At 41.8% G+C, this 288,358-nt stretch overlaps 1 protein-coding gene across 1 annotated transcript; it reads right to left on the reverse strand.

Moving 5' to 3' along the window:
• Positions 1-23,339: 23,339 nt before the first annotated feature.
• Positions 23,340-211,714, reverse strand: LOC124795920 (methyl farnesoate epoxidase-like). Its single transcript, XM_047260001.1, has 9 exons — positions 211,621-211,714; positions 155,850-156,104; positions 113,159-113,377; positions 110,429-110,616; positions 96,942-97,062; positions 65,637-65,817; positions 52,907-53,024; positions 23,593-23,734; positions 23,340-23,515 (listed from the first exon to the last, which is right to left on the reverse strand). The coding sequence occupies exons 1-9, from the start codon at positions 211,712-211,714 to the stop codon at positions 23,340-23,342; spliced, it is 1,494 nt and encodes a 497-aa protein (XP_047115957.1).
• Between the last annotated feature and the right edge of the window lie 76,644 nt (positions 211,715-288,358).

The raw sequence follows: 288,358 nt of genomic DNA on the forward strand, positions 1-288,358 counted from the left end.
GTGTCTGAAAGTGTATTATAACGGTGCCTAAGACCTGAAGTTACTCCTGACAGGGCATATAACAGACCAGCCACAGAACGACGTGATGCTGTGATAAATCACCATTCGACCATCCTACTGTAGGTTTTCGGTGGAAGAACACGTGCAGTTTCCATCTCCATAAAGACCGTGTTGTTAACTGGACGTTAAATGCTAATTTTTCCTTTTTGAAAATTTATTCTCTAGGAATTGAGGTCACCCAAAACTTATAATGCATGCGAGAAGAAACAGTACAGATAAGATGACAACAGCAGCAGCCAAAGTGTTACGAGTGACAATAATAATTGTGATTAACTCTGAACTAAACGGAACAGTGAAATTAATGGCTAACTCCGTAGAAATGAAAATAGTAAGTTACTTGATTGACGGTTAATTTGCAGTTTTACAGAATTACTGGAGTGTCCATGTTACACTTACACCTATGAAGCCATGGAAGCACGAAACGTGGGTATTTGTGGAGAGATTGGATAAACATGTGTTTCTTGAAGAAGGGCAGAAGCTTTTTCAGTACTTGTCAGGGGCAACGATCTGATCTGACCTTGCAACTTTAGCCAACAGGGCCTTCATGTGCTGGTACTTTCAATATCTGAAAGCCATAGGAAACTATAGCCGTAACTTTTACCGAGGTTGTAAAGCTCTACTGTATGAATAAATGATGATGACATCGTCTGGGGTAAAAGTTTCCGGAGGTAAAATAGTCCCCAGTTCGCAAATCCGAGCCGAGGCAACCCAGGAGGATATCATCATCATGAAAAACAAAACAGGCAATCTACGGGTCGGAGCTTGGAACGTTGGATCTCTTAATTGCTTAGGAAGGGTAAAGAATTTAAAAAGATAAATGGATAGGCTGAAACTAGAAAGAGTGGGAGTTAGTGAAGTGCGGTGGCAGCAAGAACGGCAGTTCCGGTCAGGTGAATACGGGCCCATAAATAAGAAATCAAATAGCAGTAACACAGTAGTAGGTCTAATGACGAATAAGGAAATACGCGCGGGGTTTGCCGAGCGGTTTAAGGCGCTACAGTCGTGGACTGTGCGGCCGGTCCCGGCGGAGTTTCGAGTCCTCCCTCGGTCATGGGTGTGTGTGTTTGCCCTTAGGATAATTTAGCTTAAGTAGTGTGTAAGCTTAGGGACTGATGACCTTAGCAGTTAAGTCCCATAAGATTTCACACACACACACACACACACACACACACACACACTATAAGGAAATACGAATGCGGCTAAGCTACAATGATCTGCGCAGCGAAAAAATTATCGTATCCTAGATAGACGCGAAGCAAACATCTACCACAGTAGTACAAAATTACATGTCAGCTCGTTCTGCAGATGATGAAGACTTCGAAAGAACGCGCTGCTCCCGACCGGGAAGGCGGTACCCGGCTCGAATCCGTCCGGCAGATTAATGTCGAGGTGCGGTGTGGCTGCCAGTCTGCGGATGGTTTTTAAGGCGGTTTTCCGTCTACCTTGGCGAATGCGGCCTCGTTTCCCTTATTCCGCCTCAGTTACACTGTGTCGGCGGTTGTTGCCAAACACCATTTCCACGTACGTCAATACAATACTCTTACACGGAAACATTTGGAGTTACACTTGTGTGGTACGTGACGTTCCCGGAGGGGAGGGGAGTCCACACTCCACAGGGGGCTAAACGGCACAATAACCCTGGTTTCGGTGTGGGGTGGGTGGACTGCTGTGGCCTGTTGTGGGATTGTGAACCACTGAGGGCTACAGCGTGACGAACCTCTCCGTCGTTTCTAGGTCCCCGGTTTAATACATGTATAATGAGATAAAGGAAATTATTCAGACAGTTAAATGTAAGGAAAATGTAATTGTCATCGGGCATGGGAATACAATAGCGCTGGCCGGGGTGGCCGATCGGTTCTAGGCGCTTCTGTCTGGAAGCGCGCGAACGCTACGGTCGCAGGTTCGAACCCTGCCTCGGGCATGGATGTGTGTGATGTCCTTAGGTTAGTTAGGTTTAAGTAGTTCTAAGTTATAGGTGACTGATGACCTCAGGTAAGTTCCATAGTGCTCAGAACCAATTCAATAGCAGGAAAAGGATAATAAGGAAAAAAAGGGAGATTTATGGGCTGGGGCAAAGGAATGAGACAAGTGAAATACCCTTAGACTTACAGAAGAACGTAATAATTTCAATTCCAAAGAAAGCAGGTGTAGATTCTAGTGAATATTACCGAACTGTCAGTTTAATAAATCACGGCTGCAAAATACTACCACTAATTCTCTACATAGAAACAGAAAAGCTGATAGGAACCCACCTCGGGGAAGATCACTTTGGATTCCGATGAAATGTAGGAACACGCGCGGCAATGCTCACCCTACGACTTACATTAGGAGATAGGTTAAGGAAAGGCAAATTTACGTTTATAGCATTTACATACTTAGAGAAAGCTGTTGACAATGTGTACTGGAATACTCTCTTCTGAACGTAGCAGGTGGATGTAATATACAGGATCTAAACGATAACATGAGCAGCAAGGGTCCAAACAGACACTGTCCAGTCTCATTAGTGTGTCCAACTGTCAAAGGCCTAAATAATCACTTTTCAGAGTGTGGACTACTGCGAGACGTGCAGGGAGAGAGTCAGTGAGGTTCTGGAAGGAACCGACAGGGATACAGAGCCATGCCGACTCCAGTGTCGTTTTGTTTTGTTTTGTCTTAGGGCGCAAAAGAACAACTAGGGTCATACTCGCCCAAGTCACAACTATAGAACACGAACACACTCTCCAGTGCCGTGGCTGGCTAGGTTCCTCGGTTGAGGATCTGTGGTGCGAACAGCGGGATCGGGGTGGTCCTACTGGTTCTCAGTTGTGTTTAAACCTGGGGGGTTTGGTGGACAGGAGAGCACGGTAAACTCACCGTGGTGCTCATAGAGCCACGCACGTGCACTGCCAGCTGTGCGACACGTTGCATTGCCCTTTTAGCAGATGCCATCGCTCCGAAGAAACACAAACAGTATGTAGCGGTAAGCATGGTCAGTAAGGATAGATGCATACTTGTGTTGATCGATTTCCCCCACTCCTCCACTGCCAGTGCTGCCACTTCCCGTGTGTGAGTGGTTATTGCACGTTGACGTCGAACATAGGCGGTGGTCACATTAATGTGACTGGAATCTGTATATTAAAGATATTTGAAAGATATTGTTAATTTTCCATTTATAGGATTTCAATGTGAATAATATTCTATACATTTTTCAAACTAGTTATGTAACGTGTGGATGATTAAAGCATGCTTCGTCAGTCGTGAACTGTCTTGTAACTTGAAACGGAAGGCGGTCGTTTACAATGAAACATGTGATATTTCAAAAGAATGAAGTTTGTCTAATACATTAACTACTTCATCTGTCTTGAAAACGGAAATCTGCATTCATACAATGAAGGCTTTCACGACCGGATAATTCTTCCGGGTTATATGGCCGTGGTCCATGGAATTCTTCTATTCCTAACGTTTCGTCCAATACTACGTTGGACATCCTCAGAGGTATGGCTGGTCCTGCTGAGTCCTGCCGACTGACGGATCGGGGGTCGGAGAGCGGCCAAAATACCGAGGAAAGTGGGGGTGGCCAGCTTACACATAGTACCAGAGAGAAAACTAGTCAAAGATAAAATGTAGCTATCGATAATAGTCCGTCATAGATAAATATCACTTATCGATTCTGTAACGCCACTGTCCATATCTCGCTTAATTTCAAGGCCTCTTCTTTTCTGTTAAAATTATCTTCATGTTTATAAATTTCAATAGACTCCATATACACTCGTGGATAATAGTTCACAGTAGCACTTAAAACTGTAGTTTCAGAAAACTGAACTACATGGTCACCTGACTGAAGTGCATGTTCCGCAACGGCCGATTTATCTATTTTTTCCAGTCGGCAAAGACTTTTATGCTCCTTTACCCTCGTATTCTCACTTCTTTTTGTAGTACCAATATAGACCTTGCCACAAGTACACGGAATTTTATACACACCGCTAGATGATAAAGGTGGCCTTCTGTCTTCCACAGAACGAAGTACTTGTCCTATTTGTCTGGTACGTTTGAATACCGGTTTCACTTTATGTGCATCTGCTTTACCAACGATCAACTTTATATCATCATTCCATTTTAAATCACTCCTAATGCGTACTCCCAGATAATTTATGGAATTAACTGCTTCCAGTTGCTGACCTGCTATTTTGTAGCTAAATGATAAGGGATGTATCTTTCTATGTATTCGCAGCACATTACACTTGTCTACATTGAGATTCAGTTGCCATTCCCTGCACCATACGTCAATTCGCTGGAGATCCTCCTGCATTTCAGTACAATGTTCCATTGTTACAACCTCTCGATACACCACAGCATCATCTGCAAAAAGCCTCAGGGAACTTCCGATGTCATCCACAAGGTCATTTATGTATATTGTGAATAGCAACGGTCCTATGACACTCCCCTGCGGCACACCTGAAATCACTCTTACTTCGGAAGACTTCTCTCCATTGAGAATGACTTGCTGCGTTCTGTTATCTAGGAACTCTTCAATCCAATCACACAATTGGTCTGATAGTCCATATGCTCTTACTTTGTTCATTAAACGACTGTGGGGAACTGTATCAAACGCCTTGCGGAAGTCAAGAAACACGGTATCTACCTGGGAACCCGTGTCTATGGCCCTCTGAGTCTCGTGGACGAATAACGCGAGCTGGGTTTCACACGACCGTCTTTTTCGAAACCCATGCTGATTCCTACAGAGTAGATTTCTAGTCTCCAGAAAAGTCATTATACTCGAACATAATACGTGTTCCAAAATTCTACAACTGATCATCAGCCTACCTGTGGTATTTGCAATAGGACAAGACTGACAACACATTAAGAGTGTACAACCTTATACAGAACCCTGGGGGGTGCCTGGTGCTACCTGTCTCTGCCGTGACTTTATGGTGCCACACATGAAGTACTGCTAGCGAGACGTCAGGTATGAGCGAAACCATTGCACTGCACTTGGTGGGAAATTTAGGCTGCTAAGTTTGGAGGGTAAGAAGTTACAATCGATGGCGTCAAAGGCTTTGGTGAAGTCTAAGAAGCACATGATAGCTGCCTCTTGTGGATCAATGGCTAGCTTCAGGTCATCTGTTACTTTTTTTAAGGCGGATATTGTACTGTGATGTTTACGGAAACCTCTGTAATCTACATCTACATCTACGTGATTACTCTGCTATTCACAATAAAGTGCCTGGCAGAAGGTTCAATGAACCACCTTCATTCAGACACTCTACCGTTCCACTCTCGAACGGCGCTCAGGAAAAACTAGCACTTAAATTTTTCTGTGCGAGCCCTGATTTCTCTTATTTTATCGTGATGATAATTTCTCCGTATGTAGGTGGGTGCCAATAGAATGGTTTCGCAGTCGGAGGAGAAAACTTGTGATTGATATTTCATGAGAAGATACGTCGCAACGAAATACTCCATTGTTTTAATGATCGCCACTTCGATTCAGGTACTATTTCTGTTGCGCCATCTCCCCTATTTCGCGATAATACAAAACTAGCTACCCTACTTTGTCGATGTCGTCTGTCAGTCCCACCGGAAGCGGAACCCACACCGTACAGCAATACTCCAGCATTGGGCGGACAAGTGTGGTGTAAGCAGTCTCTTTAGTAGACCTGTTGCATCTTCTAAGTGTTCTGCCAATGAATCGCAACCTTTGGTTCACTCTACCCGCAATATTATCTATATGATCGTTCGAATTTAGGTTATTTGTTATTGTAATCCCTAAGTATTTAGTTGAATTTACAGCCTTCAGATTTTTGTGACTCATCGTGTAATTGAAGTTTAGCGGATTTCTTTTAGTACTCAGGTGAATAACTTCACACTTTTCTTTATTCAGGATCAATTGCCACTTTTCACACCATACAGATATGTTATTTAAAACATTTTGCAAATCGTTTTGGTCATCTGATGACTTTACAAGACTGTAAAAGACGGCATCATCCGCAAACGATCTAAGAGGACTACTCAGATTGTCCCCTGTGTTATTAATATAGATCAGGAACAATAGAGGGCCTGTAACACTTTCTTGTGGAACGCTGGATATTACTTCTGTTATAGTCGATGACTTTCCGTCAATCACTACGAACTGTGACCTTTCTGACAGGAAATCACGAATGCAGTCGCACAACTGAGGCGATACTCCGGAGGTACAGAGTTTGGTTAGAAGACGCTTGTGAGGTACGGTGTCGAAAGCCTTCTGGAAATCTAAAAATATGGAATCAATTTGACATTCCCTGCCGATAGCCCTCATTACTTCATGAGCATAAATACCTAGTTGTATTTCACAAGAATGCTATATTTTTTGAATCCGTGCTGACTATGTGTCAATAAATCGTTTTCTTCGAGGTAATTCATGATGTTCGAACACAGTATATCTTCCAAAACCCTACTGCAAATCGACGTTAGTGATACGGGCAGATTACTTCTATTTTCGACTGTGGATATTGGTGTGACCTGAGCAATTTTCCTGTCTTTAGGTACGGATATTCCTAGTAGCGGCTGTTAATAATTGATAAATATTGAGCTGTTATATCAGCATACTCTGAAAGCAACCTGACTGGTATACAATCTGGACCGGAGGCCTTGCCTTTATTAAGTGATTTAAGCTGCTTTGCTACACCGAGGATATCTACTATGTTTCTCATCTTGTCAGTTGTTCTTAATTGGAATTCAGGAATATTTAAGTCGTCGTCTTTGGTGAAGGAATTTCCGAAAACCGTGTTTAATAACTCTGCTTTAGTGGCACTGTCATCAGTGACTTCACCATTGTTATCGCGCACGAAGGTATTGATTGCGTCTTGCCACTGGTGTGCTTTATCTATTACCAGAATCTGTTTCGGTTTTCTGACAGGTTCCTAGACAGAGTTTCGTTGTGGAAATTATTAAAAGCATCTCGCACTGGACTGAGCGCTATCTTTCTGCAAAACTTTGCCAATCTTGGGGATTTTGTGTTCCTTTTAAATTTGGCATGCTCGTTTCGTTGCTTCTGCATCAGCGACCTGACCCGCTTTGTGTACCATGGGGAATCAGTACCATCACGTACTGATGTGGTAATCATCTCTCAATCGCCGTCGATTCTATCTCTTTGAAATCATTCCACATCTTTTCTACGCTTACGTGATCTGATCGGAAGGAGTGAAGACTGTCACTTAAAAAAGCGTCAAGAGCATTTTTATCAGCATTTTATGTGGGTGTACTTTGCGTTTCGTTTTGATGGTTGCGGGTGTTACAGTATTCAGCCTAGCAGCAACTGCTAATCCCTGTATTCGTCATGATACTCCCTATTTGTCCAGGACTATTTGTTGCTAAGAGGTCAAGTATACTTTAGAAACCGTTTACGCTTTGAGTGAGCTCATGCACATGATTTGTATTCGTCTAATAAGTTGTTTGTAGTTAGACAGCTTATCAGCTGGTCGCGGAGTATATTTTCTAAGGCCTTGGGCAGTGCAGCAAGAATGCAGATAGGTCGGTAATTAGAAGGTGCTACGTCAAAGTGCTGTTTAGGTAAGGGCTTATCTAGTATCCGTTTCGAGGCCTCAGGGAAAACGCTTATGTCTAAGTAGTGTTTGAAGATATCTGTAATTGTGGGCAGTAGTGGGTCAATAATAAGCTTCATTATTTGGAGTGTGATGCCATTGTGTTAAGTAGATGCCGATCTTATACGCACGATGGCTCTTTTGGTGGTGTTGCAACTAACAAGTTTTATAGTCAGTCCCACGAAAAAGCGTACCCTGTTATCTGTATGAAATAGAAGTCACTATTATGGATACATGTTTGCATGAAAGTACATGTTATTACTAACTGCACAATTACCTAATAGATAATCAATCGCCGCCATTATTGATTATAGCTTGGCAGTTTAGCCCTCTCTCCGGTAAATCATTGACTTCTCCAAAGTGTAAATATCATTTGACCCAATTTTCAACGATTTTTTCTGACTTTCTAAGAATTTCAGCAGCAGTTCGATATGAAAGCTTTAGTCCCTTTGGATGATTTACAAGGAACAATGCCTCGTGACGCTTCAGATACATTACACTCATTTTAAACTGCGACCGGCAAAACAAAACTGTCAGCTCTTACACTATTTATCTATACACTGTGCAAAAGCGAATTCATTACAGATTCGAGATCACTACCAGAGATATCGCTGCGGACTTCACATTTAAATTTATGGCGTACACTTTCTTGTGGAACTGGCAGTAGATAGAATTTTTTGTAGCTACAATCGTTTACCCCTGTGAAGAAGTTTATGAGTATCTACTTCGTTTGTGGTCCAGTAGTCGTTGTAGGTAATGTATAGTACCGGTTCAGTTCATAGGCTGTGACAATGGTTATCAGCTGCAGCTCCTTCTTTGCCTATAGCAAGATCGTGTAGGTTTTTTCCGTAGGACAGCTGGTCTATTTCTGTTGACAATTAATGTATGGGCTTGACTGAGTTTTGCATTTCTCACAGCTTGACTGACTCTGCCCCGCTTCTGCTTGCAAGTAATATAATCCTGAGGCATGGGCGCTGTTTGTATGCACTATGTGTGCGTCCCTGAGGCTCATGAGCTGTTTCAGTTCTTCAGTTAGCCAAGGTGATGGTTTCCTTCTTACGTTTGCGTTGTTTCAGTCGGCACATTTGTCGTATAGTTGAGTTACTTTGTTACTATTTCCATCAACGTATCTGTCAGTTTGGACACTGTAGGTAGCATGCGATAATAGAAGCAAAGACAACATACATATAGTCGACTGGTAAACTTTCATTAAACAAGATCACGACCAGTCGATTACGGGAAACATTCAATACCAAACAGGTATCCCATTGTTATTTCATGTATACTCAGAAAACAGACATATGCAGCACATGAGCTTAAAAAATTAAAAATGCTTGCAGAAACGTGCTTTAGGATGTGATTAGGCTCGATTTAGTAAAACACTAACAAGGCAGCAAAAGGATGTGGAGCTGCTGCCAATTCGAGCATTTGTAAGTACTCCACTAAATTTGTTACTAGTCATAGTTGGTGTTTTGTCTCATAGGAATTACCGCCAGATGTCAAGAGAGAGCTTGTTGGCTTGAAAATATGGGCTACACAAATTTTAGTGTAATGCCGGATTTACCAATAAGAGCCGACTGAAGCGCTGACGGATGAATGATTGGCAAGTGGAGTGGGACGCTTCTGATAAGGTTCGTCAAGTCAATATGTTCCCAAACAGCCAGCATAGACTTAAACTGCATCTTTTCAGCCGACCGGGGTGGTCGAGAGGTTCTAGGCGCTACAATCTGGAACCGCGTGACCGATACGGTCGCAGGTTCGAATCCTGCCTTGGGCATGGATGTGTGTGTGTTGTCCTCAGGTTAGTTAGGTTTAAGTAGTTCTAAGTTCTAGGGGACTGATGACCTCAGAAGTTAAGTCCCATAGTGCTCAGAGCCATTTGAACCATTTTTTTGTATCTTTTCAGATTTCTCAGTGGCATATTACGCTACTAACAGGTCAACGCGCTCATCTCAAGCACATCGATAGTTCAACGAAGAAGATGTGATCCTACAACACTGTGTCTGAAAGTGTATTATAACAGTACCTAAGACCTGAAGTTACTCCTGACAGCGCACATAGTACGTTAAACTTTTGAGATATAACAGACCAGCCACAGAACGCCGTGATGCTGTGATAAATCACCATTCGACCATCCTTCTGTAGGTTTTCGGTGGAAGAACACGTGCAGTTTCCATCACCAGCCTTATTATATCCGAGCTCCGTAAAGACGGTGTTGTTAACTGGACGTTAAATGCTAATTTTTCCTTTTTGAGAATTTCTTCTCTGGGAATTGAGGTCACTCACAACTTATAACGCGTGCGAGAAGAAACAGTACAGATAAGATGACAACAGCAGCAGCCAAAGTGTTACGAGTGACGATAATAATTGTGATTAACTCTGAATTAAACGGAACAGTGAAATTAATGGCTAACTCCATAGAAATGAAAATAGTAAGTTACTTGATTGACGGTTAATTTGCAGTTTTACAGAATTACTGGAGAGTCCGTGTTACACTTACCCCCATGAAGCCATGGAAGCACGAAACGGGGGTATTTGTGGAGAGATCGAATAAACATGTGTTTCTTGATGAAGGCCAGCAGCCTTTTCAGTACTTGTCAGGGGCAACAATCTGATCTGACCTTGTAACTTTAGCCAACAGGGCCTTCATGTGCTGGTACTTTGAATATCTGAAAGGAATGGGAAACTGTAGCCGTAACTTTTACAGAGGGTGTAAAGCTCTACTGTGTGATTAAATCCGGAGGTAAAATAGTCCCCAGTTCGCAAATCCGATCGGAGCCTACTCAGGAGGATATCATCATCAGGAAAAACAAAACAGGCAATCTACCGGTCGGAGCTTGGAACGTTAGATCTCTTAATCGCTTAGGAAGGTTAAAGATTTTAAAAAGATAAATGGATAGGCTGAAACTAGGTCAGGGGAATACAGGCCCATAAATAAGAAATCGAATAGCGGTAATACACTAGTAGGTCTAACGACGAATAAGCAAATACGAATGCGCCTAAGCTGCAATGAACTGCGTAGCGAAAAAATTATCGTATCCTAGATAAACACGGAGCAAACATCTACCACAGTACAAAATTACATGTCAGCTAGTTCAGCAGATGATGAAGACTTCGAAAGAACGCGCTGCTTCCCGAGGGGGAAGGCGTGCCGGTACCCGGCTCGAATCCGCCCGGCAGATTAGTGTCGAGGTGCGGTGTGCCTGCCAGTCTGTGGAAGGTATTTAAGGCGGTTTTCCGTCTACCTTGGCAAATGCGGCCTGGTTTCCCTTATTCCGCCTAGTTACACTGTGTCGGCGGTTGTTGCCAAACACCGTTTCCACATATAATTTCTCTTACACGAAAATGTTCTGAACGGCACAATAACCCTGGTTTCGGTGTGGGGTGGGTGGACTGCTGTGGCCTGTTGTGGGGTTGTGAACCACGGCGGGACGAACCTCTCCGTCCTTTATAGGTCCCCGGTTTAATACATGTATGATGAAATACAGGAAATTATTCAGTTGGTTAAACGTAAAGAAATGGGAATTCAATATCAGGAAAATGATGAGAAGGATAAATAGCGGGAGATTTATGGACTGGGGCAAAGGAATGAGACAAGTGAAATACCCTTAGACTTACAGAAGAACGTAATAATTTCAATTCCAAAGAAAGCAGGTGTAAATTCTAGTGAATATTACCGAACTGTCAGTTTAATAAGTCACGGCTGCAAAATACTACCACTAATTCTCTACACAGAAACAGAAAAGCTGGTAGGAACCCACCTCGGGGAAGATAAAAAAAATGGCTCTGAGCACTATGGGACTTAACTTCTGAGGTCATCAGTCCCCTAGAACTTAGAACTACTTAAACCTAACTAACCTAAGGACATCACACACATCCATGCCCGAGGCAGGATTCGAACCTGCGACCGTCGCGGTCGCGCAGTCCAGACTGTAGCGCCTAGAACCGCTCGGCCACTTAGGCCAGACTCGGGGAAGATAACTTTGGATTCCGATGAAATGTAGGAACACGCGCGGCAATGCTCACCCTACGACTTACATTAGGAGATAGGTTAAGGAAAGGCAAATTTACGTTTATAGCATCTACATACTTAGAGAAAGCTGTTGACAATGTTTACCGGAATACTCTCTTCTGAACGTAGCAGGTGGATGTAATATACAGGATCTAAACGATAACATGAGCAGCAAGGGTGCAAACACACACTGTCCTGTCACATTAGTGTGTCCAACTGTCAAAGGCCTAAATAATCACTTTTCAGAGTGTGGACCACTGCGAGACGTGCAGGGAGAGAGTCAGTGATGTTCTGGAAGGCACCGAGAGGGATGTGTAGCCATGCCGACTCCAGTGTCCTTTTGTTTTGTTTTGTTTTAGGGCGCTAAAGAATAACTGGGGTCATACGCATCCAAGTCAGAATTATTGAACACGAAGACACTGCCAGTGCCGTGGCTAGCGAGGTTCCTCGGTTGAGGATCCGTGGTGCGAACAGCGGGATCGAGGTGGTCCTACTGGTTCTCAGTTGTGTTTAAATTTGGGGGGTTTGGTGGTCAGGAGAGTACGGTAAACTCATCATGGTGCTTATAGAACCACGCACGTTCACTGCCAGCTGTGCGACACGTTGCATTGCCCTTTTAGCAGATGCCATCGCTTCGAAGAAACACAAACAGTATGTAGCGGTAAGCATGGTCAGTGAGGATAGATGCATACTTGTGTTGATCGATTTCCCCCACTCCTCCACTGCTAGTGCTGCCACTTCCCGTGTGTGAGTGGTTATTGCACGTTGACGTCGAACATAGGCGGTGGTCACATTAATGTGACTGGAATCTGTATATTAAAGATATTTGAAAGATATTGTTAATTTTCCATTTATAGAATTTCGAAGTGAATAATATTCTGTACATTTTTCAAACTAGTTATGTAACGTGTGGATGATTAAAGCATGCTTCGTCAGTCGTGAACTGTCTTGTACCTTGAAACGGAAGGCGGTCTTTTACTATGAAACATGTGATATTTCAAAAGAACTGAGTTTCTCTAATACATTAACTACTTCATCTATCTTGAAAACGGAAATCTGTATTAGTTTACAGCAGCTTCTATTTCAGAATGTATTTAAGTTTTAACAGGGTTTACGAAATAATTTGGCTTACTGATTAATTATCTATGTATAGTAGAGTAATAATGTGACAGATAGACTATTAAATACACTATCGACAAGATTTTCGTGACTGCAACACTTTAAAATTTCGATAGAATATGTATTGCAAGGCCAATGACCACGCTGATCCTTGGAACATTTTTTCACATTTGGAAAAACTGCTTTTCTGCAGTGATTCTTGTCATTAGAGAAAAAGACTGCAGCACACAAAAATTGAATTCTATAATTTAAAAATAGAATAAGAAAGTTTATGACACCTTGTTACAATGCTGATTATAGACGAAAGACTGTAAAGCATTCCGATACACAACACTCTCCCCTACACAAATTTCAGATTGTATAATTGAGTCAAAAGCAAGTTAACATAATAGCACACAACCTCTTGACGTCACAAAGGCATGTTTTGTTTTTCTTTATTGCATTTCGATTTCCCCCCCCCCCCATCCCAGATGGGGAGAGTGGGGTGGCAGCAGCATAAGATGTTACTTTACAGCCTGCAGAAAAGTTAAAAAACATAATAAGAATATAAACAGACAAGAAAAAAGGCGATAAAACGGTGACATTATAAAAACTTTAAAATGGTGGAAAGTCGTTGAATTTAAAACATAAAAACACTGCAGTGACGATGCAGATGAATACACACAATAAGTAGACAGGCACAATTTAAAAAAAGCGACAGTCTGGTTTCTGTTTGTACGAGATAAAAAACACAACTCCGACAGTATGGTGGCTGTTTGCAACACTGACAGGAGACGCACAACACTGAACACTCACTTAAAACAGCTCTATACAGGTGACACGGCAGCAGATGGGGGGTGAGGACCCGGACCAATGAGGGGAAACATGGTGGGAGGAGAGGAAAGGAAAAAGGGGGGAGCTGATGGAGAGAGGGGACACAGAAAAGGGGGGCCAGGGCGGACACGAGAAGGAGTGAGAGAGGCAATAGAGGGGGGAGCAAAAAGGACTCGAGGGAGAGAAGGGAGGCAGAGAGAGGATATGCAGAGAGAAAACAGGATGGAAGAGGGGAAGAGGGAGCCTGGGGAAAGGACAGAGGAAGGGAGGGGGAGGTGAAGATCAGAGTTGATAGGAGGGATAAGTGGAGGGAGAGAGGTCATCATCCGAGAGGGGCAGTCGACGGAAGATGAAGCATGTAGAGGTGAAAGGTAGGGGGGTCACAACGGTGGAGGCGCAGCAGAGGGCAGGGGTTGGATAGGAGAGGAGCAACCAGGGCACAGGGGGGATCAAGGTGGCGGGAGGTGTAGAGGACGCAGATATGTGCGAGGAAAAGGAGCAGATGGGGGAAAGGAATCAGGTCATAGAGGATCCGCGTGGGCGACGGGAGTCTAATACGGAAGGCAAGGTGGAGTGCATGGCGCTTGAGGATCTGGATGGACTTATAGAATTTGGGGGGCACAAAGGTATGAGAAATTAAGATGTATATACTAATATCACATGAACTAAATTAGATACATGGCACTCAGAAGAATTGCTGAATAAATTAAACTGAGGGAAATAATCTCGGTATTTGGTGAATAAGTCTTTGGATTAAGAGACTAAAGTTCGATTCTGTAACCTCATGTTCAGCCTCATGCCTATTGATTTTACCAAGACATGACGTCTTCACCTCTATGAAAAGATGATTAGTTGCACCTCTTGTTGTTACATTTTGCGATAAGCATCTCATTTAGTTATTGAAGAACTCGTCTTTTATTTTTTCAGCTGAGTTTTGAACTGATTCGAGTAGGGCTGTATTTGGGCACAACTTGAACTGTTCGAACAGTTTACATCACTATTCAGGAAATCTCGAGTTCTGTTTGATCTTTTGATTGGTCTGTGATCCAATACTGGTACTATATCCATACCCAACTTTAGTGTTTGTATGGCTCTGTGGATTTTAATAATAAAAATAACTGTGAAAGACGAAGTAAAATATCTTCTAGGGTATGTGTCACACATAACATCGGCAACTAGTCAGTAAATAAGAGCTTGCAATGATACTTCTGTCAAGTTCTCGAGCTTTTGCTCATCCCGCGATCTGGTGGCGTCTTCTGATACTATATCCCGGACGAGCATTGCAGTTGTAATTTATTCTCGCGATTGGAATAACAGTCAGTTTACAACAATTATTGTATCATTAATTTTCTTGATTGTTTCATCTGAATATAGAAATTTGAAGTAAATCGGCCACAAGAACTTTTAGAAATTTTTGGCAGCAAAATTTCCCCTTTTGTAGTACATACATATGTAAGTCATATTACGAAATCTTCCTCTTGTCTTGAAAATAAAGAGTGCAAAATTACATCAAGGTCTGAATAAAACTGTAGATTTGTATAAATTACAAATAAACAATTGGACCCACTTCTTCAAGTATATAGATATGTTCAAATAAAAATAAGTCCCTAAGCAATTCATAACAAGCTTAACAACACGAGTTGGCGTAAAAATTAACCATGACATTTTAGCCCCCATTATTTGTCAGAATAATCTTGTATATGAGTTAGCAGCTCGGATTATAGAAATAAATAGTACTGTCTCATCAAAACTGCAAACCAGCAGCAGTCACATTAAATAAGTGAGTCATCTGCATGTTATAATAGAACTGGAACTAGTGTGTCATATGAAAGGGTGCCAGGCAACATTTTCGTATACCAATTAAGACGCTCAACCACCAGTGGGCCCAGAAGCTTTTGGCCAAACCTTACATAGATAACGCTTCTAAGATCGTTACTGTCTGTAGTCGATACTGGTACAGAATCAACTTTGCAAAGATTATGCAATGACTAGTTAGCAAAATAATGTGATAATATAATTGAAAATTTGAAGGGATATCTAACAAGTGACTTTCAACTTAACATATAAAAAAGTCGTGACGTGACTGTTACATACAGCTGGCTGCTACTGTTTCATTTTTCTGACGCTATTTTGTGATTACTTTATTGAGAGTACATGACATATTTGCTTGGGAGGAAAAGATTTCGAGTTTCTTTCACTGGGAAGACGCGTTCCCAGAGTGGTCTCCCCAGAGCGGACTCTATTTTTGGTTTGTCCGCAGAAGGCGGTCAGTGAGTCTCACTGTAAGGGTCGAGTGTCTCTGGGGAGCTGAGCAGTTTCGTGGAAGTAGGGTCATGGCCCACTTTGTGCTTTCGTTGGAGAGAGCTGGCGCCCGTCCTAGTTGAGGGCAGAGACTGCCATGCCACCACTGCCATCCCCATAGACATGACATTTCTGTCCTTTCTATATTGAGATCAAAGGACAGAACACCATGGCTCCGAAATTTTCGTGTATTCAATAAAATGAATGGATTGTAGCTAGTCATATCAGTCAAATCTTTTGATGGAGCATAACAGAATTATATCATTCAATACAAAATTACTATACAGCGTGTTTCAAAACTGGACACTAAAACTTGAGGAATGGATTCCTCGTGATACGAGAAGAAAAGACTGTGTCATCTTGAGCACAGAAATGACTCATTTCAGATTTATTCGATCTTCATTTCCTACAAACTGCCCTGTACATCTATAGCGCCAGCTGGCGTACTCTGTTTACATATCAGACGAAATGCTGCAAGTCACCTCCTCTTGCCTGAAAACAGGCCTTCATTCACTGCCTCATTAAATTAAATTCTACACACGATGAAAAACGTCTCTTAAATCAGTCGAACGGAGAGGCCAAGCAAATGGTCCACCTCTACCTCTCCATCACTTGGGAAAGACTGTATTCATGTGCTTTGTGGCATATAGAGTAAAATATATGGGAACTCCATCCTGCATCAACTATAGTTGTCTACAAAATGCAAAAGGTATGTCTTCTAAGTAATCAGGCAATGTAGTTTTAAGAACTCTGTATGGTTCTGTCTAGTAAGTATCCTTAGAAGAACGTCGGGTACCAACGAGCAGTTGCCCTCAATGGATATCCAGATGTTAATGGAGAACATATTATGTTGGTAAGACGACTGGATAGTTGCATGGGGGGTTTGTGTCATCCTTTCACGTGCTGCTTATGCGAATTATGGGTTCCGTTCCTTGTCAACTTCACTTCATCTGTGTTAATGCACCAGCTACAAAACTGACCGTCAAAAGAAATTACTGTAGGAACCACTGGCACAACGCTACTCTTGGTGGACAATTTCCAGGACACAAGACTTGTACACGCTGCAGATGGTATGGACACAGCACTTTTCACTTAAATGTCTCCAGATCGTAACTGCGTCACATCCTCCCCCCCCCCCCCCCCCCCCCCCCCCCCCGCTGCCTAATGGACGCGTGAAACTCACGTATTCACAAAGGGGGCTATGAGTTCCTTCAAATGTCTTTCGATCCGGGGCAATTTGGCAATGGGTGGTGTCCCTAGTACAAGTGACGTGCCTCCGATGCAGTGCCACCCACTAAAACGTACACATAATGCATGGCCGCGAGCTCTTGGTTGGTGTACATTTCAAGATTGCAAACCACGGACACAGGCCATTACAAGCTATTCCATTCACATATTTGCTATTAGCTATGGAGACATTTTATATTCCTAATACTTATATGCCACTTCAGAGCAGACTACACACCATAATTATGAACGACAGATATTCCCACAGCTTGGTATTTAAATGGCGATCACTGTACTTCATCTGCACATGCTAGAGGATATGCAGGCCCATATCACGTTGATTATCAACTTGGTTAGTGGTGTAACAATGCTGGCGTACGCCTTCGCCAGCACACCGGTCGGAATTAGGAAACATTGTATAGTAGGCGCTGAACTAAGCGCGTCTATGACAAGAGAAGACCAAGACACACCCCCAGGCTACGCACCGATAACGCCCCCTGAGCAACGTGCAGATAGGCCGTCGCCGCCGACCGAACTGTCTCAGTAATTCAGTACGTCGCAACGGGGTTCAGTTCGCATTGCACCTCAAAACGTCGCAATGTGCTCTAGTCTTCCACAATGATAATCGTCGCCTCGCACGTTAACTACCTATGAGGGAAAGTTAGTCACTGTACAGGGTGAGCACAAAGTTTTGCCCTGATTACAACAATTTATTACAGAATAACCGTTTGACATAATAATTTGCATTTGATGCCGTTACATAGGTTAGTGTTACTAATTTTTTTTACGATCACTTACATCAGTAAACCTCAACGTGTGCTCCCTTAGTAGCTCGGAGAATGTCGAGGCGGTATTCCAGTTCGAGCCAGGTATTTCGTAACATGTGTTCCGTCACAGTACCAACAGCAGCTTGTATCATAGCCTTCAGTTCGTCGACGTCAGCAACCGGTGTGACGAAGACTCTGTCCTTGATATGTTGTTGTTGTTGAGGTCTTCAGTCCAGAGACTGGTTTGATGCAGCTTGTAACGGTACTTGAATTACATAACCATTACGGCACCTCATCTCAACCTCTCGATACTAGCAATATTCAACTGTGTTTCTGTAAGAGAGTTAACATATTTCTGTGACAACATTCAGATTTGATTTCATAAAGTAGAGGTACTTCAATACATCGATATGTATATATTGCAATGATACTATTCTTATGTGTATTCTTTCTTTTGTCACCATGATCTTTGACGTACTTGTAACTCTGACTTTTGGGCGAGTAAGCGGTTATTAGAGAGTCAAGTTTTGCACATCTATAAAACTTTTGAATATCGCAGAATAACATCTTGGCCTCTTTGCATCCGAGCTTGGAATCATCACTACCTAGATTTTCGACTATTGAGCCATGAGTTCACAACGAGACCAGCGTGGGAAACACGAAAAGATGAGTGCCTAGTTTATCCATTATTTCAAGAAATGACTTTATTAACTGTGCTCTAATGACACTTGCCACATAATATAACTTTGTTGTTGCCCGAAAATGCAATATTTAGCAGCGTGAGCAACACTACAATCATAATTAATTTTTGACCTTTGTTGTAGTAGGGTTGTTAGAAGCTCTCCATGCTACTCTATCCTGTGCAAGCTTCTTCATCTCCTAGTACCTACTGCAACCTACATCCTTCTGAATCTGCTTAGTGTATTCATCTCTTGGTCTCCCTCTGCGATTTTTACCCTCCACACTGCCCTGCAATACTAAATTGGTGATCCCGTGATGCCTCAGAATATGCCCTACCAACCGATCCCTTCTTCTAGTCCAGTTGTGCCACAATTTCTCTTCTCTCCAATTCTATTCAATACCTCCTCATTTGTTATGTGGGCATTCTTATGTAGACCACATTTCGAAAGCTTCTATTCTCTTCTTGTCTAAACTATTTATCGTCCATGTTTCACTTCCATACATGGCTGCACTCTATACAAATACTTTCAGAAACTACTTCTTGACATTTAAATCTGTACTCGATGTTAGCCAATTTCTCTTCTTCAGAAATGCTTTCCTTGTCATTGCCAGTCTACATTTTATATCTTCTCTACTTCGACCATCATCAGTTATTTTGCTCCCCAAATAGCAAAAATCCTTACTACTTTAAGTGTCTCATTTCCTAATCTAATTCCCTCAGCATCACCCAAATTAATTCGACTACATTCCATTATTCTCGTTTTGCTTTTGTTGATGTTCATCTTATATCGTCCTTTCAAGATGCTGTCCATTCTATTCAGCTGCTCTTCCAGGTCCTTTGCTGTCTCTGACAGAATTACAATGTCATCGGCGAACCTCAAAGTTTTAATTTCTTCTCCATGGATTTTAATTCCTAGTCCAAATGTTTCTTTTGTTTCCTTTACTGCTTGCTCAATATAGAGATTGAATAACATCGGGGAGAGGCTACAACCCCGTCTCATCCCCTTCCCAACCACTGTTTCCCTTTCATGCCCCTCGACTCTCATAACTGCCATCTGGTTTCTGTACAAATTGTAAATAGCCTTTCGCTCCCTGTATTTTACCCCTGCCACCTTCAGAATTTGAAAGAGAGTATTCCAGTCAACATTGTCAAAAGCTTTCTCTAAGTCTACAAATGCTAGAAATGTAGGTTTGCCTTTCCTTAATCTATTTTCTAAGATAAGTCGTAGGATCAGTATTGCCTCACGTGTTGCAACATTTCTACGGAATCCAAACTGATCTTCCCCGAGGTCGGCTTCTACCAGTTTTTCCATTCGTCTGTAAAGAATTCGCGTTAGTATTTTGCAGCCGTGACTTATTAAACTGATAGTTCGGTAATTTTCACATCTGTCGACACCTGCTTTCTTTGGGATTGGAATTATTATATTCTTCTTGAAGTCTGAGGGTATTTCGCCTGTGTCATACATCTTGCTCACCAGATGGTAGAGTTTTGTCAGGACTGGCTCTCCCAAGGATGGCAGTAGTTCTAATTGAATGTTGTCTACTCCCAGGGCCTTGTTTCGACTTAAGTCTTTCAGTGCTCTGTCAAACTCTTCACGCAGTATCATATCTCCCATTTCATCTTCATCTACATTCTCTTTAATTTCCATAATATTGTCCTGAAGTACATCGCCCTTGTACAGACCCTCTGTATATTCCTTCCACCTTTCTGCTTTCCCTTCTTTGCTTAGAACTGGGTTACCATCTGAGCTCTTGATATTCATGCAAGTGGTTCCCTTTTCTCCAAAGGTCTCTTTGATTTCCCTGTAGGCAGTATTTATCTTACCCTTAGTGAGATAAGCCTCTACATCCTTACATTTGTCCTCTAGCCATCCCTGCTTAGCCATTTTGCACTTACTGCCGATCCCATTTTTGAGACGTTTGTATTCCTTTTTGCCTGCTTCATTGACTGCATTTTTATATTTTCTCCTTTCATCAATTAAATTCAATATCTCTTCTGTTACCCAAGGATTTCTATTAGCCCTCGTCTTTCTACCTACTTTATCTTCTGCTACCTTCACTATTTCGTATCTCAAAGCTACCCATACGTCTTCTACTGTATTTCTTTCCCCCATTCTTATCAATCGTTCCCTAATGCTCTCCCTGAAGCTCTCTACAACCTCTGGTTTTTTCAGTTTATCCAGGTCCTATCTCCTCAAATTCCCACCTTTTTGCAGTTTCTTCAGTTTTAGTCTACAGTTCAGTTCATATAACTCCAGAAAAAAAGTCAAGGTGTGTAATGTCTGGAGAGCGGAGAGGCCAGGGTGTTGGACCGTTCCTTCCACTCCACCAATCTGGAAATGTTTCATCCAGGAAATCACGCACTATCGAATCGAAGCCCACTGGGAAGGGGGGGGGGGAGGGGGTGGCGTCCTCCATATTTTTGGAAAGGTATCCATGTTTGATATTCTTCTAACTGTGGGGCAATGAACTGTTGCAAAACGACTAAGAAAATGTTAGCGGCAATGGATTTTTCCACGAAGAAAAATGGCCCAAAAACCTTGTTATGCATGAGGCCGCACCAAACATTCCCTTTTTCGCCGTCTCGCTGTAACTGTACAGTAGTATGTGGAGACTCTGAACCCCATATACGGAAATTATGCCTATGTACCATTCCACTGACATGAAATGTGGATTCATCGGTAAAGCATATGTCACTTAAGTAATCGGAGAATATCAGCTGCAAATTCAGCACGTGCAGCAAATCATTCGGTTGCAAGGCCTGCACGATTTGCACTTTGTAAGCTTGCAACCTAAGCCTTTCATGAAGAATCTTCACCACACTTGCTTGTAGTATTTGAAGTTCACGTGATGCTTGGCGAGTTGATTTAGATGGACTCCGTTGAAACGATTGCCGAACACGATCAACAGTTGCATCACTCACGCGAAGCCTGCCACTTCGAGGACGATCTTCAACGCTTCCTGTCTCGTTAAACTTTACATACCATCGCTTTACTGATTTAACTTCAGGAGGGATGCGTCCATAAGAAGCCTGAAATTTACGCTGAACACTGATGGGAGATTTCGTTTCGTGAAACCAAAGCACACATTGCGCTTTCTCCTGCTTCGACGCCATATCGCCAGCAACTAACGTGACCTAACAGACCGCAACGGTGTTAGGGAGCACTAGCGCCATCTATTGGTCACAACTAGTAACACTAACTTATGTAACGGCATCAGTTGTAACTTATTATGTCAAACAGTTATTCTGTTATAAATTTTCATAATCAGGGTAAGAATTTGTGCTCACCCTGTCTATAATTGTCATATGCACACGGACAAGATTCAAGAATTAGTACATGTTATTTGATTGCTGTTACCACAGAACTTCAGACTGGACAGCACCGAAATTAAGTACTCAGTTGGTTCCTGTAATAAAGTGTATTTTAGCCACGTGTGTACTTCGTGTTGTAGTGAGAGGAAACCGGCCACCCACCTATCAAAACAGCCTCTCTTCATCCAGCCAGGAACCACAAAACATTACAAGAGGCCACAGCCACAACAGTAACACTTGCAACCATCGTCGTACATTTTCATATGGCAAACAACACCTGTCAGAGTGCACTGCACACCAGTTACATTCTCGAATAACTCGGTAACTTTTCGTTTTCGGACCCGCGTTGATACAGCCATTTTTTGCTTCTTGTTATATAAGGAATTCATTCCCGAAATTTTGCTACTGAGTTTTGAAAAACCATGTGTACATAATTTAGGTACTGCAGTTGTTCTTTTTCGCTTCCATTGTGGAACATGAGATTGCCAGTAAGGATAACCATTCATCTATGCGCAATTCCATAACACAGAATGAGTGCCAAATGCTACAGTGAAATCAGTATCAAACATTTTTATAACTGAATTATTCTGGATTTAAGCAAGTCTTCAGGTTGTAAGACTCAGCATAACGTAAAATCATTCAAAATTTTAGCCATCACTATAGATGGCTAAAACCCTGAACAGCTATTGACAGATTAATGGGCATCGAAAACTACTTTCAAATGCGTTGCTGACTTATTTAAACGGTCTTTGCAAATGGTGTTTTTGGTAAGCTAGCAAAATTTTTAACGAAAATGAATTACTGTTCTGTAAAACTCTCTTGTTACAGCATAGTTAATTTTATGTGTTGCGTCGAAGTAAATGAATCTGTTAGGTGTTCCACAAGAAACAAGTTTCTGTTTGCAGGATTATAAGTGTTCTAACTACTGCTTTTTACTGAAACAAATATAAACTATGAATTAATTGGTGATGAAGAGCGACACTTGGGCAGAGTATGTCCAGCCACCACTGCTTAATCATTTCCCTAATAGAATACTGTAGCAAGCAATTATTAATGAGACTGCCATAAGTAAATTGATGTCCTTATTTGGGTATATACATACATATATATATATATATATATATATATATATATATATATATATATATATATATATAAAACTGCAAAGTTCATTACTGAAAAGCATTAAAGTACTAAATTAAAATTCAATTGTTAGTTAAGAATAACAGCTCACATACTGACAACAGTGACATGAAAACACTCATATTCTTGATCAAGTGTAACCAAGTTTTACGAACTGTTGTAGATTCTCACAAATTCAAGGAAGGAAAATTGGAAGTGTTGATATGGCAGTATGGAAAAAGGTTAATGAACTTTCGTTTTACTGAACATTGTCACCTCAATTTCAATTCAGTAAGACATGTTCACCTATTAGATTTCATTTTTAGTTACAATGATGACAATCATTACATTTCTGTGGCGTTGCAATATTACCGAGATTTGAAAATAATGTCATATGGTTTTGGTGCAAGGGTAACCCCCTCAAGAGTAGAGTACTTCAGGTTAGTACTATCAGCTGGAAGCAGTTGAAATTTTTGCAAGATTCCGGTAAACATTTGAAATAAGCAACATTTTGCCAAATGCTCTCCCAAACATCGACGACGACCTGAAAGAAAAATCGAAGTTGTCAGGTATGGATCACAAATTACCTTACCATAACTCATTACATTGTCAATAGCTCACCAAGACCAAATGGTAAGAACGCATCATCCTCTCTAAACTTCCCAGCTTCAGTAATGAAACGCTCTGGTCGATACACTTCGGGATCACCCCAGTGGTCTTTATCCATATGCAGCGCCCAGATATTTACCAGGACAACTGTATTCTGTATAAAAAAACAACAGTTGCTTCAAGTTAATGTCTGATTAAAGTTAGAAAGCAATATAAACTTCTGTTTTTAAGTACACATTAGAGATAGCAGTGTTACTTTTGTTGATATTACTTTTCAGCATATAATTAACAGTATAACTGAAATGTTTTGAATTTAAAAATTTGTATATATACTACCCAACCTACTTTGAAGGTATATCAGGACTCTTCCGTACATTCCAGTTCAAACTAACGTTAGCACTGCACATTTACAGGGTATGGCCTCTTAGAGGCAGGCCCATACTTGTGTATTAGTAATGGTTGTCCATGGCATAGTAGTCAGTTTTTCAGCAAATGATCCAATTCTAATTAATGAAATTACGACGTGTTGACCTTCCAGGAGGTGTTTTATTATTTTAATGCTTTTCTGAGCATTGTAAAAGTGTAAATAGAACGTTTATTTTGCATAATTTCAACCACAGGAAAAGTTCTATCATACCACATCTCGAAATCTGAGTCAGATTTTTTTTCGTAAGAGGCACCGATGCATATCGTTGCCCACGCGCGCGTGCGCGCACACACGCACACACACACATACACACACACACACACACACACACTAGCAAAATATGTAGAAACAGTATACTGACCAAGTGCAAGAAGTTTAACATAGAGCTGTCTGCAACATCCAAGGTGTCGTGGTTGAATGGTTACGGTGTTGAACTGCAAAGTAAGTGAGCTCTGTTCAAAGCTCCGTCACCCTAATTTTTCCCCCGCTGTTCGCTGTATTCAAATTTGTGTCTGTGTCGTGCTGTAACGTCCGTTTGTATCAGTGAGGTGTAAGTAAGGGACCTACAACGAAAGATGATTCTGCACAACTGCTCGATTAGCAGTCGAAAGGGAGTGGCTTTCGAACGGGAATTGCAAACGACAAGGCGACAATTCAGCCGAATACTCCACCGGACAACACGTCTGATGTGCATACATGGCGTTAGTGACAGTACGTGGGTCACATGACAGGATTATCTTCTCGACGCACCTAATTTGTACGCCTAGTGATTGACTGAGATACGCCTCCTTGCCTGAGTTAGGTGTTCGTATGAATGTGTATGTGATCATTAAAAAAAAAAAAAAAAAAAAAAAAAAAACAGATGATGAAAACATAATAGTTTGTTACATATGCTGCAACAAACGAACGCAACAGTTTCACATTGACACATTTTCTCTGTGCTCTGACAATAGATATGTTTTTAGCGTTTTTGAAGTTTTGTTCCGTTTTGGAAGTTTTGACTCTTGAATTCCTTTGTTGTAACATAGTTCACACCCGTCTATTTGTTGTTTTCATTTCTGTGAGGCGTTTACGTGGTATCCCGCCTGCTCTCACTATCCATCACATTTGTTCACGACGGTAATTTATTCTTACCACTTCACTCATTTTCTATAACCAGTGTCTGGTATGACAACTGCTAAGACTACAGAAAGAGAACAAACAGCTCTATGACAGGACGGGCAGTTCATAACGTTGTAAAAAAAATAAAGGAAAATAAATCGCATGATAGAGTTTCGAACACGGCTCTTCCTCTTTCTAGTCCACCACCATGACGCCTTAACCACGACGCCGTTGCTTATCCAGTTCGCTCGATGTTTCACTTGTTAAGCTAGGACAGTCCACTGTTTCTATTTTGCTTCTTTTTACAGTTCAGTACACCTTCTTCCCATTTTCATGCTTCACCTGTTATCAGTTTTTAACGGACTATCCACTGTGTCATCTTACCAATAAATCTGAAGGAGATGAGATGGGACGTTTCCCTTGTAATTACGGAATCAGGTGCTTAATTTTAACCTGTGGGAGATTCAAGAATCAAATTCCCGATGTTACAGTTTATAAAGTATTCCCCATTCCCTTTGTACAGTTTGAACGATTGACACCTTAAGTTTAGAACCCAGCCGGCCGGAGTGGCCGTACGGTTCTAGGCGCTACAGTCTGGAGCCGAGCGACCGCTACGGTCGCAGATTCGAATCCTGCCTCGGGCATGGATGTGTGTGATGTCCTTAGGTTGGTTAGGTTTAATTAGTTTTAAGTTCTAGGCGACTGATGACCTCAGAAGTTAAGTCGCATAGTGCTCAGAGCCATTTGAACCATTTTTAGAACCCAACAGCTCACTTTCCCTAAGTTTAAAGTAGTGGGGTATTCAGAAATGTACATGTCCTAAATTTAAAATGGTAAAAATTTTTAAAAATCACTTGTCTTAAGTTTAAAATGTGGTGGAATTCAATAAGAATCACTGTGGACATTTATCGCTGGTGCAGCCTGCACGCTTATCAAATAGTTGTAACTACTTTTCAAGCATTTGCCACTTGCGCCGGTCCGCTTACAGAACTGCCAAGTCCACCAGGTGCCTCGTCTGCACAGTGCTATTGCATCTCATGCCAAGGACAGCTTCCGCGGCAATACCTGGACGCTCCACATGCCAGCAACGAAATTCATCTTCGGGAGTCTAGTGTGGAATAACTGGAAGGTTACGAGAGCAGCCGGTGTACTGTGTGACATAACGTGGGGCAAGCATACCGAGCCGACAAACAGGAGCTTGTCTATTGTGATGTGTCTATACCTGAAGTTTGGAATGCATAGTGTCCGATATGGGCTGTTCCCCCCCACACAGTCGGTTACATGATTTCACACTCAGCCATACACTAATTGTAGAACAGGATGTGACTGTTGTGCTTGAAGGACATGGTGTTGCGATGAAGTGTATGCGACGTTTGTGGGAGCTAATTCAGATCTTTCAGTCCTCTGGAACGCGTCGCTATTAACGTTCCAATGTAGCAAATCTGTTTCCAGCACCTGCCACACCATCATCTAGGAAGGGATTTCAAGGGGATGAAAATGCACCATAAAAATCGTATAGTGACTGCTATGAGTAACTGCAGTTCTTGTATGCCTTTTAGATCCAATATATAGTTGATTCTGTGAGACACAAACACTGACGCATATGGCATCAGATGGAATACACACTAACCTCGAGAAGTTGAAAATAGGTCGTCAGTAAAACGTGTTTCCTGGTTTGTGATAAAAGCACTGATAATGTGTTAGACATGAATTAGCGCCATCCAACAATCCTTAGGTCGAAATGTTAAAGTAAAATCAACAGACCAGTACTACAATGGTCTGTTGGAAACACGCTTATAAGCACTGTAGAGGTACTAGATATTTTCCTCACAATATAGATGAAGCTACTTGACAGAGTACGTGGCTGGTTATACAGACACCACATGATGTCATTTGGTGCATTGGCTGCTGTCCTATGGAACAGGAAAGTTGTTCTGCAACATGCGCTGTGTGGAGACTTGTAGAGCACCTATGTAGATTCGATTCTGAAATAGACGCTGGTAGTGACACTGAGACGAACGCAACTAACATCAAAAGTCAGAGCACATAAAGAAGACAACTAATATGGCGAAATATCGCGTGCAAAGTGGAATCGTTTGTACAGAAATCCGAAACCGTTCAAATGTGTGTGAATTCCAAAAGGACCAAACTGCTGAGGTAATCGGTTCCTAGACTTACACACTACTTAAACTACCTTACGCTAAGAACAACACACACACCCATGGCCGAGGGAGGACTCGAACCTCCGGCGGGAGTGGCCGCGCAGTCCGAAACCGTACAAACAGTCAACCACGCTGAGAAAAAGTTAAAAAATCGTAACATCCACGTCACCATCGTGAACATATGAGCGGAATAGAGAAAGGGTTGTGAACATGGGGGAAATGCGGAAGAACTAAATACGTAGGGGAGTGGCTTCGAACATATAATTTCAATCATTTAGTGATGCTTCATCTCTCGAGTGCACTGTGTTTACGTATTTAGTTGGTGATATACCTTTGAAATTTCTGGAACTCTCGAGGGTGATACTGTACACAGTTTTCACGGATTGCAAACATGCTTCAGGTTTTCGCCAACGTCTATGGTAAGCTTCCATCTTGTCATCTGACACAGTTCTTTATAGATTGTACTTACAAAAATGGACTGTTATCAATAGGCACATCCCTGACCAGTGTGATGATAGCGAACATCTGACGTGTGCAGAACAACAGTGTTTGAGGTCTGAACCCAACAGTATGCCGCTGATTTTTTAGTAACATGAAGAACAGAACATATCTCACTCGCAGTAACTTCCAAAAAAACGTGGGCATAATGATGACAGAATCTCACCAAATCGTGTCACTGACTCAAAATCACTACAGATATGAATCTGAACAACTGGGTTATGTCCAGACTACTTGCAAGTCTACCAGATGTGATGGACAAGATGGCTTTGGGAGTTTGATACAGCGTTTCGCAATAGGGCATTCCCTGCAATTTATCTATATGTATAACTGCAACCCTCTACACCAGACAGCACACAGTCAACGAAGCGGATAGCAGGAATGTTATGAGCGCCGGTATTAGATTACCGTTACGATGAACTACGAGGGTTGGAACTTAAATGGTGGCAACTATTTATTCACAACCAATACAAAAGAGTAACATGTATTCGCCTGTCAATGTCCTTCAAAGTAGACCGCTCTAATGGCACCATCAACAGAAAAGGCTCTGCTAAAGGTATACCACGCCTTCCACATCGCTGGCAACGGGTTATACACAACGCTGGTGACTACTTCGAAGCACAGTAACAAGTGAAAACATGTAACTCTTTTGTATAGGTTGTGAATAATATTTGGCACTATATAAGTACTCCCGCCGAAGGTTCGAGTCCTCCCTCGGGCATGGTTGTGTGTGTTGTTCTTAGCATAAGTTAGATTAAGTTGGTTTAAGTAGTGTGTAACCCTAGGGACCGATAGTAGTAGGGCAACCTATGTGTCACGACACGCTGCATTATTGCCAAATTTATTCAAGATGACGGCGATGACGTCATCCAAGATGGCGTCACGTAGACTTGGCAACAGCACATGACGTCATCCAAGATGGCGCCTTTTGGCGGGAAAATAGGCCAATTGTGCTATGTCCACTAACCTAACCTCCAGAAAAAATGGAGGGAATTTTGAATTTTGGCGGGCAAATAGACCAATTGGGCTACATACACTAAACTAAGCCTCCTGAAAGAATAGCACCGAAATTCAAATTCCAACAAGATAATGCATGCAAAACCGTACTTGTCCTTATTATTATTCATTATTATTGATTATCATTTCTTAACATTCATTATCATTTATTATCGATTATTATTATTTATCATTATTGACCTGCCTCCACTAGAAAATTCCCTCCAAATTCAAATTCCAGCACAATAATGGCTGCAAAACCTTACTTTTATTTATTATTATCCATTATTATTCATTATCATTTATTAACATTCATTATCACTCATTGTCAATTATTATCATTCATTATCATTTATTATCATGTGTTATTATTATTATTTATTATTATAGGCCTACCTCCACTAGAAAATTGCGCCAAATTCAAATTCCAACACGATAATGTCTCAAAAACAGTACTTCTATTTATTATTATCACTTATTGTTTAGTCAAGATGTCCGATTTTCTCGGCGTGAAAGTCATTTTCCTTACATCCGTAACAAAAATCTATCACAAGTTCAAATCCCAACACTATAATCGATGACACGTACGAACTTTCTCCGTCACTTATCTTTTTTCACTGGTAACCTATCAGAATCACGTCAAACAATGAAGTGTACTTATACTAACCTAAGTCACGTCCTTTGATTTTGCAGGGGGGAAGGGACTGAAGTCTTTATTTCAAACAGTACCGTTATCACTTGTTCTCCAACATAGTACACATTCTAGAGATCGCAGTCCAGCTGCCACGAGGTCCCCAGTCCAACTGAATTAGTTCATATGGTCGCCGCCGACCCACACCGGACGGCGCGCCACCGGCAAGCGAGCGGTCGCCCCACGTGATGGCCGTCGGATGCGTCAGTGCCCGCTGCTGGTGCGGCGACCCCTCATGTCACAGCCTACTGCCGCCGACTCGCTTCGCAGGCCCGCAATGGTCCAGCGATGTAAAGATGTTTTCGTGGACAGTGGGGTCCATCCCCACCGACCAGTTGGCGCCAAAGATGTTCGCTGGACAGGTTGGAACCTGCCGATGCAGACTTCATAACGGTCGGTCGGTTGATCCAGCACTTGGTTGACAAAGAATGCCCTGCCACACGTTTGGCGCCAAAGTTTGCTCGAGAGTGGAATCCGCCATGACGCCACAACAGGTGGTCCAGCACATGAGCTCGCCACGACGTCAATCGCTAAGTTATTCGATCAACCGACTCTCCTTATTCAATCCACATTCTGCACTTACCTAATCGAAGATCGTCGCGAAACCACACGCCCGTACACGTGAGCCTTTGCGCGCCTACCTTAGTACCTCCGCAAGTGAATGTAACAAAGTTCTCATGACTACTTAATTAAATTGACCAATTAATTAACCTCTCTGATGCGGAAAACTACCACGTCCACCTAGACCGTGAATCAATTTTCCTCCAGTGCCACGCCCACCTGGACTCAGAATGAAATAGTTAAAGCCCCTACCGACCACCACGGCCCCTTACCCACCCATGTTCGTCGGCTAACATGTGCTAATGTGTAGTGCCGTTTACTAAAGTATATCACATTTTTTCTGTAGAAATAAGCCAAGTTTGAATTCTGCAGGTCAGTTCGTGTTTCGCTACCAACACAAGAAAATTGTGGCAAACGAAGCCACTAACCTAAGTCACCTGTGATAATTCAAAATCGTCGGCTTTGCCTGTCTCACACACCACGAGCGCGAGACCGCCCACATCACAGCATGGACCTTTGTACTCGCATCGGACATACTCCTCTGTAAATATTCTAGCTAAACTATGTCACGAATACTCTTGTTCAATCCACACGGTCTAGGACATGGCCAGAGCACACCTCCAGTACCTAAGCCGAGAACATCGTTCGCCGCCCTGTAGTTAACCGCTGAGAGACGAAGATATGCTGCAATCACAGCCCTCGCGCTCTCGTAGCTACTTGCCTCAGCAATTCGATCTAACAAAACCTCCAGGTAGAAAAAATAATAACCAACTCGAACTCTCTCATATTCTATATCGTCCCACAAATACTTAACGTACATTTTATTTAGGCATCGAGTATATCTATCACTCTCAAACAAAAAACACTCGCCACGACGGACCTGGTGTCATGTTGCACAGTCGGCAGACACGCAAACAGCTCCTAATTTCAGTGCACAATATCAATCTGCTCCTAAATAATGCAGTACACAAACAGTAAACATCATCAGTACTCGTAATGTGCCCAAATAACGCATAGCAAAATAACAGATGCGTGCATTGAACCTGTCCCACACTAAGTCACACGTCCGACAGCTCTCAATTCACTCAAAGGTCTCTGTTCGACCCCTGAAACATGACTTGATGACAGCCGCATTCACACCTAACACCTGAGAAATTCATATCACCTAGGCGCCGAACACTACTATCCAAGCCAGGTCGCGTGCGTCGTCTGTCACCGTCCTGACTCAGTGCGATCCAACACACATGTTAAGGCAGCATTCCATTGCTTACCGGCCTATTTGCGACACATCTCCACCTTCACGTCTGTTGTCAGAATACCCGAGAGCGAGTTCACACACACACACACACATACACACACACACACACACACACCGTCCACACACATCCCAGTGTTGCCCTCCCCTCACAATCTATAACAATCATCATATTATGTAAAAAAAAAAAAAAAAAAAATAAGAGCCCAGTGAACCTCTCCGAAATTGTATATTGCCCCCCGTAAATAGTTAACGCTCTCTTTCGTGTTTTGTCAGCTCATTTGTAAATTCAAATTCTCACCCTAACAGAACTTGTTGACGGAAATAATACTGAATGCGCTCATAATCTCCTACCCATCCAGCTCTCAACATACGCAAATGTTCTCAACCCTCCTATATCCCAGAACAACCGACTAATCAGTCTTATTCCTTCTTATCGAATTTACAGGTCTAATTTCCTAAGGACTCGTTACCGAAGTACCATACTGCTTTTCTTTCTGGGGCTTTCTGTGCTTACTTTTACAGAGATCGCTAAATTACTTCCACAGTCCCCTCAATCTATACACACACACACACACACATACACTCACACACACACACACGGCCATCCTCTCTACTCATCCCATAACATACGCAATACTAACTTTACAATCCATTATATACAAACCCTACACAATGTAAGCCACAGTAATTTTACAATACCGACTATATGCCCCAATGCTCTCCATTCCTGAGGAAGCGCTGTGAACCTGCTCTTTCTTTCTACACACGTGACACTCAGCGGTAATCTGCCCTTCTACATCAACGGACATAAGTCCCTCTCAGAATTGTTCCACAATTTCGGCGATCGCTTCCCCTCAACACAAATGCGTTACTTTTTCTTCTTCCTCGCTTTTTTTATACAAACATTGATATTCATACTACCAAATACCAAAGTCGTTGATGTCATTATACTTACAGTTAAATGTTACGATCGCGGTCTCAATTGATTGTCATTCGACAATGAGCTAAGTACCGGAAACACACTCTCTTGACCCCTGTTACTCTGGAAATATCTCTACTGTCCTTACAACTTCCTCTCTACTTATCACATAACTTAAACAATATTAACTTTACAATGCAATATATACAACGCTACACAATGTAAACCACATTAACTTTACAATACAGTATATACACATTGACACAAAACAGTGCACTTATCCAGTATATCTCTACATATTGTGAAAAAAAATTTCCTATTGCTACAGCGTCTATATACCTCAATGCTTTCCAATCCTAGGAAAGCACCGTCAATCTGCTCTTCCTCTCTACAGACCCAACACTCATAGTTAATCTTCCCTCTTACACCAGCAGACCTAAGTCACCCTCAGAACTCTTTTTACAAATTCAGTATCGTCCCCCCGGAGCACAAACGCTTTAGTGTTTCTCCTTCCTTGTCTGTTCGCTTTTCTACAAACAACCTCAGACTCATAGACTGCAAAAACACTTGTACTTTCTCCATAATATTACACGATTTTAGCTGTACTTCTCAATATCATGCACTAGGCTACACCCTACCGATCACTAGTTCATCATAATTCCCAAGATATAGACTTCAAATTAATTATCTACAAACGCCGAACTTCATTTATGTGCAGCATGCTGTAAACCACTGACTAACTAGAAACAAACATACGCAAAATGATATTTCCACTCTCGAATACCGGTCACAGTCAAGTAACATATTCGCGATCTTGGCTATAACTTACACGTCAACTAAGGTCTGTCCTAGGTCTAGAGAACAGACAAGCGTGTATCCAACACACCACAATCGATCTTCACTCAACTAAATAAAGGAAGCAAATGTGCAGAAGTAGTCAACCTAACAATCTACATCGGAACGAATAACACTCCAACCGAAATCAATCATCATCTCAAATTCTTTCTTGATCACCAAAGCCGCCCAACACATACTATTACTTCGCTATTCAGTCGTCTTGAGGACATCAAAGTTAACTCTTGCAAATCGACACACTCCAACAGGTCTCTGCATTCGGACAGCTGCTCCAGTTATTTGTTATTATTTATTATGATGTATGATCATTTATTATAATTTATTATTTATTATTGTTTATATCATGCGCGTGTGTTCGCCACGAGGTGCGGAGTCCAACTGGATCAGTACACATCGCCACCAGCAGAGGGCCTCATTCAAGATGTCCGATTTTGGTAGGGAGTTTGAATTTTGGCGGAAGATCGTACAATTCGTTTACCTAACAAAAATGGCTCCAAGTTCAACTGTGTTTAGCTCCTATCACACCCGCCAGAGCGCTCTGTCATCACGTCAGTTGATTACGCAATTACCATTATTCAAGATGGCTGCACCCAGTGCGAGACGTGTCACCTTTCCCGAACCTGCTTGGTACAGTGCAGTTCCAACTTGGCTTTAGTCACACCCTACACATCGTTCAGCTGATCCCATTTCCAGATCCTTGCGCATCTGATATCTGCAATTTAAGTCCGAGAAAGACATATCCATTACCTTCTGCAGCCTGTTTAGAGACAAATAGACCTCATTTACTGCAACAGGACCTTGTCTTGACCATTCGCCGGTAATGCGAGCGCCGCCGGTGACATTTCAAAGCCACATATCTGTCCATCTAAACAGCCGTCCACTCAGCCTCAGGACCAGTATGCCAAAATGAGCTCTCTGTACACCTGCTCTCCAGCTACTGTCTAACCACATACGCTTCACAAATGGATTCCTGAATAGCGCAGATCTCTATCCTCCCCCTCATCTCCAACTCGAAGTGTAAACACTGTCTCTCCCCCAGCCAGCGAACCCTACGTCATTCACGCTGTACTGACAGTTTCCACTCACAAATCTTAAACACTCGCATATATATATATATATATATATATATATATATATATATAATTTAGATTAAGTAGTGTGTAAGCTTAGGGACTGATAGCATATATATACATATATATATATATATATATATATATATATATATATATATATGCTATCAGTCCCTAAGCTTACACACTACTTAATCTAAATTATATATATATATATATATATATATATATATATATATATATATATATAAGCCTACTCACTCCTGCCAAAACTCACGTAATAAAAAAAAAACATTTTCCCTTTCTATTCATATATTAGTATGCATTTAGACAAATAGACGAACTTAATTCCAGGCAGAAGTCATACATATGATTATAAAGATTAAAAAAAAGACCTTAATTTAGGTTATCCAACATTTATTTACCAGTCCTAATGATACAGTCATAATGCGTCGTGTCATCCACTCGCTCAGTCCTTCAGCACACACTTTCACAGAACTTCTTCTACTTATATGCCACCCACCCCGTTAATAATTTTGAACAAGCATTTAGGCCCCCCACATACAATCCAGCTCAATAGAACATAATAATTCCTTTTTCCACAGATAATCATAATCGGTGAACAATTAAACGTACTAAATTACACATACATGTAGTCAAATATGCAAATACTTTTGCCTACATACACACCCTTCTCAGCGAGGATAGGGCATTTAATATGATATACTTAAACACAGACCAATGATAACAATATTCCAACATACACATTGTCCTTGTAATAAAGATAAAATTCATTTTCCTATACGGTAGAAAATAGCAATTTTACATCAATACACCCTCAGTCGACCCAAGTCGCCCTAAGAGCAGTTCAGCTAATCCGAGAGCCTTTTCCCGTTGGCAGAAACGTGTCAGTCCTTCTGATCAGAGCCTGCTCCCTTTTATACAGACATTTCCAGACTCGCGTATTAGAAGACCAAAAATATTTTTAATATAATATTATAAAATTCACCTTGTACTCGTCAATATTAAGCACAGTCCTAGTACTTCAGCCTCTGACAAGCTACAATTCCTTCCCTGCACAGACATTAACACGGACTGATGCATGGCCTCTCACTTGAAACTATACCTAGCACCTTGTAAATCATATTCAAATGTTCAAATGTGTGTGAAATCTTATGGGACTCATCTGCTAAGGTCATCAGTCCCTAAGCTTACACACTACTTAATCTAAATTATCCTAAGGACAAACACACACACCCATGCCCTAGGGGGGACTCGAACCTCCCCCGGGACCAGCCGCACAGTCCATGACTGCAGCGCCTAAGACCTGTAAATCATATTCTTACAGTCGATAGCATAACATTGAATAATTTTAAATAAAGGACAGCCACAACACAACGAAACTAGAAGAGCCTAGTTGTGTTATGGCGACTTTCCAAACTACCCCCCCGAAAGTGATCGACGGCCTCTACATTTAAACTCATATGTCGCAATGACCCAATAGTTGATAACTCTGCCTTCCATCCCTAGTGATTGTTCTTTTGTGCACAAGTATGGGATCACCGTTTTCGGTGCTAGCAACTCCAGAAGTTGCGGTCCATCAACCAAAATTTGTTCCCCAACTCATAGAAGCATTGTCACTCAAACATTATGTGGTACCCAATGCACGTATGGTATGGATAAGACACTACGGATCTACTGTGATATTATCCATCACAACTGATATCGCGAAAAATTATACAGCAAGTCCAACACTGGACAATCATGTGACAGCATGTTTTCCTAATTTCAGTATTATAGCTAAACCATACCTCATCTACTATGCAAGTATCATTGCGAACATTGATAGATGACTGCTCAGTACGTCCATTCACACATAATTGGAGAACGCATATAAACGATCCAAGTATACCAGACAGCGCTATACATATTTCTGAGATCTCGCGCATAGTACTCGATCAATCTCTCTGCGTTTGGCGGTCACAGAGCAGTCGCGCCCTCCTATGTTAAAAGACCGTCCTCACCTCGGCATTGACCAGCCTATCCCGCAACATCTCTACCCAATTAATCCTCAACCGAGCAGACGAATATAGCTACGCTTCACCTCTATTGACTGAATAGAGCTTTCATAGTCCCAACCCCTCCTAGTGCACCACATTTCTCGAGATGTAAACAAGTCTTGGAGCTTAGCACACCATACCGATCTATAGTAACAGATCTCAAAGTGCCTTAATTTAATAGCATTCAGTTAAGAAGAACAAGAACGGAATGATATTTATACCCAACACAGTTGGACACATTTTTACGTAAATCATCCATTGTATGATGCGGAAAGTATTGTAGCTGCATACGACTAGAACGCAGGCTATATCACGTGACTAAAACATCCAGATAGAACACTGGAAAAAAATCGCCCTTCAAGAACTTGTCTTTCTCTATAATAAATGAGTCAATGTTTGAATCGTACCTAGTTACAGCTCTGTCTCAATCGATCATCCCATACACTCTCTGTTAGGTTATATAGCCGTTGCATGGATGGATGTGACATAAAATCGAAAGATACGCGGAAACTGATTAGCACATAGGTACAAACTAACCTAATATACACTGAAATGCGGTGAAAATGAGGACGTACTTTCTTATCTTCTGGTTCGCAGGGAGGCAATTTGTACATGGAGTCAAGTATGCTGTAAGAAGAGGAATGTAGGAAAAAGATGACATCAAAGCGAGCGGAATAAGGAAGGCAGTCAATTTTTTCTCTTTGAGTTCGTATTATAGTGTATGACTACTGAGGTAGCAGTGATACACGCGAGTTGAATACTGTATTTGATGCTTTTGAGGAGGACAGAGATTCGTTCACGTCTAAACTTACTCACATCTGTGTTAAAGGATAACAGAGAGTGTACGGGATGATCGATTGAGACAGATCTGCAACTAGGTACGATTTAAACGTTGACTCATTTGTTCTAGAGAAAGACAAGTTCTTGAAGGGCGATTTTTTTTCCAGTGTTCTATCTGGATGTTTTAGTCACGTGATATAGCCTGCGTTCTAGTCGTATGCAGCTACAATACTTTCCGCATGATACAATGGATGATTTACGTATATAAATATCACTCCATTCTTGTTCTTCTTAACTGAATGATATTACATTACGGCACTTTGAGATCTGTTACTATAGATCGATATGGTGTGCTAAGTTCCAAGACTTGGTTACATCTCGAGAAATGTGGTGCACTAGGAGGTGAAGCGTAGCTATATTCGTCTGCTCGGTTGAGGATTAATAGGGTAGCGATGTTGCGGGATAGGCTGGTCAATGCCGAGGTGAGGACGGTCTTTTAACATAGGAGGGCGAGACTGCTCTGTGACCGCCAAATGCAGAGAGATTGATCGAGTACTATGCGCGAGATCTCAGAACTATGTATAGCGCTGTCTGGTATACTTGGATCGTTTATATGTGTTCTCGAATTATGTGTGAATGGACGTACTGAGCAGTCATCTATCAATGCTCGCAATGATACTTGCAAAGTAGACGAGGTATGGTTTAGCTATCATACTGAAAGTAGGAAAACATCCTGTCACATGATTGTCCATTGTTGGACTTGCTGTAAAATGTTTCGCGATATCAGTTTTGATGGATAATATTACAGTATGTCCGTGGTGTCTTATCCATACCATCTGTGCATTGGGTACCACATAAAGATTGAGTGACAATGCTTCTATGAGTTGGGGAACAAATTTTGGTTGATGGACCGCTACTTCTGAGGTTGCTAGCACCGCAAACGGTGATCCAATACTTGTGGGCAAACTGAACAATCACTAGGGATGGAGGGCAGAGTTATCAACTATTGGGTCATTGCGACATATGAGTTTAAATGTAGAGGCCGTCAATCACTTTCGGGGGGGGGGGGGGGGGGAGGGGGGGTAGTTTGGAAAGTCGCCACAACGTCACCAGGCTCTTTTAGTTTCGTTGTGATGTAGCTGTCCTTTATTTAAAATTATTCAAGGTTATGCTATCGACTGTAAGAATATGATTTACAAGGTACAATGTATAGTTTCCTGTGAGAGGCCGTGCATCAGTCCGTGTTAATGTCTGTTTAGAATCAGACACTGACTTCGAAGTCGCGGCAGAAAGACGAAATGCTCGGCAGTGTGCAAAAGCGTATTAGAAAACACTGTTCGAACAAGGGCGAGAGGCAGCTTCTTATTCGCTTAGAGTATGGGTGATCAAACTTTAAAGGGGTCTCTGCAGCGTGTGTATATTTAATATGATCTTGTTCATATAGGCATCTGCAGTTTGAGGTGTCGGACTTGGCGAGCTGTTAGGAATTCTTGGATGGTCGCACTTTGAGTTATTCGGGGGAGTATTGTGAATTCCGTTTGTCCGTGCTGGAGGTGGATCGCATTGGTACTTTCGTGACTTTTTCACTGATTGGTACTTGTACCTAGTTTGAGGCGAACAGCTTTGCGCGCATTTCCGGCGAATGGTCAAAACAAGGTCCTGTTCTAGTAACTGAGATCGTTCTGTTTGTAGACAGGTTGCGGAAGGTAATAGATATGTCTTTCTCCAACTTAAATTGCAGAGATCAGATGGGTGAAGATAAATGCATACTCATCTATGCCTAGAAAGGGAGAATGCTTTTTTATTCACTCCTGCCAAAGCTCACTTAATAATAAAAAAGCATTCTCCCTTTCTAGGCATAGATGAGTATGCATTTATCTTCACCCATCTGATCTCTGCAATTTAAGTTGGAGAAAGACATATCTATTACCTTCCGCAACCTGTCTACAAACAGAACGATCTCAGTTACATCAAGTCATGTTTGAGGGGTCGAACAGAGACCTTTGAGTGAATTGAGAGCTGTCGGACGTGTGACTTAGTGTGGGACAGGTTCAATGCACGCATCTGTTATTTTGCTATGCGTTATTTGGGCACATTACGAGTACTGATGATGTTTACTGTTTGTGTACTGCATTATTTAGGAGCAGATTGATATTGTGCACTGAAATTAGGAGCTGTTTGCGTGTCTGCCGACTGTGCAACATGACACCAGGTCCGTCATGGCGAGTGTTTTTTGTTTGAGAGTGATAGATATACTCGATGAGTAAATAAAATGTACGTTAAGTATTTGTGGGACGATATAGATTATGAGAGAGTTCGAGTTGGTTATCATTTTTTCTAATTGGAGGTTTTGTTAGATCGAATTGCTGAGGCAAATAGCTACGAGAGCGCGAGGGCTGTGATTGCAGCATATCTCCGTCTCTCAGCGGTTAACTACAGGGCGGCGAACGATGTTCTCGGCTTAGGTACTGGAGGTGTGCTCTGGCCATGTCCTAGACCGTGTGGATTGAACAAGAGTATTCGTGACATAGTTTAGCTAGAATATTTACAGAGGAGTATGTCCGATGCGAGTATAAAGGTCCATGCTGTGATGTGGGCGGTCTCGCGCTCGTGGTGTGTGAGACAGGCAAAGCCGACGATTTTGAATTATCACAGGTGACTTAGGTTAGTGGCTTCGTTTGCCACAATTTTCTTGTGTTGGCAGCGAAACACGAACTGACCCGCAGAATTCAAACTTGGCTTATTTCTATAGAAAAAATGTGATACACTTTAGTAAACGGCAGTACACATTAGTACATGTTAGCCGACGAACATGGGTGGATAAGGGGCCGTGGTGGTCGGTAGGGGCTTTAACTATTTCATTCTGAGTCCAGGTGGGCGTGGCACCGGTGGAAAATTGATTCCCGGTCTAGGTGGACGTGGCAGTTTTCCGCATCAGAGAGGTTAATAAATTGATCAATTTAATTAAGTAGTCCTGAGAACTTTCTTACATTCACTTGCGGAGGTACTAAGCTCGGCGCGCACAAAGGCTCACGTGTACGGGCGTGTAGTTTCGTGACGATCTTCGATTAGGTAAGTGAAGAATGTGGATTGAATAAGGAGAGTCGGTTGATCGATTAACTTAGCGATTGACGTCGTGGCGAGCACATGTGCTGGACCACCTGTTGTGGCGTCATGGCGGATTCCACTCTCGAGCAAACTTTGGCGCCAAACGTGTGGCAGGGCATTCTTTGTCAACCAGGTGCTGGATCAACCGATCGACCGTTATGAAGTCTGCATCGGCAGGTTCCAACCTGTCCAGCGAACATCTTTGGCGCCAACTGGTCGGTGGGGATGGACCCCACTGTCCACGAAAACATCTTTACATCGCTGGACCATTGCGGGCCTGCGAAGCGAGTCGGCGGCAGTAGGCTGTGACATGAGGGGTCGCCGCACCAGCAGCGGGCACTGACGCATCCGACGGCCATCACGTGGGGCGACCGCTCGCTTGCCGGTGGCGCGCCGTCCGGTGTGGGTCGGCGACGACCATATGAACTAATTCAGTTGGACTGGGGACCTCGTGGCAGCTGGACTGCGATCTCTAGAATGTGTACTAACTCTGTTGGAGAACAAGTGATGACGGTACTGTTTGAAATAAAGACTTCAGTCCCTTCCCCCCTGCAAAATCAAAGGACGTGACTTAGGTTAGTATAAGTACACTTCATTGTTTGACGTGATTCTGATAGGTTACCAGTGAAAAAAGATAAGTGACGGAGAAAGTTCGTACGTGTCATCGATTATGGTGTTGGGATTTGAACTTGTGATAGATTTTTGTTATGGATGTAAGGAAAATGGCTTTCACGCCGAGAAAATCGGACATCTTGACTAAATAATAAGTGATAATAATAAACAGAAGTACTGTTTTTGAGACATTATCGTGTTGGAATTTGAATTTGGCGCATTTTTCTAGTGGAGGTAGGCCTATAATAATAAATAATAATAATAACACATGATAATAAATGATAATGAATGAGAATAATTGACAATGAATGATAATGAATGTTAATAAATGATAATGAATAATAATGGATAATAATAAATAAAAGTAAGGTTTTGCAGCCTTATTGTGCTGGAATTTGAATTTGGAGGGAATTTTCTAGTGGCGGCAGGTCAATAATGTTAAATAATAATAAACGATAATAAATGATAATTAATGATAATGAATGATAATGAATGTTAATAAATGATAATAGTAATGAATAATAATAAAGACAAGTACAGTTTTGCATGCATTATCCAGTTGAATTTGAATTTCGATGCTATTTTTTCTGGAGGCTTAGTTTAGGAGACGTAGCCCAATTGGTCTATTTTCCCACCAAAATTCAAAATTCCCGCTATTTTTTCTGTAGGTTAGGTTAGTGGACATAGCACAATTGTCCTATTTTCAAGCCAAAAGCCGTCATCTTGGATGACCTCATGCGCTGTTGCCAAGTCTACATGCCGCCATCTTGGATGACGTCATCGTCGCCATCTTGAATAAATTTGGCAACAATGCAGCGTGTCGTGACGCATAGGTTGTCCTACTACTACAGATGACCTCAGTAGATGGTCCCTTAGGAATTCACACACATTTGAACATTTTTGAACTACTTAAGTGCCAGCCCTCATATGTACATACTCAAACCAATATAACACGATTCGATCCTTAAACCAAAGACACCGATCCTACTGGTAGTATAGAGCATACATACAGTGAATTATACTTTTTTGTCCTGCACAACTGCAATGATGTTCTGTAGCTGTAAATAGCAAAATCTAAGAATCAATGCTATTATCACTAAACAGGGAGACAGCATTTGAAGACTTAACCTAACAGTATTCTGTCACATTGCCCATAAGCTTATTCGTATGACAGACTCCAACGTTAACAGGGAAGTAACTAGAATTTTCAGCTTGGTGCCTAAATCAAGGAATTTAACGTTGGGAAGTTTTTCCAGAACTCTGTATCCAACCTAATGCAATCACAGCCCGTAGAGCAACATTTATAAGTTCACAGTTTGTAGCTTAGCAGATGTAGAGTAAAAGTCTCTCACTTACAGATATTGCAGGTAGTTCTAGACGCTACAAAGTAGCATTTTTTCGGCAGAAGTCCTGCCCTGCCGCAAACCACAGTTGACAAATCATGGGATACCTCCTAAATCGTGTCGGATCTCTTTTTACCCGGCGAAGTGTAGGACATCGACGTGGCATGGACTCAACAAGTAGTTGGCAGCCCCTGCACAAGTATAGAGCCATCCGTATTCCCAGTGCATGATTTTGTATACGATCTGACCTCTCAATTATGTCCCATATATGTTCGATGAGATGCATGTCGGACGATCTAGGTGGCTAAATCATTCGTTCGAATTATCCAGAATGTTCCTCAAAATGGCTCTGAGAACTATGGTACTTAACTTCTGCTGTCATCAGTCCCCTAGAACTTAGAACTACTTAAACCTAACCAACCTAATGACATCACACACATCCATGCCCGAGGCAAATGTTCCTCAAACCAGTCGCGAACAGTTGTGGCTCGGTGACATGGCGCATGTCATCAACAAAAATTCGATCGGTGTTTGGGAACATGAAGTCAATGAATGGCTGCAAATGGCCTCTAAGTAGCCAAACATCACCCGGACCCACTTGATTTAATATTAATGCAGTCCATACGATTATGGAGCCACCACACCTTCCACAGTGTCTTGTTGACACCCGATGTGCAAGGCTTCATGGGGACTGTGCCATACTCGAGCACCAGCAAACTGAAATCGGGACTCATGTGACCAGGCCACTGTTTTCCAGTCGTCTAGGGTCCAACCGATATGGCTACGAGCCCAGCTGAGGCGCTGTGAGCGAAGTCGTGATGTTAACAAACTCACTAGCGTCGATTGTCTTCTGCCATAGCCCATTAACGCCAGATTTCACCACACTGTCCTAACGGATACATTTGTTGTATTTCTACATAGATATCTACGGTTAATTCACCCAGTGCTGCTTGTCTGTTAGCACTAACAACTCGGACATCAAGTGGAACCTGTCGGAAGCTGCGTTGCCCGTACTGAGAGGTAATCCCTTAAATTTCGTATTCTCGGTACACTCTTGACATTGTAGTCATCCGAAAATTGAACTCCATAACTATTTCGGAAATTAAGTGTCCCGAGCGTCTAACGCCAACTACCATTCCGCGTAAAATGTTTGTTAAATACCATCATGCGAGCATGATCACGTCTTCACTGAGTACAAATAACAGCTCAGCCAATGCACTGCCCATTCATACACTGAAGAGCCAAAGAAAGTACACTACTGGCGATTAAAATTGCTACACCGAGACGAAATGCAGATAATAAACGGGCATTCATTGGACGAATATATTATACTAGAACTAACATGTGATTACATTTTCGCTGGCCGGTGTGGCCGTGCGGATCTAGGCGCTTCAGTCTGGAACCGCGTGACCGCTGCGGCCGCAGGTTCGAATCCTGCCTCGGGCGTGGATGCGTGAGACGTTCTTAGGTTAGTTGGGTTTAAGTAGTTGTAAGTTCTAGGGGACTGATGACCGCAGATGTTTAGTCCCATAGTGCTCAGAGCCATTTGAACCATTTGATTACATTTTCACGCAATTTGGGTGCATAGATCCAGAGAAATCAGTACCCCGAACAATCACCACTGGGCGTAATAACGGCCTTGATACTCCTGGGCATTGAGTCAAACAGAGCTAGGATGGCGTGTACAGGTACAGCTGCCCATGCAGCTTCAACACAATACCACAGTTCATCAAGAGTAGTGACAGGCGTATTGTGACGAGCCAGTTGCTCGGCCACCATTGACCAGACGTTTTCAATTGGTGAGAGATCTGGAGAATGTGCTGGCCAGGGCAGCAGTCGAACATTTTCTGTATCCAGAAAGGCCCGTACAGGACCTGCAACATGCGGTCACGCATTACCCCTCTGAAATGTAGGGTTTCGCAGGGATCGAATGAAGGGTAGACCCACGGGTCGTAACACATCTGAAATGCAATCTCCACTGTTCAAAGTGCCGTCAATGCGAACAAGAGGTGACCGAGACGTGTAAACTATGGCACCCCATACCATCACACCGGGTGATACGCCAGTAGGGCGATGACGAATACACGCTTCCAATGTGCGTCCACCGCGATGTCGCCAAACACGGATGCAATCATCATGATGCTGTAAACAGAACCTGGATTCATCCGAAAAAATAACGTTTTGCCATTCGTGCACCCAGGTTCGTCGTTGAGTACACCATCGCAGGCGCTCCTGTCTGTGATGCAGCGTCGAGGGTAACCGCAGCCATGGTCTCCGAGCTGATAGTCCATGCTGCTGTAAACGTCGTCGAACTGTTCGTGCAGATGGCTGTTGTCTTGCAAACGTCACCATCTGTTGACTCAGGGATCGAGACGTGGCTGCACGATCCGTTACAGCCATGAGCATAAGATGCCTGTCATCTCGACTGCTAGTGATACGAGGCCATTGAGATCGAGCACGGCATTCCGTATTACCCTCCTGAACCCACCGATTCCATATTCTGCTAACAGTCATTGGATATCGACCAATGCGAGCAGCAGTGTTGCGATACGATAAACCGCAATCCCGATAGGCTACAATCTGACCTTTATCAAAGTCGTAAACGTGATGAAACGCATTTCTCCTCCTTACACGAGGCATCACAACAACGATTCACCAGGCAACGCCGTTCAACTGCTGTTTGTGAATGAGAAATCGGTTGGAAACTTTCCTGATGTCAGCAGGTTGTAGGCGTCGCCACCGGCACCAACCTTGTGTGAATGCTCTGAAAAGCTAATCATTTTATATCACAGCATCTTCTTCCTGTCGGTTAAATTTCGCGTCTGTAGCACGTCATCTTCGTGGTGTAGCAATTTTAATGGCCAATAATGCAGTATGCCTGCGTAATATTTTGCAGGGCCCACGCGAGTGCACAGGAGCGCCGCAACACGACATGTCATGGAGTCGACTAAGGTCTGTAGTAGTGCTGGAGGGAATTGACACCATGAATCCTCCAGGGCTGTCGATAAATCAGTAAGAGTACGAGGGGGTGAAGATTTTTTCTGAACAGCGCGTTGCAAAGCATCGCAGATATGCTCAATAATGTTCATGTCTAGGGAGTTTGGTGGCCAGCGAAAGTGTTTCAATTCAGAAGAGTATTCCTGGAGCCACTCTGTAGAAATTCTGGACGTGTGGAGTGTAGCATTGTCCTGCTAGAATTGCCAAAGTCCGTCGGAATGCACAACGCACATGAATGGATGCAAGTGATGAGACAGCATGCTTACGTACGTGTCACTTGTCAGAGTCGTTTCTAGACTTATTAGGGGTCCCACATCACTCCAACTGAACAAGCCCCACACCATTACAAGGGCCACCACCAGCTTGAACAGTCCACTGCTGACATGCAGGGTCCATGGATTCATAAGGGTGTTACCATACCCGTACACGTCCGTCCACTTCGTACAATTTGAAACGAGACTCGTCCGACCAGGCAACATCTTCCATCCATCAACATTCCAATGTCGGTGTTGACGGGCCCACGCGAAGTGTAACACTCTGTGTCGTGCAGTCATTAAGGGTACACTAGTGGGCCTTTGGCTCCGAAAGCCCGTATCGATGATGTCTTGTTGAATGGTTCGCACGCTGACACTAGTTGATGGGCCAGCATTGAAATCTGCAGCAATTTGGGGAGGGGTTGTACTTCTGTCACGTCGAACAATTCACTTCAGTCATCGATAGTTCCGCTCTCGCTGGATTTTTTTCCCGCCATAGGGACACCGGAGAATTGATGTTTTACCGGATTCCTGATATTCACGGTACACTCGTGAAATGGTCATACGGGAGAATTCCCACTTCATCGCTACCTCGGAGATGCTGTGTCCCATCGCTCGTGCGCCGACTATAACACCACGTTCAAACTCATTTAAATCTTGATAACCTGCTATTGTAACAGCAGTAACCGATCTAACAACTGCGCCAGACACTTGTATTATACAGGCATTGCTTGCCACAGCGCCGTAGTCTGCCTGTTTTCATATCTCTGTATTTGAATACTCATGCTTGTACCAGTTTCTTTAGCGCTTCAGTGTACCTCGTGTACGCGATACTACTGCCATCTGTATATGTGCATATTGTTGTCCTATGACGTTTGTCAAAAAAATGGTTCAAATGGCTCTGAGCACTATGGGACTTAACATCTATGGACATCAGTCCCCTAGAACTTACAACTACTTAAACCTAACTAACCTAAGTACAGCACACAACACCCAGCCATCACGAGGCAGAGAAAATCCCTGACCCCGCCGGGAATCGAACCTGGGAACTCGGGCGTGGGAAGCAAGAACGCTACCGCACGACCACGAGATGCGGGCTGACGTTTGTCAGCTCAGTGTAGATGAAGAGTGACAAGTGTCATAAGATCGAAGAAAATGTGCAGATTTGTGGTCCATACGCATCGAGGGATATGTATCTCACGCAAACACGAGAACGACCGGCGATGCGTGATGTCAGAAGACGAAGTTTTCTTCTGTCTCTGGAAGAATGTAGCGTCATTATTGACATGAAAGCGGTTGTCATACACGTCAGTAGAATGGAGTCTTGGCCCAGTAAATGGTGAATAAGGTTGAAAGACAATGCTACTGCTCATAGGTCTACCAGTTGGATCAGAGGTAATCCTACAACTGTCACTGATCCTGCCGCCGTTAAGAATCCATAATATATCTGACCTAACAGACATCAAGAAGGGATACATAGGAGACCATCGTCAAATATCTGCTACAGCCATATACAGATACTGTATCTAGTGTTACAGCAACATACACAGATCATAGCCAGAGCCATATGTTTAATTTAGTTCAAGAAAATCACTATCACAGCATGCAGACAGACACCCTGATACAGCGTCCGACGTATTGCAGCAGTGCGCAGAACTATTTTCAGACAAGCACCATTGGAGGAGGACACTCGGAGTTGTTTCCAGACTTTGAGTTTTCACTATCTCCAGCGTCAGACCACTCTTATTGCATAGTACACCAATTAATGTGGCGTTATTCTCTGCAACGTTAAATACCTTCTTATGCGGTGTTCTCAGTACGAGAGTTCACTGTACTGTTAATTTGTGAAAATCCACGAATTACTGTCATGAATGTTGTGCTGAAAAGTAATGTTTGAAATCAGTTATGTCAGAATTCAGCGCAAATAAATGGAATGTTCATCTCTCAACCACTGACAAAAATACTTTATTACCGGACAAAATATATGAGGACGACTGAAGGATAGTGAAAATACACTTCAACAATGAGAGTCCTAAGCAGAACGCTCATTTTCAGCAGTCTACATTCAGAAACATGATGTATGACAGCCAACTCATCCCAAGTGTGATGTCCTTACGTGTACAGATTTTATGGAACTATCTGGTGAACCCTTGGAAAGCTCACCCATCAGGAAACGACAGAAGAAGTCTTTGGTACGAATTTCTTGCATTCACTCGCTAGGAATGTAACATTGAAACGGTACAGTAGTTTCCGCTCTATAAGCAGCAGGTTTCGCTGCTCGCTCGCATCGGGAAATAGAAACAGAGGCAGCTCCGCATCTTTATTACACGACGCGGTCGGCCGCGGGTGCAACACAACCCATGTGGACGGGTGGAAAGAAATGTGTGAGGCTTCATAATAAGTATTTATATGTGTCGTGTATTACGCATTTCTTGTACGTGAATGTGAATCTGCACGTGAACTTTCTTAATCCTCCTCACACCTTTCCGTAAAGCGTGGCCAAATATTTGTTAGGAAGTAGTTCTGTAGTATAGTAGTGCCAACCTTACTCCTGGGTAGGGAATCAGAGAGACAGCACAGGCAGGTAAAAGTCAAAGACTTTCCAGTGTCACAAGATTTGGGGTGGAGAGGTTCGACCACCCCCTCCACCGGGGCCCAGGAAGACCTCCGGGTGCCCGCCATATTCTAGAGGGTTACAGAAGACGGGTAATTGAGCAGACGTGCCCTCAGTGCGTCTGTCTCAATGTTCACGCATGGAAGAGAGGTATTTGAATAATTGTACTAATTCTTTTATTTCCAGCTTCGGATTGTGTAAGGTAATGAATGTACTCGTTTAATTCCGGAAATTTGACCCCCTGTGTTAAAGTTTCTGGTCCCCAGTTTGCCCGTTATCCTCCTCACATAGTGAATGTCCTATGTGAAATATTGGGAGACTTTGGTGGTATACATTTGGTCAACGCAATTCCGTCTTGCCCGTAGAAAAGTGCGTGCAGATTCCTATATAATATACCCGAGCTATAAGTTGTAAAATTGTGATATCTGTAAACTGCAACAATTGTTGCAATGGCTGTAAAATCGAGTGACAATATTTAAAATAAATACGTAATCAATTGTCATCAATCTTTAACATACCTCAAAAATCACAAATAAGTCAAGTTAAAGGAATCCATTTAAAATAAAAGATATAGAATGCAGGGAACCACACATTAGCGTGTGAGCCCTCCAGCCCCTTGCCTAGTATCGTACAGAAAGGGCACGCTCTCTACGTAGCGCTCACAAGCTCCCCTCCTCAGTTACCCGTTGCGCAATTTTGATTCAGGGCTTGACATCAACTTTTATCTGGCGTCCCTAGGCAAGGAGGTAAGACGGTAAACTTTCAACATTTCAACACAATACACTATGCTAAATATAGTATTATAGGACTTTCATCAAACTGAGAGTTCAATGTAGTGTTAATTATTGAAAATCCACTAATTAATGACACGAACATGTCATTCCATCACAGTAAACTGCTTAGACAAAGCATGCTCCGTTTTGTCAACACTTGTAGCTGAACTGCTTCCCCCAGTACCGTTTCATGCCTGCAAACGGGTTATTTACTAACCAGGAATGTAACATAGTAAACCACTTAGTAGGGTAATGATGTTTCTATGACAGTAGCCTACAGATGCTGATGTGTGTGGACATATAACACATTTCGTCAGCTTTTTTAGTTTGTAAACATTGCATACCTGGTGCGGCCTGCACGGTTGAATTTTCCTTCCTGTCACCCATTGAGTTTTCCTGCCATTACAGTGAAACTAGGCTACATGTGCTAAGTTTGGAATGCAAGACGACCACTTGTACCAAGTATAAAATCCAAAATACTCGCTTATCCTACTAGATTCTTCACCTGTACGTGAGTAAATTTGGTACAATTTATGCTGTAAAATGGGGAAATTGTTGCAGTCTCACTGTAACCGGAGCATTTGGGAACAGTTTCACTGTTTTTGCTGTAACATGACGATGTAGGGTGGCAAGTGTCATGTAGTCAGCATTGTGTGATTAAGTTACCGCTGTCACCAGAAGATGGCAGACGATTTGTACGGTCAGATAATGTTAATACCCTAGTTTGGAGACACTACAGTATTTGGCTGACTCTGATAGTAATTGAATGTGGACGGCTGAAAGCATGACAATCCTCGCTTCATACCTATACAAATGACTGTTTCTAGTGTCCATCATGCTACTTCACCAAAAACTGTATGGCAGCATAAGTCAGACACTGACAAATGTACTTTAACGTGTAAGTTAGATCATTATTAGTCCCCGCGTGCCTTGTAATGTTGTAGAACAAATCTTTAAGTATTTTGATAAATAATATCTCAAACCGTCACAGTATATGCATGATCATGAGACGAAAGGTCTAAGAGATAGATTTTCTGGTACAGTTTCTCGCAGTTTCTCCCAACATAAGACAATTGTCGAACATTTTGCTATCACATTCCTGCAGCGTTGGGAACAGTCTGCGATATATCTGACTGTCATGATGGTAGCATTTATGACGAGGTAGCAAACAGATATTTGAAATTCTAGGGACAGGATATAGCGAAAGAATGGTAATAAACAACATGTAGAAGATATAAATTACAGAGAGAGATGCCTGGATTCGGGATTGAAAAGAGGTAAGACGAAGAGCTGCAGTCCTATCAACCTGTAGTTAAATCTGTACATCCAAAAAGAACCAAGAGCTGGTGAGGTATTCCATGCAGTTGTACAGACAGAAAAGCCATCTTAAAGTATGCCGATCACACTTTGTATAGTATGGTCACAGGATGTTTAAATGCTTCCTTGTCGATTTTACCCAGTATTTCTCCTGTATATCACATTACAATTCTATGTAGGAGAAATGATGTTTATGCTTTGATGCTATCTCTCACGGAGATGAAGTTGGAAAATTTATCACGTAGATAGCTGTTAAGCGCACCACACATATTTTGAAGTTTTCCTCAGTTGGACTCATCTTCCTACCATGAAGCTGTCGGATGTTAAGCACTTTATGGCAGAACAAGCACACAAAGTGTGTGCCCAATGGGTGGCTCACAATCTTCAACCACCACATGAAGTTTGTCGAATGGGACTCTCTCTTGAACATCTGCAGCACTGTATCAAGGAAGGAAGTGAGTTACTATCATGAGTGGTCGCTGGAGACGTGGTGTCATCACTTCGAACCCGAATCAAAACGGTGAAGTCTCCAGTGTAAGCAAGCAGACACTGCCACCCAAAAATATCCAAGGCCGTCCCCATAAATGGATGAAATGTTATGCTCACCTCGTTCTTTAACCAAAAGTGACCCCTTCTTACCAACTTCTGCAGTGTTGTACCTCGATGAATGCGCCGCCTTGGCCACGCTCCGCAAAGCTATGAAATCAAAACGGGCAGTGCAACACACAGTAGGAGTCATTGTGCTATACAAAAATACAAGGCAGCATACATCAAACACAGTCAAGGACCTCTTTCAGATATTAAGATGCGAAGCCCTCAGTCGCCTTCCATAGAGTCTGGACCTGTCTCCCTGTGAGTATGCCGTTTTTGATTAGCTGAAGAAGGCTCTGTGAGGCAAACGACTCACCTCAGATGAGGACGTCAAGCGGTACGTTCGGAACTGGTTCCCAGCGCGGCTCCAGGTATTTTACGAGACGACCATTCACAGTAGTGAGTCGCCATGGGACAAGGCCTCAATAGTGCTGTGCAATACTTATGAAATAAATGTACTCGCTTCTGTTTAGAGCTTCCTGCTGTTTTTTTGCTTAATGGCTCTCTAAACTATTTCATTGAAGAAGTCGAAAGAAACATAAACGTGTTGTGATCTCCGAAATAAATGTGGTGAGGGGCAAACGGCATCATAATCCTTATTTTTAGGGTGACTGTACGTTATATAGAGGGTAATTTCAGCAGCGAGCGAGCAGCGTTGTTGCATGGCGGTAGCAGTCAATGTGAGCTGCACAGAACTCCTCAGTCGCTGCTTCAGTACAGGTTAGTTTTGCATTTTGCTGTCCCTGTGGATACATATAGAAAAAACGAATATCCTACTAGACTAATATGGGACCGATCTATGGAAGCGTTCCGCTTTAAAAAAAGTTTTGTTGGGAAACAAACCGACGCTTTCCGTCGCTAGAAACATATGATGAGCAGTTTTTGTTAGGAATGACTCCAGCTACACATCGCCAAAAAGAAATTGCAAATATCCATCGCTACACCAGAGAAAATGCGAGAGAGGGATACCCGGTAAGAAAACCGTAAATTGTTTGAGTATGATCATATTGGCTGCTTGTTCCTTTCAAGATTTCTGTGCAAACGTAAAAGTGCCTGAGTAGGTTGTGTGTGTTCCGCTGGACGAAATCTTTGAAACACAGTAACACATCATTTCAGCAACACAGTGTTATAAGAGGATCACTTACAGATGACGGAAATATCATGTGATTTGTATAATTCCCGGACAAAACACCTAGGAACTGGAGGACACGATTTTATTTGGCATGGAACGGATAAATACCCGAAAAGTCAAGTAAGCCAAATCAGTTAATTAATATCCTCACACTCGAATCTATAGTAACATTGTGTTTTATGGACTTCACAAAATTTTGGCTAACATAAGCTGTATAATAACATCAATCAACGTCCACGTTGGATATCACATCCGTATTCGAAATCGCAAGGGGCAGGATTTGGCTAGTACCAAAATAAATATTGAAGTAAGAGTTCAACATGTTCCAACAGCCTATGATGGACAGACAACTTGGTTTTAAAATTCAAATGAGGTCATATTTTACGACAGTGTCTGCGGTTATGCGTTACTTTGATTACCATAAGAAATACTTTACTTTCTGTCGGCTCTACACTATCGTTTTTACACATCCTTCTACAGAAACGCTCTTCGTTCCTTTATTTGCTAGTAATGTTACACTAACATTTTCTTTGGTTTGTGTTTTGCGCCAGTTATGGTTTAGGAAGGCTTGCACTTCTTGTCAACGGTGGAAAAAATTTTGGCTTCTGCGATGGCATTTTCTTTTATTAACGGTTTCCAATTAAACATTACATAATTTGCAATAATGTTTGTTAGGGCCTCTGCTCTGTAGGGTGTGACAAATAACACGTATGTCCAAAATTTGTGCATCTTAGAGAAGGAATATAGGAATTTGACTATAATGACAAAATGTTTTCTCCATGACTTCATATGTTTAAGCTGTAATAGAACGTCAGTGTTCCTTGGGAATGTAGAAAGTAAATCTATTGGAATTCAGTTAGTTGCAGACGGTAAAACAGACTGATAAGGGAGAACAATTTTGTTAACTGTATTAGATATAAAAGTACGCATAATCGACGGTGGTCTGTACAAACAAACGAACTTGACGGTCTCTGTAACCCCACAATTGTCTCCATGCTACTTTGTCCGGGTTGCCACACTATACACGTAGACAGGATCAGACGTCACAACATTTCGTGGTGAATCATTTCAAGGGTAGATAGTCAATACTGAAATCTCAGAGTTTTGTTTGGAAAGACTGGACACTCTGGGAAAAATTCTCAACAGTTAGTTTTTCACTGGTGTCTGACTTAGGTTTTAATGAATATGACACAATATGTGTACTAACCTCTGGAAGTCTACAGCCATGTAGCGTGGTGTCGTCGAGTACCCGTCGATATCCACGTGTTGGTAAGACATGACACATTCTCATTGATTCCGCTAGTGCAGCTCTGGTGTAAACCAATCTACAAATAGTAAATGTTTTTGTCATTATTTCATTGATATGGATTCATAGACATCATTTTTACGCGAATTATATAAGCAAATATGACAATGGTTGAGGTCTCACTTGTTTATAAATCACAAAAAATCAACTGGCTCTAAGCGCTATAGGACTTAACACCTGAGGTTATCAGTCCCCTAGACTTAGAACTAATTAAATCTGAATTCGAACCTGCGACCGGAGCAGCAGCGCCGTTCGAGACTGAAGCACCTAGAACCACTCGGCCACAACGGCCGGCCAACGATTATGTGAACATTTTAGGTGATCAGGTGCTCCCCCTGATTCAAATGTTATTCCCCAACAACGATGCCATATTTCAGGACGATAATGCATGCATTCACATAGCCAGGACAGTGCAATCGTGGTATGAGGAGCACACAAACTGAACTGCAGCGTCTTCCCTGGCACCACAGTCCCCAAACTTGAACATTATCGAACCCTTGTTGGCGGTATTGGAGCGCAGACTCTGGAGCAGACTTCCGCCTGCCTCGTCACTACAGGCGTTAGAAGAGGTTCCGATCAAAGAGTGGCAAAACATTCCATTTGAGACTATAAATCCTTATATGCGAATATTACAAGGAGAATGGCAGCTGCATTAAGGCAAATGGAAGTCCAACCCCTTTTTAATAAACCATTGCCAACTAAGAACAGGTGTTCACACTGTTTTGCCTAGCCACTGTATGTAAATAGTCAGAATCCGGCGCTGCGGTCGGCAACGCCTATATAAGACAACAGTTGTTAGACAGGTTACTGCTGCTACAATGGTAGGTTATTAACATTTAAGTGAGTTTGAACGTGGTGTTACAGCCGGCGCACGAGCGATGAGACACAGCATCTCCGAGGTAGCGATGAAGAGGGGATTTTTACCGTATAACCAATTCACGACTGTACCATGAATATCAGGAATCCGGTAAAACATCAGCGCCTCGACATCACTGCGGCCGGGAAAAGATCCTGCAACAACGGGACCAACAACGACTGAAGAGTATCGTTCAACGTGACAAAAGTGCAACCCCCCACCCCCCTCAAATTCCTGCAGATTTCAATGCTGGGCCATCAGCCAGTGTCAGCGTGCGAACCAGTCAACGAAACAACATCAATACGGGCTTTCGGAGCCGAACACCCACTCGTGTACCGTTGATAACTGCACGATGCAAAGTTTTACGCGTCGCCTGGACCTGTCAACACCAACTTGGACTGTTGATGACTGGAAACATGTTGTCTGGTAGGATGAGTCTCGTTTCAGATTGTGCTGAGCGGATGGATGTGTACGGATATGGTTCAACCTCAGGAATCCATGGACCCTGCGTGTTAGCAACGGGCTGTTCAAGCTAGTGGAGGCTCTGTAATTTTGTGGGGCGTATGCAGTTGGAGTGATATGGGACCCCGGATACGTCTAGATACGATTCTGGCATGTGACACGTACGTAAGCCTGCTGTCTAATCACCTGCATCCATTCATGATCATTGTGTATTCCGACTGACTTTTCCAGTTCCAGCAGGACAATGCGACACCCACAATTGCTACAGAAGGTCTCGAGGAACACTCTTCTGAGTTTAAACACTTCCACTGGCCACCAAACTCCTCAGACATGAATCTTATTGAGCGTATCTGGAATGCCTTGCAATGTGCTTTTCAGAAGAGATCTCCACCCCGTACTCTTACGCATTTATGGACAGCCCTGCAGAATTCATGATAGTAGTGACCAAAGTCCAATCACATTAGAGGGGTATCTCAAGGGAGGGCACACTAACGTTTGATTCCTGTAGAGGGCCAACAGCCTGGATGATCGACTGATTCGGCCTTGTAACATTAGCCAACGTGGCCTTGCTATGATGGTGCTGCAAACGGCTTACAGCAAGGGAAAGCTACAGACGATGTATTTCACAGGAACATATATCACTACTGCATGGTTTAATGATAACTGCATCCTATTGGGTGAAATATTCCGGGCTTTAAATAGTACCTCACTTGGGACCGGTCGAGAACTATCAGAACACTATCATAAAAAAAAACAAGGCCGAACAAGTAATCTGCAGCTATCAACGAGCGATTCACAAACATCGATCATAGAGAAGTTGATTAGCATAGTTTATCGGCGAGAGGCACCTTGTGTTATGTCTTTTTCATACCAGAAAGCCTTTCATAAATCCGCACCACCACCTGGTAATTGAAATACGTGCTTTTCAAGTGTGGAACAAGTGTATGATTACAGTAAGCATTTGCCAGCAAAGAGAATTCAGTACGTCGTTATTAATGGATAGACATGGGCAGAAGTGAAATAGAGTATGGCCGACCTGAACAACTTATGATAGGGTCGCTAGTATTTGTGAACCACAACCCCACCGACAAATTATCGGGAGTTGTTCAGGGATAATTACTGGATATTTTTGTATAAGGGACATGTAGTCTCCGGCGGTCCGTTACAGAGAAATGCATTTCGTTTGATTTCTTGCCCTCATTTATCTTTGTATCTTCATTCCACTGAAAATCGGTGCATAACATTGCAAATTACGCTGGTATGCACTGTGTGTCTTGTTTTAAAACCCTTGTTCCATTCACTCATGGCACTTGTTGCGACAATAGTAAAGTCCACTTTACTCTTCGACCTCAAGACTGAATTCAGTACTGCTCGGTTCTACATCTCTTTCCTTTTTTTTCGGTTGAGTTAATTGTTTATTACCAGTGATACGGTGCAGTACTGATAAGTTCACTGATGGAAATTCTGCATCTCGTATATGGGTTCACTGACTGCAGCGAAAGGCCGGCACAAAGACGCTATACTGAGACGTGGCAACCCCATTACACAACATTTCATCTGTTTGGAGATTTTTGCATTATCTGCGTTTTGTGTTGTCGTATTATCTACCTTTTTACTATTATTAAGGTTTTTCCCATAAAGATAGGTAACCTGGGTGACAAACTGAATAAGTCGTAACTATATCACTACTCTGTAAAGAACCACTGGAGACCAGGTGTCCCTTATTCCAAAACACTCAAAAAATATCCCATCAACAACCTCCGAAATTTTATCGGTGGCGTTCTGGCTCACCCAGTGTACTGTGTAAATGGCTTTCCGGATAACAGCCGGCCGCGGTGGTCTCGCGGTTCTAGGCGCGCAGTCCGGAACGGTGCGACTGCTACGGTCGCAGGTTCGAATCCTGCCTCGGGCATGGATGTTTGTGATGTCCTGAGGTTAGTTAGGTTTAAGTAGTTCTAAGTTCTAGGGGACTAATGACCACAGCAGTTGAGTCCCATAGTGCTCAGAGCCATTTGAACCATTTTTTTCCGGATAATGTCTGTAGTTTTATTAGGCAATTCAAAGAGAATACGGTTATTAACAAGAAGACGATGTCAGAAAATTGTTACGAATTGCAGATACACGCCCAGATGATCACTGACCGGTGCAAAGACTGGCAGCTGACCCTAAACAAAAGTGATTGTTGCGTGATGCCTGTAATCAGACGAAAGGGCGTGACACTATTTAATTCAACTATTGTCAATCAGTCACTGATGTCAATTACAGCCTTCAAATCCCTAGGAATAAATCTTCTGAATGGGTAGCTGCGTAGTAGCGTAATAAGTATTAATTTCATTTGGTGATTAGTCACATGATTCCATAAGAGGAACGACAAGCGCTTCAGGAGACGATGACATGAAAATTTTAAAATTAGGAAGTTTTCCAAGAATCGTAAGTAACCATTGGCCTATTATCATTGAGTTTTATACTTATTTTTAAACAAAAATATCCTTAAATATTTTTATGTCAATTCTTTCAGGACCATTTCACTTATGATCTTCGGAAGCAACAATGACATATCAAAAATTTTCTAAATATGTATTACATTGATTTGTTTTTATGATATGTTTCACTTCGTCTAGGATCCTTATAGTCCTGCGGAAAGTACAGTGTGTCTAATCGAATATAACACTATTCCTCGTCTTTAAGTGTCTGTGTCTCCGTAAACGTGCTGAAAAATGCACGCATGTTTAAGCCAACTTTTCATCTCCAAACTATCCGTTCAAGACCCTCCAGAAATGTCTACTATTCCTGCAAAAACACCTTGTCTTTTAAAGAGATACAACTCTTTACCACATCTATCTTTCCCTTTATCAACTACGTTGGGTCTGGAATGATATAAGAACCATTCTTCTGTCAAGGGGGGTGTTTTATCGGTTTTGCTTCTGCAATTATTAACGAACCAGTAGTCACTACAATGATGTCAAACCATTGTGAGTTCCACATTCAGATAATGTGTGTTGAGAACACTGGGGGAACGCAGCGGTGCTGCCAGGGGCAAGATTCCAGTGGGAGTGATTTTCCTTTTTTTCCATAACCCGTCATCATTGTCGATTGCCTATACGTGTCGCATAAATGGCTGTCATGAGTGATTGTACAGTATATTATTTGTGTCGCTGTCAATTTGAATGGAGAGGGAGAATGTGAAATCAGGCGCTGGTATACAGTCTACCCTCTCGATTAGTACTTTCTCAAGGCCTCCGTTTCACAGACAACGCCAACGACAGTGTCGTATGCCCAAGAAATGCAGAGATGTTTGAGATTTAATCGAGGACATTGGTTGAATGTCTAGTCATCAGGAATTTAAAATACCAACAATCACATATAGCCACCTCCGCGTAGGAGGCTGGTTCTATGAAAAAATAGGCGTACACGATGATCTACATTTCCACATATAGCAGCTCTATCCTAAACACGATAGGCTGCAGGCCTGCCCTTTACTGTAATGTGCACCTTAATTCTCTCTCAACTCGTTGTCCACAAACGTCTTTGGGGTACCTTCATTTTTCCTTGATTTTTTGTTCTGAAGCTATTCGTAGGTTAAGAGTTAAGAGGGGCGCTCAGCAAGTAGCGTAATACATTTTTTTTTTTTTTTCTGAAAGGAAGTTGGTTTTATTCAGGATTCAAATACACCATATTATTCTCCTCTCTCTTGGCTACAAAATCCCGCTTTTGAACATAATCACCTTTAGGTGCGATGGCCTTATTCCATGTTAGTGAGAAGCCCTGCACGTCCGCATGATGCCTTTCTACTGATCGACGTCGGAACAACCCTCTTGTTGCATTAATCCCCCCTCCCCCCGCCCACCGTCATCCTCATATAATGCTTCGCGCGAAGTGGGCCAAAAATATTAAAGTCGAGAGGTGCGAGATGGGGGCTATAGGGTGGATGAGAAAGAACAGTACAATGAACTTTTATGAGCTCCTCTCAGGTGCGCAGGTTGGTTGGTTGGTTGTTTTGGGGAAGGAGACCAGACAGCGTGGTCATCGGTCTCATCGGATTAGGGAAGGATGGGGAAGGAAGTCGGCCGTGCCTTTTCAGAGGAACCAACCCGGCATTTGCCTGGAGTGATTTAGGGAAATCACGGAAAACCTAAATCAGGATGGCCGGACGCGGGATTGAACCGTCGTCCTCCCGAATGCGAGTCCAGTGTCTAACCACTGCGCCACCTCGCTCGGTCAGGTGCGCAGGTCTTGCAGTGTTACGGAGAAGGAGAAGTTCATCTGCATTTTTGTGGCGACGAACACGCTGAAATCGCTTCATCATTTCATTGTGATCCTTCTACCACCTCGAATGAGAGGGTCCGCACGTTCCAAAATTATAGGAGTCACGGCTGCGTGCGGCTGACCGTCACGCTGGAGATGGGAGAGCTCTGCACGATCTTATTGCTATGATTGCAGACGCCTCGTCCAACGATTCACAATTCTTTTGTTCACTGCCAGGTCTCCCCAGACACTCTGCAGGCACCTATGACTATCTGCGTACTCTGACCGCCCGGTTAGCCGCGCGGTCTAACACGCTGCTTCCGGAGCAGGACGGCGTGCCAGTCCCCGGCAGGAATCCGTCCAGCGGATTAGTGTCGAGGTCCGGTGTGCCCGCCAGTCTGTGGATGGTTTTTAAGGTGGTTTTCCATCTGCCTCGACGAATGCGGCTAGTCTCCCTTATTCCGCCTCAGTTACTCAGTTACACTATGTCAGCAATTACTGCGCCAACAATGTCTCCACGTACGCGTACACCATAGTTACTCTACCAGGCAAACATTTGGGGTTACACTCGTCTGGTGCGAGACGTTCTCGCGGGGGGGGGGGGGGGGGGGGGGCACTGGAAGCCGATAACCGCACAGTAACTCTGGGTTCGGTGTGGGGCGGCGGCGGGGTGAGTGGACTGCTGTAGCCTGTTGTGCGGTTGTGAACCACTGAGGGCTACGGCGTTGTTTCTAAGTCCCCGGTTCAATACACACAATCTGCGTACTCTGGTTTCCCGCCAACAGAAGCCCAATGACAGCTCCCTGCTTAGAACACACTTCTGTTACAGATGCTATTTTGAAGGCTACGTTCAACCGAAATCGGTGGAGAACAGAAAATCGTTACGTTATTTATTGAACGCACCTCGCATTTTTCGTGTACATCAATCTTTTTATAATGCATAATGATATATACTGAAGAGTCAAAAAAACTGGCATCCCTGCCTAATATCGTGTAGGGCGCTTGCGAGCACACAGAAGTGCCACAACACGACGTGGCATGGACTCGACTATTGCCTGAATTAATGCTGGAGGGAATTGACATCGTGAGTCCTGCAGGGCTGTTCATAACCTGTACGAGGGGGTGGAAATCTCTTCCGAAAAGCACGTTGCAAGGCAACCCAGATATGCTCAATAATGTGGAGTCTAGTGGTCAGGAGAGTGTTCCTGCAGCCACCCTGTCCCAATTCTGGATGTGTGGGATGTCGCATTGTCCTGCTGGAATTTCGCAAGTCCGTCGGAATGCACAACGGACGTGAACGGATGCAGGTGATCAGACAGCATGCTTACGCATGTGTCACCTGTCAGAATCGTAACTAGACATATCAGGCGTACCGTATCACACGAAGTGCACACACCCCCACAAAATTACAGAGCCTCGACCAGCTTGAACAGACTCTGATGACATGCAGGGCCTGTAGGTTCATGAGGCTGTCTCCATACACGTACACGTCCATCCGCTCGATACAATTTGAAACGAGACTCGTACGACCAGGGGACATGTTTCCAGTCATCAACAGTCCAATGTCGGTGTTGACGGGCGCAGGTGAGGCGTGAAGACGGCCGGAGTGGCCGTGAGGTTCTAGGCGCTACAGTCTGGAGCCGAGCGACCGCTACGGTCACAGGTTCGAATCCTGCCTCGGGCATGGATGTGTGTGATGTCCTTAGGTTAGTTATGTTTAATTAGTTCTACGTTGTAGGCGACTGATGACCTCAGAAGTTAAGTCGCATAGTGCTCAGAGTCATTTGAACCATTTTTGAGGCGTAAAGCTTTGTGTCGTCCAGCCATCAAGGGCTCCGAAAGCCCATATCGATGATGTTTCGTTGAATGGTTCTCATGCTGACGCTTGTTCATGGCGCAGCCTTGAAATCTGCAGCAATCTGAACGATTCTCTTTATTCGTCGTTTGCCCCGTTCTTGCACGATGTTTTTCCTGCTGCAACGATGTCGGAGATTTGATGCTTTACCACATTCCTGACAATCACGGTACACTCGTGAAATCCCCAACTGATCGCTACCTCGGAGATGCTGTGTCCCATCACTCATGCACCGAGTATAATACCACGTTCATACTAATTTAAATCTTTATATACTGGTTTTGTAGCAGCAGTAACCGATCTAACAACTGCGCCAGCCATTTGTTGTCCTATGTAGGCGTTGCCGACTGCAGCGCCGTATTCTAATTTTAATTTGAATGAGCAGGACTATGCCAGTTTCTTTGGCACTTCAATGTATTTCAAGTCTCTCTTTCTGTTGCCACGTATATTAACGGATTCTGGAAGCGTGGAATGCCGAACGTAACTAGCAATATTTCTTATGTGTATCTGCTAGCATGAACTTCAGCAGTAACACTTCTTTCACAGATCACGATATGGCGAGAGGTTTTTCTTCGACAATAGCTGTCTGAACTGTCTTTACACGTCTTAATCCCCTACTAATTTCAGACCGCTGTAGAGAATAACCTTGAATAATATTTGGAAGCTAAGCATGAAATGAGATGAAAGAAACAGGAGCTGCAGTAAATGACCGTCAAGATTTCCGCACAAAGCAAACTTAAGCTACATCTATAGCAAAGCAGTAGGCCTACTCCTTACTTCCACTAGGCGTACGTTTGCGCTTGCGTTGTGAACAGTGTGTAGTCTCTTGGTAACATCTACAACATAACGCCTAAACGATGCCATATGGACATTATTTTGCAGAATACAACATTCGAACATTTCTGGAGACAGACGACATCTCAGCAGCACTGGAAGCGCCTCAGAGACTCAGGTCAGCAGTTTGGCAATGATCGTCTTCGGCCAGTACCAGATCGACCGGAAATGCGCACTTCAGAAGAGGCCTGGTATCTGGCCTTAAATGCACGATAAAAACCTGGAATGTAAGCAATAGAAATGCCTGCAAGGTTCACAGTTGTCTCATGAGCTGTAATTTCTCGACCAACTGATCATCACAAGCTCACAGCAGTTCGCCCGTGTGTTCATCCCGTGGTGCACTTCCCGCTCTCAGAAATAGACAGGCTCAGTAATTTTAGGATCAAGAACATAAATGTCGTGCGAGGCGAAGGCTATTGGCATTGTATAACTTATTACAGAAGTTGCGTGGAACTATGAAAAAAATAAGCAAAATATACGAACTGAGTAGTCGGTGTGTAAGATAGGTAACAGCAAGGATGCTGCGAGATCAGAAGCGGCGTGGTCCCGTAGTTAGCGTGAGTAGCTCCGGAACGCGAGAACCTTGGTTCATGTCTTCTCCCTAGTGAAAAGTTTAACTTTTTATTTTCAGACAATTATTTTGCGAAGCTGCACAGGTACACAGAGGAGTATTGTGTACGTGATTGTGTGTCAATTATCAAATTTCAGGCACTCACACATAATCAACTTCGCTCTCAAAAATTCCAGGACACGTTCAGATTTGCTTGGAGATATGTAGGATTTGAAGGTCTACACACGGAGAAATTTGAAAACGTTAAAAACATATGTTTTGACAGAGCACAGGCAAAACTGTGCGACTGTGAAACTGTTGCATGCATTTGTTGCAGTTTATGTGACAAACTCTTATGTTTTCATCACTTTTTTGGGAGTGATTATCACATCTACAAGAAAACCTAAATCGGGCAAGGTAGAAGAATCTTTTTACCCATTCGCCAAGTGTACAAGTTAGGTGGTTCGAAAACATATTCCTGTCATGTGACACACATGCCGTCACCAGTGTCGTATAGAATATATCAGACGTGTTTTCCTGTGGAAGAATCGGTTGACCTATGACCTTGCGATCAAATGTTTTCGGTTCCCATTGGAGAGGCACGTCCTTTCGTCTACTAATCGCACGGTTTTGCGGTGCGGTCGCAAAACACAGACACTAAACCTATTACACTGAACAGAGGCGTCAAGGCGTCAATGAACGAACGGACAGATCATAACTTTGCGAAAATAAACTTTTCACTCGAGGGAAGACTTGAGCTAAGGACCTCTCGTTCCGCAGCTGCTCACGCTAACCACGGAACCACTGTGCTCCTGAGACATTATCATTGATGTAGCCTATCTTGCGCATGGATTACTCTATTTGTATATTTTGCTTATTTTTTTCGTAGTTCCACAGAACTTCTTCCTGTTTTCTCGATTGATCTGTGTTTAGTTTTTCAAGGCCTATCCACTGTGCCAACTTATAAGTAAATCTGAGGGGGGTGCCATGGGGAGGTTCCCTTGTCAGTGAAACTCTGTCACGGACCATTCAAGCCTGTGACGATATTTGCTGCCCCTCATTGAATAAAGTTCGAAAGTCATAATTCGTATAGATCCCCCACACCTGAGAAATATTCTGGGATATGTCGCAAAAATATTTTATAAGGGGCATGTCCGAAAGAAAGGACACCACACATTCATGTAACTGATACGCCTCAATGGGCTACGAGTACACAACCGTCAGTTCAGATGCACATTTACCAAGTGTAGAAGTATGAAACCGGAATTTCCCTACAGGTGGTGGTAGTCGTCACAGTAGGGCCCCGTGAGACCGTGTCTGCTGCGCCATCTGCTTCCTCTAACGGCTGACGACGAATATCAACACACAGTGCCTACGAACTACGATTTGCTAACAGCATTGGTTTTTAGTTATCATTCGAAGAAAACAGCTGCAGAATCGCATCGAATTCTTGTCGAACCTTTCGGCGAACATGCTCTTGGGAAAACACAGTGTTTCGAGAGGTTCAAAAAATTCAAAAGTGGTGATTTTGACGTCAAAAACGACGAGTGCGGGAAACCACAGAAAAGATTCGAAGACAACAAATTGCAGGCCTTATTGGGTGAAGATTATACTCAAACTCAACAGGACCTCGCGGAACAACTGAATGTGACGCAGAAAGCAGTTTCTCTTCGGTTGACTGCTACGGCAAAGGTGCAGAAAATGGGTAAATGGGTTCCGCACGAACTGAATGAAAGACAGTAAGCAAATCGAAAGACCACTTGCTCCCCAAGTGGCTAAGATGAACGATCAAGAAAGAATGGACAACCCAAATAAGAATTCTAGTAATATCTTATGCAGAATAAGATCAATAGAGGAATCACTGCATTGTAAAATATGCAAGAAGAGAGGTAAAGAAAAACAGATTATAATGAAAAAATGGAAGATCACCCTATTGGTAACACAGAACAGAAAATTGAAATTATGCATGGAAATAAATCTCTTAGATAACTGTGCAACAAAGATATTGTGGACATGGAAATAGAAGACCGAGCAGCGAGACGCCTTTAAAAAATTAATTTTGTAAACAGCTGTTGCTTGCTAGTTATCTGTATAGTTAAAACAAAACATTCTAACGAAAAAAAAAGAGAACGACGCACTGCGTAGGAATTATCCGAATGGGACGGAGATCGGTAGCTGTGACGTACTTGTAAGGCAAACAAATGATTACAGTGTCAGAAAAAGTGGTTGATTTATTCAAGACAAAAAAATTCGCAAATTGAGCAAGTCAGTAACGCACTGGACCACCTCTGGCCATCATGTAAGCAGTTATTCGGCTTGGCAGTGAATGATAAAGTTGCTGGATGTCATCCTAAGGGATATTGTGCCAAATTATATCCAATTGGTGCTTTATATACTCAAAATTCCGAGCTGGTTGGAGGGCCCTGCCAATAATGCTTCAAACTTTCTCAGTTAGGGAGGGATCCGGCGACCGCGCTGGCCAAGGTAAGATTTGGCAAGCACTAGACAAGCAGTAGAAACTGCGAGCGGGCATTATTTTGCTGAAATGTAAGCCCAGGATGATTTGCCATGAATCTTCTTTTTAATTATTCTTAAATACCAAATTCATTTGTACTTCACTTCCCTATTCCACTATATTATTTGTAATGGTTTTAAAATGCTGCACCACAAGAAATAATAATTGTTAACATACAGGAAGAACATAGAGCCCGCCTCCACGTGGCGGGACACGGGCAACGGTGTGAGTGGGGTCGGGAAACGGGGTGGTGTCTTAATAGCCACTCTGGGCCCCGAACCCAATCACAGCGGCCAAGTGGCATATAACGACTCATCATAAGCAACCAGAGGGTGGGTAAGAAAACATAGCAGCCAGTGAAAAAAAATGGGGTATAGAATATTTTGGACATACCACTGTGCAGTAATGGTGCCATGGATGATAACTGAAGAAGTCCTGCTATGAAATGAAATGGCACCACAGACTACACTCCCAGTTCAGTTGTAGGGCCATGTGGCGGGCAACACGTCTGCAGACCGTCTCATTGGCTGGACTAGAATTGTCTTCAGTGACGAGTCCCGCTTCGAGATGAGCCCCGATGACCAGCAAAGAAGTGTCTGGAGACAGCCCAGACAGCGATGAGATACCAACCTGACTGTCATCCAACAATGTCCGACAAGGAGTGCCATTTCTTCTCATAGGAGGACCCCTTTGGTTGTCATCTGCTGCCCTTCAAAGCATGGCGGTGCATCGACTATATTACACACCCATTTTGCTGCCCTTCATGGAAAGCCATCCTGGCTAATATTTCAGCAAAATAATGCCTGCCCGCACACGGCGAGATTTTCTACTGCATCTCTTCGTGCATGCCAAACTCTACAGTGGCCAGCAAGGTCTCCGGATATCTCTCCAACTGAGAACGGTTGGAGCTTTTTTGGCAGGGCCTTCTAACCATCTCATGTGTTTGGCGATCCTACTCGCCAATTGGACATAATTTGTCATAATATTCATCAGCAGGACATAAGGGGTAGGGGTGGACCAACGGGGTATTGGCTTGCTCAATTTATGATCCATTTTTTCTGAAATTGTTGTCATTTGTTGATTCATATATGTACATCACATCTACTGATTCATGTCCCATTTGGGCAATTCCTTCGTGGGTCATTGTTCCTTTCTTTTGTCTTGGAATGTGTGTTAATATTAGTGTTTCGTAAACTGTTTGTGAATATTAAGATTAGTTGGTTAGATGTATCACTAAATTACAAACATCATCTAGCTGTCAAGTTTTAACAATTTTCTCCCATAAGTTCATCAGTATAAAGTTGATCTAAGTACCTGTCTTTGTCTTCGAGAGTTGGGAGTCTGTCAGTACCAACTGCTTCTTTTATCTCTTTGTGCACTCGTTCCTGGACGTCAGGATGCCGTAACATCATGAGGAAAGCAAATCGAAGAGAGTTGCTTGTCGTTTCTGCACCAGCGGTAAACATGTCGTAACACAGCATGAGGAGCTGGCTCTCTGGAAAACATAGAAAGTACATCAAACGGACAGCGAAACGATTATCTAAGATACGCAAATAGGTTTTTCGCTTTTTGTATACTCATTAATGTGTGTGGGCTCGATTCAAGGGAAGCAGGGCTCGAAGCAACAACACTTATGAAAATAACCCGAGTAACTTTACCGCGAAATAAAATCAGAGCAGTCACAAAAACAAAGGGATGCAGGTCGAAAGTGAACATCTTCTTTGAAAATCTGCCAAATCAAAATCTACTTCTGGGTAACACTCAGTACCGTACTGCTTCACCCAATGCATTGCAAAATGCTCTGATCTATTTTGGTACGTTATCAACGAAGCTCTCGAGACCATTGATGAATACAGCTGATTTCCTCCAGGGAGGGGCTGGTGGGTAGGGGATATTAAGTTCACGGGGGAGGGAGGGGGAAAAGCTTACAGGCTTCAGATTTTATTGATAACATACTAAATAAATAACAATGTTACTACTATGTAAAACTTCCCTTCATCTCTGATACTTAATTAAATAGTGTGAGAACTAGGTAGTTGTAGCAAAATTAATTATCTTAAGGAATAAAATTATGAGAATCAATAAAACAATATTATTTTATAGAATAACGTAGGCCTACATTTACTAAAAAGTCGAGTGTTCTTTACAGTATATCTGTCGTTATCAATGAAAATTTCTGTAGGTTTCTCATCCCCAGTGTATTTGCTGAGATACACTGATGAACCAACACGTTATGTCCACCTACTTTAAAGATGGTTGCTTCACTTCTGGAACGAAATTCAGCACTGATTCTACGTGCCATGGGTTATAGAAGCACTTGATAGGTTTCCATACTTGACAGGTTTGCAGAAGTGTGCAGCAGCAGATGTTACTCACAGGTCACACACTTGCCGTAATTTGCGTGCGGTTGGTTCTAGGGCGTGGAGCTGACGCCCGATAGCGTCCCATTTGGGTTGCATCGGATTCAGATAAGTTGAATTTGATGACCAAAACATCAACGTGAATTCACTATCATGCTCTTGAAACCACAGCAGCACCATTATGGCTTTGTGACCCGGACAGTTATCGTGTTGGAATATCTCATTGCTGTTTAGCAAGATATCAAGGATATGGGGTTACGGTGGTCCCTAATAATGTTCACTTAGTTCACAGGTATCATGGCGCCTTCGATTATTACCGCAGCTCCCATGGAATCCCAGATGAATGTCCCCATAACTTAGTACTGCTTTCAAAGGTCTGCGTCCGTGGCCCGCTGCATGTTTCGAGCTGTCATTCGTCTGGATGACAGCACATCTGAGCTCGAACTTCGACCTGGTTTAAAAATAAATGGGACTCCTCCGAGCAGGCGACACGATTCCATTTATCCCCGGTGCATCTTGATGACCCTGTGCATACTGTAATCATAACTGACTATATTATTGGGTGAACATAGGAACACGGACGTGTCCTGTGCTGCGGAACACTATGTTCATCACTCTTCACTGAACGGTGTGTTCCAAAACACTTGTGCTTGCGCCAGCACAATACTCTGTCATCAGCTCTGCAACACACCACCGCCTGTCCTGCTCCAGAGAGCGGGCAAGCCTCCGATCCCTATATTCTGTGGTGGTGTATGGATGATGAGGTTTGGACGTCCTACTTCTCGTCGCCGACTCCTGGTTTCAACGTTCTTCAACCTCTTTCCATAGACGCACACCACCGCAGCACGCGAACAGCTTCGCCGTTTCCGAGATGCTCGCTCCCAGGCACTGGACCGCAACATCTGGCTTTTGTCAGTCACTTAAGTCGGCTAGTTTGCGCATTTGCGCAACTTATCGTCGCTAGAGTGATTCCCCATTTATCTCTGCCCCACTCACATATTTTTCTTACCGTGTCAAGTGCCTTCTGCGCGACCAGGCAGCACACGACCTCGTGATGGACAGTATTCATAATGTTTTGCCCATCAGTGTATGTGGACCTTTCACTCTGGAATTAACCCATTTTTCCAGATTACTATAGCTTTTTAATACTATGTTACGAATTAGAGATTCCTATTTTGTTGTGTGGGGGGGCGTTGTTCAATACTAAGGAAATACACACACGAATTGAAAAAGACATTACTTCGCGATTAACATTTTGGACGTTTAATCTCTGTAATTTTCAATTTTAAAGTCCAAAGGCTTTAGCACGCATCTTTGAAATGGCGTTCTTTTACAGGTTTTCGGTGCTTCCAGTAGCTTTTCTAAATTTAGTGAAATGTACTTACTACACACCGTGTTTTTTGCAGACTTTTGACACCGTTTCTGAATGCGTATAGCACAATTTGCACCCCGATCGTGGTCAAAGTACAGCCGATTGTACATACATTCCCATTTTTTGCCGGTAATAAATGTAGCGTTCAACACTTTTTTTTGTAGGTTTATAACTGAGGATAAGTCAGAAATAGTACAATTTTCGTTCGAAAACTGAGGAGGAATAAGTATGCAGTTCATATTCACATTTACTTGCAATTCTTTCAGTAGACACACACTCATCTATGTCTTCTGCAGTACGCTATCTTTTATTAGAAAAGAAAGCAAATAAAGTTAGTTTTTTACAAATTTCTTTTCGGCACTAACGCTTTTTTTGTACGAAGAATTGACGAAGACCGCACGCAGAGGCATTATCATGTCACTTTCCCATAGTAAGCTGTTGACTAAGTTACTGTTAAAATAGCTGCGTACAAGAAGTTGAAATTCATTACAACAATGGAAGCTGTGTAGTGTTGAGTGTGTAACAGGCGGCAGCCTTTCTATTTAGATGGAGTCTTTTTGCGCGTATCAGCATATGCAGAGTTAACATCATGTCGGAGCAGGTGAATTTTGTCAAAACAATGCTAGCTTATTATTTGTTATATTACTCCAGCCGAGACGATAATTTAAGTTTATAAGTTATTTTGACTTTTAATGTTATACACAAATAGATATGAATTTCTCAGGGGGAATTTTTATCTTCTAGGGGGTATTTTCCCTCCTTGTACCACCTGTTGAATTCATCACTGTTCGAGTCGTTGCTGCTGTCATACAATAAAGGCTATCACGGCTGGGGTCTTAGCTGCTGCTGAATCATACGGCTTTTATAGAAGTCCAGAGATGCACTGGACATCTCCTGAGGTGCTCCTCGTTCTGCTGTGTCTTGCCAATCGACGAATCAGATAACGAAGAGTGACATAAATACTGCGAGAACGATCGTAGTTGAGGATTACATGCAGAACTATCATATTGTTACACTTTACAGTCGCCACACTCGCTAATGTGATAGTTGTTACCGTCTGATAGAACCACACCAGCACCCCTAACGGCGAGAAAGCCAGCCGTGAGATTAATGAAATATTTTCGAATATGTGTATAACTGTATCTTACTCAGCTGGAAGCAAGAGAACATAACCACGTATTTCACTCATGAGAAACATATTTCTGTTATTGTCTGTTGTCATTGTCATAAACACTTCCCTTGACACGTACCGATTTTGTACGGCGTCTTATGATTCGCATATTCTTATACTTCAGTTGAATTTCTAATACTCGAATATTTTTGTAAATGAAATTACCTTTGCTTAAAATGTGTCTGTGTTGAAGAATCTTGCCATTTATGAATCTGGTTTCTTCTGTGCTGGGAAACAGTTTTATTAGTTTTGGCGTATTACGAGGGCTATTAGGAAAGTAAGGAACGACAGGTCGCGAAATGGAAATCACAATGAAAATCAAAACTGTTTTATTTGCAACGGTTAGGTACACCTTCCAGCTACTTCTCTACATAGTCACCAATCAGACACCTGCCGTAGCGTGCCGGCCGCGGTGGCCGAGCGGTTCTAGGCGCTTCAGTCTGGAACCGCGCGATCGCTACGGTCGCAGGTTCGAATCCAGCCTCGGGCATGGATGAGTGTGATGTTCTTAGGTTAGTTAGTTTAAGTAGTTCTAAGTTCTTGGGGACTGATGACCTCCGATGTTAAGTCCCATAGTGCTCAGAGCCATTTGAACCAATTTTGTCGTAGCGTTGTACCAACATTTCAATTCCCTCGTTGTAGAAGACAGCCGCAAGTGCTTTTCGAAAATTTTCTACTCGGGACTGCAGCTCGTTGTCTGTGTCAAAATATTGTCCTCACAGGCAGCTGTTCATCTGAGCAGAGATGAACCTCAGGGGTAGCCAATGACACGCTGTATTGTAGGTGATCAAACAAGTCCCACTGAAAACACTGCAGGAGAAGTTTCATTGCCCCTGCAGAGTGCGGCCGAGAATTGTCATCTAGAACGAACCGCATGACAGTTATGTTATCTGGATTGCATAGCTTCAGGCGAAATCTGTCGCTATGCCCTCATACTTTGCGGGAGACGCTAATTTATAGCCATCTTTACGTTCTCAGTGTGAGCTCAGAACTGAAAAGAGCGACATGATGCTATCGACGGGTGTACTAGACACAGTGCCCACCGCATCTGTGCAAAACTTCAATGCATTTTCACTGTATTTTCCATTTCGCGACCGATCGTTCGTAACTTTCCGAATAACCCTCGTATTATCGCATCTGCTTGGTTCTCCCTTCAGCTACAGTTGTGGTGGCTTAATCGATACATTACATAAAGTAGACAATGTATTCCATACAATGTTCTTACGTTCCACATTCTCTAACTTGACTGGAATGCTGTTGTTGTTGTTGTAGTTGTTGTTGTGGTCTTCAGTCCTGAGACTGGTTTGTTGCAGCTCTCCATGATACTCTATCCTGTGCAAGCTTCTTCATCTCCCAGTACCTACTGCAACCTACATCCTTCTGAATCTGCTTAGTGTATTCATCTCTTGCTCTCCCTCTACGATTTTTATCCTCCACGCTGCCCTCTAATGCTAAATTTGTGATCCCTTGATGCCTCAAAACATGTCCTACCAACCGATCCCTTCTTCTAGTCAAGTTGTGCCACAAACTTCTCATCTCCCCAATCCTATTCAGTACCTCCTCATTAGTTACGTGATCTACCCACCTTATCTTCAGCATTCTTCTGTAGCACCACATTTCGAAAGCTTCTATTCTCTTCTTGTCCAAACTAGTTATCGTCCACGTTTCACTTCCATACATGGCTACACTCCATACAAATACTTTCAGAAACGACTTCCTGACACTTGAATCTATACTCGATGTTAACAAATTTCTCTTCTTGAGAAACGCTTTCCTTGCCATTGCCCGTCTACATTTTATATCCTCTCTACTTTGACCATAATTGGTTATTTTACTCCCTATATAGCAATACTCCTTTACTGCTTTAAGTGTCTCATTTACTAATCTCATTCCCTCAGCATCACCCGACTTAATATGACTACATTCCATTATCCTCGTTTTGCTTTTGTTTATGTTTATCTTATATCCTCCTTTCAAGACACTGTCCATTCCGTTCAACTGCTCTTCCAAGTCCTTTGCTGTCTCTGACATAATTACAATGTCATCGGCGAACCTCAAAGTTTTTACTTCTTCTCCATGAATTTTAATACCTACTCCGAATTTTTCTTTTGTTTGCTTTACTGCTTGCTCAATGTACAGATTGAATAACATCGGGGAGAGGCTACAACCCTGTCTCACTCATTTCCCAACCACTGCTTCCCTTTCGTGCCCCTCGACTCTTATAACTGCCATCTGGTTTCTGTACAAATTGTAAATAGCCTTTCCCTCCCTGTATTTTACCCCTGCCACCTTCAGAATTTGAAAGAGAGTATTCCACACAACATTGTCAAAAGCTTTCTCTAAGTCTACAAATGCTAGAAACGTAGGTTTGCCTTTTCTTAATCTTTCTTCTAAGATAAGTCGCAAGGTCAGTATTGCCTCACGTGTTCCAACATTTCTACGGAATCCAAACTGATCTTCCCCGAGGTCCGCTTCTATCAGTTTTTCCATTCGTCTGTAAAGAATTCGCGTTAGTATTTTGCAGCTGTGACTTATTAAACTGATAGTTCGGTAATTTTCACATCTGTCAACACCTGCTTTCTTTGGGATTGGAATATTATATTCTTCTTGAAGTCTGAGGGTATTTCGCCTGTCTCATACATCTTTCTCACCAGACGGTAGCGTTTTGTCATGACTGGCTCTCCCAAGGCCATCAGTAGTTCTAATGGAATGTTGTCTACTCCCGGGGCCTTGTTTCGACTCAGGTCTTTCAGTGCTCTGTCAAACTCTTCACGCAGTATCTTATCTCCCATTTCGTCTTCATCTACATCCTCTTCCATTTCCATAATATTGTCCTCAAGTACATCGCCCTTGTATAAACACTCTATATACTCCTTCCACCTTTCTGCCTTCCCTTCTTTGCTTAGAACTGGGTTACCATCTGAGCTCTTGATATTCATACAAGTGGTTCTCTTCTCTCCAAAGGTCTCTTTAATTTTCCTGTAGGCAGTATCTATCTTACCCCTAGTGAGACAAGCCTCTACATCCTTACATTTGTCCTCTAGCCATCCCTGCTTAGCCATTTTGCACTTCCTGTCGATATCATTTTTGCACTTCCTGTCGATATCATTTTTGAGACGTTTGTATTCCTTTTTGCCTGCTTCGTTTACTGCATTTTTATATTTTCTCCTTTCATCAATTAAATTCAATATTTCTTCTGTTACCCAAGGATTTCTATTAGCCCTCGTCTTTTTACCTACTTGATCGTCTGCTGCCTCCACTACTTCATCCCTCAGAGTTACCCATTCTTCTTCTACCGTATTTCTTTCCCCCATTCCTGTCAATTGTTCCCTTATGCTCTCCCTCAAACTCTCTACAACCTCTGGTTCTTTCAGTTTATCCAGGTCCCATCTCCTTAAATTCCCACCTTTTTTGCAGTTTCTTCAGTTTCAATCTGCAGTTCATAACCAATAGATTGTGGTCAGAATGCACATCTGCCCCTGGAAATGTCTTACAATTTAAAACCTGGTTCCTAAATCTCTGTCTTACCATTATGTAATCTATCTGATAGCTTTTAGTATCTCCAGGGTTCTTCCAGGTATACAACCTTCTTTTATGATTCTTGAACCAAGTGTTAGCTATGATTAAGTTGTGCTCTGTGCAAAATTCTATCAGGTGGCTTCCTCTTTCATTTGTTACCCCCATTCCATATTCACCTACTACGTTTCCATCTCTGCCTTTTCCTACTTCCGAATTCCAGTCACCCATGACTATTAAATTTTCGTCTCCCTTCACTACCTGAATAATTTCTTTTATCTCGTCACACATTTTATCTATTTCTTCATCATCTGCAGAGCTAGTTGGCATATAAACTTGTACTACTGTAGTAGGCATGGGCTTTGTGTCTATCTTGGCCACAATAATGCGTTCACTATGCTGTTTGTAGTAGCTAACCCGCACTCCCATTTTTTTTATTCATGATTAAACCTACTCCTGCGTTACCCCTATTTGATTTTGTATTTATAACCCTGTAATCACCTGACCAAAAGTCTTTTTCCTCCTGCCACCGAACTTCACTAATTCCCACTATATCTAACTTTAACCTATCCATTTCCCTTTTTAAATTTTCTAACCTACCTGCCCGATTAAGGGATCTGACATTCCACGCTCCGATCCGTAGAATGCCAGTTTTCTTTCTCCTGATAACGACGTCCTCCTGAGTAGTCCCCGCCCGGAGATCCGAATGGGGGGACTATTTTACCTCTGGAATATTTTACCCAAGAGGACGCCATCATCATTTGATCATACAGTAGAGCTGCATGTCCTCGGGAAAAATTACGGCTGTAGTTTCCCCTTGCTTTCAGCCGTTCGCAGTACCAGCACAGCAAGGCCGTTTTGGTTAATGTTACAAGGCCAGATCAGTCAATCATCCAGACTGTTGCCCCTGCAACTACTGAAAAGGCTGCTGCCCCTCTTCAGGAACCACATGTTTGTCTGGCCTCTCAACAGATACCCCTCCGTTGTGGTTGCACCTACGATATGGCCATCTGTATCGCTGAGGCATGCAAGCCTCCACACCAACGGCAAGGTTCATGGTTCATAAGGGGACTGGAATGTTAGTGAACAAAATTCACGTTTTTGAGTAGATACACAGCATCTTTCTGAACAAGGTCAAATCTTCTGCTGTTCACTCGCCATTTTCTTTTTCTTAAGAGAAAATGACTTTCTTCAGTAGATATATGTAGGTTACATGAAAATCGTAAAAAAACTGCCTTGTTATAAACCATTTCAACCTGCCAGAGTCCTTTGTAAACTACAGAAGGACTAATGGATGTCATTCTTTAGCTATTGCCTATTTTCATGCTACTACGTACAACTGCTATTGTAAAAAGTCTGTTACATATTAATAACAACAATACTATTCGCACTCATCCGATATCGTATTCAGAAGTGTGGCTTACTGTCCACTTGGAGCGCTGCTGTCGCAGTGTATAACGAAAATGAGCAGAAGGGTCGTGACCGTGGAGGTAAAAAAAAGAAGGGACATACCGCTGCACTTTGTATAGGCGCTGTAAACTGTTTTGAAGCAAGTGTCGGTGGGGCCCACCGCCATTTTCAGTAGCCCAAAACAATAGTAGACTACTATTTGCATGTAACAGCTGCTTTAAATACAAAAAATTACAGTTCTTACACGACCAACATAGTGTTAGGAAGAAATTTCACTCCTTTTTCTGATCTTGAGTGAATTTTTGCCCTAGTAATACGACACATTTGGCCTCGTTAACGTAACTTGTTTTGGTTGATATGTTTCTAATAACCAATAGATGTATGTGATGTGAAAAGTATGCTTTCGTAAAGCATTTTAGTCCAGTTTTACTGTATTTACATCGATAGCAAATGAAGCTGGAACTTCGTAACTAATGCTTGTTTACTTACTGGTACTGCTTCTTGCCCGCCTTATTTTCAGCTTTCAGTTCATAAACACAACATTTTTAATGTTCACTTATACAAAAACCTTACCTACGTGTTCTTTTGAGGTATACTTCCATGCAGAATGGAGTTCTTGTTTCATTAGATTGTCAGAGCATTGGTCTCATTGTAGTTTTCACATATTTTCGCTCTGAAATCTTACCTGTGATGTGTCTTTCAGTGTATGGCCAATAATTGCCATTACAGGGTAAGATAAAAAGATAAAAAGATATAATTTTTTTAAACGTCTTCCAGCGTTGTGGAGTGCTATAAATGTGATTAAGGGAATGGTCTCAAATCCTTAAGACCCCATAAAATGGACATCTGCTTTAACATATATATATATAAGTATTTTTTTATTAGTGATTGCTTAACCTGTGTAAGATGGAGGCCTACCTTTCCAGCAGTAGCCTATTTGTTTCTTTTTCCAGAATATTTCTCGCCAGTAACTCTATAAAATTTTCAGGAACAACCAAATGTAGGATAATTTGAATGTATGTCTGCTTTGATCATCTGCTTGATTTTGCTTTTGAATTTTATTTTGAGATTTTCAAAGTATATAAGTCTGTGCCACGCTTTTTGATGTACTGATAGTTAGTTACTTAATTTCGTGTCCCATTTATCATTTTCATGATAAAATGTAATGATATGGAACGAGCCATTGCATATTGACATCAGTTTATTTTTTGTAAATATCTGTCCATGCTGATCGATTTTTAGTGTTTACGTTTTTCAATTAAAGACAGACAGATGTTAGCCAGTAATTCCTACCGATCACCATTTGCACGTTGCGGTAATAGATAATATTCTGTGGAATAGGAGGAGTTACCAAAGAGAAACGTTTATGAACTCTCCTCGGGTTATGAGCTGAGTGGTGGCGTCATCTTGTCGAAACGTTTCGATTAATTTCGTACCCATCATCCCCAAGCAAGGTCTCGGGATGCTGCCTCTCTCACCTTTTACTTTCCCCTCCTTGGGGAAGTGTATGGAAGACTTTATAGCCTGTTGGCTTTTACTCCACAATGTGTGTTGTGAGTGTGTGATTGTCTTTGAATGTTTTGGCTGTCTATGTGTTGTGTTGGTGTTCTGGTGGTGTCTAGTACTTGCCTGAGGTTGGCGAAATGTTGGGTATTTTAAGGATTAAGGACTGGTATTAGGATTTGGAGATTTTTGGGATTTTTCTCTTCGACTTAGTCGTCGAAGAACGTCATGGGGCGTTTGTGCTTGTCGCGGGACATGTCATACTGACCTGAGGAGTGGATGAGGTTATTTCCAGATCTGTAAGAGCTCCCGTGGAAAGCCCTTGCCAGATCTTGGAATCTTTCTTTGAGGAGTGGGATTTCGGCAGCGGCGTGCAGATCGTCGGTGGGGGATCCCATGGGTAGGTGCAGTGCCTTCATGAGGACGCGGTTCTGCAGTCTCTGGAGTTTGTCCAGGTGCTGCTTCGCCGCATATCCCCAGACAGTACACGCACACTCCATTACTGGCCGTAAGGGCCTTGAGTCCTACAGAGCAGGGATGGGAGCTGGTTGTGTTGAGGACTGGGTATAGGATGGACATTCTGGCCCAGATCTTCCTGTGGATCTCGTCTATATGGGGTTTCCACGTTAGTCTCGAGCTCAAAGTTATGCCGAGATACTTTGCGGATCTGCGCCAGGAGACTCGGGATCCATGTAGGTGCAGGTGAAGGGGTGGTGGTCGGGGGTGGGGGGGCGTTGAGGGGTCCACTGCGCTGCACAATCCTATAAACGTACTTGACCGTTGTCCTCTTTTGCAGGCGGGCCAATCACGAGACTCCGGAAACGGGTGCCGAGCGGCGCGGCCGGTGGTGTGGGTTCACGGTACGGCTCTGGTGCGGGCGGCGAGTCCTGGTCGCTGTCCATTCTGTCCGCGGACGCCGCCACCTCCAGAACGGAGCGTTCCTGACGTATCTTCTCAATTGCGGAATCCACGTTGCGCTAAGTTGAAATCCTCTATCGCGGTTGACCAGATTGCTGTGGAGACGTTTTCATTGCCTCTTTGAAGACGCAGTCCCAGAATCTATTGGCACTGTATATCTTCTTCGTTTCTTCAAAGTTGAAGGTGTGCCCCTGGTTAACGCTATGCTCTGATACCGAGGAATTGCTTACTTGTCCTAATCGCACGTTTCTGATGTTCTCCGTACAGCGCTGTAACATACACCGTTGTGTTTGTCCGACGTACTGCCTTCACATTCGCACTGGATACTGTAGTTGCCCGGCGTCTGTATCCCTAAAGGGTTTTTGGTCAAGCCAAGTATGTCCTTCACTTTTTGCATTGTGTGGAAAAAGGCTTTTATACCGCAATTTTTCAATATTCTTGCCATTTTGGCTGTTGGCGGGACAGCATAGGGCAGGAACGCTACACGATTTTCTTCGTCTTCTTCTGGATTGTCTTCCCGCTTCTTGTCTGTCCGTAACACGCGTCTTTTCTGCGTCTTGCTGTAGCCTTTCGGAAAGTTTCCCGCAGGTACTGCAGTTCCTGTGGAAAACTCCCCCTGTCGCAGATGGACCTGGCTCTTTGTACCAACTTCTTTCGTACCGAGTTGCATTGCGCCGGATGGTGGCAACTCCGAGCATTAAGATAAAGGTCCGTGTGCGTCTTTTTTCCGGTAGACCGAGAGTCCCAACGTACCGTCCGGATTTCTCTTAATTAAAATGTACAGGAAGGATAGGCATCCGTTCTCTTCTACTTCCATGGTGAACTTGATATTTTCATGCATGCCATTGAGATGACGTAGAAACTCTTGTAGGTTTTTCTTGCCATGTGGCCGCACCACAAAAGTGTCGTCAGCGTATCTATAGAATGCCTTTGGTTTAAGGCGGGCGGTATCCAGTGCTACATCTTCAAAGTGGGAGCCCATGGCAACCCCGTCTATTTGTTCATATAATTTCCCAACACATTTGAAATAGGTGGTAGTTAGCACAGGACGGAAGAGTCTGATTGTGTCTTCACCGAAGTGTCCAACTAGAAGCGCTAAGGAATCGTCCAGTGACACGCGGGTGAAAAGGGACTTAACATAAAAGCTGACTAGTAGGTCCTTCTCATCTTTTCACAGCTCTTGGAGTACCTTAACAAATTCTGTCGAGTTCTTGACGTGGTGTAGGCAGTGACCCACATGTGGTGTTAGTAGTTGTGCTAGATGTTTGGCTATCCCATATGTTGGTGAGTTTATGGTGTTCAGTATCGAACGTAATGGAACTCTCTCCTATGGATGTTCGGGGGCCATATAGTCGCGGAGGCGCCGGTGCCCAGGGGTAAAGCCTTCCGATGGTGTTCCTGTCTGGTTCCGAGTTGGTGAGAGGATCTATGGCCCTACGTGTGACTTCAGTAGTCGTGTCTTTCCTAAGGTTTTGAGCTAGTCGACTTCAAGTGTGTGATGTAATGAGACGTCCCTTCTCTTTTTACTTCCATGGATAAAACTCAATTAACGACTGTCGTCTGTCAAACATAAAATTTACCCATCGGCTACTCGGAGCCTTTGGCCAAATATCGCTCAAGGACAATCTTATACCTGTTTATTTTCTGTTAAATTACCACCACATTAATATATTTCGATGGCTATTCTGTATAGCCGTAGATAATAGCTGCTCAAGCCTATCTGAGTCACAGGTGGCGGGCATCCTGCGGAGGGATCCTGTGACGACGCCATGCAGATTCCAGCTGGTTCGGAGGGACTGTTATATCACTCATCACTGCACATGAGCTGCTGAGAAAGACTTCTGCAATAGTAGACAAGGATTGATGACGTCTGGTTCGTAGAATTTTCCTTGATTCTTTGAGTTTAGCTGTCAGTGACAATTTCTTATGCTTCTCAAAGAGATGATTTTGGACAACGCTCTTCGGAGGAATCTACACAAGAACACGCATCTGGTCAAATGTAGCTCTTATGACACCTCTGACAACATGCTTGACCTTGGTGCTCAAAACATGTCTGACATTGAGTGTTCCTCTAACCATGCCACTTTCGATCACTCAACCAATTTCCATTCTTGAAATTTTGTAATGAGAAAGCAGTGAATCATGCTGTCTAATTGCGTATTTAACGTGACGCCGCTCAGGGTACATTCAAAATGGTTTCTGGGGTTTTTGGTCTACAGTTCTCCTATAGGTTAAGTTCCACTGCAGTGGCGAGTAGCAACTGAGCAAGTTTTGACAGGAAACAATATGTAAGTTGCCCAAAGGTGAAACGTGCTCTGTAATTACATTAAGGGAAAGTCAACTGAAGTTGAATGCTCCTTTCATGTCATTAGATACGGAGCACAAGCTTCGACTGGCTAAGCATGTTGGAAGTAACTGGCGGTACCTGTCCGAAGGTATCGTCCTAGAATTCACCTGAAATATTTTAGAGAAACAGTGAGATATTTGGGCACTGGATCTACAGAGGGAGTCCAGTTCGTATCAACTCACATGAGTGGTTATGTTAAGTGTACAAGTAGTGTATTTAGAGTACAAAATGTACTCAATTTTGACTCTGCCGCAGCTATTCACGTGAAAACGCCTACTGTACACAGTATACCGCATTAGAAATCTTATTTATATCCAGTTAAGTGCAATGTTAAATTCCCCGCTGCCGTATTGGAAATGTGATGGGCGTCCTGTTTGTTTGAAATGTTAACCGGATTGCCAATGCGGGATTACGTTGCCTTTTCTTTTCTTTCTTTCTTTTTTTCTTTTTGAGTCATCAATTTATCAATCTACTGACCGGTTTGAAGCGGTCCACGAACTCCCCTCTTCTACCAGCCTCTTCATCTCAGGGAAGCGCTTGCATCCTACGTCTTCAAGTATGCGGTGGGTGTATTCTAATCTCATTCTGCATCTGCAGTTTTTATCCTCTACAGCTCCCTCTAGCGTCGTGGAAGTTATTATTGCTTAACAGATATCCCACCATCCTATCCGCCCTTCTTGTCAGTGTTTTCCACATACTCCTTTCCTTGCCGAAACTTCGCAGAACCTCCTTATTCCTTACCTTATTAGTCTAACTAATTTTCAATTTCTCCTGTAACACCACATCTCAACTGCCTCGATTCTTTTTTTTCCTGGTTTTCCAACAGCCCATGTTTCACTGCTATAAAATTCTGTTCGCTAAACGTAAATACTCAGGAATTTCTACCTCAAATTAAGACCTATATTTGATACTAGTAGTTTCCTCTTGTCCAGAAATGCCCTTTAGCCTTTGCTAGTCTGCTTTTGATGTCCTCCTTGCTCCAACCGTCGCAGGTTATTTTGCTGCATAGGGAGCAGAATTCCTTAACTTCATCTACTTCGTCATCACCAGTCGTGATGTTAAGTTTCTAGCTTTTCTCATTTCAGCTACTTCTCATTACTTTCGTCTGTCTTCGATTTACTGTCAGTCCATATTCTGTACCCATTAGGATAAACATTCCATTCAGCAGATCTGTAATTCTTCTTCACTTCCATTAAGGATAGCAATATTATCGGTGATATCCTTTCATCTTGAACATTAATTCAGTTGCTGAACGTTTCTTTTATTCCTGTAATTACTTCTTCGCTGTATAGATTGAATTGTCGGGACGAAAGACTACATCCCTCTCTTACACCTTTTTCAATCCGAGCACTTCGTTCTTCGTCTTCCAGTCTTATTGTTCCTTCGTGATTCTTGTACACATTGTATATTACTCGTCTTTCCCTATAGCTTAACCTTATTTTTCCAAGTCGACAAATCCTGTAAACTTCTCTTGATTTTTCTTTGCTCTTGCTTCCATTATCAATCGCGTCAGAATTGCCTCTCTAATGCCTTTATTTTTCTAAAGTCACACTGATTGTCATCAAACATATCCTCAGTTTTCTTTTCCATTCCACTGTGTATTATCCTGGTCAGCAACTTGTATGCATGAGTTGTTAAACTGATTTTGCGAAAATTCTCGCACTTGTGGGCTTTTGTAAGAGTCGGAAATGTGTGGCTGATGTTTCTCCGAAGGTCTGCTGATATATCACCATACTCATACATTCTACACACCAGCGTAATAGTCGTTTCGTTGCCACTTTCCCGATTATTTTAGAAATTCTGATGGAATATCGTCTATCCTTTCTGCCTCAATCGATCGTAAGTCTTCCAAAGCCCTTTTAAATTCTGTTTCTAATATCACGCCATCAAACAAGCCTTCTCTCTCGTAGAGACCTTCAATGTACACTTTCCACCTATCAACTCTCTCCTTTGCATTTAACAGTGGAATTCCCATTGCACTCGTAATGCTGCCACCCTTGCTTTTAAATATACCGAAGGTTTTTTTGACTTCCGCATTTGTTCCCCTGCGCGTTCTATTTATTTCATTCCTAAGTGACTTTTGTTTCTCTATTACTGAATTCCCTTAATCTTTCATCGGTCAACTGAAGTATTTCTTGTGTTGCCAATGGTTTCTTCGCAGTTATCTTCTTTGTATCTGTGTTTTTCTTTCCAGCTTCTGCAGTTGCCCTTTTGGAGACGTCCAATCCTCTTCGACTTAACTGTGTTTTTAGTTATTGCTTGTGGCAGTATCTATAGCCTCAAAGAACTTCAAGAGTATCTCCTCATTCCTTAGTGTTTCCGTAGCCCACATCTTTGCGCATTAGTTTTCGTTACTAATCTTGCAAACTTCAGCCTACCTTTCGTTACTACTAAATTGTGATTTGAGTCTACATCTCCTCCTGGGTACGCCTTACAACCCAGCACTGATTTCGGAATCTGTGCCTGACCATGACGTAATCTAACTGAAATCTTCCCGTATCTCCCGGTCTTTTCCACGTGTACGCCCTCCTCTTGTGATTATTGAATAGAGTATTTGCTATTACAAGCCGAAATTTAATACAGAACTCAACTAGACTTTCTCCTCTCTCATTTCTAGTACCACGCCCTACTTGCCCTACAACCACATTCCAATCACCCATGGCTATTAGATTTTTATCTCCCAATACGTACTGAATTACGCGTTCAATAGCTTTATATACTTCCTCTATCTCTTCATCTTCAGTTTGCAACGTCGGCAAACATACTTGAACTATCGCTGTCGATGTTGGTTTGCTGTCGATTCTGATGAGAACAACCCTATCAGTCAACTGTTCAAAGTAGCATACTCTCTGTCCTACCTTCCTATTCATAACGAATCTTATCCCCGTTATACCGTCTTCTGCTGCAGTTTATATTACCCTGTAGTCATTCGACCAAAAATCCTTGTCTTCTTCCTATTTCACTTCACTGATCCCCGCTGTATTTAAACTGAGCCTTAGCATTTCCCTTTTCTAATTTTATAGTATTCCTAGCACGTAAAAACTTCTGATATTCCACGCCCCACCTTTCCTTGGTTATTCAATCTTTTTCTCACGTCTGTCTCTTCCTAAGCAACCCCTCCCGGAGATCCGAATTGGAGAACAATCCCAGATTCTTTTGCCAACGGAGAGATTAATCACAATGACGGTTTCTCAATTACAGGCCACGTGTCCTGCAGATAAACATTATGTGTCTTTAATGCAGGATGTTCCATAGCCTTCTGCATCCTCATGTCGTTGATCATTCCTGATTCTTCCCTCTTAAAAGGGGCTGTTTTCCACCTCAAAAGGAAGAGAGTGCCCTGAACCTCTCCTGTCCGATGTTCCATGCTCTGTGACAAGGCCGTTGGCAGAATGAGGGTGACTTCTTGTCCCGAACGTCTTCGGCCGCCATTGCTGTTGATTTTTATTCAAAATTTAAACGGTGGCGGGGTTCGAACCTGTGACCGAAGACGTTTTGATACGTAATTTAGGAAACCACTGCCAGTCTACAGGTTGTCTATATTTGTCGTAAAGCAGCGTGTTGGTTTTGAAGTAATTCCCTTTGGAATTTTGTGCACTATATATTCGTGTATGATATTTGGAATTTTGGTTGTACTTTTTCCAAATATCTCGCGAACTTGGAGGAAAGTAGGATCATTTTCAAACTTTTTCAAATTTTGAGCTTCATATCTTTTTGTGATACCTACTTGGAGAACCAGATAAGTTGTAACGAAAACAATCGTTTTCAACATAGTAGGTAGGCCTTTCGCATTGGATAACTGATATTTACATGAAGGCCAAATAAACATCTAAAAAATTAGTATATATGATACTGTCACGTTGTAAACAGACTCAACTGCAAATTCGAAAGCAGTGACGTAGTTTAAGTATGACTCTTATTACTGAAAACACGTTTATTACGGAAATTAACATACAGCCAGAACATAAAAATATTGAATTACTGGAGGGGGAGTGGTGTTATTCAGAAAAACATCGAGTATTCGATAATATACGACTATTACAAAGATACAAAATTTCCAGAACCTTTCAGAAAATGATAAATACTTCGTAACATATAACCCCTGCTTGGTGGCTTTGACCTATTACGTACAACACGCCAGGAAGGGACACTAACCGCTACACCACGATGTATAAGGCGTTGCGTCTGGCCATATGATCCTATTTATAGCGAATTCACAGAGTCGAACATCGAGGGTCCACTTTGCACTCAGTTGTTGACATCCGATTGCCATGAATGTTGAGCGTGGCAGGTAGAAACTTTTCATAGATCATTTTTAAGCTGAGAACATAATGAAAGCGCCGTGTCCTTTTTAGCTGAGGTATTGAGGTTTGAAATTACTTCAGCAGAGACAGTCATTTGAACCACTGAAGGTGGCAGCACTTAAAATTAAGGTCAGTTTTGAAAAATCGCAAATATCAATGTATCTAAAGAAGTAATCATTTCAAAAATGAGATTTGCAACACTGAAAGCGCAATCGAATCCGATGAATATTGGCTTTTGTGCAGAAGGGTCAGTTAAGTCCGAGAGCTTTTCCTCGTAAATGATGTTTCACGTGTTTTCGGATTTTGCAGCCGTTAACATGACGGAACCACATCCCAAGATGGCTTTTTACAAATAAAATTACAAATGACCGGACGTGGTGTAATGAGTATGACCCAGAAACTAAGCAACGACAGTAGTAGGAAGATGGGGTTATAGGTACAATTTTGATATCAAACTGGTATGCAATTTAATTACATTTATCAATTAATAACCCCCCCAACCATGCCCACCTCCACCTCGACGACGCCCACCCCCACCCCCGGGTGACATCGTGTGTTTCTCAGCCTGTACGTGAGCTCCAGCTCCCTCCCCCCCCCCTCCCCCGCCCCCCCTCACCTACCCCATTGGCGAGAATTTCGAATTTTGGTGGGAATTACTTATTCCAAGGACTGTGCTGACATCCTACCCCACCCCCAATCTGGGAATTGGTGGGAAATTAAAAATGGCGGTACTCTTTCCAGGACATGAACCCTGATTATCCTGGATGGAAAACCCAATTGCAACCCCCTAACACAGTTATACTACCAGAGGCACTTGTAATGGGCGGGGAATAACAAGTAGCCATAGCCTTTTCTGGACTCGAGCCCTATCCCTACTGGGTGGCAAGCCCAAGTCCCCCAACTCATGGAAACTGTGCAGATGAAGGAGAGGAAGGTTAGGTTAGTGAACTTTATTTATTTTGGTTGGGAAACTCGAAGTAAAGATCGGTCCTAATTACATAATTATTCACAAAGATCGGGCCTAATTACACAACTATGTGCATCGCGCTACACAAGCACTGCCTGAAATCGCAATACAGCTCAAAAATTGACGCTGCCATACAACTGTTGTTACCCTGCTGGAAAAAACTTCACAATACCACTCGAAACTAGTGACAGACATACTCAAACTCTACCCTTCACCTGCAAGCTGGCGGGAAAATAAAGGCTGCGGTGTCAGGTACTACCTCTATTCGTTTTGGCGAAAAATACGTTCAACTGAGGAGATGCTGGTGTTGGACAAAGAAGAATTCAATAAATATATTACCTGTTAACATACAGCTGAGGACATTGTCTTTCATTGTTTGATGTCAGAGTTCGCTACAGACGCCCGCAGCCCACGTAATAGAAGCCAGTACACGCTACCGCACCTGATGGACAAAATGCATCACTGTTCTAATTACACTTGGAAATTGTAGTAAGAAACACAGAACTTGTAATGAATGGGACATAATGCACAGGGGGTGGTAGTTGAAAGTGTGTTCAGCTCACAAACTGCCGAAATCAAGGCCGTCTTACACCCCCTCATCGCTCCCCTCTCTCCCTCCACCCATCCATCCATTCACCTATGGGGACAACACAAGCTTTTTCAAACAGTCAACAGCTACAGCAGAGCGTCCCACTATCTACACTGGGCCTTTCACCACAACCCTGTGGACGCTGTCCGCCTTGAGGCGATGGTCCTTCACCAACGCAAATCAGCTATGGTTAACTAAACAATAGCAGGTAAAACGACAGCCGCCCCATAGGCAAGTTGTTCGTGTAAAGTATAGCGACATCTGTACTATAAAACCTCCGCTAACTTCATCCGTTACAGAATTCGATAAGATATTACCGCATCCCTGTCTTCTGATAAATCCGAAACAAATACAGTGTGCCTTCCGGCGTAGACCATATGTGGCGACTCTCTTAAATATCGGTTCATTGGGGAAGATGGCTCGTGATCGGTGTCGCATCTACAGACCAGTGTAAACGTTCGTCATCTGTACTGTAGGAGGACCACATCCGACGGACTATCAGTCACACCAGAGGATTCATGTATTGTTCATTCATAAGCAGTGTAATGGATTCGTTTGTCACTCATCCAATCTGTGTACACCGCCGTACACTTTGTTTTTTCTAGCATGACTTGGTGGCCTGTGTCACCTGCTGCTAAACTGACATTAACGCGTTTCGATCCTTTGGCTCTCACAGAAAGCTATACTGCTACAACAGACACGGGCTGGTAGAAATAAAACACAGCGGCAATGTTTCTCATTGAAAAAAGTGTGGAAGACATTGCAACGTATGGAAACTGGAAGATCTTGCGGTATTTTGTGGAGAGCTTCCAACAGCTATCCGACTGTACAGTTAATCTCATTTTCTCCAGCGACAGGGTAGCGAATGTCTCGGTGTTCCATTTGGAAGAGCATTGCTCCCTCATTCTGCAATACTGTACATGATTACTGTTTCAGTGTTGACCATCGGCGGAAGGTGCTTTCCACAATACGTGTGAGGTGGTACAAATAAGAAGAAGTATTGTTATCATGTTGGTGAAAAAATAAAAGTAAAAACACGTGGAAGGCATCGCAGCTTATGAAAACAGGACGAGTCTGCAGCGTCGAAGAACGCTTCCTAACAATTGTATGTTGCACAGCGACAAGTAGCAGATATCCAGGGTTCTGCTAAGGCTCTCTCCATCTCAGCCGAGTGTCGTCAGTCATTCATTATGCGGTAATCAACAGCGTACCCAGAGGACGAACGGCATGAGAAAGGCATCATTGATATGAGACGATGTTCTGTAATACAGGCCATACTTGATAGCTGGATTAATTTTAGCAATTTTACCTGTTGTTCCGTAATTTCAACGTCAGTCAATGACACGGTAGAACAATTCCCAATTTCTGCATCATTGCTAAATCACCCCTCCACTACTTTGCAAGTTCCATATACTAGATTGCGGATGCAGCTAGATAACTGTGCAGTACATCCATACGACCATATACACCAAAGTATACCAGACAGTGTCCTATACCGGTGCAAAGAGGTTATATACATATTTCGAGCATATCGAAAGTTAGTGTCCAGAAGCTACAATAGTTCGGATAGCGACAGCGTTGCCATCACGAGGTACACTGACGAACTGACTGACAGAAGCTGGCGTGGCGTTTTTGTCTGCTACCCCATTCGACAACCGGCGAGTCGCTCTGTCCACCAGCGACGCTCAGCATATTCTCCCCCACTCCTCCCACCAACACGTTACTGCCTCTTTGGCCTGTGTCCAGGTACACGTGCTAGCGACATCTCTTCTGTGCCTCCATCTGCCACTAGAAATCAATTCATTCTGGAATGTCTCCTTCCTCTTCATCCTTCAGCTAAACCATGAGCACTGTTTGGTAGGGGCAGAAATCCATTCCAGTACGATTATGCCATAGGTGGTAAATCATTGGAAGCGGTAACGACCGTAAAATACTTAGGAGTTACTATCCGGAGCGATCTGAAGTGGAATGATCACATGAAACAAATAGTGGGAAAAGCAGGCGCCAGGTTGAGATTCATAGGAAGAATTCTAAGAAAATGTGACTCATCGACGAAAGAAGTAGCTCACAAAACGCTTGTTCGTCCGATTCTTGAGTATTGCTCATCAGTATGGGACCCTTACCAGGTTGGATTAATAGAAGAGATAGACATGATCCAGCGAAAAGCAGCGCGATTCGTCATGGGGACATTTAGTCAGCGCGAGAGCGTTACGGAGATGCTGAACAAGCTCCAGTGGCGGACACTTCAAGAAAGGCGTTACGCAATACGGAGAGGTTTATTATCGAAATTACGAGAGAGCACATTCCGGGAAGAGATGGGCAACATATTACTACCGCCCACATATATCTCGCGTAATGATCACAACGAAAAGATCCGAGAAATTAGAGCAAATACGGAGACTTACAAGCAGTCGTTCTTCCCACGCACAATTCGTGAATGGAACAGGGAAGGGGGGATCAGATAGTGGTACAATAAGTACCCTCCGCCACACACCGTAAGGTGGCTCGCGGAGTATAGATGTAGATGTAGATGTAGATGTAGTGTCAGAGACGACCGTTGACTGCGCAGATCTAGAGACTATCAGATACCCTGCCAATGTGGCAACATATACATAGGGCCATGAAACCATGGGTAACAGAAGAAACACTTCACTTCATGGAAGAAAAAAGGAAGGACAAAAATGTCTGGGAACACAGTAATACAAGGCATTTAGAAACGAAATAAATAGGAAGCGCAGGGAAGCTAAGGCGAGAGCCTAAAACAAAACAGTGAAGAAATCGAAACAGAAATGGCTGTCAGAAGGACTGACTCAGCATATAGAAAAGTAAAAGCAACCTTCGGTGAATTCAAAAGCAAGAGAGGTAGAATAAAAGGTCAATTTGAATTCCAATCTTAAATGCAGATGAGAGAGCGGATAGGTGGGAAGAATATATTGAAGGCCTCTTGGAGGGGGAGGACTCGTCTGATAATGTGATAGAAGAAGAAAAAGGAGTCGATGGGGAACAAATAGGGAATCCAGTGTTATAACCAGAATTTAAAATCAAGTAAGGCAGAAGGGACAATATTCCATGAGAATTTCTAACACCAATGGGGGAAGTATCAACAAAACTGTTGTTCACATTGAAGTGTAGAATGTATGAGTCTGGTGACATATCATCAAACTTACGGAGAAATATCATCCACACAGTTCCGAAGACTGCAAGAGCCGACAAGTGCAAGAATTATCTCATGATAAGTTGTATACAAGTTACTGACTACGATAATGTGCAGAATAACGGAAAAGAAAATTGAGGAACTGTCAGATGGCGAGCAGTGTCGTTTTAGTGAACGTAAAGGCACCAAAGGGGCAGGTATGACGTTGCGGTTGAAAACGGAAGCAAGACTGAAGGAAAAGCTAGAGACGTTCGTAATATTTGTCGACCTGGTAAAAGCGTTCGATAATGTAAACTGGTTCAAGATGTTCGAAATTCTGAGGAAAATAGGCTTAGGCTGTAGGGAAAGACGGGTAATATACAGTATGTATAAGAACCAAAGGGAACAGTAAGCCTGCAAGAACAAGAAGGAAGTGCTCGGATTAAAAAGGATATAACACAGGGATGTATTCTTTCACTGCTATTGTTCAAGACGTATATCAAAGAGGCAATTACAGAAATAAATGGAAGGTTCTAGAACGGGATAAAAATTATGCTGAAAGGATATCAATGATAAGATTCGCTGATGACATTACTATCCTCTGTGAAAGAGAAGAGGAATTACAGGATCTGATGAATGGAATGAAGAGCCTGACGAGTACAGAATATGTATCGAGAGTAAATCGAAGAAAGACGAAAGTAGTGAGAAGTAGTAGAAATGCAAACAGTGAGAATGTTAACATCAGGGTAGATGATCACGAAGTAGAGGAAGTTAAGGAATTCTGCAGCCTAGGCAGCAAAATAACCGGCGACGGTCGGAGGAAGGAGGACATGAAAAGGAGAATAGGTCCGGTAAAAAGGACATTACTGGACAAGAGAAATCTACTAGTATCAAACACAGGCCTTAATTTGAGGACTAAATTTCTAAGAAAGTACGTTTAGATCACATCATTGGATGGTAGTGAGACATGGGCTGTGGGAGAACCCGAACAGAAGAGACTAGAAGCATTTGAGATGTGGTGCTACAGAATAACGTTGAAAATTATGTGGACTGATAAAGTAAGAACTGGGGAGGTTATCCGGAGAATCGGCGAGGAAAGGACTGTATCAGAAACACTTACAAGAAGAAGGGACGTCTGTTACGACAACAAGGAGTAACATCCATGGTACTAGAGGGTGCTGTAGAGGGTAAAAATTGTAGAGGAAGACAGAGATATTGAAGCATCCAGCAAATAACTGCGCACGTAGATTGCAAGTGCTACTCTGAGATGAAGAGGTCGGCATAGGAGAGGAATTCGTGTCAGGCTGCATCGGACCAGTCAGAAGACTGATGTCCCCCCCCCCCCCCCCTCCAAAAAAAAAGGGCATACGGCAGACGGTGGGTACAGTTGAAGATCATTGCCGAGCACACTAACGGCACGCCAGATTGCAGCAGCCCAACAAGCTGGCAGTCGCAGAACATGGCCTATCGGAATTACATGGAATGATTATGATCAGACCAAGCTTCTGACACAGATGTATAACTTCTGAGACTGTGTAATTATAGAATTTACCGAGATTCGAATAAGGGAACTGATGATAAAGTTAAGGCATGGGAACTGGCCATTGATCTGATTAAGAAGAGGAAGGCTACATCGCACAACAAACCCACTCTAGCGTAAGTGAAGGAACAGGAGAGGTACCTCAGTACTTATATCTGTGCACGAACCGAGGACGGAGCAACCTGTCTGTGGGAGAAATGAGGGAGGAGATATTGGGCACGGACGGAGAGCAGCAAGGCGGAGGGAGGCGGTAAAAGACAGAAGCACCAAGCTGTCCGCTCAGCAGTCAGTTCATCAGCGCTTCTCATGATCACTTGGTGAGTGGGGCAGCCGCAGCTGTAAAGATCCATTTGAATAAATAAATAACCGTAACAGCTGCCGTGAGAAGATTTATTGACTTCCTATTGATTCACAACTAGTACCGTGACTATAAAGCCACATGTTCAGGTACAAAAAAATTGACCTTTCTTAGACATGTAAGCTGTCCTTCAATAAAACACCCCTGTCCCCTGTCGCCATGCTGATCATAGCGTAAAGCCACAACCGTCAAAAAACTTGACAGTGGACTACATGCAAGATGTAGGACGAGCAGCAGTGGAAGAATGTTCGCAGAGTGGCTCAGCCCAGAACACAGCACGTACTTTACCTCCACCTGGTGATGGCAAAGTGGTTGCTTTCTGAAATATTGTGACTGTTGGCCACTACATTTAGCCATTCACCTGTGAGCTATTTCGATACTTTGCTGCAGACTACATTAGTTAATAACATATTCACTTATTTCATCTTTAAGTTGCTAGGAGGGAGAAGAAGTAGCGGAAAAAGAATTAGGACACCTGGAAAGATGACGTCTCCTCTGATCCGATGACAACGTATGCCACCTGAGAGGTAATAGATGTACTGATAATAGTTTCAACGCCGCCCTCCAACAGATAGCAAAGCGACATAGTTACCAGAGCGCCATCTGTGCCTACCCGATAAGGGGGGTTGCTCACAGATAAAGCCCTTCCTCCTCGCGAGTTATACAATCCCATTAGACACCATCGGACCCTGCGCTCACTAGTGCCGAGAAAGGACCTAAATCTGATAAATCGCCACCCTGTCTCCACGCCCTATGACTGGGAACACATTTTTGTGGTCTCAGTCAGGTGCGTGTCGGCAGGGGAGTGCAGTTCCTGTCCGCGGCGATCTCTGCCACTTGACTCACCACCAGACCCAGTCAGTCCCCAGGCTTCTGAGTCGATCTTAGAATTTATTAGGAATTCTTAACCCTTCCTGAACGGCTCGCGTCTACCAGATCCATCCAACCAATGAGTCCCACGTTTTCCCATCTACCTCAAGATCTGCAGGCACAGCGACTCAGTTTCGCTTATCCTGCTCAACATGAGCTTTAGTTACTCGTTATGTTCCAGCCGTAGCCGCAGCCGTAGCAGAAGGCTCAGTGTGGTGCAAACGTGTGAAGCAAGCAGGCGACTGTGCCACAAAGAGCACTCGTGCCTCATACGAGCAACTGAGCGAGTTTTCAAAACGTCATATCAAGGCTTTCCAAGTGGAGGGATGGTTCTTTCGGAGAAATGTCAAATACGTTGGATGTGGCGCGTCAGTTGTGCAACGATGGTGGTATCACAGGCCATGTCAATACTCACGCAGTTGTATGTAAACGTAGGCTTCCGCGGCCGTTGTCACAGTCAATAAAATTCTTCTGGGTTTGAGGCCGCATTGTCATCTGTAAAATTCCGACGTTTCGGCGACTGTTGCAAGGCGCCTTCATCAGGGTGTATTGCTAACTGCCGAATGAGCACTAGTTTGGATACTTATATACTATGGAGGAATGCTGTCATTGGATGTGAGGGTGAGGAGGAAGGGTATTAGGAGTTCATTTTATTGGTCTTTGCATTGCGTGCTGTCATTGGCGGAAATGGGCGCGTTCCATTGGAGTTTCCTTTACTGCTTGCCATTGGTATAAATCGGCGAATAGGAGACTGAGCGTCGACTACAACGTAGCGTTGCTTACTAACTGCCTAGTATCGACTAGGCCGCGGCAGCACTCTGTCTACCCTCCACCGCTGTGGCCTACCGCGCGCCTGTTGCTCTGCGAGAGCTGTCCTTCCGCAAAGCCGCCACAGCTGGCAGCCAAGACGCTGGAAGTCGGTGCCGTCCTCTCCAGTCATATTGTTGGGTCACTTGGCTATTTCTATAGCCTCTCTAATCTTCCTCCTCAAACTAAAAGGCTGTTTCACCAGTACGTGGGCCTCTCGAAATTCGATCTTCATCCTGCACTGTTCCTGATGTTTTGCCACCGATGATTTGTTGTATTGTTTGAGGCGGATATATCTCTCGTGTTCAGTTAACCTTGTGCTTATTGCAAAATGGTTCAAATGGCTCTGAGCACTATGGGACTCAACTTCTGAGGTCATTAGTCCCCTAGAACTTACAACTAGTTCAGTCTAACTAACCTAAGGACATCACACACATCCATGCCCGAGGCAGGATTCGAACCTGCGGCCGTAGCGGTCTCGCGGTTCCAGACTGCAGCGCCTAGAACCGCACGGCCACTTCGGCCGGCGTGCTTATTGCACGCCCAGTCTCATATACATACCCAAGTCCACATTGGCATCCGATTTCATAAACTCCGGCGGCATGAAACTTGTCAGTTGTATATTTCGTCGAGCCCACAATGTCTTTTATTTTGTTCTTGCTACGAAAAATCGGCTTAATGCCTGCCCGACGGTGAATTTTGCAAAGACGTTCTGTAACCCCTTATTGACTCTCACAGTTGTAGATGAGGTCCTAGACGTCCACGCGGCAGAGACGCCTTCGTATTGTAAGGGCAACTGTTACAGATCGTACAGCTACTGCAGCACAGATAAGAGGGGTTGTGAGTCCAGACGTGTCAATACAAACTGTTGCAAACCGGCTATTACCAGTGGGACTACGGGCACGCACAGCTCTAGCCCGTCTTCCACTCACACCACATAATCAAATGCACGGCTCAACTAGTGCTGTGAAAGAATCACTTGGAAGATGGAATGACGCGCTGTGGTCTTTAGCGTTCAAAGCAGATTCTACCTTCACGCAAGTGATGGTCGTTTGAGCGTACGACATACACCTGTTGAGCGCTTCCTCTTAGAGTGCAAATGTCCAAGACACGCTGACACCACCCGAGGCCTTGGGATCTGGGATGCGATAACCCACAACTCTCATTCATCTTTGGTGTTTCTGAAGGGGACGCTAACCAGCACTCGGTATCTGCAGAAAGTTGTTGCCCCATTCTTTTGCCATTCTTGCAACAGGGAGGTGATATGTTGGTCTAGCCGGATAATGCTCGTCCACACACGGCCCGTGAAACTCGAAGTTCTCTATAAGACGTGCAGCAACTTCCGTGGCCAGCACGATCTGCAGCCTTGTCCTCAGTCGAGCATATGTGAGATACCATGGGACTAGAAGTGATTTATGCGGCTCGTCAACCAACTATTCCTACATAAATACGCGAACAGGTTGAACAGGAGTGGCATAACGTCTCCCAGGACAGTATTTACCATCTCTGCGATAGACAGTATGCCAGAGCCAGCGTCGCATTGCCGCCCTTGGAGGCTACACCTCGACCTAACATGGGTGCTTCATCATTGGTCGATACTGATAGGTCTGAACCGCTTGTCCTATTGATCTGTAGATGTAATCGTTTCATATTCTCCATACGCACTGCTGCAGCAATAAATCATGAGCGAATCGGAAACCTCTGCAACGTTGTAATATTTGTTTTCCCAGCAGTGTTTATGAAAAGGTGTGTCAACTAAAGTGCAGAATTTTTAGTTCTGTAACTGTGCTGCACTCTGTAAGGATCGAGAAGTTACCAACATCTTGTGAAAACATCTTCCTGACCTATGTAAATGTCTGGGATTCAAATACTGATAGGTCCTTGGATTTCTATCTGTCATTTACCACTATTTGCACCTTGGACGGTATTTTTAATTTGAAACATACCGAGTTAGAACTGCGGTCAGAATTCTGTAGTTTCCATGTATAGCTGGCTGGGTAAGTCAGTTAAAGGGCAGAGGAAGGCAAGGGCATACCACCTCCAACAGGACCATGCCTAATAAAGCAGTGTGATGGCTTTGGGTTGATAACAATGTTCTTAAAATTCCATACTTCCCTCCCTCCTCTCTCTTCTGGTAGACAGTGTGGAATTCATCTATATCAGACTGATGCAGTTTGGGTCCATAGATATATCTGGGTATTTGGAAATTATCACAGTCGTGAGTATCCTTCGGGGTTTACTACAATGTCTTTGGTGTGTTGAGATAAACATAGTCTCACCAAACCGCCGTTTGTGTTATTAATGCAAGTATACTAGTCTGATACACAAGTACTAATCAATGAAGAGATACTCTTGAAGTTCTCTGAGGTTTTATATACTGTGATAATGAATGGCCCAGTAGGCAGTTCAGCTGAAGAGAAATAGACATCGCTAAAAGGGCCAGTCAGAGAAGTTGGAAAGAAAAACATTGGTACAAAGAAGGTAACTCTGAAGAAACCATAGGCAACGGAAGAAATACTTCAGTTGAACGACGAAAGGAATAAATTCAAAAACGTGCAGTGATATTCAGGAATACAGAAGTCACTAAGACACGAAATGAATAGGAATTGCAGGGACGCTAAGGCGAAATGGCTGCATGAAAAATGCGAAGAAATCGGAAAAGGAATGTCTGTCGGAAGTAGTGACTCAGCATACAGAAAACAAAAAATAACTTTCCATGACATAAAAGCAAGGGCGGTAACATTAAGAATACAGTGGGAATTCCACTGTTAACTGCAGACGAGGTAGCAGAGCAGATAAAGAGAAAGTGTACTTTGAAGACCTCTATGAGAGGGGGGACTCGTCTGATGACGCGATAGGAGAAGAAACAAGAGTCGATGAGGAAGAGAGAGGGGACCCAGTATTAGAATCAGAATTTAGAAGAGCTGTGTACATCTTCAGATCAAATAAGGCAGAAGCGATGGATACCATTCTGTTAGAGTTTCTAAAATCATTAGGAAGGAGGGGCAACAAAACGATTATTCACATTGGTGTGTAGAATGTCTGACGATATATCATCAAACTTTCGGAAAAACATCATCCACACAATTCCGAAGACTGCAAGAGCCGACAAGTGCAAGAATTATAGCACAATCAGTTTAACAGCTCATACATACAAGTTGCTGACGAGAATAATATACAGAAAATATAACAGAAAATTGAGGAACTGTCAGATGGTGAACAGTTTGGCTTTAGGAAGGGTAAGGGTAGCAGAGAGGCAGTTCTGGCGCTGCGGTTGATAATGGAAGCAAGAATGAAGAACAATAAAGAGACGTTCATAGGATTTGTTGACCTGCACAAAGCGTTCGACAATGTAAAATGCTGCAAGATGTTTGAAATTCTGAGGAAAATAGGGTAAGCTGTAGGGAAAGACGGGTAATACACAATATGTATTAGAACCACACGGGAACAATAAGATTGCAAGAACAAGAAGGAAGTGTTCGGATTAAAAAGGGTATAAGACAAGGATGTGGTCTTTTGCTACTACTGTTCACCCCATATATCGAAGAGGCAATTACAGAAACAAAAGGAATGTTCTAGAATGGGATAAAATTTATGTTGAAAGGAAATCAATGATAAGATTCACTGATGACATTACTATCCTTTGTGAAAGGAAGAAGAATTACAGGATCTGCTGAATGGAATGAAGAGTCTGATGAGTACAGAATATGGACTGAGAGGTAAATTGAAGAAAGACGAAAGTAGGAGAAGTAGCAGAAATGCGAACAACGAGAATCTTTACATCAGAATTGAGGACTACGAAGCAGACAGGTTAAGGAATTCCGCTTCCTAGACAGCAAAATAACCTATGGTCAGAGCAAGGAGGACATAAAAAGTAGACTAGCACTGACAAGAAAGGCGTTCCTGGACAAAAGAAGTCTACTATTGTCTAACAAAGGCTTTAATATGAGGAAGAAATATCTGAGAATGTACGTAGGGGGATAGAATTGCACGTTAGTGAATCATGGACTGTGGGAAAACCTAAAAAAAGGGAATCGAAGCATCTGAGATGTGATGCTACAGAATAATGATGAAAATTAGATGGAGTGATAAGGTTATGAATGAGGAGGTTATCTAGAGAATCGGCGAGGAAAACACTACATGAAGAACACTTACAGGAAGAAGGGATAGGATGATGGAAGGTCTCTTACGACAGGAAATAGCTTCCTTGGTACTAGTGGGAGTGGCAGAGGGTAAAAACTGTAGAGGAGGACAGAGATTGGAATGCATCCCGAAAATAATTAAGAACGAAGTTTGCAGCTGCTACTCTGAGATGAAAAGGTTGGCGCACGTGAGGAATTCGTGGCTGGCCACTGCATCAAACCAGTCTGAGGAGTGATGACTCAAAAAGAAAAGAAAAAAAAACAACTACTACTGTGATGAGGAACTTACGCAGTGGGTATATGTCTGCCACATCCGGGTGTCCTGTAGCTATGTTTAAATTCTGCTGGTGAGGGAGAAAAGAAGTATCTTGGGAACTGTGGCCAGCCAATGTGCTACAGGGTACTGGACGGGTCCTTCTTGGCAGCTCAAGTAGCTTGTATCGGGGAGCTAAAGATAAAAGTACGGCAACACTATTTCGATTATATTCTATCAAGGTTCGCAGCCGCTTTGAATGCAGGATACCGCCGAAACAGTCTTCTCGGGCCCGGGAAAGTTCGATTTCACTAGTGTGATCACCAAACAAACTGAAATTAAGTAGCGATTGCTAAAGACACAGTATTTGTCCTTCACAGCAAAAATGAATCCTAACTTTCTCTAAATTTGTAATGAATTAAAAGTCTGTACATAAAATTCCAAGAAGGGGCAAGGGTCTGTCTTGTTTAACACATCCCTGCCCTTCAGATGCCTGTGAAAGCAGACAAAGTTCGGCTGCAATTTGCTCCAGCACGGTGACGTAATCTGAAACAATACTTCCTCCGCATTCTCCTTCCTTCTGGCTCTATTCTGTGTCTCCATGGGATCAACATGTTATATCGGATTTGTTCATCTTAGTAGCAGTGGGTGGTTGGATGCACTTCCTGATGCCATCTCTTCCTTCCTCACCCACCCTGCACAGGTTCGGACGGAATTTGTGAATCGTGTAACTGAGGCAGGATATGGGTACCAAACCAGTGTTCACCTAGTTCGACATGAGAAGCCGCCTAAAAGCCACATCAAGGCTGTCCTACCCACAGACCCTTGTCGGTGATCTATCGTGTGGATTCTATCCGGGGCTGGCGCATCTCCCGGTGTCCAAGAAGTGGGCAGGTTACTTCTTCCTTATTGAACACTTTTTGGTTGTTGTTGTTGTGGTCTTCAGTCATGAGACTGGTTTGATGCAGCTCTCCATGCTACTCTATCCTGTGCAAGCTTCTTCATCTCCCAGTGCTTAGTTCGTTGTAAATCTCGTTTTCCAGGACAGGTGTCACTTACCTGTAAATGTTGTGTTATCATTTTGTTCCTTTTGTGCTTTTGCCATTTTGGACAAAAATGCGTCTATGAGATCTCTCTTCTTCCTAGGAGTATATGTTGCCTTATGGTTTTCAATCATTTTCTGAAAAATTACAGGAATTGTATTATAACACAAGGGAAAAATTACTACCTTCGAGAACATGATATTTATACAAGTAAGTGTAAGAGAGGAAAATGTTGCAAGTATTCCTTTTATATAGCATTGTTTGGCCTTGTCAACAAAATGTATGTGTTTCATAACTTCTTTGTAAACGTTTTCTTATCCATAAACAGTCGTCTTATGATCACCAGAACTCCACTTGAGATAATAATGGGAATCTGTTTTAAAAATGTCCATAGGAGTGAGCTGGCGCACTGGTTGCGGCACTGGATTCAAAACTGGGAGAGGTGGCGCTCAAAACTTCTAGTTTAACTTTTCCGTGGTTTTCAATTCAAGTGAAAGTTAGGAAGATTAAGCAACGAGATCAAAATCTTTATCTTACTCCATTTTTGTCCATCTGAGATAGTGTCCTGTCTTAGTGATTACATTGTCGATTCACTTGGTTAGTTGTAAGACTTGAATCTACGTGTATTCTCTGCTAATCACTATGAAATGTGGGGCATACATCATTTTAACTGTTGCATTCCAAGATAGAGTATGGGAGGAATGACTGCTAGTATGCTTCTTTTTTTCTTTGTTCTAATTTCTTTCACTTCTGGGGCTGGCTGATAGTGGTTACTGCCGTTCATCAGCTGTACTGTTACAATTTAATAAAGAGATATACACTCCTGGAAATTGAAATAAGAACACCGTGAATTCATTGTCCCAGGAAGGGGAAACTTTATTGACACATTCCTGGGGTCACATACATCACATGATCACACTGACAGAACCACAGGCACATAGACACAGGCAACAGAGCATGCGCAATGTCGGCACTAGTACAGTGTATATCCACCTTTCGCAGCAATGCAGGCTGCTATTCTCCCATGGAGACGATCGTAGAGATGCTGGATGTAGTCCTGTGGAACGGCTTGCCATGCCATTTCCACCTGGCGCCTCAGTTGGACCAGCGTTCGTGCTGGACGTGCAGACCGCGTGAGACGACGCTTCATCCAGTCCCAAACATGCTCAATGGGGGACAGATCCGGAGATCTTGCTGGCCAGGGTAGTTGACTTACACCTTCTAGAGCACGTTGGGTGGCACGGGATACATACGGACGTGCATTGTCCTGTTGGAACAGCAAGTTCCCTTGCCGGTCTGGGAATGGTAGAACGATAGGTTCGTTGACGGTTTGGATGTACCGTGCACTATTCAGTGTCCTCTCGACGATCACCAGTGGTGTACGGCCAGTGTAGGAGATCGCTCCCCACACCATGATGCCGGGTGTTGGCCCTGTGTGCCTCGGTCGTATGCAGTCCTGATTGTGGCGCTCACCTGCACGGCGCCAAACACGCATACGACCATCATTGGCACCAAGGCAGAAGCGACTCTCATCGCTGAAGACGACACGTCTCCATTCGTCCCTCCATTCACGCCTGTCGCGACACCACTGGAGGCGGGCTGCACGATGTTGGGGCGTGAGCGGAAGACGGCCTAACGGTGTGCGGGACCGTAGCCCAGCTTCATGGAGACGGTTGCGAATGGTCGTCGCCGATACCCCAGGAGCAACAGTGTCCCTAATTTGCTGGGAAGTGGCGGTGCGGTCCCCTACGGCACTGCGTAGGATCCTACGGTCTTGGCGTGCATCCGTGCGTCGCTGCGGTCCGGTCCCAGGTCGACGGGCACGTGCACCTTTCGCCGACCACTGGCGACAACATCGATGTACTGTGGAGACCTCACGCCCCACGTGTTGAGCAATTCGGCGGTACGTCCACCCGGCCTCCCGCATGATCACTATACGCCCTCGCTCAAAGTCCGTGAACTGCACATACGGTTCACGTCCACGCTGTCACGGCATGCTACCAGTGTTAAAGACTGCGATGGAGCTCCGTATGCCACGGCAAACTGGCTGACACTGACGGCGGCGGTGCACAAATGCTGCGCAGCTAGCGCCATTCGACGGCCAACACCGCGGTTCCTGGTGTGTCCGCTGTGCCGTGCGTGTGATCATTTCTTGTACAGCCCTCTCGCAGTGTCCGGAGCAAGTATGGTGGGTCTGACACACCGGTGTCAATGTGTTCTTTTTTCCATTTCCAGGAGTGTATTAATACTACTAAAGTATATAAAGTACAGAGGAATTCATCCCAGCTGATGTAGCTGAAAGAGAACGCATCAATGCGATATTACGAAAGATGCTAACAAAACATGTTTACAATAAAAACTCATTTTCTAGAAGTGCAAAAATTCATCATTATACGGTACAGCCAGAATGCACATATACATCAGAAACATTTACTTTTCGAACAACAAAGAAAATGGGGAAGTCAGAAAACAGGGTTTTGAGGAAGATATTAGGAAATAGAACAATAGTAGAAACATTTGAATTAGAAAGTAACAGTGCTATAAAATCGTTCACGAAATATTACAGGTGGAATTAGGAAAATGAGACAGGTATCCTTGGAAACATCCTAAAAATGTGTCCTAGAGTATTGGCGAGAATATTGTACAAATTTAAAAAAATAAAAAACCAAGCCTAACTGCCTTATGAAAGTACATGGACATCTAAAAAGAACTGGCACAAATAAGCATGAAACTGAAGACGAAAGAAAAAATTGAAACAGAATTCAGAGACAAGAAGATTTACAAGGCAAAATATTTCCAAAAAGATAGGGTAGAAAATGGAGAGCAGAAGAGCAGAAATGAATAAGTGTGCAAATGGAGTTTTGGAGAAAGCATAAAGATAATTTAATGACTTAAATGTGGTGCTTAGCGGGTCTGCAACGAAAGAAGAAGTCGCAAACAAAACATGATTGTTTAATAAAAGTTCTTGTTATGATGTGAGTTCTTGTTATGATGTGTGATTTTTTACATAACATTTTTTCACAGTCGTTGATTTTGTGGTCTGCTGGTGCTGATGATGAGGTTCTATGTTGCTCTGGAAGTGACGATACTGGTAATGATACTGAAAGAGATGATGATGCCACAAGTGATCCTTTATTCCTGATTTTATTGTTTGAATCAGATACAGTACCTTGTCCAACAGTATTGTCGATAAAGCGAGAGAAAATATCTCATTCACAGTTGAGTGGCTAGAGAATGAACTTAAAATTATATGCAATGTTTTTAGAGACGCAAAATAATATTATTTTGCATTTCTGATCTATAGTGGCAGATGCATAAGTGTGAGGGCCAGCACTGACAGTTCCTCTCTGTCTATCTTTATCTCTCATGTCTCTCTCTCCCTCTTTGTTCCACTACTTTGGTTCCAAGCGAGCTTAACAGAAAGTTTCCCTTTGTTATTAATTGAACGATACAACCGGAAATCACCTCCAGGTATCCTCATTTGGTATCATTTTTCCCTACTCCCATTTTACCTCAGCTGGGTAGGATTTGATTGTTGTTTGAACAACAGTTTGAATAAACGATGAAGGAAAGCGCTCTGTGATAATACAACGAAACATACCTATATATCGAGCAAATCATGGAGTTTTATCTGTTTCACTCATTTCTCCATGTACACATACACACTGTGACTTCATATTTTTGCCTGAGACATGTCATCCTACAAAACAGAATAAAAATGTGCCTCAACTTAAAGCCAGCTTTTCAAAAATTCATTAAATCTCGAAGGAAAGACCAAGGTTTCCTGGGAGATCATCTCTTGGTGTAAGGAAGGTGCCAGAACTGATAACCTTCCCAAATATTCCAAAATGAGAACCTCTTTGCCTAAGTACCAGCTCTGAATATTCTGCTGGAAGAGAACTGAGCTCTACAAGAAATATGATCTCAGAACACATAAGAGAACATGACAGATAAAAAAGCATATTTGTTACCTGTCCCACTTTGCACCTTAAAAAGAGTAAGAGCTAGATTGGCTTGCCTATATGTCAATGAGAAGAATGTCATCAATGAACTTAAACACATGTCATCAAGATGGGAACAGTGGGGAAGTCAAAGACGCAGCATGATGGAACTAACTCAATTGTGATAGTGGGATATTTAAAAAAAATTAAAAATTAAGAAATTAAGAAGAGTTTATAATGATGGAACTAGTGCACTTGTGGTAGTAGCCATTAGATGCTACATTGAGAAGTACCTAAACTATCTGTAATTTACGTTATACTGATAATACAGCAGTATTTCCATTTCAAAAATACATAAGATTCTTCTGAATGTTGCGCAAATTGGCACCGTGTTTACAAATGTTCTATTGTTTATCAACATACTTAAAATAGTGATCTAATTTGTCGGTTAAGCGGCACTTGTTGAATGTCCATAGCTCCATTCCTGTATCAGACTTGGTGTAAGGCACAATGGACCTTTGAATTAAATGTTTCCACATCTTAATTGTTCTATAAAACACATAAACCTTATAATGAAGTGCAATATTAATTGCACACCTAAAATGTCTGTAAAAATACGTAATATTCATCAATAAAATGTTTATGTCAATGTTACTTCCATGTCTAAAATATTCATCATACCTGATGTCTATAACATGATTGTGGACTCTCAAATTAGTTGCATCAGTGCCACATCAATGCCTAAATTGTTTAATAATATATGTGGTAAAAATCAACATCCAACTTATGGAATTGGTCATTCTAATTTTAGGCTACATACACAAACAAATAGGCAGCTGTATTACAGCGAGTTACTGGCAAAATGTAGTCAATGCGTGACACCTTAAGCACAACAATGAACTCTCAAAACAATTTTCACAGAGTTAATTCCACATTCAATTTATTATACCAACAGCAAACACATTTAGTATGCTAAATAGCAGTTGATATTTCATCCCAGGCGTAAACAAAGGTATGAACTAAACAAATCTTACCAAGTACCACTTTCAGGGGAAGAAGTTAATTAAAGAAAGTTTAATTCATGCGTCACAACGTTAACTTCATATTTAAAATGTCCATCAAAATACGTAAATGCTAAATGTACAGTATTTCCATGTCAAAAATATAAGTCAAAAACTGTTAGAAGTTTTTCACTAATGTGTCACATCACCAAACAATCTTTAGCGGGTGGGGAAAACGTAATATATCAACTTCTACAGTATAAAAATCCAATTGCTGATATTGACTGTCTGTTACTGATACATATTGCATTTCATTTAAGTCCACCCAAGGTATTATGAACAAAAACCGAGCTTTCAAGGAAGGTTGAGACATTTACTGGTCGGATCTATCATGCCAAGGCTTACAAATAGCTTTTGTGGCCTTTACTTCCATTATCGACTAATAAATAATACCCAAACCTGGTTGTATTGCTCCAAATACGAGATTAAAAACACACAACATGACCAAGCACCATTTTATTAAAACAGAAGGTGGTTTGATGAGGTCTCCATTGCATTGTAATACAAGAACTACATATTTCCGTAATATGCAAACATAAGTTCCTGGTGCGCCTGGTGTAAACATGACAAAAGACAATGATGGACAAATTTCCACACACAGACATTGAACTTTGGTATCTCTTTGCTCCACTCATCTCTGATTCCAAACAAAAATCCTATCTTTGTAAGAATATAAAATTATTTATGAAAATAAGTAAAGATTTGGAGCAAAAAAATACATGAAGGTTGCTTACCGTAAATAGAGACCTCTGGCTCTGAACAAAAATTTGAACTTTGCAGAAAAATAAAATTATAATATTTCTAAAAATATGTACGATTTTGAGTACAACACACAGGTGGAACTATTATCATAAATTAATTGTTCTACAGGACTTTAAAAACGACACTACGATTATATCTTGGCACTACTGATAAAACTCACAGTATAAGGTACAGTGGTGGTTACCGATATCTGTACAACATAAACCAAAACACATTTAAAATTTGTCCCACAACATTACAAAACTCCCTTAGGCACAACTGCTGATCAAACGCATTAGAATTACCAGAGCTGTACGATCTGACAGCTTGCCACCAGTTAATGGATGTTATATTGGTTCATGAAATGACGACAGCCCCTACCAGCAACAGTTATCTCTTTCACTTACGAACTACAATCATGTTGGAATAGTTCTGGGTCAGCAACTTCTTAATCAGGACAACGAAAACCAATCCAAAATTGCAAATTCTTACTTTTTTGATTCACCCTTACAGCAAAACTGTAACAATGTGCCTCATACATTACCATTGCTATAAAGATTGTCACTAAGTGCCTCGTACATAGTTTATTGCAGCAAATTAAAACAAACTGAAGCATAATCGCTATTACAGCAAGATTGTAACAAACTGTCCTGTCCATTCCTAAGTTATCACATCTTTGTAACATGATTCGAAAATGGGTCTTAGCCTGAAACTAGTCATCGAGTGATTAAAAAAGTGAAATCTGCAACTTTGGTCTGGTTTTAGTTGTACTCTTTTATTTAAGCATTTCATTTCTCTAAGCACAAATTTAGCTTCAGTTTCGCATGAATAGGTGGAGAATGGACTGTCTTGCTAAGAAACTGTGCTATTGATCCTAAACATAGTAGTTTAAAAAAAAAAAAAAAACACGCTTCCGTTCAGCTAAAACTGATATCAACCAAACGATGTAGTGACTCCCAGACCAGGATTACCTCTGTCTCGTACTACAAAACGTTTGTCACACAGTGGAGAATAAAATATTTAATCCCATGAATAGACAGTTTAAAGCAAAATTGTAATAAGTTGCCGTATATATCTCTATGTTACGGCAAAACTGTAATAATGTGCCTCACACATTACCATTGTTATACAAGACTGTCACAAAACGCTTCATACATAGTTTATTGCAGCAAATTATAACAAAGTGAACCATAATCTCTGTTACAGCAAAATTTTAGCAGATCGTCCTATCCATTGCTAAGTTATCACAGAAGAGTACAAGCATAACAGATACACCATTATTTTCCAGGATGGTGCAGTGATGGTAATTTTCTGGGGTTGGCCATTGATGAACAGTTTACAGGGTGGGTCAATAATGGTTACCTTTCAGGGTGCTGCAATGAAAATTTTTAAACATATTTTAACACTACTATTTGCCAGTGTGTGACTGCAGTTGCTGTCAATGGTGTCAGCTACTGGGGATGTCAGCCACTTATTTAGTTACAAATAAGCATCTAATGAAATGGTGATAAATTGACTCATACATCGAAGCAGTAAAAATAACTGAACATTTTACAGAAAAACTGTACAGCATTTTCGTCTTATAGCAAAAATTGTAACAAATTACTCCATACATTGCAATATTACAGCAAAAAGTGCCCGAACATCGCCATTGTTACACAAAATTGTAACAAACTGCTGCATGTCTACTAAGCAAGTTGATACTTCTTCTGTGAAGTTGTGGTTGTTCCAGTAATCAAAACCAATCAGTGCAACAAGAAAAAACGCTTAGCCAGACACATAACATCACATTGCCGAATCAATACGAAATCTGTGACATCACAGACGACACCACCTTTACTATGACTGCACCATGAGATCAGATCTGGATCCATGATCTTAGTCGCATGATGTCAATATCCATAATAGCAGAATTCATGATGTTGTGGTGGCATTTCTTGTAAAGGGTGGGTGTATGTCACACTGTGATTGGTCGTTTAATGTTCATAACTGATACAACACCACTGTGATAGCAGGGATTCTGCCACTGGATTGCGCCATAACACAGTTAAGGTGAATGTAATGGTTGACCATAGTAAAGGGAGGGTGATGCTGCACATGGGATGTAGCATGGAGTTTGTTACAACTCTGCTGTAACACAATGGTGCATGAGGGAAGTTTTTACAATTCTGCTGTAACATTTCGATGTATGGATTAATTTGTATTACTTTTTTCATGATATGGTGATGGGAAAATTTGTTACAGTTTTGCTGTAACAATAGTGATTTCAGGGTATTTTGTTACATTTGTATGTAATATAGGCAATTTACTACAATTTTGTTGTAACATGGTAGTGCATGGACCATTTTCTTACATTTTTGCTATAACAGGAGGAAATTCATTACATTTTTGGTGTAACATTTTGATGCATGGAGCAATTTGTTACAATTTTGAAGAAATATGCTCATGTATGGGCAATTTTTTACAGTTTTGTGTACAATGGGGCAGCTTGCTACAATTGTAAAGTAACATGAGATGCCATAGTGCTATTTGTTATAATTTTTGCTGTTATGGAGTATTTTGTCACATTTATTAGTATTGATGTATGGTCCAATTTGTAATAATATTTCTATACCATGAGACAATTTGTTAGAAATCTGTTGAAAAACGGCAGGTTTAGAACATTCAAGTTGCGTGTTCTTGTCAGTCATCTTTTTTTTATCCTCAATAATCTTTCTCTTCATTCTTTTATTTAACCTAGCTTCCTAGGCAGCAGTTTTGCAGCTCTCTTCACTTCTGTTTATTCCAGTCTGGTTATCTAAGCTTTTCAAGGTATTAATTCTATAATCTGCACAGAACTGAAAGTTATTACTGCATCCATTCACCAGTTCAGTTTTTGGTATTTTCTCCCCTATGCAGCTGTTTTAGCTTCTGATGGAATTCTATGAGATATCATGGAGATATTTCGTAAGAAGATTTGTATTGGCCAGATCCCTTTATTTAGCTGTAATTGCTTTCAAAACAGCCAGGAATGCTTGTGAGTGTATGCTTGTACACCCAGTTACTGTAGATGACTATTGAACCAAATGATGTGTATTATTCAACATTGCTGTAAACAGATTGCCTCAAAACCTGTTTCCTGACTAATTTCTTTACTCTTGGCATTTCTACCACAGCAAACACAAACACTGAAATAGAACAACACACCAGCAATTACGAAACATACGTGATTAAAATCCAAAAAGCAATAAGTAAACAAATATGTAACAAAATTTTTGGTTGCAGCTAAGGCACAGCCTTCTAGATACACCTGTACTTACTCCCAGAAGAGTAAGCCTTTTAGACTACTCCGGTGTTTACAATCCATACATAGAAGCTGAAGAAATAAGGAAAAGTAGAATATGTCATGTCTTCCGATTCACTTTAAAATGACAGAGGAGCATGGCACCTGTGCAACATTACAAAGAAAATTCACGAAGACACGAAGAATGAAAATGTCCGAAAACTCTACATTTTTGTAATTGACATGAAATACTTTTTTGTGTAGTGCAGAAATACTTATTACACATTTTTTTGTCATTTTTCACGAGTGAAACCCTTTAAAGTTATTTAATTGCTGTCAATTTCTTAAGCATATAATAATTTTGAATGGAGGAATTGTATTGTAAAGGACAGCTGGTGTTATCACTGTTATATTAGACATTAATGTAATAGGTATGGATAGTATAACGCAGTAAAATTCTCATAAGCTAATATCAGTAGCTAGGATGTGAAAAATTATTTTAAATTGCGAAATTTATTGCTTGGTAGCATGTTAACATCACTTTGTATTAAAAATTGTGATAGGCAGACACTGATGAAGGAGTGAGAATTTGTGAAATGATCTGGTGTGTTTATTTTTTGTGTGGTTCCCATGTGCCTTTCGTTATATAGAACTGTTCTTTAGCTCTGGTGTTATAATGGGGAATTTCTCTGTTATTGCATTTGTTGCTTTTGATATGAACTGCATGGACATGAATACACTGACTGAAAATTATCAGTAACCTCCAATTTTCAAGGTGATATATATTTGCGAACCACCCAGTATATATATATATATATATATATATATATACAGGGTGTTTCAAAAAGACCAGTATATTTGAAACAGCAATAAAAACTAAACGAGCAGCGATAGAAATACACAGTTTGTTGCAATATGCTTGGGACGACAGTACATTTTCAGGCAGACAAACTTTCGAAATTACAGTAGTTACAATTTTCAACAACAGATGGCGCTGCGGTCTGGGAAACACTATAGTACGATATTTTCCACATATCCACCATGTGTAGCAATAATATGGCATAGTCTCTGAATGAAATTACCCGAAACCTTTGACAACGTGTCTGGCGGAATGGCTTCACGTCCAGATGAGATGTACTGCTTCAGCTGTTCAATTGTTTCTGGATTCTGGCGGTACACCTGGTCTTTCAAGTGTCCCCACAGAAAGAAGTCACAGGGGTTCATGTCTGGCGAATAGGGAGGCCAATCCACGCCGCCTCCTGTATGTTTCAGATAGCCCAAAGCAATCACACGATCATCGAAATATTCATTCAGGAAATTAAAGACGTCGGCCGTGCGATGTGGGCGGGCACCATCTTGCATAAACCACGAGGGGTTCGAAGTGTCGTCTAAGGCAGTTTGTACCGCCACAAATTCACGAAGAATGTCCAAATTGCGTGATGTAGTAATCGTTTCGGATCTGAAAAATGGGCCAACGATTCCTTTGGAAGAAATGGCGGCCCAGACCAGTACTTTTTGAGGATGCAGGGACGATGGGACTGCAACATGGGGCTTTTCGGTTCCCCATATGCGCCAGTTCTGTTTATTGACGAAGCCGTCCAGGTAAAAATAAGCTTCGTCAGTAAGCCAAATGCTGCCCACATGCATATCGCCGTCATCAATACTGTGCACTATATCGTTAGCGAATGTCTCTCGTGCAGCAATGGTAGAGGTGTAAACTCTGGCGCATGAGACGATACGTGGACGTTGGCGTCATTTGGACCGCAGCTGCAACACGGCGAACGGAAACCCGAGGCCGCTGTTGGATCATCTGCTGCACTAGCTGCACGTTGCCCTCTGTGGTTGCCGTACACGGTCGCCCTACCTTTCCAGCACGTTCATCCGTCACGTTCCAAGTCCGTTGAAATTTTTCAAACAGATCCTTTATTGTATCGCTTTTCGGTCCTTTGGTTACATTAAACCTCCGTTGAAAACTTTGTCTTGTTGCAACAACACTGTGTTCTAGGCGGTGGAATTCCAACACCAGAAAAATCCTCTGTTCTAAGGAATACACCATGTTGTCTACAGCACACTTGCACGTTGTGAACAGCACATGCTTACAGCAGAAAGACGATGTACAGAATGGCGCACCCACAGACTGCGTTGTCTTCTATATCTTTCACATCACTTGCAGCGCCATCTGTTGTTGAAAATTGTAACTACTGTAATTTCGAAAGTTTGTCCGCCTGAAAATGTACTGTTGTCCCAAGCATATTGCAACAAACGGTGTATTTCTATCGCTGCTCGTTTAGTTTTTATTGCCGTTTCAAATATACCGGTCATTTTTGAAACACCCTGTATATACACTCCTGGAAATTGAAATAAGAACACCGTGAATTCATTGTCCCAGGAAGGGGAAACTTTATTAACACATTCCTGGGGTCAGATACATCACATGATCACACTGACAGAACCACAGGCACATAGACACAGGCAACAGAGCATGCACAATGTCGGCACTAGTACAGTGTATATCCACCTTTCGCAGCAATGCAGGCTGCTATTCTCCCATGGAGACGATCGTAGAGATGCTGGATGTAGTCCTGTGGAACGGCTTGCCATGCCATTTCCACCTGGCGCCTCAGTTGGACCAGCGTTCGTGCTGGACGTGCAGACCGCGTGAGACGACGCTTCATCCAGTCCCAAACATGCTCAATGGGGGACAGATCCGGAGATCTTGCTGGCCAGGGTAGTTGACTTACACCTTCTAGAGCACGTTGGGTGGCAAGGGATACATGCAGACGTGCATTGTCCTGTTGGAACAGCAAGTTCCCTTGCCGGTCTAGGAATGGTAGAACGATGGGTTCGATGACGGTTTGGATGTACCGTGCAGTATTCAGTGTCCCCTCGACGATCACCAGTGGTGTACGGCCAGTGTAGGAGATCGCTCCCCACACCATGATGCCGGGTGTTGGCCCTGTGTGCCTCGGTCGTATGCAGTCCTGATTGTGGCGCTCACCTGCACGGCGCCAAACACGCATACGGCCATCATTGGCACCAAGGCAGAAGCGACTCTCATCGCTGAAGACGACACGTCTCCATTCGTCCCTCCATTCACGCCTGTCGCGACACCACTGGAGGCGGGCTGCACGATGTTGGGGCGTGAGTGGAAGACGGCCTAACGGTGTGCGGGACCGTAGCCCAGCTTCATGGAGACGGTTGCGAATGGTCCTCGCCGATACCCCAGGAGCAACAGTGTCCCTAATTTGCTGGGAAGTGGCGGTGCGGTCCCCTACGGCACTGCGTAGGATCCTACGGTCTTGGCGTGCATCCGTGCGTCGCTGCGGTCTGGTCCCAGGTAGACGGGCACGTGCACCTTCCGCCGACCACTGGCGACAACATCGATGTACTGTGGAGACCTCACGCCCCACGTGTTGAGCAATTCAGCGGTACGTCCACCCGGCCTCCCGCATGCCCACTATACGCCCTCGCTCAAAGTCCGTCAACTGCACATACGGTTCACGTCCACGCTGTCGCGGCATGCTACCAGTGTTAAAGACTGCGATGGAGCTTCGTATGCCATGGCAAACTGGCTGACACTGACGGCGGCGGTGCACAAATGCTGCGCAGCTAGCGCCATTCGACGGCCAACACCGCGGTTCCTGGTGTGTCCGCTGTGCCGTGCGTGTGATCATTGCTTGTACAGCCCTCTCGCAGTGTCCGGAGCAAGTATGGTGGGTCTGACACACCGGTGTCAATGTGTTCTTCTTTCCATTTCCAGGAGTGTATATTACATGATTCGCAATGGATTGATATTAGCAAAGTTTCTAAATTTTGGGCAAAATCTTTTATTAGCTGTAAGTCCATAACTAAACATCTGTGGACCTGTGTTTATATGAACTTTTGTCTTTAGTTTTACTTGTGGAATACTATATTAAAATATTTACCTATCACCCAGTATATATATATATATATATATATATATATATATATATATATATGTAATACATGCAGCAATATATATATTGCTGCATGTTTTTTCTGGGAAAAGTTTAGGTTACTGACAATTTTCAGTCTGTGTATTCATGTTTGTACAGTTTACATAAAGAATAACGAATGAACATATTAAATCTTCTTTATATATATATATATATATATATGTATATATATATATATATATATATATATATAATTTTCAAAATGTAACTCTCTCATTCGTTATTTCATAGTTAGGATTTGTGGACTTTGTTGTTCCCTGTGAGGGTTGAACATTAATTTGTGTGTGTGTGTGTGTGTGTGTGTGTGTGTGTGTGTGTGTGTGCGTGCGTGTGTACGTGCTGACTAAAACATTGTGTGGTGAAATGTGTGGAATACTCAGAAGGTACAATTTCCGAGAAAAAATAGCCTTTTTAAACTTCAAAAACTGTCATTCACTGCCAGGCTGTGAAATTTTTGTCCTTAAACCCAAAGTGGATACAGATACATAAGCTTAGTGAGACTTGAGTAGCAGAGTACTTACCAAAAAATAGGCGCACGCCATCTCATTGAACTTTGTGATTGCATTGTAACCCGATGCCTCAGGCTGGATAAAACGCAACCATGGCATGGCGCTGAGTTTCCCTCCAGCCATGTCGAAGGCACGCGAACGCGCGTGAATGAGGTCAAGCAGCGTCTGCAGGTGCTGGTCACCGTGTGGGAAGCGGTATCCTGCACAGTGCGATAGTCAAACCTTAGTCTACCATGTACTCAGAATTGACAGCAGTATTGTACTATTGTCATGCCATGTTTGTAGTACTGAAAATGTGCTCCTTTTATGCTCTTCACCACACTCTTTTTAACATGTTGTTTCGAGCCTTATGAGTTGTAACTTACTCATTAATTAATTATCGTGGTATTCTGACACTGAATGTGGCTTCTTGGCTCGAAGGATAAGTGTCATACAATAAATGGCAACTCTTTCTACTCACTAGATGAATTTTTGGATGTAGTAAGTGGGTAATTTCTACAACCCCAACTAAAAAAAAAAAAATTAAGTGTCGTGTAATATTTTGTGTAATGTAATATCTTGTATAGACACCTTTTATTAACCTGACACGTTCCACATCATTACGAAGTGTCGTATTCATGATCTCTGGAACAAGTACTAATCGAATCTAGTCTAAATGGAGATCAGCAGAAATTGAGCCAAGAGACGGGAAAGAACTGGTTTCGAACAGTTTCAAGAGGATATTTAATGAAGCCAACTGGAAGTTTTATGAAATTCGTTTTGGAAATGGAAAGAGAACTTCACACAATTTCATTAATCGAAGCCCAAAAGTTTTTGTAAGGTAAAAGGGTATTATCAATGATAAGTATCCAAAAATGGAGTACTTCGTTGCAATGTGTTTCGTAAGGGAATGCACTTTCATCTGATTGAAAGCTATGAACAAGAAAAAAATGCAAAGGTAGTAAGCGAAATGAGAGTGAACACAGACAAAAACTGAAAATAATGAAAAAGTTGTAACATAACTTTATGGAACAGAAAAAGACAGCCTATTAATACTGCTAAGAGCTTAATATGACATTACAGCGGTTTCTCAGTACTACAGGTCAATGTAGTCTCAGCGTTTCTGAACCTCATCCCCCAGACAAACAGCAGTGCTTTCCAAGATGGTGAAAGAGATTGACGTCCTTTGCGGGCTTTACACTAGCATTTCACTAACCATATAAAAAATTACTCTAATATAAAGCTTAATGATAATAACAATAAGAATAATTTACTAAAGCATGTAAAATCTCGATTGCATTCATACTTGCCTTTGAGTTAAAAATGTGTGCGTCTTGTACCTACAAGCTTCAATGCTGTGCAGTGTGGCAAGAGGGTTTACCATGACGTTTAGAGTCCGTAATTGTGCTACTTCACTCGGTGTTTCGTGTCGGAAAATTTACGTTGAGGGCCAAGTGCCAACCTTTGCAGGTCTTCCACAATTTCACTACAATTTTATAAAGAAGGACTTCTCTATATACAACAGCATTATCTGCGAACAGCAATGGCCATGCAACACTTGCTTCGGTCATAGCGCAAAGCTATTTTTTTGTTTGAAGACCTTGCTAAGAACTCTTGAGCCCAGTAACAATGCTGATAAGAGACGAATGCTGTCCAGAGACAATACGTAGCAGTATCAAAAGAGTTCCTAAAAGTCAAGAATGACGTCATAAACTTAGGCACCAGTATCCGCTGTGTTCTTGGTTTCGTGGACGAGCTGAGTGACACATGTTTCACACGATTGTTGTTTGCGAAATCCGTGTAAATTTCTACAGAGAAGATTTTCCATTAGGTATGTGAAAATGAGAAGAAGTACCACCACTTACGAGGTGCAACCAAAAATTTCCTAAAATTTTAGTTCTGCGCCCAAGCAATCAGTAGCACGAACTCCTGCTGCTACATGCCTCTATTTATATCTTTCAATTGTCAGTCTTCACGTGGCGGCACTCTACTTTGTGTGCGAATTTCTAAATGACTCACATGCAGGAACAAAGCATCTGCTTTGAGTTTTGTTTTAAACGCTACAAAACTGCAACTGAAACCCTCCACATGCTAAAGGAGGCTTTTGGTGTGGAAGCTTTAAGCCAAGCAAGAAGAACTGAGTGCTTTAAGCGAATAAATATGGCCAGGAGTCAACCCCCGGACCAACGTCATTTATACTCGACTCTGGGAACGATCGCGAAAGTGCGGCTAATCGCAGAGACCCAGTGTGAGCTGTAATTGTCAAAAGACAGAGAAATCTGGTAGATATGCTATGCGTTAATGTGAAATCGATTTACAGTAGAAAAATATTAGTTACAATTTCGCCCGCGAGGTGCAAATTTGGCGCTGAAACAAAACAGCAGTGGAACATACAATCCTCTCCACGACCCAAAAGTTCGCGCCACGTTCGCAGCAACGCCACGTCAATGCTACTGTTTTTTTTTGTTTTCTTTTTTAACGTCTATCAAATTGAACATAAGGAATTTCTTCCATGTGGTCAGACAGTAGCAAAGATGCTTTGAGGAGATTAAGGGAAGATGTTACATGCAAACAGCATGAGGGATGGGAGGACAAAGAATGGTTGCTGCTTCATGCACGCACCTCGTGGAGACTTCTTTCAAGATGGCAGTGGACATTAAGATGTGGTGCATGTTTTTTGATTATTAGGGGGAGTTCTCGAAATTTTTAGGTAGCACCTCGCAGACACTAGCTATCAAGACATGAGTGGACGAGTGTACTCACCAGCACAGAATTGGAGGATGACGTTCAGCACGGAGGACGCCAGCAGCTTATTGAGCTGTGTTGGCCTTCCACGGCTGTTGCTCAGTACGTCCAGCAGGGCACGCACCTCCTTCCCCACCTGAGCCTGCATGGCAGCCCCACTGAAGCCCAGCGAGCGCAGCTGACGCATCACGAAGGCGCGTTGCTCCTGCCACAGCTTTCCGTCAACCACTGATACACCTGAGCAACCGACACACATATCCATCAGCAACTGTTTGAAGGACCCGAAATTCTGTATCAGGGCAAACAGATGAAGAAAGGAAAGAAGAACAGGACATAAAGTCGTGTGAGGACATTGGAGACATAGAACAAGCTCGGATAGCGGGGGAGTATTTGGACGTTATTTGGCTTGACGTTGACTGATAGAGTCGTTTGGTATCGTCCTGAGAGGTATCACGCCAAATTCTGTCCAATTTACGCGTTAGATAGTTAAAATCACAAGCTTGCTGGAGGCCTCTGTCCACAATGCTCCAGAAGTTCTCAATTGGGGAGAGATCCAGCAACCTTGCTAACCAAGGCAGCGTTTGGCAAGCATCGAGACAAGTAGTGCAAACTCTCGCCATGTGAGAGTGGGCATTATTTTGTCGAAGTATAAGCCCAGGGTGGTTTGCCACGAACAGTAAAAAATGGGGCACGGCATATCGTCAACGTACCTCTCTGCTGTAAGGGCGCCAAGGAGAACTATCAAAGTGGTCATGGTATGAAATGAAATGGCACCCCAGAGCATCATTCCTAGCTGTCAGACCATATGGCAGGCGTCAGTCAGGTTGGTATCCCCCAGCTGTCCGGTGCTGCTTCGGACACGTCTTCACTGGTCATCCGGGTTCAGTTCTAAGCAGGACTGATCACTGAAAACAATTCTACTCCGGTCAGTGAGAGATTCCAGGGAAAATGTGCCCAACACCACTGCAAACGAGTGTGTTGGAGTACAGAGGTCAGTGGTAGTCGGCTCAAGAGGCCCCATTAGTTCAGAATCTTTACTATAAGCTGTCTATTAATTGTCCTTGTCGTCACTGATGTATCAGCTGCATGTCGGATTGTTGATAACAATGAATCCAGGGCAGTGAGCGCCTCTCTGACGATTGCTCAGTCCACACTTTCTGTTTTCGCCGTAGGTTGTCCGCTTCCTTCTTGACACTGTGTTCGACCAAGGTCGTCAGATAGTGATATCGCTCCTATTCCAATGTCGGGCGATTCGCCGATTACTCCAAGCAGCTCCTTTGAACCCAGCTACGAGGTGCGGCTAGAAAAAAACCGGACTGATGCTGGAAAAAACATTTATTTACAATTATTTACAATTTCATGTTATCTCCTTCAATGTACTCTCCTCCTCGGTCTCTACACCGCTCCATACGAATTTTCCACTGTTCATAGCAATGCTGCAGATCATTTTCGGTAAGTCCATACATTACTTCCGTCGCTTTTTCTTTTACTGCTTCAACAGTCTCAAATCTAGTTCCTTTCAAAGCTAACTTGACTTTAGGGAAAAGAAAAAAGACACAGGGGGCCAAATCAGGTGAGTAGGGTGGATGATCTAAGATGGGAATGTTGTGTTTTGCCAAAAACGTCTTCACTGACAACGCACTGTGAGCTGGGGCATTGTCTTGGTGAAGGATCCATGACTTTTTTCTCCACAAATCGTTCCATTTTCTCCGTACTCACTCACGTAGGGTAGCCAGGACGCTAATGTAGTAATGCTGATTCGCTGTTTGTCCCTCTGGTACCCAATCAATGTGCACAATCCCTTTGATGTCAAAAAAAAAAACAATCATCATTGCCTTGAATTTCGATTTTGACATTCGTGCTTTTTTTTTGTCGTGGAGAACCAGGAGTTTTCCAATGCATCGATTGGCGTTTAGTTTCGGGATCGTAAGTAAAAAACCACGATTCATCGCAAGTAATAACATTTTGTAAGAAGGTGGGATCACTTTCAATGCTTTCCAGGATGTCAGAACAAATAATTCTTCGGCGTTCCTTCTGTTCAATTGTGAGACACTTTGGAACCATTTTTGAACACACTTTGTTCATGTTGAAACTTTCATGAAGAATCTGCCCAACACTTTCCTTGTCAATTCCTGTTAACTCAGACACTGCTCTGATTGTTAAACGGCGATCTTGTCGAACAAGTTTACCGATTATTTCAATGTTTGCATCAGTTTTTGCTGACAATGGTCTGTCAGTGCGAGTGTCATCACTGGTGTCTTCGCGGCCATCTTTAAATCGTTTAAACCACTCAAACACTTGTGTTCACGATAAACAATCATCGCCGTACACTTGTTGTAACATAACAAACGTTTCACTTGCAGATTTTCCTAGTTTGAAACAAAATTTGATGTTAACACGCTGTTATTTCTGTACACTCAACATTTTCCGATGCACAGACAAAACGTCAACTACTTAAAACAGACGCCACGGGCAGACTGAGTGCAGGAGGCAGATGAAACTCGAGCAGTAGGCGGAGCGAGAGTCACGTGACAGGCCACGCGACTTTCAGCCTTATTGCATTCGTTTTATTGTTTCACCAGTACTAGTCCGGTTTTTTTCTAGCCACACCTCGTATTCGTCCTGTCTCAAACTCTCATATCTGTGTATATTATTCATTTGATTGTGACTGATACTTACTGTCCAGCTGAGCACATGGAAAAAAATTCGCAATAACTTTATGTCCTGGTATTGATATGTTCCTTGTTCACTACCCATGTCAGGTATGCGGTGAAATTGCGCTGAAAAGTCACATATTCATCCACTGGGCGACAAAGTTTACAATTTTGTGTTTTGGTCTATAACTGTATGAATATGAAACTTCCTGGCAGATTAAAACTGTGTGCCCGACCGAGACTCGAACTCGGGAGTTCGAGTGTCGGTCGGGCACACAGTTTTAATCTGCCAGGAAGTTTCATATCAGCGCACACTCCGCTGCAGAGTGAAAATCTCATTCTGTATGAATATTAGTTTATCACCAATTTGCACAACTCCTTTGCCAAGCGTTGTTCATTTTTGTCTTATAGTGTATGTAAAAAAAATTAGCTCTGTCAGTTGTATTAAACGAAAACATCTGAGTGGAACGGAACTTTCAGTGGCTCATGAATAACTATCATATCCACACAAAGGAGAAAAACTATTTTCTCGTCCACTTTTTAGAGCAACTGCTACACATGAGATCTTCATTTTGACATAAAAAGTAAATCTTGAAAGTTGTCTGTTATAAATTGCCAACTTCCATATATTACGTTCTTACACCGAGCGAGATGGTGCAGTGGTTACCGCATTCTGGAGGACAACAGTTCAAATTCATCTCCGGCCATCTAGATTTATGTTTTCCGTGATTTCCGTAAACATCTCCAGGGACATCCAGTGCTACTTACTTTGAAAGGGCATGAACAATTTCCTTCCACATCCTAGAAACATTCCGAGCTTGTGCTCCATCTCTGATAACCTCTACGTCGACAGAACGTTAAACCCTAAAATTTTTCTTCCTCCTATGTTCTTGCATGTTCCGCTCTGAGTGGTCGCGAAGTTAGAGGCGCCATGTCACGGATTGTGAGGCCCTCCCACGGGAAGCTTACTATAAGTTGTCGTCGCGTTTTCACCCAATTTAACGCAAAAAGCAATGGCATACCGTTGCGCAAAATTATGCGGTTCCATTTCCGTGACGACAGACACAAACATATATTAACTTATTACAACACAACTCACGACTGAGCAGTTGCATTGATGTGCCGCTTCGACTAGAAGCAGCTTATAGACCAAGGTCAAACATATTGTGCCTACGTAAGCCTGAAGGGTTGTCACATCTTGCAAAGAAAATCAGTCTCACTACTTTATTGCTGCACCTCACATCCCACATGATTCACGTAATGTTAATCATATTGTTCTACGTAAAAACAGATGTAACCATTGGGAGATAATAATGACAAGTCAAAAGACAATGTCATATCCTTAAGTAATATTTTGTTTCTTCCATCTGTTTGTTTGAAATAAGTATACTTCTCATGAAGGTGGTACTGAGTAAACATAGAGCCGTCCACTAGTGCCTTACACAGGATTAATAAAACATATGACCTTGTGGTCTCAGCTTAATTATTAGTTTGATAATAACCACTGCTCATTTTGTACAAATTGTACAGCCAGCAAGACCTTCTATTACTTTATTAATACATAGTTTTAGATTGCAGAATGTATTTGTAAATGCAAAACGCTGAGGAGTTGCTGTCATTTCTTTGCTTTCTGTACATAAGCCTAGGTCTCATGTGTTGATGCTGATGGGACTCTTGCTTTAACAAGTATATTTATTATAAACATCTATCAGAGAAATATACTCACAGATTTGTGCATCAGTAATGGAATGCCTTGTTCCTGGAGGGGCATATGGCTGTAGACAAGAGGAATATTGTTCAACAAATAAATACAATGCAAAATAATGGCAAGAAGATGCATTACGTGACTGGGTGCACTGTTATTCTGCATATGCTGGAATCGTATACCCTTTTTAAAATGTCTGTCCAGTCCTCCACCACACAAGTACCAGAAACAACAATGTAACAGAATTGCATAACTTTAGAGGACCCTCGCTGCAATTGCTGTAATTACTCATCCTTCTAAAACAGTTATTATTATGATGTGTGCATAACGTTGTGCTTAAGTCTGTGTTGTTGTCATTACAGAACTATCAGAGCTACAACAGGAAAAGAAATGGAGGTGTTCCTCATGATACAGCAGCAGCAACAGTCCATAAGTGTGTATAGAATTAGGAGGAATATAGTGCAATTGTCGCTATGTAAATAAATATATCTAAAACAAATTTTATGTTATTATTTTCAAACCAGTCAATCAATAACACCACAAAAACACACCTGCAGTTTATAAAATACCAACAGTTGAACTGTCTCTAAGTACAAGAAAGCCTTGCTGATGAACATGTTAATATAGGGCATATTCATTGAGAGATTTGACTAACGATAGCATAGTCTAGCAGCTGAAAGATCAGTTGGTGCACCATACGCAGAGGTAGAACACCGCTCTGCAGACTCTCGTAATACATTTGATTGTAAGAGGCCACTGCACAGCCATCTTTGGGTTACACCTGCATCCATACTGTATGTGTACATTTCTGATCTGAGCCTCATAAATTCCATGATATGCAAGGCATTCACCTCATCTTTCATCAGGCCGATAACTTTATTCTTCTAAGATGTTATTCTCTAAGGAATATCAGCTGCATGTCCAGTAAGGTCGAATTCCTCAGGATTGTAGCTAATTACTTCATATGAATCATGGCCTTTAGCCTAGGATATGAAAGTGTCTGCATCCTTATAAGATAACACGAGCAAAGTTATGAAACTCGTACTAGAATCTGCACATGTAGAGTTCGGAGAGTTCCATAATACACCTACCCATATAGATAGGCTTCGGTAACTTTACTTAAACCTTAGCCATCTCCACAGTCACCAGTTCTCCATTGAAGATTGTGGCCCACTTAAAATTTGGCCTGACAACGTAACCTCTAGCGTCATAACACAAGTTCTAAAAGTGAACTAAATGAATTGCGCGACTGAATTATTCACTAATTTCTAAAAATGTTTCCCGTAATCACTCTGTTCGTTATTAACATAAAAAATGGTTCAAATGGCTCCGAACACTGTGGGACTTAACTTCTGTGGTCATCAGTCCCCTAGAACTTAGAACTACTTAAATCTAACTAACCTAAGGACATCACACACATCCATGCCCGAGGCAGGATTCGAACCTGCAACCGTAGCAATCCCACAGTTCCAAACTGCAGCGCCTAGAACCGATCGGCCACTCGAGCCGGCGTTATTAACATCAATGTACTTCTTTAACCAGGCATGCTGGTCAAAGGAGATAACGTAGGTGATTCTAGAAAATTGAGACATTTCTGGATGTTTCTGTAGTGCTGGTAGAAGGAGATAATACAGATGGTTGTAGCAAGTTGCATCCCCAAGCTGAGACACTGCTGGAGGTTTCTGCGGTGTAGAATTTATCTCTGCTTATTCCACAGCAGTGTCTTGGGGCCAGAAGCATGTTGTGGGATTAGGCACTCCAAACATAGTGTTAAGTCGTGTGCGGATCATGCTAATTGATGAGATACTCCAGGTCTACCTCCTGGACATATTCATTACCAGCATCAGTACCACAGCTTGGATCTCATTTTTCAATCTGACGACAGGTCGATTCTGATACATGTTTCTTTTTCAACAAGGCATTACACGAAAGTCCTGACGCAGGTCAATAGAAGGCAGGATCCAGAGAGTATCCACCCAGATATACACTCTGAAATTTCTCAAAAACGTCTGTGAACAAGCGCACATCTCTGTACATGTATAATTTAGAATATTCCCTTAAATTAGAAATGTTAAATTCCTGCCAACATTCTTCGCATACAAATCCTTCGCATCCGTTATTATAGTTATTGTGAGTTTCCTAGTGAATGTGGGTATTTTGGGCAATGGTTTTGCGGAGTCTCTCCATCGAATCCAGGTATTTGTATCAGAAGACTTCTTTCTTCATCAAAAGCTGAAATTTTGTGTCAGTGGGGTGTGCAGCTCTGGTGACACGTTTATCTACCTGATTTATTGTCTCAGAATGTTTCTGAAGAGGGGAGTGCCTGTTTCGTAAGGAATCTAGGAAGCAGAGTGATCTTCTAGATGTGATTTATTTGGAGAATGAAAATGTGTTTTTTTTTCATTGTCAGGTATGACACTGACCTGCCCAGCCTTCAACACAAAATCACGTTCTCAACAACAAAGTGAGCATCACAACCGCTTAAATTACGAAAAAACCTGTTTTTGTCGTGGCAGTTGGTACTTCAGGTAGCCTGCACTGTTATCTGCACTGCAGAACTTTCTCATTAGATGACAACGGTATCTATGTGCCGTTTCATCTGTTGTATCCAATGGCTGGCCACAAATATAAAATTCAACTGTCTGCTTGTATAAGGCGCCATTCTTTCACGATTTGGTCTTTGGAATGTTTTTGCCATAAATAATATCAACACACAACGAAAGTTTTTCGAGGTTGGAGAGCAACTATCTTGCAGGATTATCCCTATTGTATGATGCAAATTTGCTTGGCCTAGTATCATATGAGCGTCCACCTTGATATACAGCTGCATATGGTATGTGTCGTTTTTTAAAAGTGGTGTGAGGGGTCTTGGGATCACATGCACAGCATGCCACAGGAACTAGTAAACACTCAAAGTCAGCGTATATAACAAAGGGATAGTGTTCCTGATGTTGGACATTCTTGATCTTTAAGACTTTTTGTATTCAATGGAGATTTCCACACTTTCCTCGCCCAAGCAGTCAGTCAGATGTTTTACTAAATACTCGTAGTAAAAGAATTGAGACGTCCACAGCAAAAATGTCCTATGATGTTTCGACAATCGGGAGGAAAGTAAGTGAGACATGCCCTTGGTCAAGATGTAGTGATGCTTCCCACCTTTGAAGAATAGCAGTAAATGACCGATTACTTTGGAAAAGTAGAGGAGCTCAACTGCTTTATGCTTCCCGTTTACTGGTTTGCTTTTTCTCATTTACATCCAGACAGTAAGCATGTACCGAATAATTAGAGTTCTACCTCTAGAATTTTGGCAGGTCTGGGACTGCGATGGGGATCGAGGTGCTTTTGAAGTTATAATGCTTGCAGATGTTACTTGTTTCATATGTATCCGCAGGCACTGTACAACTCGAGTAATTTCTCTCACAAGCCAGAAGCGAGTACGTAAAGCAATATTTATCTCCCTTTTTGGTATTCTGCACGTTACTAATGATTTTATGGCTGTAATATCTTTCGGAAAAAGGATGAAATTGAATACATAACGTAACACATATGCTGGATAAATCACAGGCTGACGAAAACATTCGAGATTTGAATCGAAGTGTTGGTTAGGTTGGAGGAGCTTTGGGCCTAGGGTGGCATTTGAGAATTCCTATGGCAAGGCTGTATGATCAGAAAGAACAGGAGGATTAATGCAGGTACTCAGCAGATTTCACCCCAATAGTAGAAAGTTGCCATCAGATCGTCTGTTCTTAAGTAAGTAAATCTGGACACTGGCAAGAGTTTAATACTTACAAAAGATAGTCATTCTTAAATGTGTTTATGATTTGTAATTATCAAAGAAAGAATGGTAAGACAAATCCAAGCATATCAAAATGATCACCACAATGTGATGCAACTAATAAAATGTCAGCTACAATTTTAGCAATAAAAATAGGGAAGTTAGAAACTACATAAAAACATTTCACAAGTGAAATTTTGCAGTTTAGGGCCTGAAAGCATTAGAGGTAGTTTCGTGTGGAGGCTTTGAGCTTAGAATTTGCAGCATTTCTGTACGTACTAATGTGTAGCAGTAGTAGTTAAGCATGTGGAAAGCAGACATGGAAGAAACGCAAGAAGGAAGAAAGACAATGCAGAGGCGTGCTGCGCTCGAGACTTTGGGCAGCTACCAGTCGGATGCAGTGAGTGGAGCAGACAATGGCAGTGGCTAATTGAGAATAAGTTGAAAGATATTACAGCAGAAGTGGGCTAAATTTTAGCTAATGTTGGTCTTGTTAACGGTTGTGTCGATTCAGTTGAGAACCCAGTAGTAAGTGGAATCGATGGGTATGAGGTATGTAGTGGTGTGGAGGATTGCAAGTCAGAGCGAAATACACTTGAGAAAGTGGCTAAGCAAACAAGCAGTGAATTAACGGACATAGTAGTCTATAGCCAGATTAAAGACATTGAAGGCGAAGACTGTGGCATAGCAGCGCAGCAGGAACAGCAGGTACAGATTCTGTGTTCCTCTGGCGATCAAAACTCTGATAATGTTACGAAAAAGGTAGTAAATTCACAGATTAAAAACGTGAAATGCGAGAATATTGTTGCTGGTGAAAGAGTGACAAAGCAACGCACTAAGAATGGGAAACAGAAACTAAGCGTTTTACTGGGGATTTGATAGACTACAATAACGTTTTTCAAAACTGGAAAAAATTTAGCAATATATAACGAACTTAAGTAGAAGTTTGAGAGACCAGTGATTCATGGACCGCAAACCCAAGAGAGAAGGTCGGAAACAGATTTTCGTCGCAACTGACATCCTGGGGTGGAATGGTATACCAGCACGTAAAAGGACAAGTGATGGACTGAATTTTGTTAGGTGTGATATAGTGATGGTTGAGGCTCAGATATCAGAGGTGTTTATCGTTAAGAAAGTAGACAAATTTTGTAGCAGTCTGTAGTGCCACAGCAGATAAATTTACATAAGTAGTTGTAATAGCTATCCGTATTGTCTACTGAGAACCACACAGCACAGTACAGTGTTTTGCAAAAGTGGTGAATGTTTTAAATAGGTTTATGATGGACTTAGGGGAGAGGAGGAAATAGAAGAGGCAATGGAGTGACGCTGGCTCGGTAGGGAAAAGGAAGCAGTGATAGAATGGTGGGGATGCCATGAGTTTAACAATAGGGGTGATGCTAAAATAATAGACCATACAATTATGTAAAAATCCTCATTAAAATACTTACAGTGTCGAACAATGTGTATGTAAAATGAATAGGCATAAAATAGTAAAGTTATAAACTGGAGAAAGATGGATTTAGAGCAGGCAAAGAAGGCAGTGAGGGAGGGGAGGAAAGGATAGTGGCAGGGACTCTATGGGTTTAAGAAAATAGGGTTTCACACTAAAATTTCGAGAGGTCAATTATGTAAAAAAACCTTGTTTAAAATACCACAATGAATGTTAAAAAATGTAAAAAGGGGATAAATAGTAGGTTACGAAACTGGAAATAAAGTAGTGAAATCTGAATAGTATCTTAAAATATTTAGAATGTGAAACTTTGAAAGTATAAAATCACAGGGTCTTAACCTGAAAGTATAAAAAATAAAATTGTATAAAAATTTTATCTTTGTAATATTGAAAGTACAGGATTACAAAATGAAAGTATAAATAGTGGAAGACAAAAAGACCGTAAAATTACGTCAGTGGAATTATGTAGTGGACCTAGAACAGCATGAAGCGTCATTAAAAGTACATTAAAAGTACATTGAAGGTATGAAACCATAAAAGGTGTAGAACAATAAATTATGAAAGTGAAACTATGTGCAGCTACTGAAGTTACAGGGTACAAGGTGTGACAGTTATGGCTAGTTGCATTTGTTTCAGCTTTGTAGTATGTATGGAAGCCAGTGTGCCTGCTGGCTAGGACAGTGCGTGAGCTGATGATGCACTGCCACTACTCTTCTTCGTGAGTGGGGCTGCTGATCACACCAACTCTGTAGTGAGATGGGCAACTGAAAGACGCTTTCAAATGTTCTAACAAATGCACTGTTAATAAAATGTAATGCTGACTTAATGTGTTGCTAGGCTGTTGGAGATGGTGTGTAAAAATCTTATTTTCTTCAAATATTTTCAGGAAGTGTCTCTTAAGCTCACTTTGCAGCATTTTCAAATGCATATCATTAGTTCAAACAGCATCCTATGGTGTTAGAAAATTCTCACCAAATACTGTTTTATTATACTGAACTGAAGTGCGATCTTTGAAGAGTATTTCAAACGTACTGGCAGTCTGACCTACATAAACTTTCGGATAGTTTCCATACTTTAGATTAAAGACACCTGCTGCCGTTAATTTCAAGGGTTTTCTGTTGACCTTGTGTCTGAATCTCAAGCGAGTAATTTCATTAGTCTTAAAATCTACACACAAATTGGTATTGTGATATTGCCTAGGACTAATTTCTGAAACCTGTCCTTTATAATTCATAGGCATTAACAGGACTCTCCTGTTTTCATGTTCGCCTGTTAGTGTGGTGACGAGGAATCACTTCCAGCGGAGTATTTTTGTGGAAATTCCTGTGCAGTTCGTCTGACAAGTGTTCTGTTAGGTTTTCTTCCACATGCATGTCATCGATTCTAGTGCAGCAAAGGGCTATCATGCATTTCCATGTGCGTGGGGTAGAACAATGATGTCATTCATCTTTTCGTGATCATGAGTACACATGTGGAAAATGAGGACCAGCTCAAAAGTGCCTATGATCTTGTAAGACGACATCCTTGGTGGTACTGCGGAGCTGGTTGCAAACACGTGTGTTGCAGTGCTTGTGATACGTGATGCATGTGGATGACTCAACAAGTTTCTTCCAGCTCTCGGCCAGACACAGCTGAACCACGCGAATTTGAGCCTGCTGGCCCAGAAGGCAAGGAGGCTATAAGGACACAGTATATGTTTTAAATATTCATCTGAAGCCCATAAGTGAGGAAGTGAAAAAATATGAACAAATGAATACAAAGCTTTCAAAAACAACCAGTTAATTATTGGTAAATCAATTAAATAGTAATTGATAATTTTTTGCAGCGTTCAGAAACTCGTCCACATTTCAGTTGAGGTCTGGGTATTGGGGTGGTTTGAAATTGTGAACAGATACATTTTTATAACTGTCTTGGAACCAGGTCATCTTTGACATAAGCTATGCTGAATCTACGATCATTAGTCGGAGCCATGACACCACATGTCCACTCACCACGTCATCATTATCCCAGTGTTTCGCACTTTAAAATCGTACCAACCACACCTCTGTTCTCTGAGGTTTAGCACACGACACTGAACTAAACGATTTGGGGGAGTGTCGATTGTGGAATACCTTGTTAATACTTGTCTGGGTCGGAGAATGTGATGAATGCAACAATTGCTGTAACTCGTCATAAAACCCTTGTGCATTTGTGGTTATGTTTGCACTTCCAGGCGTCGTTGTAAAACACTCTACATGTGGGAAAACTCTACATTTACACTATACATTGGAGAATTCCAACTAGGGACGAGCAGTTTATGAGGCTGCCATGTAGCAATAATGCGTACGCTATGGTACCTGCACTGAAGTTCTGCAATGATTCGAATTCGATATATATATCCAACTTCCAGTCTTCACCACCTCACATTGCTTTGAACAATTTATCACAACTATGGATGATAAATCCTTAAACCTTTGTGTGCTGAGTTTGAATGCAAAACCATGATCAGACTTGTAGTAATATGAGTAAAACTTTGCTTACGTGTCGTACAAGAAGCCATACACGATTTTGTCCCAGCAAAACTGTAAGTTACCGGGTGGGAAAAAACTGGGAGTTTAGATAAAATCTATCACTGATTAGTTTACTGTTATCAAATACGCTCTAACACTTTTTCAGATATTCCTTCCTGCCTGTATGAAGTGCTAGAATAATAAAGTGAAGCGTTTCTAATCGAACAGATGTCTTAGTTATCCACACTTGGCGTTATTACTCTGGAAGGACTGGGTATTCAAACAGCTACAATGAACGGAAAGTAACTAGCAGCTGAACCCAGAATTTGGTACACACAAAACTTTATAGTTTTCTTCGTCTAATAGAGATATATGAAGCACTTTTCACACAAATTTATCCAGCACAATTTCATGCTCTTCTCCTTCTCGTAGAATATACGAGTTATTGCTAGTGGCACTTCGAACTAGAATCAGATCCTGTTTAATGTTCTTAATGATGTGTTTCCTATCATCAATGAGGCCCATTAACATTTTTAGCAGGAAACACACTATAAAGAGGCCATCAATCGATCCATCTATGAACTGTTCAGCGTTTTGTAATCCATTCATAGCTGATGTTGATGCAAAGACAGAAGGTTTGAGAGCCGATCTGTTGTTGTCCATTTTAACATCATTAAGTTCGTTTCATATTTCTTGTAACAGAAAGTCAAATGCATTATATGTAAGGTGCAATGTCAATGCTTCTGCTGCTGGAATGTTCTTAGGTGTAAATACAACTTCTAAATATAGGAAGCTCTTGCTTCGAAAAATTGTTAAACCAATTTGGTGTTGAGTAATTCATATCTAGTTACTATTATTAAACGTCGCTGACACAAAAGCTATGTGGGAAACATATTTCTGACTAATAACACGGTCATCATATTCAGCTGGAGTTGTTATATAGAGTGACCTCACAGCGAGGTTTCAATCCTATCGGTTTAAGAAACTCTTAATTCTCACGTGTTTTCACATTACGCTTTCTTCGCACAATGGTCTTTTGACGGTTATGTGCGTTAAATTCATTCTTTATACTCACGATGCTGCTTCAGAAGAAGAGGTATTATAATTCCCTCATTGTTAAATTGAAGTAGATTTGCGTTCTGATCTATGATATGCAGCTTAAGGTGGTCTAAAGTATGAATACTGGGAGATACACTGGATTGTTAAGAACCACTAAATTTTATAACCTGGGCTCACCATAGGAATTAATCCGTATACAGTATGGATTACTCTGTCATTAAGGTGTGAATTCATCATCATATAACACTCAATACAAATCGTACTGACTGGCAGTATACAGGGCGTTACAAAAAGGTACGGACAAACTTTCAGGAAACATTCCTCACACACAAATAAAGAAAAGATGTTATATGGACATGTGTACGGAAACGATTAATTTCCATGTTAGAGCTCATTTTAGTTTCGTCAGTATGTACTGTACTTCCTCGATTCATCGCCAGTTGGCCCAATTGAAGGAAGGTAATCTTGACTTCGGTGCTTGTGTTGACATGCGACTCATTGCTCTACAGTACTAGAATCAAACACATCAGTACGTTGCATCAACAGGTTAGTGTTCATCACGAACGTGGTTTTGCAGCCAGTGCAATGTTTACAAATGCGGAGTTGGCAGATGCCCATTTGATGTACGGATTAGCACGGGGCAATAGCCGTGGCGCGGTACGTTTGTATCGCGACAGATTTCCAGAACGAAGGTGTCCCGACAGGAAGACGTTCGAAGCAATTGATCGGCGTCTTAGGGAGCACGTAACATTCCAGCCTATGACTTGCGACTGGGGAAGACCTAGAACGACGAGGACACCTGCAATGGACGAGGCAATTCTTCGTGCAGTTGACGATAACCCTAATGCCAGCGTCAGAGAAGTTGCTGCTGTACAAGGTAACGTTGACCACCTCACTGTATGGAGAGTGCTACGGGAGAACCAGTTGTTTCCGTACCATGTACAGCGCGTGCAGGCACTACCAGCAGCTGATTGGCCTCCACGGGTAAACTTCTGCGAATGGTTCATCCAACAATGTGTCAATCCTCATTTCAGTGCAAATGTTCTCTTTACGGATGAGGCTTCATTCCAACGTGATCAAATTGTAAATTTTCACAATCATCATGTGTGGTCTGACGGGAATCCGCACGCAATTGTGCAATCACGTCATCAACACAGATTTTCTGTGAACGTTTGGGCAGGCATTGTTGGTGATGTCTTGATTGGACCCCATGTTCTTCCACCTACGCTCAATGGAGCACGTTATCATGATTTCATACGGGATACTCTACCTGTGCTGCTAGAACATGTGCCTTTACAGGTACGACACAACATGTCGTTCATGCACGATGGAGGTCCTGCACATTTCAGTCGAAGTGTTCGTACGCTTCTCAACAACAGATTCGGTGACCGATGGATTGGTAGAGGCGGACCAATTCCATGGCTTCCACGCTCTCCTGACCTTAAGCCTCTTGACTTTCATTTATGGGGGCATTTGAAAGCTCTTGTCTACGCAACCCCGGTACCAAATGTAGAGACTCTTCGTGCTCGTATTGTGGACGGCTGTGATACAATACGCTATTCTCCAGGGCTGCATTAGCGCATCAGGGATTCCATGCGACGGAGGGTGGATGCATGTATTCTCGCTAACGAATGACATTTTCAACATTTCCTGTAACAAAGTGTTTGAAGTCACTCTTGTACGTTCTGTTGCTGTGTGTTTCCATTCCATGGTTAATGCGATTTGAAGAGAAGTAATAAAATGAGCTCTAACATGGAAAGTAAGCGTTTCCGGACACATGTCCACATAACATATTTTCTTTCTTTGTGTGTGAGGAATGTTACCTGAAAGTTTGGCCGTACCTTTTTGTAACACCCTGTATATACTTGTTCATTCAACCAGTAAATACTACCAGTATTTTTCTACAGCACTTGACCCTTGAGAAATCTAATTGTGATCTTACTGAACCTTCATGGCTAAAGTCTACTGTCTCTTCCCTTGTTTTATGTCTGTTTTAAACGTATTAACGTTCGCTTATAACTCAAACCTTTCTACAAATTGTTTTACATACACATTTAAATCGCAAATACCGTAGGAGGCAGGATTTCTAACTTTACCAACTCCTACAAGCAAGTTTATTGATTGCCTCACTGACATTAGCTAAGCTGTTGTATATTTCCAGCTCAAACAATGCAATCCTCCACTCCACCTTGCTTAGCTCTATTGAAGGAAAGTAGTTTGCTTTCGATGTAGACAAACGTTCTTCTAAAGTTATGATATACGACACCCATAAAAACCTCAATTAATGCAGTGGAGTGCATGCTGCTTGTTTTTATGCAATCGTCATGAGAGACATTAGACATAGATGTCCATAGAGATGTGAAATGCAGCTTTTATAGCGTCGAAAACTGTAGAACACGTGGTTAGTGTCAGTAAAGTTATGACATGATTCATCTGGGGGTCTTAATCGCTGAATGGATCAAAGCAGTAGATTGTATTCTGTAAGCAATCCAGTGAGCCCCATATGCTCCTGCAACATCTGAACTGAAAATCCCACATTCTTTGAATTTCCACTTAGTCTTTGGCAACGTATCCCACACAAACCAAAATCTTGGGATTTTGATTTTTCTGATCAGTTGAAGGAGGCATATGTTTGTAAGTGGTCCGTCTGGAACTATCTCTATGAGCTTTTTTGCTTATGAACAGCGTAATCCATTTCTTGTTCAGTTTTAAATATGGTCCTTGACCAATATCCAAGGGCTCCATTGTCATATTATGTCTTTTTAGCCTCTTATAGTAGCGGCTCCTCCTCCTAATGTACCAGTGGCCAACAACATAGCAAATGCAAAAATTAGAAACAGAATTCTTCCACCAGATGTCTTAGGTACTCGCAGAACTCTTGACGGTTTTACTTGTCTTTTATTCCTCCTTAATGCCTCAAAGCACTTTTCACCACTGGCACCGCTGATTCAGTGGAATTTGTAGAACACCTCATCAGCATTTTCTTCCTCTTCAGCATACGATGAGCTGCATTCATAATTTACCTGAAACTTATTCCTACACTCAATTCAAGTTTTGCACACATTGCTTCTCTTACTGTGATTACAGCAATATGTTGTCCTATACCAATGTCCATTGTTCAACATATTTGCTTGGCTTTATCAGATAGTATTTGGTCTGCAGTTCAATGATCTTTATTTGTGGTAGAAGGAATACTGTGCTTCTTGCATGCCTAATAAAGAGTATTACTTCCTTTATTATCATGAGCTAAATGCTTTTTCAGCTTCGTACCAGGTCCACAGAAGTTGTATCCATGGGTATGAAGTTCAACACGTAGTTTATTGAGAATAATCCTGCGTCTCTGCTGATGCATTTCCCAGCAAGCAAATTGCAAGCGTTCCCCCAACTGTTGCGCTATGATGAAAATCAGCGCCATTTCGCTAATGCCTTGCTCACTCAATGTCTTATGACGCCCTCGTCAAAGAACACATCTAATTCAGAACTTTTCTACAGTTCCTCTATGTAAAAACTCCCTTGCAAATTCTTCAGCATAGCTGTCTTTTAACATGACAGTTCATGGGTATGTGCACTGCGCTTTTGAAACTGCATATATCTTCATTGACCAGTTTGGCAGGTAATACTTCTCAAATGCAGATTTCTATTTCGAAATACACAAGATTTATACTCGTCAATAATTTGTGGTAGAATGTTTAGCCATTTGTATGACCCTTGAAGATTAAAGTGCATCCACATCTGGTTTCTCATTGTCCTGTTGAACTGTTCAACAACATTAGCGGGTGCTAATGACCATAGCAGTTTTGCGCCCTAAAACCAAAACAAAACAAACAATATTAGCTTTCAAATGGAAGAATGTTGACTAGTGGATTATTACATATTATACATTACCTATTTGAAATGCTATTGTAAAATTCGCTTCTATGGGCGGTTTGGAGGTTGTCAGGTCACAGATTTTTCCAGTCTGCAGCAATTGTTCAAACAGCTGTGTGACATCCTTCTTTGTCTTTACCTTCACACCTTTACCTGCACGCATTTTGGATATGTGTTTACTGAACAAGCTTTAAAATTTATTTGCAACCTTTATTTGATATTGAGTATTCTCACATACCTAAGAGATAAGCCTGTCATATCACACAGTCCTTGTACTATTACATGTCTGCACGAGAATATCTTGCATACTAGCCCGTGGAGCTTAGTAGCAGCTGTCTCCGTAAGTACTAAGTGCTACATCTTCCTTAAAGGTCTGAAATGACTGGTGTGTCTTCCTTCATCTGAACTGTATTCCCTGCAGCAGAACAACAACAGGTATTCTTTCAAATTACTCATTCCCAACTTGCTTTGCATTCTTGGTTAAATTTGTAGGGTGATTACCAAACATATGTGATTTCCTTTTGTTGACCCCGCACGTTCTGTCTTATGCACAATCGCTGTGATGGATGGTGAAACTGTAATAGCACATCCTCCCTCTTCTTCTTCTTCTTTCCTACCTCCGTCCATAGTGTTATTGGTTTAAACATTTCTGAGAGAGACTAATCTTGTTACAACTGACCTAATTTTAACAACTGCAAGTTCTGTTGAATAGCATTATGTTCTTCAATAACTTAACACTGTGTCACCGACATGCTGTTATATGATATACAACGTACATGTTCTCTGAGACTACTGGGGGCGATGCAGTGCGACTTCCTTGGATATTGGCTGGATAAAACTAAGGGCATCCATCGTTTCAATGGAAAAACGTTGTAATATCAATTGACACATCGCATAATCGACGTCATTGACCTTGTATAATATTACCTTGATGTCATTAAATGGAGATTTTCAAATGTCACCACTGGGTAGAATTCCTAGATTGACATCACACTGACACTGAGATGCTAACTGCCATTGGTGTTTAAACTGTAGGTTTGATTGAACAGCATTATTTCCATGCAAGGTGGCTGTTGCTGCAACCTCGCCTACAAGGAAAAAAATTATTAGTTAAGCATATTTGTTTTTGCGCCTACACAACCTATTCATCAAAATCGGTGCTAATACTTAAAATGTCTCATGGCTGGGAGACTTGATGTATGTGTCTACATCATTACCCTTTGATGGTCCCCTCACAAGTGGGTGAACTACTTATCGATTGCTGTGAGTATACACTATTTGCAAATTTAAAAAAAAAAAACGAAAACTCTACCTATACTATCGGCTCATCATGAGCAAAATGCTTACAGCTATAATTATCTTTGATGTTAAATTCAGAGCGATCATGCTCATTGTCAAGCTTCCTGAGGACACAGTGGCATCTGTTACATAGACGTGATGATGACATATGCTGAGTGCAGACTATTGCAACATGTGGTTGACAAGCAGAGTGAAAGGTAGCACATTCACACATCATGCCATATCCTCAGCGCCATATTGACATGACATCTAAAGTTATTATTATAACATCATCACAAGAATTGCACTGTGCAACGACAGTTGGTCATATCTATTAGTTAGCACGTCCTACATCAGTGTATTTACCAACAAGGCTCTCAGATGTTTAGAGACAATTCAAATGTTGGCATTTTATAAATTGCAAGAGTGTGTGTGTGTGTGTGTGTGTGTGTGTGTGTGTGTGTGTGTGTGTGTGTGTTTGTGTGTGCTGTTATTAATTGATTGGGTTGAAAATGAAAAAAGTAAATAAATAAATAAAAACATTTTTGCAGGACATATCTATTTCCATAGCGACAATTTTACAACATTCCTCCTGATTGCTATATCACCTGTGGACTGTTGCTACTGCTGCCATGTGTGGATTACCTCCATTTCCTGTTCTAGTTGCAGCCCTTCTGGCACTGTAATAATAATACAAAAACTAAAAGAATAATGTCATACACACCTCATAATAATTATTACAGATGGATGGATATATACTGTAATCGCAGTGAGGGTTTTCCTAGGTAATGTATTTCTGTTATATTGTCATTACCGCCTCTTTCATGGAGATAGAGTGGACAGACATTTTAAAAAGAGTGTATAGTTCCAGCATATGAAGAATGTTATGCTGGAGGACCCACTAAGGAAATCCATCGACTTGCCAATCTGTTGAATTGCTACTATTTGTTGAACAATATACCTTTTGTCTACAGTCATACACTCCCCCATTATCATACATTTCAAATCTTGATGCAGAAAGCTTTGAGAACATTTATCGAATAAACTTTTTAAAGTCTTCCTCGACCAAAAAAGCGTCTCATCAATTGAACAAATGAGATGTAGACTTTCATACAGACAGTGACGAAATGACAGCGACAAGCTAGCATTATGTGTTAAGAAATACCATACATATCAAGTCATTCTTGTGATGGCCCAATCATAGGCTTTGCCAGCTCACAGTTTTTCTACAGTAGGGCAAGAGCAAAGTAGCACTGCATGCACATTAATTGTCCATGGAATGAAGGAGTAGGGGGATGAGATAGCAGGTCATGGAGGTGTTCGGGGCTGCGGACTGTGGTGGTTGTCTGCGCAGGGCAGTAACACAATGATGTCAGAATTCCAGAAGTGATTATGTTACCGCCTTGGGGATATGATGATGCCACAGTTCCTGACGCAGTGCTGAAACAGTCTTGGTGAATGTGTATGGATACGCTGATGTCATAATTCCAGGAATGTTGATGCCACTTCAGTGCTGACCTCAGCATTTGTGACCACAGTGCCCAGTGATCCTCTACTATCTAGATTATACCTTTGAGATCGAAGGTTCGATTCAGTATTCTAGGGGCCTGCGTGGAGACCCTTGCTGTTGGGATGAAGAAGCTTGGAGTGTGCAGTGGAGCAGGTAGGTCAGGGCGCTGGACATTAATCGTACAACATTAACAGAACACGAATTTATTACTTTGACGTTTACAATCGTGCATTCCTCTGTGGCGGCCTCCAAGCCAACAGAAGTGCATTGGATGGCACTGGAACGCGTTTACACGGTCTTATCAATCTTTGAAGGACGTCGCCCCAGCAGCATCCATTCACATGAAATTGGTGTTAGGCAGGGGCAGATCTCACTGACGGCCATTGTAGACTGTAGAGTAGGTGTTGCTGCCCAGGACAGCGACTGTGTATTAACAGAGCACTCTCATAGACATTGAAGGTATGTGCGTGAGTAATCTCTCAGCAATTCTGCACAGTGTCACCCTTCCACCAAGGAGAGCCAGGGAAGTAAGTGACTGCTTACATATACTAGTCTGGAGCAGCAGCATTTAGCATGACTCCCAATTTCTGGGACAAATGGATGAGGCATCAAGGACTATCAGTTTGGCTCAGCAAGCCAGAGGTAAAAATATCCTAGTCTCCTCAGAGGTTGCAACGTCAGCAGCTCACAGCGACCAACTAAGGCAGATCAGAGAAGTAGCAGTTTCGAAGTTGGAAGTCATCTTGGTGAATGGTGGCACCACATCACAGGCTCAGCCTCATAGCTGGTGTATTGCAACATAATTTCTCGGAAGGCTCGGGAGCCTGGTATTTGCTTCTACTCGTCTGAGACAATGGCGTTATGCTTGGTTGGCGATGACCAAATGTGGTCTATTTCGCAAGAATGGCTTTCAGGCCTTCAGCCGTATCAACAGGCTTATAGGTGTTCTTGTGAAACTTTTACTATCTCATGAAATCAAGCTGTGCAGTTAGAATGACGTTATGTATTTTCCTTATTGAACTCATGTCGTTGAGTCAACCATTCAGGCCTCTCGATCGCATGAGTTGGCACAATATCTTCCAGGTTTGTTACTCTGTTCTCAATGTCAGGTCTTTGGCTATTTGTCGTTCTGATTGTGACATGGAGTTGGACTCGCTTGTCTTGGTTTGGTGCTGACTGGAGGGGACTTTGAAAAATTTTACTTGTCCTTAATGTAACACATTCCTGCTGAGTAATGCTTCCATCTCCTTTCACAAATTCGTTCCAATTTATTTTTTAGTCTGCTCTGAAGCAATCTCATGGCAGGCATGTTGCATAGATAATTCCACACTGTACATTTTTACGTTGTTTAAATGTTTGAAAAATTTACTGAAAAAGTTTTTTCTTCTCTTCTCAACCTTATATTGTATCTGTTGAGTCCTATATTCTAACACAAATTTATATTTTGCGTTATGGTACACTATTTTACTATGATACTGAATTTGGGCAGGTGTTTGGTGGATTGATGATTCCAGCGGAGTATTAATTTTATGTCCCAAACAAGAGCAGAAGGCACGAACTGTTAGTAGAATCGTGAGAGTACTGTTGGTAAAAATTCTTATCGTCATGACGTACTGTTCTTTATCCATATAGTTCTGAATATGTTGGAACATTTGTTCTGCCGAAATTCATCCTGTTTGTGATGCTATCAGCTCATCTAGTGAGTGCAATAGGACGGAATTTAACGTGTTGAGGAAAGGGCGAGTAACACTTCTTACGGTTTTTCCAGCAAATACAGATTATGTTATAAGAACTGGATCGTGGTTGAGCCCATGGTAGTAGCTGGAAGACGAAATTTTCTCTTGCTATATCACATGTTGTGCTATTTACTATTACCCCACTGTTCTGTAGTTCTAATTTGGTCATGACAATGAGCTTTTCATTTTGGTAACAGTTTATGATGACAATTTCTAGTGAGAAAACTGACTATATCCAGTATGATAACACTTTCTGGAAATGTGTCTGGACGACAATATTCCAGAATTGGGCAGCTGCTTCCAAATTGTACTGGGTACTGTTCCCTTGACGAAGTGAAGTGTTATCAGGATAACAATAATGTGGTGTCACCGCCAGACACCACACTTGCTAGGTGGTAGCTTAAATTGGCCGCGCTCCATTTAGTACATGTTGGACCCGCGTGTCGCCACTGTGTGATCGCAGACGGAGCGCCACCACAAGGCAGGTCTCAAGATACGGACGAGCACTCGCCCCAGTTGTACGACGACTTTGCTTGTGACTACACTGACGAAGCCTTTCTCTCATTTGCCGAGAGACAGAATAGCCTTCAGCTAAGTCAATGGCTACGACCTAGCAAGGCGCTATTAACCATTTTAAGATACAGTCTCACTTGTATCATCAAGGAATGCTGTATTCAAATGAAGGATTAAAAGTTAAGTATAATAGCAACTACGTACTTTTCTTGCTACCATTCATTACGTATCCTGTTTCAGACCTCTATCTAGCCTACGTGAGATTACGCGTGCCTTTCGGCTACTTCAGTGTGGCGTAGCTGTCTTGTTACGCCACAACAAATAACCTCCCTATATGTCCATAGTAATATGATATCTAAGTAAAGAATGCTTGATCAATTGCTTCGCTCTTGAGAAAACGTGTTTACACGTGAAGAAAATGAAATTGTAAATTAAAATTTGCGATGAGGTCATTTCAATGACTTGTTACAGGCTGTGGTACTCAGTTAAAATTTTTTTGGTTTTGTCTTTTGGTGTATTAATAATACTCACTGACCTACTATGTGTTACTGTAGTTTTCCTATGCGTTCCTCTGCCTGCTTCAGAGGTTCTAAAGCTTTTCTATTAGCCTGTTTTACTCTTTGTCACACTTCCCATAGACGTTTTGTGAATTTGTTTACTGACTCCTTCTATTCTGTCGAGGAGCTCCTGGAAGAGATAAAAAATTAAGCAAATTCCAGTGTTACATTCTTGATTTTCTTTATTTAAACTAACGACTTGTCTCCTGAATATGTTTCTTATATTTCATTTTATCTGTTTCTACAATCGTGTTATAATTTCATGTATTGACTCGTTCCATGACCATGGAGACTTCTCCTAAATGTGGTCCCACGGAACAATAAATAAATAAAAAAATAAATAAACTGTACCCTACTCAACACAGGTCCTGAACTTTGTCATGATACGTCAGTAAATACATAGCAACAATTAAACATAACGAATGTACAGCAAACTCTAAACCAATACAAAAATATCTGACCAAAATCTTTTATTTCACGATTTGCGTGCGTAAGGCATCTTGTACATAACTTGATAGTCATTAGACGCCTGTGTCCTAGCGTATTTGGATGCTTTTTTCCAGACTTGTAACTGGTGGAACTTGTTGTCAAGCATTAGGAGCTCCATTGAATGGTTTAACCATATTAACGTGAACTACAGAGCTTGTGGTTGCCAATTGTAAATTAAAATTTGCGGTGAGGTCATTTCAATGACTTGTTACAGGCTGTGGTACTCAGTTAAAATTTTTTTGGTTTTGTCTTTTGGTGTATTAATAATACTCACTGACCTACTCTGTGTTACTGTAGTTTTCCCACGCGTTCCTCTGCCTGCTTCAGAGGTTCTAAAGCTTTTCTATTGGCCTGTTTTACTCTTTGCCACACTTCCCATAGACGTTTTGTGAATTTGTTTACTGACTCATTGTTAGCTTCAAGCTTGCTTTTTATCGTATTAAAAGAAGATGGTGTTTTCCAACCCTATACCAACAAGAAGAGAATAGAAGCTTTCGAAATGCGATGCTACAGAGGCATGCTGAAGATTAGATGGATAGATCACATAACTAATGAGGAGGTGTTGAATAGGACTGGGGAGAAGAGAAGTTTGTGGCGCAACTTGACTAGAAGAAGGGATCGGTTGACAGGACATGTTCTGAGGCATCAAGGGATCACCAATTTAGTACTGGAGGGCAGCGTCCAGGGTAAAAATCGTAGAGGGAGACCAAGAGATGAATACACCAAGCAGATTCAGAAGGATGTAAGTTACAGTAGGTACTGGGAGATGAAGCTTGCACAGGATAGAGTAGCATGGAGAGCTGCATCAAACCAGTCTCAGGACTGAAGACCACAACAACAACAACAACAACAACCAACTTGTATTGTGCAAGATTGGAACTGGAGTGGACTTTAGAATTGTTAACTGAATTTATGAATTTATATTTCTCCCAATTAACATATTGGCTGTTAGTGTAGTGACTTAAGATTTTCGAAATCGTCCTGTGAACCCTTTCTGTTTGTCCATTTCCTTGTGGATATAAGAGATTTGTTCTTGCAAATGTAAATCATTAGCCGTGATACAAAATTTATGCCCTTGGTCTGTTATTATAGTCTCCAATACTCCAAACATGAGGATCCAGTTATTTACTATGGCTTGCGCTACTGTGTTAGCTTGTTTGTCTGGATTTGTCTGGGTGTCTTTCTACCAGGAAAAGTGCTCATTATTGTTAACATGTAGTTATTCCCTTCAGGAGTTACATGAAATTGTCCTAAGAAATCCTATCCAATCATTTCTAATGGTTTTTCGCTTTTGGCAATTTTTGCAGTGAAACTTTTGGGTGGCTAAGATCAGTCCTTTGTGCACAAGGTATACATTTTTTATGTGCTCTTCCATATCATGTTTCCTAGTTTTCCACAGGTTTTCCAGCAACTCTCCTATCCACAATTTTGCAACTGTCATGACTTGCCAACATGTGCTCCTGCATTTGTTGCAAAACTTCGTCTCTGGACACTGCTCAACCTGCAATGCATGGTACACACTTTATTGATCTGCATAGGAAGCCATCATGCATCACAAAATGTTGCTGCTATTTGAATGCCTTATATCTTACATCTCTTGCTTCTGCTACTCAGCTATACTTTGATTTACTGTTTGCAGTACTCCAATATTTCTTCTCATTGTGTCCATATTTGTAGGATAATTTCCTGGTTTATGAACTACTTCGTAGTAAAACTCACTCAGTTTAAGTGCCTATCACACTAAGCTGTCAGAACGATTCCGTAATCCTATTAATAATTTTAGTAATGTGTATTATGTTACCACTTTGAACTTTTGGCCATTACATAAAAGGAAAGTATAATTCCATAAATCATAGATAGCATCTCCTTTCCTGTTGCATCAAAATTCTGTCGGTGCCCGTGGTTTAGGAAAAAAAAGTGGTTATGATATAAAAAAGGGGTAGCGTCTTTGGTTCATAATCAAAACATCTTTGGTTCCAGGTTCGAATCCCGTCGCTGCTTAAATTTTGTTTAATAATCAGCATTGGCGGCCGAAGACTTCCAGCAGAAGAAGTCACCCTCATACTGCCAACGACTCTGTCAAAGAGCGCAGAGGTCAGGACAGAGGTTCAGGGCACTCACATGTCCTATGGGTAGCAAGCTGCCCCAAAAAGCGCAAGAATCAGCAATGATAAACGGCATGAGGATGCAGAAGGCAATGGAAACATTGCGTTAAAGACATGTAACGTGTACCCACAGGACATGTGGCTTGTATCTGAAGAAGTGTCATGATGATCTCTCCATTGGCAAAAGATTCCGGAATAGTCCCCCATTCGGATCTCTGGGAGGGGACTGCCAAGGGAGAGATTAGTAGTGGGGCAACGATGGTATCACCCCACAGGGTGCCCTGAAAGTTCTGTTATGATGACATCATCCAACCCCAAGGGGGGTGTCACCCCCACTCTCCATTGTTGCCAAATTTATTCAAGGTGGCGGCGATGACGTCATCCAAGATGGCGGCATTTAGACTTGATAACATTGCATGACTTCATCCAAGATGGCGGATTTTGGCGGGAAAATAGGCCAATTGTGCTATGTCCACTAACCTAACCTCAAGAAAAAATGGCGGGAATTTTGAATTTTGGCGGGAGAAACAGGCCAATTGTGCTATGTCCACTAACCTAAGCCTCCAGAAGAAAAAAGGTGGGAAATTTGAATTCCAACAGGATAATGCATGCAAAAACCGTACTTCTCTTTACTATTATTATTCATTATTATTGATTATCATTTATTAACACTCATTATCATTCATTATTATTTATTATCATTTATTATTATTTATTATCATTTACTATTATTTATTATAATTTATTATTATTTATTATTATTGACCTGCCTCCACTAGAAAATTCCCTCCAAATTCAAATTCCAACATGATAATGGCTGCAGAACCTTACTTTTGTTTATTATTCATTATCATTCATTATCATTTATTAACATTCATTATCATTCATTGTCATTCATTATCATTCATTCTCATTCATTATCATTTATTATCATTCATTGTGATTCATTATCATTTATTATAATTCAATATCATTTATTATTATTATTATTATTATTTATTATAGGCCTACATCCACTAGAAAATTGCGTCAAATTCAAATTCCAACACGATAATAGTCGAAAACTGTACTTCTATATATTATTATCATTTATTATTTATTCAAGATGTCCGATTTTCTCGGTGAGAAACCCATTTTCCTTACATCCATAACAAAAATCTGTCACAAGTTCAAATCCCAACACCATAATTGATCACACATACGAACTTTCTCCCTCACTTATCTCTTTTCACTGGTAACCTATCATAATTGCATCAAATAATAAACTGCTACGTAAATCACGTCCTTTGATTTTGCAGGGGGGAAGGGACTGAAGACTTTATTTCAAGCAGTACGGTCATCACTTGTTCTCCAACACAGTCGGCGCACACATCTTTAATATCGCAGTGCAGTCACCACAACGTCCGCGCTGCAACTGAATTACTCCAAATCCTAGCCACTCCCTGGCCAGCGCACGGAGACACTGCCTACGCCTGTCACGTGCGGCGGCTGGCCACTAGTGCGGGGCGCGAGCCCAGCGATTGCTCCCACGTTGTAAACATGTTTTCGCTGGACACAATGGAACTTGTCGAGTTTGACGTCACAGCGGCCCCTTCTCCGCTCACCATGTGTACTCGTCGCCTCCGCACGTATCCCGCCAAAATTATCTGTCTCGGAGCTGAATCACACAATGGTCGACCGTTCCCTGAGCAAGTCCGAACCTGCAGATACCGACCTCACAAAGTCGTTCGCCACGTGTCCTTGTGCGATCGAGGATGCAGTGCTACACGTTTGGCGGCAAAGTTTGCTCGACAGTGGAATGCGCCATGACTATATAACAGCACGTCTGGTCCGCACTAGAACGCTCGCTAATTGACTCGCTATCGCGAGCGCGCAATAACTGTACAATCGCTGCGCCGCCGCCCTGCTTACGTCACACACCCTCCATACACGCGACGCACGTAGTCTTCTGTAAATACCTGGAAAATGACTCTTTATTTCAGACATTACGGTCATGCAAGTGTGTCCCAACTGACTTCTCCACGCTCACACAGCAAAACTCCAGAGCGCAGCTGAGGTACGCGCGGCCGGCTGAGCCCATTCCATCGGCAGCTCCCTGGCCGGCTGACGTCAAGCGACCAGCGGTACCTGCACAGCCGCGCTCACCTCAGAGTCCGACTACGTAAACATCTTTCTGCACCCGCGAGCACTTAACGCTGGACAAGATGGAACCTGTCGACCACGTGCTGGACTAAAGACACATTCCACCCCAAATTTACTTTTCTGAACAGGTTCTAACCTGCCGGTACCTACCTCACACAACCGCCTGAGATGTTTGGAAAGTTCTATCACGTGACATGGTAAAAGCTATATCGGTCCTAAAGTTCGCAAATTCTCAGCACCGACGGACAGGTACCGACACGCTTGCTCTGTCCAAACCACCCTCACGCCACATACAGTCCCACCAGCACGTGTGATGGAGCACAAAGGACGCCCTCAGCCCCATAAACTTTGCAATTCAAGACCTATAGACAGGAACCGACACGCTCGTACTGGAATGTTTTTTCTACTGAGTTGGAAACTTCCTTGACATCACAACACGCAATTGATCACCTGGCTCTGTCAGACAAAGAACGCTCGCACTAAGTTAACTGATCACCTGATTCTCATTATTCAGCCCACATGCTTCGATTATCTAATCCAGGATCTTGGCGAAAACACACGTTCGTACACATGAGCCATCGCGCGCACCTAGCTTAGTACCTCCGCAAGTGAATGTAACAAAGTCTGCGTGACTATTTAATTAATCTGATCAATTAATTAACCTCTCTGATGCGGAAAACTGCCACGTCCACCTAGAGTTGGAATCAATTTTCGCCACTGCCACACCCACCTGGACTTGAAATGAAGTAGTTACAGTCCCTACCGACCACCACGTCCATTTACCGACCCATGTTCGTTGGCTAACATGTACTAACGCTTGCTTCCGTTTACTAACGTGCGCTAACGAGTACTAACCCACATTAACTTATATCACATTCTGTCTATACAAATAAGCCAAGCTTCAATTCTGATGGTCAGTTCGTGTTTCGCTACCAAACACAAGAAAATTGTGGCAAACGAAGCCACTAACCTAAGTCACCTGTGATAATTCAAAATCGTCGGCTTTGCCTCTCTCACACTCCACGAGCGCGAGACCGCCCACATCACAGCCTGGACCTTTATACTCGCGTCGGACATACTCCTGTATAAATATTCTAGCTAAACTATGACCCTAATACTGTTGTTCAATCCACACGGTGTAGCACATGGCCAGAGCACACCCCCCAGTACCTAAGCCGAGAACATTGCTCGCCCCATCTTTAGTTAACCGCTGAGAAACGGAGATATGCTGCAGTCACATCCCTCGCGCTCTCGTAGCTACTCACCTCAGCAATTCGATCTAACAAACCCTCCAAGTAGAAAAAATAACAACCAACTCGAACTCTCTCATATTCTATATCGCCCCACAAATACTTAACGTACATTTTATTTACGCATCGAGTATACCTATCACTCTCATACAAAAAACACTCGTTCTGAAATACCTGGTGTCATGTTGCACAGTCGGCAGACACGCAAACAGCTCCTAATTTCAGTGCACAATATCAAACTGCTCCTAAACAATGCAGTACACATAACTGTAAACACCATCAGTACTCGTAATCTGTCCAAATAACGCACAGCAAAGTAACTCAACAGGCGCGCACAATCAACCTGTCCCACATTAAGTCACACGTCCGACAGCTCTCAATTCGCTCAAAGGCCTCTGTTCGACCCTTCAAACATGACTTGATGACAGCCGCATTCACACCTAACACCTGAGAAATTCATATCACCTACACGCCGAACATGAATATCCAAGACAGGCCACGCTAGTCGTCTGTCACCGTCCTAACTCAGTGCGGTTCAACACACATGTTAAGGCCGCATTCCATAGCTTGCCGGCCTATATGCGACACATCTCCACCTTCACGTCTGTTGTCAGAATAGCCGAGAGTGAGTTCACACACACACCGTCCGCACACATCCCAGTGCTTCTCTCCCCTCTCAGTCTAAAACGATCATTTGAAAATTAAAAAAAAAAAGAAAAATAAGAGCCCAGTCAACCTCTCTAGAAATTGTATAGTGCCCCCAAAAATAGTTAACGCTCACTTTCGTGTTTTCTCAGCTTATTTGTAAATTCAAATTCTTACCGTAGCAGAACTTGTTCTCCAAAATACTGAATGCGCTCTCCCCCTCCTACCTTTCCAGCTCTCAACATACGCAAATGTTCTCAGCCCTCCTATATCCCAGCACAACCGATTAATCATTCTTATTCCTTCTTATCGAATTTACTGACCTAATTTCCTAAGGACCCGTTATCGAAGTACCATCCTGATTTTCTTTCTGAGGCTTCCTGTGCTTACTTTTACTGAGATCGCTAAATTACCTCCACAGCCCCCCTCAATCTACACACACACACACACACACACACACACACACACACACACACGGTCATCCTCTCTACTCATCCCATAACATAAGCAATAGTAACTTTACAATCCATTATATACAAACCCTACTCAATGTAAACCACATTAACTTTACAATACCCACTACATGCCCCAATTCTCTCAATTCATAAGGAAGCACTGTGAACCCGCTCTTTCTTTCTACACACGCCACACTCAGCGGTAATCAGCCCTTCTGCATCAACGGACGGAAGTCCCTCTCAGAACTGTTCCACAAATTCGGCGATCACTTCCCCTCAACACAAATGCGTTACTCTCTCTTCTTCTTCCTTGCCTGCTCGCTTTTATTCTACAAACTTATCCAGACTCATAGACTACAAGAACACACCAATTTTTTTTTCTAAGTGCAGCATCCTTTAAACCACTGAATAACTAGAAACAAACAGACCAAAAAATTATATTCGCACTCTCGAATACCGAAGTCGTTGATCTCATACTTATACAGTTAAATCTTACGATCGCGGTCTCATTTGATTGGCATTCCACAATGAGATAAGTATCCGAAATACACTCTCTTGACCGCTGTTACTCTGGAAATATCTCTACCGTCCTTACGACTTCCTCTCTACTCGTCACAAATGGTTCAAATGGCACTGAGCACTATGCGACTTAACTTCTGAGGTCAACAGTCGCCTAGAACTTAGAACTAATTAAACCTAACTAAACTAAGGAAATCACACACATCCATGCCCGAGGCAGGATTCGAACCTGCGACCGGAGCGGTCGCTCGGATCCATACTGTAGCGCCTAGAACCGCACGGCCACTCCGGCCGGCTACTCGTCACATAACATAATCAACATTAACTTTACAGTGCAGTATATACAAACGCTACACAATGTAAACCACATTAACTTCACAATACAGTATATACACATTGACACAGAACAGTGCACTTAGCCAGTATATCTCTACAGCATGCAAAAAAAATATCCTATCCCTACAGCGTCTATATACAGCAATGCTCCCCAATCCTAGGAAAGCACCGTCAACCTGTTCTCTCTACAGACCTCTTTTTACAAATTCGGTATTGTCCCCACCTCAGCACAAACGCCTTACTGTCTCTCCTTCCTTATCTGTTCGCTTTCTACAAACATCCTCAGACTCATAGACTGCAAGAACACATGTACTTTCTCCATAATATTACACCATTTTAGCTGTACTTCTCAGTATCATGCACTAGGCAACACCCTACCGATCACTAGTTCATCATAATTCCCAAGATATAGACTTCAAATTAATTCTCTACAAACGTCGAACTTTATCTATGTGCAGCATGCTGTAAACCCCTGACTAACTAGAAACAAACATACGCAAAATTATATTTCCACTCTCGAATACCGGTCTCAGTCATGTAATATTTTCGAGATCTTGGCTATAATTTACACCTCATCTAAGGTCTGTCCCAGGTCTATAGAACAGACAGGCATGTATCCAACACACCACAATCGATCTTCACTCAGCTAAATAAAGGAAGCAAATGTGCAGAAGAAGTCAACGGAACAATCTACATCCCATCTAATAACACTCCAACCCAAATCAATCATCTTCTCAAATTCTGACTTGATCGCCAAAGCCGCCCAACACATAATATTACTTCGCTATTCGGTCGTCTAGAGGACATCAAAGTTCGCTCTTACAGATCCATACACTCCAACAGGTCTCTGCATTCGGACAGCTGCTCCAGTTATTTATTATCATTTCTACATCTACATCTACATCTACATCTACATTTATACTCCGCAAGCCACCCAACGGTGTGTGGCGGAGGGCACTTTACGTGCCACTGTCATTACCTCCCTTTTCTGTTCCAGTCGCGTATGGTTCGCGGGAAGAACGACTGTCAGAAAGCCTCCGTGCGCGCTCTAATTTTACATTCGTGATCTCCTCGGGAGGTATAAGTAGGGGGAAGCAATATATTCGATACCTCATCCAGAAAAGCACCCTCTCGAAACCTGGACAGCAAGCTACACCGCGATGCAGAGCGTCTCTCTTGCAGAGTCTGCCACTTGAGTTTGCTAAACATCTCCGTAACGCTATCACGGTTACCAAATAACCCTGTGACGAAACGCTCCGCTCTTCTTTGGATCTTCTCTATCTCCTCCGTCAACCCGATCTGGTACGGATCCCACACTGATGAGCAATACTCAAGTATAGGTCGAACGAGTGTTTTGTGAGCCACCTCCTTTGTTGATGGACTATATTTCCTAAGCACTCTCCCAATGAATCTCAACCTGGTACCCGCCTTACCAACAATTAATTTTATATGATCATTCCACTTCAAATCGTTCCGCCCGCATACTCCCAGATATTTTACAGAAGTAACTGCTACCAGTGTTTCTTCCGCTATCATATAATCATACAATAAAGGATCCTTCTTTTTATGTATTCGCAATACATTACATTTGTCTATGTTAAGGGTCAGTTGAAACTCTCTGCACCAAGTGCCTATCCGCTGCAGATCTTCCTGCATTTCGCTACAATTTTCTAATGCTGCAACTTCTCTGTATACTACAGCATCATCCGCGAAAAGCCGCATGGAACTTCCGACACTATCTACTAGGTCATTTATATATATTGTGAAAAGCAATGGTCCCGTAACACTCCCCTGTGGCACGCCAGAGGTTACTTTAACGTCTGTAGACGTCTCTCCATTGATAACAACATGCTGTGTTCTGTTTGCTAAAAACTCTTCAATCCAGCCACACTGCTGGTCTGATATTCCGTAGGCTCTTACTTTGTTTACCAGCGACAGTGCGGAACTGTATCGAACGCCTTCCGGAAGTCAAGGAAAATAGCATCTACCTGGGAGTCTGTATTTAATATTTTCTGAGTCTCATGAACAAATAAAGCGAGTTGGGTCTCACACGATCGCTGTTTCCGGAATCCATGTTGATTCCTACAGAGTAGATTCTGGGTTTCCAAAAACGACATGATACTCGAGCAAAAAACATGTTCTAAAACTCTACAACAGATCGACGTCTGAGATATATGTCTATAGTTTTGCGCATCTGCTCGACGACCCTTCTTGAATACTGGGACTACCTGTGCTCTTTTCCAATCATTTGGAACCTTCCGTTCCTCTAGAGACTTGCGGTACACGGCTGTTAGAAGGGGGGCAAGTTCTTTCGCGTACCCTGTGTAGAATCGAATTGGTATCCCGTCGGGTACAGTGGACTTTCCTCTGTTGAGTGATTCCAGTTGCTTTTCTATTCCTTGGACACCTATTTCGATGTCAGCCATTTTTTCGTTTGTGCGAGGATTTAGAGAAGGAACTGCAGTGTGGTCTTCCTCTGTGAAACAGCTTTGGAAAAAGGTGTTTAGTATTTCAGCTTTACGCGTGTCATCCTCTGTTTCAATGCCATCATCATCCCGGAGTGTCTGGATATGCTGTTTCGAACCACTTACTGATTTAACGTAAGACCAGAACTTCCTAGGATTTTCTGTCAAGTCGGTACATAGAATTTTACTTTTGAATTCACTGAACGCTTCACGCATAGCCCTCCTTACGCTAACTTTGACATCGTTTAGCTTCTGTTTGTCTGAGAGGTTTTGGCTGCGTTTAAACTTGGAGTGAAGGTCTCTTTGCTTTCGCAGTAGTTTACTAAATTTGTTGTTGAACCACGGTGGGTTTTCCCGTCCCTCACAGTTTCTATTATTATTATTATTATTATTATTATTATTATTATTTATATCATGTTACCTAACAATCTGTCAGATCCGTTGTTGAAAAGTATAAGCATTGACCCAGATTGTTCAACATCTCTGTAACACTGGAAAAAGGATACATGTCAGTGACAGAGTTGGTGTTCAAGTATCTGTAATCGCAACAGAATCTGTAGTTTTTAGCATCTCTGTGGGAAAATGACTACATTTGCATTCCATGGAATAACGCTACGTTCTATTGCTCCTTGTGCCAGTTGCTGGTCAATGGATTCTTCCATCAATAATTGACACTTGAGTACCTGATATGGTTTCCTAAAGACTGGAGCACTGTTACCTGTGGGTATATGATGTTGTGTAACAGGCGTCGCTGGTAAAGGACTATTAATGTACAAATCTAAAAACCATAGTACCAAAACTTCCAGCACTTGTCGGTCACTTCCTTGCAAGCAGTTCACTTTCTTACGTAATGCAAACGCATTCATGATTTGCTTGTGATTATATTTGACACATGACCTATCAATGTCTTCTTCATTTATAACATCTAAATAGGCAATCATCAGCGCCTCTGGCAGACTGACCTCATCCCTACACTGATAGGAACCATAAACTCTCCATTTCTATTACTAAACTGTGGCACACATCTACGCACGGAACAATGGATTTTATCTAACTCTTCGTTTCTTTGTAGTGGTTCTAACACAAACAAAACCTCTTGCGACACATCAGTATCTGCTGGAATTTCTGTACCTGGTGGTATGTTAACATGGAAACCAATATTTAGCTGGCATGTTCACAATTTAGTTGGCAACATCTTCATGATTGGTGTACCTTTAAACATTCTCTCGTTTGCATTTGTTGTTCGTAGTGGAAAAAAGTTCCAATGAGTTCAGTTGTGTGCCACAAAAGAACGATTTTCGCGTGATGTTTATCAAGAAAGTCTAGTATGACGATTGCAGAATAATCTTCACCAACATTCCCCAACTCTTCTATGCGTTCTTGAAAACTATTAGCTCCAATGTTAAAGTCAAATTGAGTTGTTCTTAATGGCTTCACGTAGTTGTCATCTACTCCAAGTAAACTGTATCATGGATACAAGTGTCTTCTTGCCTGTGATCCAGACAAATGGCTGACGGGTGTGCATCTGGGTCTACCAAACCCCTATGTCACTTGCCCTGTACTAAGCCTAACAAACAGCATTCTATCTCTGCATATGTGTGTGCAGTGCTAAATTCTAGTGGGAAAGCCTTCTGACGGGTGATGCATTCCCGTTTGTGTTTAACAGACGAATTTTCTGGTGATTTTTCCCTCGTTTCTTATTCCTACACCAACTCGACCACACTCATAACAATGTCGTTGGCGAAATTGCTTCTGCAAATGACTCTTACATACACATCTGTAACATCTTACTTCAGAGGTGAAGGCCCAATGGTCATTACCTCCTTTCATAGAAATATCGATTTCTTCCAGGTAATAACTTTGGACGGGTCAGACAGGTTCTCCATCCTGACTCTGTGGTGTCAGAATGGAGAATTTGAGTCCTATTTTCAGCTTCACACAAGGTAACTGCATCAGCTTATACTCATTGTGTCAGCTCATATGTCTGTGCATTAGTCACTCACATCCTATCCGAAAAAAATTTCATTTTCTCATTAGGCTTCTGCAACAAATTACTCAATTTGTCTCTAAAAAAAACTCTCACTGTTTTCCTTTGGGTAGCGTTGACTCAAAACGTAATCAGCTCCTGGAACTTTCCTGCCTTGCTAAGCCTCTCATAATAGATTATATGTGTTTTAGCTTCACCCATTGACTGCAAGGAACCCATATGCAGTGAGCCCCGCATAGCTCGTATCCCCATCTTTTACACCCTATCTTTAACGTACTTCCAACTCACTACGTTAACTTAAATTACTACTGTCACTGAGTTGCTGCTTTGCCTGACCGTGAGCGGTGTTAGCAGCGCGTATCGATATAGCCCCTCTCGTAGTATCTTTGCTTGACTGCTATTACTTCCTGGTAGTCGTCTGTCGTAAGCCAGTTCGGGTCGCGATTTCGGGCTGCCAGTCAGTTGGAACGTGTCTGGAGCGCAGTCCAGACCTGCCCGTCAGGGAGTTGTAATGCAGCACTAGTGCAGTCGGGTTGGTGCAGCAGTGAGGTCTACGTCGACATGGCTCACCTGACCATTGTCGCCACGCATCAATTGAGCCGGGTCACGGTCTTGGTGGATCGTCGGTCGGTCGTCCTACCGGACGACGCGTTTTGGTTAGCCGATCGTTCATGAGTCGGCTGCGTGCTTAGTTACTGTTTGGTATCATTCAGATCTTCGTGCAAGTGTTTGTCAGGTTGTTTGTGTGTAGTTGGCGTATTTGCACTGACGACTATTTTAGATGTTGTCGTCATTCTGAGAGGAGTCGGAAGGGTTGCTGCGGACCGGGGAAGTTATCTCCGAGCGGTGCAGTCGGCTGGGTCCGCTGGTGGTCCCTGCGCAGTGTCGGAGCGTGTTTGGAGCTGTCCGATTGCTACGAGCTTCGTGTTTCACCGACCCAGGACGTCAAAGTTGAGTAGTGGTTTCCACTACCCAAGCCACGTCCATTCATGTTGTGGTGGTTCGTTTCGGTGATTCACGGTTGGGGAGGTTTTCCTGTGAGCAACATGTTTCTATTGCTGAAATTTAGCCGCCATGCGATGCAATTAACTATATTGGTTGACTACAATTCGAGTGCACCAGCGGAATTTTCTGCATTGTGGCCGTTAGTGTTCCGGTTACCTGCCCTGGCCACTAACGTAATTTCAGGCAGCATCCTTTCCTCACCTGTTGTCGCTGTCCAACATTGCATGTAATTTTGACAGCTAATACTCGTACATACTTCGTTGTGGATTATCACGTTCGTAACCTTTTGTGTTTGAGTTCTCATGTACTGATTGATGGCAAGCAAGTCTTTGTGTTGGTCGGTCCGTGGCTGCCCCGTGGTTGGGTTCCGACGGATCGAGTGTAGTTGGGCTGACCACCTGTCTCACCTAAGCGAACGAGGGCAGACCGACATCCCTGGAGGCTTCTGAGTGCCGTCGTCTTTATTGTCTTTCGCACCGGTGTTTGATTATTTGTTTCCAGCTACTTAAAATTTAAGGATTATGGTTATATTTTATTAAAAATTTTGAAAAATTAATTGTGGGCTTTCAGCCTTGCAACTTTATTCTTGAAATTATCTTCTAGCTTAAACATTGCTGCCTTATGCCTTTAAAAGATTATGGTAATTTTTTTATAAAGTTTGATACTTAATTGTGGCCTTCAACCATTTGTATTGCACTTTGCATATGTTTGTTCAATCTACCTTGCCTTGAGGCTTTCCACCTAGCTGCGATATATGTTTTTTTAATCATTTTATTTGCTATTTTAACTGCATTTATATCGTGTTGGTTTTAAGATTTCTTGTTTGGAGGTCTTGAGCCGTGAAAGAGTTGCATTTGGTAAAGGTTCGGCTATGTGCCGCTTTGGTTGTAAATGTGTTATTAAATTACAATAAATTACAATTAGAAGGTGAAACTGAGCCCAACCTTATTTGGCCCTTTCCCCAACCCTAATTACCTGTTCTGCTCTGCGGGTTTAGCGGGCGTTTCATGCAGACATGTTTCATTTATTCATTTGCACAATTTCGCAATAGCTAATATGTCTGTAATTAACAGTTACGTCCTATATTGATTTTCCAGAAAAAGGCATTATTAAATTTGCTGCTGACGGATCGAAAAAAGGGGAGGGTGCACTTCACACTGTCTTAACCTCTCCTGACTGCTGTACCATAGCTTGTGAAGTGTCAGCTTGCTTATGTAGCTCTAAATGAAGACCTGCTCATGGGCTTTTACTCGCTCATTTGAAGTAGTGAAAGCTTCACCCATAGTAGCAGCAAGTGTTTCGACCACTTTTCAAATTATGCTACTGCCGGTACTGAGGAAAGATATGGGAAAACTACACTGACAGATACAACAAATGAATACTTACCCCGGAGCATAGCCCAGTGTGACTGAACAGTCCTGCTCCAACTGTTGAAACTTGTCTACAGATGTCACATGTAGCTGGTACAGATTTAGTACATGGCTACTCACGGCCTGATAAGTTACAAAATTTTCACCTCACTGGCGTTAAATACATTTGCCTGGTATTTCATCTAAAGAATTAGAAATCTCCAGGTTCCTGAGGTTTAGCCAACGACACTCTGAGTATGGAATTAATGTCCCTACGATTCGACATGACCACAAACGATTAGACTTTCAGAAAGCTCAACAGGAATATGCTTCATTCACTGCACTGTGTAGCACTAGAGTGGAGGTCCAGACGGTTATGACGATGATGGCGTAACGTGATCCTGCTATGGGCTGCGTCCACCGACTTAAACATTTCTAACGCTAATATGTTGGCGCCTGGATTAAGATCCGTGCTGTTGTCGGGATGACGGAGCATAGAGTGCGGTGGAGCAAGACGACTGGCACGCTGAACAACAACCATGAAACATTAACGGCACATGAATTTATCAATGTAAAGTTATAATCGTGTATTCTTCTCTGTGGCGGCGCTCAGGCCAGCGGCAATGGAGCGGGTGGCCTCAGAAGTGTCTACTCTGTCCCAACAACCTTTGGAGGTCATCGTCGCGGTGGCGTCCATACACGTAAACATGGTGTTGGGAGGGCGGGTAGCGGGTCTCGGTGGCGGCCAGCGTAGCTCGTACAGCAGGCACTGCTGCTGAGGACAGCGACGGCGTATTACCAGAACACTCTCGAGGACGTCGAAGGGGTGTGCTCGAGTACTTTCTCAGCGGCTCTGATTGTGACATTGGGCGTTAAATTGGCTTGTCTTGGCTTGGTGTTGGCAATAATAGATCTCTGTTGTCCAACAGTATGCCGAAATTTCCTCAGTTGACAACAGAAAATTATTTCAAATGACAAAAAAAATCTGTTGCGCTATACTGAATCATACCTTAAGGGCAGACGGATCATATTCTTATATTATCCTTTTTGGACTTTATTTATTTAGTAAAAGGGGCATCTTTATTCAGGGCAAATTTATGTGGAACTTAATGACCACTACTGCAGGATATGGGTGTTTTAATTTTTCAGACACCATACAGTCTGGCCTCATCCTGAAGATTGGTTTAATAACAGCAATGCTTTATTGTACATGGTCCTATGTCTTCGGTGTGTCCTTGCCTCTTCCGGCCACGGAACTGACTCACCACGTTTAACGGGGATGAAATCTTCCTTTTCGTCCCACACGACGTGTTGTCCCACAGTGTTTCCAGGAACCATTTATTGCTAGATCAAACTAATTATCTGTACTTTAACACATATAACACCAGTCGTCAGCCTCGATTTGGCCCGTGAAACACGGATAATATTGTCACTGCTCATATTGCATTAATCAGTCTCCAGCAGCAATCCAACCCCACTGTTTTGCAAAACGTACGGACGAGATAGATAACGTAGCATACCATATCAACTACTCGAGTATAATGTCAGAGATCTCATGTTGGCAGAGATCTCATGGTGGTCATAGCGCCAAATTTGGCTGTTCCCGCAACAAGAGGCAAGTTGCAGGGACGGAAAAAGACAGTGTACGTAGATCAGCGAGCAGTTACGGTGGACTGTGGCCGTTCGTTACATCATGGCCTGACGTAACATCTGGATGGTTTCACAGGGAATTACACAGGGAGAAAAAACATCTGGAAACTGGAAGAAGGACGAAGTATGACGAGTGTAGCCCGGAGTTTGGTACTGTTCACAGTATTGTTTCAAATGCATAGAGAGCGTTCCGAAGCACGGACACTGTTGCCTTAAGGAGAGGAATTAGATGGTTCAAATGTTTCTAAGCACTGTGGGACTTAACCGCTGAGGTCATCAGTCCGCTAGACTTAGAACTACTTAAACCTGACTAACCTAAGGACGTCACACACATCCATGCCCGAGGCGGGATTCGAACCTGCGACTGTAGGAGCCGCGTGGTTTCGGACTGAAGCACCTACAACTGCTCGGCCACATCAGGAATTAGTCAGCCGCAATCAACTACAAGGGCAGATGACCGCTGCATTGTGTAATGGGGAAGAGTGAACCCGCCCAAAGAGTGGGTGTAATTGCAATCACATTTAACAGGACTGCAAGGCACGCTATCTCGTGCTTTACAGTGCCCGCCGACCAGTACGCTGTTTTCAATTGGGATTCGCACATCAGCGGCAACGTCTTCGATGGTGACATGAGCATTGCAACTAGATCAACGGGAAGTGTGGTCCCGTGTTCTTCTCGGATGAGAACAGGTTCAGTATGATTACGCTAGGTTAGTTTCCCTCTATTTCTTACATGCTCCTTTTGTCTTGTTGTGTAGCTGATGACCAATCTGTCGAAGGAGTTGCCTAACATCATTCCCGTACCCCCTCTTTGCCTCGTGTGTGAGTAGAGATTCTGGACGCACCCTCATATGGTGAGTGGTGGGACCACACAATTTACCCAAGAACATTGTCAAATATGATAGGGCTGGTGGTCCAGGTGTTTTGGTGTGGAGAGCCATAATAATGCATGGGCGCAACCTATAGTACTATATTAAGCAGGTCTTTCTATTTATAGTCTAAGTTCCATCGAGCTATGTTACTTGGCAGTGGCACATCACGCGAAAGTGATTTTCGTCCTTAAGACTTGCACACCAGCGTTCTTTCAGAAGACTCTCAGATCCGGTCACTAGATTGAAAAACAGGCACCACATGTCACTACGCGATCACCAACTGGCCTCCGAAATCTCCATAAACATCACATTCTAAAGTCGAAAATGAGGACACACACAAAATCCACTTCAGGCTTCCATCGGAACAAATGAAATTTATTGCTTCTTATAACACCTGGAGAAGTCCGTCTCGTTATCAAATATTACTCCCATATAGCTGATTTTACAAAAAAATGGTTCAAATGGCTCTGAGCACTATGGGACTCAACTGCTGTGGTCATAAGTCCCCTAGAACTTAGAACTACTTAAACCTACCTAACCTAAGGACAGCACACAACACCCAGCCATCACGAGGCAGAGAAAATCCCTGACCCCGCCGGGAATCGAACCCGGGAACCCGGGCGTGGGAAGCGAGAACGCTGATTTTACAAGGTACTGATATAAGCCTACCTCTCGCTCATTAAGTCACACCGCCAAGTCTTTCAACATCTACGCGGTAAACACACTCACCAATTCTTTCCGTTTTCTGTAGCAGAACAACTCCTTGATCGCTGAGTATCTCTCACTCCCATCAAATGAAACTATATGGTTCCAGAGACCTTGTAAAGTCTCAAACATCTGGGATGTATATAAGCAGACTGAAGCGACAACTGAAAAATTGTACCAAGGCCGGGATTCAAACCTGACCTCCTGCTCACTGGGCAGATGCGCTAACCACTAAGCCACGCAGGCACAGTGGCTTTGCACGGCTGCACGGATTACCCTATCGTCCGTCTGCATATATACATCATAGATGTTTGAGACTTGGAGAGGTCTCTCGAACCACATAGTTTCATTTCATTAAAGCACCTTTGCATAGGTTTCAGACAGAATCCCCCATTTCGTTCGATGCTGAAGTGATATTCCAATACAAATGGAATGTTGCAGTGTTGTTCGAGTGCTTGTCAGTAGTGGACAAAGCCTGGAAGTGATGTAGTACTGTGACTACAGAGTAAGCTGGTATTTTCACATTAACAAATCATTGCAAGACCTGAAAAAATCGATAAATAGAAAAAAATACACTCTAAGGAAAAAATCATGCACCATGAAAGAACATCAGTGGTTGTGAGGTGCATGTACAGACAAATAAATAATTACGATTTTAGAAAAAACTGAAACATTTATTCAAGAGAAAGAACTTCACAAACTGAGTAGGTCGGTAACGCATTGGTACACATCGGGCCTTTACGAAAGCACATATTCGGCTTGGCGTTGATTGACAGGGTCGTTCGATATCTTCCTGAGTGACATCGATCAAGTATTCAGTCCAACTGGCGCGTTAGCTCCTCAAAATCCTGAGCTGGTTAGAGGGCACTTCCGCCCAAGGTAGGGTTTCGCAAGCATGAAGATAACCAGTAGAAATTCTCGCCGCGTACAGGCGGGCATTACCTTACTGAAAAGTAAGCCCAGAATTGCTTGCCATGAAGAGCAACAAAAGGGGGCGTAGAATATCGTCAACGTATAGCTGTGCTGTAAGGGTGCCATTGATGACAGCCAAAGGGGTCCTGCTATGAAATGAAATGACACCCCAGACAATCAGACCTGGTTGTCAGGCCATATACATGTAAAGTAGTCAGGCTGGTATCCCATCCATGTCCGAGGCGTCTCCAGACACGTCTCTGCTGCCCATCAGGTCTCAGTTCGAAGCAGGACTCATCCTGAAAACAGTTCTACTCCAATCAGTGAGATTCCAGGCCGAAGACGCGTCTGGAGACGCTCTGCACACTGGTGGATACCAACCCGACTGTCGCCCGCCATATGGTCAGACAGCCAGGAATGATGGCCTAGAGTGCCATTTCTTTTCGTAGATGGACCCCTTTGATTGTCATTTGCTGCATCCTTACAGCACAGCGGTAGGTGACGATTTTCTACCCCCCTTCATGACAAGCCATCTTCGCCTTACATTTCTGCAAGGTAACGCCCACCTGTTTATGGTGACAGTTTCTGATGCTTGTCTTCGTGCTTGCCAAAGTCTACTTTGACCAGCAAGGTCGTCGAGTCTCTCTCCAACTGAGAACATTTGGAGAATTCTGCTTAGGGCCCTCCAAAAAGCTAGGGATCTTGACGATCTAACGCACCAATCTGACATAATTTGGAACGATATCCCTCAGGAAGAAACCCAAAAAATCTATCAATCAATGCCAAGCCCAATAACTGCTTGAATAAGGGCCAGAACTAGACCAATACATTATTTACTTAGTCAATTTGTGAAGCTCTCTCTCTTGAACGAATCAGTCAATGTTCTGCAATTGTAATCATTTGTTTCTCTATACATGTACATCACATCTACGAACTTCCTTCATGGTACATCGTTTTTTATTTGTCTTCAACTGTACTAGTACAGATTGGGATCTAGACCCATTGCAGGCACTTATCCACTGAGCCACAGCATTTGTGTTTTGCTTTTTAAATCGCGACCACTAGGATGAGTCCTATGTCGATTCTGTATACCAGTTTGATATTTGGTTGGTACCAGCTTTAGTCTCTGTTCGTATGTTTGTGATAACAGTGAAGCTGAACACCTTATTTATCGCTTTACCTTTAACTACTTGTAGTAATGCTACATTACATGTAAAGCAGTGCAACTCACCCTTTCTCAGACCCAGACTGCGCAGGTACGCGAAGAAGTTCTGGGGCCGTCCTTCAAACTCTGGTCGCGTGAGCACCTCTCGTATGAGGCTTCTGGTGGAGACGATGACGGTTAGGTCACCGCCCAGACGAAGGCCCACCACGGGCGACTTGTACTTCTGGGCGAGATATGTGAACGCCTGGTACTGCGATCCCAGTTTCTTGCTCAACTGACGGACGCCAGGGTGGTTGCCCACCAGGGGAAACCACGTCGGACCTAAGGAGGCACCCAGTAATACATATATAGTGGCGTCCAATAACAAGTGAATTTCAATGCCTCAGTGAAATGCCTGATTAGTAGGTAGTCGATTAATACTGTCTAGCTAACCTAATGTGATCAAAAGTATCCGGACGCCTAGCTGAAATGACTTCCAAGTTCTTGGCGCCCTCCTTCGGTAATGCTGGAATTTAATATGGTGTTGGCTCATCCTTAGCCTTGATGACAGCTTCCATCCTCGCAGGTATACGTTCAATCAGGTGCTGGAAGGTTTCCTGGGGAATGGCAGCCCATTCTTCACGGAGTGTTGCACTGAGGAGAGGTATCGATATCGGTCGGTGAGGCCTGGTACAAAGTTGGCGTTCCGAAACATCCTAAAGGTGTTCTATAGGATTCAGATCAGGACTCTGTGCAGGCCAGTCCATTACAGAGATGTTATTATCAAATAACCACTCTGCCACATGCCGTTTATAATAAACAGGTGCTTGATCGTGTTGAAAGATGCAATCACCATCCCCGAATTGCTCTTCAATACTGGGAAGCAATGAGGTGCTTAAAACATCAATGATAGTGCCATGCAAAACAACAAGGTGTGCAAGCCGCCTCCATCAAAAACACGACCACCCCACAACACCTTCGCCTCCGAATTTTGCTGTTGGAACTACACACGCTGGCAGATGACGTTCACCGGGCGTTAGCCATCCCCACACCCTGCCACCGGATCGCCACATTGTGTACCGTGATTCATCGCTTCACACAACCTTTTTCCACTGTTCGATCGTCCGATGTCCACGCTCCTTACACAGTGTGAGGCGTCAATTGACATATACTGGCGTGATGTGTGGTTCTGAGCATCTGCTCGACCATGAAATCCAAGTTTTCTTACCTCCCACCCAACTGTCATAGTACTTGCAGTGGATCCTGATGTAGTTTGGAAATCCTGTGTCATGGTCTGAATAGATGTCTGTCTATTACACATTATGACCCTCTTCAACTGTCGGCGATCTCTGTCAGTCAAGAGACGAGGTCAGCCTTTACACTTCTGTGCTGTACGTGTACCTTCACGTTTCCATTTCATTATCACATCGGAAACAGTGGACCTACGGATCTTTAGGATTGTGGAAGACCCTCCTACAGACGTATGACACAAGTGACACCCAAGCACCTGACCACGTTCGAAATCCGTGAGTTCTGCGGAGCGCCCCATCCTGCTCTCTCACGATGTCTAATGGCTACTGAGGTCGCTGATATGGAGTACCTGGCAGAACAATGCACCTAATATGAAAAACGCATGTTTTTGTGGATGTCCGGATACTTTTTATCACAATGTATCTTTCATCTTATACCGTTATCGTATTGAAAGTACAGTGTGCTCATGCACATTCGAACCGAAGTACGCATCCAGTCACATTAATGTCATCAACGCCTATTTTCGACGCCAACATGCAATAACCACTCAGACAGCAGATAGCAGCTCTAACAATGAAGGGTATATGAAGCGTGCCTGTGGGACACGGAAGAAAAAACAGTCATAGTCGCATTGTGAAAACGGAGCGAATTATTTGACGTCCAAAAGAGCATGATCGTTGGCTTTCGAGTCAGAACTGGAAGTGTTTGTGAAACTACTAAGTTTGTTGTTAGCCTGTCGTCGTGGTTAAATTATTCCGTGAATAGCAAAATAGCGCTATCGAAAACCGACGTCGTGGTAGCTGTGGTGCACCATGGTCCATAGATGACAGAGGTGGGCAGTGGCTGTAGAGACGTGTATGAGTGAAAAGACGTGAATCTGTTAAGCAACTGAGTGCCCGGATGAACCAAGAGGCCAACAACCGTGTCTCCTGTACGAACGTTCGGCGAATGTTGCAGATTATGCACCTCCACAGCAGGCGTCCTGTTCTAGCACAGATGTTGACTGCTGTTCATCAGAGATAAAGACGGCAATTTGCAATTCAATACCACAACTGGATGTCCACAGAGCAGCGACAGGTGACCTTTCCAGGTGAATCACGTCTTACGCTCCATCCTAACGGTGTTATCACTGCGGCAAGACCATTGGCAATTATGGACATCATGTATTTCAGATTACCCATTTCAAATTTTAAAGGTTCGTGACTTACCGGAGTGCTAGTCGTTCGATCAATCAGACAAACTGAAACTGTGTTTATGAGCTGGAGGGTCACACAAGGATGTATGGATGACAATCACTTGTTGTGTTTTTAAAAATGTACTTAATGTGCCCTTCTACTAATTGAAGGCTTAAACTCAAATAATTTAGGCATATCCATCCCTATTAAATAGGAGGAGTGGACCATAGCCGATAGGAATATTACAATACTCAATGCTACTCTCTGCTGTAGTTTCGTAATAAATTTATTGGTAAGCGGTTTCGACGATACACTTCATCATCATTAAGAACTAAAAGTAATATGTAAAGAAAAGCAGTGAAAACCAGCGTGATATCAAAAACAAAATTGTATCTAGAGTTAAAACATACGGAGGTGATGAAATTCATAGGACTGCGATATGCATGTATGCAGATAGAGGTAGTATTGCGAACAGAACACATAAAAGGACAATGCATTGGCGGAGCTGTCATTTGTACTCAGGTGGTTCATGTGAAACGATGTCTGACATGATTATGGCCGCAAGACGGACATTAACACACTTTGAACGCTGCTAGTTGTAACTGTAAGCATGGGACATTCCATTTCGTAAATCAATTTTCCGAGGTACACCGGGTGAAGAGTGTGTCAATAATACCAAATTTCAGGCTTTATCTCTCACCACGGACAATGCAGTGACCGACGGCCTTCACTTAAAGACCGAGGCCAGTGGTGTCTGTCAGTGCTAACAGACAAGCAACAATGTTGTGTCTAGACAAGACAGCCTAAACACAATGAGAGGAAGCCGAAAGGCATGTGCTTAAACTCACAAAGGCTGGCGTGAGGTCTGAAACAGGATACGTAATGAATGCTATAAAGAAAAGTACGTAGCTTCTGGAATACTTAACTTTAATCCACATTTGTAGAACATCGCTCTTGATGATACATTAATAGGATCTCAATATCAATTGAATACGGCGCCTTGCTAGGTCGTAGCAAATGTAGCTGAAGTCTATGCTAACTATCGTCTCAGCAAATGAGAGCGTAGTTGTCAGTGAACCATTGCTATGAACGTCGGCTGTACAACTGGGGCGAGTGCCAGTACGTCTCTCTAGACTTACCGTGTGGTGGCGCTCGGTCTGCTAGCACTGACAGTGGCGACACGCGGGTCCGGCGTATACTAATGGACCGCGGCCGATTTAAAGGCTACCACCTAGCAAGTGTGGTGTCTGGCGGTGACACCACAAACAATGCATGAAATAACTACAGAAATCAATGTGGGACCTACAACAAACGTATCTATTAGGATAGTGCGGCGAAATTTGGCGTTAACGGGCTTTGGCGGCATACTACCGAAGAGAGTTTCTTTCCTAACAGCATGACGCCTGCAACGCCTCTCCGGGCTGGTGCCCATATCGGTTGGATTCAAGACGGCTGGAAAACCGTGGCATGATCAGATGAGTCCCAGTTTCAGTGTGGCACACGGCTACGAAGCCATGGACCCAAGTTGTCAACACGGTACTCTTCAAGATGGTGTGCTGCCATAATTGTGTAGGCTGCGTTTACATGGAATGGACTGGATCTTCTAATCCATCGGCTTTATGGACTTAATGTTCCCAAACAACAAAGAAATTTTTATGGATGACAATGGCCCATTTCGCCATTCGTCTGAAGAACAATTCGGATATTTCGAATAAATGATTTGGTCATCGAGGTCGCCCGACGTGAATCCTATCGAACAATTACGGGACATAATCGAGAGGTCAGTGCACAAAATCCTGCACTGGCAACACTTCCGCAATTATGGTCGGCTACAGGGGCAGCATGGCTCAATGTTCCTGCATTGGACTTCCAACGACTTGTTGAGTCCACTTCACTACGCTTGGCAAAAGGAGATCGGACGCGATATTAGGAAATATGACTTTTGTCATCTCACTGTATGTAGAGTTCATACCTTACTGTGTTCCATTAGAGTTGACGCTTTAGTAATTTTGTCATGCGTACCTGATCCACTTATCTCTCATTACCCAAAAGAATGACAGTTTTGATGATTGGCTGTTTTTCTATTAACTGGTCCTCGTCTCACTATCTTGTCTTCATGCAAACTTTTATAGCCTCATGATTGGTTCTGTCCTCTATATTCGCTTAGGTCTTCCGGTGCTTTATTTTAGCTTTTATATTATGTATGGACATGCATTTTCATTTTTATTGCTGATTACGACATAGATCAATTGTACATGTGTATGTACGTCATATCATTTGATTACGTTTGTAGTTATGTTGTATGCACGATCACGCTCAAGATTAGTGAATGTTTATTTGTGTGATGTTATTATCCACATGTCTTTAATTATGTCCTTATATACTAGTTTCGATAATTTGTTATTGCGGAAGGCGAGGATTTACAACTAGCTTGCCAGTGTGGTATGACCTATGTAGGACAGACAACACGCACGGTGGAAGAACGTTGCACAGAACATAAACGTTGCTCTCGCCTTCTGCAACCCAGAAAGTGTGCAATTGCCGAATATTGTATCTCCAACGGACATTCAATGGAGTATGACAAAACACACAGCAACATCTTTTTGGGACTCGATTATAAAAGAATCCGTTGTAATACGCATTCCGGAAAATGTAATGAAACGTGATAGCGGCTACCAGCTGGATAATGCGTGGAATCCCATCATCTCCGAGATTTGCTCCCGCCGAAGACGCCAGAATATTCCGATGACAGCGGCGAGGGCAACGCCTAACACAGCTGATCCTTGCAATTCCTCCAGCGAGGGCGGTGCCGCCGGCCAGTGTAGTCCTTCTGCCACCGTGATTACGACGCATGCGGGGCAATACTCTCAGCGCGCTATATAAGTCTGAGCGGAGAGAACGTCTTCGTCAGCCAGCTAGCTTGCAAGCTGCCATGGTTTATCCTACCACAGCACAACTCCAGGACAATCCATCAAGAGAGGCCCACTATCATCAACAGTTCCAGGAGGAACAGCAGGCTTCTGCTATGCTTCCAGCACCTCGGACCAAAGTTTAAGTCCGTCTGAGTTGCGACCGTCTTCGTCAGTCTTCAATTGCTCATCTGAAGATGACTGGCAGGTGTCTAGTCGAAATGTTGTGGAATGAAGTTTACTATGACCGGCTGCAATCCCGAAATCTCTTCGAACGCGGAAAACATATGACTAGAAACACTACCCAATAATGTTGCTGGTTTATTATTTGAGAAAAAAAAGAAGTGCTGATCACACCCTTGCTGATTGAAGTCTCTTTTCTAATAGTTTAAGAATGAGGTAAGACACAGCTACAATTTTTAAAGTCAACAAATAAAAATACTGTTAGGAAAAAGTGGGAGTTTCCACAATAAACTACAATAAACTAAGGTCTGCCGTCTTGTCAACCAACATAACATGAGATGTACAGATTTCTTGCAAACATCATTTATTGTTGGATGATCTCTAAGAATGTGACTTCGGTTAATAGGTCAGTGGCGTATTCTGAGGGAGACTCTCTTAATTCCAGTGTTGTACTCGACGGAAATCATCACGGTCGTTTGGGATGATTCACTTGCGACGATTCTTCTCCCCGCTCAACGAGCGCGATGGCGTAGTGCTAACACACTGGACTCACATTTAAGAGAACCGCGTTTCGAATCCCCTCCCTGCCATCCAGATGTAGGGTTTCCATGGTTTCCATAAATCAGTTAAGGCAAATACCAAAATGTTTCCTTCCAAAAGGACATGGCCGATTTACTTCTCTTGCTTTTACAATCGAGGTTTTATTTATTTTCCCACTGAAGGTTTTGTGTAGTTTTTACTTTACATATCTAATTCTGTAGGACCAAATTAAGTCGTAAATTTCCATGGTCATTGACGAGTCAATACATGAAATTAACATCAGAATTTAATAATTGATAAAACTGAAACGAATCTTATTGAAACGACAAGCTCCTGAGTAGATGTTAACATAATCAACAATGTAACAAAGAAATTTGCTTAATTTTTTTCCAGTAACTTCCCTGAAGAATAGAATGAGTGATCCTACGCAGGTTCCTCAGTTTGGACTCGATGGTGCGTGGATTACTGCTAAGACTGTCTAATTTCTGTGGTAGGTTACATAAATGGAAGCAGCATAATGATGTGCGCTTTTTTTTTACGAGAGTCAAGGATATGCGATCCAAATGCAGACTGGATTTCTGATTAGTATTAACTGAGTGAAAGCTGATAATTCTTGGGAATAAGTTTATGCTTTTAACAACAAACGATGTTAAAGAATATGTATGCATTTAGAGGCCAATGTCAGAATTGCCAGACTCCCGAACAGGGGTCAACATGAGGTTCGCGAACTTACAACACACTTCGCTCGAAATGTCCGCTTCTCAACCAAAAGTACCCTTTGTGAATGGGGAGAGTTACTCCAGAATATAATGCTGTATGTGATAAGCGAATGAAAATAAGCAAAGTAGACTATTTTCTCTGTTGGATTGTCACTTATTACAGATGTTGCTATAATTCAGTTTTTGGACAATGGATATGAGCATTCCATGACAGATTCCCACCTATCTCAACAGGTAGAAATTTGGGCTGCTCAGCCTCACTAGTCATATGCCCCTTATGTGTAGTGGAAATATCAGTTTTAGTTGAACTGTGTGTTAGAAACTGAGTCTTACTGTGATTTAGCACCGATTTATTTCCTGTAAGCCATGAACTTATGTCTCAAGCTGCACTATTTGATAAACTGCCTGTATTTCACTCAACATCCTTGGCTATCAAGCTAGTGACATCAGTAAACAGAAATATTTTAGAATCAACTGTCATATTAGAAGGCATACCATTTATATATGCAAAATACAGCAGCGGTCCCAGCACCGACCCCTGAGGCATCTCTTCAACTAATCGCACACCAATCAGACTCCACGTCATAGCCGTTCTTATTATTGTGGATAATCACCTTTGCTGTCTGCTCTTAAAGTATAAGACGAGCTATTCCTCTCATTCCACAATAGCTCAACTTCCGTAGTAATATTTTGTGCTCAACATAACGAAACTCTTTAGTTAAATCGTGGAAGACGCCTAGCGTTCACATCCTTTTGTTTGATCCGTCCGATAACTCAGAGAGAAAAGAGAATATAGTATTTATAGTTGTTAAACTACTGCTGAAACCAAACCGAATGTCTGACAGCAAATTATGGGCACTGAAATGATCAGTTACCCTTATACTGCATACACAGCCTTTTCAATGACTTTAGCAATCAGCGATAGCACATAAATAGATCTCAAATAGCCTTCATTATCTTTTTAAGCGTCCCGTACCTCTATTGGTAAACATAGAACCGTTATAGGATCACTCTGTTGCAAATCCGTTCGTCTATGTATCTGTTCTACTGTTAAGAATCCGTTTTCGTTGGAACGGATAGTGTATCAAGTTGAAATTTGCGTTACATAGTAAGGTCTACAGTCTCTTGGCCGTATAAAACTTTAAGCTTCTATGACAATGCAATAAAAATATACGCCCATTTGGGTTACAGATTTTGACATATTGCCAACATCGATATCGATAACAGACAAAAAACCTCGAAATTATCGATTCCCGGGATGGATGAACTATCTGTATACACAATTAAGTTTGTACTGAAGCCTCGGTACTCGCGTCCTATTCGCATTTATTCGGATTTTTCTTTTTAAAGTGGTTTCACTCGAGCATTTTAATCGTGCCGGAAACTGACCATTGCCTGCTTTTCATCGGCTTAATTATTGATTGAATTTCACCCTTGTTAGTAACACGGAGGTGTATTTCAGATAGCAGTCTTGGAAAGCAATTTTCTAAGAATGTTATACGACTCCTTGAAGAAACTAAGTTTTATTTAATTCAGATTCTCCATTCGGAATGTGTTAAATACTGTACCTGCATGTAAATCATCAGTAAGACAGCATTTTTGCTACATACTGACTTTAGTTTGTGCTGCTGGCTAGACACTTCCTTCATGACTGACCGTATGGTTTTAATATTACCCTAACAATCAGCTATTCTATTTGCATATCACATGCTTTTTGTCTTCTTAATGACATTTTTAAAAACATTACAGTACTATTTGTAATTGGCTACTTCAGCTCGATTTTGACGATTTCTAACGTTTTTTAATAGTTCCCAATTTTTCAGCCTTTCATGGTGCGTTTTAGAGCCATTACCCTGCTTTAAATCTTCAAACGGAAAGTAGCTTTTAAAAAACATGAGAAAAGTGGTAGAGGAAAACATATTTATCGCCTATGTTTTCAGAACTGTAAACGTTACGCCACTTTGATTTCTTTATAAGGTTTAAAAAAAGGCTCTGGATTAACGTTTCTAAGTAGCCTGTAATTGTCATGTTTCCGAGGAGAGTTCGGTCGAAAGCGCGTGGGATTTTAACCACTCGACGCTGCTGGAAGCTCGAGAAGAATTTATTAGTTTGTAGTTGTATTAAACATATGTATGATCACGAATTCCTTTTGGTGTTGAAGACTTTGCGCTATGACTTGAAAGGTCATTTACCATTTTACTAACGCAATGCTACTCTATTAATGAAGAATCAACAAAAACATTGTTTAAAGTTGTGCTACCGTTCTCCTGAGCTTGGGATGGAAAGAATGCATTCTGCATAAGATGATATCAGTTTAGGTGATCTTCCGACATCCTTTTCCCTTGGTCAGCATTTATTTTTGGCCCTCTTTGGGTGGCCGAATCGCCTTTGAACGCACAGCGGACCTCGAAGTTTTAGCACTGTCTTCAGCTTTCCGCTTACACCTCGAAAACTTATGTGTTTTTCGGAGATTACCCTTCTGTGGGAACTTAAACCAGACAAAATTTACTACAAAATGCTCTAGACAGGTTTGAATTTATGACGAGTGGTATCGGTGGTAGAGGGCGCTGAAAAGCAGCGTTTTTTTTAATTTTTTTTATTTTTACCCTTCTGCGGAGACAGCAAAAACGCCCATTCCCAACGTTTACAACTCTAAGAATATACAAGTCGTCAACAAATCCCCTACATCACATGGAAGAACATTAAATTTTCCAATAGGAAACTTCTGTAGCTACTAATTGTCTCATAAGTGGGGAGGAAGCAAAGCGAAAATTACGAAAAATACCTTCTGTGCCCTTCATCCAAACGACCCACTCCCACCTCTTTTTTGCCGAGTAGTCATGTCGAAAAACGTATAGTTTTCGACATGTGAGCGAAAAGCTAAAAGAAGTGCTAAAATTTCGAGATTTTTTGCGTTTTTCGTTGTGAAGCCGACGTTCGGCAAGGCTGAAAACTTTAAATTCGGTTTTAACACCCTAAAAAACATAGAGCTGCTGAGGAAAAACTCCCGCAGTTTTGTTACGATTCACGTATTTGTCTGACTCCTCCACAGGTACCTCTCCGTTGTGACTGCACCTACGGTACAGCTCTCTGTATCTTTGAAGCAGGCAAAACACCTCACTGCAGCAAGATTCGTGATTCAATATCCGTTATATTCTGGCTCGTCAATTCGATATTCTTCAAGTCTTTTAGTATTCATTAAGTTAGCTACTTGACGAACGTTGTCTCGACAAATGGTGTGACGACAATTTTTTTTGTCAGTAAAAATCGAACCTCTGTCCGAATAGGCCTCTGAAGACCCGACGCTACCGACCAACCGTCGTGTTAGTCTCTGCCGATAGGCGTCACTGGATATGGATGTGGAGGGGCATATGGTCAGCACACCGCTCTCTCGGCCGTTGTTAGTTTCCAAGACTGGAGCCATTACTTCTCAGTCAAGTATCTCCTCAACTGGCCTCACAAGGGCTGAGTGCAGCCTGCTTCCCAACAGAGCTCGGCATACCCCAGTGGTCATCCATCCAAGTGCTAGCTTACCCTGACAGCGTTGAAGTTCGGTGATGTAACGGGAACCGGTTTTATCACTGCATCAAGGCTGTTAGCTGATTCTGTTAATAGATTTTAAATTATGAGCCTACTACTGTAAACTATTGACTCCATAGCCGGCCGGGGTGGCCGAGCGGTTCTAGGCCCTACAGTCTGGAACCGCGCGACCGCTACGGTCGCAGGTTCGAATCCTGCCTCGGGCGTGGATGTGTGTAATGTCCTTAGGTTAGTTAGGTTTAAGTAGTTCTAAGTTCTAGGGGACTGATGACCTCAGCGGTTAAGTACCATAGTGCTCAGAGCCATTTGAACCATTTTATTGACTCCATAGAGTTGAAATACTTTTTCGAATAAACCTTCTTTACGTTTAATAACTGTAAACACGTTTATCAAGACAGGACAATTTCCGTCTCTAACGGAAGCATGATAGTGAATACTAGATTCCCTTGCTCTCTTGCTCTTTCGGGTGTTTATGCTACCTGACGGCACACTCATCTCGCTGGGAATGTTTGTGTTAACACCACGGGAAACTTCCATGATCAACAAGGCGTAGATGTTAACGAAAATTTGTCGCAATAATGAATATCTTTTACCTCCGTTGTATTAGGCATGAAAATCATATCCAATTGTGACATTTGAAAATTCTTATTGGACTGGGACTCGAACCCAGATATCCCCGTTTATCTCTAGCGGTCGCCTTAATCTTGGCTATCCGCGCACGCTTACAGCCCGATCCATAACTCCATACGCCACAGTTTGTACTCTTCCACTGCTCGCAGCTTACCTGCCTTCCCGCTATAGGGCTAATAAGACAAACGAGTTGAACGTTAGTACTATCGTCGTTTTACCCATTTAGGCTGTAATATTATTACAATATCTAGTCCTTGCATGCATGTTTGAAGGAGCAGACATGGAAACAATAAGGTGTGTATGAGAGGACTGCTGTTGGTTAGCTCGACTTGTAGTGTTGACATTGCACCACAGTGTTGAAAATCATTCTCCAAATCAAGATTGGACGAACTGAAAGCTATGCAACCTAGAACCGTCTCGTCGTTTTGTGACTTGAAAGCAGTTGTCACATAGGAGCAGATGCGCTAGCTACACGTTAGAGGATACAACAATTATCAAGATCTCTTGGAGACAACCATGAGACGTTCGATGTGAGAAAAGAATATAACTTGCACTGATATGGTGCGTTATGTTTCTGCACATGCCGATGGAGGCATATATGAGACACTGATGTTCCTTCGGGAGAAGTGTTCGAGCCCGTTGTGATTTCTTCATAATCGCTATTTCTATGCAATAAATGGGGACTACATTATAATTACAATCGTCACTCACAAGCGAAGAACCGAAGGTAATGGACATCTGTCAGCTTGCTCACAGTACCCTGCCGGATCGACGTCCAGCTGGAAAGACAGTTAACCACCACGTTGCTTCCGAACTTTGTCAGGATAATTTGAATAAACAATCCTTATCCTGATCTTCGAGGCATCTATTTGCATTCCTTTTAACCGCCATCAGATGTTCTTCTCAGACACCGCTGCGACAAACATCGATGTGGTACTTACAGCTTTCGACAGCCAAGGATCACCATGGTACCCGACGTTTCGATTGCCTTCAGGAATCCGCACACGATGAAACGCCACCGCGTTCGTGGTAAAGGGGATGTGCTCTGTTTAACTACAATTCGGCTGCTCATTAACGTAATTTTGGGTCCAGAATGAAGGACACTGAATAATTGTAACTAATATCTTGTATGTATGAATGCTGTCATCAGATATTGCATACGTCTGTCAGTATGAATCTCTGTTCTGCTATTATCCGAAGGAATCACAGAGGTCGGTCTTTAAGAAGCCGGTAGGGACCATCTGTTGTTTCCCTTTCCCAATACGTGCAAAGTAATTTTTCCATCCGACATCGTTTCCTAAAGTTTGCTTCAAATACGCTGTAGTTACATAATGTCACTAATTACTACGTATGATACTCTTCTCATGGACGGGGTTCACTGTTGTGCCGAAATTTTTAAAGAACATCACATTCGCCGTTGACCGTGGAAATTATTTATTTCACAATTGAAATTTCGAAGTCTCGGCCATTTTCAAGTGGTTTTGGAAAAGATTTTGTTTCAGCTCATGTCATCGAAACTAAGCCTTTTCACTGCTTTGACGATGACATGTGTACATGTAGGAGTATTTTAAAGTCTGAGAAGAGCTGATGCAAAATATTTTGTCTTACCACTCGAAAATGGCCTAAAAGTTGAAACTGCAGTTGCAAAATAAATACTATTTACGGCCAACGGCAAATATGACGTCTTTCAAAATATATAAACGGGTATTTTATATTACTTTTATTTTATTTGGAGCCGTATGAATTGATTCAGTTCCGTGATGTCGTTCTCCTGCTGCTTGCAAGCACTCGACGGAGCTTTAGACTTATTTGGGATGATGTTTCCTACAAGATCATTCTTTCACATCAGGAACTGGATGCAGAAGCACGAATGAAGTCGGCCGGACGGAGATAGAAAATGCCGTTAGTGTGCCTCAAAGGCCATTAAACGACTGTGGACTCGCGTGCAAACAACGATATATATTTGAAGATACGACCAAGGTCATTCATCAGTCCAACCGCCGTACGCCAGCACACAGTTTCAGGTAAACTGCCACAGAATACCAGTGACTTATTTAGGAGCAATGTGTGAGAAGTACCGCACATACTGTAAACGCATAGTTCAAGTGATGAGAACGATTTTTTAATCACCGTTTCGCTACAGTGAATGGTCCTATTTCAAACTGTTCCAGACACGACATCCTTCCCCGCACGTGAGAGATCAACCTTCCTGCTTACGTAATTGTTATCACCAGCGGACTTCTTATTGTTTCCGTGAGTCGCGTTTAGAGTGCTCGATCGAAGAAGTATTGCCCGTTGTTCTTAGAAGTATCATTGACTGGTTTTCTGCAAATGATCTCATCTTCAATTTTAAAAAGACGTATCATATACAGTTCTACACATCTAGAGGTACTATACCAATGATTAGTGTAACACATGGTACGGAAATAATAAATAGGGTGCAAACTTCGAAATTATTAGGGGTTCAAAATGTTAAGAATTTAAATTGGATAAAAACACATTTTCGAACGCCTAAAATACTTAGTTCAGCCGAATTAGTGCTTAGAATCTTTGCAAACCTTGGGTAGCGAGAAAACAGGAAGCTGACATATCATGCATCTATTTATTCAGTAATGTCATATGGAATAATGTTCTGGAGTAAGTTATCTTTAAGAAAAGAAGTCTTCATTGCTCAAAAAGGTGTGTGTGAAATCTTATGGGAATTAACCGCTAAGGTCATCAGTCCCTAAGCTTACAAACTACTTAACCTAAATTATCCCAGGGACAAACGCACACACCCATGCCCGAGGGAGGGCTAGAACCTTCTCCGGGACCAGTCCCACAGTCCATGACTGCAGCGCCCTAGACCTCTCGGCTAATCCCGCGTGGCGCTCAAAAAGGTGCTGTGAGAATAATGTGTGTTGCTCATCACTGATCATCTTGTAGATATTTGTTTGAGTTAGGAATTCTGACTACTACTTCGCAGTGTATTTATTCCCTCATGAGGTTTGTTGTAAATAATTCATTACAGTCCAAGAAGAACAGTGAGGTACATATTCAGGATATCAGATGGAAAAGTGATATTCATTACTCCGCATTAAAGTTGTCTTTAGAATAAAAGGGGATGCACAATGGGGCAAGAAAATTTATTGATATTTACCCAGTGATATAAAATGTCTGACAGAGAACAAAGTAAAATTTGGTAACAAACTGAGAACGTTTCTCCTTGACAACTCCTATTTCGTACGAGAATTTCTATTACTGCAATGCGTAAAAGGTGGTGGGTAGGTATTACTAACTTACTTTTGTATATCTTTTTTTTTCCTTTTTGAAAAAGAAATGGTATGTTCAAAATGGAACCGCATGTACAAATTAATTTGCGATGTGAATGTGTAATGACTCCTTCCACACCTTACGATCTGTCGCGCAAAATGATCCATGGGACATGTTGCTAACTAACTATCCAACTAAAGGCCCTGCCCACTGTTTTACGTGCACAAATCTTTTCGCTTAGCAGTAACTGCAACCAGAGACAATCTTACATCTTATTCACAGCACGACGGAATGCAAAGACTGCTCGATACTGGTCCTGCATTAGTACTCATGCTGCGCCTGATACTGATATTACACCTTAGTCTCCGATACAGTATAAATTTAAATGTTCGGGAGTCTTTCCTGTAGATATATGTGTAGATTATAGCCTTCTACAGAAGTGAATCCAGAGTGATCAGCAGTTCAGACATAACGAATAATATAAGTTTTTGAAATGTGATGCTACAGAAGAATGCCGAAGATTAGATGTGTAGATCGAGTAATTAATGAGAAGATATTGAAATGCTCTAAAAATAAATTTATGGCACACTTTGTCGATCTGTGTCATGAAAAACAGTAGACAGGAAGATCAACGTTCGCTGCCAATACTTTTTCAATTGAGCTTATACAACAATAGGAACAATTGGCTTGAAAATTTGCATAAAACCTGTCTTCGAACTGATGATCACAACAACTACAGCCTCCAAAGAATACTGAATGGTGCACAGAACACATGACTGGAACAGTGTTTTGAAGATGATGATGATGATGATGATGTTTGGTTTTTGGGGCACTTAACTGTACGGTCATCAGCGCCCGTACAAAATCTTAATTTTTACACAGTCCAGTACTTTACACACTCCAATCGAGCCTCAGTCCCGAATGATGATGATGATGATGAAATGATGAGGACAACAGAAACACCCAATTCCTGGGCAGAGAAAATCCGCAACCTGGCCGGGAATCGAACCGGAACAGTGTTTTGTTCTCACGTTAGATGAGCTGGTCCATCCAAAACAACAACGCTGTCCGAAAGGTATTCACTAATGTATTACATTACTGACTGGCAACCAAGTTATTATAACACACAGTGTCTTCTCAATTGTGAGTTTTGATTATGAGATTTTTGACTGAAAGAACGGTGAGTAGCAAACAGAATCGAAAGTCACATAAAATGGTCCCAAAACGAGCATAACACAAGTACCAGCGTTCTCCATATTTAAACTTTAGCTTCTTGCAAAGACCTCCACGAAAACGAGTAATCATAGGACAATGAATCTTTGTGGAAACATTTGTAAGCATATGCGGAAAAGGAGTAACGAATCAACCATTGAGAGAAACGCATTTTAACTTCTGCATGACAGGTTAACATTTTTTAATTGGGTATCATGTTTACTTTAGGTGCTACAAACGGTGCTCAGTGAGACGACCAGCGTTGGCTGCCTCCCTTGCTTGGCTCATCTTTAGCCTCCACACTGCGTCCAGAATTCTCAATCATGGCTACAGTAACTTCTCTAACAATTTGTGGCGCTTTTGGTCGTCGGCCTCTTCCAGGAGCAATTACACAAATAGTCAGTTAATTCGAACTTATGAATCATGTTCTTCAACTCCAGTCCAGAAAGAGGACCTCCCTGTATTCCTCTAACGCGTTGATACTCGCGAGGAGCAGAAGTACTATTAACGTTGCTTAGATAAAACAGCTTGTCCAGACCCATGTTGACTGTCTGCAGCTGTAATGCACGCTGATGCTTGTGTTTCAGCCCTACGTCGCCGTCCCAGTATCGGCGCCTAACGGCAAGTCATGGCATTAAAACTACAAACCGTGCAGCGCAAATTCTGAACAATATTCCTATAATGTTGGCTAGCCATACGGTAAATAGTTTTCCGTCTACACTGGCTCAAGCGGCGAAAATTTTTATTATAACGAGTCTGTTTATAAAGGATTTATCACACAGGGTCAGAAGTACCCTTCTTGTTGTGGTCTTCAGTCCTGAGACTGGTTTGATGCAGCTCTGCATGCTACTCTATCCTGTGCAAGCTTTTTCATCTCCCAGTACCTACTGCAACCTACATCCTTCTGAATCTGTTTAATGTATTCATCTCTTGGTCTCCCTCTACGATTTTTACCCTCCACGGTGCCCTCCAATGCTAAATTTGTGGTCCCTTGATGTCTCAAAACATGTCCTACCAACCGATCCCTTCTTCTAGTCAAGTTGTGCCACAAGGTCTTCTTCTCCCCAATCCTATTCAATACCTCTTCATTAGTTATCTTCAGCATTCTTCTGTAGCACCACATTTCGAAAGCTTCTATTCTCTTCTTGTCCAAACTAGTTATCGTCCATGTTTCACTTCCATACATGGCTACACTCCATACAAATACTTTCAGAAACGACTTCCTGACACTTAAATCTATACTCGATGTTAACACATTTCTCTTATTGAGAAACGCTTTCCCTGCCATTGCCAGTCTACATTTTATATCCTCTCTACTTCGACCATCATCAGTTATTTTACTCCCTAAATAGCAAAACTCCTTTACTACTTTAAGTGTCTCATTTCCTAATCTAATTCCCTCAGCATCACCCGACTTAATTTAACTACATTCCATTATCCTCGTTTTGCTTTTGTTGATGATCATCTTATATCCTCCTTTCAAGACACTGTCCATTCCGTTCAACTGCTCTTCCAAGTCCTTTGCTGTCTCTGACAGAATTACAATGTCATCGGCGAACCTCAAAGTTTTTACTTCTTCTCCATGAATTTTAATACCTACTCCGAATTTTTCTTTTGTTTCCTTTACTGTTTGCTCAATATACAGATTGAATAACATCGGGGAGGGGCTACAACCCTGTCTCACTCCTTTCCGAACCACTGCTTCCCTTTCATGCCCCTCGACTCTTATAACTGCCATCTGGTTTCTGTACAAATTGTAAATAGCCTTTCGCTCCCTGTATTTTACCCCTGCCACCTTCAGAATTTGAAAGAGAGTATTCCAGTTAACATTGTCAAAAGCTTTCTCTAAGTCTACAAATGCTAGAAACGTAGGTTTGCCTTTTCTTAATCTTTCTTCTAAGATAAGTCGTAAGGTCAGTATTGCCTCCCGTGTTCCAAAATTTCTACGGAATCCAAACTGATCTTCCCCGAGGTCCGCTTCTACCAGTTTTTCCATTCGTCTGTAAAGAATTCGCGTTAGTATTTTGCAGCTGTGACTTATTAAACTGATAGTTCGGTAATTTTCACATCTGTCAACACCTGCTTTCTTTGGGATTGGAATTATTATATTCTTCTTGAAGTCTGAGGGTATTTCGCCTGTCTCATACATCGTGCTCACCAGATGGTAGAGTTTTGTCATGACTGGCTCTCCCGAGGCCATGAGTAGTTCTAATGGAATGTTGTCTACTCCCGGTGCCTTGTTTCGACTCAGGTCTTTCAGTGCTCTGTCAAACTCTTCACGCAGTATCTTATCTCCCATTTCGTCTTCATCTAGATCCTCTTCCATTTCCATAATATTGTCCTGAAGTACATCGCCCTTGTATAAATATACTCCTTCCACCTTTCTGCCTTCCCTTCTTTGCTTAGAACTGTGTTGCCATCTGAGCTCTTGATATTCATAAAAATGATTCTCTTTTCTCCAGAGGTCTCTTTAATTTTCCTGTAGGCAGTATCTATCTTACCCCTAGTCAGACAAGCCTCTACATTCTTACATTTGTCCTCTAGCCATCCCTGCTTAGCCATTTTGCACTTCCTGTCGATATCATTTTTGAGACGTTTGTATTCCTTTTTGCATACTTCATTTACTGCATTTTTATATTTTCTCCTTTCATCAATTAAATTTAATATTTCTTCTGTTACCCAAGGATTTCTATTAGCCCTCGTCTTTTTACCTACTTGATCGTCTGCTGCCTTCACTACTTCATCCCTCAGAGCTACCCATTCTTCTTCTACTGTATTTCTTTCCCCCATTCCTGTCATTTGTTCCCTTATGCTCTCCCTGAAACTCTGTACAACCTCTGGTTCTTTCAGTTTATCCAGGTCCCATCTCCTTAAACTCCCACCTTTTTGCAGTTTCTTCAGTTTCAATCTGCAGAAGTAACCTATTAATCGCTAATTATGCTGCTGTCTAAATGAAAGCGTCGTTGCTCGGTGAGTGTAAGGAAATACAGAGCAACTTAAGCGGTATGGTGTTCTGAATGATAGCTCTGTTGAAGTATGGGTAACTGCAAGACAATGCCCGCAGCAACCAGAAAGTGTCGACAGTATTCAATTGCAAGATCGGTGGTAAACGTTTGGAGCTCTTCGTACCATTTCAACATTGAGGCGGAGTAGTGTAAAGCAGAACGTTCAGATTTCTTGGGAGGGTTCTGGGAAAGTGCCGTGCACAAGTGACATAAGCAACACATGTCAGCGGCGCCTATTCATTTCAGTCTTTGAGTCCTTCTCAGGTCGGCATGACAACAGCACGAAAGATACACAAATATGCGCAGCAAGAACTCTCTCAGGCCCATGTGTAAGTCTGATAGACATGGTTAGAAAACCTGAATCGAAAATACGATTCTTTTTCCGCGAAGTCCTGGTGAGTCAGTTTAGAGACACGGTATTCGAGATAGATTCCACAATAATTCTGTCGTCTACATCGAATGTCCCTCGTAAGGGTAATGACTATAAACGGATTAGAGACGTACTGAGGCGTACAGAAGGAAAGTGATAATAGGATTCAACGTACAGCGGACGATAAGGTTTGTAGAGACGGAGTAGAGCTCGGATTTGGAAGGATAGTGAAGAATTTGACCATATCCTTTTCAGTATAACAATCCTGATATTTACTTAAGCATTTTAGATAAGTTTCTGATAACTGAAGTGTGGGTGCGAAGACGGGGATTTTACACTGATTCACTTAGTGATAGTCCATAACCCAGAATCTTAATTACTGCGCCACATCAGTCGGTCAGATTATAGGAAATGCAATACCCTTTCGGTCTTTACTCGAATGGAATCGGTCAGAAATCCCATAATATTGGTTTGAAGTATCCTTCACCGTACATCTCAAAGTACTTTGAGGAATATAGGTGCAGTTGTATATGTCAATTTGAGGATAGTTTGAAAGACGAATCATCCCTAGACTTGTACTTGTGGTCAAGAGTCAACATTGGCGGACAAAAATATTTTGCGCAGAAATTATAAAATTTGTTCTGCCGCCTGCTAAAGTCACTCACGCCTCTTCCATTTTGATGAGTGATAGTGCTCACGTTCACAAAGCTCACTTGGTGATGACTTGCTACAAGGTCAGCACCGTGCATTTTTATTCCGTAACTGGAGATTGCTCCTCTTAGCATGGTCGACATTTTTCTCAGGATTCCAACAATTTTGGATCCATATTACGCGATTAATAAGCGTAGTTTCCGGTTTCCAGTTCCCAGATCTCAATTTCCTATTACGGGACAACAATGATTGTTGTTTTTCATGTCTCTGAACTACTCCTTAGACGCATATGAACCGTGAATTTACTTTCAAAACCTTTTCTTAAGAATGTTATTTATTTACTAACGATTCATCAAGAACATTAACACATTTAATCACACTATGTGAGCGTAGAAGTAGTTGCCAGTGGGTAACTGATGAAAACAAATTAAATTTCAACAAATGGAAATTTTATTCCTAAAAACCCTTTCCTTTTTTTTAAACTGATTTAAATATTATAATCAGAAAGCCCCCTCCAAATATCAAGTTACAATTTATTCAGAGACAGAAATAACAATTTATTTATTTATTTTTGACAGTATGAACGTTCGGCCTGAGAAGCTTGCCGCTCCCTTTTAACACGGCCGTAGTCACGACCGCTCACAACAACCTCTGAAAGACTACACTGGTGCAAAACTGCAACACACCAGATTACTTTAAACTAAAAATTTTAACAACTCACACAAACACATAAACTATGCACACCGTAGGAGGGATGAAAATGGTACGAAACACTCACATTGAAAAAAAATACTTGCCACCTAAAGTACAACTTGTTTTTAAAGGAAAACTCTTTCGGTGGAAGGGTGGCAACTTTGTATACTAAAATGACCATTTAAATAGAAACCCATGAAATGCAGTCTTACATAAAATGTACAAACATGCTCTACATTACACATATACCGCCTCTCAAGATGATAGGCAAGATAAAAAAAATATTTGAGGAATTCGGCCTTTAGACATTAAGCAATAAATTCGTTACATCAAATCCGACAAACATGACAAAGGCAGCTATTAACGTACGGCAGACCGACAGACAGACACTAACTGCCTACCAAATGCAGACGAGAGACAGACGAGCAAGCTGGGGACGAGAGACTGACCAAGAAAACAAGTAGAAGTCAACAAGTAAATGAAACAATATATCAGGAATCACTTAACTTCTAATAAACTTCGTTGTCTGGCGAAGACCTGGCGCAGCACCCCCAAAACGATCTCCCGAACCATCCGCTGCCAGCCACTTCAACGGATGCAGGAAGGCGCGCCGACTCCTGTTGCTCTCGTGTCGGCCGCGAAGCCACTACCTCTCGCTATACGATGCGGCCCACTGGACTCACGTGGCGACCTCACATGCGCCGACGCTCAAGGCGGACAAGTCATCTTGTGTCTCAGTGCGCGACCGACCAACCGATCGATCCAACCGCCTATGACCGTTGCCTGAGCAACTCGAGCAGACTGGCGGCCTAACACATACTAGCAATCCGGACGACAGACAGACAGACACTGACTGCCCCACACTGACCTGGCTGACCAACTGACCAGACTCGCCGCCTAGCGAGATCATCGCGCCCCTTAAATGCACGTGAACAGGCTACCTTTCCCTTTACCCACCAGAGGGAGACACCAAAGCTGCGATTGCCACAACGGCGCCCCCGCCAGAAACGGAGGGCGACTGCTTCACACAACGCGCTGCGGCGCGCTGTTCAAAACAGCAATTTTTACCACGGCTAAGCACAGATTCTCTTTCGACAGTTTTTCTTCTGAAGCTAAGACTCTGTTCTGGACAAGGACTCGAATCTACAGATAGACAGTGCTCCTCCGATCCAGCAACGAAGCACAAGTCCGGGACCCGTTGAATGTTTCATCCTTCCATTGGAACTTCCTAACAGATTAAAACTGTGTGCCAGATCAGACTGTAACTGGAATCTTTGTCTTTCGCCGGCAATTGCTCCGTCGCCTGAGTCATCTAACAAGGGAACCTCCCCATCGCACCCCCCTCAGATTTAGTTATAAGTTGGCACAGTGGATAGGCCTTGATAAACTGAACACAGATCAATTGAGAAAACAGGAAGAAGTTGTGTGGAACTGTGAAAAAATAAGCAAAATATACAAACTGAGTAGTCCATGGGCCACATAAACAACATAATGGACAATGTAAGCTTATGAGCGCGTTGGTCCCGTGGTAGCGTGAGCAGCTGCAGAAAGAGAGGTCCTTGGTTCAAGTCTTCCCTCGACTGAAGATTTTACTTTCTTTATTTCTGCATAGTTATTATCTGTCCGTTCGTTCATTGACATCTCTGTTCACTGTAACAAGTTTAGTGTCTGTGTTTTGCGACCGCACCGCAAAACCGTGCATTAGTAGATGAAAGGACGTGCCTCTCCAATGGGAACAGAAAACATTTGATCGCAAGGTCATAGGTCAACCGATTCCTCCACAGGAAAACACATCTGATATTCTGTACGACACTGGTGACGGCATGTGCGTCACATGACGAGAATTTGTTGTCGACCCACCTAACTTGTACACTTGGCGAATGGGTAAAAAGATTCTTCTACCTTGCCCGATTTAGGTTTTCTTGTGGATGTGATAATCACTCCCAAAAAAGTGATGAAAACATAAGAGTCTGTCACATAAACTGAAAATAAAGAAGTAAACTTTTCACTCGATGGAAGATTTGAAGCAAGGACCTTTCGTTCCGCAGCTGCTCACGTTACCACGAGACCACGGTGCTCCTGCGTCCCCATCGTCCTTAATGTTGCCCATCTTCCCTTGAACTACTCAGTTTGTATATTTTGCTTATTTTTTCACAGTTCCACAGAACTTCTTCCTGTTTTGTCAATTGATCTGTGTTCAGTTTTTCAAGGCCTATCCACTGTGCCAACTTATAACTAAATCTGAGGGGGGTGCGATGGGGAGGTACCCTTGTAAGCACACCTCACAAACCGCTCGCACAGCTTTACCTCTGCCAGTACCTTATCTCCCACCTTCTGTTGGAAGCAAGGGAGAAGAGCCAGTGGTAAACTAAATCACTCAAACGGTCCGTAACTGAAGCTTCGGCTACGCAACTGAAATGGCGCTCTTGGCAATAACAGTAATCCTGCAGTATCCAGTGATTATAAGTGAGCCGTATGCAGCTCGCGTTGGTGCTGTTTGTAGCTTTCCGCCCGCTGTTGGAGACCAGGCCCTATCCCTTAGTTGACATGGTTGCGGTTGTTTGTCTTCTTATCGGCTTGACTGGCGCCACTCGTTTCGCAAGCGTTGCCTATCCGCTAGTGGCAGCAGCGGTGGTTATCGATCTGTAGTAACTCCTGCCCTATCTTTAGGCGATGTCGTTGTTTTTCCGTGTCGTGTGAGTGTGGCAGTTCGGTTAGGGACTCAGGAGGGGCCAGATCCGCGTAGTGCGAGAACACGCCACGACCACTGGCAAAGCGCATGGAGTGCCGGATGCAAGGGCTGTGGTCTCAAGGGTGCACGACCTCGTTGTAAACCAGATCCTGCACGCTTTAAGATGAGTGCATTTCAATTCAAGTAGAGAAACCTCCACCATTGTGATATCTCGCGATTCTCCAGTGACTTGGGTTCGTGTTGCTGCTCGTAGTGTCGCCGAGGCGAAGAGCAGCGAGTGGAGTGCTTGGGGAAGGCGGATCTGATTAGCTTTCCTCAACTTCTTGTTACTATGTACTGCGTTCGGCTTGTTACAATTTGTTAAGTTCAACCAGCGTTACTTTTCCTGCCTGGTGGCCGCTAATGCCCCAGTTACCTGCCCTAGGGGTTAGTGCCTGTAACAGCAGTGTATGTCTCCTCGTGGCCGAACGGTTCTAGGCGCTAAAGTCTGGAACCGCGCGACCGCTACAGTCGCAGGTTCGAACCCTGCCTCTGGCATGGATGTTTGTGATGTCCTTAGGTTTGTTAGGTTTAAGTAGTTCTAAGTTCTAGGGGACTGATGACCTCAGACGTTAAGTTCCATAGTGCTCACAGCCATTTTATGTTTCCTCGCCTTGCCGCTGCTGTCCGATAAAGCGTGTAGTTTTGACAGCTTTCTTGATTGTAGGCCGTTTGTGATTCTTCTACTCTGGTGGCAGTGATTCCTTTCTCGTTCTGGGCGCTCTAAGCACAGTATTCTGGGGGCGCAGTGCAGTCCGCCGGTTCCGGCTTTGGCGTGTTGTTCCATTCTTGCATTTAGTTTATTGGACGTGAGGTATCTTCAGCAAGATTATCATTAGTCATTCATTAGACTGCCACTAGTCTGAGTTACCATCTTGTGATGTGAATACAACTCTTGGCTGCCTATCTCATCGCTCGCGAAAGTGTTTGTTGCCGGGCCTTCTCAGAGGTCGATTCCGTTGTGTTTTATCATTGTATTATTTATTACCATACCTTGTAATGTGGTTCCTGAAGAGGGGCAGCAGGCTTTTCAGTAGTTGCAGGGGCAACGGTCTGGATGATTGACTGATCTGGCCTTGTAACAATAACCAAAACGGCCTTGCTGTGCTGGTACTGCGAATGGCTGAAAGCAAGGGGAAACTACAGCTATAATTTTTCCCGAGGGCATGCAGCTTTACTGTATGGTAAAATTATGATGGCGTCGTCTTCGGTAAAATATTCCGGAGGTAAAATTGTCCCTCATTCGGATCTCCGGGCCCGGACTACTCAGGAGGACGTCGTTATCAGGAGAAGGAAAACTGTTGTTCTACGGTTCGGAGTGTGGAATGTCAAATCCCTTAATCGAGCAGGTAGGTTAGAAATTTTAAAAAGGGAAATGGATAGGTTAAAGTTAGATATAGTAGGAATTAGTGAAGTTCGCTGGCAGGAGGAATAAGACTTTTGGTCAGGCGATCACAGGGTTATAAATACAAAATCAAATAGGGGTAATGCAGGAGTCGGTTTAATAATGAATAAGAAAATAGGAGTGCGGGTAAGCTACTACAAACAGCATAGTGAACGCATTATTGTGGCCAAGATAAACACGAAGCCCACACCTACTACAGTAGTACAAGTTCATATGCCAACTATCTCTGCAGATGACGAAGAAATTGAAGAAATGTATGATGAAATAAAAGAAATTATTCAGATAGTGAAAGGCGATGAAAATTTAATAGTCATGGGTGACTGGAATTCGATAGTAGGAAAAGGCAGAGATGGAAACGTAGTAGGTGAATATGTATTGGGGCTAAGAAATGAAAGAGGAAGCCACCTGATAGAATTTTGCACAGAGCACAACTTAATCATAGCTAACACTTGGTTCAATAATCATAAAAGAAGGTTGTACACATGGAAGAAGCCTGGAGATACTGACAGGTTTCAGATAGATTATATATTGGTAAGACAGAGATTTAGGAACCAGGTTTTAAATTGTAAGACATTTCCAGGGGCAGATGTGGACTCTGACCACAATCTATTGGTTATGAACTGTAGATTAAAACTGAAGAAGCTGCAAAAAGGTGGGAATTTAAGGAGATGGGACCTGGATAAACTGAAAGAACCAGAGGTTGTACAGAGTTTCAGGGAGAGCATAAGGGAACAATTGACAGGACTGGGGGAAAGAAATACAGTAGAAGAAGAATGGGTAGCTTTGAGAGATGAAGTTGTGAAGGCAGCAGAGGATGTAGTAGGCAAAAAAACGAGGGCTAGTAGAAATCCTTGGGTAACAGAACAAATATTGAATTTAATTGATGAAAGGAGAAAATATAAAAATGCAGTAAATGAAGCAGGCAAAAATGAATACAAACGTCTCAAAAATGAGATTGACAGGAAGTGAAAAATGGCTAATCAGGGATGGCTAGAGGACAAATATAAGGATGTAGAGCCTTGTCTCACTAGGGGTAAGATAGATACTTCCTACAGCAAAATTAAAGAGACCTTTGGAGAAAGGAGAACAACTTGCATGAATATCAAGTGCTCAGATGGAAACCCAGTTCTAAGCAAAGAAGGGAAAGCAGAAAGGTGGAAGGAGTATATAGAGGCAATATTATGGAAATGGAAGAGGATGTAGATGAAGATGAAATGGGAGATATGATACTGCGTGAAGAGTTTGACAGAGCACTGAAAGACCTGAGTCGAAACAAGGCCCTGGGAGTAGACAACATTCCATTAGAACTACTGACAGCCTTGGGAGAGCCAGCCCTGACAAAACTCTACCATCTGGTGATCAAAATGTATGAGACAGGCGAAATTCCCTCAGACTTCAAGAAGAATATAATAATTCCAATCCCAAAGAAAGCAGGTGTTGACAGATGTGAAAATTACCGAACTGTCAGTTTAATAAGTCACAACTGCAAAATACTGACGCGAATTCTTTACAGACGAGTGGAAAAACTGGTAGAAGCCGACCTCGGGGAAGATCAGTTTGAATTCCGTAGAAATATTGGAACACGTGATGCAATACTGACCCTACGACTTATCTTAGAACCTAGATTAAGGGAAGGCAAACCTACGTTTCTAGCATTTGTAGACTTAGAGAAAGCTTTTGACAATGTTGACTGGACTACTCTCTTTCAAATTCTGAAGGCGTCAGGGGTAAAAGACAGAGAGCGAAAGGCTATTTACAATTTGTAGAGAAACCAGATGGCAGTTATAAGACTCGAGGGGCGTCAAAGGGAAGCAGTGGTTGGGAAGGGAGTAAGACAGGATTGTAGCCTATCCCCAATGTTATTCATTCTGTATATTGAGCAAGCAGTGAAAGAAACAAAAGAAAAATTCGGAATAGGTGTTAAAATCCATTGAGAAGAAATTAAAACTTTCAGGTTCGCCGATGACATTGTAATTCTGTCAGAGACAGCAAAGGACTTGGAAGAGCAGTTGAACGGAATGGATAGTGTCTTGAAAGGAGGATATAAGACGAATATCAACAAAAGCAAAACGAGGATAATGGAATGTAGTCGAATTAAGTCGGGTGATGCTGAGGGAATTAGATTAGGAAATGAGACACTTGAAGTAGTAAAGGAGTTTTGCTATTTGGGGAGCAAAATAACTGATGATGGTCGAAGTAGAGAAGATATCAAATGTAGACTGGCAATGGCGAGGAAAGTGTTTCTGAAGAAGAGAAATTTGTTAACATCGAGTATTGATTTAAGTGTCAGGAAGTAGTTTATGAAAGTATTTGTATGGAGTGTAGCCCTGTTTGGAAGTGAAACATGGACGATAACTAGTTTGGACAAGAAGAGAATAGAAGCTTTCGAAATGTGGTGCTACAGAAGAATGCTGAGGATTAGATGGGTAGATCACATAACTAATGAGAAAGTATTGAGCAGGATTGGGGAGAAGTTTGTGGCACAACTTGACTAGAAGAAGGAATCGGTTGGTAGGACATGTTCTGAGGCATCAAGGGATCTCCAATTTAGTATTGGAGGGCAGCGTGGAGGGTAAAAATCGTAGAGGAAGACCAAGAGATGAATACACTAAACAGATTCAGAAGGATGTAGGTTGCAGTAGATATGGGGAGATGAAGAATCTTTGCACAGGATAGAGCTGCATCAAACCAGTCTCAGGACTGAAGACCACAACAACAACAACCTTGTAATGCCTACATTAAAGGCTATGTATGTCTAGTTAATAGTTCCGGTCGCCTTCTGGAATAAATCTAGCAGTGTATGGGTTGTATTACAAGGTTACCATCAGCTTATTTCACCCGTTTGGTGGTCAGTTGCTTGTTTCTTTTAATTGACGTTTGCTTGTATTTGCTGTTTTACAGAAGGTTTCTAAATTTTTTATATAATTGTCATTCCTGGTGTGTAAGGCCTTCAGCCGTGATTGTGGCATTTGCTTTGAAAAACGTAATTCGATATTTGTAGTTTAGCAATTAGCCTTAAATCCTTAGTTACTGCCATTCCTGGCGTCTGATACCTTCTGCCGTGTTTGTGGCCACTTACTTTTTAATATTTCAATACCTGTAAGCTGTAATTTCAGCGAGTTTTTAAACATTCTTAGTTTATTGCCATTCTTGGCCTGTAAGGCCTTCAGTCGTGATCACAGTGACTTTTTTTTTTAACATTACCTCTGTCTGTATTTTATGGTGATTTGCTAAATTGTAACGCACTGAGAACACTATTATATACACAATTGTTTATTCCTTTATTAATAACGTGTGGTATTTTTTTATTTATTGTTCAGTATGGAACTACTGTTTTAAAAATATATGTGTGTAACTGTAAAAGGCAGCCAACAGTAACTGATTACGGCCCCGTCCACAATCGTAACCGAATCCTGCTCTCCCTCGATGACCAAGTTTCAATAAGTGCAACCAAAAAAAAGTTAATTTCATTCTTAACTGTCGTTTCAAGTCTTGTGTAACACAGACAAAATAGCAGGCCACCGATATTACATGTCGTTATACCGCACGTCAGTCCTAAGCTATGTTTCATGCTGTTCTTTAGTCCTGTCGCTTCAGTTATCGTTTTGATTTCAGCATAACTGCTGCATTCTACCATTAATTCCTTCGTTGCAAGTCCGATAGTACGCATTTCGTAAGATGCTCCTAGCTGCCTCTCTCTTCGGTTCATTAGTCTTTTATTACTCTTTTTAACGCTGACATCTTGCAAGATGTCCTCATGCCTTACTCGATCAGTCCAATTGATCTCCAATAGATTCTTGTAAACTAATATGTCAGAGATAGCGTTTCATCTTTATATTTCCCGGTGTTCACAAATACGTTGTTTTTGTGGTCTTCAGACGTTATATCCGATGACTCTTGTCACCTCAGTGTACAGACCGAATCCTCCGGTGCAGCGCAAATCGTGCGGTATTTATATAGTAATTCGAGACTTTCTGTCCGAATCTATTTGTGTATGGAGCGTAGGAAAATGATTGTCTACATGTGTCGTGATCTCCCTTGTGTTGTTCGGGTGGTCTGTTTGCACGAAAGACGGTGAAGATGGCAGAACTGTTGTACAAACTACCTAGACTATCTCTTGTTATAATTATCCCACATCCTTCGCAGAAATCAACGTCGCCCTGCTATTTTAAGACTTCCGAGCTTCTTTATTACACTTGTTTATTGACCTGTTTCCTAACCTGTTACAATGTAAGCAAAGCGTCTCCGAAATCCTCGATGACTGCTGCTTTTCCTACTTGACAATGACTACAAACGCTAGAGCAGTAACATACGGGATGCAGCACAACTCCACATTGTTCCGGAGTGCCCTCTGAGTATTTTAGTATGAGGGACCACGCTCTCTGCCGACTCGCTACAGAGTTATCCCATTTAGTTTGGTTTCTCACCCATATTAACTTTGTATCTGTAGTGCACCGAAAATAGTGCACAACAGTGCAAATGTCGACGGTATGTCGTCCCTGCATTGTGGGGACAAAAGTTATTTCATTGGCTCAAGGTATTTGCTGTGAAGTAAGATGAGTAGGAAAAAAACCTTAAGGTTCGAATACAGAGTACTAGTGGTGTCCTGTATGACACATCCATGCCGTTTAAATGTTTAGGCGTAACGTTGCAAAGAGATACGAAATCGAACGAGCATGCTAGGACTGTGGTAGGGAAGGCGAATTGTCCGACTTTCGTTTACTGTGAAATTTTGGAAAAGTGTGCTTGATCTGCAAAGGATACCACGTATATGACGGCAGTGCGACATATTCTCTAATACTGGTTGAGTGTTTGAGATCCGCTCCATGTCAGATTAAAGGAAGAATTCAGAGGCGGGCTGCTACATTTCTTACCGCCTGAGTGAGTGAATACGTAGATATTACTGATATGCTTGGGGAACTCAAATAGGAATCCTCGGATGGAAGGAGGTGATCTTTTCGAAGAACACTATTAAGAAAATTTTGAGAACCGGCATTTGAAGGTGACTGCAGAACGATTCTACTGCCGCTGACATTCATTTCACGTAGGGATCACGAAGAAACGAGAAATTAGGGCTCATACGGAGGCATATAGATAGTCGTTTTTCCCTCACTCTGTTTGCGAGAGGAACAGGAAAAGAAATGACTAGTAGTGGAACAGCGTACCCTCCGCCACACATCTTACTATGGCTTGCGGAATATGTACGTACATGTAAATGAGGTTGTTGACATTATTGCCCACTTTAGACTACGCCCTTACGCTTGCATTCAGAATTGCCTGGTTATGTCACGTGTTTGCTTATTCCACGACGTTAATACGATACAGAGTAGTGGGGACAGATTTAGTGATGAAGCGAAGGTCTCGTGTGTGATTCACTGACTGCGGTGGAAGAGCGGCACAACGACACTAGGCACAGCTGCTCCTGCGGAGACGGAAACCTCAGCACAGTACTGTTTTATCTGTACACATGCGCCTTCGAGAAAGTGGTTCCTTCCGTGTTAGAGTGATTTCATGTTACCGTCATTTTTACTGATAAAAAATATTATCACTGAAACAAAGGAGACTGGACTAACGAACCGAATAAATAGTGATTACTACATTATTCCAAGGAGCTGCAGGAGACGGTGGGACTCTTACACTATCTGATCAAAGAATCATGACACCCTCAAAAATATGCGTTTTTCATATTAGGTGCATTGTTCTGCCACCTACTGACATGTACTTCATAATAGCGACCTCAGCAGTCATTAGACATCGTGAGAGAGCAGAATGGGGCGCTCCGCGGAACTCACGGACTTCGAACATGGTCAGGTGGTTGGGTGTCACTTGTGTCGTACGTATGTACGTGAGATTTCCACACTCCTAAACATCCCTAGGTCCACTGTTTCCGATGTGATAGTGAAGTGGAAACGTGAAGGGACTCGTACAGCACAAAAGCGTACAGGCCGACCGCGCTGTTGACTGACAGAGACCGCCGACAGTTGAAGAGGGTCGTAATGTGTAACAGGCAGACATCTATCCAAACCATCACACAGGAATTCCACACTGCCTCAGGATCTACTGCAAGTACTATGACAGTTAGGCGGAAGATGAGAAAACTTGGATTTCATGGTCGAGCAGTTGCTCATAAGCCACACATCACGCCGGTAAATGCCAATCGACGCTTCGCTTGATGTAAGGAGAGTGGTTGTTGGACGACTGAACAGTAGAGAAACGTTGTGTGGATTGACAAATCACGGTACACAATGTGGCGATCCGATGGCAGGGTGTGGGTATGGCGAATGCCCTGTGAACGTCATCTGCCAACGTGTGTAATGCCAACAGTAAAATTCGGAGGCGGTGGTGTTACGGTGTGGTTTTGTTTCTCGTGGAGGGGACTTGTACCCCTTGTTGTTTCGCGTGGCACTATCACAGCACAGGCCTACACTGATGTCTTCAGCACCTTCTTGCTTTCCACTGTTGAAGAGCAATTCGGAGATGGCGATTGCATCCTTCAACACGATCGAGCACCTGTTCATAATGCACGGCCTTTGGAACGCTGACTTCTTGCCAAGCCTCACCGACCGACATCGATGCCTCTCCTCAGTGCAGCACTCCGTGAAGAATGGGCTGCCATTCCCCAAGAAACCTTCCAGCACCTGATTGAACGTACGCTGCCATGGCTGAAGCTGTCATCAAGGCTAAGGGTGGGCCAACACTATATTGAATTCCAGCAACACAGATGGAGGGCGCCACGAACTTGTAAGTTATTTTCAGCCAGGTGTCCGGGTACTTTTGATCATATAGTGTATACGGAAATACTCAAAAGATATCGGTTGAGTTTAGGTTCAAACTATAGAACAGCTCGCACTAGCATGTTGTATGTGATTACCTCTATAGTTTCACTTCAATTTCCCAGAACCTTCCCGTTACATTTGAGTCTTCCACTCAGCGTACTGAGTACTGATTGCACTTACTGGTATCATTCCAAGGTGGTTATAATTACAGTACAGCCGTTCATAGAGACCTTGTGAGGCTGTAATTATCGTAAGGCAGCGAAACTTGATAGATATTCTAATGCGTTATTGTGGAACCGATTTACGCTGAAAAAAGAAATAGTTCCAGTTTTGGTCACCAGGTTTATATCTAACGCTGTGAATGCAAGAAATACGTCTAGAAATATTTTCGTGTGTAATATATTAGAGACGGGACGTGGGCAGAAAAGGTCAACCTAGTGAGAAAGGCATAATCTTCATTTTACACTGACGGAAAAGAAATCGCAACACCAAGAAGGACTTGTGCGGCATAAATGAAAGTTGGTAGGCGTATTTCTATACCTGAAAGATGATTTCTATTCATATTTCATGCTGGTGGCATAAGAGTGGCACCAGTAGCGCCACTACGAGGATGCGAATCAGCTTTGCTTTAAACACATATGGTAACGGTGGTGAGCGTTAGATATCTTTGAGGTTGGACGTCATGAGTTGTTGTTAGTCAGGAATGCCTTTGAGGTGACAAAGGCGCCATTATCAGCACCTCTCTGAGTTTGAACGAAGTCGCGTAATAGAGCTACGAGATGGTGCAGGAAGCCTTGGCAGGAATGTAGCCACTGTATATGACTGTAGGCGAAGACAGGTCACGTCGCACCGCCGAGATGGAAGATCATCGTGTTCGACGTATGGCTCTGTTTCATCGTACTGCATCGGCAGCAGCAATTTGAGCAGCAGTTGGCACCGCAGTGACACAACGAACTATTACAACTTTAGTGGCAGCAAGCGAGAGCTCACTGGAAAGCTGGCTGGACGTGAGTTGTGTTTTCTGATAAAAGCTGGTTGTGCCTCGGTGCCATTGATGGCCATATGTTGGTTAGGAGGCTAGTGGAGGGCCCGCAACTCACCTGTCTGCGCGCTAGGCACACTGGACCTTCCCCTACACCTGGGGTGCGATTTCGTATGAGAGCAGGAGCACTCTCGTGATTATCCCACAAACCCTTCCTGCATATTTGTGCGTCAATCCTGTGATTCGACCTGTTGTGCTTTCATTCGTGAACAGTATTCCAGGGGTGTTTTCCAAAAGGATAACGCTCGGTCACATACCACTGCGGTAGCCCAACATTATCTACAGGGTGTCGACATGTTTCCTTGGTCTGCTTGATCAACAGTCCTGTCTCCATTCGAGTATATATGGGACATCATCGGACAACAACTCCAGTATCATCCACAAACAGCATTAACCGTCCCCGTTTGCGCCCTTGCATTCAATATTCTGCCGGTGGCACCTGCCATTAACGTACCAGTATTTCACAGTATTTAACGTTGACTATTAAATATGCTAAAATAGAGTTCAACATATTCCGGAAGTCAACGTATTCAGACAACATCAACCCGGCCGATTCAACCCACCCCCAAGAGCATAATATGGCGTTTTTGTATTCTAGTATCCATCGGGCGATTTCTATTCCGTTGTCAGATGTCAACCTCGAAAAAGAATTACGAATTCTCGAGAGTATTGCACAGAATAATGGCTATGATCCAAAGATAGTGAGGCAGTTATATCATAAGAAAACGCGAAAAAGGACAACGACTTTAGTAAACACAAATACTCAAACCCAAGATCAGACCAAGAAATGGTTGTCGGTTCCTTATATAGGTAATGTCTCCTACAAGATAGGGCGCCTGTTGAAAAATTCAGGTTTTAAAATTTCCTTCTCGCCGAGTAATATGCTAAAGCAAAGACTGTGATGAGTCAGCGAAATCAGGCGTATATAAGATTATGTGTGATGATTGCCCATGTTATTACATAGGTCAAACAGGCAGAGCTATAGCAGCAAGGTTTAAAAAACATCTTCCAATAAAGAACGTAGGAACACGGGGGTCAGCCTTTGCGGAACATCTGGTGCAAATGGCTCACACACCTAAACCTTTACGTGATATAGAGCTACTACATCATGAAATTAAGGGATATAGACTCGACACGCTTGAGGAACTACAAATTTATGCACACCTTATTACAGATAGAGGCAATTTACTGAACGATCAACTGTATCAAAAAAAAATAGGGCATACTCCGAAAGCTTCCAGCCTATATTAGGTTTACAATAACTCTTAATGCATATGACCATTACAGTTTCTGTAATAAAAGAACCTTTCGTACAGATGTTCTTACGAGATTTGTTGGTCAGTTTATAAGGCTCTGTAGTAGAATGTAAAACGTAGTCATGCTGGATACTGTAATTAACTGACAATAGTAAAGTATAAAATTAATTTATAGCAAAAATGTTATCTGACGCGTGCGTAATAAAGAGTTTGATTTTATACGTCTCACGCATGTGCGCCGTCCTCTGTGAGGCAGACCGCGAAGCCCTCGCGGTCCGCAGTCTCTAGTCACACGACGAGGCCCATACAACGGACTTAAAGTGAATTTGCTACAGCTTGTTTAATAGAAGTGACAAAGCCTTATGGTTATGCATCAAGTTTTATAAAGTTGACTTAGGACATGGCTTGTTTTAGGCAAACATTTAAATAATATTTTATGTAAGTACTACACGTTGCATCCTGTAGGATGACCATATCTGACATAATTTACTAGCACATTATAATAGTAACCTTCTGCAGGTTCTGAAGAAGACGTTACTACTAACATTGAAACCTAGGTAAACGATAAAGTTAACCTGCAAATGTAGGCTGCATATTCTTATACAAACAATACCAGTTGCTGTCGCTGCATAAAAATGTTAAAATCATTTGCATTGGTTTATGTCGCACTTACATTAGATTATAATCTTGAAAAGTTAATTACATAAATATATTGCCTAGAAACTGCGCATTAATTACTGTTTTGTGTTGCGATTTATTTCTGTCAGTGTGTTATTAAACGCCGATTACATAATTTGTTCAGTATGAACGCTTGAGGCGTCGACGAGATGCTGCTTCCATAAATCGATGTGATTAACAGCTACCCGCAGCAGTACCGTTGGAATCTGAGTAACGTGTTCCTGTATATTGGCCTTCACATCAGCTAGAGACCGAACAGGTTCCTGATGAACGCGTTCTGTTACACATCCACAGAGGAAAAATACATGGATTCAGATCAGGTAATCCTACGGACTACGTATCTGGAAAAGTCTGGAGGCAACACGTTCATGGGAGGTTGCATAACATAGATCTTCCACCGGGCGAGCGACATGAGCTGTTGCCCCATCTTGCATGAAAACTGTGGTTTCCACACTGCTGCGCTATTCCAAAGCAGGAATCACACGCTGTACGAGAAGGTCACGACGGTGTAACGGTCGCAGTTAATCACATTTGCCTGTTCTCTAGTACACAAACGTAGATAATTGAGGATTAATCCGTTTAAACGATCTTCATCAAACCTCGAAGGTCTTTCTGTACGTGGAGAGTACTAAAGTTTAAACGATCCCCCTTAAAAGGAGAACACCATTTTCTTGCCGTTCTCTATCCAATGGCATTGTTTCTTACACGGCGCAAATGTTTCTGGCTGCCTCCGCTGTTTTCAGCCCTCTTATTGAACCGAAACAGAAGAATATGTCGGAAATGTTCTGATTGACATTACATTTCCTAGCGTCCACAAGTCCACTCGCTACCTTCAAGTGACAAAATGAGAGTATGTAAACTCATATGGCAATAGTGAGCCACAAATAAAAAATGACAATTGATAAACATGCTCATCGCAACTGTAATACCAATATGCAAAACAAAAACCCTAGGAACGTATGCGCGAACTTGATACATGTTTATTGATAGGTGGGTTCAAATTTCATCCTTATGCGAGTTTATCTTCAACACTGAAAAAAGGTGTCTTAGATCTAAATACAATACTGGCCATTAAAATTGCTTCACCACGAAGATGACGTGCTACAGACGCGAAATTTAACCGACAGGATGAAGATGCTGTGATATGCAATTGATTAACTTTTCAGAGCATTCACACAAGGTTGGCGACGGTGGCGACACCTGCAACGTGCTGACATGAGGAAAGTTTCCAACCGATTTCTCATACACAAACAGCGGTTGACCGGCGTTGCCTGGTGAAACGTTGTGTGATGCCTCCTGTAAGGAGGAGAAATGCGTACCATCACGTTTCCGACTTTGATAAAGGTGGGATTGTAGCCTATGGCGACTGCAGTTTATCGTATCGCGACATTGCTGCTCGCGTTGGTCGAGATCCAATGACTGTTAAGCAGAACATGATATGGAATCGGTGGGTTCAGGAGGGTAATACGGAATGCCGTGCTCGATCTCAGTGGCCTCGTATCACTAGCAGTTCAGATGACAGGCATCTTGTCCCCATGGCTGTAACGGATCGTGCAGCCACGTCTCGATCCCTGAGTCAACAGATGAGGACGTTTGCAAGACAACAGCCATCTGCATGAACAGTTCGACGACTTTCCTGCAGCATGGACTATCAGCTCGGAGACCATGGCTGCGGTTACCCTTGACGCTGCATCACAGACAGGAGCGCCTGTGATGGTGTACTCAGCGACGGACCTGGGTGCACGAATGACAAAACGTCCTATTTCGGATGAATCCAGGTTCTGTTTACAGCATCAAGATGGTCGCATCCGTGTTTTGCGACATCGCGGTGAACGCACATTGGAAGCGTGTTCACATTGACGGCACTTTGAACAGTGGACGTTACATTTAAGATGCGGTACAATCCGTGGCTCTACCCTTCATTCGATCTCTGCGAAACCCTACATTTCAGCAGGATAATGCACGACCGCATGTTGCAGGTCCTGTACGGGCCTTTCTGGACACAGAAAATGTTCGACTGCTGCCCTCGCCAGCACATTCTCCAGGTCTCTCACCAATTGAAACGTTTGGTCAATGGTGGCCGAGCGACTGGCTCGTCACAATACGCCAGTCACTACTCATGATAAACTGTGGTATCGTGTTGAAGCTGCATGGGCAGCTGTACGTGTTCACGCCATTCAAGCTCTGTTTGACTCAATGCCCAGGCGCATGAAGGCCGTTATTATGGCCAGAGGTGGTTGTTCTGAGTATTGATTTCTCAGGATCTATGCTCCCAAATTGCGTGAAAATGTAATCACATGTAATCACATCGCCATAATATATTTGTCCAATGAATACCCGTTTATCATCTGCATTTCTTCTTGGTGTAGCAATTTTAATGGCCAGTAGTGTAATTGTGTGAGTAAGCTTGTAAGTGTCTATGGATGCGTCTACCGTTACTGGTACTCTTCAGATGGAGATCGTGAGACAGCATGCACAGAGGACATGCAAGGCCTTCTTATCGCCATCTTTCAGACTTTGAGACAGGCCCAATCATTAATATTAGGGACGTGGGAGCAACATACCGACAGATCGAACATACTACTGCACGGCCTTCTTATCGCCATCTTTCGGACTTTGAGACAGGCCCAATCATTAATATTAGGGACGTGGGAGCAACATACCGACAGATCGAACATACTACTGCACGGCCTTCTTATCGCCATCTTTCGGACTTTGAGACAGGCCCAATCATTAATACTAGGGACGTGGGGGCAACATACCGACAGATCGAACGGACTACTGCAGAACATGCCGTGACGAGGCGGACTCAAGACAACAATTTGGTAAGAGGAGTGGACATGGGTCCTTCCACAGGGACGACACCACCTTAAGATCTTAGGATTGTTCGACTTACTCTCGCGAAGAGACGGATGGCAACAGGTGAAATTCGACAGATGTTACAGGCCAAAGTGTCACCAAGAACCGCAGTGAAGATGGATTGATATCTCGAGATGCCATGCGTCGTTTACCAGTGACGCCGTACTACACACAATAGAAACATGCGGGGTGTGGAGCCAAAGTCGACCAGGACATTGAGTTCCATCCTGTGGTGTTCGGTGATGAGTCCCGCTTCAGTCTGTGGGGGTCAAATGGTTCAAATGGCTCTGAGCACTATGAGACTTAACATCTATGGTCATCAGTCCCCTAGAACTTAGAACTACTTAAACTTAACTAACCTAAGAACATCACACACATCCATGCCCGAGGCAGGATTCGAACCTGCGACCGTAGCGGTCACGCGGTACCAGACTGAAGCGCCTAGAACCGCACGGCCACACCGGCCGTCTTGTGGCGGTCAGATCGAGGCCATCGTGTCCATAGGCGACGTGTGAAACGTCGTACGAAGCAGCGACTCGTGAGCCCCATACACCTCAAAGAATCATGGTATCAAATGGTTCAAGTGGCTCTAAGCACTATGGTTCTTAACATCTGAGGTCATCAGTCCATTATACTTAGAACTACTTAAACTTAACTAACCTAAGGACATCACGCACATCCATGCCCGAGGCAGGATTCGAACCTGCGACTGTAGCAGCAGCACGGTTCCGGACTGAGCGCCTAGAGCCGCTCGGCCACAGTGGCTGGCCCAAACACGGTATCGGGAGATATCGGTTATAACAATAGGATCAATTTGGTAATTGTTGAAAGGCGGCTGAATAGTCACCAACATGTGGGAAGAATTGTAAACCTTATTGTCATAGCCTTCACTAAAGAGCTTCGCTAATGTATAATTTCAACAGCACAATGCTTCATCCTGAAATGCAGTGTACGCCTTAAACGTCTTGAGGAGTGTACGAAACCTCGTCCCCTGGTCTGTCGACCACAGAGCACGCCTAGGATACGATAGGAAGTGTAATCCTACATACTAGCCTCCATTCAGCAACCTTAATGAATTGATACGGAATGTGCTTCAGGCTTTCCAAGAAATCCTCAAGACGACCTTCGGATCTGTCTGCTTCCACGCTACATCCTAGACAGGAGATAACCCGGGCCATTGGGGAGCAAATCTCATGTTGATGTGGACATCAGTTCCGAAGGCATTCAGAGTTTAATCACTAATGCCCGTTATTTGATCAACATTTCCACGAAGTTTCATAAATATTGAGCTCTACATATACATGTATGAATTAAAAAAAGAAAAACATAAACAGCGTAAGTTAAAAAGATCTCCCGTCGCAATTTTCGTGTTACGTCCCGGAAAGTACTTGTGTGAATTAGGGAATATAACGTCGATCGTACCGTGCCTACTAGGAAATATAAAGTTTAAAAAGCAAAAATAAAACTTAAATCAAAAATTAAAAAAAGAAACTCAGACACAAAAAGACTTCCAAAAAGTAAAAAAATTACTGCCCCTTTAAATTCAATATACAGTATGTACTAATATTTTGATCCATGCTTCGTCGCGTCAGGGATCCGCAAAGTAAATAAAAACAGAATACATCTAAAAATGATAAAAGTACGAAACTTAAATACAAGTAAGCTTCTTTGGAAACGTAGGCAAATATCAGAACAACGATATCAGCTCGTTGAGCATGAATTTTAATTAATTTACTAAGAAAAATTCCCAGTTTAGACACAACCGTCAACAACGCCTGCCTTCATCCGACTGCCAGTTCGGGTCACCGCATCTGGTCACGGACTACGCGCAGCATACTCGCTCTCACCGTTTAGTCAAGCATGAGTTAGTACGCTGTCATCAGACAACTGCAGGACGCAGGCCTCGCATGATAGATTAATGCAAGAAACTAAGTTCGTACGTAAGTACGTAAAATATGATATAAAAGAAATACGTATCTCTTTTCTTTAACAGTGTGAGAGTAATAAGACGGACTGATTTTCACATTTTACGTAACAAGTATTTATAACTTCACAAGCTATTTTGAGGTGTGGATGCGGGGCGAGAAGGACTGGAAGAGATGACACCAAATAGAAGAGGCTTATACCCAGCAATAATGAAAGTATGCTGTTCCAGGAAGGATAGCTGCTGTTAACTTCTTTTTTTTAGTTTACTTAGCGATCCCCCGAGGCGACAACGCTTGGATCAAAATATTACTACTTGAATAAAACTTATGGGGCCATAAACATTTCACATCACCTTTTAGAGGTCTTTTTGTGTTGAGGTTTTTAAATTTTTATATTCTGAACGTGTGTATGAACAGTAGCACGTTGTTGAAATGGTGCAGCGTAGTGCTACTACCAGTGCATGGCGACTTTCTGCACGTACCGATGTCCCACGAACACGTGTATGGCGAATATTACATGACAAAAGCTTGTACGCATTTCACATACTGCGTGTCCACAATCATCACATTAGCGTCAATACCACACAACTTGAGTAACTGGCGCTGTTTAAATGACAGTTTTCATCCATTAATACTATTCACCGATGAAGCTCGCTTACACGGAGTAGAATCAACAAGACACGTAATTATCATTGATGGTGGCAGGAAAATCCACAAGCTACAGTGGAAACCAATTCCGAAGTTCATTCTTCGATCAGTGTTTCGAGCGGCGTGTTCGGTAACATGTTGATGGGGCCAGTCGCTTTTGAGAAGAGAATGACAGGACAGAATTATTTGCATTTTTTGGAAAATTCTTTTGTTGAACACCTTGAGGGTATTATTTCGGCCACGCGAACTGGACTCTACTTTCAGCAGGACAGAACCCCTCCACATTTTACCAGAACATCTCGAACGCACTTTCCCTAATCGCTGGATTGGTCGTGGTAGTACAATTAACTTGCCACCAAGATCACCAGACCTTACTCCAATAAGTTTTTGCTCTTGAGGTCGTATTAAGTCTGGAGCGAATAAACGAAAAGTAAATGCGAGAGATGAAATTCTTGGTCGCATAGTGGACGCTTCCCTCGTTAGGGAATGCGCAGACGTACTCAGTCAAGCAGCACAACATGTTCTCTCCAGAATGTAAAAATGCATTGGAATTGACGGTGGGATCTTCGAACATTTTGTTAAGTGTACAGCAGCTGCAATGCGACATGTACAATAACGCTTAAAGGTGAATGTCTTAAAAATATGTACTTTTAAATTGATACTTTGTAGAACGCGTATTGTAATGTTTACTAACCGTTGTACATGTGTAAACCTGACAATGTATTGAATAATAAAGTAAATAAATAACAGTGTACATGAATTACGTTCTATCTCGGAAACCATCCGGAATAGGGCACGTGTCCGTATAAAGTTTCTTTTGCTTCAAATGATCGTTCCTGCCATAGTCCTGAGTGTTGACCATTTTCCTGGGACACCTTGTATAAAGTTCCTTAAGCAATTGTTACCTCTGTGCGTTATTTCTACTTTCGTAGAATGACGGGTGTCTGTTTTATATCCTGTCTGCCATACGAGAGTGATCAATGTGTGAGAAACGGTTTGTTTACATCCGCTCCTAGTAACACCGTTGGCAGTATGAAGTTACGTTTTGGCAAAGTACTATTGTTGTAGTGGTCAAAACCTGTACGTTAATCATTCATTTGAGATCTTTAGGGTTTAATGTCCTGTCGAAGCAACTTAAGGAAATCACAGAAACCTAACCAGACGAGGATCTGAATCACTGTGCTTCAGAATGCGTGTCCGGTGTGCCACCGTGCCACCATCTTTACAGAACAGCAAAGAGTGGTTTCAATCTTGAGTGGGGTCGTCCTCGAACTCGCGGTGCAAACTTTACAAACAAATCGGTGTAATGACTACATCATTTCCTACATGTACTACCAGACGTCTTTTGTCATTTATAGCCCTGCTCAACACGAAATTGACTGCCATCACCATGATCATAACACTAGAAGGGAAGACGATCTCCACTCTGAGCTGAAATATTCGATACTGGTACAACATGGGGGAAATTTTTAAATTCACTGCCAAGTGATATCACAGACGCAAAAAATAGTATATATCTTTATTTACGATTAATTTAAATAAGTACCTGTTTGACACCCTATTTTAAACAATGACATAATTTTATAATATTAACTGTATTTTCCGTCGGTGCTGGCAGAACGTGATAATAATATCAAAAATGGTAAACACTCCAAAATGTCCTGAAAATTTGTATTTATTTGATCACAAACCGGCTTTCGGCTTCTCAGGCCATCTTCAGGTGACAACTGCATTGTGGTACCTGAAGATAGCCTGAGAAACCGAAAACCGTTTTGTGACTAAATAAATACATTTTTTTAGAACCATAGGAAGTATTTTTAATATTAATTAAATAATTCCTTTGTTGTAATAAATGGAAGCTTTTGAATGGTTCTGTTATGTGCCACATAGAGTTCTAAATTCATAATTATTGTCGCTATCGACAAGTATTTTGAAGAAAGATAGCAAAGAAAAATAACGTAAAACACAACACTGTTTTTAAATCTTATTACTTCTACTGTATAGAATGTCGTCCATTGATAATTACTATTACATATGTCGATACATTCCACATTCAAGCGACTTGCTCGCACATATGGATCTGCAAAACATGTTCATCAAAAAATAAAGTGAAAAATAAATGAAACACTACGCCATATTGTATCTGCTGGACACATATTGCTTCTCTGTGAGAGCCTTCGTTTCCTCTAGGTGTTTCACAAGGTTCCTACATCGAACATGCTCAAAAGTTTTCTAGGTTCTGTGCTACGGACTCTACATCCAATTCACAATTATGACTCATTTCTAGAAATCAATTTTCGGCGATTCTACTAAACCACAGTTTTAGCATTGCCGAGTGCGATGATGGTAAACACTGAATCTTTGGCTTGTTTGGCTATTCACGTTTCCATGGCGCGGCGGAGGATTTTGCGCTCTTTTGTACTCAAGATGGATGTGAACTTCTAAAGGACAGTGCATAGATGCAGTCCCCAACGTTTTCACTTCACTTCCTCCTAAGTGCCATTATTGCGTTGCGTGCACGAAGAAACATGTAGTTTTACATGACAGATTTATTCAAGATGTTCAAAAAATGGCTCAAATGGCTCTGAGCACTATGGAACTTAACATCTGAGGTCATCAGTCCCCTAGAACTTAGAACTACTGAAACCTAACTAACCCAAGGGCATCACACACATACATGGCCGAGGCAGGATTGGAACCTGCCACCGTAGCGGTCACGCGGTTCCAGACTGAAGCGCCTAAAACCGCTCGGCCACACCGGCCGGCCTATTCAAGATGTCTTAGACATCTTATTTCGTAGGTGTGTTCATCTATTCTTCAATCGGTAAAAGAAAATAATATTTTCCATGTTAGATATGAGGGAAAAATCTGTGAAATTTCAGGGCCGAATAGTGGTCTTTTTTCCAGAAACTGGTACCTTCTCGATCTCAGCAGGATGCTACATGGTGCAATAAGAATCCGTAGACTTACGAAGAATGCAGTTCAGTTGGTGTGGTTCAACAGCAAAATATCAAATTGGGGAGACGAGAAATACCTTGGTCCAGTCCGACGTGGTTAAGAGTCACTTCTACAGGTCAAGTTGAATGAAGATTTTGGATTTCCTTACATGCATCTAGACCAGTGGTTCCCAACCTGGAGGTAATTATCGCCTGAAGGGTAAAATGTAATTCCCCGTGGGGTAGGCACAAAGGTTTCCGTTGTCTTTCGGTCATGAAACAAAATTATTTTTAAAATATCGTTTCCATTATCGTTATTTCGTAAGAGTGTAATACTGATTACAAAAGTTACCATTAATTACATTACTTTCAAATACTAGCATTAATGCGTGACACAACATGGTGGAGCTTGCAGTTTATCGTACACACAAAATCTTTCTCACATAATTCACCCACTACACATATACCTGGTAACTTGTAGTTATGACAGTAAAATTGACACGTGTATATCACATACGTTTAAATGTCTGATGAAAGTGCATTCTCCGAGTTCTAAATAGTTCCCACAATAGATTAGAAATTGTTTGGTTATGTACTTTGCAATAATAAACGAACCAGTTGACAGCACAACATAACAGTAACTGCAGTGGTCAAATTTAATGTCGTCAATTGCCTAAACTTTAAAACTGAACTTTGCGATCCAGAAACACTCTATGATATCACTACATTGGTTTGTCTGTAATGAAATTTTAGTGGAAACAGTCCATGTTTCTACCGTAAGGGGACGGTATGTGCAGTCTATGGCAATCGTATCACCCTTAAACATTGCACTGCTTGTGCTGTGTATAATCAAAAGATCTGTGTTGCTTCAAAATGATTCGGACGACAATAACGTACGATCAGAGGCTCTGTATACTCCAAGGAGGTAGCGAATGAGACAGGCCGACGTCGCATTGAGTGTCGCTGTGAGTCAAAGTAATGTGTCTAAAACCTCGAACAAGTTTCTAGAGGCAGTATCAGTTGAGGATCGTCTGCGGAGGAAAAACAACAGGTGTGCAGGACCGATATCTGCATACAACAGCAAGTAGACAATGAATACAATGCGACATGTATATGGCGGCAGCTCAAAAATCTACAGGAGTGCAGGTGTGAACGCAGATCATATGAAATTGGCTCTATGAGCAGGAATTAAGTCCCAGAAGACCTCTCAAAACTCCTGCTCTAAACTGGGTTCGGGGAGGGGCTCATGTCGCATGGGCACGAAAGCATTGTTTGTCAACTAGGAAGTAATAGGACACAAGGCTCTTTTGTGATGAGACCCTATCATTCTCTACCCTGACAATAATGATAGTCGTGTGTGGAGGCAACGAGTATAGCGTTTACATCCCAACTGTATCGTAGACCGCCTCTCTTATCGAGGTAGTTCACTTACATTTTGGGATAGAGCATACAAACAGTCGGATGGAATGGCGCCCATATTCCCCAGATCTCACTTTACTGAAAATGCATGGGCCTGCTAAAACGAGCGGTTAAGAATCGTCCTGACCCATCAGAGACCATATAGAGGCCGCTGTGGAGGAATGGAGCAACATCCCACAGGCTTAAGTTGACATTTTGACCCCAAGAAAAAGTGTTTCTACACTCCTGGAAATTGAAATAAGAACACCGTGAATTCATTGTCCCAGGAAGGGGAAACTTTATTGACACATTCCTGGGGTCAGATACATCACATGATCACACTGACAGAACCACAGGCACATAGACACAGGCAACAGAGCATGCGCAATGTCGGCACTAGTACAGTGTATATCCACCTTTCGCAGCAATGCAGGCTGCTATTCTCCCATGGAGATGATCGTAGAGATGCTGGATGTAGTCCTGTGGAACGGCTTGCCATGCCATTTCCACCTGGCGCCTCAGTTGGACCAGCGTTCGTGCTGGACGTGCAGACCGCGTGAGACGACGCTTCATCCAGTCCCAAACATGCTCAATGGGGGACAGATCCGGAGATCTTGCTGGCCAGGGTAGTTGACTTACACCTTCTAGAGCACGTTGGGTGGCACGGGATACATGCGGACGTGCATTGTCCTGTTGGAACAGCAAGTTCCCTTGCCGGTCTAGGAATGGTAGAACGATGGGTTCGATGACGGTTTGGATGTACTGTGCACTATTCAGTGTCCCCTCGACGATCACCAGTGGTGTACGGCCAGTGTAGGAGATCGCTCCCCACACCATGATGCCGGGTGTTGGCCCTGTGTGCCTCGGTCGTATGCTGTCCTGATTGTGGCGCTCACCTGCACGGCGCCAAACACGCATACGACCATCATTGGCACCAAGGCAGAAACGACTCTCATCGCTGAAGACGACACGTCTCCATTCGTCCCTCCATTCACGCCTGTCGCGACACCACTGGAGGCGGGCTGCACGATGTTGGGGCGTGAGCGGAAGACGGCCTAACGGTGTGCGGGACCGTAGCCCAGCTTCATGGAGACGGTTGCGAATGGTCCTCGCCGATACCCCAGGAGCAACAGTGGGAAGTGGCGGTGCGGTCCCCTACGGCACTGCGTAGGATCCTACGGTCTTGGCGTGCATCCGTGCGTCGCTGCGGTCCGGTCCCAGGTCGACGGGCACGTGCACCTTCCGCCGACCACTGGCGACAACATCGATGTACTGTGGAGACCTCACTCCCCATGTGTTGAGCAATTCGGCGGTACGTCCACCCGGCCTCCCGCAAGCCCACTATACGCCCTCTCTCAAAGTCCGTCAACTGCACATACGGTTCACGTCCACGCTGTCGCGGCATGCTACCAGTGTTAAAGACCGCGATGGAGCTCCGTATGCCACGGCAAACTGGCTGACACTGACGGCGGCGGTGCACAAATGCTGCGCAGCTAGCGCCATTCGACGGCCAACACCGCGGTTCCTGGTGTGTCCGCTGTGCCGTGCGTGTGATCATTGCTTGTACAGCCCTCTCGCAGTGTCCAGAGCAAGTATGGTGGGTCTGACACACCGGTGTCAATGTGTTCTTTTTTCCATTTCCAGGAGTGTAGTTACAAGGAGGGCCAGTTGATTCATAAACAATGTGTTATGCAATATGACAGTGAATAGAAATGGTACTGTGCAGTTTGTCCTATTGTGAAGCATTGTTCTGCTTTTTTGTTCGTCTTCATCAAATGGAAATGTGTTTATCTTCTTTAATTTCGCCTTCTTTTCATTGTATCTGACAGAACAAAACCAGTTCTGTTTCCTGTTATGTCCAGTGCTGACAATAAATCAATATGCCTCGTTTATTGTGATCACTGTATGTAATGGCTACTTCACTGAGGTAGGGCCTACACTTTATTATTGTTATTATATTTATTAGCAGTCACAGATACGAAGAATTTGCCTCCTGTGGTCTTCCAATTTCTGCCAGATCAGAAGAAATTAATCCATCGTCTCCATGGATACCACCCCTCTTTCTGTCACCCATACACTGGCTCCCACCCTCCACACCTTCATCCTTTCAACCCTGGGCCTCAATCTCCTTGATGCCCATACCCTCATCATGGGGATACGAAAGTATCTCCCAGATGCTCCCATCTCCCAACTGATTCCCCAGAGGGACTCAGTCCTCATCAAGTCCCCCTCACCCTCCTTTCATACACACACGTCATGTCTGACCCCCATACACAATTCCTCTCCTCTTCCTCTCCTCGCCAGCCCCAGCCTCCCAGTCGCCCCCCAACCTACACCACTTTGATCACCAAGGTCAGCCAGTTCTCACCCTGACCTTGAAAGCTGCTCTCCCCACTGTATCTACAATGCCTCTGGTCACTCTTATATCATGTGAATCTTTTCAGAGTCCGCCCCCTCCATCGACCACCTCCTCACCCAGGGTGCCCTGATTTTTCGCTGCCATCACCCAGCTGAATCCTCCAAATCTCCTCCACAATCCTACCGCTGCCAGTGCTGCCTCATGCATAATGATCACCTGACCCCAACTGTAACCCCCCCCCCCCACCTGTCTCCAATTCAAGGCCTATTTTCTCGAAACCTGCCGCAACCTCGTATCCTTCCTTCCTGTAACACCTGCAATGGACCCCATCCCACCTGCTCCTACAAAAGTAAGGCGAAACCCCCATCTGCCACCCCTGGGCTTACTGTCTCCATCCCTCCCATTGACCCTCCTGTCCACCCCAACAATTCCCTCTATCCATCCCCCAGGGCTGAAGACATCACTTGTTTCTTAACCTTAGTCCTCCAAAACATTCACCCTTACCAATGCCCCCACACCCTCCAACAGATCTCCCTCATTGCCTTCTCTGTCTTCGCCACTTACTCCCACAACCAATCCCACTTCTCCCTCACCCACCTCAACACCTTAGTTTAAGCCACTCCTCTCCTCTCCCTTCACCTCCCTCTTCTCGCCATGGTGTGGCATGAGTGTCACATCCTTTTCAAAAACATCTGCTCCTTCCACATCAACAAATACCTCCTCATGAATGGCCTCTCCCAACACCGGGTCGACAGCTTCCACTTAAATGAAACCTTTCTCCATCTCCACCATACTGTCCACACCTCTCCGTATATCCTCCACTGAACTGATGCTCCTGGTCCCAGAGCGCAGGGTGGAGTTACCATCAGCCACCTTCAGCATATCCCCGTCTGGCCATCACCCCTCCTCAATGACCCCACCAAACACCTTATCCTCAGTGTTTTTTCCCCTCCCTCGCCCTCACCTGCACCACATCTATGTCTGCTCCACTGCTCCTATTCCCTATGCCTTCATCTCCCACATAGTCCACACCTTCTCCACCTACATGATTGTCGCCGACATCAACATCCATAGCTGCTCCCCTGCCACCCTTTGACAGTGGCATCAGTTCCTCCCCACAATCCAAGATGACCTTGTCCATCTTCCCCAGCACACCTGTCCTGAAAGCAACACCACCCCTGATGTTGTCATAGCCTCTGCCAACCTCCTTGGGTGTATCGCAGTTGACACCCTCGACCACACAGGTAGCGACCACCTCCCTGTCCTTCTCACCATAATGTCTGCTCACCATCCACCTCTGGCTCCCCACCCTGCACCCCCTCCCAACGTAGTCCATGACTACTGTCGCACCAACTGCACTGCCTACCAGAAATCCATCGCCACTCAGGTCAAAAGCCACCCTCTTACCTATCACCATCCCAACAAGATCATCCACACTCGTCCTTCCTTCAGAAGGCCATTACTGACGCTGTGGAGGCCCATGTTCCTACTATAACCATCCAACCCCACCGCCCCACTCTCCATTCCGCCTCTATCGCTCATTCCTGTGCATTCATGACAGGTTAGACCCTCTACCGCCACCAGCAAATACAGCAACATGTTTGGAACTTCATTACAGCAAAGAAACGCCAGGACTGGCGCCAGACCTATTCATGACTCAACATCGCCCTTTCTATTAAGTCCTCCAAGTACTGGTCTACCGTCCATTACCTTACTGGTTCCCATTGTGCACTCCATTACCCCTGTCTCCACAATGACTACCTCCTTCCTGGCAACATCAGTAGGGCCAACCACTTTACTTCCCACCTTTCTGAGGTGTTCCCCATCCATGATGATCCCCACTTTTTTGTCCGCAGCTCGTGGTCGTGCGGTAGCGTTCTCGCTTCCAGCGCCCGGGTTCCCGGGTTTGATTCCCGGTGGGGTCAGGGATATTCTCTGCCTTGTGATGACTGGGTGTTGTGTGGTGTCCTTAGGTTAGTTAGGTTTAGGTACTTCTAAGTTCTAGGGGACTGATGATCATAGATGTTAAGTCCCATAGTGCTCAGAGCCATTTGAACCATTTTTTTTTTTTTTGATCCCCACTTTGATTATTCCCTTTTCCCCACCGACATGGAATGCGCCAATACCTCGGTCGCCCCACTCGCTCCCAGTCTCCAGTACTTGGGGCATTTACCCCTCTCCGACATCAGCATTCCAAACACAAGGCATTAAACATATCCTCGGGTCGCAACACGACCCCTCGTCACGTCTGTGTCACCTACTGGCACCTCAGAAAATGCCCTCACCTCAGAAAATGCTTCCTTCTTGACTGTCCTTGTCGATTTATACAATGTCATCCTCTCCATTGGCTTCAACCTCGACCTGTGGAAGACTTCCCGCGTTCTCTTATTCGTAAAACCCAGCAAACCCCCTTCTGTTGCCTCTTCCTATGATCCCATCTGCCTCACCTCCATCTTCAGTAAGGTCTTCAAATCCATCATACCCATCACTACCTTAATCAACACCACACCCTCCCCCTTACCCAGTGTGGATTCCAACCCTCCTTCTCCACCGAAGACCAACTCCTTAACCTTGTCCACCTTCTCTCCCTCCAACTTAACTCCCGCTGCTCCGCAATTTTTGTTTCCCTTGACCTCCAATATGCTTAAGACCCGATATGGCATCCCAGTCTCCTCTTTAAACTCCAAATCTATGCCCTGCTTATCAATTTTGTCCGTCTGGTCGCTTCCTTCCACTCAGGCCAACCTTCCTATGTCACCCTCTGCAGTACCAACACCCGTGTCCTTTAGCCCACCACTGACATCCCCCAAGGATCAACCCTCTCACCTCTCCTCTATTTCCTGTACACCACAAATATACTCAAGTCACCCCCACCTGTACGCCTCCTCCAATATGCTGATGACACCGCCTTTCTGGCTCTCTATCATACCCTTCAATGCTCCCAATGCACCCTCCAAACCCACCTTGACCAGTTCACTACTTGGTACAACCAGTGGTTCCTTCATAATTCCTCCAAGACCCAGGCAATCAACATAGGCCACACCACCCGCTCCTTCCGTCTCCATAATTTCTGCCTAACCATTTATGGTCATCCCATCCAGCTCACCCCCACCCTGAGATACCTTGGCCTCACCCTCGACTTTCACCTCACCTGGACCCTTCATCTGTCAACCATCCAGCAGAAAGCCCGTACCTGCCTCTGATTCCTGAAACTCCTGTCTGGCTGGACATGGGGATTGTGTCCTTCCACCATCCTCCACACCTACAAATCGCTCGTCCGTCCTATCCCCTGTTATGCCAGCATTACCTGGGTCTCAACCCCCTTCCCCTGCTTATATAAGGCCCTCCAAATCCTAGAATGCCATGTACTCCACCTTGTGTTCCGTATCTGTCTTCTTTCCACCACACGACTCTTGTATGAACTCCTCCCCTTCTCCCATCTTCTCCTTTTCCTCCAACATATCTGCATCCTTTACAGTGTCTTCAGGAATGATCCCCCCACCCCCTGGTGTCCTCCTTCCTCTCCAACCCCCGTTGCCATGCCTCTATTGCTGTATTTCCAGCACCTTCCACTCCCAGATGATGTACTTCGCCGTGACGTCTACCCTTCCTACCAACAACAGCCTGACCTTGTTCCCCCCCTCCCCAGGGCTCACCTTTTTCCTCTCCCCTCCTTCCTCCAGAGCAGGTTTTTCCTTCTCCCCTCCCCCTGAGTCTCAGAACCCTCTCCTCAGCTGTTTCCCTCTCCTGTCTTTCCCAGCCCAGCCACCTTCAGTGCGCCCCCCACCCAATCTCCCCCTCCCTCCACCCTCTCTAGCAACGCCCATTCCCCCATTTCTTCCCTTCTCCCTCATATCCCTACCCTTGGCAGATCCTCTCAGTTTATTCTTCGTTGTCAGTGTGCTACGTCAGTGTTGTGTTCAGTGCTGTTCCACAGTGACGTCAAGTGCTGTGATTTTAATTGTGTGCTGGACTCGTACATAGTGTTGCTATCCGTGATCGTTCTGTGATACGCCACCCATCGCAAAATTTATGCTCTGGCCATACTTCGCCTTGTGTTCTTTTAATCGCCACAGTGTGTGGTTTTTTATGTACACTACTTTTTTAGATTTTTCTCTTCATTTTTACAGTCGCCCCTTTTGTATATTGTCTTCCATTATGTTCCCCCCCTTTATATATCTATATTTCGCCATGGGGAATTGAAATTCAATAAAGCAAGTTATAGTCGGTGCACGAGAGATGGGACACACCATCTTCGAGGTAGCGATGAAGTGGGGATTTTCCCATTTCACAAGAATGCCGTAAATATCAGGAATCTGTCAAAACATCAAATCTCCGACATCACTGCAGCCAGAAAAAGATCCTGCAAGAACGAGAGCCACGACGACTGAAGAGGATCGTTCAATGTGACTGAAGTGCAATCTTTCCGCGAATTGCTGCAGGTTTCAGTGCTGGGCCATCAACAAGTATCAGCGTGCAAACCATTCAACGAAACATAATCGATATGGGCTTTCGGAGCCGAAGGCCCGCTCGTGTACCTTTGACGACTACACGACACAAAGCTTTATGTCTCGCCCGAGCTTGTCAATATCTTCATTGGACTGTTGATGACTGGAAACATGTTGCCTGATCGGACGAGTCTCGTTTCAAATTTTATCGAAGATGGACGTGTATAGGGCAACCTTATAAATCCATGGACCCTGCAGGTCAATAGAGGACTGTTCAAGCTCGTGGAGACTCTGTAATGGTGTGGGGCATCTGCAGTTGAAGTGAAATGGGACCCCTGATATGCCTAGATACGACTCTGACACGTACGTAAGCACCCTGTCTGATCACATGTGCATTGTGCATTCCGACGACTTGGGCAATTCTAGCAGGACAATGCGACACCCCACATGTCCAGAATTGCTATAGAGTGGCTCTAGGAACATTCTTCTGAATTATTGAACGTATCTGGGATGACTTGCATTGTGCTGCTCAGAAGAGACCTCCATCCCCTCATACTCTTACGGTTTTATGGACAGCCCTGCAGGATTCATGGTGTCAGTTCCTTCCAGCACTACTGCAGAAATTAGTCGAGTCCATGCCGTGTCGTGTTGCGGCACCTCTGCGATCTCGCGAGCGCTCTACACAATATTAGGCCGGTGTACCTGTTCCTTTGGCTCTTCATTGTAGTAATAACATGTATTTTCATATAAACATATATTAATAATAGTGTCTTTTATTTCATATATATAACGGCGTACACTTCCTTGTGGAACTGACTGCGGGGTTTCAAGGAGTGTATAAAGTCTCTTGGGAGAGGAGTACTATAGAGGAACCATCTACTGTAACAAGTGTCTACCCTCAATGTGCTTTCTTTTCTGAGAAAGAGCTGTAGATAGCACTAGCGATGTACTGAGAATTGCTTCATACATACATACTATAAAAATGGATGGATGTATGTATGTGTGTGTGTATGTATGTTCCACATCTCCTCCTAAACCACTGGAGCGATTTCAAACAAACGTGGTACACATATCCCTTCCTGTCAGACAACAATAGCTGTTAGGGTAAGAACCGCCTACCTACCATAGTTCAGGAGTTATGACGCCATAAGCAATGAGATGCGTGAGGAAATGCCCCATCATGCATGCAGTTGTAATACATTTATTCCTCTTTACTACTAAGACATCCCTACAACTAAGGATATCTCTTACGCCTGGCAACGTTTGAACAGCTTTCAGCTGCGAAGAGCAAACTACTATCGGCGAAAACGGTAACGTATGTAGAGCTATGAAGAGTCGTTGCCAGGGAGACGTTTGCAAAATCTCGTTGTAGGCACACATAGCTACTGCGCCCAGCGTACAGAGACTATCTGGGAGTCTACTGCAGGGGTACACATAACGTTTCTTTTCTAATAGGAAACTGCCAAAATGAAGACCCGGACAATGGTGGATTTGTCAGCTAGTCATTCTATAAGAGGAATTTTGTTGGAAGTGAGCAGTAGCAATTGTCTCATTGACTCATTAGTTCGTATTTTAATAAAATACTTATAAACAATAAGGTATCATCTATCTTTCGTCACTTTAAAAATGAGTGTCCAAAGAAAGTTCTTTTTCATATCAAAGTTTTTTAGGCGCTAATATTGATGGTGATGGGAGGAGGAACGTTCACTACCTAGTGTCTGATTATGCTCAGGGGTAATGGTTTCATAATGGTTGGGAGCCAAAGATCTAGTCTACATCTCACGAAGAACCTATTATACCTGTTTTTCGAAACACACTTATTAAGCTTACATTAATTCAATCACATAAAAAATTTAAAACAAAAACGCGAAAATAATGCAATACACCCATTTAATTATCAGATCGGAACTTTTGCAAGCAAACAAATTCTTGAAGGTATCACCGTTCTTTTTTTCTAATTTATTGGCTCTAGGGACGTGTCGCTATAGCTATCTTGATTGTGAAATGTCAGTTATGACGATACGAATTTAAGAACAACATAACATCCAATTCCCGAGCGGATAAAATCTCCGACCCGGCCGGAAATCGAACCCGGGGCCCTTCGGTTGGCATTCGTCGCGCTGACTGTGCAGCTACCGAGGCGTACAAGACAATGTTGAATAAGCATTTTTAAAAGGTTTATATTCTATGTGTAGAGTTTCAAGAATATTAATCAATGAAATGATATGTTGATTATTTATGTTGATGTGCAACAGCATTTTCTCAGCCACACAAATATTTACGCATAAACTTACATGAGGTCATCAGTCCTTAAACTTACGCACTACTTAATCCAACTTACAGTAACTTACTCTAAGGACAACACACACACCCATGCTCGAGGAGGACTCGAACATCCGAAGGGGTCTTGCATTTTCACTATAATGGATTTCACCAGAGATTCTGTTGTCTGCATTGTAATTTTGCGCCATTCCGCTATTAGAGCGTTCTTTAGGTCATTTCCGTCGGACATATGAGGATTCGTCATACTCTTGTCGAGTAAATTTCATAAATTCTCTATTGATTTAATATCCGGTGACTGCGGTGATATCGAAATCCAACGGGGAGTGTCTTACAACAGCCACAACATTGCATCCAGAACGGTATGTTTTGTATCATTATCTTGTGTGAAAATATAATCCTCAGAAAGACCCACATGATTCACACTTACGGCCTGATGTGTTTTTAGAACGTTCATTTAAATGTTGTGGTCCATAATCCCATCAATAAAAAAGTATCACCCACACTACTTGCACTTAAGCAGGCCCTGGAAAGTACTGAACCTCCTCCATGCTTAACAGAGGCTGTTATACTTCTCTCTTCAGGTTCGCAATTTCTTTTTCTCCATACTGTTATTTGCCCATTTGACTAAAACAGCTCAAATCGTCTCTCGTCAGTAAACACAACCTTCTTCCAGAAATCAGAGCCTTCGGATTTATGTTCTCTTGCAAATGCAACACGCTTCCAGTTGTTGATTTTACTGATGTATGGTTTTCTATGGGCAGTTCAGCCTCATAAAGCACATTTATTATAGTTTACTCTGAAACAGATTTTTCTGTGTGTAGTTGACCTGCAGTATCAAATTTTGGAGGTCTTACTTTAGAATTTTTCTTGACTTCTCTAAACAGATATTTTTCCCCCCATCTTGGATAGAACTGCAGGACGATCAATTCGTTATTGCCTTAAAAATGAGCACAAATAGTCTCGACTCCAAAAACATTTATTTTGTGGTAACGAATACGTTCGTGGAGCTATAACTGCAGCTCGATCCATCACCACCGCCTACCAGCCTTTGCAGTCGAGATCTTTTGTGCTCATTTTTAAGTACCTTTTGCTAGACCGCTTGTAATGTCCCCAAGAAAATACCTTCTACCATGCACAAATTAATCATTTTCGATCAAACCACCCACATTCATTCACTTTGGAAAAGTTATCTGATCTGATTTTCTCGTAATATAAGCGGCGACAGCTCGTCGACGCCAAAGTATTTTCTAGTGCGTTTATTCTTTGAAATAACAGAGATGCATATATGCATTCTCCATGGTTGTTAGAGTGGTAACTAGGACAGCTTCTGGAGTATCTGTTGGATTGACGTGTTTCTGAGAGAGACATATTCTGCTTTTCTTCTCGCTAAAGCGAGCCAATTAACATTTGTGCCGCTAGCGGTTTGTTTGAAGAGAAAGAGACTGTAAAAGGAAAATAATTAAGGCGTGGAATCACCGGAGATCTGGATATGTAATGGAGAAGGATTTAACACACAATTTCCTCCACAAATAAGGTTTGTGACTTTTTTGTTCTGGAGTGATTGGACGAATGAGTTTTTTCTGAATCATTTGATGATCAGGTTGGCCCTGTAATTAGTGGGGAAGTTTCAGCTGTTTCGAAGAGAGCCTGCAATCACTGAATCTGTGTTAAATCGTCCAAAAAGGCTTCGTACACATCTGGAATTCGCAATCATTCGTAAAAGGAACAAATTGTCCAAACGATTGATTCTCCCGACTGAATGCAGTGTTTAACAGTAATAATAAATGTAAAGATCTCTTACAGCAAGCCAGCCGCTGATTACCAAGACGAAGGACTCCACCAAAGATTCTATTTGGCTGATTTCACGTAATGAAATATTATATTAAAAACTGTACATAGATAAAGGAGAGAAAGAGAGAGAGCGAATGAAAATAGAGATAACACTAATAATCCTCCATTAGTCTAACTTTTCGCCTGTCTTATCACGGATCAGCCAAGAAATGGGAGGCCCTTACTTTACTGTATAGATTTATGTGTGAAGGTGAAGGGATCTTAAAGGCAACAGGTACACGTCTATACAGACAAGACATTACACAGAGATAGCCGCTAGCTGCATTCATCATCTATTCTTAGATAAAGAGACGGCAACTTATTATCCGAACATTTTAAAATGTTAAACGCTGTTCTCCACGAGAAATGTTCTAAAAATCTACTTCGGGATTGGTTTTCGCACTTTTCTGTTCTGATTAAACCTGTATATAATAGTCTTCACTGTAGCGGTAGGCCTTCCATTGGTTTCTTGGAAAGATTTTGCATTTCAAAACAACATGATTCCGATTTCTCTCTCTTACTTTGTAGCTTCTCGACGTTTTCGACCCATATTCCCTAAAAATCGCGCAACTGCTTTGAAAACAGAGGGGGAACTATCCACTACAGTAAATGAAACACATCTGCAAGGAAAAGAGGAGTCAGAACAGCAGTATACCTGGGATCTTGACTACTAGACGGATCCTTATTCGAAATTTACTTAGGAATAATTTTAAATGTCATGGATTTGTTCATAAATGAACCCAAATAGCTTTTTATTTCTAAATATAGACGTAAACTTGCGTAAGGAATTAATTATTGTTCGTTTCTTAGCTATATTTTTATGATTGTCCTTGTTGTATTCTATGTGCTGAGGTCGGAAGAAAATTTTTTGGAATATGTAGTATTGCTACCTCGTAAGTATTGAAGTACTGTACCTGCAACAATTTATTAAGTGGATTCTATCATTTGAAATATCGTCACACTTAGTTCTTGCTGCCCGAGATATCTTCAGACTCGCCGAATCAAATATACCAAAATCGGAAATTTTAGAATCTTTCCGCCTCTTGGATAAAAGCTCACGTTACAAGGATTACGCTGCAAATAGCCATAGACTTGACAGCAGCTGATAAGGCTTACCTCCTGAGGTGACTTTATAATAGCAGGTGGCGCCTTACCTGGCGGGAATCCCGGAGGGCGCCTCAGCTGCCCCCAGAACCAGGCGGCTAGGGCGGCCGCGGCGAGCAGTAGAGGCAGCGCCAGAGGAAACATGCCTTCTCTACCCTCGCTGGCCGCTGGCCCGGCAGGCACTGAATCCACGGAGTCCGGCGACAGACAGCCTATCTCCCCAGAGCTGCCGCGCAGCGGAGGGGAGCTCAGACCAGGCCAGCCCAATCCCTCTGCTGCTCTGCGCGCCGACGCTGGTTGCGTGAGCACAGACAGTTCGTCCCCACTTCCTGCCCATATTTCACCAGGGACGTTCAATAAGTAATCCAACACTTATTTTCTCTGAAAACAGTGTGGTTTTATTCAGGATCCCAATACATCATATTATTCACCATTTTTTGGCTACAAAAACATGTTTTTCAACTTAATCTCCGTTCTATGCGACGGCCTTACGTCTCGTTACTGGGAGGTTCTGTATACCCACAAGGTACCACTCCACTCGTCGACATCGGAGCAGACGTTTTGCTGCATCAGGAACCTCCCCATCGTCGACGTGCTGCTTGTCGCGGAGTGCGTCCTTCATTGGGCCAGACAGACGAATGTGGGTAGGCGCGAGATCCGGGCTGTAGGGTGGATGAGAACATTAAAGATCTGTGAGCTCATCTGGGCTGTGCAGACTTGTGTGAGGCCTTGCGTTGTCATGTTGCGAAAAGTGGCAATTGACTCTGAATAAAGAAAAGTACGAAGTTATTCACATGATTATTAAAAGAAATAGGCTAAATTTCCATTACGCGATAAGTCACACAAATCTAGGGGCTGTAAATTCTACTAAATACTTGGGGATTACAATTAGAAATAACCTAAATTTGAATGATCACATATATAATATTGTGGGTAGAGCAAACCAAAGACTGCGATTCATTGGCAGAACACTTGAAGGTGAAACAGGTCTACCAAAGAGACTGCTAACACTTTGCTTGTCCGTCCTATTCTGGACTACTGCTGTGCGGTGTGAGATCCGCATCAGGTGGGACCGATGGATGACATCGAAAAAGTACAGAGAAGGGTAGCTTGTTTTGTATTATCGCGAAATAGGGCGGATAGTGTCACAGACATGATACGTGAATTGCAGTGGCAATCATTAAAACAAAGACGTTTTTCGTTGCGACGAGATCTTCTCACGAAATTTCAATCACCAGTTTTCTCTTCCGATTGCGAAAACATTCTGTTGGCACCCACCTCCATAGGGAGAAATGATCATCACGATAAAATAAGAGAATTCAGGGCTCGCACGGAAAAATTTAAGTGCTCGTTTTTCCCGCGTGCCGTTCGAGAGTGGAACGGTAGAGAGACAGCATGAAGGTGGTTCATTGAACCCTCTGCCAGGCACTTTATTGCGAATAGCAGAGTAATCACGTAGATGTACGAGGGTTATTCCAAAAGTAAGGTCCGATTGATTGCCAAATTGAAACCACAGTGAACATCAGAAATGTTTTACTTGTAACAATTAGCTACACCTTTCAGCTACTTCTCTACGTAGTCGCCGTTCTGACTTAGACTTTTGTCATAGCGTTGTACCAACTTTTCAATAGCCTCATCATAGAAGGCAGCCGCCAGTGCTTTCCGCCAATTCTCCACGCTGGCCTACACCTCGTTGTCTGTGTCAAAATGTTGTCTTCAAAGACAGCGGTTCATGTGACCAGAGATGAAACTCAGGGGGAGACAATTGCGGACTGTATTGTGGGTAATCTCACATTTCCATTTGAAAACGATGCAGGAGCATCTTCATTGCCCCTGCAGTATGCGGCTGAGAATTGTCGTGAAGACGAAACAGCACGACAGTTATGTAATGTTGGCTGCATAGCTTCAGGCGAAATTTCTCACCAGGCCCTCGTACTTGGCGGCAGACACTATTTTCTAGACATCTTTACGCACTCACTGCGAGCTCAGAAATGAGAAGAGCGACGTGATGCTAACTGGGGTTATACTAGAGACACTACCCAACACATCTGTGCAAAGCTTTATCGGATTTTCATAGTCGTTTCCATTTCGCAACCGATCGGACCTTACTTTTGGAATAACCCTCGTAGATGTAGAGTTCATTTCCATTTTTGTGGTGACGAACACGCTGAGGTCGTTTCTTCAGTTTTCTGATGGAAGCACAATACACTCCACAGTTTATCGTTGCCCTATGAGAGAAGACATCAATCGAAAAACCTCTTCACAGTCCCAGATCGAACGTCGCCACGGCGTAACCGGCTGAGGTCACGACTTTGAACTTTTTCTTCAGTGGAGAGAGTGTGGCGTCGCTCCAGGTATTGCTATTTTGTTTCCGGTTCGAAGTGGTGAACCCATGTTTCATAGCCTGTGACGATATTCGACAAAAATTGTCGCGATCCGACTCGTAACACGCAAGCAATTCCGCACATATGGCCCGTCGTTGGTCTTTATGGTCTTCTGGTAGGTGACGGGAAACTCAGTGGACTTACACATTTGAGCACCCTAGCTGCTACACGAGTAGTCAGCATTGCCATCAGAGACGAACAGTTGTGCAGCGAGCTGTTTGATTGTGATCCGTTGATCACCTCGAATCAGAGTGTCCGGACGTTCCAAAATTGCACGAATTACTCGTACAGTCGTGTGCGACCGGCCGACACGCTCGAGTTCAGATAGGTTTGTGCGACCTCGTTGCGATGATGACAGACTGCCAGGTTTCTGTAGACATTCTGCACGCGCCTATGAATATCTGCGATGCTCTTGTCGCCAAAAGAAACGCAATGAGAATTCTGTGCTTGTAACACACCTCTGTTACAAACGTCATTTTGAAGGCTACGTATAGCGACACCACCTCTCGCAACTTCAAGTAACTACAGGGGCTGCAGCAGGAACGTTCCACGGTGTCCCACAATAAAAAGCACATTTTTCAACCAAAACTGGACGAGAAAAAAATGCATTGCATTACTTATTGAAGGCCCCTCTTATTGTCTTCTACCGCAGTTTCAATTATCATTCTAAATTCGTCCTTGGCCTCCTCTACAGACGAACGTACATTGAGCAGGCGGACTGTACGAACACCAGATTTAGAGGACCGGCTCCTACAGAATATTGAGACCCTAACACAAGCTCCAGGCAAATGAGCCGCCAACATGGTGTAAAAGTATGATTATGTGTATCCTGCATGGCAACCGTTACTATCCCTGTCACCTGGAACGAGTCCGAGGATTTTCAGCAGCGCATTTCCCTTTAAGGGAAGGCTTTAGTCGTTGGTTTTTGCAACAGACCGTGACAATTATAGGATTTCTGTCAAAAGTCCTCTTTAACGATGAAGCAAACTTTACCAGAAGTAGCATCTTCATTCTGAATAATCGTCATCTGTGGGCTACAGATACGGCACATGGTCAGAGGAATTTTCATTTGTCAGCGCCATCTACCGTGCATTTCCGACACATGTTCATAGGGCCTTTTTTCCTCCATTTCCAGTCAGGAATCCGCCCCTACAGTTTGGCGGTCTCATTAACGTTCACCCCGTATAACCGAGTTCTAACGTTCCCTACGTCCTTTGATGCTCTTTTGCTTTTCAGAGTTCACACTGGTATTCTCTCAAACGCAAATTCTCTCGGTGTTATCTGCTCTGGTCGATATGATGGGTGATCAAAAAGTTTCCATTCGTTGGCCGTATAGTCGAGAATCGGTACGCCAATCAGGCAAAATAGCCATGAGTATCGACATAATCATCCCGTTTGGTAAATCATAGTCTTCACGATGCCACATTCACGCACGCACATAAGAAAATAATTCGAGTAGATTGCCCCACCATGTTATAGTTCTGGGTGGAGATTTTAATTTCCCGAATATAGACTGGGAGACTCAAACGTTCATAACGGGTGGCAGGGACAAAGAGTCCAGTGAAATTTATTAAAGTGCTTTATCTGAAAACTACCTTGAGCAGTTAAACAGAGAACCGACTCGTGGCAATAACATATTAGACCTCCTGGTGACAAACAGACCCGAACTATTTGAAACAGTTAACGCAGAACAGGGAATCAGCGATCATAAAGCGGTTACTGCATCGATGATTTCAGCCGTAAATAGAGATATTAAGAAAGGAAGGAAGGCTTTTCTGTTTAGCAAAAATGACAAAAAGCAGCTTACAGAGTACCTGATGGCTCAACACAAAAGTTTTGTCTCAAGTACAGATAGTGTTGAGGATCAGTGGACAAAGTTCAAAACCATCGTACAATATGCGTTAGATGAGTATGTGCCAAGCAAGATCGTAAGAGATGGAAAAGAGGCACCGTGGTACAACAACCGAGTTAGAAAACTGCTGCGGAAGCAAAGGGAACTTCGCAGCAAACATAAACATAGCCAAAGCCTTGCAAACAAACAAAAATTACGCGAAGCAAAATGTAGTGTGAGGAGGGCTATGCGAGAGGCGTTCAATGAATTCGAAAGTAAAGTTCTATGTACTGACTTGGCAGAAAATCCTAAGAAATTTTGGTCTTATGTGAAAGCGGTAGGTGGATCAAAACAAAATGTCCAGAGACTCTGTGACCAAAATGGTACTGAAACAGAGGATGACAGACTAAAGGCCGAAATACTAAATGTATTTTTCCAAAGCTGTTTCACATAGGAACACTGCACTGTAGTTCCTTCTCTAGATTGTCGCACAGATGACAAAATGGTAGATATCGAAATAGACGACAGAGGGATAGAGAAACAATTAAAATCACTCAAAAGAGGAAAGGCCGCTGGACCTGATGGGGTACCAGTTCTATTTTACACAGAGTACGCGAAGGAACTTGCCCCCCTTCTTGCAGCTGTGTACCGTAGGTCTCTAGAAGAGCGTAGCGTTCCAAAGGGTTGGAAAAGGGCACAGGTCATCCCAGTTTTCAAGAAGGGACGTCGAAGAGATGTGCAGAACTATAGATCTATATCTCTAACGTCGATCAGTTGTAGAATTTTGGAACACGTATTATGTTCGAGTATAATGACTTTTCTGGAGACTAGAAATCTACTCTGTAGGAATCAGCATGGGTTTCGAAAAGGACGGTCGTGTGAAACCCAGCTCGTGCTATTCGTCCACGAGACTCAGAGGGCCATAGACACGGGTTACCTGGTAGATGCCATGTTTCTTGACTTCCGCAAGGCCTTCGATACAGTTTCCCACAGTCGTTTAATGAACAAAGTAAGAGCATATGGACTATCAGACCAATTGTGTGATTGGATTGAAGAGTTCCTAGATAACAGAACGCAGCATGTCATTCTCAATGGAGAGAAGTCTTCCGAAGTAAGAGTGATTTCAGGTGTACCGCAGGGAAGTGTCGTAGGACCGTTGCTATTCATAATATACATAAATGACCTTGTGGATGACATCGGAAGTTCACTGAGGCTTTATGCGGATGATGCTGTGGTATATCGAGAGGTTGTAACAATGGAAAATTGTACTGAAATGCAGGAGGATCTGCAGCGAATTGACGCATGGTGCAGGGAATGGCAATTGAATCTCAATGTAGACAAGTGTAATGCGCTGCGAATACATAGAAAGATAGATCCCTTATCATTTAGCTACAAAATAGCAGGTCAGCAACTGGAAGCAGTTAATTCCATAAATTATCTGGGAGTATGCATTAGGAGTGATTTAAAATGGAATGATTATGTAAAGTTGATCGTTGGTAAAGCAGATGCCAGACTGAGATTCATTGGAAGAATCCTAAGGAAATGCAACCCGAAAACAAAGGAAGTGGGTTACAGTATGCTTGTCCGGCCACTGCTTGAATACTGCTCAGCAGTGTGGGATCCGTACCAGATAGGGTTGATAGAGGAGATAGAGAAGATCCAACGGAGAGCAGCGCGCTTCGTTACAGGATCATTTAGTAATCGCGAAAGCGTTACGGAGATGATAAACTCCAGTGGAAGACTCTGCAGGGGAGACCCTCAGTAGCTCGGTACGGGCTTTTGTTAAAGTTTCGAGAACGTACCTTCACCGAAGAGTCAAGCAGTATATTGCTCCCTCCTACGTATATCTCGCGAAGAGACCATGAGGATAAAATCAGAGAGATTAGAGCCCACACAGAAGCATACCGACAGTCCTTTCCACGAACAATACAAGACTGGAATAGAAGGGAGAACCGATAGAGGTACTCAGGGTACCCTCCGCCACACACCGTCAGGTGGCTTGCGGAGTATGGATGTAGATGTAGATGTGTAAAGAAGCCCAGAACTTCCTGTTGCACATCCCCGTCTGACGGGAGTCGTCGACCTTTGAAACCTTTTTTACGAGACGGAAGGCATAATAACAGCATGGGGAGGTATCAGGTCTGTAGGGCGAGTGTTCGAGTGTCTCCCATTTGAGTTGGCATTAACTTCTGCACTGCGACATTTACGATATGGCTACGTGCGTTATTATGAAGCAGCAGCACCCCCTGTCTTCTCCGATGGATGTCTACCGGTGTTTGTTCTTCGGCTGCCAAGAAAAGAATAACAGCACGTTAATCCGGTTTGGACGCGTTTGGTAATAACGTCGCCATACTTCACGATGCCACATTCACGCACGCACATTGGAAAGAAACGAATGCCACACACATCCCTTGTCTACATGTCGGTGTTTCGCATCCGAATCGCACTATTCGCTGCAGCAACGCACTCAGACGGAACTTTTTGATGACCCTCTTAAATTGAGCTCTGGGCAGCAAGTGTTATTTAAACTGAAACTTCCATCGCTATTTATTAGTTTTTCTGACTTCTTCATTTCGATACTCTCTTTAGTCATGCTGTCCCGAAACTTGGCTTTTGCGCCACAATAGTGGTCTCATCGTATTTCATTTCATGATTACATTCGAGGCGGTGCTCGGCGAAAACTAATTTGCTTGGATGTTTCAGTCGGGTGTACGACTGAACCGTGGCGAAAGAAACTTTTAAACACTTGCCACAGTACTTACCTATCGGCGATCTCAAATCTCAGCATTTGTATTTTTTGTAGTCTACCCCACTGAATTAATATATTAATGTGTCGTAGTGAAATTACACTAATATCCTTGTACTTCTCTGCGATACTTCTACGGACGGCTAGAGCATCCTCTTAATTACATGCAAAAGACCTTGCGTAATGCTGTTGAGTTTAAGGGGCGCCAAACCACAATTCAAAGGCCTCCAAACGTGTTCGTGAGATTTAACGAGAACACTGACTTTCGCACTAACACTGAGTCACATGTTACACAATAAATTAAAAATTTACCATGTACTGCAATCTCTTGTTAATTTTTTAGTGATTTAACCTCCTTGTAAAACTGCGTAAAACTGAATTCATTTCTAAGCATTTTAGAAATGAACGATATTTTTTCCGGAAAGTTATAAACAGATTTCGTGGACGATATTTTGTCAGAAATACTTTTAATTAGTGAAGGTATGTGTGGCTTTATTTAGAAATATGGACCTGAGATGTGCTTACATTATTGTATAATGTATGAACACTTCTGTATTGGTGCTATACTCCCTAACTCAGCAACATTTATCTCCATAAGTGTGCTCAGCAACTGCAGATCCTAGGTTACGCCTCTCAACACTAACGCTGTTAAATTTTAAATCCCCTTCTTTTTCTATGCCCTAAGTTCGCTAGATGAATGGCTGCCTGTGTGCACCTGGAAATGTCACGATTAAGTTACTTGCATGCGTTTCCTCATATTAAGTCACTGAATTGTTAGAACTCGAAGTTATACAGAAAAATGCTTATGACGACCTTCCCTTTCAGATGATAAGTTATGCATTGGCACACAAGACCAAGGTCTTATCAATTACTGTTGACACGACCCAAGTGAAAAATGACGTAAGCAGGGGTGACCAACCCGCGGCCCGCGTAGCAGTTTCATATGAAATTATAATTTAATTTTTATATCTCGTAAAACCCACAAAAAGATATTCCATCAAGTTTCTTTCGTATCATATCCAATTAGTATATGAAAATCTCAGTTCATTGGTTCAACTATAGTTAGATCTTCAACTATTTTCCTGCCTGAAAGAAAAACACTGTGTTGGATATATTTTGGAAAGCCCGTGCGCCATCTTCAAGAAAATATATTTCTCCTTGGCGATGTGCAACCAACAATCAGCTGTAGTATGGATTGCGCAACGGGATACGTTTGTTGCGCTTCGCGAGTAAGGCGAGTGCCAGACATATTTAACTTCACAGCAAATTCACAACACTGTCGGCAGTAAAGTTACGACCCTTCATGTGTGTACACTGTTCACATTCGACGGCGATAGACCTATCGTAACTTCAAGCATGCAAAAACAGCTTTATCTTTTTACTATTGATCTGTTATGCCTGTCTTTAATTTTAAGAAGCTAGAATTCATTTCATGTATTCAGTTAGGGTGAGTAGGTATACCAGCCGACATTAGTAATGGCTTCTGACTCAGCACCTTCTTTTAATTTTAGTAGTACAAAATAAATAAACACTTAACTGTAATAATATGTTTTTACTGATGACGTATAAGTAATCCACATTACAAAGGCGGAAATGGGATCCTTCTAGTGCAATTTCATCCACTGTCTTTCTCTCTTATTTAGAATAACTAATAATGTTATCGACTTGAAATGTAGAATAGTTTTAAGAAATAATCATAACAAAAGAAAGTCGAAATTGGAATCGAAATTTTAATATAAGACAAAAATTCTCGAGAGAACAGACTATGAAGTTTCCCAGTTGCGTATAATACTCAAATTAAAGACCGATCCAGAATAGCTTTGTGGTACTAGGCTAGCCTTCCTTCTTGAGGACCAGGGTACGATTCCAAATTAGGTCGTTTTTTTTAACATTCGCCCTTGTAAATATCTGCTGTTTAGCAGAAACTTTATTAAGTCGAAAGGATTGAATCACCGTCAGTTCCAAGAATTTCTGAAGTCTTTGAATTCAGAACATAATAACATTTCGTATTATACAGAAGTAAGGTGGCTAACCCATGTGAAAATGTCGAGAAGAGTGTTTGATTTGGAGCAAGAAATGCAATCATTCTTTAAAATCAAGTCAAACAGACTCCCGAAATTTGAAGATAAAGAAATGCTTCCCGACTTTGCTTTCTTGGTCGATATAACTAGTCACCTAAATTATGTTAATACCTCGACTCCAAGGAAAAGATTAGCTGATTAATGTCATGAATGATCTTATTTCCTCATTCCAAATGAAACATCGGCAATGGCAAGAACAGTTACGAATAAAAAACTTCACAAATTTTCCTAAACTGTCAAAGCAATCGGACGTCACATAGGCGGCAGCTGTTAAATTCTTTTCATTGATATCTGACTTGAAACATGAATTCAGAAGCCGATTTCAAGATTTTAAGAAACATCGTTCCTGTATTTACTACGCCATTCTCGGTAGACACAAGTTCACTTGCGGGACAGTTACAAATGCAATTTGCGAAATTCAGTGTGATGCACAGTTAAAAGGAAAATTTAATCAGGTTGGTTTAAAAGAGTTCTATAAGACATATTTGGAGAAGAAGAAATATCCCTTGTTTTACAAACATGCTTTAAATTGATTTCATTATTTGGAAATACTAACGTGTGTGAAAAACTTTTTAGTTGGATGAATTACATCAAATCGCAAACTCTTTGTGTGTAGCAACAACTTCAGATGACATCAACACTGACTCACTCAGTTCAGTCAAACACAGCCAAACATCTCACTAGCATTGTATTGCATTAAATTGTATAATAAATGCTCTTACCTCAGATTTGTTTTACTATCCTTAAAAAATAGATTAACATATCTTGGTTGTTTTGGTTCACAAAACAAAAATTCGTAATGCGGTCCGCGGATAAATCCCCTCTCAAAAATTTGCCCCGCCTACCGAGAAGGTTGGCCACATCTGATTTACAACCTCTAATCACCAGAAAGTGTATTCAGCTTGTTCCGACCCTTCTCTGCTAAACATGTAGTGTGTTGCATACTTGACAGCCTCATAAGAACAGCTCAGAAAAGGTTTTCAGAAATACACTGCCCCACAAAAAAGTGAGGAGCCCAGAAAGAGAGGAGGCAACGAAATGAAACTTCACGTGTAGAGAAGGTATGTCATGTTATTTTTCTGATTTGAGTATCGAGTCAAATTTATAAAGAATTTGGCAGTGTAAGCTCACTTATCATTATCATGGTGCATCCCACCCCCCCCCCCCCCCCCCTTTGCCATGGATGCAAGCACTGTTTTGGTTGCGGAAGGTTTCATAAAGCGTTTATATCCTCTCCTGAGGTGGGTCGACCCACACCTGTTGTAACTGGTCCTTGATATCTCGGACATTGATATGAGGACAGAGTTGTAGCACGATTCTACACATGTTCTACTGGAGGGTGGTGCAGAATCGTGATTTATCGCTTAACACAATGCGACGCTATTCATCAGCAGCCAATGATTCCCAGTCGCGGCACGATTCAAAACACAGCCGTTTCTATTGTGATGTTAATGGCAGCCCATACATGGAACAATAATTCTCTAGTCCACCTGCTGCTGGTCTCTGGCTAATGGTGCGAAATTACACAGAATCTTTCTGGAAGTCCATTACTTGTTCTCGGATGGCCAATGCAAATGTGAAGGGGTTACGTTATGCTTTGTGCACAATTTGGCGATGCTCCCCTGTGGTGGTCAGACGTGGTCGGCTGGAACCTTGACGATGAGTAAGCTGAACCTGATGTTCCCATGCAGTCCAACAATAGGCTATTGTCTTACTGGAATTCCTCACAGATTTGGATATTGCATGAGTCAATCAAATGGCCAAATGGAAACCCACAAGGAGGCTCCTTCGACATTCTGTCAGGTACTGGTAATCCTGAATCACATGAGTATGCTGCATCTTCATCTCCTTATCAGTGACCACCAAACATCTGACGCTGTTCACGATCCTTATATACTGTACCACGCCTGGTAACAATACAAATCATGGACAACATTAGTGCACTCTGGTGGCCGTTACACCTGTCACAGAGAATTGCATGCCCACTGATGCTGTGTGCCTCTACAATGTTACATTGATATCAGACCATGTCTTCAGGTGCTTCACTTTTTTTGTCAGGTTATATAACTGCAATCAGTCTCCTTTCTGATGGTTCCATTTTTGTTTTGAAAAGACCGATTTCAAATCGCCTAGCGACATATCATCAAATGGTGCACTGTTTTTAGTGGTTGCTTCTAGGTAATTTGGGGACCAATGTGTAGCTGTGCCAAGAAAGAAACATATGCATAATATTTAGTGGTTGTTTCTAGATAATGTGGGGAGCGATGTGTAGCTGTGGCAACTGATGGGAACCAAGAAGGAGTTTTGCGACACAAACGAAAGCTGGTAGGCGTGTTTCAACATCTGAAAGATGATGTCTATTCAAATTTCGCGCTAGTCGCATAGAGTGGAGCTAATAGCGCCATTACGAGTCTAAAAATCAAGTTTGGTTTAAATACACGCTGTAGCGGTCTTCATCTTTAGTTACCTTTGAGATTGGACGTGGTGAGTTGATGTTGGTCAAGAATGAAAGGTGACAAAGACGTCAATATCAACACTCACTGAATTTAAACGAAGTCATGTGACAGGGCTAGGAGAAGCTGGATGTTCCTTCTGCGGTACAGCATAAAAACTTGACAGGAATGGCGCGACTATACATGATTGCTGATGGCGATGGTCACGAGAATGTACAGTGTCAAGAAGATCGACTCTGGACGGCCATTTAGAGCATTTTACTGCATCTGTAGCAGCAATTTGAGCAGAAGCTGACACTACAGTGACACAATAAACGGTTAAAAATCGGTTACTTCAAGGACAGCTCAGAACCAGATACTCTGTACTGTGCATTCTAGTGACACCAATCCACCGCCATTTGTCACTTCAGAGGTGTCAAGCGAGAGCTCGTCCCGGAGCGGAGTGGAAGGCTTTTGTGTTTCCTGGTCAAAGCAGGTTCTTCCTCTATACCAGTGATGGCCGTGTGATAGGAGGCGGCCAGTTGAAGGCCTGCAACCAAACTGTCTGTATGGTAGACCCACTGCACCTACACCTGAAGTTACGGTCTAGGGTGCGATTTCTTATGACGGCAGGAGCACTCTCATAGTTATCCCACGCAACTGAGTGCAGTTTTGTACGTCAGTCTGATGATTTCATCTGTCGCGCTGTCATCCATGAACAGCGCTCCCCCAGGGTTTGTTTTCCAGCAGGATGACGCTCGCCCACATACCGCTGTTGTAACCCAACATGCTCTACAGACTGTCGACATGTTGCTTTGGCCTACTTGATTACCAGGTCCGTCTCCATTCGAGCACATGTAGGACATCATTGGACTACTCCAACGTCATCCACAGACACCATTAAGCGTCACAGTAATGACCGACCAAGTGCAATAGGTATGCGACTCCATCCCACAAACTGACTTCCAGCACCAGTACAGCGCAATGAACGCAGGTTTGCATGCTTGCATTTAACATTCTGGTCGTTAAACAGTTTGTTAATGTACCAGCTTTACACATTTGTAATGCCTTATCTCACGTTTACGTTAACCTGTGATCTTGCAATGCTAATCACTCAAATATGTTACCTACACAAATGTATTCCCTACATTTCATAACTGTACATTAATTATTGTTTGCTGTTGCGATTTTTTTTTTGTGTTACACTACGTAAAAACAATGTGCAGAGGTATCAGGGATTGTTGTTGTTGTTTTGGTCTTCAGTCCAGAGACAGGTTTGATGCAGCTCCCCATGCTATTCTATCCTGTGCAAGCTTCTTCCTCTCCCAGTACGTACTGCAACCTACATCCTTCTGATTCTGTTTAATGTATTCATCTCTTGGTCACCCTCTACGATTTTTACCCTCAACGCTGCCCTCCAATACTAAATTGGTGATCCCTTGATGCCTCAGAATATGTCCTACCAACCGATCCCTTCTTCTAGACAAGTTGTGCCACAAATTTCTCTTCTCCCCAATTCTGTTCAATACCTCCTCATTAGTTGTGTGATCTACCCATCTAATCTTCAGCATTCTTCTGTAGCACCACATTTCGAAAGCTTCTATTCTCTTCTTGTCTAAACTATTTATCGTCCACGTTTCACTTCCATACATGGCTACACTCCATACAAATACTTTCAGAAACGACTTACTGACACTTAAATCTGTACTCGATGTTAACAAATTTCTCTTCTTCAGAAACGCTTTCCTTGCCCTTGCCAGTCTACTTTTGATATCCTCTCTACTTCGACCATCATCAGTTATTTTGCTCCCCAAGTAGCAAAACTCCTTTACTACTTCAAGTGTCTCACTTCCTAATCTAATTCTCTCAGCATCACCCAACTTAATTCGACTACATTCCATTATCCTCGTTTTGCTTTTGTTGATGTTCATCTTATATCCTCCTTTCAAGACACTATCCATTCCGTTCGACTGCTCTTCCAAGTCCTTTGCTGTCTCTGACAGAATTACAATATCATCGGCGAACCTCAAAGTTTTTATTTCTTCTCCATGGATTTCAATACCTACTCCGAATTTTTCTTTTGTTTCCTTTACTGCTTGCTCAATATACAGATTGAATAACATCGGGGAGAGGCTACAACCCCGTTCACTCCCTTCCCGACCGCTGCTTCACTTTTATGCCCCTCGACCCTTATAACTGCCATCTGGTTTCTGTACAAACTGTAAATAGCCTTTCGCTCCCTGTATTTTACCGCTGCCACCTTCACAATATGAAAGAGAGTATTCCAGTCAACATTGTCAAATCCTTTCTCTAAGTCTACAAATTTTGGAAACGTAGGCTTCCCTTTCCTTAATCTATTCTCTAAGATAAGTCGTAGGGTCAGTATTGCCTCACGTGTTCCAATATTTCTACGGAATCCAAACTGATCTACCCCGAGGTAGGCTTCTACCAGTTTTTCCATTTGTCTGTAAAGAATTCGTGTTAGCATTTTGCAGCCGCGGCTTATTAAACTGATAGTTCGGTAATTTTCACATCTGTCAGCATCTGCTTTCTTTGGGATTGGAATTATTATATTTTTCTTGAAGTCTGAGGGTATTTCGCCTGTCTCATACATCTTCCTCACCAGATGGTAGAGTTTTGTCAGCGCTGGCTCTCCCAAGGCTATCAGTAGTTCTAATGGAATGTTGTCTACTTCCGGGGCCTTGTTTCGACTCAGGTCTTTCAGTGCTGTGTCAAACTCTTCACGCAGTATCATACCTCTCATTTCATCTTCATCTAAATCCTCTTCCATTTCCATAATATTGTCCACAAGTACATCGCCCTTGTATAGACCCTCTGTATACTCCTTCCACCTTTCTTTGCTTAGAACTGGGTTTCCATCTGAGCTCTTGATATTCATGCAAGTGGTTCTCTTTTCTCCAAAGGTCTCTTTAATTTTTCTGTAGGCAGTATCTATCTTACCCCTAGTGATACATGCTTGTACATCCTTACATTTGTCCTCTAGCCGTCCCTGCTTAGCCACTTTGCACTTCCTGTCGATCTCATTTTTGAGACGTTTGTATTCCTTTTTGCCTGCTTCGTTTACTGCATTTTTGTATTTTCTCCTTTCGTCAATTAAATTCTAGATCTCTTCTGTTACCCAAGGATTTCTATTAGCCCTCGTCTTTTTACCTACTTGAACCTCTGCTGCTTTCACTGTTTCATCTCTCAAAGCTACCCATTCTTCTTCTACTGTATTTCTTTCCCCCATTCTTGTCAATCGTTCCCTAATGCTGTCCCTGAAACTCTCTGCAACTTCTGGTTTCGTTCAATATATCCAGGTCCCATCTCCTTAATTTCCCACCTCTTTGCAGTTTCTTCCGTTTTAATCTACAGTTCATAACCAATAGGTTGTGGTCAGACTCCAAATATGCCCCTGGAAATGTCTTACAATTTAAAACCTGGTTCCTACATCTCTGTCTTACGATTATATAATCTATCTGACACCTCCTAGTATCTCCAGACTTCTTCCTTGTATACAACCGTCTTTTATGATTCTTGAACCAAGTGTTAGCTATGATTAAGTTATGCTCTGTGCAAAATTCTACCAGGTGGCTTCCTCTTTCATTCCTTAACCCCATTCCATACTCACCTACTATGTTCCCTTCTCTTCCGTTTCCTACTATCGAATTCCAGTCACTCATGACTATTAAATTTTCGTCTCCCGTCACTATCTGAATAATTTCTTTTATTTCATCATACATTTCATCAATATCTTCGTCATCTGCAGAGCTAGTTGGCATATAAACTTGTACTACTGTGGTAGGCATCTGTCTTGGCCACAATAATGCGTTCACTATCCTGTTTGTAGTAGCTTACCCACATTCCTATTTTCCTATTCATTATCAAACCTACTCCTGCATTACCCCTATTTGATTTTGTATTTATAACCCTGTATTCACCTGACCAGAAGTCTTGTTCATCCCGCCACCGAACTTCCCTAATTCCCACTATATCTAACTTTAACCTATCCATTTCCCTTTTTAAATTGTCTAACCTACCTGCCCGATTATGGGATCTGACATTCCACGCTCCGACCCGTAGAAAGCCAATTTTCTTCCTCCTGATAACAACGTCCTCCTGAGTAGTCCCCGCCCGGAGATCCGAATGGGGGACAATTATCAGAGATTAGTCACATAATAAGGTTGACTTGAAGGCATTACTTACCGTTATTAACATCTGTCGGTTTAATCCTGGTGCACAAATCACTTTGGGAAACAGTCCCATGTGCTTTAAAAGATATAATTACGACCGTCATACCTTAGCAAAAGATCAGGCAGAAAATCTGGGAAAATTTTGGACGCTAATCGGGCCTAAGGCTTTCATTCAGTCCCTTGCGTATCAGTCTGGTGTGGCAGTTGAAGACAGGAAAGCGAAAGCCGAAGTTTTAAATTTCACGTTCAAGAAATCGTGCACAAAAGACAATCGTACAAACATACCGCCATTTGACCATCGGATGGGACCGTCAAGTATGGGCGACATGCTAATAGAAATAAGCATCCCTCGCGCAGAGAAACGGCTGAAAGATTTGAATGCAAATAAATCACTAGGTCCGGATGGAATGCCAATTCGGTTTCACAAAGAGTACTCTACGGCATTGGCCCCTTATCTAGCTTGCATTTATCGTGAATCTGTCTCCCAGCACAAAGTTCCAAGTGACTGGAAAAAAGCGCAGGTGAGTAAAAGAACGGACCAACAATATTACAGACCGATGTTCCTAACTTTGGTTTACTGCAGAATTCTGGAACATATTCTCAGTTCGAATATAATAAACTTTCTTGAGACTGAATAGCTTATGTGCACGAATGAGCATGGTTTTAGAAACCATGGAGTTAGAAACTCAGCTTGCCTTTTCTCGAATGATATACTTCGAATTATAGATGAAGTGCAATATCCTGAGTCCATATTTCTAGATTTCCGGAAAGCATCTGACTCGATGCCCTATTGCAGGTTGTTAACGAAGGGACGAGCATATGGAGTGAGTTCACAGACATCTGAGTGGCTCAAAGACTTCTTAAGTAATAGAACCCAGTATGTTGTCCTCGACGGCGAGTGTTAATCAGACACAAGGGTGTCATCAAGAATGCCCCAAGGAAGTGTGATAGGACCGCTGTTGTTCTCTGTATACATAAATGATTTGGTGGACAGGGTGGGCAGCAATCTGCGGTTGTTTGCTGATGATAGCGTGGAGTATCGTCAGGTGTCGAAGTTGAGTGACTGTAGGAAGATACAAGACGACTTAGATAAAATTTTTAGTTGGTATGATGAATGGCCGCCAGTGCTAAATGTGGAAAAATGTAATTTAATGCGGATGGGTAAGAAGAACAAACCTGTAATGTTCGGACTCAGTATTAGCAGTGTCCTCCTCAAGACAGTGAAGTCGTTTAAATATCTGGGCGTAACGTTGCAAAGCAATGTGAAATGGAAGGAACATGTGAGAACTGGGGCAGGGAAAACAAATGGTACAATTCGATTCATTGGGAGAATTTTAGGAAAGTGTGATTCACATGGAAAGGAGGCCGCATTCAGGACGCTGGTGTGACCTATTCTTGAGTACAGCCGAGTGTTTGGGATCCGTACCAGGTCGGAAGGAACACATCGAAGCACTTCAGAGGCGTGCTGCTAGATTTATTATCGGTAGGTTCGAACAACAAGTAAGTGTTACGGAGATGCTTCAGGAGTTCAAATGGGAGTCCCTGGAGGGAAGGCGACGTTCTTTTCGAGGAACACCATTGAGAAAATTTAGAGAACCGACATTTGAAGCTGACTTCCGAACTATTCTACTGCCGCCGACATACGCTGCGCGTAAGAACCGCGAAGGTAATATACGAGAAATTATGGCTCATACGGAGGCATATAGGCAGTCGTTTTTCCCTTACTCTATTTGCGACTGGAGCAGGGGAGGGAATACTAGCGGTGGTGCGTGGTGCCCTCCGCCACGCACCGTGCTGTGGCTTCCAGAGCATCTATGTAAACGTAGATGTAGATGTAAACAAACCAAAGAGTGTGATTGTAACACATGGCAAACGGTGTTTCGTAAGGTGGTGCAATATTGCACAAGGCCTTTAGTCTGGGAAGAAAGTAAATATGGCGTTCTGATGAGGCAGTGGTTCCAGCGTGGAGTTAGCTATGAGGCACGATGTCACCCACCTGCTCACTAGCTATTGGCTGAAAACAGCTGAAATATAAAAATCCAACCCCCTGATTGGCCGAACAGTTTGAGGCCAGGAAAGCTGTTGTCACTACTCTAGGAGCCTCGCGGTGTCTGCCCAAGCGTGTCGGTCATGGGTCGCACAAGCTGTTGCAGAATGGCTTAATTTTCATCACTTAAAGTCAAAATCATAATCAAAAGGCAACAGAAATGGTCACGAGAGTGTTGACAATCCCAGTTAGTAGATTGGACGTGAGTGTGATGATTGCGGATCATTGCATATTGGGCATATTGGATCACAGAGCTGAGTGACAACTGTAAGTGAGCCACCACGGTATTAAAGTGTCATGTGACATCAATGATTGAGCGAGGTGGCGCAGTGGTTAGCACACTGGACTCGCGTTCCGGAGAACGGCGAGCCGGCCGCTGTGACCGAGGTGCTTCAATCCGGAACTGCGCTGCTGCTACTGTTGCAGGTTTGAATCCTGCTTTGGGCATGGATGTGTGTGATGTCCTTAGGTTAGATAGGTTTAAGTAGGTCTAAGTTCTAGGGGACTGATGACCTCAATGTAAAGTCTCATAGTGCTTAGAGCCATTAGAGAGAGAACGACGGTCCAAACCCGCGTCTGCCCGACTTGATTTAGGTTTTCAGTGATTTCCCTAAATCGCTTGGGGCAATTGCCGGGATGGTTCCTTTCAAAAGGCACGGCCGCCTCCCTTTCCCGTCCTAATATGATGGGACCAATGACCTTGCTGTTTGGTCCCCTCTCCCAAATCAACCAACAAACTAACCATAAGAGGATATCAATGATTATAATTGTTTTCATACTGTGGTGCAGCAGAAATAGTAGACAATTATTGAAGCTGACATTCGTATAATTTACTTGAAGTATTCATTTCTAAAGTCATGCTCCACACTACTCTACGATTTTCACATAACAGTACTCCGACGTCTCACTGAGTCAATGAGTCAATTACCTGGTGCTATCACCTGCTGCAAAATGGACATCATCTGTAGAGGACGCCACACAGGAGACCCCTATAGATAATCCTGGCGAGGTGTGACAGATTTGCACGTCTCCAAACAAAATTCTCATTTGTACGTCTGGCTTGGCTATTACATATAGACAGTGGCGCACATATTTACTAACGCAAGTGGAGTGATGAGAGCAGTTAATGGTCAAAAACTTTGCGTTGGAGCAGAGATTCTATTTCATCAACATTCGAAGCTTCGACATTTTGCACACTGGTAACATTAGATGTACAGGGAGAATCACCCAAAAATTGCTCCGCAAATATTGCGGAAATGGAAAGTGCTGTTGATGTGCAGTTTTCGCACAATCGATTGATTGTTAGGAGATCGTATTGTTATCCAATAAACAGATTGTAATAGTACTTAAAAAGAGTATTTTTTGTGCAAACGTACGCTTTTTGAATGGAACAATGCCTATTGTCATTAACAAATAAAAGTAGGGTAAATTAGAATGTCAGTGGTGTTTGTTGCAGAATTATATTGAGAGTCGTTTACGAGATACCGTATTTTGAAAAGTTTCCACATAGAGATTTCTTTGTGCCATTCAACCTGCATAGTTGCTAGCTATGACGTTGTTATGTTTGCTTACAGTGTGAATACATGTTCATTGCGACTTGCTATACAGTTAATGTGTGAGAATCCACGTTAGTTGCGTGGAAGTGGTAGTGTAACAACTAGACAACGTAACAGCAGGAAACAAGTAACGACAGATGAGGGGGAAGTTACTCTTCTTGTTAGTGTTACAGTTGATTATAACGTTAGCTTCCGCACAATCGCACGAGGCAGTGGTGTGTGTATGTGTCAGGCAAGGTGCTATGCATTCTCCATCGGCGTAGGTTCCATTCCTGTCACTTCTTTCTCTATTAAGAGCTGCATGGAAACGGTTACAAGAGTGATGTTAACTTCTGCATATGAGCATTAAGACAGAACACTTCAGATATATCATGTGTCTTGTTTAGTGATGAAGCCACATTTACCAATCGTGGCCAGATAAACCATCGAAACTTGCACTCTTGGTCTGTTGACAAACCCCGTTGGCTTCGTCAGGTGGAACTTCAGCGTCCATGGAGTGTAAACGTGTGGTATTGGCTAGTGAACCATCAGCTCACAGGCCGGTTTTTCATAGGCGGAACACTGAACGCGCCCAAGTACAGGCCTATTACAAATGATTGAAGCAATTTCATAAATTCACTGTAGCTCCATTCATTGACATATGGTCACGACACACTACAGATACGTAGAAAAACTCATAAAGTTTTGTTCGGCTGAAGCCGCACTTCAGGTATCTGCCGCCAGAACGCTCGTGAGCGCAGTGAGACAAAATGGCGACAGGAGCCGAGAAAGCGTATGTCGTGCTTGAAATGCACTCACATCAGTCAGTCATAACAGTGCAACGACACTTCAGGACGAAGTCAACAAAGATCCACCAACTGCTAACTCCATTCGGCGATGCTATGCGCAGTTTAAAGCTTCTGGATGCCTCTGTAAGGGGAAATCAACGGGGCGGCCTGCAGTGAGCGAAGTAACGGTTGAACGCGTGCGGGCAAGTTTCACGCGTAGCCCGCGGAAGTAGACGAATAAAGCAAGCAGGGAGCTAAACGTACCACAGCCGACGGTTTGGAAAATCTTACGGAAAAGGCTAAAGCAGAAGCCTTACCGTTTACAATTGCTACAAGCCCTGACACCCGATGACAAAGTCAAAGGCTTTGAATTTTCGGCGCGGTTGCAACAGCTCATGGAAGAGGATGCGTTCAGTGCGAAACTTGTTTTCAGTGATGAAGCAACATTTTTTCTTAATGGTGAAGTGAACAGACACAATGTGCGAATCTGGGCGGTAGAGAATCCTCACGCATTCGTGCAGCAAATTCGCAATTCACCAAAAGTTAACGTGTTTTGTGCAGTCTCATGGTTTAAAGTTTACGGCCCCTTTTTCTTCTGCGAAAAAAACGTTACAGGACACGTGTATCTGGACATGCTGGAAAATTGGCTCATGCCACAACTGGAGACCGACAGCGCCGACTTCATCTTTCAAAACAGGATGGTGCTCCACCGCACTTCCATTACGATGTTAGGCATTTCTTAAACAAGAGGGTGGAAAACCGATGGATCGGTCGTGGTGGAGATCATGATCAGCAATTCATGCCATGGCCTCCACGCTCTCCCGACTTAACCCCATGCGATTTCTTTCTGTGGGGTTATGTGAAAGATTCAGTGTTTAAACCTCCTGTACCGAGAAACGTGCCAGAACTGCGAGCTCGCATCAACGATGCTTTCGAACTCATTGATGGGGACATGCTGCGCCGAGTGTGGGAAGAACTTGATTATCGGCTTGATGTCTGCCGAATCACTAAAGGGGCACATATCGAACATTTGTGAATGCCTAAAAAAACTTTTTGAGTTTTTGTATGTGCGTGCCAAGCATTGTGAAAATATCTCAAATAATAAAGTTATTGCAGAGCTGTGAAATCGCTCTAATCATTTGTAATAACTGTGTATTGCAGCCTCCGAACAGGCCATCTTCCATGGACGCTAGAAGACGTTCCTATGATGGTTAGGAGGAACCTGTGGTACCAACATGATGGCTCTGCAGCCCACAGTGCGCGAAATACCACAGCATGTCTTCACGAAGTTTCCAGATCGTTGGATTGGACGTAGAGGACCTGCACATTGGTCGGAACGTTCCCGGATTTGACCCCTGTAGACGTTCTTTTTGTGGGGAAAGTTGAAAGACGCTGTCTACAAGGACATACCAACTACACCCGATGATATGCAACAATTTATTAGGGCAGCGTGCACGGGCATCCCCACTGAAATGCTAGCATGTGTGCAGCAGTCGTTCCATACCAGACTGGAAGCGTGTATTGCCCCTGTTGGTAGTCATTTTGAACACAATCTGCGATGGTTAATTGTGTCGTCACTGGTCGGAATGCACGTAACCGGTGTATGCACTTGTGTTGTTCTTTAGTGTATGCTATCACAGGTATTGCAGAAGTGTCCGTGTGGGAAATTTTGAAAATACGATACCTCGTAAACGACTCGCACTAGAATCCTCCAACAAATACCACTGACATTCAAATTTACCCTATTTTTAGGCACTATCCCATTTGCAAAAGCGTATGTTTGCACAAACAGTACACTTTCTAAATATTACTACAGTCTGTTGACTGGCTGACAATACGAGCAGATGACTACCAACCCATTCTGTGAAAACCACACATCACTACCACTTCCCATTTCTTCAGTACTTGCGGTGCAAGTTTTACGTGATTCGCCCTGTCTAATCCATTTCAATCAAATTCATTATTACGAAAGTAATATATATTCCTCTTACACTTCTACAACTGTAAATAAGCACACAGACAAATGGTTAAAGATGTGGTGAAACCGTTGTTTAAGAAGGCATCAAACATTATACCCTAAAAAAGTACAGTATGGCCAAATTCATGAGTTCAACGTATCCACTGTTGCTGTTCTTGAAAAAACTCTCCAGTAATATGAAAACAACTATTTCTAGCTGCACTGCAGATGATATGTTGTTAGAACATAAAATGTGCATAGCACATCCCACTGTTAAATTCAAGTCTTAAATGCTGTACCTTAAAATGAGTAATGAGTTTAAATGAATGCACAAATATTAATTTTTTTGATCTAAAATAATAATACAGAACTATAGCGAAACATGTACCATATTTTATGGAAATAAAACGAATACTACCATGGATGGCATGCAGTACCGAAACACGTCTGACTTAAAAAAAAAAAAAAAAAAAAAAAAACAGCATGGATACCGAAATATGTCTATCTAATAGAAGATGAAAACAGTGTTTGGTGCTTGACGACTTTGTAAAAAAACGTTTAAGAGTACGATAATTTCAGTAGAAAAATGAAATCGATAGTATTTTTAAGTATAAATCATCGTGCATCTTATGCTCATTACACCTGTCACACATTTTAGAATGGCATAAAATGCTACGTATAATCAGTGGCAGCATATGCATTTAGTGGTACTATGTACTTTTTCACTCCTTTACTTTCTTTAAATTTCAATTTCGTTATTTCCAATTGAACAGCTGTTGCAGACGCGTGTTTCTCACCTACTGTTACACTGAATCTACCATAAATGGACAGCGTTTCCGACAAATTGGTTGGAATTTCCACTAAAAATAGTGCAGAAAAAACATTAAAAGTATAAATATACATATTTTGTGGTTTTTGCTGGTTATTTAGAGATGCCGATGGGTTTCTGAATACTGAAGCCAAAATTTCCGTTAAGTTCCCATTGTTTCACAACAAAGTGTGCAAATGTTGACTGACTTCGTGAAAATATATAATGGTCATTTTTAAAGTAATAGAAGACAATAGAATGATGCTCAGTACGGTAACGACCCACACGCTGTTGGTTTGGGAGTAAGAGAAGTACTAACAGTATCTTCTGTAAAAGCACCTTGTGAGACGTGAAAAATAATTCCTTAATTGCTGTTTCCCATGAAGGTATCTCGCGCTAGTTTGAGGTTTCCTATTGCTACATGCTAATGTGCTTCTTTCACAGAACGTCTGCCACTGCATTAGTTGAAGTTATGTCTTCTTCAGAACCTATAACCTTTGGAGGCCATTAACAATCGATACGACGATAGCGTGTGAATGGCCATCCTACTATTTGTCTGTATCCTTCCATGTATTTTAATGACACGTAAAGTAACGAAATCCCGTTTCAGACAGTACGTCACCTGTACAGATGGAGACGTAGGTACTGTAATTAGTTGAACTATTACGAGGGTTGGAACTTTAACAGTGGCAACTATTTATTTACAGCCCGGACAAAATAGATACGTGTTTCAAAGTTTTACTGACCTTCAAAGTAATCACCAGCATTATGTATAACCCGCTGCCAGCGATGTGGACGTTGTAGGATACTCTTAGCAGTGCCAGTTGTGTAGACAGTTCGAGCGGCGAGGTCTATTGCCCGATGAATTTGTAGCAGTTCTGAAGTGAATGCCGTGAAGTGTTTCCTTCACTTTAGAAATCGAGTTGAACTCACAAGGGCGTAAGTCTGGGAAGTGCAGTATGTGGTATAGCACTTAGCAGCCCCATCACTCAAATCAGTAACAGCTTGCATTGTACATGCTTGAAAATTGTCCTGCACGATGATGGACAGGTCCTGCAGAAAGTGTCATTACTTCTGTCTCTATGCTGTTCATTTTCGGAACACAACCTACGACCAGCTTAGAGACAGAAGTGATGACACTTTCTGCAGGACCTGACCATCATTTTGCAGGACAATGCTCAAGCATATACAGTGCCATTTGTTACTGATTTGTTTGACAGATGGGGATGCTAAGTGCTATACCACCTACTGCACTCCCCTCACTTTTAATTTTGCTCGTAACACGTAATTTTTACATGCATGTGCCTTTTTAAAGAAAGTGTATAAAGAATAAAAGTGAAATTTTTACAATTAGAGTTTTCATTTTACATTATTTCTTATTACATTATAAATGTATATAAAGTGTATAAAACAATAAAAATTAATTTATTACATGATATATGAATATAAAGTACATAAAAAATAAAATTTAACTTTTTCAATTAGAATTTTCTTTTTACATTATTTCTTATTACATCTGCTTTCTTATTACATTATAATTCATTTAGGTCCAGATTATATGTGCATTTTTTAGTAAGCCAGTGCTTGACATACTTTTTCAAAGTATGGTCCATCACTGTTTTGATTTAATCAAAATGGTTCAAATGGCTCTGAGCACTATGGGACTCAACTGCTGAGGTCATTAATCCCCTAGAACTTAGAACTAGTTACACCTAACTAACCTAAGGACATCACAAACATCCATGCCCGAGGCAGGATTCGAACCTGCGACCATAGCGGTCTTGCGGTTCCAGACTGCAGCACCTTTAACCGCATGGCCACTTCGGCCAGCGTGATTTAATCCGGTAATGAATTGTGGAAGACAGCTCTATCCATATGAAAGTCTTTTTTATGCCTCGTTTCATCGTGGTGGACGTCCATATTTCTTTTTGTGATCTTAGTGTCTTCTTTCACTAGCATTATGGTTTCTGGTATATACATCGCATAAACTGTAAGAATGTTGTGTCTAGTGAACAGTGTTTTACAAGAGGTTCTTTGTTTTACTTTTGCTACACTCCTTAAAGCTCACTTTTGCAGTATGAAGACTCTTTTCATATTTGTTTGGCATGTGCTGCCCCACAGTACTATCCCATATGACAAGAAAGGGTATACTAACCCATAATATATAGTTCTTAGGGTTTCTGAATTGAGATATGGTGATAATCTCCTTAGTATGTAAAGACTGGATGTTATTTTTTTTTTCAGACATGGTCAGCTTGCTGCTTCCATGAGAGTCTGTCGTCTATGTATAGTCCCAAGAATTTACAATCTGAACAGCTATTCGACAGAGTTTCTTTAGTCTCAATGTTGTGCCTATTTATACCACTGGGTTTAAAATGAATATTTGTTTTTTCCATGTTTACTTTCAAGTTGTATTTTCGAAGTGTTCTCTTGCCTCTTCAATAAAGCTACGAATTTCTTCGACTAGGCTGGTCTCACTGTCTGAACAACAGACACCAGATGTGTCATTGGCATACATAGTGACCAACTGCTTACTGTCTAGAGAACTTGTGAAATAATTTACGTAATATATGGAGGCCTGGAGAACCCCAAAATCTATTTTTCTTTTACTTGACCTTTTCTGCTCTAGTATTTCTCTGTTGTTATATTGGGTTTCTGTACACTGTTGCCTGCCCTTTAAATATGTCTCAAGCAATTGCATGAATTTTCCAGTGACACCACTGTTTACAATTTTTGACAAGAGTACATCATGATGTACTCTGTCAAAAGCTTTTGAGAGGTCCAAGAATACTCCTGCCATTTGAGACTTTTCATTTATATTTTCAAGTAAGTGGTGAACAAATTGTACAGCTGCTGACATGGTACTTCAACCCTTCCTGAAACCATGTTGGAAATCCCCAAGTACATCAGCGTTATTGCAGTGTTCCAGGATTCTTTTTAATATTATTTTTTCTATCAGTTTGCTAAATGTCAAGGGCTATGGGCCTGTAGTTCTGTGCATGCTTTCTTTCCCCTTTTTTGTGTAATGGTTTAATTACAGACAGTTTCAACCTGTCAGGGAACACAACTTCTTCGAGTGTACAGTTTATAAGATGAAGTAGTGGTTTCAACAGTTCATGTTTGCATTTCTTCATCAGATGTGGTGAAATTTCATCTATTCCTGCTGATTGTTTGTTTTTGGGGCTATCAATGCGCTGCAAAATATCATAAGCACTTACTGTGGGTAGTGTACTACTTCAGTTCTGTTTGTCAGTAGTCTTGAATATGTGCTATTTATCCTGTTTCATACAGACATCATTTTCGACAATATCTATGAACTAATTATTGAAAATATTGCTGACCAGAAAGGGATCAGAAATGACATTATTGTTTGCAGTTAATTCTACATTATTAATTTTGGTGTCTGTTTCCTTATTTCGTATTTTATTTAAAAGTGACCAGCAAGACTTTGAGACATTATGTGAGTTTCGTATCTCTTGGCTGATTCTTTCTGCTTTTAATTTTCTTACTTCATTGCGGTACTTGTATTTCTACTGCTTGTAGGTTTCTTTATGTACCTTTCAGTCAGTCTGTGTAAGCGATACATGTTTTCCATTTTTTCTTTTAGATCTTTTGTTTTACAGTCTAATGGCACAGGTTTTGATGTTAAAGGTTGGTTTTTGTGAATATTTATTTTTGTTATTGGCGTGGTCCTATTTAGGTGCCCAGTCCGGATTTCTACAAATTCGTTCCATTTATTGTTTACCCCATTGGTAGTAATAACTGATTCCCATGATTCCTGACTTAAACTAAGTCTTAGCTTGTCAATGTTGTTTGCAGATAGTATTCGCTTGCGCTCATACATTTCCTTGGTTTGAACTTGGTATTACATTTTAGTACTAGTGTTTGACCTAAATGACCTGAAAGATGACCATTTATGATGTCTGCTGAGATGATATGGTCATAATTTGTAATGATATGATCAATTGATGTGAGTGTGTAAGACATTCTAGTGGGTATTAGTCCAAGAACGTCTTTGGCCCCATAGGAGAAGATACAATCTGCAAAACGCTTTCTTTCCTGGTTGTCGAGTAAGGTGTTTATGTTCAGATCTCCCAGTATGATAACATTTACATTTCAGCAACCTGAAATTGATTTACTTACAATTCCATTAAGTGATTCCAGGAAAGCGTCAAAGTTTCCACCTGAGGATCTATATATACCTATAACAGTGAACGAAACAGTACAGAGTGTGAGTTTAAGAGCTGTAATTTCGAAATGTTTGTCAGCATTGATTTTTTTTTTTTTTTGTCCACAACACTTTTTCAGTGGCTGTTATTAACTTATATTTTCTCACGTAAATGGCTACGCCACCGCCTTTATTCTGTGTTCTACAGCAGAATGTTGATAGGTTATAGTCTTCTAATTTGAAATAATGAATGTTGTCTACTGTTTTTTGGTGTTCTGTGACTATTAGTACATGTGGAGCTAGCTCTGTGATGAATGATTCAAATGCATCTACTTTGTTTCCTAAAACCTGTGCATTATAATGCAGAAACGATAAACTGCACTCGTTTGAACTGAGGTCTGCTTGGGGCATATGTGATCACGTACACTCGCATCTGGCGTTGCACTGGCAGAAAGTTTTATTGTCCTAAAAAACGTCACTTTTGTCCTGCTGATGCATTGTATCACTGACCTGATATTTCTTGGTTGATTCATCCGTGAATTCGTGATTTTTGTCCTTGAGAGGGATGGCCACTGCAGCATTATACTCCGCATTCAGTTTGTTGTTTACTATATCTTCGATCCGTGGCATAACCAAGTCTTTTCCTAGTTTGTTGAGGTGTAGACCATGGGTTGTGTGGAATCCTCTTTCTTTGCTGCTTATGTCCACAAATGTTACGTTTTCGAATCTCGAGCATGTATTTTGTATTTCCTTATTTGCTCGCTGCACTTCTTCCTTTACACATGACCAATTTGGTAAGTCGTGTCGATGTGGAACCGAGAAGATGATAACATTTGAGTTTCTAAGTTCATGTAGCTTCCTTTCGAGTGAAATCATTAGGCTTTTCGTTTCATTTCATGCTACATCGTTCGTTCCCGCTAAGAACACGAAAAAGTCTTCGTTTGTTGATGCTGTTTTCTCAACATGAATTGTAGAAGTCACAGCTTGAAATGTTGCGCCAGGTTTCACCGTACTAGTAACACTGTGAATGCTTCTACAATGAAATTCAGCTGCTATATTCCTCCCCTGACTGTCCGCAAACAGGTTTATTTTCCCAGAATTTGTTGGATGGTGATTTGGTCTACCTGAACTTTTGTGTTGCGTGTTGACACAGTTTGTTTCTTGTCTTTTGTCCACATTAGTCGATAATCCATCTTGAGAAGTTCTTGCATTTGAAACAATGTCGGCGACCACACTCACGGTGGAATTGTATTTTCCTTGATGTTTAAACCTTTTTGTTGTGCTTTGTTTCCGTCGTCTATTTTTCCCATGCCGCTCGACAAATTTCGTTGTATTATCACTGTCTATAAATGAATTGAGAGCACTTCAGAAGCGCTTTCGTGCATAATGCTTGCGTTGTCATTACATTTACTATTCACACGATTTTACAGTTCTTGAGTGTTTTTCTTGTATGTGATTTTAGTCCACTTTTCACTGGCAGTAGCCATGTTTTTCGGAACTTTTAGAGAATTCGACTCACTTTTTCCGAGCTGAAATTTCTATATATCTTCTTTCATAGCACTGATAATAAATTGTAGGCTAGATACACGTTCCTTTAACTTTGTTATTTCGTCCTTGCAATTTGCACGCGCTTTCTTTTTACCGATAGGATTAGCTGTTTTCCGCGGAGAAACACGACGAACTTTCGAGTTGGCGGCCTCCTGAGTTCAACTCGATTTCTAAACGGAAGGAAATACTTCACGGCATTCGCTTCAGAACTGCTACAAATTCGTCGGGCAATAGACCGCGCCGCTCGAACTGTCAACACAACTGGCATTGCTGAGAGTATCCTACGACTTCCACATCGCTGGCAACAGGTTATACACAATGCTGGTGACAATACTTTGAAGGTCAGTAAAACTTTGAAACATGTATCTATTTTGTACGAGCTGTAAATAAATAGTCGCCACTATTAAATTTCCATCCCTCGTATTTCACACATATTAGCATCACGTGCACCTCTAATAACTGAAAGATAACTCATTACTGAGCGATTAACTTCACTGACGTTGTTCTCTACTTAGTGAGTATCAAGAGTCGCGTTCACATTAACTACTCGAGCATCGGAACGGCCGAAGATCTATTTGACAAATATTACATTTTATTCATTATTTCCTTTTAAGGTAGCACAACTTTTCTGAAATTTCTTATTCCATTACAATTAAATGTTGTTAAAATTTGAGGACTATGAAAAATGTGGATGACAAACTAAATTTAAAAAAATGTGTTGATTATCTCTCGTCACCCATATAAGAACCAACGACATCAGTTGGCACAAATTTCTAGTTTAAGTTCTCAATTTTAAAGGATTTTCGCTTTTTGCTTCCCTTTTTGCATTTGTAAATGCGAGAGTGGTTCAGTAAGGGATACACTGTCGGCGATTGAGATGCGAAATTTAGTGTGGTTTTTCGTTTAAGGAAAATGCCTCTATATGCATTTTGTAGTCAACAAGTGGAAATTTACAGAGTGATTATAATGTCACGAAAACAGGTGTGGTTCTAGTCGACCGCGGTTGATGAGACGTGCGAAGGCCAGGGTGACCAATATTGCCCACCTGCGATGACAATGTGTGTCATATCGGAAGACTCGAAAGACTGAGTCAAGCCTGTGAGTGCATTCATGTGAGGCAGACTGCATCCCAAACCAGCACCTCTGTTGGCAGTGTGATGGATACCACAAGCAACAAAATGGCCTTCCGAAAATCGTGTGCACGCTTGGTATCACGGGAACTCTTACACGAGAACGAAACCAAGCGGATTGGGTTGCGTCTCCAATGCTTCAGCCGGGCGGTGCTCCAATCCTGCACTGCAATGAGGTGGCAGAAGTCATGGGACAGCAATTTGCACATATATAGATGGTGGTAGCATCTCGTTCACAAAATATAAAAGGGCAGTGCAATGGTGGAGCTATCATTTTTACACAGGTGATCCATGCGAAAGATTCTGCAACGTGATTGTGGCCGCACGAGGGGAATTAACAGAGTTTGAACGGGGAATGGTAGTTGGAGCTAGACGCATGGGACATTCCATTTCGGAAATCGTTAGGGGATTCAATACCCCGAGACCCACAGTATCAAGAGTGTGCCGAAAATAACAAATTTCGGGCATTGGTTCTCACCATGGTTAACACAGTGTCCGACTGTCTTCACTAATGGTTGTCAATGCTAACAGACAAGCAACACTGCGTGAAATGACAGCAGAAATCAATGTGGCACGTACGATGAACATTCCCACTAGGACAAGGCGGCGAAATCTGGTGTTAATGGACTATGGCAACAGACGACTGGGACGAGTGCCTTTGTTGACAGCACGACATCACCTGCAGCGCCTTCTGGGTTCGTGACCATATCTGTTGGACCCTAGACGACCGGAAAATCGTGGTCTAGCCAGATGACTGCCAACGTCAGTTGGTAAGAGCTGAGGCAGGGTTCGAGTGTGGCCCAGATCCCACGAAACCATGGACCCAAGTTGTCAGAAAGGCACTGTGCAAGCTGGTAGTACCTCTATTATGGTGTGGATTGTGCTTACAGGTGATGGCCTGGGTTCTCTGGTCCAACTGAACCGATCATTGACTGGAAATGTTTATGTTCAACTGCTTGGAAACCATTTTCAGCCATTCATGGACTTTATGTTTCCAAATAACGGTGGAATTTTTATTGATCACAATGTGCCATGTCACCGGACTACAACTGTTTGCGACTGGTCTGAAGAAAATTCTGGACAGTTTGAGCGGATGAGATGGTCACCCATCTAACATATATGGGACATAACTGTGAGGTCAGTTCGTGCACAGAAAGCTGTACCGGCAACGCTTTCACCGTTATGGACGGCCACAGAAGCAGCATGACTCAGTACTTCTGCAGAGAATTTCCAACGACTTGTTGAGTTCATGCCACGTCGAGCTGCTGCACTACGCCGGCCGAAAGGAGGTCCAACAAGATATTAGATGGTGCCCCATCCACGACTTTTGTCATCTCAGCGTATATCGTTGCAAGGAACGAATCATGGGTGAAATTTGCGACACCTGAGACATAGCTGTCATCAGTCTCATGAAGATTCCATTCGTCACCCCCTCCCCCTTTCCGCCACGAGAATTCAAGCAGGGGAAGAAAGTTATGGCCACAACTTTGGGACACGCAGGGCGTGTACTGATTGATATCCTCACTCATGGTGAGATAGTGAATGCTGTTAGTTACTGCTGCACACTGGGACGATTTCAAACAGCAATTGACCGGTATTGCTATCACAGGGTGACGTCTTGTTATAAGGGAACGCCGGACTGTGTACCACGCGTGATTTGAACTGGCTTTTCCAGTGGACTGTATTGAACACCCTCCACACCGTCTGGATCTCACACTAAGTGATTTTCCTCGCTTCGGGCCGTTCACTATCGGCCGCCACTTCAGAAACGACATCGACGTTCTGGTCGCTACTGATAAGTACCTTGATTTCGTTTATGCCGCTTTCGAGAGATAGGTTTACTGATTGAACTAATGCTTAGGAACCATGGTTGCTATGTGGAAAAGTAATACGCATCATTTCTATACCTCGGTAACTCTGCGTATCTCTTTCATTCCCTGAAAAAACCTATACTTGCAGAGAAGGTTTTGCCGTACTTTTTTGAATTGCCCTCGTAAATTATGTTTCCCATAAGCTCTGGCGCCAATTGTTTCTTATTTCAAGGAGGACAGCCGTGTAACTAATAGTGTGTTGGACACCTTTTACTACCATTATAGCGCAGATTTTTCAGGGAAGGCCTTTTACCAGTTTCCGAAACAAACAGGGCGAAATTTGTTCCGTCGCCCGAAGCATATCATCAGTTGCTTCTGAGTGTGGAGGATAATTGTTCAGGTGTGAATTTGCCTTAAGATATCGCTGAAGCAAGCGGTTTTCGGTTATATCTGTTTATTTGCACAGCGGTTTCAGCTGACTTAATACCAATCAAAATAATATGTTTCTGAAATAACTAATTTTCGGTTTTTTTATTCCTGTTATATACTTTAATAAACGCAGAAATCGAACAAAAATCGAAAAATTTTGGCTCTCTCGGTTTCCAGACACATGGAAGCAAAATATTAAATTAAGCAGGCAAATAAAAGAAAACTTAGTGCACCCACCGTTCGCTTCTTTTCTGGAAAAGTGATTAGTGGTTGAATACTACAAAAAATCACCAGTATCCCCCTACTGAAACTAACTTTTTTAAACTTTGCTCAGCAATCATGTTGTAATCAGGGATCATGTCACTACTTCGGCATTACGAATAGTCAGTGATAAAGGATGAAAACTAAGGTTGAAAAACTTTGTTTTTCGCGTTAATTTGTCCATAGCCAAGGGCTACAAGCAGATAAACACATATTATGTAGACACAGAAAGCATATCAGATACTTTCTATTTTTATTATATACTATCAACGAATTGTTCTTGAGTTTTTAATTTAAGAATATCCCAAAATTTTCTTCCCCTTTTATTAATTCATCAGGGAACTCGTGCGCAAGTTTCGCACTTTTACAATTTTAAAGAATGACAGTATTTGGAATAAGTGTAGTGTTGGGGTAAGGGTAGCTGTGAGAATGCAGATGGTACATATTTAAAAATGAACCGAATGTCGTGAAATAATAATCATGAATTGGTGATACATCCTGGTCAATGTACTTCCTTGCATTATTACTTATAATTCTTAAATTTCGATCGTAATATTTGGATTTACTTGTTGACGAAGAGAAGTTTAATGAGAAACACGAATATAAAATACAAACAATTAAATAAACGCAAGACGCATAGGTTAGAACGTGGTCTTCGCTCCTTACCAGGTATATCACCAAGGCCACAATAAGGTCTAACTGCTTTTTGTGAGTTTAATTGCGCTTTGTACTTTATGTAAGCACGTTAGGCCGTAATAGCAATAGGTAAATCACAATTGAAGGCCATAATGAAAAATATATTTGCCTTTTCGGAATCTACATGCATTCAGAAAAGTCAGCTTGTACGACGGGCAGTGATACTGAACCACCGCAGTGGCCACGGTTATTATCTGTCACAATGCTGTATAGCTATTAGTCAGTTAATCAGTAGTTTAAAGAAAAGGTATCTGTAATAAGATAATATGTAAAGGGATTCTCTTGTTCGTAATTATTAACTTAGCTTCGTAAAATGTACTGGTAGGTATGAAGTTGGGCATCCACGATGCCCTCTCGCCTATGATAGTTAAAAGTTTCTTTTATGTTAAAATTTTCCACAAATAGCATGTCCAACGGCCCTGCCGCATCGGGACACCAAGGCAAGCCTGCCGGCCGCTCTGTTAGCTGCGCTCAGGTCTGGCGGTACGACACGCCAGCTGAGACACTAGAGGAATGCCTTAAGTCTATGCTCAGTGGAAGAGCTACAAGCTTTGCGCGCAAGTCAGAAATAAAAAGGTAATGCAGAAAAAGAAGTTCTGTGCACATCCCTTCATTGCTAATCGTGACATTAACGCGTTATTTTACACGCTTTATAATGATTTAAGAAGTTGCAGTGATAAAATTTCGAGTATCCTGAGAATGACATTCTGTTCATTTGAGAGGCGGTGAAGATCTCCCGAGTTTAACTGACGGGAAAGATCACTGCTTTAAGGAAAATAATCTGACCAGAGGAAAATATTTCAGTGATGTGTACTCAGTATCTAATTATTTGTTGTCTGCAGTGATATATACAAATGTTTTAGACAAGAAGTCGGAAACCTGTCTCCCTTGTTAACATATCTACTTTCTTAAAATAATTCTAGCATGTCTGATGTATCTGGCCCATTAGCATCGCTTACTGCAGCAGGAGATGTACCGGTACCGTAACTGTGCTATTTCGATCTGGACGTCGGTTTCGAGGAACAGGGTTTGCGAGGTGCCTGCTTATGAGTATGTAGTAAATGTCATGCATGTGCCATCACTGGTCTATTGGCCAGCAGATCTGCCATAACACAGCTACATTCAAGGAAAAAATCTCTGACGTGCTGAAATGGTTGAGAAATGTTCTTCACTATCAATGACACAAGTAGAGAAGCTGGTGCCAGTTCGTCTGTCGAGAATTCCGACATACTCGGCTACTTTTTACCCAATGTCTTCAACATCGGACTGATATAAAGTGCCACCACATGAAGATGAATGTGTAAAAGTTCGAGGCCACCTCTTCCAGTGGGTATGGTCAGGGCATTGTATTCAATCCTGAAGAATAATCCTGTACTGACGAAGTATACAATGGCTACCAGTATGCATCAAGCAATGGCTGCAGCATCGGAAGAATCTGTGCATATGGGGGTATGTGATGCAAAATAGGTAATCATGTAGGCGACCCACTAAATATTGTCTAAGGCGCACAAGCAATTCGCTCTGACGCCACTCTGAACAGCTAGGAGCAACATGTTAAAGCTGATCACCACCATGTGTCTTACGTCATTCCTGAACATGATCCCCAGACACTTTGCACTGTCCCGTATCTGGAAGGCTGCATCACAGTCACAGGTAGTCCAGCACCAGTATTCAGGGCCACCGATTTGTCAACGTCCATACCTCAATCTGTAGCAGTACCACATCTGTAGATGCAATCCAACACAGAAAATATTTTGTTGCCCATCCACATCACCAGTAATAGGTCATCTGCAAGGAGTAGCACTGAGAAGTGTGTCCCCATATCGTTAAGTCCTGTCGAGAGTTGGCAAAGGCCGCTGAGGAGTGGTTTGACGGTCAGTACATATATCTTCGTGGATAAGGGACATCCTCGTCAGATCAATTTCATAATAGTACGGTGCCCGGTCCACTGGCCTTTAACAGGCACTTTAGAGGTGGCTCCGTGTGGTAACTGCATCCCCATGGCAATTTATAGGGCTGCAGGAACTTAATTTATGTCAACACTTCCATAATGGAGGTATGGCTGATCCTGTCAAAGGGCTGATCAAATTCTGTGGATATCAGAGCATTGTGCTTTCACCAATATGATCGAATTGCATGACTGAGTGAGATAATGCAGTGGTTAGCACAATGAATCACATTCAAGAGGACAGCCAATCTGGGCTTGTACTCTGTCTCTAATAACCTAAGTTGATGGGAGATTTAACCCAGTCCTCCTTCCTCCACTTGAATTGCAGTATTCAATGAGTGCCATCTGAATGTTGTTATCGCCGCTGAGAAATGTTTGGTCAAGTGACATCACGCGATGCACTATTCTTGTAAGTCATGCTGCCAACAGTCTGGTAAAAATTCTCAAAATCACAGTTAAGGAGTGTTAATGGGAGGTAGAATTGGAGTCATGTGTCACGTGAAAGTTAAGATATTGGGACCATCAGCCCATTTACGAGGGCAAGTGGAAGAGACACATCAAGAGATGTTAATTCGTGGCTGATTTCAATCCAACAGGAAGGCATCAAGTGTTGAAACATCTGATAAAACTCCAAGGGTATTGTCGATCCTTGTCGACTCACTGAGTGCCCATTTATCTACAGCTTCTAACACTTTGTCCTCATTTATTTCCTCCAGTAGTATGGCCACTCCTCTTGATTTAACATCCTAAAAAGCATCTGAGCACTGTCTTGTAGGGCCATCTTCTTCAGTGTGTAATCAGATATAGTAGACAATGAAGGTGTCTGCTATGTGATTTTGTGTAGGCAGATGTATGCAATCATGTATTAGGGCTCTTCAGCGCTGTTTATATTCGTGAATGATAAGGTGCATCGATGGGCGTTCACCCGTGAATCATTCTAGTGTCCTTGTGCAGATCACTGCTCCTCCCAGATGAGAGTGCATATAGCAATAATTTTTGCCATGGCTCATTGTACCACAACCTGTCGTTAAGGAGAGGGGCCCTGATTGGTACATTCCCATAAATAGTGAAACAGAGGTTTAAAGTCTGCTATTTCCACTGTGAATATTCTTACCCCAATGCAATCAGTGCACACCTTATCACTGGTTGGGTACATCACAACCACCAACATAATGTGGTAGAGTATATCTGTCAATACTATTCACAAGATTGCCAGACTTCTTCAATAACATGGTGACTCTCTGAAGCTCTAAAGTGGACCACATTAATTTTCCATAGACCATAGCTTCGCCACACCTGCTGTCTACTGGGCAAGATGGCACAGTGGTTAGCACACTGTACTCACATTTGGGAGGATGATGATTCAAACCCAGTTCTGGCCATCCCGATTTAGCTTTTCTGTAGTTTACATACATCGCTTCAGGTAAAGGCTGGGATGTTTTCTGTTAAAGGGCACAGCTGACTTCTGTCCCCATCATTCCCTAATCTGATGGAACTGATAACCTCACTGTTTAGTCCTCTACCTCAAATCAATAAACCAATCAACAAACCTGCTGTCTTTGGAGGGTGATCATTCAGATATGTACCATGTGGTCAGTGAAGGCCGCTCACCATAGTTCCGTGTCATGGACATCAGGTTGGAGGCAGCATATGATGTAGACGCGATGGATGCAGCTGGCAGAGTGGCTAGTTAGGTATGTACAGGGTGTACATAAATGTTTACTCTGATCACAAAATAATGTAACTCTTTACTGGATATAGTAAATGAAACATGCATTATAACACATATGCCTATACTCATTAAGGTTTGAATCTTACATACCCATTCAACACAGGTAATATACTTCAAAATTTAAATCACTTCAATATGTCCACCCCTAGTAACATGGAAAATATCAAGCCAGTATTTAAACTCTTGCCACACATTCTGTAAATTATGGGTGTGGTTCTGCCAATGGTATCTCTGATACATTGTTGCAATGTCACAATATCAGGAACTGCAGTTTTGTACACAATATCTTTCACATAGCCCCAAAGAAGGAAATCTATGGTTTTTCAGATGACCTTGGGAGCCATGGAATTGGACCATCTATGGCAGTCCACCTGTTGGGGAAGGTTTCATTAAGAAAATTGTTGACTTGCCAATGAGGGGGAGCAACATCTAGCTGAAAGGTAGTGTCTTGCATGTTCTGTATCTAGGGAATGGCATAATTCACCAACATGTCTAGATAAACATATCCACATATATTACATTCAAGGAATAGAAATGGGCCAGTCACTTAATCACACATTAACCCACACTAGACATTAAGCTTTGGACTGTCCCAGATATGTTCTTGTATGACATGAGGACATTCTTATCCACAGATCCAGACATTATGGCATCTAACTGAGCCACAAACATGAAATGTAATGTCATCAGAAAAGAATACACACTTCAAGAAATCATTTTTTACTATATAGCTCACACAGCACTTCTTGTGGTGGAAGTGTTGAAAGAGACACAGCTGTACTGAAAATTCATTGGTTCGCTAGTAGACCTGTAACAAAAAAAAACATTACCATCATAAATATAATTAATATTTAATCTTGAAATAAGAGTAAACATTCAAGGACACCCTATACCTCCCTATTCAGTTTCCATGGACTGCAGATCTCATACCAATGTTCTCAAATATGGGCACTGGTTATGAGGTGGTAACTCATCCTTAAGTGCCAGCACACAATTACAGTTGTCGCTGAGGATGTAATAAACATGCCATCCTAGAAAAAGTGAAGCTATATCTTCCGCAAAGAAGGACACTTGTTCTCTTTGTCTGCCCTTCCCTGATGGAGCATAGGTGTTGATAAACCTCATTCCAAGTACAGCTACAGCCACTTCATGTGCTGGTGGTAGGCAAGTGACATCCTCCACTATGATGCCATCCTTAAGGAGTATTGCTAACCCACTACCAGTTTCTGAAGGTGGTGTCAGAAAATTGTCATAATCTCAGAGGGATGGAAGTTCATTGATGTAAACCTCCTGTAAAAGACTAATATCTATATCTGACTCAGTAGTTAATCTTTGACAACGGTTGTCTTGATCTGTGATAGTATAGTATTAGTATTAATGGATGTGATGTGAAACATCTGTTGAAGTCCTATATACATTATCCTTGGCAGGTTAGGGGTGGGGGCTGGGGACGGGGGGGGGGGGGGGGTGAAGGTTGTGACCTGTGGTGGTTTTGCTCAACCAAGACACCTGCAGCTGCAGGTGGCTGGATTTCCTCACTGTCATCTGCCCAGTTCTGCCAAGATGAATCCTGTGACCGGACCTCCTTAGCCTTAGCTGTTATGGCCATGACTTCCTCTACTATGCCGAGTTATGGAAATTCCTTTGGATCTGCCTTAAAGGTCTCACCAGTGTAGAGAAGGCCATCATATTCGCTGGTGTAATGTCAGTCATTTTTGGAAACACTTGCACGTTCTACTGTGGCACTGTCATTTTCTGCTTATTCATCTTCTGTATGAAGAAAGCAGTATTCCGAGGGTGTGCTTCATCTTATCTTTCACCATTTTGGTAACCTCTGTTTGTGTTGTCATGCACCATATCCAAATCTGAATGACGTTTGGAAGCCTCATTGTCTTGAAAGCCGGTGACCAAAGTGGCTATTGGTATCACCAGTCAGCTGGTTTCCATCTTTGTCTCCACTCCTGTGACATCACACTTCTGTTGCAGCTGCTCAGTAGGAGGTTCTTCATCCGACATCTTGGAGACATTTATTTTCAGCCACCTGTGTCGACTGTGCCAAGAGATCATCTGTCATTTGGTATTGGGGTACGTGCAAGGGGGAATCCTTCTGGAAGATGGCTGTGTATGTAAGAGGCATGGATTCTATCATGGGTATAGGTACAGCTTTGTCCATTGGAATTTGAATTATCCTCCATAGGATACACGTCAAGTCTACAAGACCTTCCTTGCCACAACCTGAGCATGTCTTTGGCTGCCCGTCATAAAAAATTGTTGCTCTACAACTATCAATAAGGAGATAAGAGGAAACATGCCGTGTAAGCTCAGTCTGAACTTGCTTCAAGCCACTGATCGTGGGGTATGTCTTGAAAGTGGTCAATTTTTTGGTGACACGGTTGAGTATGCATCCACATGGTTGTAAAGCATTGATTGCAGAATCTGGGACCCACGTGGTTGATTGACACTGCCCCCACATCAAATCAGAATGTTTGAATTTTAGCCCATTCTTATGGTCATGTACAATTTTATCATATACTCTGTTGTTGATCATTTCAAGATAAACCACACTGTTTGTAATAGAAAAGTGAATGTCTGTCAGGTCCTGAGGACCTATTTTGATCTCTTTCCATACAAACTGTTCGATTTTGAAAGTTTTGGGTTGTGTGAATCCAGTATTGAAGCTGATCTGAATGGCTGACTTTCTGTACGAGTGAACCATTTTGTGTCTACAGTGCAGCTATTCATGATAAATACAAGCTGTAAACAACCTTACAAGTGCAATGCTCTGTGGCATAAATGCAAACAGCTGTCCATTCCAAGCAGTTACTGTTGATGAAGTGACTTTCTAGGCAGATGCTCTGTCCAGTGTGCCATCTGGACACAGTGGTCACAATAGATGCATGAATTACCCTAACACATCCTCCATCAACCACACATTTTCAACTTACACTACACACTGCTGATGTAATGCACCTGCTTGATAATCTCATCACTCACAGTATCTTGCAATTCCTGTCAGAGTTTGAGCTTGGTATGCATCTGCTCTGAAGAGATCATTGGCCATCATTGAAAAATATGTGCAAAATAAGAAACAAGCACTGGAAATACAATTTGAATGACAGAAATATTTATCAGAATTTCAACAAATAAGTCATAGTGTACCACAAGGCCCCTGCTGTTTTCACCTCTGAACACTGAAATGATGTTTCTTGCAGTTGATACCATCAGTGTAATGATTGGTATAAATTTACACAATACCATAACAAAAAGCAAATCAATACTTGAGTCTATCACTCAGTTCCTAGGAACCAATAGGGTAATTCTCAATAAAGAGAAAACTAACACAATACTATTTAGTAACAACAATAGAAGGAAAATAGAGGAATCACCACACTTACAAGACCTTGGTATGAAGGTAGTTCAAAGCATAAAGTGCTTAAGACTCATTGTATGTAACTGATTACAATCGAAAGACCATACTGCTACCCTAACAAGCAAACTAAGTTTAACTACGCTTGCTTTAAGAAACATTAAACCACTGGTAACACATGATGCTATGTAAATAGTCTTTTTTTATATTTTAATACTGTCATGACCTATGAAATAGAAATACGGAGTCAGTTGAGAGATGGAAAAAAAATTTCAAACTGCAAAAAGTAACCATCTAAATAATGGCTAATGCAGGAAGAACAAATAGCTGAAGGCCATCAAACAGTATAAGTTAAGAGTTCCATGACACAACACAACTATACTAGAAAGAAGTACTGCTTATATGGCAGTATAACTTTACAGCTGCTTAGGGAAGGTAGGGACGTTTGACCAGTGGCAGGTTTGACCCTCCTTGGTTTAAGCATCATCAGAACAGAGAAATATGGTGCTTTCTAGTGGTAAATATTGAGATTACCTTTGAAGCAAAATTATTTTGTGGAATGGTACAGCAACAGATAATGTTTATTCATTTACTGTGAACAAACTGGAAATTTCCATTTGACTTGGAAACCTGCAGGTACCTGTTAGTCAAACTTATGTTAATCGGAATGAGATTAAATGCTATTTATTTATTGGTTGTTTCTCTGTAGTTTCATATGATAATTTTGTAAAAATTTCAAAATATAATATTGCTTATATTGGAGTTTTATTCAGAGGTTACCGGTATGTCAGGGAGGTTTGACCCAGAATTTTAAGGGAGGCTTGACCCAACAAAAAGTTCCCCTTTACTATAGTTTTAATTATATTCTGTTTCTTTTCCTGTAAATGCTTTTTATATGGAAACCTGGCAGAAATGCCAGGCAGAATGATTTCCCTGAAAGAATGAAAGGAGCTGTTATATGGGTTATTGAAAATGACAAAAGTATCAGTAAGGCAACAAAAATTTGAATTTGGACAGAAAGACATTGGAAAGATATATTAAGAAAGTAAGATGTGGTAACAAAACTACATTGAAGGTAACAATGTATCTAATCAAATATTTACAATGTATCAGGAAGCCAGCTGGTAAGATACTAAAGCAGCAAGTTACGACTAGCTCTATGGTTTCATGCTAGAGAAGAAGAAATTACTGCTGTGAACTCCATAAGCTAAAATCCTAGGAAGAGCAACTGCTTTTAACAAAATAACAGTGAAGGAGTTCTTCGATTACTTAAGTGAAGTTTTTGACAAACATGCCTTTGGTCCTGAAATCATATATAACTGTAAGTGAGAAGAATAGTGATGACCAAGCAAAGCATTTTAGACAAGAAAATGATAAATAGAATTTCATTGAGTTCAAACCCGATACAGAGGAATCATGTACAAGTGAGGATCCTGATGACATGCTGGAAGAACTTGCTGCAGATGGAGAAGATAAATTGAACTCTGTTGAAGATTCATTGGACAACATACAGCGGAACAAATTCACTAACAGGCAACAGTCATTTCCATTCACCAGAAAGGGTGTGCTTTTGACGGATTTCCATCTGACATTCGCACAAGTGGAATGTTTCCCTCTATTATAGTAATATATTATCCTAAATATAAGTGAATAAAATGTACAGTATTATGTGTATTTTTTTATATACTTATTTTGTATATCCGATAGTTAAACGTCAGTGCTTATTCCATTAAATTCTTTTCAAAATTCCTACTGCAAATCCTAATAAGAGAGTAACCCATATGTGGGTAAGGGAGCCCCCACGGAAGCTTGCCCATCACCCATATATGGAAGACACAATTACAAACATGTGATATCCACAAAGGTTTTGCCTGCACTGATATTTATCCATTTAACATCAACAGTATTACTGAGGATGATTTTTTAAGGTCATATGTTACAGATGGACCATATCTAAATGTAGACTCCCCTTCTATAGAAGAGGTGCCACGGCCATCAAATTCTAAGGATATTTGTGCAAAAACACATCCACTTCTATAGAGGGTCATTCAACAGTGGCCACTTCTTTGGAAGATCATCCAGTAGCATCACTTCTATAAAGGGCATTGCAGTAACATCCACTTCCATGGAGAATTTAACTTTTGTTAACATATTTGGAGGATCATGCAGTACCTTTTGCATCTAAGGCTTTTGTTGAAACTCTTGACAAATGCAGCCAGAGTGCTGCAGAAATCTCTTCTCGTGGTACCTCAAAAGTAGCGCCCATAGGCAGTCAGGCCATTTCCTAAAGGGGAGCAAATAAAGATTGTTAAAGCTGGTAGGAAAAGATGTGTCATTAGAATTCTGACTGATACAGCCAACAAAAAGCCACTGAAGAGGAGCTTACTTAATGGCTAGGTAAAAGATGTGAGAAAAACATTGCAAAATCAATGAAATGAACACTCCTAAGATCTGATGACACAGAGAATGTCAAAGAGGTTGCGGACTTAAATGATCTGCCACAACAAGAGTCCATCAGATTGGGGCTATGTTCTTGTGAAATTTGATCTGACAGATACTTTTATACTAGGGAAATATTAAAATATATAAACAGCAATGAAATCAAACTCAAGTTTTTGAGAAGAGTAGTACCCAAATCATTTCATTTTCCTACCGTTCAAGACACTAATGTAGTTGTATTTAGAGATAGAAAATTACTCATCCCAGTTGTAACTGGGGAACACAATATCTTGTCTCTAACATAATGTTTTCTGTCATTTTTTCAGCACTGGATGTATGTTACAATTATGCTCATGTATGTTTTATATGTAGTAGTTTTGCCTGATATGACTAATATAGTGTGCTCCAGTTATTTTCTTTATGTGTGTGTAGCCTATTTTCCCATTTCTTCATCACTCGGTCAAACATCCTTTACCATGGGTCAAATCTCCCATGGTTGAAGAGCTCTGACCCATATCAACCATCAGACAAAACTGATCTAATGTTATTTCTGTAAGATGGAGAACATTTTATAAATGAGGTAGGTACTGTACTTTCAAGAATTAGTATGCAATATTAGACAAAAATCAGCCAATACCAAATAGATGTATGATATGTATTTTAAAAACTTACTATGTTTCCCTAGCATTTCATATTTCAAATAGTAGCTTGAGCAAGAAATTTAAGCAAACAATAAAACTATTACTTACAGAAAGTCCTTTCTAATCAGTCAATGAATACACTCTATATGCAAAAAGTTGGAAACAGGCATACAGTGTAACTGAATTAAAGCATGTATAGATAGGTACATAGTAAATTCCAGATGTGTTCTTATATATAGTAGAATGGAAATAAAATGTGTGTAAGTAGGCTGGACAGTAGATACAAAGTGTGTAATTATGTGCAATGCAATTGTATTAAATGTTAAGTGGTGCAGGAGGGGTACCCAAAAGAAACAGAGCTAATTTCTTGGTTGACAGAGCTTTTGCAGTACTGCATTATGCCACTAGGAGCACAAAGAGCAAACATTCCAGAGTCGATAAGCTCAGTGGCATCACAGAAGAAGACCAGGACTGGTTTCAGCATAGTTTATAGTGACAACCGTTTTGTGTGATTGTAAGTTTTGCAATGGCTAATTTTTGTGAACAACATGTGGCAGTGAAATTCTGCCTTTTGCTAAGAAGAAATGGAACAGAAACTCCTGAAACGTAAAAAATGGCATACAAGGACAATGCTATGGTGAAAACACATGTTATTGAGAGGTGTTCCAGTTTCAAAAATTCTGAAATCTCAGTTGGTGGCAAACCTCATTCTGGTCATCCTTCCATGGCCCAAACATATGAAAATCTTTAAAAAAATTGTGACATCATCAGTGGAGATAGACAGCAGATCATTCAAGAAATTGTGGAGTCATTGGGAGTGACTTGGAGTCCAGAGCAGCAAATTGTGACAGAAAGTTTGATAATGAAAAGGGCAGCTGCCAAATTCATGCCATAACTGCTGACTGCTGAACAAAAGCAAGATCAGGTGGAAATAAGTTGTTGAGTCGCAAAGTAATCTGAATGCTTTTTCAAAAATTATCACAGGTGATGAAACTGGGAGCTATGCTCATGTTCCTAAATCAAAGCAGCAGTCAAGCCAGTGGAAGACTTCAAGTTCATCTCACTCCAAGGAAGCTCATCATGTGAAATCAAACATTAAGACAATGCTGACTTGTTTGTTCAGGGTGAGAGGAGTTGTCCATTCAGAGTTCGTTCTGCAGTGTCAGACAGTTAACCTTGCTTTCTGCTGGCAACTTTTGAAAAATTTGCACAACATTGTATGGCAGAAGTGGCCTAACTTAGGACAGTTGGATGACTATTTTTTCCATCCTGATGATGCCTCTCTTCACGCAGCCCTGTCTGTTTGACCATTCTTGACCTAAAATGGTGTGATCCCTGTTCCTCACACCCATTGCTCTGTTGACCTTGCCCTGTGTGACTTTTTTTGTTTCCTAGAATGAATAGAGACATGAAAGAAAAGTATTTTTCTGATGTTACTGAGGTGAAGAAGAAAACCACAGAAACACTGTTAAGCATAGAAAAGATGATTTAAACAATCTTTTGAAGAATGAAATAAAAGACTAGACAAGAGTGTTAGAGCAAGTAGAAAGTACTTTGAAGGGAATTGAAGGTTTGTGCTCAAAATGTCAATAAATAAGTTTAAAAAAAGCAGTTCAGTTTCTTTTGGGTACCTCTTTGTGTGTTACCATTATTGTATTAAACTGACAATGCAAATATCTACTTAGATCTGATCATTGTATGTACATCCAAAGCTGCTAAATTAATTTTAAAAAAATAATCATATAGGCTCAGTTGTAGGTAAGGCAGGAGGCAGACTGTGATCAACAGATACAATGTTAAGGAATGCAATCAGTCTACAAATGAGACTGCAAGCTAAACGCTCACGTTAACCATCCTAGAATATTTCTGAATTGTGTGGGACCTATAGCAAGTATGACTAATGGGGATATTGAATAAATAGAAAGAATAGCAGTACAAATGGTCATAGGTTCTTTTGATTTATGAGAGAGTGCCATGAACATGCTGCAGGAACTGAACTTGTAGGCATTTGAAGATAGCTACAAACTATCATGTAAAAAACTAATTACAAAATTTCTGGGACCATATTTAAGTGATATATCTAGGAGTGTACTACATCCCCCATAGGGACCATGAAGATGAGGTTAGACTAATGACAGCAAACACAAAGGCATTTAAGGAATTATTCTTCCTACACTCCATATGTGAATGGAATGGGAAGAAGTCCTAATAGCTGGTACAACGTGGCATACCATTTGCCACACACTTCACAGTAGTTTGCACAGTAATGTAAAATCAGTGAATTTATCACCATTCCTCTCAAATATGTTTACAAATACACATTGTAACACTTATTACTTTGAAAATTGTAGCACATTAACATCATTTTAGCTATATTATAATGAATTAATACAAATTTTGCAAATGAACTATATTACTAACATTCAATAGCATGCAAGATGTGATGACAACATGTAACACGATGTCATCTGACTCCCTATGTTTCAGTAAACTTCCAACAATATTTCAAAAAAACCTGTTCAGTTATTATGACAACAAACTGTAAATTACAGAATGTACCAAGAAAGTTATGGGTTATATTATATTAAAAGATCATCATGCCTCCTCAGGAGGCACCGCCTTAATGAAACACTGTCCATGCGGGCAAGGAGGTTTGCATGCTCTGGATCCGGAGGGCTATGCCAGCGGTAGCTTAGCTACCAGAAGTGTCACCCAAGCAGGACAGGCTGAAGGGGAGGAGCCAGGCAAAGTGTATCTCACAACGTCCTATATATCACCATTTTCCTATTCTCATCATGTCCTTACCATGTCCTTTTTCCTACCATCCTTGGGGTAGACAGGGCTCCTAAGCCATAGTGAAGGAAATCTGTCTAGGGATCACAACCCCAAATAATAACCCTCTCAAGCTAACAACTTGGGTAGTATCTTGGACAGTGGCTTGCCACTGTCCCACAAAGAATAATCTTCAACTGAGCTTGGAGGAAAATTTTGCTGTACGCGCTACCCCAAGTTGTAATCAATCCACCATCACCCTATGTGACATTAGTGGACCTTCGGATTCTGGGGAGTCTGCACCAACATTCCTTAAGGATGAGTTGGAGCATCCTGAAATCGCCGGACCTAAACTCAGACCAAGACAGCAAAGCTTCTTCACAACGATTAATGCTAATTCAGTGCTCAAAGTGAGTAAATTGAAACTTCTGACCAATTCACTTACACAGCACAATGTAGTACTGACAGCAGTACAGGGAACCGGTTTCACAGATTATCGTGCCTTCGAGTCCCAAGGATACAGAATCCTCAAAGGAAAAGTGGGTCAGCGAGTAATGAAGAACATACCCCACTTAGGTACAAAATTTATAATCAGTCACGAGATACTGGAGTCAATCACTGACTTCACCTCCCAAAGCAGTCATGTATCCATCCTGTCCCTCAAATGTGCTAACAAGAGCTGTATGTAGTCAATGTACATGCCCCAACCAACCAGGACAACAGACGCAATCCAGATAGAACGGAGAAATTCTGGGAAGACTTAAAGGATATTATCTCTAAAATTCCAGAGACACACACTGTCATACTGCTTGGTGGCTTCAATACCCATTTGGGAAGAGAGAAAAAGTACAGAAATATAGTGGGCAACTATCCAGCACATATGAGAACTAAGCGCAATGGTGAACGATTGGTGCATCTGTGTAGGACTTTTTGGTTGTCAGCCTTCAAACACCTGCCAAGGAAACAGGAGACTTGGATTTCACCTAACACCAACTTGGGTGAATTCCAGATAGAGCATGTGGCCATTTCAAGAAAATCTCAAAAGGAAATACAAAATGTGAAGATATTGAAAAGTGCTAATGTGGACTCAGACCACTATCTCTCAAATATCAAAATGAGACTCCAGCCTAGAAACACTAGAGTACACAAAACCCCCACGATGGTGAGATTTGATGTAGAGTGACTTATGAATAGTCAAGAATTATGCCAGAGACTGAACAGTACAGACTTCAACAGCTGGGACCAACTGAAGGAGACTCTTGTGAAGACGGCGAATGAACTTGCCCCCCTCACAAGAAGAAGGAAGCATCCATGGAGGAATGAAGACTGTGACAATGCAATAGCCCAAAGACAGACACTCTGGGAGAAGTGGAATTGTAAGAAAATGAAGATAAATTGGAAGAACGTTTTGTAACAAAGAAGGCAAACAGCTAAGACAATTCAGGAAACCAAATGGACCTTCACACAAAACCAACTGACCCAAATCAAAGAGAACTTTGCTAAGAATAACTCCAGAGATTTCTATAGTATCTTCAAGCAGACACTTAAAAAATATATTCCACCAAGCCTCCATTTCAGTGACTCACAGGACAAACTGGTTTTTAATGACAAGGACAACTGCCACCTCTTAGCTCAGTACTCTAAAAACCTATTCAACTGTGCTCCACCCAGTGAAGACTTCAACTACAAACAACCCACACCAAACCTTAGACTCACTGCCTCCTTCGTTGGAAGAAGTTGGAAAAATCATTCAACTTCTCAAGAATAAGAAGCAGCTGGAGAGGACTCTATCGTTGCTGAAACTCTGGAAATGTGCTGGAAATAATGCCATGGTAAGCTCACCAAGATCATCCAGAACATCTGGGAAACAGAGAAATTACCACCTGATTGGAACACAGCTCTGATCCATCCTCTTCATAAAAAGGGAGATGTTACTGATCTGAACAACTACCATGCAATTTCTCATGCCTTGGAAACATACAAGATTCTCTCCAAGGCATTACTAACAAGGGCAGAAGATCAACTGGAGAGTCAACTGGGAGAATATCAGGGAGGTTTCAGGAAAACCAGAAACTGTGCTGAATAGATCCTCAACCTTAGAATGGTACTGGCACCCTCCAAGATCAGAAACCAGAAAGTGGTTGTCACCTTTGTTGATTTCAAGAAGGCCTACAACTCCGCTGATAGAGAAACATTTAACAAAATACTCCATGAATTAGGACTAGACAACAAAACCCACAGACTCATTCTAGGAACCTTGACAAACACCCATTCAAAGGTCAAATTTAGAGGCGAGGTCTCAAAAAGCTCTGAGATAAAAACTGGAGTGAGACAAGGGGATAGACTCTCCTCTCTTCTCTTCATCTGTGTCCTAGAGAAGGTTGTGAGAGAATGGCACAAAGAACTGACCAATTTGGGTGTCCAGAGTGGTGACTACCTGGGCTGTAAAAATGAAGGACTAATTGTTGATTGTCTGGCTTCTGCAGACAACATGGCACACTGATTGCTGAGTCTCTTGAAATGGCAACAGTGCAGGTAAACTGCCTCAGAAAACAGGCAGCTAAAGAGGGTGTTCAAATGTTGCTGGAGGAAACAGAGTTCTTCACCAACCTCAAAGAAGCTAACAAAGAGATGTTACTAGACCAAGGAAAGATCAAAAGGACTGAGAAATTTAAGTATCTCGGTGAATGGATTGAACCCAGATTATCAGAAAAAACGTCATTATTAAAGATAGTCAACAAGTTGGAACTAGCATATCAACTGACTATGAACACCTACAACAAGAAATGCCTGTCATGCAACCTGAAACTGAAGCACTACACATCAGTCATACGACCAGAAGCCCTGTATGTCATGGAATGTCTTTCTATGAGCCGGAGAAGTCTGATGGAGAAATACGAAGTCAGAGAGAGGAGAATCCTCAGGAAGATCCTAGGCCCAGTAGAAGAAGCTGGGGAATTCAGAAGTCAGCGTAACTCAGAGCTCTATGAACATATCGAGAGGCTCTCTGACTGTGCAAGAAAAATAAGGGTAGCTTTCTTTCCATGTTGCAAGATTGCCTCCAAACAGATTGACCAACCGTCTGTTCACCTTCTTGCAAAACAAGAAGGTTTACGCCACTTGGCTGACAGAAACTGAGAAGGACATTAAATAACTGAGAATAACTGATCTCCAGAACAGACAGTCTGTGAGACACACCCTGAAGGAAGTCCGAAGATTTCAGCAAGAGCCCCAAAGAAAAGATGCCCTGGACAGAAGAAAGGAAGGAGTTACACTGACAAAGGATGCGACAGTACTGGGTAAAGTTCAAAACCCAACAGTTGAACAAGCATGGTCCAAAGTAGGCCCATTTGAAACAAGAAGAAGAAAAGATCATCATGATTGGCCTATGCCTGCTCACTTCATGCAATGTAAATTGCAAAGTCTCTCTTCACTGGATGAAAGTTCAGGTCAAATGCAACCTACCATCAGAGCTCTGGCCTACTGATTGGGTTAAAACCATTTACAGAATTTCAGTATGAACATATCTGGATAAAAGACTTGCAGACGTGGGTTAGGCACTTGTGAATGCAGCATGGATGTGAACAGCACATGTCTTATCCTCGCAGACCTGTCTACCCATTTTCCCTCTCCAAGACATGTCAAGCATATTTGCCATACATGTTACTAGTCTCAGAGCAGAGGCATAATCACACAGCATAAAAAATCAGGGCTCTTTTGAAAACTGTTAATAAAAAAAATGCCGGCCCAGAAATGAACCTCTTTTCTTTTCTTTTCTAACTTTGGCCGAAGGCACAAATTGCCATAAAACAGAACCGGTGCATGAACACAAACCAAAGATAATATGAGTGAAATATTAATGTAGCATGTAATGGAACAAAGAACATCATTAATGTCAGTGGTATATCAAAGTAGCAAAAAATGGAACAAAGAATATATTTTGGAAAAGAGCGTATGGGAAACACAGGTGTAGAGTTTAGAGGGATAGAAGTATATCATTTGAGAAATCACTATATTTCCCAATCGGATTTGTATTCTGCTCATGTAAAATATAAGATGACTGATATCAGGGTCAAAACATTGTTGTCCAACATATGCAGTTTCATTTATTAGAAAAAGCTGAAATCTTACTTCAAAATATATTTAGCATAAAGGTAGTTTCAGTCTGTGTCCACTTTGATATGCAGAGATAATATCCAGCTTTGATGTTTGTTGATGTTGGATGTTACAGTTGAAAAACAATCACAAGTCAAAGCTGACTGTAACACAAATGTTGAAATAAAAATATTCTACTTGTTCCAGGAAATTAATTAGCCTATAATGGACAAGATGGTTTTGGCCTTCAAAAAATACACTAGCTGATCAAAAGTGTGTAGAATTGGCCATAGATACAACCAGAGATGGAAGGGAGTATTGTGTCATCAGTAAACAGGCAGTAACAACAGAATGGATTGGTCAGGAGTGCTCAGTGACTTCGAAGGCAGACTAATCATTGGATATCACCTGAGTAACAATTTCATCAAGGATGTTTCAACCCTTCTGTTGCTGTGTAAGTCCACTGTTGGTGATGTAATTGTGAAGTGGAAATGCAAAGGAACAACTACAGCCAAACCAAGACCAGGGCAGACCTACTGTACTGGCAGACATGGACTGTTGAACATTTCAGAGTAATCAAAAACATTACATAAAATCAGCAGTAAGAATGATTTGTGAGTTCCAAAGTGCTACCAGTAGTTTAGCTGGAACAATAACTCTGCATCGGGAGTTAAAAAGTTGGGTGTAACTCATTTCTGTAGTCAGTACTAAACAACGCTCGAGGAAGTTGAAGAGTGACACCACTAGACAGTGGATGACTGGAAACAAGTGATTTGTTATGATTAATCATGCTACAGGCCTACCATGTGGCAATTCAGTGGGTTTGGATTTGGTAAATGCCTGGAGAATATTGCCTGCATTCATGTGTAGTGGCAACAGTGAAGTCGGGAAAATATAGTGTTAAGGTGTGGGGGTGTTTTGTGGTTAGGTTGTACCCCCTTAATGTGCTTCAAAAAATGCTAAATTTGGAAGAATACGATTATATTTTACAGCATTGTGCACAGTGTACAGCAGAAGAGCAGTTTGAAGCCAATGAAGGTTTGTATCAATATGACAGTGCACCCTAGTCATAGACCAGCATGCATGAGACAATGGCCTTTATATAAACTTAATTTACTTTTATGTCTTTAAAGTAGAAATGCAGCATGAAAATTGCAAAATCTCTTACAATTTCACTGCAGTATTTATTCAACACAACACTTGATTGTTTCAGTAAGAGATGAGTTTTGCTGTTTGGGCAGCAAAATAAGTGACAATTCCAGAAGTAGAGAGGACATAAACTGTCAACTAGCACTAGCAAAGAAGCATTCCTGAAAAAATAAATTTTTAAATCAAATATAAATCTAAGTATTGGGATGTCATTTCAACAGTATTTATCTAGAGTGTAGTCCAGAAAGGAAGCGAAACGTGGATATTAAACAGTTCAACCAAGAAAGGAGTGTTTAGAATGTGAGGTTACAGACGAGTGCTGAAAATTTTATGGGTAGATTGGATAACTAATGAAGTACTGAATGAAAGTGGGAAGTAAAGAAGTTTACATCACCACTCGATTAATGGGGACACTACATTACAGGAAATTTCCTAAGACATAAATAAATTACCAATTTGATATTAAATTGACATTTTTTGGGGTGGGGGATAAAAACTGTAGATGATGACTAAGGCTTCACTGCAGTAAACAAGTCCAAAAGTATGTAGTCTGCATTTTTATGCAGAGGTAAAGAGCCTTGCACAGGATAGGCTACCTTGGAGAACTGCATCAAACCATCCTTTGGCCTGAATACCACAACAACAATAACAGTAGTATTGTCAAACCACATAAATGATCACAATTCATTGTAGAATATAAATATTCCTTTATTCTTATTCTGATCTGATTTGATTTATTGACCACCCATTTTATCATGTACAATGATATGGGATTTGTCATATGTTACATACAGAAAAAATATGAATAACAACATATTATGTAAAAAATATCAGTGAACAGTCTGAATTAAATATATAGGCAAAAACAATTATAGCTTACATGATATAAATTTTTAACAATATAGGACACAAATAAGTTACATATTTTCTGTGTATAATGGACAGCAACAAGAAACAATGATTATAACACTCTATATTGACTAATTAATTTTTGTGTGTACATAAAAGAGTCTACCCCATGACACAAGTTTGTATATGAGTGACTTATAAGATAGGTGCACGCTATCTTTCTGAAGAATTCATGCATTCAATAACACTGTAAAATCTATTACTAATTAACATTCTTTTGAGTTCACTTTTAAAACTGCTCAGCTTCTGAATCCTTTTAATTTTTAAGGGAAGAGCACTATAGAGAAATTTTGGGTGGTATATTGCACTCTTGTTGTACTGGGCTTTCTTATGCACTTCTCTGTGAAAGTCATTACTCTGTCTTGTTGTATAGTCATGGTACTCACTGTTTAAAGAAGAAAACTGGGGGTGAGACTTCAGAAAGCATATACATTCATAGATGTAAAATGATGGAAGAGTCATGATTTTATATTCCTTGAAAAATTCCCTACATGGATCTCTAGGTGCAGCTCCTTTTATGATCCTTATCGCTCGTTTTTGAATAATGAAAGAGTGTTTTGCCTGACTTTAATTGCCCCAAAATATGACACTATGTCGCAAAAGACTATGCATAAATGCATAATATGTACACAATACTGTTTGATCACTGCAGCAATTTTGGAGCATTCTAAATACATAGCAATATTTACTTAATTTTTTATTGAGCACATCCATATGCTTGTCCCACTTTAGATGCCCATATAACCAAATTCCTAAGAATTTTGTATTTGGCGATTGTAGGATATTCTGTTGGCCTAGCTTCACAGTTATATTGGGCTTCACATTATTTGAAACATGTCTGTTATTCATCCATAATGTTTTTTTCTCATTCACAAATAAACTGTTGTCCCTGAACCATTTACTTGCTTCAACTGTTGTTGTTTCAATTTTCCTGTTAAGGCCAGTCTCATTGTGAGCTTTAATAAAGAGACTTGTATCATCAGCAAAAAGTACACAATCAGCTTGTGTTAAATAGTTTGGCAAGTCATTTATAAAGATCAAGAACAACAGGGGTCCCAACACCGAACCTTGGGGCACCCCATAACTAACTTCCTTACAACCAGAAAAGTATGACTTTTCATCATGAACTATTTCTACTTTCTGGCATCTGCCAGATAAGTATGACTTAAACCATGCATGAGCAGTACCACGGACACCATACCAACTAAGTTTTTCGAGCAGTAGTTTATGATCAATAATGTCAAAGGCCATTGATAAATCTAAAAAGACCCCACAATTTACTTCATTATTATCAATGGGATTTAGGACAAGTTTTAGAAAGTTGTATATAGCTGTTTCAGTTGATCTATTCTTTTGAAAGCCATTTTGTTCACTGACCAATATTCCGCTTCTTTTTAGGAAAGTAGAGAGTCTTCCATACATTATTCTTTGTATAATTTTTGAAAAACAAGATAACATTGATAAAGCCCTGTAGTTTTTTACATCAAAATGATCCCCATTTTTGTATAATGGTTTTGTAATTGATTGTTTTGCCTTTCTTATTTATTTATGTATTTATTCGTTGCAAATTGCAGTGATCATTGTATCCATGTTGTGAATATTTCACAGCATATGGAATATGTCAATTTTACAAATTTGTCAGGATATTATGTAAAAGTATTAACCAGTTTCATATTAAAATCTCTGCAGCTTAGGTTCTATTACAGAAAATTTTTGCAGTTTAATAAATATTGTATAAAATAAATATTATAAAAAATATATCATAGAAAAATGTATACCTTTACAATAATAAACAGACAGGATCACAAATAAAGATCAGGAAATGAACCTAAGTGTTACAGATACAGAACTAATGTTCATTATGGTTCAGGATCTACTCTATAGGCACAATACTAAAAAAACTCAGTAAAGTGGATCCTGTTCTGTATCATACTCAGGTTTGCATGCTCATCTTTTTTTTTATCATCATGACTATGAGACGCACTGTTAGATTTGAAAATCTTTTTTTTTTTTATGTTATGAAACACAGCAGAGAGATTTGAATATTTCAACTTCCTTAAAAAGATTTCTGCATGTGGCTCTACGATGGACTCCACTCATGATTCTTATGCTTCTTTTCTGTTCTCATAGCACTTTTCTAGCAAGTGGCTAATTTCCCCAAAATATGATTGCATACGCCATAATGGCATAAAAATAACCACAGTACATTGATATAATGGTTCCCATATTTCTGTAACAGCAGACAATGTTACAGATACAGAATTAATGTTCATTATGGTTCAGGATCTCCTCAATAGGGACAGTACTGAAAACCTTACATTGCAGAATTCAGTCTTTTGCACAGATTCAGGATGTGGTTTGACAAGTTTAGTTTGCTATCAGTATGTAAGCCCTAGGTATGTGCAGGTCACCTAGTTTTTCTCCAATTTTGTCTTCTTTAGAAGTTGTATGAAACTGAATATAGTTTGTTTCATTATACTTAATGGAAAGACCATTTATGTTAAACCGGTTTACAATATCCCAGAAAACATTACTAGCTAATATCTCAAGTTTGTCTATTGAATTACCAATAAACAGTGTAGTGTCATTAGTAAAGATGGTGAATTTATAATATTCTGAACAAGATGTAGATTATTAACAAAAATAATAAAAAGTAGGAGGCCCAGAACAGAGCCCTGAGGCACTGCACATATGATGACACACCATTCCAATACTGCTGAGACAATTTCAAGGCTATCCAGTATAACATGTAGTTTTCTGTTTGAAATATGTGAATCAGTAGCATGGAGCATTACAGTGCTCATCTTTTACAGCTGTTGTGGATACTGTTATTTGATATATTGTGTTGATGCAAAAGTTCAGAGCAATTTTCCATACATGTGATAAAAATAACAGATACACATAACAGAGATTTGAGTCCTCAACAATATTTTATTCTTCAGTTTACATCAGTCCACCAATGCTGGGGTAACTTTCTGATTCCGGGACTGATCAAACAGTTTTGGGGTGTTATTTGGCAGGGAGTGGGAAAGGTAAAAACCTAAGGGTGCAAGATCAGGCAAACCTTCCCCATTTTGGAAGGACTTCCCAAATCAACTCCTGTGTAACACTTTTGTCAGTCTAGCAGAACGCAGACAGGTGTTATTATTCAACAACATCACTTACATGAAGTCTTCCTGGTCATTGTTCTTGGATTGTGTCTGCAAGACACCTCAGTGGTTGACAATAAATGTCACCAGTGCTGGTTACACCTTAGGGAAGTAATTCACAGTACATGACACCATTGCTATACCACCATGCGTATAACATTATTTTTGGTATGGGGAGTTTTTTTAGGCTCAACCATTTATTTCTTTCCCTTACGTTAGCATAAAGACACCCTTTCTCAATACCAGTAATGATACAGAATAGGAATGATTGATGTTGTTCATGAGCCAATTGATGATGAGCAAGCAGAGATGCAAATATTGCCACCTGCTGATTTTTGTGATTTTGGGTTAGAGCATGCAGTACCCATACACCCAATATTAGAACCTTTCCTATTGCATGCAAGTGTCACACCATAGTGGAATGATCACAGTTCATCACTTCTGTCAGTTCTTGAGTACACTGATGTGGAGCATGGTGGAAAATGTGTTCATGTGATTTTCAACAAACTCCAGAGCTCATCCTGAACATAGAGAGTCACTGATGTCAGAACGATGTTCCTTGACATGTTAAAACAATTTTCTTACCACACTCTGTCCAGTGGCATTATCCCCACACAAAGTGCAAATGTCTCTGGCGGCTCCGTTGCTGTCACAAAGAAAAGAAAATGTCAGAAACGTTCAAATTTCTCCACTTGGCACTCCATGATATAGCATCCACAGCACCACTCATTAACTCAAATGGACAAAATGATAATGTGTAAACTCAAATAGCAATAGTGAACTCAAAATATTGCAATTCATAAATAAACCCATAACAACTAGAATACTAACATGTAAAACTAAAATTCTATGAACTACTACACCAACCTAATACATGAAGATGTTTGTGCTTATATCAGGGATTCAGGGTAGCTCAATGCTATTGGGCTATGTTTTACTAATAGACCTGCTAAGTCTTGTACACCTGATAGTCTCCATAATTGTATTTTTATTTAAGAGGAGTTCTTGTCAACATCAGCTGTGTTGGAAACAGAATAGTAACATCAGGATATGTCACTGTAAACTTTAATGCTTTGGCTGCAATTTGCATGAAAATGCTATGAGACAAAGTGGGAATTTTGATGCACTTCAATAAATTTCAGATGTCTCGACCACACATTTTATTATTTCCAAAATTGTCTTATGCATTTAGATAGTCCATCATTTTCAAAGGTGGGAATCAAAATATGAAAATGTGTTACATTTCACCAGTTATTAGATGCTTAGTATAGTGAGTAAAATAGGTTTTTTAGCCTACCCGTGTTATGTCAGTCAAGTAAAAATTGTTCAATAGCTGCATTGGCTCTCATAAACATTCTTTACCAAGAGACAAGTGTAAAATGCTACTAAGCAATAAATCAGAAACCAAGTGGATTAAACAGCTAGGTAGTGCTGGATACATGGTACATAATGTATCTGTTTCTTCATAACTGCCTTTTATCATCATTACATCGTATAAAAATACAGCAGAAGGGGTCACTGGGTGGTGTTAACCTACTTGATACAAACAGTCTGTTATAAGCATAATTTTTGACAACTTACAGCATATAAAATAATAATGTCAGTAAATGTTCATAAATATTATATAATAATTACAAAATATGGAACTATCAGTTGAAGCATGTAACTTTTACTTTTGAAGAACATGTGGCACCCATGCATTGCACTTTTAACCAATGGGAGCAAATGCATAAGCACCATACAGGAAATTCAAACAATCTGAGAATGCACAATCTGAAAACACCATACATCAGTGTCATCAATAGCGTATGACAAACATCCAGTCTGCTTTATCTATTAAAAAATCTTTAACCATCAAACATCAGTTTAACCAAAATGCCATCCAGAATTACAAATATATAAATAATAGTGCAGTATAATGCTAACAATACACTGGCAGTAGTGCAACCTTCCATAACTTGTTTCCATTTTCTCATATTATATATTAAATTTTTTTTCCGGAAATTCAAACTAATTCTCAGAGAAATATCTATAACTCTATAGTATAAAATAAGCTGTAATTGTGATCATGTACCAAATTGTGGCACTTTTCTTGTTTAGCAGAAGTTAATAAACAATTTATATACGTAGGTTAATAGAAAACAATAGTTAACGCGTTTCATAAGCTGAAAATTGAAACATGTTGCTAGTGAACCACTTGACTGACTAATTTGCAAAGATATATACAGAATAAAATTAAATGGCAACAGCAACCAAGACAATGGCATGCAGACTGAACTTGAGCACTGCACTGAGTGACAAAAGAAAAAGTTTGAAAGATGCTTGAAGCAGACTGACAAGGCAATTCCCTGACAAGTCACACACAGTGGTCAACCTCACTGAACGACTGAAGAGGAAGAGTGTGTTCTTCAAAAAGAGGGAGAACTATATCTATCGAGGATATCACTGCTAATAACAAAGTGGCCATTCAGACCCTTCCTTGAGAAAGAGGAGAAGGAATACGCACTGAAACAGTCAGGATATTGTGCCAAGCAAAACCACCAGCTTGCAATCTGAAGAAGGAAGAGGTACAAACTTTTAAGAATATTAATGTTCACAAGAGTATATTGCTACTGCCTGCCAATAAGGGAAATGCAACCATCATAATGAAGATTGAAGATTATGAGCAGAAGTTCCAGGACCTATTAGATCCAATGAAGTACCAAAAACTAAGTGCAGGTCCAACACAACTTATCACACAAAATGTGAATTGGTTAATCAAGGTGTCTTCTCTGCCAGCGGACATACAGAGGATCCTGCACAACACAGAATCCCTACCACCTTGGCTGTATGGGTTACCTAAGATCCATAAGGAGAACATTCCAATTAGACCAATTGTTAGTGGTCCTGGCTCACAAACGTATAAACTGGTAAAACACTTAGCCTCTCTGCTCCAGCCACACATGGAGAAGACTGACACATACATAAAGGAGCCAGGACATTTCACTGAGAAGCTAAAGAAACTAAAACTTGCACCAAATGACAGCCTGGTCAGCTTTGATGTTGTTTCTTTGTTTACAAAAGTGCCACTCACTGACTCTCTAGAGCACATCAGTTCCATTTTCCTGCAAGACATCACAAAGTTCTTTCATGCATGTCACACCACAAGCTATTTCACATGGAATGGCAATTTCTATGAACAGGTGTTGCCATGGGTGGTCCTCTTAGTCCAGTAGAGGCGAACTTCTTCATGGAACACTTCGAAGCACAGACACTGGACTTGGCAACTTGCAAACCTAAGGTGTGGTACAGATATGTTGATGATACTTCTTTGTGTGAAGCCATGGTGTAGAACAGCTCAGTGACATCCTAAGACACTTTAACAGCCTCTTTTCCAACATAAAATTTACCATGGAAGTAGAAAAGACAAAAAAACTACCATTTCTACATGTGCTGATCACAAGGGATGGTAAAAAACTGGGACACAGTGTGTATCGAAAACCAACACACATAGATTGATACCTGCACAAACTATCAAACCACCACCCAAGCCAGAAAGGCACATGATTAATACACTTGTAACATGAACAGAATGAATATGTGAGCCACGCCACCTCAGTTTTGAAATGCAACGCCTGGAAAGTGTTTTGAGAAGCAATGGGTACTCCACAACTTATATTAGAAGTGTAACATAACCAAACACTCAGCAAAGTGAAAAATCAGAAAAAGAAATGTCAGGTACGGCCTTTCTGCCATACAATCCCAGACTGACAGACAGAATCAGCCATATATCGAGAAGACATGGTGTAAAGATTATTTTCAAACTGACAAAGAAGATCAAAGAGTATCTTAGATCAGCAAAGTAGAAAAGGGACCCACTTGCAATGTCAGGAATATACCACCTCCATGCACATGCAGAAAGATTTATGTTAGAATGATTGGATGATCAATCAACAAAAGGACCAAAGAACATAAGTGACATTGCAAGTTGGGGCAGATGAAGAAATTGGCTGTGGCAAAGCATGCACTGTTCGAGACTGACCACATAGTAAAATTCATCTACATGGAAGTTCTGGCTGTAGAGAAGCACTATCACACCCACTTGTTCAGAGAAGCTATAGAAATACAAAAACACGGGAATAGCTTCAACAAGAAATAAGAAAGCCTCAAGGTAAACAGATCCTGGCTTCCCGTGCCACAGTGAACAACTGTCACAGGTAGCTAGAGGAGAACCGCATGGGAAATGACCATGGAGGAGCCCTCAGACGATGGCGTGCCAGGTATATATAGTCTGCAGCTTCAAGCTTGGCTCCAGTTCACCACCAGCAATGGAGGGTGAAACTATGACAATGACAGCCACTCATACTGGTGAAACATCAGAAAAACATCACATGAACATCAGTCAAAGAACCTGTGACAGAAGCCAATAGGCTAATTTTAATACGTCTTCAGCAATCTCAAAATGTTTGAGATTAAAGAATCTGATTATGCTACACATACGGTACTTTCATTACTTGTAGAAGTTTTCTGTCAATTTTAAGTTTCATGCTGTTACTAAACTGTCCATTTGTAATATTATTTTTTCATTTGTTATAATAGAAATTGAATTTTAAATATTATGTGTAGTAAGTATTTGAAGTACTTGAAAAGATTAAGCAAAAAAGAAAGCTGAAAATGGGGGGACCAGAAAGGTCATGCTTGTGGAAATAATTATTACAGTGTTCTATATAGTTTTGCCATTACGTTTTAATGTGCTTTATCTTACGAGGGAAATAATTTCGTAAAAACTTGTTATTACTGTTTTCCGAAACAATGTAGTAATCAGTGGAATTGCCAGTCCTGATTGTTGCCTACTAACTGTTTGAGCATTTGACTTTTACCCAATTAAGTGAACTGAAAACACTACTGTTAGTTCAAATAGGAAGTATAGGGTTGTTTATATTATAATCATTTTTAAATTTCCAAAGAAAGCTGCCTTTGGAAACTATTTATAAAATCTATGTTGATAAAAATTTTCTGAAGTTCCTTGACTGAAATTGCTTGAGAAATTGTACATAATGAACCTATTGTAAAATTTTTTTGTGGAACCAGTGGAGTGAAATGCCTCTATAATCCTATCATTTCATTATTATTTCATTGCAATTTAAGATGTATGACATCTGTTGCACAGCAGGGTGAAAATTTGAGTATTGGGTACCTCTGTCTCAGTTAACAAAAAACGAGTCATATGCAAGTATATTACCGGAGTTTATACAAGTTTCACTCTTGTGCCTATGTTTTTAAATGTGTATTTCAAATAGATTAATTATCTATGCCCTGTTCATATTTTCTGACTATAAAAACTATGTTTAATTTCTCTAAGTGCACCTCTCATGTAACTGGAAACCAAAACTGGAATATAACTTCTATTTAATTGTATAGACCAGTCTTGAACCAGTATTACTGAAGCAAAAATTGTTGCTGCTGTATGAGAGTGCACTTTAACTTTAAGAGAAGGACTTAGATCCAAACAGATTTGAAAATCAATGAAAACAAATGTGACCTGAAGCCACATATACAACTGATGAATAGAATAGCAACTACGAGGAATTGTGATTGTGGGGAGGGGATGGGTGGGGTGGGGGTGGGGTGAGGAGCTAATGTGGTAAAAACTCAATCTTATGATAAAAGAGTAGGAATAAACTTTATAAAATATATTTGAAGTGTTCAAAAGATAATATTTTTTTATTTTGATTACTGTTATCATAAAACTATTTGTTGATTTACTTGGAATACAAACCAGCCACTTTTTACAAAGCTATTTATTTATTTAAATAGTGCTGTTACCATTTTAAACTGACAGGTTCATCTTTAGACAGCTAGTTCATGTTAAGGTACAGTTTAAATCAGCTTACACTTTTTGATTTCCCAAATTATGAAATTTCCCTTGGGGTGGTGGTGTCCTACAAACAAACCAAGGTGTGAGACAATGTCTTTTTAACTTTAATTATGACTCAAAATGATTTTAAATCATGTAAACAAATTATTTATACAAATAAATAGCATTATAAAAGTGGCTGGCTGCTGTTATCTCCTCTGTATGAGTCAACCAATATTCTGTACACAGCCACAGGCTCAGAAAGTCAGTTGTTGACAAGTAGTATTTTAAGTTGATGATAAAATGTTATATTTACTTGTATTTGCTATTTTTGCACATATTTGTATACAAGTACAAGTATTGTAAGTGTTTACTGACAATGTGTTATGTGCCTTGTAAAGTGTATACAATCATATTCGAAAAACTTACTTCACTAATGGACACAAACATTATTAGTTTGTAACTTTCAAGTAAATGCACCTTTCATTATTATAATATTATGTATTCATTAGAAGAAAATTCTTTTGTTTATTGAAACTTTATTATGACTTCTGAAAACTTCAAAACTTATATTAAAAGCATGTTTTACACTTTATTTGCACTAATTAAGCTAATTAAGCAACATCTACTGTATATAAAAAATGTATGGTTCCATTTTGCTATAACACAGTTAATTAACATGTATACTGTTATCCCATGTCATGGTATGAGATGATATTTGCATGTACCAGATGACTATGTTTTTGTATTTTTGGGAGTAGCAGGTCCCTTTAGGTCACAAAACAGTGTTCCATTACATTGTGTACATTTGTGCGTGTCTGGGAGGGGGGGGGGGGGAGGAGGAGGAAGAGGGGGTTGGTAACTGCAACAACCCCTGGGTTATTTTCTCTCTTCCAAATTGAAATGACTCTATGGATATTGATCTCACTATTATTGAATTACTCGACATAACTTTTCATTAACATATAGTAATTCATAGCTGTTCATAGCAGTACGACTTTTTATTGTACTTATTTATCATTTACATTTCTTCATCCTACTGGATAGATATGAGAATATTTTGTATGCATTTTATCCAATTTTATTTGCATTGTAAAAAGTAGTCATACAGGTATTTTTTAATTTTCAAGAAAAAACGAAAGCTGATAAAAATAATTTTAACCACAATAGATGTTATATTTTACAATAATATGTGAAACTCTGTTTTCTAGTTCACAAAATGGTTCCTGTTCTTACACCACTGTAACTTGTTGGAAGCCCTGCTTTGGCACCAGTGTATCTTTTGATTCAGAAGTTTGGAAGTTCTTCATTTGGTGTTAGGATGTTTGTGAGATGGAACTTGCTGAGTTTCAGTTGTGGACAGTTGTTAGATTCTATAGAATTAGTTTGATTATAACTAGTTTGAGTTTCCTAATATTGTTGTGAGAATGGAATGTATTGTCTGTGTAAAAAGTATATGATGAGATTTTTATTGGTTTGACTCAACAGGCAGAATGGAAACTTGTATTTTATTCAATAGAAGCAATAAAAATGTGGACCATTATTAACACTAGGTTAACAGAAGAAACAAACCTCACGACAATGAAGCCAAACTTAAGTATCCACAATCATTTACTGAATGTACTCTGCTCTAAATTTATTTGAAATACAAAATAGATCTTTTTTTAATAATATCACTGTGGGAGCTGGGTGCATTTCAATCGCTGATAGTTATTTTAGGCCTTTTACTGTAAATACAATTATTTTCTCTAGGTTCATGAGATCTATTTTGACAGACTATTCACATAACTGGTGAAATGAGCCTTGTTTCATATATTTACCTTGCAAGTTCTATTAATATTTTCAATTCCTTATATTTATTTTTTGTAAGTTTCTTTATGCTTATACGACTCTTTTCTAATGCTAAAATTCTTTGAATGTACATCCCGGTTTCTGTGTTCATTTTACCACTCTGTATAATAGGAAAATAAGTCCACAGAACATTTTTTGTACATTGTAGGAGATATTTCTTTATTAGAACCATATCTGTAGCTAATACTGAGCAAAATTTATTTTTATGATCTATCCAGGTCATTCACTGAATGTGACAAATGGTAGGTTGGCAAAGACCCACAACAGTTACAAATATCTTGGTCTTGTCTACCTCAGATTACCAGAAAATACTTAACGTCAGTAAATAAATGTAAAATTAATATTGTGAAATGAATGGAAAATAAAGGCTTTTTCCCTTGTTTAGAGTTCCGTCAGTGAGTGGCAACTAACCTACATTTTCTATGAGAATGAACTGGAAATAAACAACAGATTTGATCTGATGACATGCCACACCATGTAACTATTTTATTAGTGCCTTGAAGTAATTGTCACATACCTGTTTAATTACTGTGGTGACTACTGATCCAGAGGAAAGTGAACTTATTGCTTTGCGAGATTAAGTTCTTTGACCTGATCAGTTCTGTTCTGTTGCTTACTTGGTGTATAGCTTGATACTATCTGTCAGTATCAATAAATGTGTGTGCTGAAACATTCTGCTGATTGTCTGTGTTTATTGTCATCACATTATACACATAGACTTTCTGATAGCTGCATCTTCTCTGCTACACATGACTGTATCCCACTCCCTTTGAAACAGGTGTATGCTCTGATGCACTCCTCAGTTATTCCTACTGTACTGCTAGTGGCTATATGGCCACACTAAGAAATGGACTGTTACACTCAGATCATCTCAACAACTTTCGTTTGACTGACCAATTCGGCCTCTGTACTCACACAGTAGTGCTACCCAATGACCAATGTCATCACTTTTGTGCTGGTTCCACCAAATCTGTGGGTACTATATCATGCACCAACTGCAAACACTGCTTTGTTGAGGCTCCAATGACCTCAGGCAATGTGTCACATCATTACAACCCAACACCCATTTTGCAGAATCAAGATTTCATGGACAAGGCCCTTGTTATGCCTCAGTCTATGATTCAGACATGACTCGTGCAGCCTACTATAAAGCAGGATATCTCATCAGGCAAGTTACCAAAGTTACTTTTATTTCAGAGAGATAATCCCAAAACTTGGTTTGTATTTGTGGCAGACTACTTACAAGCAACATTATATATATATATTTTTTTTAAATAAGTGGAAGTAAATTTATGTAATTATGTCATTTCATGAAAGATGTCTCAATTACTCAACAAAAAAAAGACACATGGCTGCACACAGAAACTCAGTAACGCCTAATAAGGAAAGCTTAGATGGTTATTCACAGAGCAAGAAAGTTCTACAGAGAAAAGTATAATAGAAAATAAACAACTTAAACAAAATCTTAAACAAGCAGAATCATCAACACAGGATTAATTGTTAACACTGAAAACACAAATCTAAAAGAAATGGAGTGCTTCAGATGTCTGGGATTAGTCATGGACAAATTTACAGAAATACAAATGCTTTAGTCCCTTCTGAACATCTTGCCATGCAGTAGCTGAGATCAAAATCAAATAGTATTAAAAAAAATACTTCACTATGTACAGTACATAATTAAACAAATGACAGTAACAATAAACAATATCATAACAGAGCAGTTGCAAGGTAAATGTACAACACAGTCATATTTATGACAAGACAATAAGTATGTTGGTTATTGCTCCTAATATGATGATGATAAACTCAGAAATACAACAGAACATCTCAACACACACTTTTATTGAGAATGACACACAAGCTACACACCAAAGAAACATTGGAACAGAAATGGTCAAGTCAAATAACTAAGTCCTACAAAGTGTAAAGTACAGAGAAAGGTGTGGCATGGGGTGCTCCTTGGTTCAGTGCTGGAACAAGGCATGGCACTGTGATCCGTATATGGCCACTGACTGACAGTGTGACTGAAATGTTATCCGAGTTGGGTGGCAGCTCAAAAGAGCAAAGGAAGGTGATATGGATGATTATTGAGTTGTCCTGTGAGGGCTGTGGGCATGAGCACAAAAAAGTCTTGTCATGGGAGTTGCAGAGAGAAGTCTTCAGGATAGAAACCAGAATGTCAACCATGAACAAAATGTTTTTGATGTCTGTAGAGGGAGGAGAAGATGTTGAGTATTTATGAAAACTTGACTGATCCACCACTGGCAAATGAATGTTTACTGAGGGAGCATCATGGCACACCCTAGATGAGAGAGGAGGATCACTGTCACATGGGAAAGAGACACAGTGTGCAGAGTTTCTGTCCGCAGCCAGGAGGGATGCAATGTCAAGCATCTAGGCTGGTTTAACCCTATTGAGTGAAACTGTCTGTTTCTCACCATTAAGGAGTATGTTGATGGTGTTATCACTCCACAAGATTATCCTCTGAGGGCCCGAGTAGGGAGGCTGAAGAGACAGCTGGACCATTTCATCTCACAACGTCACTCGGCTGCAAGACACCCAGTCTTTGTAGATAAACACACATGGTAGCATGTGTGGTCATGGAGGAGGGGTGCACAACTTTGAGAGCCAGGAGCTCATCCTCACAAGGGAGTTTCGTATCTTTGAAGAATTCTGCTGGTAAAACTAATGGCTTGCCATACAGGATCTCCACAAGAGAAGCTTTCATATCCTCCTTGTGCATGGAGCAGATGCCAAGTAAGACCTATGGTGAGGCCTTGGAGCACCAACAGCTGTGGCACATCAGTGCCATCTTGAGTGTGCAGTGCTATATCTCCATGAGCCTGTTGCTTTGCAGGTGGTTAGGAGTGGTATGGAACTGCCATGCAACACAAAGTGAGAAAGATGGAGTCTGAAACTGCTGTCCCTGACCTGTTGTTACTGAAGATAAGCACTCAAACGGAGTGGCAATGAAGGTGTCAAAGATGGAATCAACTGTGATATCCACCAATGGCAAGGCCTCAACCCATCTTACTGCATGGTCAGCAGCTGGAAGTATACAGTATTACCAGTCATAAAGTGGTAGAGGCCCCACAATGCCAAGGTGCAAGTGTCAGAGTCTCCCTTTTGGTGTGTTGAAGGTGCCCAGTGGGGCTTATGTGTGGTGTCCTAACTTGCTACATTGACAAGGAATGTAGATTCGAGACCACATGTGGCAGCCCTTATGATAATGGGCCAAATACAGCACTCTGTGACATGGCACATGGTGCCCCTAATATATGGGTGTGCAACATCATGGAGCGTTGAAAAATATCTTTTGGTGGAGGGGAGATGGAATGAGGGGCCAGAGGCTACCAGTAGATGTGTCACACAAAGCTGGAATGGATACACTGGGAAGGTTCTGTGCCTCAGTATAAGCAATGAGCTGTGGTCCACTGTAGGATTAGAAGCTCTGGGTCCTCCCTGTGTAATCATGCTAACTCTTGACATCTGATGAGTAAGAGATGATGTTCACAAAACGTAATGTACCACCATGTTGGCTGTCCCCCAGATGTATTGCACATCTATGGTGTATTGGGTGACTGGTCCATGTGTTGGAATCTCCTAAGGTGGAGGTCCTGAGCAAAATGGTGGAAAGCATTTGCAAGTGACTAGTGATCAATGAAAATTGTGAATGCATGGCCCTTGACATCCTCACAGAACAGTCTCACCCCCTCATACATCAGGACTAATTATCAGTCAAATGCAGACCACTTGCATTGTGGCATGTAATTTTCCTGGAAAAGAAGCAAAGTGATTGTTAAGTATCACTTATGTGCTGCTGTAGAAGTGCACCAATGGTCGTGTCACTTTCATTGGCAGTAATGGAAATGCCCACATCTGATGAGCAGTTGAGTGAGTGTAACAGTCTTAGTGAGAGCAGTCTTGAGGTGACTGAATCACATCATAGCTCACATTAACTTAGGACTCCCAACTGTGTTCTTTCCAGCCAAGGCATCTGTGAGAGGAGCCTGAATCTCAGCAGCATGGAGAAGGTGCCAGTGATAAAAGTCCACCATGCCAATTAACAGCATAACTCATGGTAGTGCTCAGGAAGAGGGAGGTCATGACTGAAAGTGATGTGGTTGGAGGTTGGCCAGATTTTGTCACCAGGAATGGTGTGGCCTAGGAATGAAACACTTGGGATATGTAGTTGAGGCTTTTCATCATTGTTTATGACACCATTATTTCTAAGAGCTTCTTGAACTTTTGATGTTCATGTACCTCGTCAGAGTAGGAGAAGATCAAGATATGTGTAGCAGAAGGGAAAGGTAAACAATACAGAGCCATTAAATTGTTCCAACCACTGGGCAGCATTTTTAGGGTCATAAGAAAAAAATCAAAATTTAAAAGGCTGAAAGGAGTAATAACAGCCTATTTAGCAACGTCTCCAGGACAGTAATCACATGTGCATCACCGAGAATTTGAGCAAAGTCCTGAATATTGGTTACAGGGTAACTGACAATGATGGTGCATGTGTTCAGTTTCTGACAGTCTCTGCATAAATGGAAAGAGCCGAATTTCCAAGGTACCAGGTGTACGGAGATGATCACTACTGTCTGTGGGGTGTAATACACACTTGTTCAACAGGCACTATGAAGTGCTGTGTGCATTATCTGTCAGCCACAATAGAAGTCACAGTGCTGCCAGTGTGCTTGATGTAGGTAGTAATTGGCTGAAGTGAATTATCTTTTTAGTTCAGTCAGCAAGACAGAGTTTAGAGTCCAGCGTATCTGAGGAGTGGGAAAGGAGCTGTACTTGAAGCTCCTGTGGCAGCTCAAACAACCACAGAGTCCACACAGCAATGTCTGGCATAACCTCCTGACTACTAATGCCCATGATGCGGGAGCTGTGAAGGCAATCTCACTGGTCTTCACCGATTATATGATGTGTCATCTCAGTCTGAGAGTGTGGCAGCCATTTGATAATAGTTGACTTAGCCTTGGTGCACTTGCAGTGTATCAGAGGTCCCAGGAGTAAGTCACTTATGAGGTCTATGTAATCATGGTGGTCGCACACCAGACAGATGAATCTGGTGACTTCGTTCATTATCCAATGAAAGTCCAAGAGGTTGCCCACAATTGCAAACCAAGTTCTGGGATTGTCTCTCTGAAGTTGAGATAATATTGGAAACTTGCCTGGTGAGACATACTGCATCATAGTAGGCTGCATGAGTCAGGTTCGAATCACAGACTGAAGCACAGCAGATAAGGGTTTTTCCATGAAATCTCAGTTGAGCAAGATGGGTGATGGGTTCTAATGATGTGACACATTGCCCAAGGTTGTTGGAGCTTTAAAAAAGCAGTGGCTGCAGTTGTGCATGATATGGTACCCATGGATGTGATGAAACCAGCACAAAAGGGATGACATTGGTCATTGGCTAGCAGTACTGTGTGAGTGCAGGGGTCAAATCATTCAGACAAATAAAAGTTGTTGACTCAATATGACCATAACAGTTCATTTCCTGGTGTGGTAGAACAGTTGCTGGCAACACCGTAGGAATAGCTGAGGAGTGCATCAGGGCATACTCCCGCTTCAAGGGGAGTTGGACAGGGTCCTGTGTAGTGGAGAACATGCAGCTGTGAGAAAGTCTATATGTATAGTGAGATGATAATAAACACAAACAACCAACAGACTGTCTTCACATACACATTTATTGATACTGACATACAGTACCAAACTGCGCACCAAGTAAACAGCTATCTGTGTCATGATAAAGCCTTTTCTAACCTTAAGGAATTCCAACTTTAGACATAGTTGCCTGGAGTAATGTGTGTGGAATGTATTAGCCAGATTGGTATGTATATCGCCCTGTAGGCTAGAATGTCAAGCAAATAATAGTTTTTCTATGTGATAATTTTGTCTGATCAGTAATGAGAGTTAAGTTTGCCTTAGATTAAGGATCTATTACTGTGGAGTGTTTTTCTGTAGAGTCAATTTTGCATCAGATAAGCAGAGCAGGTGTTTGTTTATTGGATAATGAAGCAATAATGAAATAATAAAGTAATGAATAGTGTTAGGGTCTTAAATGTTAAGGAGCCTGTCTCTGCAGTAGGGACATGTTTTGAGAATGTAATTCACTAGTTAACTAAGTGGGAAATGTAAGTAAAATAATGGGGCTGAAAGCCAAGAATGAGTTATGGAAGAGATAATTGTGTACAAACAAATATGTGGTAACTGTATTGATCTAATTGTGAACTAGGCAACAGACTGAGAGTGTAACAGAAAGAGCAATATTAACAAGTCTCGGTCCAGCATACAGTTTTAATCTGCCAGGAAGTTTCAAGCCATATAATGCTGCATCATTGGATCTATAAGTTATCTGAAAACTTCTGTATGTGTTCCGAGGAATTATGAGCTTAAAGTGGTAATACTGGAAAGAAAAACAATAATTTTTCTGATTAACTGATAACTGTGGTGCTAAACTGATGTGAATATTCTGACAGGTCAACTATTTGGTAACATTTAGTGATTTTGTGAGGATTTAATTTTCTGGTTGAATGAGGATAGTGCTCAGAGTTGAATAAAGAAACTGGGCAATGATTTAGCACAACTTCCATCCCCTTAATTTTGATTTGAGTAGTAATTGAGTTTTTTAATGGTGACAATTTTTTTTTTCATAATGTAATGAATATTAAAGCTATCCTACTGCACACCTTGAGTTTTTAATAAAGGTAATGTACATATTTTGACACTAAGGTGGTATTTTGCAAGTGGAAAACAAACAAAAGTCTTTCAAGTTTAACCAGTTTCAGACAGGTATGACTTTGAGTAATTTTTTGTTAGTGTAATGTGCACTTGACTTTACAATTTTTCCTAGGCACCATCTTTCATAGTATAGTCAAATTTAGTGCTAAGTATGGTAAGGGTATGAGAACTATATATTTATTTATGATGTAATGACTATCATTTGCTATTAGTGTTAACCACTCTTTTTCTTAGACTTAATTTAGAAGTATAAGTGTACTAAAGCTGGGTATTTTGTCTCATTTATTCATGTAATGTGGCAGAGGAGAACCACCTCCAAGGGAACTGACAGCAGTGCATTTCCTTGCTAACTGCCACTTGGATCTGTTGAAGGCATGGACAGCTGGGTGAGAAAGTGTGTTAAAGATCAATAAAAGTGTGAAAATGCTTTTGAAACTTTTGCAACCCAAGAGTATTTACTTTGTTTGCAAGACAAGACTTGTATCAGATGATATGTAGCTTTAAATGTAATCTTAGCTTACCCAGAAAGGACATCACTTATAATGAAGAGGCCTAATTTTTTGTTAAAAGTATAACTTGTGGATATTTTAAGTAAATATACAATACAATGTATGTAAAAATTTTGTATGGGGATTTTCATATGGCCAGTTCACATAAGTATAAATTAGAAAAAACGTATGTCCTGTAGTCCTTGATAATATTTCTTATGTAATATTTTTTTTGTGTGTGTAGATTTTAAACCCAATTTCTGGAGACACTTGTGGTCATTGAATTGTCCAGTTAGCTATTTGCAATATCTATCTGATCAATGGAATGAGGGGGTGACATGACAAAGCAAGCTGGGATAATTTGTCTTCCCCTCTTGTCTTGCCATCTGCCTCCTTAAAATTCATTTTTTCACTTTTAACTAGTTGTCATTAACATAAGTGAGTGTAATCTGCATTTTTCATAAAAGAGAACGATTGGCCCTTAGACCTGAACACTATAACACCAGATCTAATTTTGTGCCTACTTTTATGTATGTAATTGATTCTGTAATTTATTTTGAGTATTCCTAGTTAGTATCTTTCATTATAGGGCGAAATCAGTAATTGTTCCATAACTTAAATTCTATTGTTGATGTATAAACAAATTTAAATTCTGTAATAATTATAAATATTTGGAAGATGAAATGCTAGTAATCTTAAAGTATCTATTTAGCTCTCTTCAAAAACATGGTAGCAAAGCCAGCCCTTAATTGATTCCAAAGTAACTAACAGTTTTGTCAAAAGTATTGTTTGTGTAACTATATTTGTTAATTTCATGATTTAAACAAATAATTTGTCCTAACTCTTGCAGAAGAAGAAACTGTTAAAAACATGGCATTTTTTTATGTATTCAGTTAATTTGATGAGTTAAGTTTTAATTGTAATTTCTGTAAATTTAACTTCAAACAGTGTGTAGTTTTAGTACCTGTTATTGTGATGATATTTAAGGGCCCTCTTTTTGGTCACAAGACAATCAGTCCACAGCCAAATTTCAGACAAGTAACTTGTGCTCTTTAGAACAACTACATTTCTTCAACTTAACAATGTAATAAGTATTAAACAATTAGGCCATATGTATAAACCATACATACCTGATTATTCTTCAAGAACTGTGAAATTTATGATTAGGTTTTTACTGCTTGTAGATGCTCAGCAAGAAACTATTGAAGGTGTATGTAGAGGTGAGTCTTATCGAAGGTTAAACAATAGTGCACTGGTCATATCACTGTGTATTATTGGGGGGTTGTGAACAGCGGAAGTAAAAGACTATGAATTGTAACTGTGCATCTGGCGGCTACATTATATACCATAGCCAGTGTCCAAATTACAAACCCCATTTTTCAGCCAGTGTAGCAATGCAGTACGTCAACTCCGAGGACAATAAACAACCAAAGAAACAAAAGCAGGTGGAACCACTACAAACGGTTTATCAGATATGCATTCACCAGTGATGCTATTTTCACATGGAACTTCATCTTCATCAGCATACTGCACTACCTCTTCCTCATTTATCTCAACATTAATCTCAGTCTAATCATCAGGAACTCCAATATAACTATCTTTTTCACTTTCCTCATTTGTACGAACCTCAATGACATTATATTCAACATGTGCACCCTCCAACAACTAATGGCAGAATGGTGCTACGTAAAACTGGCATCGACGTGACCATAATGCACCTTGAGTCATAGATGACAGCAGTGAATATCAGCTGCAGAGATGTGTATGGGTAAACAGAATGTGCAGCTATTGAGCAACTGACTGCCTAGATGAACCAAGAAGCTGTCAACAGTGTCTCCTCAATGACCAGTCAATGAATATTGCTGGTTATTGGGCTCTACAGCAGGCTTGTAGTCCACATACCCATGCCAACTGCTCTTCAGCAGTAATGAAGGCTGCAATTTGTGCATCAATACTGCAACTGGACATCCACTGAGAAATGGCAGGTGGCTTTTTCAGATGAATCACATATTATGATCCATCGGACATGTGAAATGTCTGAAAGCAAACACACCACAGCATTTATCAAAGTGAACAGGTTGGAGGGGGAAGCATTATGGCATGGGGAAAGTTTTACACCATTCCCTGGGTGATCTCATCATTCTGGAAAGCACATTGGACCAACACATGTATGCATCTATCATTGGGGAGCATGTCCACCCCTACATGCATTTTGTTTGTCTTGGCATAACGGCATCTACCAGCAGGACAATGTGATGTGTCACATAGCTCAGAGTATATGTGCTTGATCAAAGATCATCAAGATGCTCCCCTGGCCACTAAACTCCCCAGATTTAAACCCTGTCAAGAATCTGTGGGAAGACCTTTATTGAGTTGTTCATGCCATCAATCCTCAACCGAGAAACCTAGTGTAACTGGCCATGGAACTGGAGTTGGCATGGCTCCTCATCCTGCTGGTACCTTCCAGGATCTCACTGACTCTCTTCCTGCACATCAGTGGTCCAGGCTACACAAGGTGTTATTTAGGCTTTTGATAGGATGTTACATTAACATGACTGAACAGTGCCCATGCAATACACTGAAAAAAATTGAGTTCACTTACATGGGTTACTGTGTTCACGCTTCTGGTTCATAAATTAATACTATACGTATAAAACAAGTGCTATACCATACAGTACAATGTCAAGCAAATGAAAACATAGTTCCCATACAGCAAAAGAAAAACTGGATGTGCTTAAGCAGCTTGACAGTGGGCAAAATGCTATGAAATTGGCTGTTGAGTTTGCTGTCGGGAAAGACACTATCAGTGACTGGAAAAAATATTGCAGGAAAATTGAGAGCTTCTGCAATTCCACTAGCGAAAAACTTTAGCCTCAACTCCATCATGTCATCATATGATATAATTGATGAAATGGCTTTCTTGTGGTTTACTCATGAAATACAAGATTTTGTTCTCATTAGTGGTACATTGATCCAAGAAAAGGCATTACAACAGAACAAACTTATAAATGGTAATTTTATGTTTACTGCCAGCAAAGGTTGGTTGGATCATTAGAGGAAGAAACAGGAAATCAATGAGAAGAAGAAGAAAATTATCAGCTGATGTTGCCACAACAGACACATTCTTAGATGGGTTTCCAGACTTGATAGCATCGAAAATTAGTCACCACAGCTTGGTGACAAAACTGGACTGAATTTGAAAGCACTCAGTACAAAAAGCCTTGCTCTGAAAGAAGAATCATTTGCACTAGGCTTTAAAACAAATAAACAGCGGTTCTGTTTTAACCTGCAGCAACACTGTACAAACAAATTACCATTCATGGTGATCAGAAAGTCTGTAAAATCATGAGCTATAAAAGACATGCCTATGAACATTCTCCATGTTTGTTAATTTGTTTCCTTTGTTAGAAGATTCAACACAGATAATGGATGGCCACCACAAGCTCTACCTTTGGTTGAAAATGCTCTGTCTCATCCTTCTGAAATGCAACTGTCAATGGAGATGACAAACCATTTTTCCCCCACCAGATGTAACCTCTATCTTGCAACCAAGGAATGAAGGCTCTACAAAATCTACAGTTGAATTACAGAAAAAAGTTGAACAATGAAAAAATGCTCCTACAATTTTTATTTGAAAAATAAAAACATAATAATAAAGTATGTCATCTACTTGCTAGCTTGAGACAATGTGAACAAAATGTAATACAAAAATCGTGGAAGAGAAGAAACTGAAGCCAAATTTTGCTTCTGAAGAAACCTCAATCATTACAGCATTGGACATTAATGATATCCTTCAGCTTTTTTGAGAAATTCCAGGATGTAATGATGCAGGGAAAAATTGCCTTCAGGAATGGATATCAGTCAATGATAATGATTATCAAGAAGTCAATGATGAAGCCATTGTCTCTGAAGTCCAGAATCAAACTGTTGGCAACTTTGAAGATGAAAATAGTGAAGGACAGGAAACCCCTAAACATACTGTGTCACACTCTAATGCTGCAGATGCTCTTGAATTGGAATTACACTATGTAAAACAGCACACTGTTGCCTTACCAAATGACATGATTTTCATGTGATGCTGGCACACCTTCACATCAACAAGTTGAGTTCTTTATCGTAAAAGGAGATCACTTATTTTGCAAGTTACTGTAAGGGAAAATTATAGTACTGCTTCATAGACATGTGATCCAGTACTGTAGTTAGCAGTGCAATAAACATTTTGTCCCACTAGAGTGTGCTTCAACCATGAGTTGTTCAGTTCTACAGTACCTTTCTTTACACTAAAAATAAGCATTTTATTTATTGTTTCTTCTGTCCCAGGTTTTGTTTCGATTATCCAAAATTTTTGATTTGGGAGATTCAGATTAACAGGGTTCTACTGTAGATCTATATGATAAAAGATGAAATTATTGCACACTTACCTTGCAATTGGCATCTTTCATTCCACTACAGAATATGTGAAAAAATATAGTTGATTTATGAAGTGGACTTCCTGAATAATGCTCCAATAAGAATAATTGTCAATCTGCACTGCACTCACAAAACTGAATTAGTATTGAATAGTACAGTGAAAGCAGTATTAAATAATGGATGATTGATTTGTTGTAGTTCAATATAAGTCTTCTGGGTGTACGTTTCACCACATTATGAAATGGTTCACCATTTTAGCCATCACTACAGATGGTTGAAAATCCATTCAGTTATTTAGAGTGTTTCTTATAAATGATATTTTTAGTCCACTAGCAAAACCTTGTTAGAAAAGAAACTGCAGATTAGTGGAAACTTGTGGCTGGATAAGTTCAGTAAAGCCAGCAGAAAAGAAAAATATAACTTCATTTACACAAGCTTATCTTAATAATTGAACTTACTTATTTCTTGTATACCGAATCAGGCATGTGGTCCTGTAAGGCTGCAAACTTGTTGGTGATGTCTTCATAGAATGGCTGTGTTTATAGTAAATGTACTAGAAGTACTTTATGAATTTAAATATTCGCTACAGAAAAAGAGTCTATTTTGAAATAGCATCCATCAGGTGCATTTTTATATGCTTCGAGCAACTTCATTCCACAGACATTGTAGTTTGACACTAGTTTATAATTACCTAAAAAATGTCTTTATCCTCATTAAGCATTTCTAACATCTTTTGATGGAAGTCTTACTATACTTTTCATCAGCATACAAAAAAGAGAGTTTGTTTTATAAACATTGTCTCCTGGAGAATATAGGCACAAATAAATTTAGCTAGTTTTCATGTACATTAGAAAGCAAATGGGTGGTATTCATCAAATTTTGTGCATTGACAAGAAAAACGAACTGCTTTCTTTCACAACTGTGAAATCTCTCAACCATTTCCATCAAAACATGACTCAAAATTTTGTACTACAAGGCTTCATATATTGGAACATTTTTAATTCCTCTTGTTTCTTAGCATATCACCAGTAGTTCTTACTTCTGGTAATAAATCTTGTAGCAGTTCAACCATTCCAATCTACTTTGCTGTATACAATGCCATGGTGATTATTTCCACAGTAGTGTACTGGTAAATGTCACTCAGCTGTCGAAAGTGTTACTGCACTGGCAGATTACACAAGGTACGCAGAGGGATCTGTACAAGGGCTGTGTGGTGGAATGTGGCAAGTGTGCAGAAATGTTAACAGGTTCAGGTCATCCATCCCGAGTACAAAGATTGCTAAAGGGTTGCATATCTTCTGTATTCAGACACCAAAATGAATAGGAGGAGGAGGAATGAGATTAATGTTTAACATCCCATAGACAATGAGCTCATTAGAGATGGAGAACAAGCTCAGATTAGGGAAAGAAAATGGCTGTGCCCTTTCAAAGGAACCATCCCAGCATTTGCCTGAAGCGATTTAGGGCACTTGCAGAAAACCTAAACCTGAATGAGCCATTGTCCTCCCGAATGCAAGTCCACTGTGCTAGTCACTGTGCATCTCACTCAGTAAAATGAATTGGAACAATTTATCACAACTGTTTGTTCTCAGACTTCAACAGTATCCAGCACCCAAGCAATGTGTTTCCAGATATGGGTTTCTTCTTGAAAATTGATCAATTTTACCTTCCTGCACAACATACTAAGTACTGTCAGTGTTTGTTTTGGGTCACGCCATCTCTCTCTTTCTGTCTCTCTACATTGCTCTCCATAAGTTATATATAAATACATAATTTCTGGAGGGCAACAAAGAGAGCACATAGTCCTTCAACTGTAGTGTTCAAGCCAAGTGTGGAAAGCAATTTCACATATCACCTTTTTTCTTGTGAAATAAAGTTTTCTGATTATGTGGTAATTCAGTGACTGCAGAGTTTTGAATCAACTGATCATTAACAGTCCATCTATTAATGAATCACATTAAACCATTTCAAAACTCTGAAACCATGTCTGACAGGACAGACACCAATTACTATAATATGTACGTTCATCAGATTGTGTTATAGTGTTTCAATGTGATGGATGCACAACAATACCCAAACCCTTGTGGGAATATAGTTAGTCTGGGAGCAAGTGGATTAATGGATAGGAGGCACTACTACGTGGCAGGTAGCATATGGAGATTTGGATCGGAGGGGGGACATGTTTGGATAGCCAAGGTGGTTAAGTCAACTGCTCACATAAAGTAGGAAATCCCTTTTCAACTACTGGTCTGGTATAAATTGTAACCTGCCACCATTGAATTCACTCACTGAAACTACATGTCTGAAATATCTTTCGTTGCTATATTTTAGATTTCTCCAGATGAGCTCCTGACATCAACTAACTAAAACCCCATTCCTGAAAAATAAATAGTGCTTTTATTTTCCTGAA

Source organism: Schistocerca piceifrons, chromosome 4, assembly GCF_021461385.2.
Source record: "Schistocerca piceifrons isolate TAMUIC-IGC-003096 chromosome 4, iqSchPice1.1, whole genome shotgun sequence".
In the NCBI taxonomy this organism is placed as follows: Eukaryota; Metazoa; Arthropoda; class Insecta; order Orthoptera; family Acrididae; genus Schistocerca; species Schistocerca piceifrons.

Excerpts from the sequence above, each read along its gene's own strand:
- LOC124795920 (XM_047260001.1), bottom strand. The coding sequence starts at position 211,714 with ATGTTTCCTCTGGCGCTGCCTCTACTGCTCGCCGCGGCCGCCCTAGCC. Across the intron at positions 65,818-96,941 it reads TGATAACACAACATTTACAG|AGAGCCAGCTCCTCATGCTG; the intron begins GTAAGTGACACC and ends TATGTTTTCCAG. Across the intron at positions 53,025-65,636 it reads ACTCTCGAAGACAAAGACAG|ATTGGTTTACACCAGAGCTG; the intron begins GTACTTAGATCA and ends TACTATTTGTAG.